This window comes from Coregonus clupeaformis, chromosome 12 (genome assembly GCF_020615455.1).
Source record: "Coregonus clupeaformis isolate EN_2021a chromosome 12, ASM2061545v1, whole genome shotgun sequence".
In the NCBI taxonomy this organism is placed as follows: Eukaryota; Metazoa; Chordata; class Actinopteri; order Salmoniformes; family Salmonidae; genus Coregonus; species Coregonus clupeaformis.
Window position 1 is genome coordinate 49,295,451 of NC_059203.1, and position 288,358 is coordinate 49,583,808.

Consider the following 288,358-nt stretch of genomic DNA (forward strand, 5'->3'; position numbering starts at 1 on the left):
ACCAGACTGAAGTGAGGTGTGTGAAGCGGAAGAAGGGGAAGGAGGGAAGTAGAGGAGGGAGGGGGGGGGCCTGGGTTGCCAGGGTTGGCTCTGCTGCAGCAGAGCATTCAGGAAGTTCGTCCAGCAGCGGCCGTGATGCTACATCAAATTCTGCAAGAGGAAAAAAGGCTATATACGGTCTCTCTTTCTGTCTTTCTTTCTTTCTTTCTTTCTTTCTTTCTTTCTTTCTTTCACGCAGGTAATATGCACCTAGTGAATTTCGTAAGATGCCAGAGGGAGGGTGGGAAAACTACAAGGGTAACACATCTCACTGCAACCTGCTGACTCAGGGGAGATGATCAGCCGTTAGAACTGACTGCCTACCTGACTGTGTTCACAAGACTCCACCAATTAGCTATAAAGCAGTAATAGTATGATAATAATACAATATAATGAGAAGAGCTGCCACTTCCTATATGCAGGCTATGCGCTGCGCGTGGGGGACCCGACCAGAAGAAGAAGAATATATATATATATATATATATATATATATAATATATATACAGTTGAAGTCAGAAGTTTACATACACTTAGGATGGAGTCATTAAAACTCATTTTTCAACCACTCCACAAATGTCTTGTTAGCAAACTATAGTTTTGGCAAGTCGGTTAGGACTTGCCACACTGTATCACAATTCTAGTTGGTCAGAAGTTTACATACACTAAGTTGACTGTACCTTTAAACAGCTTGGAAAATTCCAGAAAATGATGTCATGGCTTTAGAAGCTTCTGATAGGCTAATTGACATAATTTGAGTCAATTGGAGGTGTACCTGTGGATGTATTTCAAGGCCTACCTTCAAACTCAGTGCCTCTTTGCTTGACATCATGGGAAAATGAAAAGAAATCAGCCAAGACCTCAGAAAAAAAATGGTAGGCCTCCACAAGTCTGGTTCATCATAGGGAGCAATTTCCAAACGCCTGAAGGTACCACGTTCATCTGTACAAACAATAGTACGCAAGTATAAACACCATGGGACCACGCAGCCGTCATACCGCTCAGGAAGGAGACGCGTTCTGTCTCCTAGAGATAATAATAATAAATAATATGCCATTTAGCAGACGCTTTTATCCAAAGCGACTGAGATGAATGTACTTTGGTGCAAAAAGCGCAAATCAATTCCAGAACAACAGCAAAGGACCTTGTGAAGATGCTGGAGGAAACAGGTACAAAAGTATCTATATCCACAGTAAAACGAGTCCAAAATCGACATAACCTGAAAGGCCGCTCAGCAAGGAAGAAGCCACTGCTCGAAAATCGCCATAAAAAAAGCCAGACTACGGTTTGCAACTGCACATGGGGACAAAGATCGTACTTTTTGGAGAAATGTCCTCTGGTCTGATGAAACAAAAATAGAACTGTTTGGCCATAATGACCATTGTTATGTTTGTAGGAATAAGGGGGATGCTTCCAAGCAGAAGAACACCATCCAAACCATGAAGCATGGGGGTGGAAGCATCATGCTGTGGGGGTGCTTTGCTGCAGGAGGGACTGGTGCACTTCACAAAATAGATGGCATCATGAGGAAGGGAAATTATGTGGATATATTGAAGCAACATCTCAAGACATCAGTCAGGAAGTTAAAGTTTGGTCGCAAATGGGTCTTCCAAATGGACAATGACCCCAAGCATACTTCCAAAGTTGTGGCAAAATGGCTTAAGGACAACATAGTCAAGGTATTGGAGTGGCCATCACAAAGCCCTGACCTCAATCCTATAGAATATTTGTGGGCAGAACTGAGAAAAGTGTGTGCGAGCAAGGAGGCCTACAAACCTGACTCAGTTACACCAGCTCTGTCAGAGGAATGGGCCAAAATTCACCCAACTTATTGTGGGAAGCTTGTGGAAGGGGGGCTTGGGCAAGTTGCAGCGGAGGGTGCAGAGCTGGTGGCCGGGGTAGTGGTAGCCAGGTGGAAAGCATGGCCAGCAGTAGCAAAATGCTTGTTGAAATTCTCGATTATTGTAGATTTATCGGTGGTGATAGTGTTTCCTAGCCTCAGTGCAGTGGACAGCTGGGAGGAGGTGCTCTTATTCTCCATGGACTTTACAGTGTCCCAAAACTTTTTGGAGTTAGTGCTACAGGATGCAAATTTCTGTTTGAAAAAGCTAGCCTTTGCTTTCCTAACTGCTTGTGTATATTGGTTCCTAACTTGAACCCTGAAAAGTTGCATATCGCGGGGGCTATTCGATGCTACTGCAGTACGCCACAGGATGTTTTTGTGCTGGTCAAGGGCAGTCAAGTCTGAGGAGAACCAGGGGCTATATTTTTCTTAGTTCTGAATTTTTTCAGAATTTAAGATTGAGAAGAAAGCACTTTAAAGAACAACCAGCCATCCTCTACTGACGGAATGAGATCGATATCCATCCAGGATACCTGGGCCAGGTCAATTAGGAAGGCCTGCTCGCTAAAGTGTTTTAGGGAGCGTTTGACAGTGATGAGGGTTGGTCGTTTGACCGCGGACCCGTTACGGACGCATGCAATAAGGCAGTGATCGCTGAGATCCTGGTTGAAGACAGCAGAGGTGTATTTAGCGGGTAAGTTAGTCAAGATGATATCTATGAGGGTGCCCATGTTTACGGATGTAGGGTTGTACCTGGTAGGTTCCTTGATAATTTGTGTGAGATTGAGGGGATCTAGTTTGGATTGTAGGATGGCTGGCGTGTTAAGCATATCCCAGTTTAGGTCACCAAGCAGTACGAACTCTGAGGATAGATGGGGGCAATCAATTCACATATGGTGTCCAGGGCACAGCTGGGGGCTGAGGGGGGTCTGTAGCAAGCGGCAACAGTAAGAGACTTATTTCTGGAAAGGTGGATTTTTAGAAGTAGGAGCTCAAACTGTTTGGGCACAGACCTGGATATTATGATAGAGCTCTGCAGGCTATATCTACAGTAGATTGCAACTCCACCCCCTTTGGCAGTTGTATCTAGATGGAAAATGCTGTAGTTTGGGATGGCAATTTCTGAATTGTTGGTGGCATTCCTAAGCCAGGATTCAGACACTGCTAGAACATCAGGTTTGGCGGAGTGTGCTAATGCAGTGAATAACTCAAACTTAGGAAGGAGGCTTCTGATGTTAACATGCAAAACACCAAGGCTTTTACGGTTACAGAAGTCAACAAATGATAGCGCCTGGGGAGTAGGAGTGATACTGGGGGCTGCAGGGCCTGGGTTAACCACTATATCACCAGAGGAACAGAGGAGGACTAGAATAAGGATACGGCTAAAGGCTTTAAGAACTGGTCTTCTAGTGTGTTGGGTACAGAGAATAAAGGGGGCAGATTTCCGGGCGTTGTAGAATAGATTCAGGGCATTATGTACAGACAAGGATATGGAAGGATATGAGTACAGTGGAGGTAAACCTAAGCGTTGGGTAACAATGAAAGAGATAGCATCACTGGAGGCACCGATTGAGCCGGTCTCCGCATGTATGGGGGGTGGAACAGAGGAGCTATTTGAGGCAGTTTGAGAGGGACTTGGGTCTCTACAGGGAAATTGTATAATAATAACTAACTGGAACAGCAATAGGCAAGGCATGTTGACATGGGAGAGAGGCATAAAGCAATCACAGGTGTTATTCGAGAGTGCTAAGACAACAACTGGTAATAGCGATGAAAGTTTGGGCTGAGGCTAAACAGATAAAACAGGACAGGGTACCGTGTAAAGGAACAGTAAAGCAGGCATCAGCTGTGCAGCTGAGTGATCATAAGGTCCAGTGAACAGCAATGTGAGTCCGAGAGCAGTTCGAATTGGTGCTACAGCACAGGTGATCAGGAAGCACGGCTGTTGAATAGCGTGTGCTAGCGGGCCGGGGCTAGCAGATGGATCTTCATGGTCGTCGCAACGGGAAGCCTGTTGAAACCACAGACGTGATGGATCGGCGGGGCTCCGTGTCAACACTAGGAGGTCCCGTCCGGTTGACAGAGAGGTAGATAGCCGGGAGATGGGCCTGACTCGAGGCTAGCTAAAGGCTGATTATTCAACCACAACATCCATTCGGTTGCAGCTAGCTAGTTGCGATGATTCGGTGTTAAAGGTCCAGTGATTCAGTGATTTGCGCAGAAAATCCGATATGTTCTGGGTCGATAACGCGCTGTGCAGACTGGCCGATAATAGTACAGGCTAGAGCTGGCTGGTAGGTAGTGCAGGACATGGAAAATGGTGGAAAAAACCCCGCTAACGGTGGCTAATAGCAAGTAGCTAGTTAGCTGGCTACTCCCGTCAGGTAGACAGAGAGGTAGATAGTCGGGATATGGGCCTGGTTCGAGGCTAGCTCAAGGCTAACTGGTGCTTGCTTCGGGGGCAGTGGTGATTAGCCAACAGCAACATCAATTTGGTTGCAGCTAGCTGGTTGCGATCCGGTGTTAAGGTCCAGTGATTCAGTTATTCCGGCAGAAAATCAAATGTTCTGGGTGAAAACCGCTAACGATGGCTAATAGCAAGTAGCTAGTTGCCTGGCTAGCTAGTTTCAACTGGAGATTCTAGATAAAAGGTAAGTTAATAATAGAATCCGTTCCACATTGAGTGAGTCGGGTTGCAGGAAAGTATATTTAGTAGAAGGATGAAAAGTGTGATAGGGGAAAAAAGTATTTGATCCCCTGCTGATTTTGTACGTTTGCCCACTGACAAAGAAATGATCAGTCTATAATTTTAATGGTAGGTTTATTAGAACAGTGAGAGACAGAATAACAACAAAAAAATCCAGAAAAATGTCAAAAATGTTATAAATTTATTTGCATTTTAATGAGGGAAATAAGTATTTGACCCGATCTCAATCAGAAAGAGTTCTGGCTCCCAGGTGTATTTTATACAGGTAACGAGCTGAGATTAGGAGCACACTCTTAAAGGGAGTGCTCCTAATCTCAGCTTGTTACCTATATAAAAGACACCTGTCCACAGAAGCAATCAATCAATCAGATTCCAAACTCTCCACCATGGCCAAGACCAAAGAGCTCTCCGAGGATGTCAGGGACAAGATTGTAGACCTACACAAGGCTGGAATGGGCTACAAGACCATCGCCAAGCAGCTTGGTGAGAAGGTGACAACAGTTGGTGCGATTATTCGCAAATGGAAGAAACACAAAATAACTGTCTATCTCCCTCGGCCTGGGGCTCCATGCAAGATCTCACCACGTGGAGTTGCAAGGATCATGAGAACGGTGAGGAATCAGCCCAGAACTACACGGGAGGATCTTGTCAATGATCTCAAGGCAGCTGGGACCATAGTCACCAAGAAAACAATTGGTAACACACTACGCCGTGAAGGACTGAAATCCTGCAGCGCCCGCAAGGTCCCCCTGCTCAAGAAAGCACATATACAGGGCCGTCTGAAGTTTGCCAATGAACATCTGAATGATTCAGAGGAGAACTGGGTGAAAGTGTTGTGGTCAGATGAGACCAAAATCGAGCTCTTTGGCATCAACTCAACTCGCCGTGTTTGGAGGAGGAAGAATGCTGCCTATGACCCCAAGAACACCATCCCCACCGTCAAACATTATGCTTTGGGGGTGTTTTTCTGCTAAGGGGACAGGACAACTTCACTGCATCAAAGGGACGATGGACGGGGCCATGTACCGTCAAATTTTGGGTGAGAACCTCCTTCCCTCAGCCAGGGCATTGAAAATGGGTCGTGGATGGGTATTCCAGCATGACAATGACCCAAAACACACGGCCAAGGCAACAAAGGAGTGGCTCAAGAAGAAGCACATTAAGGTCCTGGAGTGGCCTAGCCAGTCTCCAGACCTTAATCCCATAGAAAATCTGTAGCGGGAGCTGAATGTTCGAGTTGCCAAACGTCAGGCTCGAAACCTTAATGACTTGGAGAAGATCTGCAAAGAGGAGTGGGACAAAATCCCTCCTGAGATGTGTGCAAACCTGGTGGCCAACTACAAGAAACGTCTGACCTCTGTGATTACCAACAAGGGTTTTGCCACCAAGTACTAAGTCATGTTTTGCAGAGGGGTCAAATTCTTATTTCCCTCATTAAAATGCAAATCAATTTATGACATTTTTTACATGAGTTTTTCTGGATTTTTTTGTTGTTATTCTGTCTCTCACTGTTCAAATAAACCTACCATTAAAATTATAGACTGATCATGTCTTTGTCAGTGGGCAAACGTACAAAATCAGCATGGGATCAAATACTTTTTTTCCCTCACTGTATACAACAAAAGACAAAAAAAAGAAAGAACAGGCTATTTACACAGACACACAACAGAGTACATGACCGCAATGCTACGCCATCTTGGATCCTCCTTCTACCGTTGTTCTCTTCTTCGTAGTTGTCCGGTCTCCAATGACTTGTCGTGTAGTCCTGAACAGAACTACAGAGTTAATTTTCCTTCCATTCGCTGTTGAAGATGCTTCTTTGAAGATAGGCTAGCCAGCCGCATCGATGATTCCCAGTGGGGTGATGGGCATAGTGTAACAGGATGGTTTGAGCAGAGTAATATTATGGGCCTATTTAAATTAGCTTTCGAAGATACTTTACTTAGGACAGCTAATCAGCCGTGCAAGGGATTGTCCGGGAGGTGCGTTTATCTCCACCTCATGTTGAGATTCAAAGTCCCAACCAACTTAAAGGTGTAGCGGCCGCTTCACGTCTTTCTGGTCTGGTTTGTTAATGTATTTATTGATCTTTTATGAATTCTGCTCGAAAGGGGGCGGTTCCGTCAGGCTGACACGCTTTCTGACCTCACTTTGGGCGGTGACTACTAACTGTGCCAAGTTATGAAAAACAATTATCTCATATAACTTCTCAAATCACATCCCTTTCTTAACAAAAACACTTATAATGTTTCATATTATATGCACAATAAATAGGATGGACACTTCATACATGTAGTGGGTATACTTTCCAAGTTACAGTATTTCCTTTATTAGAAAATTCATGACATCACAAAATAACACACCAAATGACATTAGTGTTCTATAGATCGCCTCCGACCATTCCCCACGTTCTATGTTCAAAATATTGTTCCAGTATTTGCTTTTGAACATGTTAGAGTTTCAGCGGGAAAAAGACTGCTGAAACAAAGACATTCCTTGGATGGATCTTGAGAGGGAGATCCTATGCCTTTGTTGATTTACATCAGGGTGTGTGCTGTTAACCCCCCTCTACGGGTGAAAGGGGGTCTGATCGCTGTTATTCATTGCAAACCTGACCTGACCTATTTGGATTCTTTTGGACAGTCATGACAGTCCCCCTCTGTTGGGTTCAATCTTGGAAGTATTCTGCAAGTTGCAACCCACCACAAGAATGACCACGAGATGTCCTGGTTTGTGGATCATCGTAGCAGTCCCCCTCTGGTGGTTTAACCTGGTTTCTGCAAGCTGCAGACCACCACAAGAATGGCCATGGGATGTCCTGGTTGCGGATCGTCGTTCCGGACCCATCGTCCGGTTGTCCCGGCTGGTGGATCTAGGCAGTAACTTAGGCAGACATTAACAGCGTAAAAACACTCATGCAATACATCATTACATTTCTTGCCCAAATGAGCGGCGTTGTGGCACTAATTGGTGGTTATATGGGGAACTTGTTTGTGGCAGTATCACTTCCTAAGTTTCAAAGAAAATGAAATAATTGTAAAGAATAAAAACACAAACAAAAAGATATACAAAATATACAGTAGTTACTCTATTCTCTATTCTATATACGTCCACGGTCATGGCTAAATTACTTCATCATGGCATTTTGTCCAATGTCATATCTAGGGTGATCCTACTTAGTGGTGTGTTGCTTAGGGCACTATCCTAAGTTGAGAACTACATGAGAAGGCTACAGCTGTAAGGCACCAGCTTCGGACAGTCTACAGGGTTGACCTATGGACGTCTGGGGGGAAACTGGTGATTAATGTAGCTGTAGAGTCAAAGGGGGTTCAGGTTCTATTTACAACTTTACCAAGACTGGTATTTTGCTCTGACCCTTAAGTGATCCTAGTATAAATCCTCATTAAATGTTATGTTGTGCATGTGCGTTTATGTTTGTACAAGCGCACATGATAGGCTGCAATCTGGGCAGAGTGAGTCTGACGTCATCAGATAATTTTGATTTCAATGACCGTGTGTCAGTAAGAATCGGTGCTGACCTCAAGCCATATGCCAGGGGACCAACCGTGTAAGTCAATGTGTCTTACACCATTGTAGTGGCGATAGGTATGAAGGAGTCTTATTCATAGCTATGTTATCCAGGGAGGAGCTAACCTCACGACGGAAGTACTCTATAAGCACTGAACCAGTTGTACGCGGTGTGATCATGGTTCATGACTTCTAATAACTTTCCTCCTGAATGGAGGGTTATATTTATTAGAGGCATGTGTTTTAACCATCAGAAGAGTGTTTTGGGAGATTCCCTTCCACGTGTTGCAATCTGAGTGACTACTACCTCATCTGTCGCTGTTATCAAAGGCAATTGGACTTGTTAGGTCTCTAACCTTCTTGCTGCATGTTGCTGGCATTGGTACTGGTATCCAAGGGGACCAGCTACCCTACCAATTGATTACGTAATGATATCCTACCGGAACACATTATTAGAGCATTTTACCAGTTGCATTGTAGTTGAGACTACGCATGGCAAGGAATGATTATTGTTACAATTTTTTGCGAGGGAGGTGTAAACACTGGTCGACTTCTTTTACGACCAGTGTGGGGCACCTCAATGATATCTCAAGATGTCTTCTAAGGTTATCCCCTTCGAGGGGCTTGTCCACCTCTCTCTGCTCTCGTGGGGAAGTTTACAACTTAATTTGTTTCCTTATCAAACAGCCTCATACGGTTTTGCACTTAGCCTAAGCCCCTTAACTGGCCTCGACGAGGCTCATCATGGGTCTGGGCTAGTAATCCCTCCCTTTGTGTCTCGGGACCCCCCCCACCAGCGGTTGGTGTTGGTGTCCGAGGCACAAACAAAAATATTGTGCTCTTTGTATGAGTTGTCAGCATCCGCGTTGTTAGTAGATTGGCTGTAACCTTTCAACCAAATGTCCTGGTGTTTGTGCTTCAAAACGCTCAGTGGCTGTCATGACCTGCCATTCACCCCAGCATCCTCATGTGGCAACCGTTCCAATACCTGCGAACTGAGATGAGGATATCTTTTCGCGATATCGCACAGTGTTTCACCAGTTGGAGTCACCGGGTCAGTGGCGGGACTAACACCGTTTGTTGCATTGTAGGGGGTTTCAGTCTCCCTCAAAGCGGAAAATGAATAATTGGAAACAGAGTCCAATCTGAACGTAGATGCTTTATTTCCTGAGACGGCCGCGGTGCTTGCGGATGTGTCTTAAGGACAAGAGAAGTTCATCTTAGCTACAGTATCGCATGACTCCAAGGAGGAGGGAAGTTGCTCACTCACAGAGACTGCAGGCTCGAAATCATGAAAATAATAGTCTATCAGGTTTGTTGATTGAATGTGACGAGATATCGTAATATCTCCTTGGGTCAGATTCTGCACCAAGAGGTGTTGAAACGTCTGTTTCCCAAGGGGTTCTTTCGATAGGTACCCCTCGTGGATGACTGTGTTGCAGTTAATGTTCGGAGAAGACAGTGTGGTCAGTGGAGACGGCACAGTTAGCTGTGACCATACTTGGTTGATTTTCCAATCCATCAGTGGGATCAAACAATCCATCAAGTCTGCTCCAAGTAGCAGGGGTTCACTTTCGAGGCTGGTAACATACACAGGGTGAACAAGCGATACGTCTTGGAAGTGTAGTTTCAGCATGAGTCTCAATGTGAGAGGCGAGGTAGTCTGAGTGAAACCTCTAAGTTTAGTATCGCTTCGTTCTGTTTTTAACCAACGTTTAGCTGGAATCAAAGCCCTTTTGAGATCATTGAACAACGTTTGAGAGACAAGCGATATTGTCGAACCTGAATCAATTAGCGCATGACAGGATAAGCAGTCCTCCAGAACTGTTTCCAGGTATGGGCTGTTTGAGTCACGTTTTGTTCGCAATGACGTGATGTGTCATTAGTGTTCATGGTGAAAACAGATCGACTTATCGGGTTTTGAGTGGAATTGGTTATTGCGATGTTTTTTACCTTTTGCTTCACAACATTTGTATCAGAGTCTATAGACAAAGCCTGAGGGCTTGTTTCTAGATCGAGCGGGCCCTGGATAGGGTCTCGAGTGAGAGCGGGAGTAAGTTGATAATTTACATCCTCACAAATGGTGTTAGTTTTGGTGGACATGTTGTCTGGCAAATCCACGTCTAGTCATAGTGACCTACCATTTTTCCCTTTTTCAAATTTGTTTCGCTCCTGTAGTTCTGTTAGCAGAGCTTGTCGAGAGTATTGGTGTATACTTCGGTGTTCATTGAACTCTTTGTCACCCTTGTTACTCTTGTACCATGACCCTTTTTGTGGGTTGGGTGCAGGAATGTGGCAGCCATGTTGATCGTTACGGTACCGGTTTGGTTGGGAACGTTCGGTATAGTTAGTTTTACCGCTAAGGTTATTGGTTTGGTTGTTTCTTGGTAGGTGCCGTCTTTGTGTGTCATCGGTCACCGCTCCTATCCTTGATTCCGCACCATCCAACTGGAGTGAGTGCTCCTGCTCAATATTGAAAACCGAGACGTCAGGGCTCTTGAGCGGCTTACTTTTGACCTCAAAAGCTTTGCTTGCAAGGAATGTGGCGGCCATGTTGATCGTTACGGTACTGGTTTGGTTGGGAACGTTCTTTATAGTTATTTTGACCGTGGTGGTTATTGGTATCCTGGTTTCTTGGTAGACACCGTTTTTGTGCGTCATATCTCACCTCTCCTATCCCTGATGCCGCACCCTCTAACTGGAGTGAGTGCTCCAGCTCAATATTGAAAACCGAGATGTCAGGGCTCTTAGCGCGGCTCACTTTTGATGCCTCAAAAGCTGTGCTCGCAAGCTCTCTAAGTTCGGAGATTGGCTAACCAATGTGGGCTGTAGGGCCCAAGTAGTTAATGAAGTTGGGATACATGTTCGATAGAAACATCTGTTTGAATGGTAATAGCTCTTCCATTCCTGTTTCAATGAGCAGGCCAAAGTAAGCTGAATGAAGCATATGATAGTATGCTTGTGGGTGTTCATTCCGAGCTTGTTTGAATCAAATCATATCAAGGAGGCGCCATATTACTCTGTGCCGAATGGCCAAGAGGAAAAGACTGAGGGACCCCTGAGAGAGGTAAAGTCTGAAACCTTCTGTTGTCTTCACTCCTTTGTGTACTGAGCTCTGGTTGTTTGGTTGGGTAGTCAGGCTGTAGCTCGTGACTGTTCCGGAGATCCTCCAGCAGGTACCTAAGGGTAAACTTGGGTGCTTAGAGTACTTATTTTAGACACGTGAGTGTCGCACTTGCTCCGTTCGGCCTCATACTTATCTGTCATAGTTTGCAGGTAGAGGTCTTGAGTGCAGAGCGAGAGATTCAGTGATGAGATTTCCACCGCTTGCTTAGAGATAATTTTGTCCATATTCCTCACCTGGGTTCTCTCATCATTCATTTGGTCAGTGACTTCAATGAGTTCCGCTGTTTTGTCATCCAACTTGGTCATTGTGTTCATTAACTGATCGTCTTTGGTCTGCAGCTTTTGGACTGGATCATTATGGCTTTGAGTGACGTACCTCAAAAATGTATGCATGTTATCAAGTTGCGCGCCCCTGTTCGTAGCTAACTCGTCAGATCTATCTAGTTTGGCGTGGACTTCATCGTATTTATATTTTTGAATCAATTAATCATCAATACTGGATCAGTAATGTGGGAGTTTGACTTCAATGAACTTGCAAAAGCAAATGTAATTGATTTAGCAATGTTAATGATTAATCATACATGTATAGGCTATCTGGGAATTAACTTGAATTAACCTGAAAGCGTCGCTGTATCTAGCTTAAGATTGACAAGTTTAAAATGTCTCATTGGTTGGAACAAATTAATTTGGTTCTTAGCCGAATAATCAAATAATAAAAGGTTTGTTTGGCAATTTAACTTCCTTGTTAAATCGAATGAGACAATGATATCCAATCAGTTGAGACTGGTTGGATATTATAAAGTGTAACCAGTTGTTACAGATGTGAGAAGTTTTGCCCTCACATTGGATTTTTTTTATTTTACAAAAAATGCTGCCGATTCTTCACGACAAGTGGTCACTTACCCCTGAAAGCTAAAATCACACGGGATTCCAGCAAAGGCGGGACTTCTGTCACCCCAAAGCGCAGGATTTCTGCTGTAAACAAATGAGAATGTCTACTCTCTGTTTGTTATCTTAGCTCCTAATGCAAAGCTAGCCGTTCTTGTACAAGAATGTTCACCTCAAGCACAAAAAGGTTGTTGGCGATTCTTCACCACAAGGGGTAACCTACCCATGGAAGCTGAAATGACACGGGATTTCAGCAAAGGCGGGACTTCCGTTGCCCAAAGCACAGGATTTCCGCTGTAAACAAAGAAGAGTGGCTTCTCTCTGTTTGTTAGCTTAACTTCAAGCACAAAAAGGTCCCCTTCAATTTGGGAACGGGGGTTTACTAACGACGTCTCACGTTCAACCCAATCAGCGTTTCTTGCTAGCAATATTACTGGAACACGCGGTAACCTAAAGAAACACTCACCGCGTCTACACACGCTCCTGAAGCGCGAGAGACAGAGAGATAATACGTCGCTTCGGCCAAGCGAATATATCTTCTAAAATGTCCTTAATCGGCTGGCCCTTATGTCCTAGCTCTGGAAATGTAATAATTCACCCTACACACTCTGACTCTTTCTCGGGTATACAACACCAGAGTCAATCTCTCCCTGCTATCTGGGTCGAAAGGAAACACAAACTCTCAACGACAATCCTGCCTATTGCTCTTGGTGTATAATTTGCTACACCAATCCTATAGACTGAATTCAACAGTAAGGCCTAATTTTGTCTTAGATTCCTCACAGGGGGCGCCAATATGTCGTGACGTGACTTTAACATTAATCTGAAGACTGTTATCTCTAATTAACTAACTAATTGTTACCCAAATAAATTAATAATGTAACAATTAACTCATTACGATCTGGGGCACCACGAGAGTGGTTCTTTAAAGACTTACCATCTCCCGAATTAAACTCTATAAGGTCTTTACCTATCACATCTATAAACAGTCAACTTATTAATCATAACCTCGTATCATATTATCATTCTGAACAGTCGTAACCTTGCATCTGCAAAAACCTGAGCCTTACTTATGATTCAGTACTACACAAATTGGTTTAATTATTTATTTACTAGCTAATTAAATGGGAATACAGGATAAACATACACACTCTGCACCGGTTATTGACCAGAGAAAACAGGTCCATAGCGGAATGACAACAACATTGATGCTTGGTAAAGAAGAGAGGAAGAGGGAGAGAGACACTTAACAATGCCACATTCGGAAACTACTCTCCTATATAGTAAGTAACCATATTCTTTGCACACGAACCGCCGCCCTCTTTGAGTAAGAAATCATTCATGTATTTACGTGAAATGCCTGGTTTGCCAAGTATCTCTCACAGTGGACAGGACCGCCCTGGAAAGGGAGTTGGTCCTTCTCGCGGCACACTTGTAAGACTCTGACTGTCCAAAATGGTTCCAACAAGTCTTCTACTGTTGATCTCTTCTTTGTAGTTGTCCGCTCTCCAATGACTTGTCGTGCAGTCCTGAACAGAACTACAGAGTTGATTTTCCTTCCATTCGCTCTTGAAGATGCTTCTTTGAAGATGGGCTAGCCAGCCGCATCGATGATTCCCAGTGGGGTGATGGGCATAGTGTAACAGGATGGTTTGAGCAGAGTAATAGGAAGTGCCTACTTAAATTCGCTTTCGAAGATACTTTACTTAGGACAGCTAATCAGCCGTTCAAGTGATTGTCCGGGAGGTGAGTTTATCTCCACTTCGTGTTGAGATTCAAAGTCCCAACCATCTTAAAGGTGGAGCGGCCGCTTCACGTCTTTCTGGTGTGGTTTGTTAATTTCTTTACCAATCTTTTATACATTCTGCTCAAAAGGGGGTGGTTCCGTCAGGCTGACACACTTTCTGACCTCACTTTGGGCAGTGTCTACTAACTGTGCTAAGTTATGAAAAACTATTATCTCATATAACTTCTCAAATCACATCCCTCTCTTAACAAAAACACTTTCATCATTTTTCATATTATATCCGCAACGCATAGGATGGACACTTTGTACATGTTGTGGGTATACTTTCTAAGTTACAGTATTTCCTTTATAACATTTCTAATGACATCACAAAATTATAATTTTTACATTTTGTTCAAGAGTCCTTTTTTCCCTTTCATTTATTGGCGTCACCCAATAGGACATTATGTCACACCGATGGACAATACACAACAAGCAGTAAAATGTTAAGGTTAAAACGTAATTAATGACACTTTCAGAAGTTTCTGACCGCTGTAAAATGCAACTTCTAAACATCAATAATGGATCCTCATTAAAGGATTTAAGTGTATTCATTCCAATTAAAGGGCCTCAAAAGAGTCCTCTAATGTTATTTTTCGTCACTACCTCCCTGAGTCGGGAGTAGGTAATTTGCGTGCCTGGTGCCTTCCTTGGATGTGGTAGACGTTTCTTAGGCTCCCTCCCCGGAATCAAACCCTGATTCCCCATTACCCGTGGTCACCATGGTATGCACAGAAAGTACCATCGAAAGTTGATAGGGCAGACAGTGCGTCACCAGTCAAGGTTAATAAATGGACGCATCACCAAAGATCAGCACTTGTTGGCATTTCTACAACGGGTGGGTCTAATCCTGAATGCTGATTGGTTAAAACTGCATTCTGGCCGGTGTCTATTCCACAAGTTACCACCGGCTAAATCTACGATGTTAAAATATATATTTACTCTGTTCCATCTGGATGCGCAATCCACTGTCTCATCAGCCCAGCCAAGCAATTTATAAACTTCATCTCCACTATAAAAAGCATCTAGACATTATCTTACATTTCTTTTAGACTAAAATTTTGTTTTCAACAGCGGAGATTTGTATAAACCTTGCTGTCTGTCTCTCCGACATTTGCAACATTGTTTCAATATTCAAATTCGATCTCCAGCTGTCCCATAGTAATGAATGTGTCGGGAGTCTGTATGAGACAGACAGGCAGGCAGCGTTTCTCAGCCAGTCGAAATCATGAATCAGCTGGCATCATTTTTTTGGATATATATACAAAGAAATCACAATTGAAAAAAGGTCAAACGAAACGAAGTGCAGGTAGTTCGCAGTCTTTCCAGCTTCAGTTTGAAGTGTTGTTTGTTAGCTCCTCTGAACAACATAGTGTCCTGACGAGTGAGCACATTTTTTATGCCAGGCGAAATCGCACCTCATTAGCTCATTGTTATGGATGTATCCAAATAAATGTATCTAGAAAACAGCTTAAACAAATGCAAATGCAGCTAATTTGCTGTTATTCTGGCTGAACTTTTTGACGTGACTGTAAGTTAGCCGTAGTTGGATAGCTAGCAAGCAAGGGATAAGAACGTTGCCAGCCAGTATGGCAATGGAACATTTAGAACGAATGACTGGGTCACATCCATAGATACAGAACAAAAAGACTGAACGACTGGGTCACGTCTCTAGCAACCGAACCGATAGAATGAACAACCAGCCAGCTTGGGTAGCAACCCTAGATTTGTGTCGGGACTATATCTTGTGGAAGGATGAAAAAGTATGAATAAATTAATCAAAATAACATTTTTAATGAAATTATGTCATTCATTATTTGATTATGTTGGTAACCCGTTGTATAAAAGTGATAATGCCCTCGAAGCTGGTGTTTGGAGGATATATTGGCATGGTTTGCCGGCCCTCGACTTCATCTCGGGCCTAACAACACCCGTGCCAATATCCTCCAAACACCGGCTTCTCTGGCATTATCACTTAAGTATTAGCTCTATAATTGCTGCAGTCATCCAAGTAACATTGGAGAAATCAAATAAATCATAACTAATATAATGAGCCATTCGCAGTTTCACTGTACCGGCCGTGTGTACTAAGACTTGCATGGCTTAATCTTTACAACAATAATATGCTACTGCGAGGCGCAGGGGCACAGTCCTCCAGTGATGGAAGAGACCCATGTGCACCCAGTGTGAGGCCCCGACCTACCAACAGCCGAAAGCCATGGGAGCCATTGGAGCAAAGGCACTGTTTGAAAGGTGCTCTGTTTGAGTTTTTTTTGGAGTATGTAAATATTGCACTTAGAACCACTTAAAATTATAACAAATTCTATAGGATACAAATAGGTCTAATACAAATAAATGTTATTTGATGAAAAATAAGTCTAAAAAGGTCATTATAGAAGTGTATTCATGGGTTATGTATTCATGTTGTGACAGCAACTTCATTGATTTGATTTCACTACAATCTTTTGTTGTTGTTGCTTTTTATACTTAAATTGTCCAAAAAGTCTTATTATTCTTCAATTATACATTCAAAAGGTGTCACACCAAAGGACTATGAAATTGACCACTTTTATGGCAATGGCAGAAAAGTGCAATATTTGTATAAATATTTCTGATAAAGCACCATGTGCTCCAGCAAGGTCTTCTGTACTTCCTCATTGCAGGAGAACCCTCCCCCCGCACATTGGTGTTTCTTGAAATAGACTTCTGTGTCATAAGTACAAGAGTAGGTGAAGGGAATTGTATTAATGTTTTCAATAATTCACTTAGGTTCAGAGGGCATTGGACCTCTAACTAAAGGCTTCAGTCACTTAAATCGGAACTGGTTCTCTAGCAGATTAGTAAGAATTACTCACCCGTGTTCAAGAATGACCTTTTTCCCTTTATTCAGATTACAACCTCTCACTTAAGGTTATTTGAAAATTAAATAATCTCCAAAATATTGATATTTTTAAAACAAGCAAAAGAAAGCTGGTTGCAATTTCAGTTTAATACTCCAGAAAAGACAGAACAAATATTATAACAAATATTATGGTTAAACTGAAATATACTAATTGATATGTAAAAAAATGTTATTTTAGGAAAAAATGTATAAACATTTTATAATCTTGTATAATAGTCCCACTAAGCGCAAACCAGATGGGATGGCGTATCGCTGCAGAATGCTGTGGTAGCCATGCTGGTAAAGTGTGCCTTGAATTCTAAATAAATCACAGAGAGTGTCACCAGCAAAGCACACCCACACCATCGCACCTCCTCCTCGATGCTTCACGGTGAGAACCACAAATGCGGAGATCATCCGTTCACCTACTCTGTGTCTCACAAATTTGGACTCATCAGACCAAAGGACAGATTTCCACCGGTCTAATGTATATTGCTCATGTTTCTTGGCCCAAGCAAGTCTCTTCTTCTTATTGCTGTCCTTTAGTAGTGGTTTCTTTGCAGCAATTCGACCATGAAGGCCTGATTCACGCAGTCTCCTCTGAACAGTTGATGTTGAGATGTGTCTGTTACTTGAACTCTGTGAAGCATTTATTTGGGCTGCAATTTCTGAGGTTCAGTTAACTCTAATGAACTTATCCTCTGCAGCAGAGGTAACTCTGGGTCTTCCTTTGCTGTTGCGGTCCTCATGAGAGCCAGTTTCATCATAGCGCTTGGTGTTTTTTGCGACTGCACTTGAAGAAACGTTCAAAGTTCTTGACATTTTCCAGATTGACTGACCTTCATGTCGTAAAGTAATGATGGGCTGTCATTTCTCTTTGCTTATTTGAACTGTTCTTGCCATAATATGGACTTGGTCTTTTACCAAATAGGGCTATCTTCTGTATACAACTGATTGGCTGAAACGCATTAAGAAGGAAAGAAATTCCACAAATTAACTTTTAACAAGGCACACCTGTTAATTGAAATGCATTCCAGGTGACTACCTCATGAAGCTGATTGAGGGAATGCCAAGAGTGTGCAAATCTGTCATCAAGGCAAAGGGTGGCTACTTTGAAGGATCTCAAATATAAATTATATTTGGATTTGTTTAACACTTTTTTGGTTAGTACAGGATTCTTTATGTGTTATTACACAGTTTTGATGTCTTCACTATTATTCTACAATGTAGGGACGGTGAGGGACATGAAGTGGTTGAAGGAGGCCAGCCGGTGCTTGCCGAGGTGTCTCATTCTGGGCACACACAGTGCAGGCGGTGACGAACACGGAGACGTCAGGAACCAAGGTGGGCCACCAAAAATGGCGTCGTACAAAGGCCAGGGTCCAACGGGAGCCAGGATGGCAGGCCAGTCGAGAGGAATGAGCCCATTCCAGAACCGGGGAACGGGCAGAGTCCGGGACAAACATCCGGCTCCCGTTGGGACTATTGAGGCGTGACAGCGCATCCGGCTTCACATTCTTGGACCCCGGTCGGAAGAAGATGGTGAAGTTGAATCGGGTGAATAGCAGGGCCCATCGAGCTTGCCTGTAGTTGAGGCGCTTGGCGGTGCGGAGATATTCCAGGTTCTTGTGATCTGTCCATAATATGAATGGGTGTTCTGCCCCCTATAACCAGTGCCTCCACTCCTCCAACCCCTTCTTCACCGCAAGTAGTTCTTGGTTACCCACGTCATAATTCCTTTCCCTGGGGTTGAGATGATGGGAGAGGAAAGAGCATGGATGCAGCTTTTGGTCTTCGACCGAACCTTGGGACAGGACATACCCCACTCAGACGTCCGAGGCGTCGACCTCCACCACAAACTGCCGGGACGCATCCGGATGGATTAGATTTTAGATTAGATTTTAGTCATTTAGCAGACGCTCTTATCCAGAGCGACTTACAGTTAGTGAATACATATATATATATATATATTTTTTATACTGGCCCCCCCGTGGGAAACGAACCCACAACCCTGGCGTTGCAAACGCCATGCTCTATCAACTGAGCTACATCGCCTGCCGGCCATTCCCTCCCCTACCCTGGACGACGCTGGGCCAATTGTGCGCCGCCCCATGAGTCTCCCGGTCGCGGCCGGCTGCAACAGAGCCTGGATTCGAACCAGGATCTCTAGTGGCACAGTTAGCACTGCGATGCAGTGCCTTAGACCACTGCGCCACTCAGGATGGGGGCGGTAGTGAATTGGTGCTTGAGGTCCAAGAACGCCTGGTCTGCAGCTGGAGACCACGTAAATGGAACCTTGGGAAAGGTGAGCACTGAAAGGGGGGAAGCCAGGGTGCTGTAGCCCCGGATGAACTGGCGGTAGAAATTGGTGAACCCCAGGAAGCATTGCAGCTGCACTCTGGAGGTGGGTTGCGGCCAATCCACCACCGCTCTCACCTTTCCAGGATCCATCTGTATGTTACATGCAGATATGATGTATCCAAGGATGGAGATGGTGGAGCGATGGAATTTGTATTTTTCCGCTTTGACGAACAGCTGGTTCTCCAGAAGACACTGGAGGACTTGTCTGACATGGAGGACATGTTCTTGAGCTGAGCAGGAAAAAAAGAGGGTATCATCAAGGTAGACGAACATGTCACGGAGAACGTCGTTTACCAGGGCCTGGAATACAGCATGTGTGTTGGTCAGTCCAAATGGCATCACCAGGTATTCGTAGTGCCCACTAGCCATGTTAAAGGCGATCTTCCACTCGTCCCCTTCCCGTATTCATACCATTTGGTAGGCATTCCGGAGGTCCAACTTGGAGAAGATGGTAGCCCCAAGGAGAGGCGCGAATGTCGAGGCGATAAGTGGAAGCGTGTAACGTTTTTTAACCGTGATGTCATTCAGGCTCCGGTAGTCGATACACGGATGCAGGGTTTTGTCCTTCTTCTCCACAAAGGAGAACCATGCACCGGCGGGGGAGACAGAAGGACGAATACCCACTGCAGCCAGGGAGTCAATATACGTCTCCATTGCCTTGGTCTCCAGACCTGACAGGGAATAAAGCTGCCCCCGAGGCGGTGTGGTGCCCGGGAGAAGGTTGATGGCGCAGTCATAGGGCCGATGCAGAGGAAGCGAAGTTGCACGGGCCTTGCGGGAATGGTGGAGAAGTCCGGGGCTTTTCCCAAGCCCGCAGGAACACGTCCCGAAGCAGGCAGCACCAACTTCAGGCAATGTGGACTTCGGGGATTTCCTGGATTCACCGTGTAGTCTGCCACACTATGGGAATCCTGACGTAGTTGGAGCAGGTTACGAGCCGCCACTCTCCCAGACAACAGAGAATCTAACACTTTACGTACCTCCGCCACGAACTCCTCCAGTCTGAGGCAAAATGGGCTCCAACCCAGGACAGAACCAGTAGCCCAGTCGATCAGAGGATTGTGCCTCTGGAGCCAGGAAAGCTCCAAAACCACGGGTGCATGAGGGGATTCAATGGGCATGAACACACTCAGGTTAATGGGACACGTCGTGTGGGTGAATCTGCCAATTGAGCACCCATCCAATGCTCTGACGTCCATGGGAATGGGTAGGGGTTGTGTGGGGATTCCCAGCTCTGACACCAGGGTAGTGTCCATAAAGCGCTCGTCGGCCCCAGATTCAATGAGCACCCAGAGAGATTTGGCCTGGTCACCCCACAACAGGATAGCATGGAGAAGGGTACGTGAAATGGAAGATGGGGAACTCCCCATACGGCTCACCAACATACTTGTACCTACTTGATGAGCCTGGCCTTTTAATGGGCAGGTAGATAAGAAATGTCCCGTAGCTCCACAATACAGACAGCTCTGGGTGTTTAGTCTCCGTAAACGCTCAGCAGGAGAAAATCTAGCCCTGCCCAGTTGCATGGGCTCTGGAGGAGACGACTTGACAGCCGTCAGTGACCTCTGAGAGAACTCGGGCAACATCGGATCCACTCGGAAATGTGGACTTCAGGGATTTCCTGGATTCACCATGTAGTCTGCCACACTATGGGAATCCTGACATAGTTGGAGCAGGTTACGAGCCGCCACTCTCCCAGACAACGGAGAATCTAACACTTTACGTACCTCCGCCACGAACTCCTCCAGTCTGAGGCAAACGGTGGATTGTTGCTCCCACACCGCCGTAGCCCAGGTAAGAGCCCTCCCGGACATCAGCGTTATCAAGTACACTATCCTCGAGCGATCCGAGGGAAATGAAGAGGGCTGCAGCTCAAAGATAAGAGAACACTGGCAGAGAAATGCCCGGCAGGATCCTGGATCTCTAACATAGGCTCCGGAGGAGGTAAGCGGGGGTAGCCGAGGTAGATTGGGGAGAAACGCCGCTGGTAGCGGGGTAATTGACAGTCTGGGGGATTACTGTAGTGGCGGGCTGCCTCACAGACAATCCACGGAATTGCTCCAGCAATGTATTCAAGGCACGGTCCTGGCATTCCGCCAAGGTCTGGAATCCTTCCATAAGACCTTGAAGTAACTCCTCGTGTCTTCCAATGGTGGCTCCCTGGGAGGAGATGGCATTGCAGAGCTGGTCTGAGTCTGCTGGGTCAGTCATGGCCAGTTCGTACTATCAGAACTCAGGATAAGATCCAGATGCAGACAGTTCGAATTACAGATGTTTATTAACAAAACAGGGGGCTAGGCAAGAGGCAGGTCGAGGACAGGCAGGAGTTCGTAAACCAGGTCAGAGTCAGGTAGGTACAGGATGGCAGGCTCGAGGTCAGGGCAGGCAGAGTGGTAAGGCAGGAGGGCTCAGGGTCAGGGAAGGTAGAAATGGTCGGAACCGGGAGGACTAGAAAACAGGGACTGGAAAAACAGGAGTACAGAAAAAACGCTGGTAGGCTTGACGAGACAAGACGAACTGGCAACAGACAAACAGAGAACACAGGTATAAATATACAGGGGATAATGGGGAATATGGGCGACACCTGGAGGTGGGTGGAGACAAGCACAAAGACAGGTGAAACAGATCAGGGTGTGACATAGACATTCTTCCGCTCTTGATATAGTAGCCAGTGCCCCAGCTATAGTGTGTTTTTATGGAAGATGAACAAAGGGACATTGGTTTGACCGCCAGTTTCGCCATTAGACTTATTGCACCATCTGGGCACAGTGCCAGAACCTTAAACAAATAGCAGCCAGGCAGACAGGCAGCCTTCCAGGTCAAGGATGTAACAGACCATTTCATTTCCTTTAGAGATATCCTTGACGCAGCAGCCATCAACCCTGGCCCACTGCATTACCAGTGATTAAAACTATGCAACCCTGTGTTACAGAGCTACAGCTAAACCAAAATTAAGTTCACATTCCACAACCATGGCCATAGGCCTACCACATTCACTGCACTGTGAGTCTTGAACTAGCTTGTTTTTGAATGTACTGTAAGGTAATCGTTTAGTGAAGAGGGAGCACTAGCGCAAACCAATTTAGTGAGTGCTTCAAGCGAAGTCTTTACTAATTAATCATGTAGCACTGCCTTTAAGTCACTGGCTGGACTGCAATCCATCAGCATTAAGATTATCACTGAAATGTGATAAATAAAACCATTTGTATACCAAACCTTTGGTTTATGGTTTCTGTTCACATGGGATAGTGAGAGAGCGAGCGAGACAAAGGGGGAGAATCTCAATGGCATATTCCTTGTGTCCTCTCTCCTCGCCTCTTTCTCAAAACCCTTTAGAGGAGAAGGTCAGAAGGGTGGGACCTCTGGCTTTCTCATCCAATGGGTTTTGAGAAGGAGGCGAGGAGAGAGGATGTGAGGAGTATGCCATTGGGCAAAAACTGGTTGCAATAAAAAAAAATGGAAAATAATAAAATACAACAATTGATAAAGAAATGAACTGGAACTGGAACACAAATGTACTCAAAAGCCTGACATAAGGCAGGAATAAACATGGTAGAGATAAAAACACAGCAAACAGAGGACATAGAAGGCACAGTATTTTGGTATGTATGGTTGTATATGTGGGGGGAGTGGGGTTGTGATGAAAGATGGTTTGTGTGTTTGTGTGATTGGAAAAGTGTGATGAGTTACGTGAGTGAAAAAGGAAAATGGTTGCAAAAGCCAGAGCCAATGTGTGTCTGCGAGCAGGAGTTGTGACAGAGAGATTTTTCAATTTTGTGCAGATATGGGATATACATTTTTTTATAAATTACAAATACAGTTTATTTATTTATTGTCCTATCATGATGGAACGGTCCCCAACCCTATATCCTAGACACCCACCTGAGTGACCCACACACTAAGGAGAAGTCCTTATCTGTTTTATAGGCCTACTGCAAGTATCCTATACGCAACCAAGACAGAACGATAAACGTGGTCAGAGACCCACTAAAGCAGCAACGCCCCCTCAAGTGTCTGAACCTGCCTGCCAGTGTTGGTCCAACAAAGCCAAAGCCCCTGGATGGATGAGCATAATATACAAGGAATCTCTCAAAGCTGCCAATGAGAACCTTGACGACCTTGTACCTAGCCAGTGGGAATTCCTGTGGAGTACCCCCACCCAGGTAGTGGCAGTGCTGGCAACACTGGCTGCAGTAATCCATGGGGAGGGGGTCACACTCAGACAATCAGAGAGGGGGCAAATTATTGTGGCCCTGGTGGCACAAAATAATCGAATGGTCTGACTGCACAGAGGTGCTTGGGAAAATGGTCACAACGGGGGACCAGCGTGTGTGTGTTTCAGGTGAAAGGGGTGTATCTGAGCTCCATCAGCTAGGACTTGACATTGGTTAATCAAATCTCCCCATTCTTGCTCAATTTGACATGCCTTCTCAAACAGCTACAACTGTATACGCATTCACACATTAAGTCTTCTCTTGAGTTGGGCTCGGGGTTGGAACAACTGTTGAATATCTGAGCTTGTGGTTATTTGAGGGGGAGGGGTGGGGAGAGTGTGTGTATGTATTCCACATCTGTTGCTATAGCGTAATGATGTCAGGGACAATATAGGATGAATCACAATAATTGTTTGCCAAAATAGTAAATGTTTGCCGAAAATGTACTTTTTGTAATGTCAGCCCTGGTTATAGGTAACAATCCTTCGTTGGAAGGGCCTACATTATTATGCATATTATTAGTTAATTGTGGAAATAAATTAAGATATGTAAGAATTGTTTATATATATATATATATATATATATTCTGTGACGTCACGAGAGGCTACACAGCTTTCAGCGGGATTGCTCAAGTAGTGCAAGGAGACAAGGTTCAAACAAAACAAGGATTTTATTATAGGTCTTGGGAAATTAACGAAAATATAACAAAATTCTGTTCTCTTGTGGCTCTTTAAGGGTTAACAGTTCAGGGATGTCTCTTCCACATCCAAAGTCATAATTCTCACTCGCTCAGATAACTTTTCCCCAGCCTTACTGTAGTCCACGTTGCAGCTAGTGGCCAACCCAGCAAAAAGTCCTTCCAAATGTCTCTCACGTATTTCCACAGGTGCATATATCCAAAGGTGAGTATTTCCCCAAAGGTAAGTATCTCCAAATCCTTATATTCCTCATGGAAGTGGACGTGCAGCACTCTTGTCCTCCAGAGAGCCCAGGTTGGAGACTGTGTCTCTTCCCTTCCCACACACTCCCCTCAGTGTGTCTCTTCCCTTCCCAAACCTTCAGCTCATCAGCTCCTCATTTGTTTCAGCTGCGTGGGAAGATTGGCCATAGAGGGGTGGAGTTCCCGACCATACCAGCAGATGGAGCCATAGCTGTCTGGGTTTGCAGCCACCTCAGGGGGATGTAACGTCCCTCCAGGACACAGCCTCTCGTGACATCACACATCCCCCTCCTCGGGACCGACGTCCTCGTCGGGGTAAAGGCAGCGAAGAAGGCATCACGCCGGGAGAGGGCGTCCGCATTGCCGTGGTGCTTGCCAGCCTGCTCTCTCTTCAACTCCTCCACCTCTAGGACCAGGGACTCAGCCTCCTGTTGTCTCTCCTTGAGTTTCTTACTGAACGCATCAGCCTTGGTTTTAGCAGAGTTTAGCTTCTGTTGAGCAGCTTTCAGTTCCTTCTCTCTCTCTGCCTCCGCATTCTTCATCTTGTTCTCCAACACCTTGTACTTCTCCTCTGCCTTCTTCTGGACCTCCTTACTACTGCGCAGGGTCTCCTCACACTCCTCGATGGTCCTGCGCAGCCTCTCCAGCTCCTCCTGTTGCTTATGGAAGGAGCTCTGTTGGAGTTTAGCCTGGAGGATATCTAACTCTTCTGTCTTCATGTCTAACTGTTGCTTTAACAAACGATACCTCTCAGCGGTCCCCTTCAGACCAGACAGTTCTTTGTCCAGATTCTGTAGCTCCGTCTCTGTGTCGGTCTGGGCACCTGCCATCCCTATCAGAGCCCGGGCGGGAGTGAGTAACTCGGAGGATTGCACCGGAGCCTTCCCAGGATGAGTCTTGCCTCTCCGTTTCCGAGGTACTCGGGTTATCCTCTCCTGAGACTCTCTCCAGAGTGGGTAAAAGGCTGGGCAGTCTCGTCCAATTAGGACAGGGACGGGGAGGGAATCAACCACCCCCGCCGTCGTGTGTATGGTTCCCCGTGTGCTGGTCATTGTAAGTTCAGTAATGGGGTATTCTCTGGTGTCCCCATGGACACAGGAAACTGGGAGGACTTTCCCCGGGGTCAGACACATTGGGCCCACCAAATCCTTACGCACCAGGGTGGCCCGGCTACCAGAATCCAGTAAGGCCTCCACATCATGGTGATTCACAGTTACCGGGCAGGTGGGGGGGTCGATCTGGGCCGCCATCTACGACTCCCAAGAGCGAGGCAAAACGGTGTGTGGGTGCTGAGCTGGGGGACTCCGCAGTGGGCATAGGTTCATCGGCTGGTTTCCCACACTGCCAGGAGATATGTCCCATCTCCCCACACCGGTAACACTGTCGAAGTTTCCCCCTCCTGGTGTACTCTTCTTGGACCCGCCTGGTTTCTGGCTCCCCCTGGAGCCGGGATAAGTCCTGACATGGCTGGGTTCGAGACCTTGGGGTCCTTTGGACGGGTTCTTCCCATTTGTGGTGGGGCCGCACTCCTGGGGTCTTTTCGGGAAGCATTCAGCATCTCCGCTGTGGCCTGGTACTTTTCCACAGCTTCCACGGTCAGATCAGCCGTGGTCAAGGCCTGTTGACTGATGAACCGTTTTTGCCTCATAAGGCAGGGCGCGTGAGGTAACGATCCACCACAACGGCCTCCACCACCGCCGCTGCTGTATTCCTCTGCGGATCCAGCCATTTCCTTGCGATTCGGACAAGTTCATGCATCTGCGCCCGAGGAGGTTGGTCTGGTTGGAAGGTCCAGCTGTGAAAGCGCTGGGCCATACCAAACTTTGTGAGTCCATATCTGCTGAGGATCTCAGACTTCAGGGCATCATAGTCAGTAACCTGGTCAGGGCCCAGGTCCCGGACAGCATTCAGCGATTCCCGGTTAGAAAGGGGGCTAACAGACCAACCCACTGTTGCTTGGGCCAGGCTTCCCTAGTGGCCGTGGCCTCAAATGCATGCAGGTATGCCTCAATGTCATCGGTAGCTCCCATCTTAGATATAAAGTCACTTGCCTTTATTGGGCGGGTATTTTGGACCACCCTCTGTCTCTGCAACTGCAATTCCTCTGCCTTCAGAAGGTTGGCTTTCTTTTGCTCCTCCAAGAGAGCCACGTTTGCTTGCCATCTGGGCTTGCTGGCCAGCAACAAGGGGCTTTCAATATGTCCTCCATTTCAGTCGGGGCGGGGAGCCTACGGCCAACTTGGAAAACTGGGTGATCAAACCTTCGGTATCCTCCTCTGACATGCACTATTAACGCTTGAGCGTGCCCGTATTCTCCACCATCTGTGACGTCACGAGAGGCTACACAGCTTTCAGCGGGATTGCTCAAGTAGTGCAAGGAGACAAGGTTCAAACAAAACAAGGATTTTATTATAGGTCTTGGGAAATTAACGAAAATATAACAAAAATTCTGTTCTCTTGTGGCTCTTTAAGGGTTAACAGTTCAGGGATGTCTCTTCCACATCCAAAGTCATAATTCTCACTCGCTCAGATAACTTTTCCCCAGCCTTACTGTAGTCCACGTTGCAGCTAGTGGCCAACCCAGCAAAAAGTCCTTCCAAATGTCTCTCACGTATTTCCACAGGTGCATATATCCAAAGGTGAGTATTTCCCAAAGGTAAGTATCTCCAAATCCTTATATTCCTCATGGAAGTGGACGTGCAGCACTCTTGTCCTCCAGAGAGCCCAGGTTGGAGACTGTGTCTCTTCCCTTCCCACACACTCCCTCAGTGTGTCTCTTCCCTTCCCAAACCTTCAGCTCATCAGCTCCTCATTTGTTTCAGCTGCGTGGGAAGATTGGCCATAGAGGGGTGGAGTTCCCGACCATACCAGCAGATGGAGCCATAGCTGTCTGGGTTTGCAGCCACCTCAGGGGGATGTAACGTCCCTCCAGGACACAGCCTCTCGTGACATCACAATATATATATATATATATATATATATATATATACGTTTGAACTGTATTGATTTTGTGTGGAACTATTGACAATTGGCTGAGAAGATTTTTGGACATTTTAAGGCATTCTTTGTTTTGTCTATGAACACACCCCCACACACCCATTCAGACACCCCTCACTCCTCCACCTCGAGGCAATACAGAATTTTGCAAATTCTCAAAGGTTTATGACTGGGTTCTTTCTTGTCAACTGCTTCTGTGAAGTTGCCTTTGAATTGCTCTGCCATTTTTTTTGTATGAGGTATTATTGGATGGGTTATCCCTGTGCTGTAACGTGTTTTTTATATGGTGCCTTATCTTTTCTCTCCACTAGCTATCTGGCAAACAGGCTACACTCTAGGCAGTCTCTTCTGCTGATGTGTGTGTGTCTGGCAGCGCTACACTATATATGCTACTCTTTTCCTTTCGGCAGGGTTAATACCTGCCTGGCGCCCGAACATCAATCTTTATCTTTTCCCCTCTCTAACAATACCGCTACTATATATATTGTTTACAGGAAACTCATTCAATAATTTTAGATGAAGTTGTGTGGAAAAAGGACTGGGGGAGCGAAATATACTTCTCCTATGGGCAAAGAATGTGCAAACTGTCCAAACAGATCCGGAAGGTAGGTGGATTATTTTAAATATGTTATTGGACCATAAACAGAGTTGTCTCATTAATATATACAGTCCAAATAATAATTATACATGCTCTTTTTAACATATATATATAATAATTTATCAAGCCTACAAGCAATACAAGACTCTATTATTATGGTGGGAGATTATAATACGGTTTTAAATCCCTCAGTGGACTGTAAAGGAAATCATACTACATGATCTTAAGGAAATCACGGATATCATGGATATATTGGAATTAGTGGATATATGGAGGCTTACGTTTCCTGACCTAGTGAGATATACATGGCGGAGGCTCAATCAAGCTAGTCATCTTGACTACTTTCTTATGTCATTCTCGCTGGCTCCAAAAGTTTAAAAAAGTGTTGATAGGGGACAGAATGCAGTCGATACGCATCTTTAAAACAAAAGCAATTTAGGTCAAAACAGTTAATATTAACAAAGGAAATGGAGGGACTAACAGTGTATATAGATAGCAATAAAAAACTGTACCAGAGAGGCACCGAATAAGTTAGAGGAAAAACAAATAAAACTGGAGGAACTTATTAAAGAAAGATCAAGTGCTAAAATGCTACCGAAAAGAATTTACTGAAACTGTTTACATTACATTTACATTTTAGTCATTTTAGCAGACGCTCTTATCCAGAGCGACTTACAGTTAGTGAGTGCATACATTATTTTCTTTTTTTTTTTTTACAAATGAAGGAGTCACCCATGATTCACAGTTAACAAAAATATATGGAAATGTCTGCTCTATCCAAAATTGCAACAAACTAATTGCAGCAATTCCGCAAAAATGGAAGAGGCAAGTGGAAGGGGGCGAAGGTAAGGAACTTGTCTGTCAGCCCTGCATTAAAGAGCAAAACTGGTTAAAGAAAATTATGATGAATAAAAAAGTATACAAGTTTCATTTAAGGACCCCAAAATGTACCGCTGTGCCATACAGGTTGCAAAATAGTTGGGAAGAGCTTTTCGATTCCATGGCACATGGTTTATAAACTGATACAATAAAAACGACGTCGGATTCAAAACTTAAAGCTTTTCAATTTAAATTATTATACAAAATTATTGCAACCAATAGAATGTTTATATATTGGGGATACAACCATCCCAGCTCTGCAGATTTTTCTGCGAAGAGACAGAATCATTAGATCAATTGTTTTGGTATTGCCAACATGTAGCTTGTTTTTGGTCGCAGGTTCAGGAATGGTTGAAGAATTGCAACATTTACCTGGAGCTAACTCTGCAAATAGCACTGCTGGCTGATTTGAAAAGTCATAGTCAATCAATAATATAATAATACTCTTAGCAAAAATGTTTATCTATAATTTACAATCTTCAAAAACTATGAGAATAGAAAGGTTCAGATCTTTTGTGAAACATAATATAATAATATGCCATTTAGCAGACGCTTTTATCCAAAGCGACTTACAGTCATGTGTGCATACATTTTTACTTATGGGTGGTCCCGGGGATCGAACCCACTTATCTGGCGTTACAAGTGCCATGCTCTACCAATTGAGCTACATCACAGCACAGTTGCAAAATATATGGGAAATAGAAATCAAAACTGGAGGGGTTCAGAGATAGATGGGAGGGGTTGAGGGGAGCTGAAGGGTGGGACAAAAAAATTACAAAAAACAAGATAACTAATGTAAAATATACTGTGTCCGTAACATAGTATGTATAAGCTGGAAGTAGAAGCCTAAGTATTGTTGTTCATTAGTTTACTCCAATTAGGGGAGGGATGGTAGGGTAAGGGGCGGCAGGTAGCTTAGTGGGTAAAATGGTTGTGCCAGTAACTGCAAGGGTGCTGCTTCTAATCCCAGAGCTGACTAGGTGAAAAATCTGTCGATGTGCCCTTAAGCAAGGCACTTAACTCTAATTGCTCATGTAAGTCGCTCTGGATAAGAGCATCTGCTAAATGACTAAAATGTAATGTAAATGATAAACAAAAAATAAATAAAATATATATTTACCGAAAAATATATGTAGGATTGGAAAGGATGCAGATAATTACATGGATAGAAGCCACAATCTATCTGCAATATTAAAGCTGATCAACCCCCTACATTTCTTTTTTTCAATGGTTGAATCAACGTCTTTTCCACGTCATTTCAACCCAGATAGTCAATGTGACGACATTGAATCAACGTGGAAAACTAATTGGAATTGCAATGTATCATCAACGAATCAAAACTAGCATTGAACTGACTTCTGTGCAAAGTGGGTTCACTGTAATAGAAATAACCTCTACTTATCTTGTAATTTCCAAGTATGGACACTAGAGGGAGCTGTTGTTATAGAGTGGTGCTCTTGTGTCTACCATGCCTTCAGACACCTCTCTCTCCAACTCGCTTAAAGACACAATGTCATCCAGTCACCGTATCCAAACGCTTCATATTGTTATCATTGGCAACAATCTACATATCTCTGGCAACACAGCCTCTTATCACTATGCCAATAACTCCATTACTGTGTGATGATGAGACAGTTACATACTACATGCTGTTGTTACACTTGTACCTTTTTGTATGTGAGCCAAAGTGCCCAAGGCTGGACACGCTCTTCTGCCTTTTGATTTAGCAGTGGTGTTACCCTGGTTCTTTCAGTTCTCTCAGTTCTACGGTCTGCTTGGCTGGATGCATATGACAGTAATAGAGTGCCAGGACTGTGTAGACTGATATCTGATCAGCTTGGATTCAAGCCATAAAATACCCACTCTGAAATATCATGTCATGTGATAAACAAGTTAAAGAGCGACTACTGTGTACTGCATGTACACATACTGTATATTAATAATTAATCCATATGCCATTTAGCAGACGCTTTTATCCAAAGCGACTTACAGTCATGCGTGCATACATTTTTGTGTATAGGTGGTCCCGGGGATCGAACCCACTACCTTGGCGTTACAAGCACCGTGCTCTACCAGCTGAGCTACAGAGGATGTATATTATACAAATACATGACAAAATCCTGTTAAGGAAATATTCCACTGGCCTTGCCACAACTAGCACTTTTCCTCTTTCACATTAATAAGTATAGAAGGTTTCGGTCGATGTCATTTTTACTTCAGGTTAGAGAGGGTTTATTCAAGTTTTGGTTTATTCAACAAAACAACAAAACAAAAGCATAAATCAAAATATTTATTGTAACAAACATTCTGAGGTTTTACGTCTTTAATCTCCAATCAGGAACAATGGATTTGTTTTATATAATGGAGACCTATTCAGAATTACAATGTCACACAGACAGTTGACATCTGAGTTGGTTGTGGACATGGATATGAACTCTGTACCAGAGAGTACTAAGGAAGAAAAATAAAGGCAAAAAAATGTTTAATCTTCATAAATATAGGATAGGAAAGGAAAGGGTAGGGTAGGATACAACGGTTGTAGGTATTAACCATTTCATTGTTTGTTCTCTCCAGTCATATGTACATGTTTTTTCCAGCATCCAGAACCGTCCTGTAGAAAAACAAGTGGTATATATCACTTTAAAACTCACCGAAAGTTATCCAATGTCTCAATTCATATTTCGCATCAAAGGAGAGAAAGTACAGTTTTAGAGCTTATAAAAATGACCTCACCTTTTTTTAAAGGCCTCATTCCGCTTGCTTCTAATTTGGGACTGTAATAACAGAGAACAGGTGTCAATTCACATGCCATATTTAGCCAACTGTGGTGGTTAGAACTGCAGTAGCAGGCCTACAAAAGGTATATTCCAAGAGTTTAACATAAAACGTTTTTAAAAACTACAGCCAGTATAAATATTCATATTACACAAATCGTTTTTTGCAAGTGAAGAGAGCTGATAGTGTCCCCCGTGGAGATTCAACACCTTGGTGGGTGAAAAGCTGCTTGCAATACAGTGGCTCCTGGTAGTAAAATTGCTGTGTCTCGCTGATCCCTAATGGGCCCGCTATGCCGAGTCAAGGAAATGTGATGTAGTCCCCTAACTGAGTGCAACTCCACTGTATGTGGAGCCGTTACAGGACTAATTTATGAGCAGCAGCTAGGACTAGCATTCAGACCCTTGCAATGGCAGAGGCCACCTTCCACCTCCCACTTTAGGGCTCTCCATGTAAGGCCAGCCTTGGAGAATATGTACGTCATACCAGGACTCAAATAGACTTTGGTACATATTAAAATAAACGTTGGTGCTAAGTTTTCAGTGACAATATGGGTACATATAACTTTCTCTCCAATAAGACCAAAGTCAAAGCAAATTAAATGCCAAGATTGATTTTAGATTTTAGATTTTTAGTAAAGACATTCATCAAGTATAGTTTGTAACAAAGTGGCCTTTATTTATTGATTCACAGTGAACTTCTGAATTCAGGCCAATCTTGTAAATTGAAGCCCATTTTCCACATGAAACCTTATAAATGCCAATAAGAGTGACTGACCTATATGCATGTTCATTTACTCTTCCTCCTCCTTGTCTTTGTCAGCGTCTGCATACACAGGCTCTGTTGAGGTAAATATAATTAATTTAGTGATCATGAACCAATGCCAATATTTCCACACAGCCTGATTCAAATACAACAAATATCGAGAGCATCTACATTTGCATGGATAATGCATAAGATAAAACACCACTGAAACATAAACGTAAAAGCAGAAATACATTTGATTACAAAAGCAGTGTCTATATTTATAGATGAACTTGCTTCATACTTTGTGAGGCTTCTTCCTCGGGTAAACCCATGTATGAGAAAGGACTTTCCCACTGGGCACAGACGTCAATTCAACTTCGATTCCACGTTGATTCAACGTAATTTAATTGAAATGGCATGGATACAATGTTGATTCAACCAGTGTGTGCCCAGTGGGTTCTAAATTAAGTTATTTTTTTACATTTTAGTCATTTAGCAGAAGCTCTTATCCAGAGCAACTTACAGTTAGAATATTCCTCTTAAGATAGTTACTGTAGTTGAAACTAGGAGAAGTTGGTACTAGCAGGAAAAGACAAGTGCAATTTTTATTTTATTTTTTCCACTACTACTTACTTTTGACCTCCAGCTTGCAGCCAGTGTCGACCTTCCCCAATGTATTCTCGGCTCTGCAGACATACTCGCCACCGTCGTATGGGCCAGGCTTACGGATCTCCAGGGTGCAGATGCCCCCTGTGCTGATCATCCTGTACTTGGGGTTGTCCATGTTGTTGAGAATCATCTTGTTCTTCATCCACACAATCTTAGGCTGCAATGACATAATATGTGATTTATATGTTTCAGATCAATTGTTTACTTCAGCTTTCATGTACTTTGAGGATGTTTTACCATGCACCATACTAAAATCCTACAATGATCAGCTCATCGCAAAGGGGACATGCACTACATGGCCAAAAGTATGTGGACATCTGCTCGTCGAACATAACATTCCAAAATCATGGGCATTAATATGGAGTTGGTACCCACTTTGCTGCTATAACAGCCTCCACTCTTCTGGGAAGGCTTTTCACTAGATATTGGAACATTTCTGCAGGGACTTGCTTCTATTCAGCCACAAGATCATTAGTGAGGTCGGGCAATGATGTTGGGCGATTAGGCTTGGCTTGCAGTCGCGTTCCAATTCATCCCAAAGGTGTTCGATGGGGTTGAGGTGGGGGCTCTGTGCAGGTCAGTCAAGTTCTTCCACACCGATCTCGACAAACCATTTCTGTATGGACCTCGCTTTGTGCATGGGGGCATTGTCATGCTGAAACAGGAAAGGGCCTTCCCCAAACTGTTGCCACATTTGGAAGCACAGAATCATCTAGAATGTCATTGTATGCTGTAGCGTTAAGATTTCCCTTCACTGGAGCTAAGGGGCCTAGCCCGAACCATGAAAAACAGCCCCAGACCATTATTCCTTCTCCACCAAACTTTACAGTTGGCACTATGCATTGGGGCAGGTAGCGTTGTCCTGGCATCCGCCAAACCCAGATTTGTCCGTTGGACTGCCAGATGATGAAGCGTGATTCATCACTCCAGAGTCCAATGGCGGGGAGCTTTACACCACTCCAGCCGACGCTTGGCATTGCTCATGGAGATCTTAGGCTTGTGTGCTGCTGCTCGGCCATGGAAACCTATTTCATGAAGCTCCCGACGAACAGTTATTGTACTGACGTATCTTCCAGAGGCAGTTTGGAACTCGGTAGTGAGTGTTGCAACCGAGGAAAGACCATTTTTACGTGCTACTCTCTTCAGCACTCGGCAGTCCCGTTCTGTGAGCTTGTGTGGCCTACCACTTTGCGGCTGAGCCGTTGTTGCTCCTAAAAGTTTCCACTTCACAATAACAACACTTACAGTAGACCGGGGCAGCTCTAGCAGGGCAGACATTTGACAAACTGACTTGTTGGAAAGGTGACATCCTATGACAGTGCCACGTTGAAGATCACTGAGCTCTTCAGTACGCGCCATTCTACTGCCAATGTTTGTCTATGGAGATTGCATGGCTGTGTGCTCGATTTTATACAGCTGTCTGCAACAGGTGTGGCCGAAATGGCTAAATCCACTAATTTGAAAGGGTGTCCACTTACTTTTGGTCTTGTAGTGTACCTCTATGAACAAGCAATTAAATGCCCCAATAAAGGAAGGAACATCACGTAGGCTTGGCTATGATGGTTTCTAGGGGTAAATGAAGCTCTTTCTTTTGATGGGTACAGATATTCAAAACACATGATGGGGAAAACTGCAGAAAAGAGGGATGCGGAAAAAAAAAGTGATCATTTATTTCATTTCTCACTGAAAACAAATGTTTTTCATCCATTTACAATTTATTTGTTCTCGCATTTCAAAATGAGTTCCTTGCAATATTTTATTTTGCTATCAATACTTTTGAGTTCATGTTTTGCTTTAAAGCGCCAATCCTTAATTGAAACATTAACAACTGTGTTCTGTCCACTGTTCTGGGAATGTCCAGCAAAATCGTTCCATTGTCCCGCATTTGGGATTTTTAGATATGGTCACCCTAATTTTGGTTGAAACATTGCTATTGCAACATGATAAAACCATCTTTTCACATGTGAGGAGAATAACATTATTTCAACCCCACATGTGAAGCTGCAATTCCACAAGTGAAAGTGCGATTTTCATGTGAAACGGAAAGGGATTTTCACAAGGAATGTTTTCACATGTGAAAATGCAATTCTACATTTCAAAGTGAGATTTTCCCATGTGAAAATGTATATCCGATTTTCATGTGAAAGTTTTTAACATGTGAAAGCGCAAATTTCACATGTGAAACTGCAATTCATATGAGGTGAAAACATGTTTTCTCCTCACATGTGAAAAGGCGGTGTTAACATGTGAACTCTAAATGTAATACATTTAAATTTAAGCTCAACATGTGAAACTGCACATTTTATGTGTTCATTTGTAAGGGTCAGTGTAAAGACCCCCCATGATCCCCCCAGGGTAGGAATGTTGTACATCTGACCCCTCCACCCCTTCCTCTCTGCCACCCACCCACTCCGGCCCAGTCGGCCAGGAGTCCAAGGTTCTGCTCAGAGGGAGACTATCATAACCTAACCCTATATGGAGTTGCATGTTCAACTCCCCTATGCCAAATGCTGCTCTGCTGTGGCGACTGGCAACCCAGGGGACAGGCTGAGCTGGAGGCTCAGACATCAATCAATCAATCAATTGTATTTTATAAAGCTGTTCTTACATAGCAGTTGTCACAAAGTGCTTATACAGATACCCATCCTAAAACATGCAGGAGGCTAACAAGGAGACTAAAGATTCCTCATTCCATAGATGTAATGTTATGTAATATTTGTAATAGTATATAACTGCCTTAATGTTGCTGGACCCCAGGAAGAGTAGCTGCTGCCTTGGCAGCAGCTAATGGATATCCTTAATAAATACAGTTCTGCTAGCCTAGCCTACAGGTTGTCCATTTCATTAACAACCTACAGTATTAGAGAGTTTGTAAGAGGGAAGGTTTACCTTGGGGCATCCCCTCACAGAGCACAGCAGCTTGGTGCTGTAGCCAACAGTGGTGGACCTGTCGTTCAGAACAGTGGTGAACTTGGGAGCCTCTGTGAAGTCACGCTCCACGAACGGGGTAGGTTTGTAGTCAATAACTGAAAAAGAATGAGACAAGCATGGATTAGGTCCTAAATGGGGGCAACTACAAGAAGACTTTACTGTTCCACTCGTTCTAATATTCTCTAACGTTCTAACGTGTAGGGGGACACCTTAAAAATAAAAACATGTCAAATTTGCTTTTTTCACATGTGAAATCGCTGTTTTCACATGTTGAGCATAAATTTCACATGAAACCGTATTTTCACATTATTACATTTAGAGTTCACAAGTTAACACCACCTTTCACATGTGAGAAGAAAAACATGTTTTCACCTCACGTGAATTGCAGTTGCATATTTGAAATTTGCTGTTTCACATTGTAAAAATGTCATGTGAAAGTCGGATATGCAGTTTCACGAGAAACTGTGAAAATCTCACATTCAAATGTAGAATTGCAAGTTCACACGTGAAAATCTAATCAGCTGTTTCACATGTAATAACTCCATGTGAAAATCTCACTTTCACATGTGGAGTTGCAAGTTCACATGTGAAAACGATTCACATTTCTAAATCTAATTTGCAGTTTCACATGTAAAAAACATTTACGTGAAAATCTAACTGTCACACGTGGAGTGAAATAGGCCTAGTGTTATTCTCCTCACATGTGAAAAGGTGGGGTTAACATGTTGCAGTAGCAATGTCTCCACATATGGAATTGCGAATTATTTAATGCCATTCTGTGAATAATAATTAAAGTGTGTTAAACAGTATAATTTCTTATTTCAATTCGGAGCTTCTCTTCTTCATACGTTGATCAGTGACCATTCGAAAAAGCCCAGTGAAAAGAACAGAGATTATTTATCCTTTTTAAGATTTTAAAATTAGCACTGTCTGAGTTAACCAGTTAACCAAAGTAATTTTAACTGAAGTATTTTTGTGCTCAATTTCTGTAATTGCGTTGTCTGAAAGCGTTCAAAATGCACTGAAAACATCCAAAATACATAATCCATTTAGCTAAAAACAACAATACGATGTCAAAAAAAGTTGACTTTGAGGTTAAAGAAAGTTTGTTGATCGATTTACCTGATTTTGCTAACCGTTACTTTGGACAAAATCAAAACGGCAATGTTTTTGTAATGCTTTTTGAAAAACAAATCTTAAATTACAGCTCAATTTGAGCAAACTATGAATTTGCGATTAATCTTGATTAATCACAGCAAATCCTACGATAACGCAATTACATTTTTGTTATCGTTTGATACCCATAGTTGACAATAAAATTTGAAAATGCACATGTGAAAGTGTAACGGACATGAGTCAGTCATGTTTGCTCATGGTCACATGATGAGGTAGCGCCACCTGTGACTTCTAAATAGTGTTGGCTCTCATGGTTGAATGGTCAAGACGTTGGTATCTCCTGTTGGAGACCTGGGTTCTAATCCTGCCAGTTACAAAAGCACACATGTGAAACTTATAATATGTTTGGAAACAGGGAAACGTGTTGGAGTCATGAAACTTCACACGTGTCTGTTTTTCCCACATGACATTTTTTGCATGTGATTTGTTCACGTGACTGACTCATGAAAATGTCATGTAAAAAAAATAATATATATATATATATATATATATATATATATATATACACCACCGGTCAAAAGTTTTAGAACAGCTACTCATTCAAGGGTTTTTCTTTATTTTTACTATTTTCTACATTGTAGAATAATAGTGAAGACATCAGCACTATGAAGTAACATATTATAGTCCCACTAAGCCCAAACCAAATGGGAAGGCATATCGCTGCAGAATGCTGTGGTGGTCATGTTGGTTAAGTGTGAATTCTAAATAAATCACAGACAGTGTCACTAGCAAAGCACCCCTATAACACCTCCTCCTGCATGCTTTACGGTGGGAAATGCACATGCGGAGATCATCCGTTCACCCACATCGTGTCTCACAAAGACATGGTGGTTGGAACAAAACATCTCCAATTTGGATTCCAGACCAAAGGACACATTTCCACCAGTCTAATGTCCATTGCTGGTGTTTCTTGGCCCAAGCAAGTCTCTTCTTATTATTGGTGTCCTTTAGTAGTGGTTTCTTTGCAGCAATTTCACTATGAAGGCCTGATTTCAAACAGTACCCTCTGAACAGTTGATGTTGAGATGCGTCTGTTACTTGAACTCTGTGAAGCATTTATTTGGGCTGCAATTTCTGAGGCTCGTAACTCTAATGAACTTATCCTCTGCAGCAGAGGTAACTCTGGGTCTTCCATTCCTGTGGGGGTCCTCATGAGAGCCAGTTTCATCATAGCGCTTCATGGTTTTTTGCGACTGCACTTGAAAACGTTCAAAGTTCTTGAAATGTTCCGTATTGACCTACCTTCATGTCTTGAAGTAATGATGGACTGTTGTTTCTCTTTGCTTATTTGAGCTGTTCTTGCCATAATATGGACTTGGTCTTTTACCAAATAGGGCTATCTTCTGTACACCCCCCCTACCTTGTCACAGCACAACTGATTGGCTCAAACGCATTAAAATTAACTTTAAAGAAGGCACACCTGTTAATTGAAATGCATTCCAGGTGACTACCTCATGAAGCTGGTTGAGAGAATGCCAAGAGTGTGCAAAGCTGTCATCAAGGCAAAGGGTGGCTACTTTGAAGAATCTCAACTCTCAAATATATTTTGATTTGTTTAACCCTTTTTTGGTTACTACATGATTCCATATGTGTTATTTCATAGTTTTGATGTCTTTGCTATTATTCTACAATGTAGAAAATAGTAAAAATAAAGAAAAACCCTTGAATGAGTAGGTGTTCTAAAAGTTTTGACGGTAGTGTGTGTATATAAATTTATATAAAATATAAAATATATATATATATACATATATATATATATATATATATATATATGTATGTATGTATATTTTTATTAACATGTATTTTTTCAAATCTGTTCTTTTCATGTGATTATCTCATGTAAATTTTTTTTAAGGGACTTTTTTTGAAAGGGGTGGTGTGGAGTGTGTCTCACCCTCCTTCACAATGGTGGCTTCTCCCTTGGTCACAGCACATTCCTCACTGAGTCCACACTTATTCTCTGCAAAGATCCTGAAGGTGTAGGTGTTGCCCATGATGAGGTCTGAGATGGTAGCGTTTAATCTTGCGTAGTGCTCCAAAATGTTGAACCAGTCCTGGGCAAGAGACCATATGAGTATTAATAATATTTCAATGTCTTGTTATTATACGTACTGTACTTTCTTTTGATGTCAATTTTTTGAGTAAAATATACTGAGATGTACTTTAAATAACGTTTTTGGGGATTGTATTAGAGTACAGGGAACATTTTTGCTGCTAAATCAATGGGAATTGTGTAAACGATACAGAAGTTGTGAATGACTCAGTATGTCATTCACTTTGACATTGTATGGTAAGGAAGGGGTTTCTCACCCCGGTCTTCTTGTCAGCCTTCTGGACAGTGTAGCCTGTGATCTCTGTGTTTCCGTTATCTTTGGGTACGGTCCACTCCAGAGCAACGTTGAATCCCCAGACATCCACAATCTTAATGCTGGCTGGTGGCCCAGGCAACTCTGTGGGAGAGCAGGCACAGCGATACATGGTTCAGTATGGGTTGCATCATTGGTATCAGTAAACTCACAACAACTCAATCACTCTCCAGATCAGTTAAGACCTGACCAGAAACAACTCCTGGCCCTAGTTATGACCAAAATATACCTAGTTTATCTGACAGGCTAATGCTATGTCATCATCTGTTTAGAAATAAAAACAAGGTTGGATAGTCAAATAGAGTTTGATTTACCAATAATCTGGATGATGATAGCAGCTTTGTCCTCAAAGTCGTCCACCTTCACGCACATCTCATATGAGCCAGAGTCTGCTCTCTCTGCTTGACGGATGAACAGGATGCTGTCTCTGTCAGATGTACGGACATTGGCCCTCTTTGGGTCAAGGGGCTCTCCATCCTTTAACCAGCTAATGACTGGCTTAGGTTTACCCTAGGAAAGTAAAGAACACAATGCTGGGCTCAATCAATGGTCTAACTTCCATCTGTATGGACACATGTTATAACATCACGTGATTTCATATCATTAGTGCCAGGAGTCTTTCCTGACCATGTGAATAACTCTAGCCCCTAGTTGTAGCCTATAGCTAGGGTCCAATTGTTTTGGTCCTGCTCAGGTCATGTGGTTTAGACAAACTCCCAGGCCTACCCATCATCTCATAATACAAACTCACAGAGAAGGGGATGACAAGGTTGATCTTCTCACCGACTTTCTTGACATACCTCTGCCTCAGGAAACGAGGCAGGCGGACTTTGGGGCGAGCTACAGACAGAAAAAAATGGTTTACGAATAATAATAATAATCAACCTGTTCAAATAAGTAAAATGACTCTGAAACTGTGACACACACTATGGATAGGACACTTCAGAGATACTTCAGAGCAAGCAATTGAATTTGTATCAGAAAGAATAAAAAAACGAATTCCTCAAAACCCACTCTGTACCTTCAGCTTTGAGACAGATTATCCTGTACTCCAGCCATCCAGACCAGATCTAGTTTGGTGGGAACCAAACACCTGCTGAGTCTAGCAGAGTAACACTCATCAGAGCTCTAAATAGTTCCCATTTGAACTCATGCCATGTCGCAACACATGATGTAGATCTACAGTTACCCCAGCCCACAATGTTAAACAGGCTGCAGTAAGAATCACACTCAACTGTACTGTAGATTCTCCAAGACCATAGGATCCCCCACAAACACACCATTCACAGCCAATGGCTTATAGTGTTAAAACATGGATAGAATGGTTGATATTTGTAACTAACTAATAACCAAGTTCAGGAACTATAATTGCAAACCCGCTCCTATACAAACCTATGCACTAGTGCCAGCATTCTCGGCAGGAATATGTGCTGCTATCAGAAAATGTATTTTAAAAAACAACCAACCAACTGGGGAATGGGCATGGTAGAGTTAGGTGTGTTTCTCTGTGGAGTGTCCCGACTTGACGCACCTTATGCGGGGATCAGGTCAAAAGAGAACTGCCTTGTCCCCGTCAGTGTCTGTGGCATGTTTCAAAATAAACACAGGGTCCCTGGTCGTCTCAAAGGGCTTAGATGGCATACGAGATGTTAGATCCCTCCCATGTCCCCACCCTCTTTGTGTAGAGGGGACACTTTGGAATGTCCCCCATCCTCACCCCCACCCCACTCGACAGATTGCACTTGTTTCCATCACTCTTACATGGGTTGGCTTGACACCTCTCCAGCACGCATTCTGACTGGGGAGTCAACTTAATGCCAAACCTTCCGTGTTAATAGCAGACACATCCCAACAATTTTCCAAAGGATTTGTGGGAAAGTTAGTGGTCGTTCCATTGTGTGGTAAACCAGACGCTTTTTTTGGTGGACCAAAGGCTAAGTTTGACAGTGGGACTGTGGGACATGGACTGTGACACTCCTATTGGGGGACGGCCAGTCCCTATATAAGTCCTTGGGTTTCAGGTTTCATTCCCCTCCATTAAAACTCTCCATCACACATTTGCTGATCTCTCTCTTTAGGTCCCTGCTTACATAAATACTGTTTTAATCAACTTTCATAAAAAAACAGGTCTACCAATTACTTCAGCTTTCTGTTTTGATATAACTATTTTACTGTATATTCAGAAAATAGGACTAGATAAAACTCAAAATCCAGGGCCTATCACTATGTACACTACATTCACTTGATTCCAGGATGATTGCTGTATCATTGAGGAAGTCAAAAAGTAGACAAAGTAAGAAGACACAGGTGAAAACATGCACCCAAAAAGTGTTGTAGGCAGTACATTTATCCCTTTACAACTGGGGAGCTTACTCCATGCTTGGACCGAGGATCTCTACCCCCCTCTTGGTGTCAACAATCTGAGAAGGCCACAGTTGCATTATTCTAACGGGCCAGGGATGTGACAACAGTAGTTGGATATCTGAGATGGAAATCATGCTGAGCCATTTCTCCCTAGCTGTTTCAACGTCTGCTCTTTTGAAAAGCTCTTTCAACAATAAAGACGGACACCGCCCACCACAAACAGTTTGGACTTGCTGTTATGGCCACCTGATCATACAATACTGTCTACTTGAAGTCCATGGAAGAAAACCCACATCTGCTGGTTGGAAGAAATGGACCATGGCATGCTTCTGAAGTACAGTAGCTAAGTGCTGTGTGTGAGTGAAGACTCAGCCTATTGTCCAGGCTTTGCTTACCCCCAACCTCCTTGACCAGAACGGGATCGGTGATGGTAGCAGGGGGGCTGCGGCCACCAGGGTTTACAGCAACCACCCGGATCAGTAGACGGTCGCCGGTAGTCTGGTTCTTGATGACATAACGGCAGGATATGGTCAGAACCTCGTTGGCTGCTTTCCAGTCTTCAGCTGTGACAGGAAAGTTAACAAGCTTAGTACAATATAGAACTGCGGCAAGAGAGTGAACACAGTGAGGACAATAAGTATCAGTATCAGATATGGAGAATATTCAGTCCTTCACTGGAGTGAAAATGTAAACTAGAGGACACATATTTTAGTGGTGACTGAGAATCAGGGGAAGTACTTGGATGAAAGTATTGTCATGACTTATCTTCCTATCTGGACCCAAAAAACATGTTTTTAAATGGATGAATTAAGGAGATTCATGAATAAGAAGATAGTATGTTCAAATTTTCCAGGTGAATTATTACATTTGCAAGGTGAAACGTGTAGTTGCATTACTTGAGGTATATTTTCTTCTCTGACATTTGACTTGAGTCTGTTACTGATCATTAGCATAAGGTTGTGATCTAAAAGCAGGCACCAGCTAGTCCATGGCACCGCCAGTAATGCCTCTGTCCTTATAGGGAGATGTTAGGTACGGTATAAATCATCGACTGACATGCAGCGGACAGGTGCAACTAATAGGTCTGACCAGCCCAAAAAATATAATTTACAATGGAATGCAGCCTCATCGTATGGTGTTAGATAAAACAAATCAATAAACATTTTCACAAGGTTGTGGTTAATTCTCTATTTTACCTTACAAGCATATCAGAGATGTACAAAATCCAATGGGACAACATAACAACATTAAAATAACTTAGTAGTCAAATGGTAGCCTGGTCTCAGATTGGTCACGCCCATGACCATAGGAGTTGGCAAGACTGCACAAACAGATCTGGGACCAGGCTAGTTAAGGGCTGAAGTTGGCTTGAATGACTTACTTCCCTCCTTGGTGATTTCCACGGTGTATCCATCCAGGCCAGAGTTGTCTGGAATGGTCTTTGGAGGACTCCAGGTGATGGTGACTGAAGTGTCGCTCTTATCCTCCACTGTCACTTCCAGGGGCTCACTGGTGGGCTCTACAGTTGGGAAACACAAACACAATTCAGACAACGCATTGTACAACTCGGACGTGAGAGGACACATTAGCCCTATTGGGTTACACAGTATCAATCAAAAAACTAAGTTATACGGCTCTAAATATTTTGGAAATGCTAACACAATTCAGACAAAGTACAACTCGAGATGCAAGAGGAAATAATTAGCCTTATTGTGTTATCATATCAATGGAAACATGGTAATAGGGCTCTACATAGTTTAGAAATGCAAACTAATGCAGACAATGTACAACTTGAAACTTGAGGACATGATATTGGGTTATCATATAAATTATAAAAATGGTAATAGGAGAATGTGTGAAAAGCTTCGTAATGGTTTGACCAATCTTTCCTCAGACCGTTGAGTTGGTTTACCTTTTGGGGGTGGGGGTGGAGGGAGGGTAGGTGCTTTGGGGGGTTCCTCTATGGAGGCCGCATCGGCAGCAGCAGCTGATGTTAAATGTGCATTTATATAAAGGTTAGAGGCAGCAGGTATGAGAGCAGTGTTCTAGAATCACTTCCATCCAATCCATTCCAATCCCATCTCTTACGGAACTCCTCTTTGTTTATCCAGCAGAGAGATGAAAACAGTCTACACCTATTCAATCTGCTAATGTACACTAGGCTTTAACTAGGGCCCGGAGTGTTCCCAGGTCAGGTCACATGGTCAGGAAAAACTTTAGAATGCCTTATATGTATACCAAACTAACTATACCTTATCATGGTCCCATATTGGAGTGGATTGGAATTGGACATATTCAGATTTGAAGGTATAATTGAGGCAGCTGCAGCAGCATCAGCTAGTGTTAAATGTTAGAGATTCATCTAATGAATTAGTTCAAATGACATAAGAGCCTGGCCCCAGATCTGTCAACTCCTATGATAATGACCATAGGCGTTGGCAAGAAAGACAGCACAAACAGATCTGGGACCATGCTAATAAGGCCCTACCTACCATGATGGGCAAAATGCCCAAATATCATTTGAGATCGTTTAGCTCTATTGAGTTAGTGCTGTTAGCCAAAAGTGATTTGCCATAATTCTAAACAGGGATATCCATATTAAGTGGCATATGATGATGAAGTCCCTTGGCTCCCTGTGGATTGGTAGTGAGGCTATTACCATCAGGGTGTGCCGCACCCTCAGCAGCAGCATCAGCCGCGGGGGTGCCTTCCTCTGCAGCAGGGGCGGCAGCTGACATTCATTCAACGTTAGAGAGATGTAAGAGCAAAAGCTGATTTTAAACATTTCAAAATATGTTACAAAATGAAAAAATGTGGCAGAATGTTAAGCTTATGTGGATAGAAAGTACCGGGACGTGAGTAAAGAGATAAATAAGTTACAGTAAAAGAGGTTAAGTAGCCTAGTCAAGACAAACATCTGTTATTCTTGGCTTTACCCTCGGCAGGTGCCTCAGCGTCTGCGGCGGCTAGAACTGCAGCTTCCTTGCCTTCGGCAGCGAGCTCGGCGGGCGCAGTAGCGGCTGGCATTAGATGTTAGATATTAGTTTGATTACTAGCCTATCGGCAACTGATATAATGTAGTTAAAATGCGCTGTAAATTCTGACATCTGTCTATTGCAATACATGCATTACCATCTGGCTCTGTGGGCACCTCTACAGCAGCTGGAGTAGCAGCTTCCTCTGCAGCAGGCTTAGCAGCGGCTGGTATTACATTTGATTAGATATTACACTGAGCAAAAATATAGATGCAACATGCAACAATTACAACGAGTTACAGTTCGTATAAGGAAATCAATCAATTGAAATAAATTCATTAGGCCCTAATCTATGGATTTCACGACTGGGCTTTTTCATCAGCTGTCCGGGTGGCTGTTCTCAGACGATCCCGCAGGTGAAGATGCCAGATCTGGAGATCCTGGGCTGGCGTGGTTACAAGTGGTCTGCGGTTGTTAGGCTGGTTGGGCGTACTGCCATATTCTCTAAAACGACGTTGAAGGCGGTTTATGGTAGAGAAATTAACATTCAATTCTCTGGCAACAGCTCTGGTGGACATTCCTGCAGTCAGCAGGCCAATTGCATGCTCCCTCAAAACTTAAGACATCTGTGGCATTATTATGTTTTGTGACAAAACTGCAAATTTTGGAGTGGCCTTTTATTGTCACCAGCACAAGGTACGCCTGTGTAATGATCATGCTGTTTAATCAGCTTCTTGATATGCCACACCTGTCAGGTGGATGGATTATCTTGGCAAAGGAGAAATGCTCACTAACAGGGATGTAAACAAATGTGTGCACAACATTTGAGAGAAATACGTTTTTTGTGCATATGGAAAATTTGGGGGATCTTTTATTTCAGCTCAAGAAACATGGGACCAACAATTTACATGTTGCGTTTTATATAATTTTTGTTCAGTATAGTTTGATTACTAGCCTATAGGCAACAGATATGATGTAGTTAATCGAGCATTTGTGATACTTGACTAGGTAGTCAGGCTATCAAGTGCCTTACACCAGTGGTTCCCAAACTGTGGGGCCTTTCAAGAGCAAGTTTAAAGACTGACTGAGTTCCACCACCACAAAAAAAATTGGGCGCGCAAGGGGAGTGGCATGGGATATTCCCCAATGCTGGAAGGGGGGCCCCAAGTTAAAAAGTTTGGGAACCCCTGCCTTACACAATCACTTACACAACACGTTGCAGGCTTGTCGTCATGGAGCCCACAATGACTTCTGCAATGTCTTCCGGCCTATCTCAAAAGTATGGGCTTCAGAGCTTTACCATTATCTCTTATGAACCGATGGTTGACGAATGTTGCTTATTATTTACCAAATGATGTGGAAGAACAGACTTTCTCGAAATACATGTCATTGAGAAGGAATATTTTTTGCAGGGTTTGGCGGTGCGCAACGGGCATTAGTGACATTTTGGACTAAAAATGGTAAAGCAATTTATAGAAGGCTCTTGAAGAGATCCAGTGGCAAAGGGACCGACATAAGATCCATGACCTCCATTGAAGTATTGGGTAAAGTATAAATTCCCATTAACAAACAATGTCAACGTTTTGTTTTAGCACTCCTGTGAACTTATGAAAATGTCAGTTATGCCCCTTGCGCACCAACCAAACGTCACCATGGCTCATCCATTCAGAGAGGATATCAATGATATAATTGACAAAGTAGCCCACATGTGTTTCTGCAAAAAGCCCAACCGAAGCTCATTTCATGGAGCATTATTGCATTACCATCTGCAGGAGGGGGTGTGGGTGCTTTGGGCTCCTCAGGCGCGGGTTCTGCGGGAGCTGCCTCCACAGGGGCCTCTCCCTCGGCAGGGGCAGCTGCTTCGACTGGGGCAGCCTCTGCCGGTGGAGCTTCGACCTCGGCAGGGGGAGCAACTTCAGCAGGATCAGCCTCAGCGGGTGCAGGGGCATGTGCTTCCTCCTTCTTAGGAGCAGGCTCTTTCGGGGCTGCCTTCTTGATAGGGGCAGGCTTCGCAGGCATGGTGGCGGTTTCTGCTACTCCCAAAGTCAGTAAGTCCTCAAAGTCCTCAAAGAGTCATCACTTTAGAGGGAGTGGCAGGCTATATAGACGGTGGTCACAGACTCCACCCCCTAAGGAATTTTCTGTAACAGATACTTGACTGAATCTTGGACCTAATTATAGACCTAGTAGGGACATCCCAACACTTTCGTTACCCCATTGAAGTTAAAATGTAAAATGGTTAAGGTTAGGGTTTAGAGTATGGACATCCCAAGGATACCGAATAGCACTAACACTTGTAGGAATAGGGATCCCCTATACCAGGGTTGTCAAACATATGGACGATTAGGCCCGTAAGGTGAACTCAATATACTAAAATGACTCAAACCAAATCGAAACAATGTAGAACTGATAATGGACCTACATCCATGGTTTCTTGACTGTGTCCAGCTAGCTAATAATCACTGAAATTAAAGTTAGACAGTCAGGGAGCATCATATATTCCAAAAACGATAGAGGACTATTTTTCCCAAATTTTGACAGCGAGGAAATATAACACATTTTCAGTGTGGCACTCCGGACCTCGTTGAAGAACGAATGCGGCCCTCGGGCCAAAATGAGGGGGTTTACCCTGTGTTTCACTCAGTTTCCAGTTCACTGATGTGTTTGTTCTGATAAATCACCCTTATAAACACTGATATGATGGTTAGGCCACAACCCAAATGCACACTGACTGCTCTTGAAGATCTTAAGTGCTCTTTCATTGCAAATTTGAATTCATTATTTTATAGGAATGGAGGTAAAAATATTTTCGCAATTATGAGACAAATCATATATGACATGATTTTATTGACTGGAACAAACAGTAGGTGGATGAAGATGTCATTTCAGAAGCATGCCTACCTCTCCACGTATTGGGCTCAACTCTGGAGTGATAAGTTATTAATCTTGTAGTAGGCCTTTATGGAGTTATTTGTTTTCCTTAATGATTGTTGTCGCGTACAGTATGCGTAACTATTTACAATGTTTACAATTGTGAAGTCCTGTACAAAATAGATAAATGAAATTTTACAAAGGATTCCTTAGAAAAAGAAATATCAAATATCAGCATATTAAAAAGAAAAAGCATTTTCTATATAGAATGAACCCCTAACAATACGTTAATGCTATTACATGTTTTGTTCACACACTAATTTGGCATGCATTTACAACATTTAAAAATCCATCACATTTGCCTGTCAGTGACATTAGATATCATTATTACAGTTTTTATATTTTTATTTTGAGTCAATAACAAGCTTTGCAAAATAATTATGACTATTCAGCAACCTGTATTGGATTTAATCAAGTGGGAAATACTTCATTTCCAAGAACTTCAGATTTGTTTAGTATTTTTGAAGACCCTGATATAGAAAACATTGATTTATCTTAGATTTTTTGAAAATCAAGCTTTTATGTCGAACTATGTTCTTAGATAATAGTTAAATTGTGCCCAACTGCAATACAGGCCTAAACCTTTGGACAACAAACTCTATAACCTACACCTAATTTCCCTCATGTGACTGACCTGAGTTCTAAACCTGGGTCTCCTGTGTGCCACAAGGGTATGTTATCCCACTGAGCTAAAGCCCAGGTTTTACCACCCATTCACAGTCAGGTGGTGTCTTGTGGGACCAAGTTTCTTTTTACACATTCTAATAACCTTCACACAAAGCATCCCTTCCATTGTCAACGGTCCCACTCACTCTCTCAATGCAACACTTGCATCAAAATTCACATTAAGGCATAGTCAACCCTGCCTGTAAAATGAACTCTTTCTCAGTAACATAATCCTCATTTGGTCCAATTTACTGCAAGACTGGGGCAAGACTGGGTTTGTTAGCTTTCAGAATAATTGTTGACGTTTTTTCTAATTGCCAACACCAGTAGAAGTTGCTGCATAGTCCTGATACAGAAGATGGTTTGCAAACACACAGCACAGCCACTACAGCGCAACAGCCACAACGACCAGTGAATGAGATGAAGAACAAGCAGAATGGCATTTGTTTACTTGCATACATAGATACAGTGTATACTATACTCTTATACTCTTCTAAATAGTAAAACAATGCAGAGTAGTTAATGAGGCTAATCATTAAGATGACAGAAGGTTCATGGGGGGTCTAGTAGGCTGAGTTTACACAGGCAGCCCAACTCTGATCTTTTTCCACTTATTGGTCTTTTGACCAATCCAATCAACTCTTTCTACAATAATTGGGCAAAGGATCAGAATTGCGCTGCCTGTGTAAATGCAGCCATGGTGTCATTGTGAAATGAATTGGCCAAAGGGGCATCTTTTCACACATAGGATTTATCAAGGATTCTTTCAATTTGTAAAAATGTGACCACACAAGGCAGTAAAAGCCATTCGCTTCAAGTCATCAGATGGAGTCATTAACAGTTTGATGCAAAAGCATACAAAAAAATAAGTACAAAAGGAATGTACCATGTTTTAACTTCATCACGGTGGTTTAGTTGCACTTTGCTTAATAATGACCTTTGATAGTGTGCAACATTTATTTCTGTTATGATAACCATTGTACAAAGAAAGGGATCTGACATTAAATTACAGTTTATATACAGGTGACTTATGATAAAGGGATTATACATCATTAGTGTGAAGAGACCAAAACACAGACTGATTCTCCTACATTATTTCAGCATCAGCCAGTATGGTCAGATGTATCTTTTGAGAACACTACTGTAACCCACTCAACTTCTACCATTCTATATCTATGCCTCTGAAGTGGGAAATGGTCCTTGATCATTACTGTGAGCAAATAACTATTTCTTCTATTTTATGCTGTGTGTCCAAACGGTCATTACCTAAACCAAAGATGAGCAAAGCAATATTACCAGTCAAAAAAGGGAGAGCACCATTGGTTGCTACAATAGATGTAAGACTGTTAATAGCAGAGTTAACCTGTGTCTGATGAAAATGATTTATGGGGTGCAACAGAGAACTCTAAATCATGATGTTCACTCACCTGTCTTGGTATAGGCCTAAATACATGTTTTCTACAAGGAATGAGACAGTAGCTTTGTGAAAAGGCTAAATTCAAAAGCACCTAAATGATCTGCGATGCTATATGGCTACCACATTGAGTAAAAGATCTACATGTACATTCTTTTAAGCACTTTTATACTCTAACTACTGTCAATATGCAAGATTACAGTAAAGTATTTGGTTCAGCATATCAGATATTAGCACCATGCAACTAGTGTAGATCAAATAACTGAAATCGATATTGGAAATACAGCATTGAGCACAGTAACTATACTGAATAATGTTGTGGAATAGATTAGACCTCACCATATTCAAAATAAAAGTCAAGCAATATCTAAGCTATAAGCAAATGTTAGTTGCTTAAGCGTTATTCCAAAAAATAACTTTCTTAGTAATACCTGATTTTATATGTGAGTATTACTGGCATGGCCTTTATATCTTCAAACAGATAGTTGGATTTCAAATCGGTCTATGTCAGTTCAGTCAAATAAATAAAAAGTATGCTGCCTGCAACAAAATGAGGAACTAGTACCACAGAAGCTGAAGTTAGTATGTACTGATGACATCTTTAAATGTTTTGGTTAAAGAGTGACAGCATTTGTAATTTTGCTATGTTGTAGCTGCAATGAATGATAATTAAAGATATTACCCATAAGGAAATAACCATGTGTCTGTGTTCTGCTCTGTTAAATCCTGTTTTCTCACTTGACCATGAAACCCTGATCCCCACCATCTAGCCTACCTGAAACATGTTGTTTATCCCTCAAATATAGTTAAATGACATTGAAATCAATCCTGAACTAGAGTCCTGCATCGGATCGGATACCCACGGTTCCCGGCAGTTGACCTGCAAAAAAAATCAGCTGGAGGGTGGAATGAAAACATTCTTATCAAAGGTTATGATGGTGGAATACACCATCATGGAAACAGGTGCTGCGTGAGTGAAATCCCCGGTTTGGAAGGATTTTTGAGTCATTGTGGACAAGGAGGACAACAACCCGGTATGGATACAGCCTGCAAAAGTGCAAGCAGGTATTTGTTTGCGTAAATTCAGTTAATATAAGTTTATTATTACATCAATTCAGGCTTTCATTCATTTAGACCATATGCAGGCCTTATAAAGTTTAAACCTGTGAGACTGGTAAAAGTTTGAGTAGCCAATAGCCTACTAAATGAATGTAGGCTATTTTTGCAGCCTATAGCTTATTCGAGTATAGGAAATGTTTACTTAAGTTTGAATGTAAATGTATTGTTTTGTTATGTCAGCTATAGGCTTTCGTTAAGTAAGAAGAAGTCTAATTAAAAGGATCCTATTCAAAGCGATCTGAGTTGTCAATGTGCCGCATCGCAAGGTGAAAATCAGAAGATAGGCCTATCGTTCTTAATTCATGCCATGGTTTCCTTTGATCCAAATGTGAATAGACATGCAGACAAATTAATGAATCCAGGGAATGGGAATAGCCTAATACTCTGGAGTCATAAAAACAATAAATTGATATTATTTTGCCGGTTCACGGATCGGCTCTCTATGCAGAGAAAAGTCTGTCCTGATGTCGGATATCGGGTGGGGCTCAGAAATAATTTGGGCGGGGCGGTGCGGCTCCAAAAAAACTGACCTGTGCAGGACTCTACCCTGAACTATGTGAGGGGGCAAAAAGTCAATGTCCTGGCACTACTCTGCTCTGAGGCGATGGTTATAAAGCAAAGCACCACTGTTGTATACTGCTGTTCATCTTGAGGTTATCATAAGTAATAGATTTATTAAGGCATTCAGTATGTTTGGTCACAGAGTCAAACAATTTCACCTGGTTATGTATAAGAGTTGCATATGTCTAAGATTTGGCCTTCAAAGATTGATCGATATGTATTCAGAACCAGGACTATACAACCTGACAAGCCATACAACATGCCGTCGTACTCTTTCCAATAAGCTAAAATGGGTCTCAAACTGACTTGATTTTACAGGCACACTGCAGGCCATGTTAAGCAAAAGTGGACAAGCAAGAATGTGCTTTTTTGTCATTTAAATTTGCTGTTGGAAGAATCACCTGCTTAGACCAATGAGAGATGAGGATTAATTTCTAAAGTAAGAGTAATACTTATTATCTAGATAATTAGCACCTGTTTCTATCGAGGGCAGCAGTGATAGAGAGAAGGCTTCTGTAAAGAGAGACTTTATACTGTGTATTGTGAATATAACCTCTAGTTCAAGAAAATCTGAAGAAATAGAAAATCTAAATATTTTCTCTCACCATAATATCGGTTGGTATGACTTGGCATGATTGAATACAATTCAAAAACAACAAAACAAATGGCTTCTCATTCAACCATATGGAGTGTGATTGTTGTTTGCTGAGATTAAAGATAAGGTCCAAAAGGAGCAGAAAACAATGTTGGAGTTTTTGTTCCTGAATGTTATAAACTGTGTATACTAGAGCTCACATAGGGATAAATATTTAGGGCTATTTGAAGTGCTAGGTTTTGAGTCTAGAGTTTAAGTTGTTCAAAATGTAGGGAGGCTGGGGTCCATTGTATCTCTGTCCGGAGATTCAATGTAGTTGGCTGCCTCTTGCAACTTCAACAACATAGCCATCTGGAACAACAGACAGAGGGGGAAAGGGTCAGAAAAGATGAAGCATTTCAAATTAACTCTATATAATGCACAGTATTGTGACAACGATACCTTCCAAGGACATACAGTAATATAATTGAGATAGAGACGAGGCCAGAGAAGGACTTACAGCAGGGTTGGGAAACAGGTACCACAGTGTGTTTCAGGCTTTTGCACCAGCCCAGCTCGTGCTATACACACCTGATTCAACTAATCAATAAATCACATTGTTCAGATTTGACTATTATTAGGTGAATCAGGTGTATCGTTGCTGGACCACAACAACATCCTACACACACTGTGGGACCTCCAGGACCACAGTTGCATACCCCCATGGTACAAATATGGGAAGAGGAGTGTCTCACCAGGGGGTCCAGGGTGTCCATGGAGCTGGGTGGGGTCTCCTTATTAAGAGGCCTGGCTGAGGCCTCGCTGGGCTGGCCGGGGCCTCCAGAGGTCATGCTGGGGGGAGGCAGGTGGAACAGCTTGGCCTGGTCCTGTTGGGCTGAGGGCCAGGGCAGGGTGCCCCTCACCCACTCCACTGGGTCCTCCCACACCGCCTTCTGACCATGCACCTGTGGCACAAAGCCACAACACGTCATACTCCGAGCACATTTAACATTTTAGTCATTTAGCAGACGCTCTTATACAGAGTGACTTACAGTTAGTGCGATAGCTAGGTGAGACAACTACAAATCAAAGTCATAGTAAGTACAGTACATTTTTCCTCAATAAGGTACTTATCAGCAAAGTCAGTGCTAGTAGGAAAAGAAAAGTGTGAGTGTTATTCCTTGAAAGATGCTCGCTCCATCCATTTATTTTCCCTGCAATTCACCTAGCCTGGTCCCAGATCTGGTTGTGCCGTCACGCCAAACGTTTGACGTGACAATGACAATAAAGTTGGCAATAGAGCACAAAAAGATCTGGGACCAGGCTTTAATTCATCTACCAAGATAGTAAAACCTGTCTGACCTTAATGCCATCCTTGGCTCCTTCCTGCAGGTAGGGGATAATGGAGAGGTTCCACAGGTCAATGAACCAGGAGCGGAACTCCTCCACAGTCACAGGACAGGACAGGAAGAAACACGGACCTAGAGAGAGGGAGAGAGAAGAGAGCAAGAGAGAGAGAGAGGGAGGGGAGCAGAGAAAGAGAGGAGAGAGAGAGAGAGAGAAAAAGAAAGAATAAATAATATTAAAGATCTTTCAATGACCACATCAAATCAAACACACAGTCTGTGGCCATAGACAAGAATCAGATCTCCAATAACTAACTAACTTTAGGTATCGCTTTATTTGGATAGTATGTAGATTTAGATCTGTAGATCATCCATTGGGGACTATCCAATGAAAGTGTGACCTAACTTTATATTCCTGTATTATTTCCCGCTTCTAACAGAATGTTTTCCTACCGATGAGGAAGTCCGAGGTGCTGTGTTTCTCCAGGAAGGTGTGCAGGTGGTACCACAGCTTGGGCACCCAGTCCAGCACCCTGAGGAGGTCCTCGTTGGCCAGGCTCCTCTCGTCCTCCGCCTCCATCAACTTCCTGTGCAGGTAACGCACCAGGAAGCCATTGGCTGGCTCCACATTATTGGAGAAGGTCACCATCCTTGGGTTCAGGAGAGGGTCAAAGGTCAGGTCATGCTGTATATATCATAAAGTACTATCTACTATATACAGTGCCTTCAGAAAGTATTCACACCCCTTTACTTTTTCCACATTTTGTTGTGTCACTGCCTCAATTTAAAATGGATTAAATGCCGGAGAGGAAGGAAACTGCTCAAGGATTTCACCATGAGGCCAATGGTGACTTTAAAAGAGTTAGAGTTTAATGGCTGTGATAGGAGAAAACTGAGGATGGATCAACAACATTGTTACTCCACAATACTAACCTAAATGAATAAAAATATTCCACACCTTCCATACTAAAGTAAAACTGCTAAAAACAACTATGTCCTGAATACAAAGTTATGTTTGTGGCAAATCCAAAACAACAAATCACTGAGTACCACTCTTCAAATGTTCAAGTATGGTGGCGGCTTCAAGGACTAGGGAGTTTTTTTTTTAGGATAAAAAGAAATGGAATAGAACTAAGCACAGGCAAAATCCTGGAGGAAAACTGGGTTCAGTCTGCTTTCCAACAGACATTGGGAAACAAATTCACCTTTCAACAGGACTTTAACCTAAAACACAAGGCCAAATATACACTGGAGTTGCTTACCAAGACGACATTGAATGTTCCTGAGTGGCCTATTTACAGTTTTTTGACATAAAACCGCTTGAAAATCTATGGCAAGATTTGAAAATGGCTGTCTAGCAATGATAAACAACCAACTTGACAGAGCTTTAAAAAAATTTTTAAGAATGTGCAAATATTGTACAATCCAGGTGTGTAAAGCTCTTAGAGACTTACTCAGAAAGACTCACTGTAATCACTGCCAAAGGTGATTCTAACATGTATTGACTCAGGGGTGTGAAAACTTATGTAAATTAGATATTTTTGTATTTCATTTTCAATGCCAATACAAACATTTCTAAAAACATGTTTCACTTTGTCATTACTGGGTAGTGTGTAGATCGGTGAAAGAAAACAATATTTTTAATCAATTTTGAATTCAGGCTGTAACACAAATTGTGCAATAAGTCAAGGGGTATGAATATGTTGAAGGCACTGTCCCTATTTATTAGACTGACAACATCCCAATTTAAATACGCATCAAAGCGTACTGTAGATGCATGACAGGGATATACTGTAGCCTTAAATAAGATGTTTTAAGACTAGGTCAGAACAAAAGCCTTCACACACAAAAAAACACAAACAACTCGATTTGTCTCTTCACTCACCTGAAGCTGAGGTGCAAGCCATGGTTTGGGGTCATCTTCACCGGCTGGTTGGTAGTTCCAATGATGTAAGGACTGAAATAAACACAGAATCATCACAGTTAAGATTAGAAACAATAATGTACTAATGTCTCTAATAGATGTTTGATAAAAGGTTCCATTTCAGTGTTAGTCTACTCACCATTTGTGGTATTTGCAGGTGAGGGCCCCGTTGACAAGCTCACTGATGGAAGTGGCATCATGTATATCATCCAGGATAACCACCAATGGAATTTCAGCAGTGCTGGTTTCCCGGTCAATCTGATTGGCCAGGTTGGACAGGTAGAGCTGGAGATCCTGTTGAGAGAGGTCATGTTATTGATGTATGGTGATATTAAATCACAAACCGAAACCAGATGACTGCTTTCTCTTGGTACTGAGCTGTAAGGTGTACAGGCTTTTCTGCCAGCCCACCACTGACAAACCTGATGATTAGAGGTAAATGTTTAGTTAAAGGGCCAATGCAGCAGTTTTTTTACTTAATTTGAAATCATTTCTGGGTAACAATTAAGTACCTTGCTGTGATTGTTTTCAATTAAAATCGTCAAAAAGAAACAAAAAAGCTTGTTAGCAAAGAGCAATTTCTCAAGCAAGAATTTTGCTAGGACTGTCTGGGAGTGGTCTGAGTGGGAAGGGGAAAACTGAAAATAAAACTGAAGGACTTCAGCATTACTCTAGACCCTGATCTCTCTTTTGATGAACATATAAAACATATTTCAGCTCTGCATATTTTGTTGTGAGGATACAGAATCAATAGACCATTTGTTCTGGTATTGCCCTCAGGTAGTCTGTTCCTGGTCTCAGCATAACATTAATCTAAAATTGACCCTAGAAATAACATTGTTGGGAGATCTGGAGAGAGCTGGTCAGTCAATCACTAATATACTAATACGCTTAGAAAAAGTATTTATCTTCAACTAGCAATCTGTGGAATCTATTCGATTAGATATAATCTCCACCGGGTGCAGCCAGAAGAAGACTGGCCACCCCTCAGAGCCTGGTTCCCTTCTAGGTTTCTTCCTAGGTTCCTGCCTTCCAAGGGAGTTTTTCCTAGTCACCGAGCTTCTACATCTGCACAGCTCTGACACACACACTTACCCCACCAGACGTGCCACCAGGGGTCTTTTCACAGTCCCCAAATCCAGAACAAATTCAAGAGCCATTATTGCATGGAACTCCCTTCCATCTCATATTGCTCAAATGAACAGCAAACCTGGTTTTAAAAAAACATAAAGCAACACCTCACGGCACAACGCCTTTCCCCTATTTGACCTAGATATTGTGTGTATGTATTGATATGTAGGTTACGTGTGCCATTTTTAAATTGATGTAGTTCTGTCCTTGAGCTGTTCTTGTCTATTAATGTTCAGTATTATGTCAAGTTTCATGCTTTGTTTGGACCCAAACAGCTAATGGGGATCCTAATAAAATACCAAATTGCATGCTCTTTGGGGTTTTAGGCTGGGTTTCTGTATAAGCACTTTGTGTCATCTGCTGATGTAAAAAGGGCTTTATGAATACATTTGATGTATTGATTGGCAGAGAGGTTTTAAAATATCTTTATTATTGGTCTATTAACTTCTTTTCAAACAGCTCTTACACTAAAAGGGCATTATCATCATTTTCACAATATTATTCCAACCTCATAGGGTGGAAATATATTTAAAACACAGGAAAATCATGTTTTTGACTGCACTGGGCCTTTAATAATTAGCTGCTCAGCGTGTAGCTCCTATCCAGAACTAGGAGCAAGGAACCCCGTTACCGTATGGCACACAATGTCCTGTACCCACCTTGCAAGACTGGCGGTGCATGTTGAAGGTGACCACAATGCCGTCATTGAGGTCTCGACCGCTGCGGTCCACCAGATACTCTGCCAGGCGGGAGGTGAGGTAGGTCTTGCCGGTGCCACTGGGCCCAGACATGATGAGGCGGCGGTGCTTGAGCAGCAGGCTGATGTAGTGCTGGGTCATGGGCTTGGGGATGAGGGTCTCAAACACCATGCTGTCCACAAACTTCTCCTTCAGACCTGAAGGACGCAGAGGTCAAAGTTCAAACGTTTAATGTTCTAAAGCTTTATTGTCTGTTCAGGGTAAACACCCATAATTAAATATAACACTAGAATGGACAGAAATCTGCCATCTTGGCCCGGAATTATATGTGTAAACACTTAAAATTAAAATGTATTTGACACAACACATAGACAGGTGAGGTACAACGATTGGTTGGGTGTAGGGAATTCCAAACAGCCCTCCATTCAGCTGCTCACAGAGACATACTGTACATGAAGAGAAGCACTAAAACTATCAATCCATTTTTCCTAACATTGAGAGAATGCACTAAACCAGAGTTCTTTTTGTAGTTAAACCAGGGAGTCCATCCATGTACATGAAAATGTTCTGCTTAACGATTTCCCGCGTCACGTCTCCTTTTATAAACAACTTGGAGTGCAGAAAGAATGTTCTGTAAATAACTCCCAGATCAAGAGCAAGGAGTCTGTGCTCGTCCTCTTTCCTCTCCATGCCTTCTCCCCCCTACCTCCTCCATGCCCCCACCCTACAGTGTGAAATATCACCACCCACATTTATAGGGTTTGTGTATTGTGTGTGTGTGTGTTGCCTGGGCCAGCTGGGTCGGACTGCCTGAGCTGCCTGACACACAAGCTGCAGCGGGATCATGTTTCTCTGAACCCCGACTGCACTCCCCTGCTTCTTTCCCACCCTGCCCTACTGCATTCCTGCTTAGCCAGGTGGAACAGACAGCCTACCCAGCCTACACCTCTCCATTGCTTTAAAAATCCCAAATGGGGTCTAACTGATATGGATTACCCTGAAATGGATCTATGTACACTACTGTTCTAGGGAAATGTGCTCTAAAAAAAACTACATCGGTCCAAAAAAGCTAATCTGCTAATGGCCTGTCTGAACATATGTTTTCCTCTGACACCACAAATCAGTCTCAGCTTGGCCCAGTCTCACCTCTCTGCTACAGGGTGCCAGTAGCAACGGTCATCGAAATAGTTATTATGATTTTTTAACGATTTGAATGATTGCAACAGTTGGACAACGGATGAAGATTCTCCAAACTCTTTTAATTTTTATAATCCTTCAGAATTATCGCAAGTAGGATGCGGTATAGTGCCTTCAGAAAGTATTAATGAAGTGTAAAAGTTAAGGGTGAAGTTCGAAAGTTGGCTGTCAGAAGTATTACAATACAATGTAAATGTACTTTTAATCCATCTGTCTGCATATTTCAAGACATGGCATAATGGGGTGTTGTGAGATACCCGATGGGTTGGACGATACTTTTCTTGTCAATCATCTTGAAAAAACGTATACTTAAAAACTGGAAATCAACCAATACTTAATCGTTAACACAATGAGAAGGTCAAATGCTTTATTATCTAAATTGCATGGGCAACAGAGAGTAACAAAATGCTGCAGTTTGAGGCCATGTGGTGGAGAGTGATGCGGGCGCTGGAGATAGGGGTGTGAGCAGGTGGGTCTGGGCAGGGGTGATGTTGTGGATGTTTGGATGCGTCTGTATGTTGTCATTTGTATGTGGATGTTTTGTATAAAAAATATTATTCTGTATTTCATTTTCAATAAATCTCAAAACATGTTTTGAATTTGTCATTATGGAGTATTGTGTGTCGATGGGTGAGAAAAAAAATTATTTAATCAATTTTGAATCCAGGCTGTAACGCAACAAAATGTGGAATAAGTCAAGGGGTATGAATACTTTCTGAAGGCATTGTAGACACCACAAATCTTAGCCAGACCCAGACTCAGCTCTCCGCTACTGGGTGCCAGTGGTCAGAGAGCGGTCAGAGACAGGGGGGAGATAATTATAACGAGACAAACAGAAGGACTTATGTGACTACAGAGCAGGGTTTGTGTCAATTCCATTTAAATTCCAGTCAATTCAGAAAGTAAACCGTTGAACAGAATTTGAATTTCAGTGTACTTCCAGAATTGACTGGAATTGAAATGGAATTGACTAGAATTTAATGATTGGATGATTGGCTTCACAGCCAATCATCCATCCTACTTGATATTCAACATCACATCTTAGTATGGAACATAACAAGGAGTCCAAATATCTGGTTAACGTACGCAGCATGGGTCATAAATCCTGATATATCTTAATAAAACATTCCTTTAATCATTGTTCAGTGTGGAACAGGAGATCTGAAGAGAGTGGACAGAAATTCCAAACATACACGGTCTCAAAGCCAAAACAAGTGCTGCAATGACCTTTGGTGTGAACATTAAGTCCATTGACTGTTTGCTGACCCCAAATAGATATAACACAAGCTAGACACAAGCTGTCCTTTACAATCGATGCTCAAAGAAATTACACACAAAAAACAATCTTACTGTGATAATCAGTTAATAGTACATTAACAAATACTCTCTCCCTCAGAGCAATATTGTTCTTCATCAGAAATTAAACTGCAGATTGTAGCTTAAATAATGGTATATTTCCAGAAAATGACCATTATTCACAACTGTACCATTATGATCCTAGTCAGGTACTGACCTTTGAGTGTTACAGTGATGCCGCTGGGCCCCTTGGAGACACAGCGTGAGGGATGGCTCTCTGGCAGCTCCCCTCCCAGCACCCTCCTGATGTGGTTCATACTGTAGCTGTAGATAGAGTCTGTAGTAAGGCCCAGGCTAGAGGTGGGGTCCACCTTGGCTATGTACACCTGGGGGAGGAGATAAGGGGGGAGGCGAGGAGACAGGGAAAAGGAGACATGGGAGAAGACAGGGGAGAGGAGACAGGGGAGAGGAGACAGGGGAGAGGAGATGAGGGGAACATTAGTTGTGTTGGGGAAAAGCAGACTGAGAACTTACAGATACAGATTAAGCTCTAGCCAAAACCATGTCCAAATTGAGAAGAAAAGTGCTTCTGTATTTATGTCTTCTGTTTGTTGACATTATAACCCTACACAGAACCTTACACCCTACCTTGTCATTTAAGTTTATACAAATTGAATTTTTAGGCTACGTTTGCATCAACAATATATCCACTTTTGAATGTAGAACATGTTTTTTCACATTCGAGGTGCCTGTTGAGACTCACCTTAAAAGCCTGGCCAACAGCCGAGTCCAGCATAGGCCAGTCCATTCTACCATTAACCCTCACAGTACCGATGAAAAAGTCTTGCTGTTTCACCTCCTGTTGAACGAGGACAGCAGCAGTTGAGAGGTTAGAAGGTTTACCATCATAGTTATTGTAGAGCCCAGCTGAACTGAACAAGTCTGGCTCATACATAATCATGAATCGTATAAATAGACTCACATCTTTGAAGACGCGCAGATTGGCCATGCGAACCACCACTCTCACACGCGTGTCGTCCCTATGAGAGGGGAGGCTAACGGTGTCTGTCTGGAACACGTCTGTTTCGACAGAGAGAGATAGCGAGAGAGACATTATGGTATGAGTGGTAGTCAGCTGGAGAGACACTGGGTCAAGGCATAAACTAATGAGTGTCCTACATGCACGTCATGACTTTAACATGTCAAACATAAACGTGGGTACACAATGTCCTTGTGTTCTGTTTGACAGTTGTACGTTTATTCATCACTGAGTTATGAGCCTTTCACAGTGCACACTAAGGAGGGTTATTTAGCTGAAATGCTTTATGACAATTATCCCTAGTTTCAGATTTAAAATAAAAATGGATTCATGGATGTTCATTCAGTCTTAGACTTGTTGAGTGATGACTGCGTTCCTCTAGTCACTGATGCCAGGCCTCACCAGAGGGGCTGCCCTCTCCCAGAGTCATGCCAAAGGTCTTGGGCAGAGACATGGCAACAGATTGGCGTGGTGAGGCTGTGCCCAGTGATGCCAGGCCGGAAGACTGGGAGGTGGAGGTGGAGGGACCGCCTGTCTTCAACTGGTCATTCTCTGCCTTCAGGTTCTCCACTGTCATCTGCAGGCAGGAACACACAGTGTAGCATTAAGGTGATAGCTACTTAATGAGGGGAATCCTATAGGGGCCTAATGGGATCAGGTTCAGGGGCCAAACTACACAAACCATGAACTATATCTACATTAAAGTAGACATCATTGGGTAACACAAAGACACATACACAAACATGCAAGCAGGCACGCATGCTCACACACCTCGCACACACACACACACACACTAGAGTCCTGCACGGGTCAGTTTTTTGGAGCCACACCCACCCCACATCAATTCCGAACCCCACCCGATATCCGACATCAGTACAGATTTTTCTACGCAACTAAGAGTCGATCCATGACCCGCCGAATAACATCAATTTATAGAATTGTTTTTATGACTCCAGAATAGTAGGCTATTATTCCCATCCCTGCATTAATTCATTTGTCTGCATGTCTATTCAACATTTAGATAAAAGGAGACCATGCCATGAATTAAGAACAATATATATACAGTGGGGAAAAAAGTTTTTAGTCAGCCACCAATTGTGCAAGTTCTCCCACTTAAAAAGATGAGAGAGGCCTGTAATATTCATCATAGGTAAACGTCAACTATGACAGACAAATTGAGAAAAAAAATCCAGAAAATCACATTGTAGGATTTTTAATGAATTTATTTGCAAATTATGGTGGAAAATAAGTATTTAGTCACCTACAAACAAGCAAGATTTCTGGCTCTCACAGACCTGTAACTTCTTCTTTAAGAGGCTCCTCTGTCCTCCACTCGTTACCTGTATTAATGGCACCTGTTTAAACTTGTTATCAGTATAAAAGACACATGTCCACAACCTCAAACAGTCACACTCCAAACTCCACTATGGCCAAGACCAAAGAGCTGTCAAAGGTGGTCCTCTGTAGCTCAGCTGGTAGAGCACGGCGCTTGTAACGCCAAGGTAGTGGGTTCGATCCCCGGGACCACCCATACACAAAAATGTATGCACGCATGACTGTAAGTCGCTTTGGATAAAAGCGTCTGCTAAATGGCATATTATTATTTATTATTATTAAAGGACACCAGAAACAAAATTGTAGACCTGCACGAGGCTGGGAAGACTGAATCTACAATAGGTAAGCAGCTTGGTTTGAAGAAATCAATAATAATAATAATAATTGGTCATTTAGCAGACGCTCTTATCCAGAGCGACTTACAGGAGCAATTAGGGTTAAGTGCCTTGCTCAAGGGCACATCGACAGATTTTTCACCTAGTCGGCTCGGGGATTAGAACCAGCGACCTTTCGGTTACTGGCACAACGCTCTTAACCACTAAGCTACCTGCCGCTCTACTGTGGGAGCAATTATTAGGAAATGGAAGACATACAAGACCACTGATAATCTCCCTCGATCTGGGGCTCCACGCAAGATCTCACCCCGTGGGGTCAAAATGATCACAAGAACGGTGAGCAAAACTCCCAGAACCACACGGGGGGACCTAGTGAATGTCCTGCAGAGAGCTGGGACCAAAGTAACAAAGCCTACCATCAGTAACACACTACGCCGCCAGGGACTCAAATACTGCAGTGCCAGACGTGTCCCCCTGCTTAAGCCAGTACATGTCCAGGCCCGTCTGAAGTTTACTAGAGTGCATTTGGATGATCCAGAAGAGGATTGGGAGAATGTCATATGGTCAGATGAAACCAAAATAGAACTTTTTGGTAAAAACTCAACTCGTCGTGTTTGGAGGACAAAGAATGCTGAGTTGCATCCAAAGAACACCATACCTACTGTGAAGCATGGGGGTGGAAACATCATGCTTTGGGGCTGTTTTTCTGCAAAGGGACCAGGACGACTGATCCGTGTAAAGGAAATAATGAATGGGGCCATGTATCGTGAGATTTTGAGTGAAAACCTCCTTCCATCAGCAAGGGCATTGAAGATGAAACGTGGCTGGGTCTTTCAGCATGACAATGATCCCAAACACACCGCCCGGGCAACGAAGGTGTGGCTTCGTAAGAAGCATTTCAAGGTCCTGGAGTGGCCTAGCCAGTCTCCAGATCTCAACCCCATAGAAAATCTTTGGAGTGAGTTGAAAGTCTGTGTTGCCCAGCGACAGCCCCCAAACATCACTGCTCTAGAGGAGATCTGCATGGAGGAATGGGCCAAAATACCAGCAACAGTGTGTGAAAACCTTGTGAAGACTTACAGAAAACGTTTGACCTGTGTCAATGCCAACAAAGGGTATATAACAAAGTATTGAGAAACTTTTGTTATTGACCAAATACTTATTTTCCACCATAATTTGCAAATAAATTCATTAAAAATCCTACAATGTGATTTTCTGGATTTTTTATCCTCATTTTGTCTGTCATAATTGACGTGTACCTATGATGAAAATTACAGGCGTCTCTCATCTTTTTAAGTGGGAGAACTTGCACAATTGGTGGCTGACTAAATACTTTTTTCCCCCACTGTACACTACCGTTCAAAACTTTGGGGTCACTTAGAAATGTCCTTGTTTTCGAAAGAAAAGCAATTTTTTTGTCCATTAAAATAACATAAAATGGATCAGAAATACTGTGTAGACATTGTTAATGTTGTAAATGGCTATTGTAGCTGGAAACAGCCGATTGTTAATGGAATATCTACATAGGCGTACAGAAGCCCATTATCAGCAACCATCAGTCCTGTGTTCCAATGGCACGTAGTGTTTGTTAATCCAAGTTTATCATTTTAAAAGGCTAATTGATCATTAGCACAGCTGAAAACTGTTGTGCTGATTAAAGAAGCAATAAAACTGTCCTTCTTGAGACTAGTTGAGTATCTGGAGCGTCAGCAATTGTTGGTTCGATTACAGGCTCAAAATGGCCAGAAACAAATAACTTTCTTCGGAAACTCGTCAGTCTATTCTTGTTCTGAGAAATGAAGGCCATTTCATGCGAGAAATTGCCAAGAAACTGAAGATCTCGTAAAACGCTGTGTACTACTCCCTTCACAGAACAGCGCAAACTGTCTCTAACCAGAATAGAAAGAGGAGTGGGAGGCCCCGGTGCACAACTGAGCAAGAGGATAAATACCTTAGTGTCTAGTTTGAGAAACAGGCGCCTCACAGGTCCTCAACTGGCAGCTTCATTAAATAGTACCCGCAAAACACCAGTCTCAATGTCAACAGTGAAGAGGCGACTCCGGGATGCTGACCTTCTAGGCAGAGTTGCAAAGAAGTCCAATGTCTGTGTTCTTTTGCCCATCTTAATCTTTTCTTTTTATTGGCCAGTCTGAGATATGGCTTTTTCTTTGCAACCCAAACCGGGAATTTCAATCGAGCAGCACCCATTTCCACGATGGTGTATTTCATAACCTTTCTTTTTATTTCTCCGTTTGGGCCTACTTTAGCCATTTTCGTGTGAGCTAGGCTAGCCAAGCAACGTATTCTCGCGTGAGGGGGATGGAACATATATTTCCGCACCACACAAATATTGGAAAGTTCCTTGATCCACTGCGTGCGTGGCTGGTAGCCTATACGTCTGCTTCACCTCTCAGAGAATGGAATTTGCAACACAACATGTTCCTGGGTTTGTAAAAAATATTTTATCTTGATTTAAAATATTTTCGACGCAATATAGTTCTGAACCGCGAGCCGAACCGTGGGTTTCAGACCCGATGCAGGACTCTAACACACACACACACACCTGCATGTTGGTCATGGCCTCCTGCAGCTGTTCCAGCTGGTGGGCGGAGCTAAGGGCCTCCAGGCGGATGTCCGTCAGCTTCCTCTCCTTCTCCCAGAGGGCCGAGCGCAGCGTGGTCACCACCTTCTCATCCTCCGGGGGCTCCTCGCCTCCTTCACACAGTCTGGAGAAGAAGAGAAGAACACACGTTGCTAAGACTGAACAGAGGTGGCAGGTACCCCCTCTTCCATTGAACTGTATGATAGAGATGAATAAGAGAGATAAATAAAATATAGATAATGTTACATGACATTCATACATGCCATTTGGAAGCAAAACATAATTCAGACTGGAGGTGCAGCAAAGGTGATCAGGTTGTGTGAATTGACCTTACCCAGAGGATGATGCAGAGACAGAGGACCTCATCATAGAGGGAGGGTTGTCTCCATTTCCATCTCCCTCCCCATCCCTGTCCACGTGGTGGTTGGGGATTTTAGGAGAGGAGGGTGCAGAGGAGTCTGGAGTGGCGATCTCCTCGATGTCAGCGTACGACGCAGAGAGCTTGGAACCCTTCTTACTGAATGCCTTGTTGAAGGAACTCCTCAACTGTACAGAGAAATGTATAGATAACAAAGATGAGAATTAAAGACTGATGGAGCACCCAGAGAGAACCACAATGAACACTTACAGTATTGTGACTCCTGTATCCATCCTGTATTTGTTGATGCATTCAACCTTTGATGCGTATCAAATGGCACCCTTTCCCCTATATAGTGCACTACTTTAGTGCACTATATAGGGGAAAGGGTGCCATTTGACACGCACAGCTATGCTTAATCAAAATCACAGCAAGTGTATTTTTGTTTATTTGGAAGTCATTACTTGGCTTTGATTTGGACACTTGAATATATAGCCAGTAGAAAAAAATACACTGTCCTCAAAATCCCCAAATCTCCCCACCCCTATACTGGTGTCCACTTTTCTGGGGTGAAGCTTGGTGAACCCAAGGCTAATCTAGGGTTGGGGTCAATTCCATTAAAATTCCAGTCAATTCAAAAAGTAAACCAAATTCCAATTCCACATTTTCCTATTGAAAATCATTGAAGAGAATTGGAATTTCAGTGTACTTCCTGAATTGACTGGAATTTACAGTGGGGAAAAAAAGTATTTAGTCAGCCACCAATTGTGCAAGTTCTCCCACATAAAAAGATGAGAGAGGCCTGTAATTTTCATCATAGGTACACGTCAACTATGACAGACAAAATGAGAAAAAAAAATCCAGAAAATCACATTGTAGGATTTTTTAATGAATTTATTTGCAAATTATGGTGGAAAATAAGTATTTGGTCAATAACAAAAGTTTCTCAATACTTTGTTATATACCCTTTGTTGGCAATGACACAGGTCAAACGTTTTCTGTAAGTCTTCACAAGGTTTTCACACACTGTTGCTGGTATTTTGGCCCATTCCTCCATGCAGATCTCCTCTAGAGCAGTGATGTTTTGGGGCTGTCGCTGGGCAACACAGACTTTCAACTCCCTCCAAAGATTTTCTATGGGGTTGAGATCTGGAGACTGGCTAGGCCACTCCAGGACCTTGAAATGCTTCTTACGAAGCCACTCCTTCGTTGCCCGGGCGGTGTGTTTGGGATCATTGTCATGCTGAAAGACCCAGCCACGTTTCATCTTCAATGCCCTTGCTGATGGAAGGAGGTTTTCACTCAAAATCTCACGATACATGGCCCCATTCATTCTTTCCTTTACACGGATCAGTGGTCCTGGTCCCTTTGCAGAAAAACAGCCCCAAAGCATGATGTTTCCACCCCCATGCTCCACAGTAGGTATGGTGTTCTTTGGATGCAACTCAGCATTCTTTGTCCTCCAAACACGACAAGTTGAGTTTTTACCAAAAAGTTCTATTTTGGTTTCATCTGACCATATGACATTCTCCCAATCCTCTTCTGGATCATCCAAATGCACTCTAGCAAACTTCAGACGGGCCTGGACATGTACTGGCTTAAGCAGGGGGACACGTCTTGCACTGCAGGATTTGAGTCCCTGGCGGCATAGTGTGTTACTGATGGTAGGCTTTGTTACTTTGGTCCCAGCTCTCTGCAGGACATTCACTAGGTCCCCCCGTGTTGTTCTGGGATTTTTGCTCACCGTTCTTGTGATCATTTTGACCCCACAGGGTGAGATCTTGCGTGGAGCCCCAGATCGAGGGAGATTATCAGTGGTCTTGTATGCCTTCCATTTCCTAATAATTGCTCCCACAGTTGATTTCTTCAAACCAAGCTGCTTACCTATTGCAGATTCAGTCTTCCCAGCCTGGTGCAGGTCTACAATTTTGTTTCTGGTGTCCTTTGACAGCTCTTTGGTCTTGGCCATAGTGGAGTTTGGAGTGTGACTGTTTGAGGTTGTGGACAGGTGTCTTTTATACTTATAACAAGTTCAAACAGGTGCCATTAATACAGGTAACGAGTGGGGGACAGAGGAGCCTCTTAAACAAGAAGTTACAGGTCTGTGAGAGCCAGAAATCTTGCTTGTTTGTAGGTGACCAAATACTTATTTTCCACCATAATTTGCTAATAAATTCATTAAAAATCCTACAATGTGATTTTCTGGATTTTTTTTTCTCAATTTGTCTGTCATAGTTGACGTGTACCTATGATGAAAATTACAGGCCTCTCTCATCTTTTTAAGTGGGAGAACTTGCACAATTGGTGGCTGACTAAATACTTTTTTTCCCCACTGTAAATGGAATTAACCCCAACCCTGCAGAACACTAGTCATGGGACGTGGTCCTATGGACGCAGTCCACGCAACATGAAAATAACCTAGCAGCTTAGTCTGTAGGGAACAGAGCACATGGAAATAAGCATCTGGCGATGAGACAGAGATGTTCACTAGACTTTGTAATTTGTCCAATGAGGGGGAAGGAAGAGATAAAAGCACTGTCCCATGGTGGAAAAAGCCGTGAGCGTTGTACAGACTGTACAGATTTGAGTTGTTGCAAGAATCATGACCAAATGAGGAGCAAGGCTTTAGTGTTTATGTTCACTTTGTTCACAGTAGAACCCTATATGAAGAATTATCCAAATGTCTTAAGTGTCTGTACTGTCTGTACAGTTTAAACAATGTGAGACTTATGATTCCACAATACATACACTTCTGACGAAATAGTGTTGAGTTTGAAGTTTTGTCATGATATGTGAAATATGGAGGACTACCACCACAAAACAACAGACTATATCACAAAAAGTTGATTTTGTCCTGCAAAAAATATAATCTTCATTCAATAACTTTCACACAAGCTTTGCATGAAATCAAAACAGAATTTGAAAACATTTGTTATCGTCTGATTATCCAATTTACTTTCTTTGTGATTTCTGAATCATTTATCCGCCTTATATTTACAGTAAATGGTGCATATAAAAATGGATGCTTACGTAACGTACTGTTAGTGAATGAAGTGGAGTTAGCTAGGTTTAATATGGGATGAAAAACCACACAGCTTTTCCAAATATCTAACAAGTATGACTCATCAGTGCAGGGAGGGAGGGAGGGAGGGAGGACTTGGGGCTCTTACAATGTCCACTACTCACCTCAAAGACCTGAATAAAATACAGTAGCAGGGAAGCATGAGAAAGAGATCAGAGAGGAGTCATACTTAATATCAGATTTGGAGAGAGAGAGAGAGAGAGAACCCACACATGCAGGAGCACAGACACAGAGAGAGCGGCTGGATGGTTTCTCTCTTTTCAATGCAAAACATAATTTAGGATTCTAAACTATCCTATACTATGCCAACCTCATAACTTCATGATGTTGCTATTTTATTGTTTATAAGCTCTTTAGAATGTTTATGTCATTTTATAGCTTGTGTAAAACATGTTATGTAGAGTTTATGAAGGCTTTATGAATACATACATTAGCTAGATCACCTAAAGTTAAGTAAAGTTACCCACATTGCTTGTTACTAGCCAGCCCAGTGGTAAACTCTTGATATAGTGAACTCCAGGAATACAAATTGTAGGTTTTCGCACTGTTGGACACCAATAGACAATAGACAGTACAACTGCCCTGACCCTAGTGAGATGGTTCTCTCATAGAACCAGAAACCCAATTAGAATCCTGATTCTAATTCTATATTCTATTTACAGCTCAGGCGGTTCTGTGCTCTCACCCAGCTCTTCTTCTTCTTCTTGGCCTCCTGTTCCTTCAGACTGCCCATGCTGGAGTGGCTGGTGATGCTGTTCAGGCTGGAGATGCTCTCGGACGAGTTCTGCCTCTTCATCTGCAGCTCTGGAGAGACAAGAGGAGCTAGTGAGGGTGGTGAAGAAGAGAACAACTGTTCTGGAGAAGAGAAGGAATGGTTGAAGGGATTATGGTGAAAGAACGTTAGGCCCTTGGTTGGCTCCTTACCTTTAGGAGGGATGTCAGGGTTGCTGAGGGCCACATGGATGATATCCTGGGCCTCTGTGTTCTTCGTCTTCAGAATCTCTATGGTCTCCTTCAGATCAGTCAGCTCAGAGTCCTACAGGGAAACAGGACCAATACATTACCATACAGTACAACTGTCTGCTGCCTCTAGGGTTGCAGAATTCTGGTAACTTTCCCCAAATTCCCAAGTTTTCCAGAAATCCAGATTTCTGGAAAACCTGGGAATTTTGGGAAAGTTACAGGAATTTTGCAACCTTACTCTGAGGTCGAGACGGGACTCCCTACTGTACATCTTCTGGGCTAATGTACCCCATTGAGCACCTGACAGCAGTCATATACGGGGGACTGACTATGGTGTGTCTATGGTGTCTCAGACCTGAAGGCTTGAACGATTGTGCTGAGTGGCTAGTGAAAACAAGACCTTAGCACCATGTCAACCTTTGACCTAGATTTCATTTCCTGTCCCCCTGACAGTCTTTGTCCTCAGCTCTCCAAAAGGATGATACAGGTAGATGGTGCCAGGGCTTTGGGGTGGTCATGCGGATAATGCTCAAGGGCATGTTGTGGTACAGGATGTTAGCCTTGACTGTCAAAACACACTGAGGAGATCGGACTCGGTCTCCACTCTATGCTCACTTTGCTCTCCGCCTTCTCATAGAACAAAAGTCAAATTGGTTTATTTGTTTGAAAAGCTATTGGTTAACATGAATTCTCCACATGCATTTTTTATGAAACTCTCACAACTTGAAGCTCTGTTTGCTACAACTCATTATGGTAAACGGGAAAGCTGAATAATAAACATCTCTTACGGACATTCTTTTGACATTGGTTGGAAATAGCTGGACAGTAAATGAATAGCGCAGAACTCCGCTCCATTGAAGTTTCGGAAAATAAACGCCCCCCCCCCTCATCGTGGGAGGATGTAAGAGAGGGCAGAATAATGCAGCTGCATTTACCGGTACCTTCTGCTCCTGGCTGACTGACAGGCTCTGCAGACGTGACGTCATCAGTTGCAGGCTCTGCTCGAACGCTGCTACCAAATTAGCCTTGAGAGAGAGAGGGGGAGAGAGAGGGGGAGAGAGAGAGAGAGAGAGAGAGAGAGAGAGAGAGAGAGAGAGAGAGAGAGAGAGAGAGAGAGAGAGAAAAAAAAAGAGAGGGAGAGAGAGAGAATACAGAGATGAGTCACTGCAGTGTAGAGGCCGCAGGTACCACAGGCTCAATGCACATCAAGCAAATGGCTTTCTCCATCTGCCAGGAGGAGAGGAGGGAGGGGTGAAGGGATGGGACAGCTGTGGAGGATGAAAGGAAGGGAGGAGAGGAGGGGTGGGGTGCAAGTGAGAGGTGACTGGAGTATGGCACTGGGGCACAGGCCTCTCCAACCTGATGTAGCATGGGAGACCTTTCTGAACCCTCATAGTACTGAATGTGACTCTAATTTACCGTAATAATAAACTTCAGCCAGTCGTTTGTACTTATATGGTATGTGTATGTATCTTGTAACAAGGCTACCATCTTTACATTCTCTTACATTTCAACATTGGCTAATTTTTACATGGCAATTGTAAAGTACAGAAGCTTATTTAAACCTAAAACTACAGATCATCCACATGCTTCAAGGTAGGTGTCGAGGCCTGGCTGGTGGCACCACACGGCGACTCAAACAGGAACCTCAGCACCAGGTCAGCCTGTCAGCCTGTGGGACGGGATGGGCGGTCAGAGAGAGAGAGCGAGAGTCATGCGACAGTGAAGGACGGAGGAGGGATCTGGAAGCAACAGACAGTCCAACAAACCTGGCCTAGCTGCTATACCCAGCATCCAGAGGTGTGGGTCAGTGGCCAGTAGGCAGGGGGCAGCAAAGAGTCCAGAACCAGCGTTCAATACAGCGAACAGTGGAGGAGAGAGGGACAGTGGCGTTAGGCCGGGATCACACTCCTCGCATGCACCCACACATACGCATGCACACACACGTACATACATACGCACGCACACACACGCATGCATGCACACGTACGCACACAACCTAGACACACACAGACAGACATTGGGCCAGAGGGCTATTTACAGTAATAATAAATTACAGTTAAAAGCAACATCATACAATTTATCACATACTAAAGACACAATAATCCAGTGTGTAAGTGCTGAAGCGAAATTAGAATTTGTCCTACTGTATAGGTTTTTATCAATTGTTTTATAAATACTGTTTATTAATGTATTAATACTGAACCAAGGTCTGTGGTCATATCACACTCAATCATACAGTAGCAGTAACACACTCAGGTTATACCAGGTTAAAGGGTATTGCCAATGGACAGTGTTAGTAGTGTAGTGGACTTGACTTTCTTTACTTAAACAGCATGCAATATAGTCATCAAGTGCAGTTCCTGAAAAGAGTTTTGGTTTTGGATTGGTAGGCACCTCCCAAGATTTCATGTCTCTTTCAACATGAACACATATAGTACATGGCATTCTGTCACTCACTCTCGTAACACATCTAATATATGAAGCATCTAGTAGCCGGATTGTTAGGCTGAGGTGAGGAGCAGGGGCAGTGAGGGGAGGAAAGGTTGATGGGGTGAGGGGCGGATGGGGTGTGGAGGTATAGTGCAGAGAGAATAAAAGGGGTTGTGGCAGTACAGGGGAGAGAGAAAGGTTTGATAATGTGGTGGGGTGCAGCGTTGCTAGTTTACCCCCTGTGGGCCCGGCCTCAGAGCCATACGAAACATACTGTCGTGAAGAGGGCATGACAAAGCCTATTCCCCCTCAGGAGACTGAAATGATTTAGCATGGGTCCTCAGATCCTCAAAAAGCTGCACCATTGAGAGCATCCTGACTGGTTGCATCACCGCCTGGTATGGCAACTGCTCTGCCTCCAAACGCAAGGCACTACAGAGGGTAGTGTGTACGGCCCAGTACATCATTGGGGCCAAGCTTCCTGCCATCCAGGACCTCTATACCAGGCGGTGTCAGAGGAAGGCCCTAAAAATGTCCAAAGACTCCAGCCACCCTAGTCATAGACTGTTCTCTATGCTACCACACGGCAAGCGGTACCGGAGCACCAAGTCTAGGTCCAAAAGGCTTCTTAACAGCCTCGCTACTGTTATTTAACTACTGCTCTATAATTATTTTCTACTTAACACTTATTTTTCTTAAAACTGCACTGTTGGTTAACGGCTTGTAAGTAAGCATTTTACTGTAAGGTCTACTACACCTGTTGTATTCGGCGCATGTGACAAATAATTTTTGATTTCATTTGATTTTACTTTACGTATTTCTGAGCACCTCCAAGACATATGATACCTACTAATGGTCTAGTTACTTTAGACAGAAACAAAAGTAGGGAGGTTGCTTGGGGAGGATGGGAGAGTGTAATCCATGACCGTCTAGCAATCCAAAGGTTGCGTGTTCGAATCGCGTCGGGGACAACTGTAGCATTTTAGCTAACCCTTCCCCTAACCCTTATTCTAAACTTAACCCAATTAATCTAATCTGCTACATAAATTCACCTAATCTTTGTCGTTTTAGTTCCCCCAACCTTTCATGTAAATTATTCTAACCTTTGTTGATAGTTCACCTAACCACCAGCATTAATTCTCCCCTTAATTCTCCTTTGTTGTTACGATGCAACAAGAAACTTGGTTTCAGAGAAAGACCTATCCTATACGTCCACCAAGACGTATGATAAATTACATAATCCAATTCGTATGCTATTGTACGACCGGGTAACACGTATGATACTATATGTCCTCTAATTCATATGATATTGTAAGACTGCTATTCCATTCACAATGTAACCTAACGTAACATAACATATCATACTATATGGAGTCTATACATTTACGTACAGAATAATACCAATTGCCCTGAGACCATGTTGTGCCTATGGTTCATAAATCTCCACCAGCATCGCTATACTCACTCCCTGGGTATGGAGCGGGGGGGCAGAGCCAGCCTCTAGTAGGCTAACCATAGCTGGCAAGTCCAAAGCCAAGGTGGGCATTTAGCCCATTCAGAACACTATAGGGTTATGTCTGCTTAGTAACTACAACAATGGCCAGAATTGCTTTCCTGTTGAGGTCACATGACCGGGAAAACTCTTGAGCCAAGCTCTAACCAATACTAGCTTAGTTTTAGCTTAATTTTCATTGAGTGGATTTCGGTCAGCGAGTTAGATTTCTACAGTGGCTTGCAAAAGTATTCACCCCCCTTGGCATTTTTCCTATTTTGTTGCCTTACAACTTGGAATTAAAATTGATTTTTGGTCGGTTTTTATCATTTGATTTACACAACATGCCTACCACTTTGAAGATGCAAAATATTTTTTGGGGTGAAACAAGAAACAGGACAAAAAAAACAGAAAACTTGAGCGTGCATAACTATTCACCCCCCCAAACTCAATACTTTGTAGAGACACCTTTTGCAGCAATTACAGCTGCAAGTCTCTTGGTGTATGTCTCTATAAGGTTGGCACATCTAGCCACTGGGATTTTTGTCCATTCTTCAAGGCAAAACTGCTCCAGCTCCTTCAAGTTGGATGGGTTCCGCTGGTGTACAGCAATCTTTAAGCCATACCATAGAATCTCAATTGGATTGAAGGCTGGGCTTTGACTAGGCCATTCCAAGACATTTAAATGTTTCCCCTTAAACCACTCAAGGGTTGCTTTAGCAGTATGCTTAGGGTCATTGTCCTGCTGGAAGGAGAACCTCCGTCCCAGTCTCAAATCTCTGAAAGACTGAAACAGGTTTCCCTCAAGAATTACCCTGTATTTAGCGCCATCCATCATTCCTTCAATTCTGACCAGTTTCCCAGTCCCTGCCGATGAAGAACATCCCCACAGCATGATGCTGCCACCACCATGCTTCACTGTGGGGATGGTGTTCTCAGGGTGATGAGAGGTGTTGGGTTTGCGCCAGACATAGCGTTTTCCTTGATGGCCAATTTTAGTCTCATCTGACCAGAGTAGCTTCTTCCATATGTTTGGAGAGTCTCCCACATGCCTTTTGACGAACACCAAATGTGTTTGCTTATTTTTTTCTTTAACAATGGCTTTTTTCTGGCCACTCTTCCGTAAAGCCCAGCTCTGTGGAGTGCATGGCTTAAAGTGGTCCTATGGACAGATACTCCAATCTCCGCTGTGGAGCTTTGCAGCTCCTTCAGGGTTATCTTTGGTCTCTTTGTTGCCTCTCTGATTAATGCCCTCCTTGCCTGGGCTGTGAGTTTTGGTGAGCGGCCCTCTCTTGGCAGGTTTGTTGTGGTGCCATATTCTTTAAATTTTTTTACAAATGGATTTAATGGTGCTCCGTGGGATGTTCAAAGTTTCGGATATCTTTTAATAACCCAACCCTGATCTACTGTTTTATTCTCCACAACTTTGTCCCTGACCGGTTTGGAGAGCTCCTTGGTCTTCATGGTGCCGCTTGCTTGGTGGTGCCCCTTGCTTAGTGGTGTTGCAGACTCTGGGGCCTTTCAGAACATGTGTCTATATACTGAGATCATGTGACAGATCATGTAACACTTAGATTACACACAGGTGGACTTTATTGAACTAATTATGTGACTTCTGAAGGTAGTTGGTTACACAAGATCTTATTTAGGGGCCTCATAGCACATATGCACGCACCACTTTTCCATTATTACATTTTTTGAAACAAGTTACTTTTTTCATTTCACTTCACCAATTTGGACTATTTTGTGTATGTCCTTCACATGAAATCCAAATAAAAATCCATTTAAATTACAGGTTGTAATGCAACAAAATAGGAAAAACACCAAGGGGGTATGAATACTTTTGCAAGGTACTGTATGCATTCAACACTGGGCAGTAAAGTCACAGATAGGGCCATAAATCTATCATAGCCAGCACCATATCTGATCTCACCCTCTCCACTATGCATGCTTTCCTTTCGTACCTCAACATCAGTGTAATTAATGCCTGATGATCCAAGTGCTTTAAATATCTTTATAAAAAATATCAGAATTTGACATGGTTTTTGTGTTGGCTTGTGTGGTAAAGACCTGATCACAATGTCTGGCACCCAGAGACAGGTTAATTCATATTATTAGATGACTCTTAATAGACTTCCATCCATCATATGTCCCAACACAGACATAAAGAAATTAGTTTTTTTATATTGAAAATGAACAAATGGATCCTGCTACCATGGTACGTGAGACTGCTGTTAACAGAGTCTCTCACAACCAATCATATTAGAATGATGGTAGAACATAATAGAATCGTGATAGAACAAAGGTGAGTCAGTTGGTTAATTAGTCAGCCATATAGATTGTCTGGTAGCCAGAATGCTTTAGCCAACTCCTTTGTCATTTAGCCACCAATATTGGAGTAGCATACAGTACCATAGTTTGATTTGTCCAGACTTAGGCTACATACCGATGCAAGACATAGCGCCTAGCGACTCGAGACTAGATAACGGCAGAAACAAATTTGGCCACCTTATAGAAGCTCAGAGGTTGAAACGTGAGAAGCCTGTTCTACATACGTTGGCAGACAGCTGGGTGGTCAGGTTGGCCACTTTTTCCTGGGAGTTCTCCAGCTCACGTCTCAGCTTGCGGATTTGCTGTGAAGAAGACGACAACAACAAGGTCATTTAGAAAGGCAGAGCAGGCAAAGATCATACCTTATAATTTACTTCTCCACATATCAAAGCACCTTACACTCTATGGTAGTACATGGAATGAGGTATTGGCTGGGTAAGGTGCATGACACAAAGTAAGCATGTGGATGGGAGAAGATTAAAATATAAAGTAGTAACTTCATGAAAAACAAGAGACACAATGGTTGCTGGACAGCAATATCACTGCATGTCGAGTTACTCTGAACATGCTAAATGAATTACATTTGTTTGGGGAAAACAGCAATGATTCTGATCCTGAATCACTGCTGAATGGATGGACGTGAACGGTACGGATGGACGAGAGCGAATTAGATGATATTTGGAAGATGAAGACGATGAAGGGAGATTGAAGAGCAGAACATGTTAGCCTTACCTCTCCTTGTATCCTCTCCTCAGTCTTAGAGAGCATAGTAGGACAGAAAGAAGAAATGAGAAGAAAGCAGATAAAGTGAACTTGGGGGCAGTCGAGGTTACGGTGGGTTGTGGTAGTCTCACAGTAGCTCTGGCCTAAGGTACAATCCTGAGTTTATAGAGGGCAGTGGATTTAGACTGCATCTTGTAAGCGTTCAGCAGGGTAAAGGCAGGGTAGAATACACCCTAAAATAATGACTCTGTATAAGGATATACTGTATATGGGTATCAGTAGCAGTCAAACCACAGCTTGTGAGACTTTGTAGTGCATGAGAGGTGAGGTTTTATATAACGTAAACATCATGGTAAAGACCTGGATAAACAAATGGTAAGTACAGGTAACTGCCAAAATAAAGGAATCACCAACATAAAGTGTCTTAATAGGGCGTTGGGAAAAGCTTCAATGCGTAGATTTGCATAGATTCTAAAGTGTCTAGAACTATAAGGCTGTGTTTACACAGGCAGCCCAATTCTGATATTTTTTCTTCACTAATTGGTCTTTTGACCAAACAGATCAGCTCTGAAAAAGATCTGATGAGATAAGATCTGGGGATCTATTTTCGGTGGGCGATAACAAGTGCTCAGCATATGTGGGAACTCCTTCAAGACTGTTGGAAAAGCTGGTTGAGAGAATGCCAAGAGTGTGCAAAGCTGTCATCAAGGCAGAGGGTGGCTATCTGAAGGATCTCAAATATAAAATATATTTTGATTTGTTTAACACTTTTTTGGTTACTACATGATTCCATATGTGTTATTTCATAGATTTGATGTCTTCACTATTATTCTACAATGTAGAAAATAGTAAAAATAAAGAAAGAACCTTGAATGAGTAGGTGTTCTAAAACTTTTGACCGGTAGTGTATTTATCAGAGTTATGGAAATAAGCCAGATTCGAGTAACTTACATTGTGGTGCTGAAACTTGAAGCAGCAACCGTGGCACAATCAATTGGAAATGGACAGCACATTGTGCTGAAAGTAGGCACATTCGAGTAGACATAATTCATTTCAACCATCTTAATTTTAATTAGACTTTACCAACAACAAGGGGGCTATGAGTTTGAGCCTATTTCTTTGACATTCGAAATTAGGCTATAGGCTGCTACATCCATAGATTTGTCAGTCAATTCCCCACCCACCATGCACTCTTTAAATAGCCTACCTCCGTGTCAGTGAAGGGCTGTTAAGTTAAAACCAAGACTCGAATTGAGGGGGTATGAGAGGGTATGCCATAGGCCTACCATGTATTAAAGAAAATGGCAAAAAGGACAGGTCTACCAAGTGTTAGCTTAAGATTTAGAAGAAAATAAAATGGTTCCAATGATATAAAGTGATCTATAACAGTGCTTTGGTCCGTGATGATTTATGCTAGAAACAAGCTGTAAAATAGCCGGAAAATACGTAACTCTGATGCATATGGGGATATCATTGTTTAGTTTCTTTGACATTCAGAGTCTGACCGCCACCCTTTATAGCTGAGGAGACAAAAAATAGACTTGCTATTTGGAAATCGGGACAGTTTCATTGTAAACAAGACACACTGATTTGGCATTGAAGAATTATGATAACATCGCATATCTCTTTGTTCATTCTTAGCCTGTAATTTTGGTAATTTGTGTGATATTAAAAAAGATTCTGCTAACATGCAAAATGACGCAGAATTGCATGAAATGTTTATGAGGCCATTTTTGTCTTGGACCTGCAAATACGATGATTGATTCATGCAACGCTTTTACTATGAAGGATATCTTTCCATCCCTACTCTTGCCCACAGTGGTCTGCGAACCCACAACCTTCTGGCCCGCAGCCCTATGCGCTATCAAAATTCCTGCGTTGCCATGTAATGCTTACAGGACGAAGAACAGTTTCTAAAAACTGCATCTGTCCAAGAAGTGAGGGTAAAATGTAGACATGTTCTCTGCTATCCACTTTGTTTTAATTATTATTTTGGGTATAGGAGAGGGTCACTTTAATTTTTTCAAGCGTTCATGGAGGGTTTAGGTAAAATATACTTTGCTGAAGGGAGGGCCATCCATTTTTGTTTCAGAAAGGTCCGATTTTCTCCATGTGACCCTTATTATAAATAACGTTCACTCCATAAGTTTTATTTATATTGGACATTGGACACAATCTGGCATGAAAGGTGTCAGTGACTGTAGGAAGCCTGTTTAGGAACATCAAGTTATTTAAAAAGACTGCTTATTGTTTTTTATTGATCATTTTGTTAAAAAATGCATTTTCCACTTTCCTCTGTTGGACCTAACTTTCAAATCGTGGGAATTCTGATAGCTGTCCGTGGTGCTGAATCCATTTGTAGGCTATATTTGCCTGTTTGTTTACCTTTCACGTGGCAAAGTCACTACTGGCCATATCAACGGCGATGGTAGGCTATAGCTATACGTATATATTTGGGAGCAGTAACGGTGAGTGGACATTCCCCCTTTCTCTATATATTGGATATTTTTCCAGCTCCTGTGAAAAGTTTGGATGTGCGTAAAACCTTCCATTGTCTACGTTGTCTTAGGCCTAAATATGATATGCCCACGGGGAGATATTATGGTGCCTGTAACTGTATTTTGACATTCTCCCATTTGAAACAAGATTTGTTTGTTTTATTCGAATTTGATTAGAATTATTCACTGTCTTTTTAGGTGTTAGCAAAAGTTAATTTAATCTTGCTTATTGACAACGTATGGCATGTCCATGGCTCAGATATAATGCATTTTACAGTAGGCTTATATCAGTGCGAATACTATGTTGGAATATATTTCTATATTGTAGCCATGCAATTACTGTTCAAAAACAAATATGGGATAGGCCTACATTTTGTTATTTTGTTTCTGTAGGCTATTTAACAAAGGTCCTTGCTATAATGGTTCCTTGGGACGTCCCTACCCCATTGAAGTTGACATTTTAAATGGTTTGGTAAAGGTTAGGGTTAGGCTATAACAGACAAGGCAAACTAGGCTATAACGGACTATCATTCGAATTGGAGTTGATGACAACGCAATACATAAAAGACCGTAAAACATATTTACCCATGGAGCATGTTCTGATTGGCCAGTAAGGGGTCAAGCCTCAACATACCTTCAACTTGTTTATTTGTCAAAACCCAGCCTTTTCAAGCCACCACCAGCTGCTGGGCCCATAATTCTGGTTGAGAAAATAGCACAAATATTTCTGACACCCCCCCGAACCTATAGCACTACCGCCAGCACATAAGATTTACCATTGCGTTAGGTTTGTTAAAATACAGCCCCTGATGTGATTGGTCAAAAGACCAATTAGTGGTAAAAATATCAGAATTAGGCTGCCTGTGTAAACGCAGCATATTGGAGGGATGCGACACCATTCTTCCACTTGAAATTCTATAATTTTGTGTTTGTTGATGATGGTGGAAAACTCTGTCTCAGGCGCCGCTCCAGAATCTCGCATAAGTGTTCAATTGGGTTGAGATCTGGTGACTGAGACACACACACACACACACACACATGCACACACACCCTTTAAACCTGCTATGGTCCTTTGAGACCCCTCTTTCAAAGTCACTGAGATCTCGCCTTCTAGACATGGTAGCCCAAATAATGACCCTAAGCATGATGGGATGTTAATTGCTTAATTAACTCAGGAACCACACCCATGTGGAAGCACCTGCTTTCAATATACTTTGTATCCCTCATTTACTGAAGTGTTTCCTTTATTTTGGCAGTTACCTGTATGTTAACAATGGGCAAATTTGGAAAAGGTGAGAAAACCCAATGTTCTGAGGTAAAAGGTTGTCTTTGAACAAGGTTTGAGCTCTGGAACGCCTCAGTGGCAACATCTCACCTCACAAAACTACTGTACATGGCTGTATTTGTACAGTTGGCTGGCCAGGCCTGGTACTGTTCTGGTTGTATCACACACAGTCATGTCATTGTGAAGGGTCCAACAGTTATAATCATGAAAGTACGCCCTGTGGGCACACAACAGCTGAGCACAATAACTATTTCTGTATTATTAAATAATGATATTACTCACAGAGGAATAGTTTGATGAAGCGTTGGATGCCAAGGACAGGACAGAGCCATGGACTAAAAGAGGTAGAAAAAGAGAGAATAATACATAACATGGTTTAGTACTGAAATATGCCATCTCCATACCTCACAGAATATGCTAACAATATCACTCATCTATCATTGTTCAGATTTTTAAACACAACGTTGTATCCAATAAATCTGCTACTGTGTGTGTATAGATTTACAACAAGGTATAAATTACAGTTTACTTGTGGCAGTATATAAGTACCTCATAGAAAACAACATACAGCATAATCCAACGCAGACAACGTTGAAGAAGAGATAAATGACTTCAGAGAAGTGATAGAGACAAACCGGGTCACCTCATTATACCTTCACATAACTCTAACATGGAGGCACTCAATTTCTCTCGCTCACTGCCTCACCCGCTCCCTCCCTCTCCCTCTCTCTGTACAAGGAACACAGCCTCAAGGACACTACTATATTCAAGGGTTGTCTAGCCCTGGGTCTGCAACATCAGGGGAATGTTCAGTTTCCCTCAAATATATTCAGGGAGTAAAGAAAAATAGAAATTCCAAGTCATAAAAACTCAACACACTCACTCAAATGGCAATTGGAATTTCAATTCATTTCCTGAGTTGACCTTTATCAACTGAGGGCCCCAGTAGTAGAATGACAACCCAAAAGGGGCTAGCCTTAGAAATGGAGCCATAGTGGCTAGCCATAAGAAAGGAATGATATATCTGTATACAGGTATCTTACATGTGCTAGCTGTCTCACAGTCATCCCCGGGCTCGCGGAAGGATCCAGAGCGCATCATGCTCTTGGGCCGGTCGGCCAGTGACACGCTGCTGCCCAGTGGAGAGGAGCCGTATAGGTCGAAGGCCGCGTCATTGGTGGGGATACTGTTGGAGCGGGTTATCCTGGGGGCACCGCTCGGGATGGGGGCAACTTGGAAGACAGGAAGGTTGGGATGGGTAAGAGGCAGACTGACACAGTACAATGAGGCATGTAACTACACCACATACTCACGCACTCACACATACCTGCATGCACACGTGCGCACACACACACAAACAACCCTGGTGACTCAGTATAAAGAGACACTCAGGGTCCACAACAGTCAACATGATATATACAATATAGGACAGACGATTTTTACACGTTACGCGCTTCAGCACTCGCGATCCCTTTCTGTTAACTTGTGTGGCATACTGCTTTGCGGCTGAGCCATTGTTGCTCATAGATGTTTCCACTTCACAATAACAGCACATACAGTTGACCGGGGCAGCTCTAGCAGTGCCATTATTTGTCTTTGGAGATTGCATGGCTGTGTGCTCAATTTTATACACCTGTCAGCAACGGGTGTGGCTGAAATAGCCGAATCCACAATTTGAAGGGGTGTCCACATACTTTTATACAACAAGTCAGTTCGTCAAATGTCTTCCCTGCTAGAGCTCCTCCGGTCAACTGTAAGTGCTGTTATTGTGAAGTGGAAACATTTAGGAGCAACAACGGCTCAGCCGCAAAGTGGTAGGCCACACAAGCTCACAGAACGGGATTGGCGAGTAAAAATCGTCTGTCCTCGGTTGCAACACTCACTACCGAGTTCCAAACTGCCCCTGGAAACAACGTCAGCACAATAACTGTTCATCGGGAGGTTCAAAAATGGGTTTCCATGGCCGAGCAGCTGCACATAAGACTAAGATCACCATGCGCAATGCCAAGCGTTGGCTGAAGTGGTGTTAAGCTCGCTGCCATTGGACTCTGAAGCAGTGGAAACGCGTTCTCTGGAGAGATTAATCACGCTTCACCATCTGGCAGTCCGACGGACGAATCTGGGTTTGGCGGATGCCAGGAGAACGCTACCTGCCCCAATGCATAGTGCCAACTGTAAAGTTTGATGGAGGGAAATCTTAACGCTACAGCATGACATTCTAGACGATTGTGTGCTTTCAACTTTGTAGCAACAGTTTGGGGAAGGCCCTTTCCTGTTTCAGCATGACAATGCCCCCGTGCACAAAGCGAGGTCCATACAGAAATGGTTTGTTGTGATCGGTGTGGAACAACTTGACTGGCCTGCACAGAGCCCTGACCTTAACTCCATCGAACACCTATGGGCTGAATTGGTATGTCGACTGCGAGCCAGCCTAATCGCCAAACATCAATACCCGACCTAACTAATGCTCTTGTGGCTGAATGGAAGCAAGCCCCTGCAGCAGTGGAAACCCTTCCCAGAAGAGCGGCAGTAAAGGGTTTTGGAATGAGATGTTAGACGAGCAGGTGTCCACATACTTTTGGTCATGTAGTGTACATACAGTTGAAGTTGGAAGTCTACATACACTTAGGTTGGAGTCATTAAAACTCATTTTTCAACCACTCCACAAATTTCTTGTTAACAAACTATAGTTTTGGCAAGTCGGTTAGGACATCTACTTTGTGCATGACACAAGTAATTTTTCCAACAATTGTTTACAGACAGATTATTTCACTTATAATTCACTGTATCACAATTCCAGTGGGTCAGAAGTTTACTGTGCCTTTAAACAACTTGGAAATTTCCAGAAAATGATGTCATGGCTTTAGAAGCTTCTGATAGGCTAATTGACATAATTTGAGTCAATTGGAGGTGTACCTGTGGATGTATTTCAAGGCCTACTTTCAAACTCATTGGTTCTTTGCTTGACATCATGGGAAAATCTAAAGAAATCAGCCAAGACCACAGAAAAAGAATTGTAGACCTCCAAAGGTCTGGTTCATCCTTGGGAGCAATTTTCAAACGCCTGAAGGTATCACGTTCATCTGTACAAACAATAGTACGCAAGTATAAACACCATGGGACCACGCAGCCATCATACCACTCGGGAAGGAGACACGTTCTGTCTCCTAGAGATGAACGTACTTTGGTGTGAAAAGTGCAAATCAATCCCAGAACAACAGCAAAGGACCTTGTGAAGATGCTGGAGGAAACAGGTACAAAAGCATCCATATCCACAGTAAAACGAGTCCTATATCGACATAACCTGAAAGGCCGCTCAGCAAGGAAGAAGCCACTGCTCCAACACCGCCATAATAAAGCCAGAGTACGGTTTGCAACTGCACATGGGGACAAAGATTGTACTATTTGGAGAAATGTCCTCTGGTCTGATGAAACAAAAATAGAACTGTTTTGCCATAATGACCATCGTTATGTTTGGAGGAAAAAGGGGGGTCTTGCAAGCCGTAGAACACCATCCCAACTGTGAAGCACGGGGGTGGCAGCATCATGCTGTGGGGGTGCTTTGCTGCAGGAGGGACTGGTGCACTTCATAAAATAGATAGCATCATGAGGAAGGAAAATATGTGGATATATTGAAGCAACATCTCAAGACATCAGTCAGGAAGTTAATGCTTGGTCACAAATGGGTCTTCCAAATGGACAATGACCCCAAGCATACTTCCAAAGTTGTGGCAAAATGGCTTAAGGACAACAAAGTCAAGGTATTGGAGTAGCCATCACAAAGCCCTTACCTCAATCCTAAGGAAAAATTGTGGGCAGAACTGAAAAAGCGTGTGCGAGCAAGGAGGCCTACAAACCTGACTCAGTTACACCAGCTCTGTCAGGAGGAATGGGCCAAAATTCACCCAACTTACTGTGGGAAGCTTGTGGAAGGCTACCCGAAACATTTGACCCAAGTTAAACAATGTAAAGGCAATGCTACCAAATTATAATTGAGTGTATGTAAACTTCTGACCCACTGGGAATGTGGTGAAAGATATAAAAGCTGAAATAATTAATTCTCTTTACTATTATTCTGACATTTCACATTCTTAAAATAAAGTGGTGATCCTAACTGACCTAAGACAGGGAATTTTTACTATGATTAAATGTCAGGAATTGTGAATAAATGAGTTTCGTTGTATTTGGCTAAGGTGTATGTAAACTTCCGACTTCAACTGTATATCTCAGACTGCCCATCTTAATCTTTTGTTTTTACTGGCAAGTCTGAGATATGGCTTTTTCTTTGCAACTCTGCCTAGAAGGTCAGCATCCCGGAGTCTACAATAGCCATTTACAATATTAAAAATGTCTACACTGTATTTCTGATCAATTTGATGTTATTTTAATGGACAAAATAAATAGATTTTCTTTCGAAATGAGAGTTTAGAGTTAGACAGAGTTTGTCAGTCAGTCATTGGAGCTGGAGGACAGTAGATGGACGAAAAGTAGACTGAGACTCACCGACGTTAGTGAGGACGGCCTTGCCAGAGGAGAGGTGTGGCATGTGGGTGGGCGATGGCAGCTGAGGGGGGCTCTCGCTCTCCGTCAGGCTCACTGCAGTGTGGGAGTGACGCCTCTCCTTCCCCTCCGACTGACCCTCAGACGGACCAGAGCTGTAGCGACTGGAGCAGGACATGGAGAGGAGAGCAACAATTAAACATGCGCCTAGGACGATTAAGATACTACATCATTTGATTAAGCAAATGTGGCGGGAAACTATGAGAAACTTACTTGACATACCCTAATCCTTTCTTAGGTAAGGTGTTCCTGTCTGTTTGCAAACTGGTAGAGAAAGAAAACAAAGATGACCTTTTCTGCTATCAAACAATCCATGATCAACCAGTGTTAAACCTGTAGATTTTTTTTGGTTCAATCACAGAACCTCTTGCTATTAATAATATCTCAGTTGCAGTAGAAATAAGGTAGCATAGTTTGATCATTCTACGTTGCTACATACAGATACTGACTGCTGCGTTAGTGAGACTGGTGAAGACACCCCCCACAAGCACAGGGTTACCCAACCCATGCCACCCCATCATCGTGGTGTTACTCCTGTCGAGACCCACCTATCTGGGAGATTGAGGGAGGTCCTGCTCCCAGCACCCCAGGTCCCTGTGCCCCTCATCTCCTCCCTATCGCTGTCCCTGTCTCGGGACTCTGCCCGGATATATCCTCCACTGGGAGGAACACTCATGGTGAGGGGCAGGGACTCCATGCTACGGTGCAGGCCAGACAGTTTGGGGTACAGCAGTGGAGAGCCCCCCAGGGACAGGGTCTGGCTGGGGTAGCAGCTGGGGGAGTCCAAGTGCAGGACGGGGGCTGGGCTAGGGGTGAGGCCCCGGGGGGCCGGGCTGCGTGACCCGGACCCGGCCAGGTCCTGGAGCTTAGAGTAGGGGGGCACTTTGGGAGGGAGGTCCTGGATGGTCACACACGAATCCAGGCTGTTGGAGTTGACCTTGTCCAGGTGGGCAAGGCTGGGTGGCCGACCCAGAGACTTGCAGCTCAGCATCCTATGAATTAGACACGAGACACAGAATGTCAGATCCAGCACCATACAGCACCAGGACGGCTCCAGAAACCCTACTGGTCTGGTCCTGTTCTCAGGCTGGCATGAATAAGACATGAGTGCAAAACACAGCACACAAAATGCCAGTTACTTGTTTTCTTGCGGTGTTGTTCTCGTATGTCTATTTTAAGCGGTTTAAGTGGTTAAGAAACATTACACTGCAACTCTTCATAAAATGTCTTAGAACATTCAGCTGAGCAAACTGAGTCAATACTAACACATGACTACATAGCTGATTCTAGAAACACCATACCACAGCAAAAGGAGTACTGTTACTAAAAGTTGAACCATTTAACGTACTGTAGGACTTTAACAGTGTGAGAATGTATCATGATGGTGAATTTACCTCTGAGTGGTGGGCGAGGAGAGCTCGGGGTATTTGCTGCTACTGGCCCTCCGAAGTCCCTGCAGTTTGGTGCTGGCCTCCCCAGTAGAATCCCCCTGACAGTCTTCCATTTTCAGGGAGCCACACAGGGAGTCCATATCAGACGCCACTGCCTTGGCCTTAGCTCTCTCCTTCTCCTTCTCCCGGTCTGTCTGGTTGACAGGGCCTGTGCTCCCGCCTCGACTGACCCCCTTAGTGCTTCCACTGACGGGCTCTTTCCCCTTGGGGCCAGGGCAGGCCATGGAGACAGGCTTCAGGCTCAGCAGGCTGGAGTCGATGCTGCTGCTGGCGGGCCGGGCCGACCCAGGGCGGCCGATCAGGCTGAGGGTGCTGGACTTGGCAGGGCGCGGCAGGCTGCGGTACTGGAGGCTGTTACGTGCGTTGGGCCCCAGAAAGCCCCCCTCCTCACTGCCTGTGGCGTCAAAGCTGTTCTTATGCCCCCCTCTTCCTCCCCCTCCTACACCCATCGGCTTCACAGGGATGCCAGAGGACTTGGGCATCTTGCCCACGGTGGCAGAGCCACTAGAGATGGTGCTGCCCCCTGCTGTCATGACGGTGGCAGTGCCGGTAGTTGGGGACTTCTTGTAGCCAAACGAGGCCCCGGCGGAGGGCTTGACCAGGCCTGACGGGGGCTTGCGGTGTTCCCGGTGCTCCGGGAGGTGTTCTCTCCCGGCGTCGGAACGGGAGCGCTGCAGCCCAGCAGCCTTCACAGACATCTTGGTCTTGTCCACCACCTTGTGGTCACACTTTGGTGCTGCAGACACAGAGAGATAGATATAGAGTTTAGATGAGATTACATTACAGAGTAATTATCTGTCGGCTAATAAGCTGTGATAATGAGTGCAGCTGAATGTGAACCTACCCAGAAATATCAAAAGAGTAAAAGAAAGCATCAGTGAACTGGCTGGATGAGGATGACATCATTGTGACTAATGTTGGATGAATTAGAGAAATCAGTTGGAATCAGAGGAGTCATCGATGACCAGAACCATACAATATGGCTAAATGGCTAAATTTGGTCACATGAAAGCAGCTGCATATAAACTCATGTTATTAGAGCAGAGTCAACGTACAAGCAAGAAACATCTGTATTTACTAACAGATGGTTTATATGAAGAGGGCGAGTCACCGACATACAGATACACAAATCTATCTAAAGTATTGGAGACCGGTCTGTGTGACAAACTGGGCCCTTGACCAAGACGTGAAGAAATGCAACGCCCAATAACTTTGGCGACCGGACAAAATGAGGGAAAAGTTGGTCGTTTTATTAATGGCACTCTGTGGATTGTGCATTGACATTATTCTGGCAACTTGTAATGGACAAGTTACTCAAATTGACATGCTTAATGTTTTTCAGACACATCAGTGCATAAATGATTGCTCTTATATCACAGGCGCATAAAGTAACAGTTCATGTTACTCAGTAGGGAAGGAAGGAAGTAAATAGGGGGGGGTAAAAACAAAATACTCTCTGTGTGTGAATATCTCAAGACTGCATTTTTATCCTAGAGAATGATGCCAAAAAACATAATGGACACTTAGAACCTCCTTATAATCAGCCACATTAAATCAGCTAAATACGTGGTAGAGGGCATTGCAATAAATTGCATCAGTCAGGAAATTTAACTGCAGAGATCAGACGGATGAGTCACTACACATCATTGTAATCTGTGTAAAAGGTAATACACTACACTGCACACTCTTCCTATGTCTCAGTCTGAAAATATTTATTTAATTAAACTATGAATCAGAGAAAAAGCTGATTTAGGGGATATGCTGCCTCAATAGCAGCAGTCATATAGCAGCAGATCCAGTCTTAAAAGACACCATTCATAAAGATATTCACAAACACACACTGGCCATTTGAAATGTCATGCTGCACTGTGCACTATACTGTGTTGGTTTCTGTTTAAGTTTCATTTTTCCACTGATTCTGCCCATGAAGGTTCATGAAATATCCATAGTCTTCAAATTAAGGTAAAGCAAAAATATGAAAATATGTTCAAAAACCGAAAATGCTTCACAGACAGTGATCCTCTGAAGTCAGTTTGTTTTTGACAAGAAACATAGGAAGATGAACCAAGAGGGAAACCCACAAAGATGAGCCCAGTTCTGCATGGAATACACTGTACAGTATAATGTATTCTCAGTGTTCCTGTACAGTATAATGCATTCTCAGTGTTCATGTACAGTATAATGTATTCTCAGTGTTCCTGTACAGTATAATGTATTCTCAGTGTTCCTGTACAGTATAATGTATTCTCAGTGTTCCTGTACAGTACTACAGTAGACCTACCAATCAAACTGGCACAGAGAGCCAGAGTGCCTTGCTACATTTCATTTGATATCAAGCAGATATCCGCTGGCTGTTGCTACTCTACAAACAGACTTGATTTTCCATGTGGAATCCATTTAGGGGAGGTTATGGATGACAAGGATATCTTGCAAAACAAGTGAACATTCATGTTTCTTCCCCATGTTTCCTCGCCATTTATACTTCTACTTTAACACAAACACACTCTTTATTAACGCATGAAGTAAAAACCCTTAAAGTATTTCCTGTATAGCACTCACTTGGAATATTTTTTATTTTATTTTTTATTTATTTCGCCTTTATTTAACCAGGTAAGCCAGTTGAGAACAAGTTCTCATTTATAACTGCGACCTGGCCAAGATAAAGCAAAGCAGTGCGATAAAAAACAACAACACAGAGTTACATATGGGGTAAAAAATACATAAAGTCAAAAATACAACAGAAAAATATATATACAGTGTGTGCAAATGTAGCAAGTTATGGAGGTAAGGCAACAAATAGGCCATAGTGCAAAAGAATTACAATTTAGTATTAACACTGGAATGATATATGTGCAAGAGATGATGTGCAAATAGAGATACTGGGGTGCAAATGAGCAAAATAAATAACAATATGGGGATGAGGTAGTTGGGTGGGCTAATTTCAGAAGGGCTGTGTACAGGTGCAGTGATCGGTAAGGTGCTCTGACAACTGATGCTTAAAGTTAGTGAGGGAGATAAGAGTCTCCAGCTTCAGATATTTTTGCAGTTCGTTCCAGTCATTGGCAGCAGAGAACTGGAAGGAATGGCGGCCAAAGGAGTTGTTGGCTTTGGGGATGACCAGTGAGATATACCTGCTGGAGCGCCTACTACGGGTGGGTGTTGCTATGGTGACCAATGAGCTAAGATAAGGCGGGGATTTGCCTAGCAGTGATTTATAGATGACCTGGAGCCAGTGGGTTTGGCGACGAATATGTAGTGAGGACCAGCCAACAAGAGCATACAGGTCACAGTGGTGGGTAGTATATGGGGCTTTGGTGGCAAAACGGATGGCACTGTGATAGACTACATCCAATTTGCTGAGTAGAGTGTTGGAGGCTATTTTGTAAATGACATCGCCAAAGTCAAGGATCGGTAGGATAGTAACGAGGGCATGTTTGGCTGCATGAGTGAAGGAGGCTTTGTTGCGAAATAGGAAGCCGATTCTAGATTTAACTTTGGATTGGAGATGCTTAATGTGAGTCTGGAAGGATAGTTTACAGTCTAACCAGACACCTAGGTATTTGTAGTTGTCCACATACTCTAGGTCAGACCCGCCGAGAGTGGTGATACTAGTCGGGTGTGCGGGTGCCAGCAGCGTTCGATTGAAGAGCATGCATTTAGTTTTACTAGTGTTTAAGAGCAGTTGGAGGCTACGGAAGGAGTGTTGTATGGCATTGAAGCTCGTTTGGAGGTTTGTTAACACAGTGTCCAATGAAGGGCCAGATGTATACAAAATGGTGTCGTCTGCGTAGAGGTGGATCTGAGAGTCACCAGCAGCAAAGGGACATCATTGATATACACAGAGAAAAGAGTCGGCCCGAGAATTGAACCCTGTGGCACCCCCATAGAGACTGCCATAGGTCCAGACAACAGGTCCTCCGATTTGACACATGGAACTCTATCTGAGAAGTAGTTGGTGAACCAGGCGAGGCAGTCATTTGAGAAACCAAGGCTATTTAGTCTGCCAATAAGAATGCGGTGGTTGACAGAGTCGAAAGCCTTGGCCAGGTCGATGAAGACGGCTGCACAGTACTGTCTATTATCGATTGAGGTTATAATATCGTTTAAGACCTTGAGCGTGGCTGAGGTGCACCCATGACCAGCTCGGAAACCGGATTGCATAGCGGAGAAGGTACGGTGGGATTCGAAATGGTCGGTGATCTGTTTGTTAACTTGGCTTTCAAAAACGTTCTAAAGGCAGGGCAGGATCGATATAGGTCTGTAACAGTTTGGATCTAGAGTGTCACCCCCTTTGAAGACGGGGATGACCGCGGCAGCTTTCCAATCTCTGGGGATCTCAGACGTTATGAAAGTGAGGTTGAACAGGCTAGTAATAGGGGTTGTATAATGATGGCATACTTAATCATCAAACTGCTAAGTTACTTCCAACTCAACAGGACTGGACCCCAAAAAATTTGTTTAATGTATAGAGAAATGTGTGGATGTCTGAGTGTGAGAAGTAGGTCCGAGAGGGAGAGAGAGAAAACAAAATGATCCAATCTCACCTGCCACTTTCAAGACGCTCTGAGAGGTGTGGGTAATGGGTGAGGTCACGCCCACAGGAGGGTTGCGCCCCTTTTTAAAGTTCCCTGGCTGACCCAGGTTCTGGGGCTTCCTCAGTTCCCCCTTGACCCCCGCATCCTCACTAGCACCCTCCATGGGTCTGGAGGACTTCCTCCACTTGCTGGGGGTCTCGGTTTTGAGGCTCCCCGTCTCGTAGCTGCTCCCGTCCATCTTGCGTGCAGCCTTGGCATCCTCGCTGTACCAGGACAGGCCACTCTCCACCAGGGAGCGCTTCTCAGCATCGGTGCGGAGCTGCATGAGGACAGGGACATAACCATCAACATGAAGTGCTCTGCAAATGGAAGTATTCATTATATTTATATGGTCACAACACAGGAGGTTAGTGGCACCTTAATTGGGGAGAACGGGCTCGTGGTAATGGCTGGAGCGGAATCAGTGGAATGGTATCAAATACATCAAACACATGGTTTCCATGTGTTTGATGCCACTCCATTAGCTCCGTTCCAGCCATTATTATGAGCCTCCTCCCCTCAGAAGCCTCCACTGGGTCACAATAGGAAACACACGGTTAGAGTCAATTCCATGTCAGTTTAGTCAATGAAGAAGATTCATCGAAATTCAGATTTAGGAATTAAAAAGTACCATTTATTTATTTATTTTGAAGTTTTACATTTCCTGAAATGAAATTGAATATTTGGAGTCATGTGAGAGACACCCAGGTTTATGTGTGTGTGTGATACTGTGTTTGTTATCTGTGGAAGACCCTCAGTTTACGCTCAGTAATCTCTGCTGTCCCGTCTGTGTCTGTCTGCATTCCACAGGGCGAGCATGTGGGAGGTACTGATAAGCCTATTCTGTATAACACCAGAGATCTTTCTGAAGTCACTGAGACTTTCACCCCAGTAGTAATTTGAACTAGAAAGGATGCATCATGGCTCATGTGTTCTCTTGAATCCCACAAATGTTGGTGCGTCATGGATGATCAGAGTTTTGACTTGACATTTTCAAGGCACATTACAGTACATTTTCGTGACATGCATTTCGGGTGACATGTGCTACATGAAAACTTGGTAAGTCTGGGCTGATTTACTCGGTTCCAAATGCCAACATTTTGCCTCTGCTATTTTACCGCTGTTTTTCAATGCCCTCCTCTTTCTAAGCGGGGAAAATAACTGGCTTCTTTGCAGGCTGCAACCCTGTAACATAAGTACTGCTCTTTCATCGTATGCAGGGTAGGCACATTATTAACTGCCCAATTAAACTAGAACCAACTGAGAATTATTCACTGTGACCTTTCCTTACGATAATATTCTGCACAGCGGGCAAGGCTGGGAGTGACCAAAACAATATAGTACCATCCTGTAGGGCACAACTACTGAGTCACAGCTATTCTCTTCGTTAAGCACCACCAAACTCATTTATTAAAACAACATGGACACAATGCTGTTTCACCTAATCCATCCCTGAAGTGTTTGTTAATACAAGGTTGACACTGCTTTAGTGTACAAGTAACTACAGCATGAAACCAACTAAGCCATGACAGGGAAATTCTGTGGTAAGCTATCATCCAAAAATATGATCACAGAAAAAAACTAAACTCTTTCTAGACAGGTGCTACACTGGAAAATGTACTGTATGTCTACTGTATATAACTGCTTTGAGAATTGGGCACAGTGTGTCTTGGCAGCGCTCCTCATAACGTGATATAGTGACAGATGGCTCAGTCAGCTATACTAATCCCCATGCTTCATCAATATGCTCTCTCTGGGACGAGGAGGAGAACAGAAGAAAGAAGCAGTGTTGCCACAGTAACACCAGAATTGACAAGCCGTCTGAAAAGCATTTTTCACCTGTGGATAGAGTGAGAACCTCTGTACTTACCACGCCAATGAAGAATAAGATATGTACTGTATTCTCAAAACGTAATTGATTACTGAAAGTTTGCATTTATCATTTGTGGTGTGAGGGTTAGTGAAGTGGTTACTAAAGGGCTATTTGAAGTGCCTTATGAAGCGATATCAGTGACTGTTTATTCCCCTGAGAGGTCACCTACCAAAAGTGGGTAACTATCTACAAAATTGACTTTAAATCTAGTTCAGATTTCCACCAACTATAAGTTGGATGAATGATGTTGCAGTGTTAAATAAAAATTTAAACATCACTTTGATTTCAAATGAGTGGGTAATGGGGCAGCCCATTGCTGTAAACAACTTTCAGTGGTGCACAATAACACATTGTCATGACTCTCCTTGGGTGAGGATCAAAGGCCTCACATCAGCTTGGCAAATGGCCGACAACAACCAGACCCTCTAACCCACTGCGCCGGTCTTGACACCTTAATACTGCCATAAATTAGAGATAGGAGAATCTATCTCTGGCATCCTAGTATGGTGAAAGGAATGTCCTTTGTTTCAGAGACTTTTGCTGCCCAAAAACATCAACATCCAACAATGAACATTGGGACAATATATTTCAACATCCAAACATTGGGAATGATGAGAAATGGAATATGGAAAATGTATGTATATTTTGTGATGACATTCAGAATTTTATAAAGGCGTTATAATGAAAACATTGTGACTTGAAGAGCTTTTACACTGTGGATATCAGGCTTACATCCTTTACCTTGGGTAGAAAATATCAAGGAGGAAGACAATGTTTTCGTGAAGATAGGAATGTGATTTTAGCTTTCTAACAAAATCATAGTGATAATAATACTTTTGCCTCGTAACTAGCCACGCCCAAGGGAGCTCAGACAGCATGTCAGTATGACGGAAACGCCCCTCTTTACCAAAGTGCATAAAGATTTAGATAAGAATTATCAGATCAGACTAGACGGACCTCCAGCTGCAGCTTTTGTCCATATTGGTTCCGACCCTGAAGATCAACACGAAGTGAAGACGACAAAGTTGCCTCCACTAACGATCAATGTTACGGCTGAGTAGCTGTTCTAAGTACTGTATCTAAGAAGGTGAATTTAAGTGGGACCATCCTTTTCCTCTCTTCAAACCATCGTCTATTACACTGCTCTCATCACCCCAAAAAGGATCATTAACACGGCTGATTAGTCGTCCTCAGAAGACCACTTCCAGAATGAATGAAAGTAAACAGACAACTACGAAGAAGGACATTGTAACTTCCCGAGTGGCGCAGTGGTCTAAGGCACTGCATCGCAGTGCTATCTGTGCCACTAGAGATCCTGGTTCGAATCCAGACTCTGTCGTAGCCGGCCGCGTCCGGGAGACCCAAAAAAATGCAGGTGACGAAGTTACCACCTTGTCGGGCGGGGGATTGCGCGATAAATCTGCAGGTAGACGCTGTGCCTCCCAGGAACCTCCCTGTCACAGGCTGAAACGGAGGTTATGGAAACATACGTCACCGAATCCCTGCGCCAGGGGTATATACGTCCCGCCTCCTCAAGTTTCTTTTTTGTGAAGAAGAAAGACAGCGGTCTGCGCCCTTGCATTGATTATCGACTACTGAACAAGGAGACAATAAGATTGAGTTATCCTCTCCCCCTCATTCCTTCTGTGATCGAGTCAATGCATGGGGTGCGCTTCTGCACCAAATTAGATATCAGAGTGCGTACAACCTGGTTTGTATCCGAGAGGGGGATGAGTGGAAGACAGCATTCAGCACAACCTCGGGGCATTATGAATACCTGGTGATGCCCTACGGTTTGATTAATGCTCCATCCGTCTTCCAGTCCTTTGTGAACGAGGTGTTTCGGGACATGCTTGGTCGTGGTGTAGTGGTCTACATCGATGACATTCTGGTATATTCCGCTACGTGCACCGAGCATGTGTCCCTGGTTCGCAAAGTGCTGGCCCGACTGTTGGAAAATGACCTTTATGCCAAGGCAGAGAAGTGTATGTTTTTCCAGCGGCCTGTCTCCTTCCTCGGATACCGCATTACCACCTCAGGTGGGAGATGGAGGGAGATCACATTTCAGCCGTGCGTAATTGGCCGAGGTGCAGCGCTTTCTTGGCTTCGCCAACTACTATCAGAGGTTTATCCGAGGCTTTGGCAAGGTCGCAGCTCCCATTACATCTCTGTTGAAGGGTGGGCCGTCCCGGCTCCGCTGGTCTGCTGAGGCAGACAGGGCCTTCAGTAACCTGAGGGGTCTGTTCACCTCAGCCCCGGTACTGGCCCACCCTGATCCATCACTACCGTTCGTAGTGGAGGTGGATGCGTCCGAGGTAGGGATAGGCGCTGTCCTATCTAAACGCTCGGGCACGCCACCCAAGCTCCACCCCTGTGCCTTCTTCTCTAAGAAGCTCAGCCCGGCGGAGCAGAACTACGACGTTGGTGATCAGGAGCTGTTGGCTGTTGTCTGAGCCCTGACCGTGTGGAGGCATTGGCTCGAAGGGGCGAAACACCCTTTCCTCGTCTGGACGGACCACCGTAACCTGGTGTACATCCGGGCAGCGAGGAGGCTGAATCCTCGCCAGGCCAGGTGGGCCCTATTCTTCACCCGGTTTGATTTCACACGATCATACATCCCGGGTACGAAGAACGTGAAGGCAGACGCATTGTTACGGCTGTATGACACAGAGGAGAGGCCCAGAGACAACACCCCCATACTCCCGGCCTCCTGCATTGTGGCGCAGGTAGTATGGGCGATGGACGCGGATATAGAGTAGGCGTTACGCACAGAGCCATCTCCACCTCAGTGTCCAGCTGGGCTGCAGTACGTGCCTGCTCTTATCCGTGATCATCTGATCTATCGGTCGTACAGTGTGCTGCCTGACTGGAAAGTACTGGTGGCCTACCTTGGCTAAGGACGTGAGGGTGTATGTCTCCTCCTGCTCAGTGTGCGCCCAGAGTAAGGCACCTAGGCACCTCCCAGCGGGTAAGTTACAACCTTTACCAGTTCCACAACGACCATGGTCTCATCTGAGTGTTGATTTCCTGACTGATCTTCCCCTCTCCCAAGGTAACACCACCATCCTGGTCATTGTGTACCGCTTTTCCAAGGCCTGCTGCCTCCTTCTTCTGCCCAGTCTCCCCATGGCCCTGCAAACTGTGGAAGGCCCTGTTTACACACGTCTTCCGGCACTACAGGGTACCAGAGGATATAGTGTCTGACCGAGGTCCAGAGTTCACATCCAAGGTCTGGAAGGCATTCATGGAATGTCTGGGGGTCTCGGTCAGCCTGACCTCTGGTTTCCTCCCCGAGTCTAATGGGCAGGTGGAACAGGTGAATCAGGATGTGGGTAGGTTCCTGCCGTCCTACTGCCAGGACCGGCCGGAGGAGTGGTCGGTGTTCTTGCCATGGGCCGAATATGCCCAGAACTCTCTCCGTCACTCCTCCACTAACCTAACACCATTCCAATGTGTTTTAGGTTACCAACCGGTTCTGGCACCGTGGCACCAGAGCCAGACCGAGGCTCCTGCAGTGGATGACTGGTTTCGGTGTGCGGAGGAGACGTTGGACGCTGCCCACGTCCACCTCCAACGTGCCGTGCGTCGTCAGAAGGCCAACGCTGACCACCACCGCAGTGAGGCCCCGGTCTTCGTACCGGGTGATCGGGTCTGGCTCTCGACCCGGAATCTGCCCCTCCGCCTGCCCTGCCGGTAGCTGAGGCCGCGGTTTGTGGGTCCGTTCAAAGTCCTGAGGAGAATCAACGAGGTTACCTATAGGTTATTACTCCCCCCTGATTACCGTTTAACCCCTCGTTTCATGTGTCTCTCCTCACCATCCGGCTCGCCCTGCTCCGCGTCCTCCTGCTGGAGCTGCGCGTCAATGGGGGGGGGTAATGTCACGACTTCCTCCGAAGCTGCCTCCCCTCCTTGTTCGGGCAGCCTTCGGCGTTCGTCGTCACTGGCCATCTAGCCACTGCCGCTCCATACCTCATCATTCCATTTGTCTTGTCTTGTCAATTACACACACCTGGTTCATATTCCCCTCATTAGTACATGTATAAGTGTTCCCTCTGCCCCCTTGTCCTTGTGGGTGATTGTTTCATGTGAGATGAGTGTAGCTCGGTGGAGCTACCTGTATGTTGTATTGCCGGGGTATATTTTCCCCGTGTGCCTGTATTTGTTCCAGTGCACCTGTTTTGCGCACAGGACTGTTGACGCTATCCAGCGTAACTGTGTACTACGGAATAAACTCTGTATTCTGTGATTTACCCTCCTGCGCCTGACTCCTTCAAATCACACTCTCACACCCGTGGTGCCACAAATTCCTAATGAGTTCATTTAATCTAGTAACACTTAAACTATTTCTGATTTAATGACATTGCAGTGTCTGTCATGTGAACTGCTTCTTTGGGACCCAAATGACTCAGGCAGATTTGACACGCTTCTGCAGAGGGTGAATCAAAGACACAGGCAGGCAGGAGGACAGTGAGACGGGGCAATGGGTGCAATGTCAGTCTGAAATACTGACGTAAACTTTTGAGGACAAAGGACTTATTTAACTGTGTTCTTCCATAACTCAAACAGAAACAAGTTGTTCCCTTAAATCTACTAGAGTATGATTTTCTCAAAATACCAGTATCTGCTTACTGTGTGTGTGTGCAGATAGTAGCCTCCATTGTTTGTAAACAGAAGTGCATAAACCTAGCTAAGGTTGTTGTGATTGAATGTGGCCTTTACTCACCATGACAGAGGAGTTGCGTCTGGAGCCGAGGGGTGTGGTGGGCAGGGAGTTGAGGGAGGAGCTGGCGTTGAACTCCTCAGAGCTGAGGTTGTCTACAGAGCCATCGCTGAGCCCACTGCTGATAGAGCTGCTCTCATCCCAACTGCAGAAAGAAGGGGTCAAAGGTTATAATAAAGCAGAGCATGGGACTGTAGAAAGGAATAGGTACTGTGTATTAACAGTTATAAAGTTATCTAAGAGTAACTGTGTAGTTACAGAGGAGGTTATTGAAGAAGAAGACAAAGGTAGGCCTAAATTGGCAACAGCTTTGACATGTCCATCTGTCCTCCTGAAGGGATACCATGGTAACTGCCAGAGGAAGTAGGGATCTCTAGCTACAAGCTGTTTGATCAGGCAAGGGATGCCTAGGTTACACAACACAGCTGCTTTGACTCTAACAACACAACTAGGAACTCTCTTTACTCTCTCTTGTGTGCATCACATCATCTTAATAACAAACTACAGCTCCATGAGTGGCACTTTGACTGAAGTTTCCTCAGCACGGGACGTGTCTGTTAAATCAAGTTGACGGGCCGAGGGTGGCAGTGGGTTGACAGGCAGCTTAGGGTCAAGGAGCTGGGATGGCGTGTTCCAAGGAGTGATAGAAAAGAGGAGGTAGGGAATTAGAGGAGAAGGGGAAATCACAGTGACAGCTGCCTGAGGGTCTGGGCTGCCACCCTGCCGCCTGTCTGCTGGCCTGGTTCACCATGGAGAGGCCCCTACGTGAGAGGAGGGAGGGAGGGAGGGGGACAAGGATGAGCAGTCACAGTGTGGCACTGTAGCCCAGAAATCTGCTGCTCGCTCGCAAGAGAGCAAATAAAATTGTAGACCAAATGCATCCTCTGAATACATTTGAATAGGAAGTAATTTTAATCTCACACTCCGAATATACAGATCATTGCATACAATTTAATTTCAGGAGGGGTGGAGTATGTAGTCGAGAGGATTATTGTCACGTAAGGGTCAGAGCAGGACAAAACAGTATCGAATTTAAAGCAGAGACTTTTGAAATGGAGAGAAGAGGTTTTGAAGAGAGCTTTGTATGCCTTTATGGTTTCAATAGAAATATCTCCAGAGTGCTTAAGTATTTCTTAGATTTACATAATTATTATGCTACCTCTCATTAGTTTGGCAGGGGTAAGTAGCAATCAATTTTTTATCCGGACACACAAACGTGGCAGAGAGAAAATGTAGATACAGTAATAAGACCCTTGGAAAGCTGAGTCATTCCTAACTTCCCTTTCTGCCCCACTGAGTTGAAATTGTTGCTCTTTGTGGGTTTCTACTCTGCAGTTAGCAAGTCGATGGAACATGGAATAGCATATGTTACAAAAAAACACAGGGAGACAAAAATGGCCCATAAAAATGCTGAAGCAGAGGAGGCAATTGGACTTAAAGGGATACAGTGCATTCGGAAAGTATTCAGACCCCTTGACTTTTTCCACATTTTGTTACGTTACAGCCTTATTCAAAAAAGGATTACATAATTTTTTCCCCTCATCAATCTCCTCATCGAAATAATCCATAATCCAAAGTGAAAACAGGCTTTACATTTTTTGCTGAAATGTATAAAGAAATATCAACAAAATACCTTATTTACATAAGTATTCAGACCCTTTGCTATGAGAGTCCAAATTGAGCTCAGGTGCATCCTGTTTCCATTGATCATCCTTGAGATGTTTCTACAACGTGTCATTATGGGGTATTGTGTGTAGCTTGATGAGGGAAAAAAAACAATTTAATCAATTTTAGAATAATGTTGTAACGTAACAAAATGTGGAAAAAGTCAAGGGTTCTGAATGCTTTCCGAATGCACTGTATGTCAGAATGTATCTACTTTATCTACTTCCCCAGAGTCAGATGAATTTTTATGTCTCTGTGCCCAACATGAAGGAAGTTAGAGGTAGTTTCGCGAGCCAATGCTAACTAGCGTTAGCACAATGACTGGAAGTCTATGGGTATCTGCTAGTATGCTGGGGAACTACAAAGGGCCTCATTGCCAAAATCTCAAAGTATCCCTTTAATCACATGGCTATGGTTGAGTGAGTCCAAAAAAGGCCATTGGTTGAGACCTAGAATCTAACAGTCACTGGAATACTTCACTATATCATTTTGCACTCTGAAAATAACTGCAACCATAAATGTAAAGCATAATCATAACAGGAGAAAGTATATGACATGTTGTTATCAGCCATAAAATCAACTAAAGTGTACTAATCGTGCATTTCTCAGAAGAGCCAATCACCCTAAGTGACTACTTCAATCAACAAAGTAGTTTCTTTATTTCCTATCCCTTAACAGGTAGACATAAAACAGACTTTCCATCAATCAAACACACACAGAACTGTTGGCCAACACAGAGACAGGGTGTTGAGTGATGTTTAATTTGTGGTTGTGGAGCTGAGAGTTTTAAGACTGATCTTTTGCTGGACTGCAGTGCTCTCCATAGGTAGTTGTCAAACACAACCCCCTCAGGATAGTTTGGGATTTTGGCAATTAAGGCAATTTTGGCCCTTTTCTACTTCCCCAGGGTCAGATGAACTTGTGGATACAATTTTTATGTATCCGAGTGCAGTATGAAGGAAGTTGCTAGCGTCATTGCAATTGCTAACTCTAAATAAAACAGACTTTGGGGAAGTATATAAAGGGGCTTATCCCGAACTATACCTTTAAATAAGTCCTGTACCCAAACAGATAGTCCACAGAAATTACTGGCAATTATCAGTTAATATCCTTTCCAAAACTCTTAATATCATTTCAAGACTAGTACGAATGCATCCATCTGACCTATTAGTCACATGTCTAGCCAGCATTGAGAAAAGAGATATCGAAGAGTGAAAGATTGGGAGTTAATATATTTAATGCTAAGCAGAGTTTTGTGATGTGCGAAGGTTGAAATAGACTTCTTAGTCTATGGACTTTATACAGAGGACTGAGGTAAGCCGCATTTGTCGACACTCTAAGCAACAATGCTATAAACATTTAGTAGTCCGTGGTAGTCTTTTAACAACCACAAACCAGCAGGGATTTCATCACGTGGACTAGGACAAATAGCAGGCATCTCAGCTCACAGTAACAACACACTAACAAACTTGGCTTCTGATCCACCACCCTACCTTTTTTTGAAGGTATCTGTGACCAACAGATGCATATCTGTATTCCCATTCATGTGAAATCCATAGATTAGGGCCTAATGAATTTATTTCAATTGACTTATATAAACTGTAACTCAGTAAAATCATTGAAATTGTTGCATGTTGCGTTTCTATTTTTGTTCAGTGTATATAAAAAAAATTGGCTCAGAAAACTTGGCTAGCAAATAAAACCTTTGACCCGCGGGCCGCCAGTTGGGGAACCCTGCTGTAGTCTGTTGATATTGCAACATGTGTCTACTTTGCAGCTTACATTTCGGAAGTGAAATTCAGACAAGGAGGGTGGGAGGAACTGAACTATATACATACTTCATACATTGGGGTAGAAACTAGCCTTTTGTTTTCTGTGGCACTGCTCCAAGCTTACCGGCTGATTGATGCGTTAGTGCTATTATTTGAATTTCTGTCTCTGAGAAAATGTTTAGGTTTGAACGATTGAGGGAGGGGTTGGGTGGTGGGGGAAGAGGGGTGGTGGGAAAAATATGATCTACATTCTACACTGGGACCAGCTGTGTGCAACAAGATGCCTCTTACTTATTGGACCCCAAAGCACGTCATTGTACGTAGCTTGCATGGCTACTAGACTATCTGACTGCTAGAAGACAACTTTCTCCATAATGCAGGGATATTAAACCTAACAATGATTTCACTTGATTCAATCAATCACAATAGATAAAAACATGTCTTATTGTGCAGAGAAATGTGATGAAGCACAAAAAAAGCCTTTTGTGCTATAATGATTTATTTCAACCATATTCATACAGCTGGGACTACAGAAACAAACAGCTGAATTGATCATAGTCTCCTGAGTGGCGCAGTGGTCTAAGGCACTGCATTGGACCGCAGTGGTCTAAGGCACTGCATTGCAGTGCTAGCTGTGCCACTAGAGATCCTGGTTCGAATCCAGGCTCTGTCGCAGCCGGCCGCGACCGGGAGACTCATGGGCAGCGCACAATTGGCCTAGCGTTGTCCAGGGTAGGGGAGGGAATTGCCGGCAGGGATGTAGCTCAGTTGATAGAGCATGGCGTTTGCAATGCCAGGGTTGTGGGTTCGATTCCCACGGGGGACCAGTATGAAAAAAAAATAAACATATGTATTCACTAACTGTAAGTCGCTCTGGATAAGAGTGTCTGCTAAATGACTAAAATGTAAAAATGTAAAAAATCATGCAGAGAACGACAAAAGACAAACACTACCTTGAGACTTTGATGTCATTCCTACAAGGCTAATAAGTGGTCCATTTGGATAAGCATCCAGGCATCAAACCTAATAAAACAACATGGAGCTTTCTCCACACACACAGGGATACATGTCATCTGACCGGGTTTAAAACCACCGCTGCTGCATACTATTGGAGTGTCCCACTTTTGATGTGATTGTAATGTGACCTTGATGAAGTTCTTGACAAAGGTGTTGTCTAAAATGTATTATTTAGTACAATGTATTACTGCCTTAATTAATTTAAAAGGCTAATTAATGAACACTCATCCATCTTGTTGAAAGCCCAAACACCAGTCTACACTATTAGAGACCAGCTGCCACTGATGTTATCCAATTATAACTAACTATTTTATTACAGCTCGCTATTTACCAGGTAGTTACTTGTAGAACTTAAAGGCCGGATGCAGGGACCAGGTAGCCAGTCATGATTAAAGAGACAATTTTAACTTTTGACACAGTGCAAACATAACTAGGTTTGTAAAGCAGACATACACACAAACATGTGGGACGTGTTACCCTATAGATATTATGGAGTAGTAGAAGGGGCATTGACCATTCATGGTCAAGTCTTCGCACAAAACAGTATGCAACAACCAGACCTGTGCCAAATACTTTCAAATACTTTAGCTGTGCTTGATTTAGTTTGCCAAGTATATAGAACCGATGGAATAGTCCCAAAAGTGCAAACTCCAAGCTAAATCAAGCGCACCTTTCAACAGTATCTGTCCCTGGTCTGGTGACAACAACTATGTCTGGGGGAAAGAAGGCAGACAGCACAGCTAGGCAAAAATATAGTTTGTCACTCTTGGGAGCGCATACCTGTGGCTGAACGCTCAAGGAATCTTCAATTACCCAGATAGCTGTGGTACTGTTGCCACAATTCCATCATGGAGAGTGTTCTTTTGACCAATCCTATAATTGCTTGTGACAAACAAGTGCCAAGTCTGTATCTAACAAGACCTCATTTGGCAGTCTAGATCTTTGCTTGATAAGAAAAATATTGAGTCACTCTGATGTAGCTCCATTTGAACAATTAACCCCCAGGTAGCCTAGAGATATACATCACTTTTTAGAAGAAATACTGAAAATGTCAGTATTTTTGATTATATAGCCTATAAGCTAGTAATTGTAGCCAAACACTATTACATTAGCGAGTAAAAAGTATCAAGATTTTCCCATAGGAACGCTGCTGTGGATAGATAAAATAAACTGATGAGGGATCTATTCTTTTCAACATCAACACTTGAAACTCTGCATTTTAGTTGATTAATTTCAATAAAAATAATTAAATTAACTTTTTTTACGAACTAAAATACACTATTTAAATGTATTTTCAATGTTTTTGTTGTTGTTGTTTTTTTTACAGTAGCCAACCTAATTTTCATCATTTCATCCGGTAAGCTACAATGATACATTCTAAACATTTCCTTGTTCAACTCTTGAGTCAAACAAACTATTTTCAAATTCCACGTGTTCACTGTATTCAGAATAATTTACAGAGCTACAATACATTGTCTGACAGTGATACACGCGGATCTGTATCGCTGCAGATCTCTGCTTAGTGCTTACCTTGGACTCGGAGTAAAATGTATTGTCCTTTTCGCACAAGGCGCCGTCCGCTGACGCTGCGGCATCGGCGGCACTTTCCCAATTAGCACACGTCCGCTCATATTCGCGCAATTCTGACATCAAAGAGCATTTTTTAATTATTTCCCGTAACATCCATATAGCCTCAAGGAACGCTCAACGCTGCATTCAAATTCTGATATTCACTGCAACAACCTCCTATTCCCTGTTCGCCCAGTAAGGACTGCGAAACGGTTAGGAAACACCCCCTAAAAGTGACCCCCCTACTCTCCCTCTCCTGATGGCTAACATCTGTTGTTCAACTGTTCCAAAACCGCGCATGTAACCCACATCATATCATCGACACCACCATTATAGCTACTTGAATAAACTAATTGTTCAATGACCCTGGAATTATTGCCCTCTTTAGGGTTATATGCATAATATGGAGATTACATGGCATATGACAATATATTATGTTTAAGATTACAATGAGTTAAATGTACAGAGAAATAATAAGTACAACATTTGCAGAATTAATCTGGAAGTTAGGGGAAACCTTGCTTTGCTGTAGGCTATATATGTCAGCACTGCATCGGCTTAAAACATGCACATAGAGGATGTTATTTTTCAAATGTTCTCTCTGTATTGTTGGGAAGGCCCAACATACTGGCCCTCCTGTAGCTGATTTGGTAGAGCATGGTGCTTGCAACGCCAGGGTTGTGGGTTCGATTCCCACGGGGGCCCAGTATGAAAAATGGATGCGCTCACTAACAGTAAGTCGCTCTGGATAAGAGCGTCTGCTAAATGACTCAAATGTAAAAGGGCCCATAAGTAAGCATTTCACTGTTAGTCTACACCAGTTGTTTACAAAGCATGTGAAAAATAAAATTGGATTTGATTTGGAAAGCTAATCAATATAACCTAAACTATTCATATACTCTCTCTGGGCTGTCTCTCTTCTCTATGCTCCACCTCCTGCTAAGCTGAAGCATTGGAGCGATCATGGACACCGCCTCACTGTCTGCCTGTCTTCCAGGAGGCCAGCTTGACTGAGTGTCCTCCCTGCTTGACCTTCAGTCGGAGGACCACCAGGGAGGAGAAATGAAAACATAGAGAAGCAGCTAATGTTCACTTAGACTTAGAATATGAATAGACCAGTACACTACAACCATAAATACACACATTGTGTTTCTGTAGCTAAATGCATATTGCTCCATATCCTATTCCTTTTAACTTATGTTATAACATTATTTACTTGCTGAGACCAGGGTGGAAACTAAGTCCTGGCATAGGCTGGGTTGACTATCCAACATTAACTCTGTGAACTGAATGACTCACAAGGCTTAGACAACCACAACATAATGTAACCGGGACCTCCAGCAGGGTATGAAGAACCTTGGAAAATGTTATTCTGGTTCCTCCCCTCATTAGTAACAGAGCGTTCTCACTGTGATGTCATCAGGTCAGAGGAGCATCCAACCACTCTGGGAGGTGCACTGTGTGAGCCAAGAAGGTTCATCCCCACCCACACCACACCAGACCAGCACATGTCTGAAGATTCAAGGCTAATTGGTTCAATCTAAATGGCACTGTAAATTGTCTGTGTGTCATGGATCTGTACTGGCCTGATGGTCCAATACATGGCAATGTTGAAAGAGTTGGCTAAAGCACATACTATCAAAGGGTATCGTGTCTCATGGCCAATGGCGGGGATAGCTAGGCTCAGGAGGCAAGATGATAGACAGCGTGAAGTACACATTTTAAAAGGGAATGTCCGACTGAATGTGATGATGGCCGTCTCAGGGCTCATCATCATGACATGGCCCAAGCTAGCTAGATATGTATGCATACAGCCTATTTACAAAAATGTTTCATTGTGACACCCTTTGAAATGTTACACATAGAAGGAACAAGAGTATGCCAATACTGTATATCTACCCTGATCCCAGACCCTCCAGACTGCTGCGTTCTCATTCTGTTTCACTTCACCTCATCACTTCATGTATCTGTGTAGCGAATCATTTATGTAAGCTCGCAAGATCAGGCTGGCTCGCGAGGCTAAGATTTATCTGCCATGGTAGTTCCTGAGTTGGGCCAGACCAAACAGCCAGTGATCTGTTATCGGCTAGCACCAGCCACACAACAGGCAATGGGAAGATTTCTGTCCGAAGAGAAAAACTAATGATATGCTCCAACCACATGGACTGCGGTGATGAAACCACAATAAAAGACTGTGGTGTCTTCCTGCATCTACTGATACTCATACCCTGATCTTTGATACAAATGATGTGGTAAACAATCGGTTGACAGTTTCCCTGTTGCCGTTTTTCTTTATTCAGTGAGAGACCCACATCCCTTTCTCACCAATAACACCTGTAATTGAATTCAATTGAACTTCTATCATAATAACGATAATAACTGTATTTGTGAAGTGCTTTCGAACATAATGCTTAAAGTGAAAGCCATTCCCAGGAAACAGATTACCTGCTGCCTTTGAAATGGACTGCAGTATATCAGGCATGTATACAAATACTGTACACCCATGCTTTACATCTCCTGTCTCCTGTTTATGTGACCAACTCAGAGTGCTGCTAAACAAGCTGTCAACTATCCTAAATGTAACCTTTACTAAGCTGTAACTACTAATATAACCATTACCTACTGACCAAATGTCTTGTGTCTGAAACAACCTCTCCAAAATGTTTGCTAAGGTCACGACTCACCGTTCAAGAACATAGCAGTATCGGCTGGGATATGCGCAAGCTGTTTAAACACTGATTTCCACTGTCAGTGTGAATGACTGCGATAACTGCGTACTGCAGGCAACGGAGGTAACTCATAACATGTGCTGCACTCTCTTTGCTGTGGTTAACTGCTGTTGGCTGTACTGCTGCAGACAGACCAACAGGAAGCTGCTTTCATGCTCTGACCTTCATGGCTGTGGTCTTTATCTATCAGTATCTGTCAGCTCTTTCTGCTGGACCAGTTGAAAGGTAAAGAGCAAAGCTGTCTGGTCAGCTTAACATTTCTGCAAATCCATGTTTGATGTTTAGTTAAAATTGGTAGATATGCCCCTGCCTTTTATGTCTAAAAAGACAGCCATTTCTGTTGGTATAAATGAGAGGGGTGGAGGGATGGAGAGAGGGAGAGGAGGACAGGGGGGCACGAGACAGAGCTCTGCACCACCCTCTCTCAGAATGATTCTTAAATATGAATCCAGAATTGGAATTGGCTGAGGTAGTCCATAAAATCAGCTAAAATATTGATAGGTGCCAGCTGAGTCTCTTCATCTACATGGTATGAAATAAGGTAGGTATCCAGAGGCTGTTGTAGAAAGCTATATCCACTTTATAATCAGGACAGGTATGCACTGCTCTTTGACAGCACCTTTGATTACCCAGTGGAACACCAACCTAGAAAATCAATCAATGACTCCCAATGCTAATGGTGTAATTACACAATCCTTCCAGCAGAAGGCACAATGAGCCCAGAGTGAGGGAGCTCGCTATGGCATGGACAATGGCTAGGATTGGCAGAATGACTTGGGTGTCATTGCTGCATTTGTCGGCAGCTGGTGCCTGACCAGTACAGTCTTATTTTGCATTTTGTACATTGTATTCTATTTGTGCACACTTTGTCCACATACTTTTATTAATCAATTTATATTCAAGAACTGTTTCATGGAACGTGGAGAATTACTCTGAAGTAATGCATTATAGATGCATTATTAAGGTGACTAAGCAGCTCTCTGAGTATCAAGCTCAGTGTCCACTGGCACACCCTGCACTTTATCCTCTTATTCAACCAGTACATGAAAAAGAGAGACAGCGCTGCACTGCTCCAGTAGAGCTCTAATCTTACAGTTATTTCGATTTGTATTGAGCTTAACCCTGGCAAAGCTAACAGGATTGTGCTGCCATCAGCAGCAAGGCAAGGTGATACAACACAGTAGCTCCAGTAACACTAGCAGTAAAACAGTAATGGCTCTGAGATGCATCGGTGAGTCAATCTGAGACTGGAGCTCTGTATGTCCATGTGGAAATGGACTCCCTCTGATCGTTGGGCTGGAAAACATCAGCCAGACTAGACTTCAGACAGGACAGGAGGGTTCCCTTACTAAACATTACATCACAGAGGCACACCAGGACACCTAGCCCTGATATGGTTGTAATGGAGCCTGCTGCCGTGAGTGATGACATGACATCATTGACATGATACAGAGACGTTCACATGACCCCAGGGCTACGGTGATATAATTACAGTGAGGGAAAAAAGTATTTGATCCCCTGCTGATTTTGTTTGTTTGCCCACTGACAAAGAAATTATCAGTCTATAATTTTAATGGTAGGTTTATTTGAACAGTGAGAGACAGAAGAACAACAAAAAAATCCAAAAAAACGCATGTCAAAAAGGTTATAAATTGATTTGCATTTTAATGAGGGAAATAAGTATTTGACCCCCTCTCAATCAGAAAGATTGCTCCCAGGTTTATTTTATACAGGTAACGAGCTGAGATTAGGAGCACACTCTTAAAGGGAGTGCTCCTAATATCAGTTTGTTACCTGTATAAAAGACACCTGTCCACAGAAGCAATCAATCAATCAGATTCCAAACTCTCCACTATGGCCAAGACCAAAGAGCTCCCCAAGGATGTCAGGGACAAGATTATAGACCTACACAAGGCTGGAATGGGCTACAAGACCATCACCAAGCAGCTTGGAGAGAAGGTGACAACAGTTGTTGCGATTATTCGCAAATGGGAGAAACACAAAATAACTGTCAATCTCCCTCGGCCTGTGGCTCAATGCAAGATCTCACCTCGTGGAGTTGCAATGATCATGAGAATGGTGAGGAATCAGCCCAGAACTACACAGGAGGATCTTGTCAATGATCTCAAGGCAGCTGGGAACATAGTCACCAAGAAAACAATTGGTAACACACTACGCCGTGAAGGACTGAAATCCTGCAGTGCCCGCAAGGTCCCCCTGCTCAAGAAAGCACATATACAGGGCCGTCTGAAGTTTGCCAATGAACATCTGAATGATTCAGAGGAGAACTGGGTGAAAGTGTTGTGGTCAGATGAGACCAAAATTGAGCTCTTTGGCATCAACTCAACTCGCCATGTTTGGAGGAGGAAGAATGCTGCCTATGACCCCAAGAACACCATCCCCACCGTCAAACATGGAGGTGGAAACCTTATACTTTGGGGGTGTTTTTCTGCTAAGGGGACAGGACAACTTCACTGCATCAAAGGGACGATGGATGGGGCCATGTACCGTCAAATCTTGGGTGAGAACCTCCTTCCCTCAGCCAGGGCATTGAAAATGGGTCGTGGATGGGTATTCCAGCATGACAATGACCCAAAACACACGGCCAAGGCAACAAAGGAGTGGCTCAAGAAGAAGCACATTAAGGTCCTGGAGTGGCCTAGCCAGTCTCCAGACCTTAATCCCATAGAAAATCTGTGGAGGGAGCTGTAGGTTTGAGTTGCCAAACGTCAGCCTCGAAACCTTAACAACTTGGAGAAGATCTGCAAAGAGGAGTTGAACAAAATCCCTCCTGAGATGTGTGCAAACCTGGTGGCCAACTACAAGAAACGTCTGACTTCTTTGATTGCCAACAAGGGTTTTGCTACCAAGTACTAAGTGATGTTTTGCAGAGGGATCAAATACTTATTTCCCTCATTAAAATGCAAAGCAATTTATAACATTTTTGACATGCGTTTTTCTGGATTATTTTGTTGTTATTCTGTCTCTCACTGTTCAAATAAACCTACCATTAAAATGATAGACTGATCATGTCTTTGTCAGTGGGCAAACATACAAAATCAGCAGGGGATCAAATACTTTTTTCCCTCACTGTAATTACTGGTCCGTTTATCAGACATGCATGTGGAGGTGATACTGTAGTGGTGGTCTTCTTGATTCTGTCTTTTACTATTGACCCCTCCAGTGATAGAGGCCTCCCATATTGCCCACATATGTGTGTCACACTCTGTGTGTGTGTGTGTGTGTGTGTGTAAGGGGAGGGCCTCCTCTGTTCACATGTGGCCCCAGACCCCTCCCGGCCCCAGGGGTAGAGTGATCCCCGCCCTCTTCACCTTACCCCTATACCTATCTACCTTTATCGATCCAGTATCCCTGCACATTGTAAATATGGTACTGGAACTGACCCTGTATATACTATGCTTACTTACTTTATCGTGTTCTTCTTATTTCTTATTTTTATATCTTGTGTGTTTTTGTTCTACCTTGTTCTTTTTAGTATTACATTGTTATTGATTGCTGCATTGTTGGGGTTAGAGCTTGCAAGTAAGGCATTTCACTGTACTTGTGCATGTGACATTAAAACTTGAAACTTGAGCCATGGCCCATAAAGGGCTGACCCCGAGCAGTGGTCCTACTAAACCGTAATCCCTGCAGGGCTTTTGGAGGGTCCGGCCAAGCAGGCCCAGACCTAATCACTCTGCACATGGCTTTATGTGGGTCAGGAAAGCACTTTGCTAGGCTGGTCAGGAAAGCCAAGCAGGGACTGACTGTGGAGTAGAGTCCAATGTATGCAGGAAAGGGAAATTGAAGGCAGACTGTTCCCTTCTTTGTGGACCAGTATTAGATGACTAGGGGCAAATACTGTACTGTATGTATTCAAGTATGGGTGTGTTGATGTGCAGTTTCCATTAGAATGACCCATAGTGTAAATGGTTACAAGAGAGAGAGAGAGAGAGAGAGAGAGAGAGAGAGAGAGAGAGAGAGAGAGAGAGAGAGAGAGAGAGAAACACATGCTCACGCCTGGTGGGGCAATACTCGGAGCAGCTCGATTTCCTAGCATGTGCAAAGCTTTTTCACCGTTGCCATGGAAATTACATTACCAGAAGAGCAAACTGAAATGATGGATTAGCTAACATGAAGGAATCCATTATTTGTCTTAACTGGGTAATACGTAGAACATACTTAATATACATCTCTTTGGTCAGATTCTGAATAGTGCTGCATTTTAAACAGCATTATGCATACTGAATGGTAATCTAACTGAGCATTGTGTTGCTCAACTTATTCATCAGAAACAATACTTATTATGGAAAGAGAGTGATTACATTCTAATGACCCCAATTCAAATGTAATGACCACTTGCAAGTCGTTGTGCTGTAATCATTGATAGCTGATCTGAAACCATCAAAAGTATGTCTGCCATGGAGGAATTCAGAGGGGAGTTCTAACAATAGGTACAAGCCACAGACATCCATTGCCTAGTCTCCCACTACACCATTACATGTTTGGATGCAGAGCAATCTTCTTAATAGGTAAATATGAAGCAATTTCATCCTCCAAACACACACACACACATAACTACACACACGTGCACGCATACACACACCCTCACTACAGCACACTGACACACCACGCACAGCCCGTCAGTGGGTCAGAGGAGGAGGGTTGCCATAGCAGCATATCCCGATCCATGTGCCGCATGATAAGAGGCGTGTTGCTGCACCTTTCCTTTCCTTTTCCCTACACTGGTTAGAACACTGTTCACCGCACACACACACACACACAGTCCACCACCCCTGTACCACCATTTTCCCACATACATTACATTCCCTAACCTTGCCGCACAGTGGAAAGAAGGGGGCTATAGATAGCCTTGTACTTAGCCTACTACAGTACCCCCATTCCACACGATAATGTAGGCTACTCAGTGATGCCTGTAGGCACTTCCATAATCGATACCTCAGCGTGCAGTCAAGTGCTTTATAGCTGGTTCTGTAAACAGGGCAGAATCTGAATCCCAAAAAAATTCAGAGTAATTTGTTTTCTGTCTGAGAGTCTAAATAAGGTTTCAGTAATGCTTTGAGTTAATCAACGTCAGCCAGGAAAAGACAGTAAATCCCTTGGTTGCGATAAACAGAGAGCATTCTATGTGGGCCTCATTTAGCAAAGTTCCATGTTTGCATGTCCTTTTTAAACCATTAGACATTTTACATTTACATTTTAGTCATTTAGCAGACGCTCTTATCCAAAATGAGTGCATGCATTTTTCATACTGGCCCCCCGTGGGAATCGAACCCACAACCCAGGCGTTGCAAGAACCATGCTCTACCAACTGAGCTACAGGAGGCCTCTAATAGACCATTCGCTCCATCAATCAAAGAGCGAATTACAAAACAGATTATTCTCCTGTGAAACGACGGGATTGGACATGAGAAAGTAGCTATCAGGCTGCAACAGAACGCTGATGCCGCAACTCGATGGGTCCAAGTGTGTAACCATAGTTGACGGGTGAAACACTTAATTCTACATTTGTAAAGTTGGCACTGAATAGTGGGACATTTATAATTTCTCTATCAGGTATTGTGATGCGTGTGATAGAAGGGAGTCAGGCGCAGGAGAGTAATATGCATCCGAAGAGTTTATTCCGTCGATAAACAGTTGCTCAAGCATGCGACAACAAAACTCAGGCACAGGGGAAAATACTACCCTGGCAACAACAAGGTAAGGGTAGCTCAACCGAGCTACACACAGCTCACTACAAACAATCACCCACACAGACAAGGAAGCAGAGGGAACACTTATACAATGACTAATTGGGGATAAGGACCAGGTGTGTGTGATTAATTAGACAAGACAAGTGGAGTGATGATAAACGGATCGGCAGCAGCTAGTAAGCCGGTGACGACGAACGCCGAAACCTGCCCGAACAAGGAGGGGAGGCAGCTTCGGCGGAAGTCGTGACAGGTATGGCAAATCTAAACTATATTCAGTAACATAATTATTACAGTAATGTCATTTTTACAGTAATATCATTATTACAGTAATGTTATTATTACAGTAATGTTATTATTACTCCTAACCCAATGTGTGGAATATGATGCAGGGAGACCAAGACATGTAGAAAGTGGTTAAAATGGATGCCAATGTAACACAATGATACTGGTGATGGTTATCCTCCATCATTATGTGGTGTGAAGAGTGTAACTACAGAAAACTATGATTCTGGCATTATGACATAAAGACATGATGATTCTACCAAACAGATTCCAACAGACTTAGTAAAGGGAACACATCACATGGTACATTACCCTCCTTCCTCAAAAAATGGGGCCTAGTCAGAACGTTCAGATGGAAATGTATTTTGAAGAACATACATTATTCTCTGTCATGGGGAGTAAGCAATAGAGCCTGTCAGCTCTATGCATCATATTTCCATCTAAACATTTCACCCTTTCTGAACACACCACATTGTGTCACAACCCTCCCCTTCCATCTCTCTCTGTCGTCATCACTCAGAGGAATGCCATCCCTCTCTAGGTACCAGAGTTACCCCAGCACACAGTATAGCATAGACCATTAGGCCACCAACAATATGCTGCAGGTTCAATTCACTCCATAGAACACAAACCCCAGAGAGACCATACGCAGTGGCTTGGTCTAAAAGTGTTGTAACGAGCAAAGATTAGAGCATCTGGTTTGATAACACGTGTGACAAATTGCCTCAATTAAGTAAACGATTTAACATAACAGCCAACCAGGAATCAGAATACAGAGCCATCCGAATTATAGATGTGGCTATTATATTACACTACAGGACCATTTTAGCTCAACATTCCCATTTTACCCATGGCAGTCAAACCTTCCTTCAGATATGCTTGACATTAAACTATGGCTTCCACTCAGATAAAGTGTATTAGGGATGATGGTGAATAAGCTGGAGAAATGCTCCTTCTCCCCACAGTCACACTGGAGCTAGTTGCTATGGAGATGCAGGAGGGGCTTGCAGAAATTATCTATTTTCAAGAGACGGTAGATGCTAATGTTTTCCAATGAGCTGAAATGTGTGTGTGTGTATGTGTGTGTGTGTGTTTGTTTGTGCGTGTGCATTCGTGTGCGTGGAGTGCTGTCAGAATCATGGATTATTTTCACATTGACTGTACGTACAGTAGCTCTCAGATGAAATGAATGAATGGTTGCCAACAAGGACACTGTTACTAAAAATGCAAATGTATTCAGAAGTAAGATGAGATATGTAGTATAGGGGGAAACTAGAGCATGAGCCGTCTCTTCCATTTTTAAGACCTGGATTAGCCTAGCTGCATACCGGTAGTTATTCATACTATATAACTCTATAATAGATTAGCCATTTGATGGTCAGTAACACAGCACTATTCCTATGAGAATGAGGGGTTAATCCAAATCAAGGACATTTCCCGCTGAACTCAAAGACAACACATCCGCACAGTATGTATCATGAAGGCTTTTCAAGCGGTTTTCGCATTCAAGCACAAGAATGTATCGAAGGTCATACTGCAATTACAGTGCCTTCAAAAAGTATTCATACCCTTTGACTTTTTCCAAATTTTGTTGTGTTACAGCCTGAATTTAAAATGGATTAAATTGAGATTTTACACACAATACCCCATAATGTCAAAGTGGAATTATGTTTTTAGACGTATTTACAAATTAATTACAAATGAAAAGCTAAAGTGACTTGAGTCAATAAGTATTGAATCCCTTTGTTATGGCAAGCCTAAATAAGTGCAGGTGTAAAGATTTGCTTAGCAAGTCACATAATAACTTGTATGGACTCACTGTGCAATAATAGTTTTTAACATCATTTTTGAATGTACCCCACATATACAATCAGTGGAGGCTCCTCAGAGGAGGAAGTGGAGGACCATCTTCAGTGAATTTCATAAAAAAAGGTGAAACATTACAAAAGTTATCCTTTTTAGATAAAACTATACTAAATGTATTCACGTCAACAAATTGATTAAAACACACTGTTTTGCAATGAAGGTCTACAGTAGCCTCTGCAGCACTCTGTAGGGTAGCACCATGGTGTAGCCGGAGGACAGCTAGCTTCTGTCCTCCTCTGGGTACATTAACTCAATACAAAACCTAGGAGGCTCATGGTTCTCACCCCCTTCCATAGACTTACAGTAATTATGACAACTTCCGGAGGACGTCCTCCAACCTATCAGAGCTCTTGCAGCATGAACTGACATGTTGTCCACCAAATCAAAGAATCAGAGAATGAATCTAGTACTGAAAGCATAAGCTACTGTCACGCCCTGACTCAGGGGACGCTTAAATGTTGAGTCAGGGTGTGTATATTCTTTGTTGTGCGTTTTCTATGTTGTATATTCTAGTATGTGTGGATCTATTTTGGCCGGTGTGGTTCCCAATCAGAGGCAGCTTTCGCTCGTTGTCTCTGATTGGGGAAAATACTTAAGCAGCCTATTTGGCACAGTCTAGTTGTGGGATCTTGTTCCGTGTAAGGTATGTTTTGTGGTCTACCTTGGACTTCACGTTTCGTGTAGTTTGTTATTTTTGTTGTGTTGTTAATTAAGTTAAAATAAACATGTACACATATCACGCTGCACCTTGGTCCGTCCCGTCCTTCAATGAACGTGACAGCTACAGCTAACTGTAGCGCATACAATGTGGTGAGTAGTTGACTCAGAGAGAAGAAAGACAATAGTTGAACAGTTTTCTTCCAAAATTAAGGAGAAGCAAGAGAGAGCTATATTTCGTAGTATATATATATTTTTTTTCTTTCACTTACTTAGCTAGTGTCAATTGCAGCTAGATAGTTTAGCCAGGCTCAAATGGAGAGGGATGCTATGTTAGCTATCCAACACTGGAACTCTTCCAAGTCAAGTTAAGCTTTTGGTCTTATTAATTTATTGCCACCGGGACCTGCCGGTGTAACTGCTAAACTGCTTGCTGCTGACTGTACACTGTACTATGATTGTAGCGGGTTTACTAACACGTTAGCTCTAGTAGCTATGTTGACTATGATGTTAGCTAATATGGTGACAACGATGTAGGCTGTGTGTAGCGGTTAGCGGTTGTGATGTGAAGGTTTGACTTGGAACGTTTTTTTCGCCTGGTCACAAACAGCTGATGTGTTGAGCACTGAAGTCCACAAGCAAAGGGAAAAGGTGAGAGGAGGAGAGCGCGTAGATGCGAGAAGGAATTATACGAGCAAAGAGATCATGCTGTTTGTATGTGGCTGCTTTGAAAGTGAACTGTGTTCTGGGGTGTATTTATTGTGCCGTTTCTTAAATGAAGCAAAAGGAACAAAATTGGGATGATCACTGAGCTGGGTGATTGGAATGTGAATGACAGTCATCCAATAACCTGTAATAGAAATAAGGCCACGTTCATTAAAAAAATTATCATCCTTCCTCATCTTAAACGGCACTGACCGCCACTGCATACAATTATCTATAAGGTCCCTCAGTCGAGAAGTGAATTTCAAACACAGATTCAACTACAAAGCCCAGCGAGGTGTTCCAATGCCTCGCAAAGAAGGGCACCTATTGGTAGATTGATAAAAAAAATTAACAAACTGATATTGAATATCCTTTTCAACATGGTGAAGTTATTAATTACACTTTGGATGTGTATCAATACACCCAGTAATTACAAAGATACAGGCATCCTTCCTAACTCAGTGACGAAGGAAACCACTCAGGGATTTCACCATGAGGCCAATGGTGACTTTAAAGTAGTTAAAGAGTTTCATGGCTGTGATAGAAGAAAACTAAGGATGAATCAACAATATTGTAGTTACTCCACAATACTAATCTAAATGACAGCGTGAAAAGAAGGAAGCCTGTGCAGAAAAAAAATATTACAAAACATACATCCTGTTTGCTATATGGCACTAAAGTAAAACTGGAAAACAATTGGCGAAGAAATTAACTTTATGTCCTGAATACAAAGTGTTATGTTTGGGGTAATCCAACACAACACATCACTGAGTACTACTCTTCATATTTTCAAGCATGGTGGTGGCTGCATCATGTTATGGGCATGCTTGTCATCGGCAAGGACTAGGGAGTTTTTTAAGATACAAATTAATGGAATAGAGCTAAGCACAAGCAAAATCCTGGAGGAAAACCTGGTTCAGTCTGCTTTCTAACAGACACTGGGAGACAAATTCCCCTTTCAGCAGGACAATAACCTAAAACTCATGGTCAACTATACTGGAGTTGCTTACCAAGACGACATTGAATGTTCCTGAGTGGCCTAGTTACAGTTTTGACTTAAATCGGCTTGAAAATCTATGGCAAAACTTGAAAATGGCTGTCTAGCAATGATCAACAACCATCCTGGCAGAGCTTGAAGAATTTTTAAAATTATATTGTGCAAATATTGTACAATCTTAGAGACTTACCCAGAAAGACTCACAACTGTAATCACTGACAAAGGTCATTCTAACATGTATTGACTGTGAATCCTTGAGATATTTCTGTATTTCATTTTCAATAAATTTGCAAAGATTTCTAAAGACATGTTTTGACTTGGTCATTGTGGGGTATAGCGTGTTGATGGTTGAGGGGAAAAAAACAATTGAATCCATTTTCAATTCAGGCTGTAACAACAAAATGTGGAATAAGTCAAGGGGTATGCATACCTTCTGAAGGCACTGTATATGTTTTCTCTTAGGGATTTGGTAGTTATACTCTCCCCTTGTTATATTCTGTATGGGCTGACCTGGGAACAGGTGGCACACCACAGGAAGTACAGGGTTTCTCATCATGGTCACCTTGAATAGCTCACCTAGGGATTGAGGACACGGGTGGCCCAGTGCTGAGCACTCACTATCAGGCATTTTTACAATCACCAGACATAATGTCATACTCTCAATCTCTTTTTCTTCAATCTCATTCTGCTTCTCACTATGACCTGTCTCCATCTATCACACTTCTCAATTCTAAATATTTACACTGTAGTCTCTCATTGGCAGAGTGGACTGATTACCCGAGCGGGCCAGTCAGTCAGTGCCACAGAAGCTGCAGAGTAAATCCCAGTGCATGTGGAACAGTGATAAAGTTGCTCACATCACACCAGAGAACTGGCCTGGATTCCCTGCCTACTGACTGTCAACTAGGGAGAGGGAATTAGAGAGAGAGAGAGAGGATGTGACACAAAGGAAGTGAGAGAGAGAGAGCGGGGGGGGCAGAGAGAGAGGAGCAAAAAGAGAGATTGAGAGAGAGAAAGAGACTGTTAAACGAGTGTTAAATGAGGCATGAAAGGAGATAATGCTGTGGCTCTCCTCCTGGTTCTCAGAACACCTGCCACACCTGTCCTTGACACCTTGACCTAGGATCAGACTGATGCCCTACCATGGCATTGATCGGTAGGTTACAGTTGCTAATGGGCAGTTAGTTAGTTAGTGGGTTTTAAATGTACCAACAAAAAAAGAAGGAAAAAAAAGGAGGGTAGTAATGTCATTCTTTACTTCAGTCCTTTCTGCTTAAGTTGTTGGTAGCACAAAGTGACTTGCTAAATCCCATTTAGTGGAGAGGCAGGCACTGACTGGAGGGGCTCTGTGTGCGTTTGTGTCAGTTACACCCTCCTCCGTCTCTGCAGTGAGATGTGGGTGTGAATGACAGCCAGCTCAGCAGGGGGGCTGGTAATGAACGACATTACTGCAAGACTCAGACGTGATCTGAACTCATTTAGACCCATTTAGAGATCCACTTTTGGTTTTCCTGCCATTCGGACATCTTACTTTTCTACAAAATGGAAGATTCCAGGTCAGACAAAATGTCTTGTTTCAGCAGATAATTCCCCTAGTTCTTGGAATGGCTAGGAACAGAGACGGAATAGTGAAGCTGCGAGTTTGGAATTACTCTGGACTCTAGACTCTTGTTTAGAGCCTTGTGTTTGCACGTGTTTAATCACTAGTTGCCACATACACACACACACACACACACACACAAACACACAAACACAACCACAGCACAATATATTTCACAGAACAATGAGTTTCAGCCAGAGGGGGATTCGCATTAGTAGCTATTTTTCCATCCAATTGGCAACAGATGTCCATGCAAATATATAAAATATGCATAAAAATTATATGCACATTTTCCCACCAGACATGTGTTTCCATCAAATGGACTTGTTGCAAATAAAAGGCTGTGCGTGATGACTTAGTGGACATAAAAATAACTTTTGAACCAAATATAAAATACAAGTTAAATGGGTTTTCATCGCATTTTCAACTCATTGTCACAACGCATTGTCACAAAACATTTTGCATTATATAGCGAAAGTGCCCACTCAGATCTTTGCTGTTTCCATCAGGCCTGTGGTGAATTTTTTGATCCGACATGTACTTGAATTGCTTAAAAAGGTTGGATGGAAACCTGGTTAGTAAAACCAGCTAACTACGCTGAGAATAATACCTGATGATTCACATTCAAGTCTCTACTCATCACAGCTCACCTCACAAACAATCCTACAGGAATCCTGCAGGACTTTATTGTAAGGGTACACTCTACACAGCAAAAATGTTACAAAAAAAAATCTGATCCACCTCAGCAGAATCAGACTGAGAAGAAGGCGACATGGTTGCTGCATGAAGCCATAATAGACCCATTCAGGAACAAGCGAGTTACACTAGACAGACTGCAGGGCTCCAGACTAACATTTTCCCCTGGTGCCACCAACTTTTTCAGGCTTTGACAAAAAGAATTGCAGCGTCACACAATAGAATACATTTGAGTCATCATCTTATAAAGTTATTAACAGTGCTTTATTAAGAATGTAATAGACCACTGAGATGGTATTCAATAATTAAGTTGTTACATCTAACATGTCCAAGCAGGAATGCATGATTCAAAATATTTTGATGTGTCATGATTTTTGGGTTGACAATTAAGCTATTTTTGTTTTATTTTACTGTTCAATAGAGAAGAATTTGCCTTCATCTTTATGTGAACTAATATTATATATAGACCTAATTCAATTGGTGCTAATTCACCACCTAAGGAAGTGGAAACTCAAAAAACTAACTCTAAATATAACACCTACTGCTAGTTGCCATGTACTAATCGAACACTAAATGTAAATGTCCTAAAAAAAAACTTTACAATGAGGCCTAGTGCACTTGCGATGGCAGATGCCCAATTTCGTGCGCTCCGTATTTCAAAGCCATATCAGATATCTTGATAGTAAAACAGTGTGCTTTGAGCTCAATAATAATATTTGAGAAATAAAAATCATACCTACAGAAAGCGGAGACCCTCGTCTATTTAATATGGACACTTGAACTAGTTTTGGACACTTGAACTAGTTTTCCACGCAATTGCATTTTGAAATGTTATACAATCACGAGGGGCACACGAGGTGGGAGAGAGAGTGTGAGAAGCTTGCTCGGCACTCATTACAGCAGCCGGCCCCAGCGAAACAGGCAGGCACAGCGGCAGGGGAGACACTTTTATTACAGGAATAATGAGAATAATGCATTCTACTGTTTAACAAATTCATGGTTTTATCCGCCCCAAAAAGAGGACGTTTTTATTGAGATGACCAGGTAGAATGTGTAGCTTGCACCAGTGTGATCAATTCAAAATGTTGCTCGCACAGCCAAGTTAAAGGGTCTCAAAATGTGACTAAATGGTCGCAGTCTGGAGCCCTGGACTGCTGAGGACAGCACTGTGAAAGGGTTACTCCAAGCACAGTGCAAACTCCAAGCATGTTTTACCTACATTTTTTAAAAATCTAATCCAAATCAATGCTTGATTGATGCTTGTTTCATGACATAATGTAAGTTGTAGGACCAAGTGATAACAACCATCCGTAGTATCCACAAGGACTATATCAAAGATAATTGTACAGTAGGATGCAAAGTGAGTGTTACTGCAGAACTGGATCCAAAGCCTGCACAAATACCCAGTAGCTCCACACAACCAGAGTAGGAGAACCCTGAGTTAGACAATAGAATAGACCACAGGTGTCAAACTCATACCAAGGAGGGCTGAATTTCTGCAGGTTTTCACTCTTGCCTTGTACTTGATAGATCAATTAAGGTCACTGATAAGTTAGGAACTCCCCTCACCTGGTTGTCTAGGTCTTCATTGCCCACAAAAGAAACAACAAAAAACAGGAAATAACAAAAACCAGCAGGCACTCGGCCTGCCATGGATTGAGTTTGACACCCCTGCTATAGCCCCTTACCCATTAGCCAGGTTGTCGTCGTCATCCTCTGGCATGCTCTTTCCCAGCAGGTCGCTGTCGCTCAGGTAACCAGACTTGAGGTCAGCATCGTCCACATCTAGCCCTTCGATGAGCTCAATTCGGGAGGAGTGGCTGAGACGGCTGGAGACTCGGGCGGGCATGGTGTGGGCCGTGTACTGGGACCCAGCCTTACCCCCCTGATACACGCCGCTACCCGTGGACGAGGGGGCATCTCCAGCCTGCAGCCGGGGGCTGGACTGGCCATGGCGCCAGGAGAGAGGAGAGGAGCGATTGGACAGACTGGACATGCTGCGGGCGTTGTTCTCGTCACTGTCGTAGCAAACATTACTGCTCTCCAGACAGCTGGGGAGAGGAGAGGAAGAGAGAGGGGTTATAGTATGGTAGAAATGGAATGAATGAGAAGACAGAAGGAGAGATAGGATAAATTAAGAGTTTGAGGGACTTATAGAGAGAGAATTAGAGAAATAAATCATCTTTCCTTTTTTCTCTCTCAGTCAGCGGGCCTTTAAATAAATCTGTCCTGACATATAGTCTCTGCTGACCCAGATACAACTGTAACATTCACTCTCAGCCTTCAGCGACTACAATAAAGAATGGGTGGCGTCTCAGAACTCAAGGGCAAGTTGCTTGCTATAGTATAAGGACATAGCATCATTGTGTGAACAGAGAAAAGTAATTTGTCCCCTCTCTCCCTTTGACGGGATCATTCAGAACCCTCAGCAATATGGTCACAATATCATTACCAGCTGGGATTTACAGACCAAAGGTAATCAGCACATAATCACACACAACAGAAAAAAATGTAGGATTGCTCGGGCCAGGAGTTTTTCTTGACTACATGACCTGACCAGGGAAAACTCTGGGCCATTGCATTAGCCAGTGAAAGGTGAACCAATGTGGACTAGAGAGAAGTTCTAATTTAGACTACAGAGTAGTTCTAGTCTGTTGTCTAAGAGAGAGTTTAGACTAGAGAGTAGTTCTAGTTTAGACTAGAGAGTAGTTATAGCCTGTTGTCCAAGAGAGAGTTTAGACTAGAGTGTAGTTCTAGTCTGTTCTCTAAATTGGTCAGGTTTTGCAATGCCCTCCCAATGGCGAGGAGCTTCTGCTGAGTCTGGCGATTACATAACCAGATGCACCAACCAGCCCAGATGAATAATGCAATGCCTGCCTGAGACCATGTGGGTGTTTTTTTCCTCCTGCTATTTCTGTACTTCTGTAGATGGATAATTAATCAACAGGGACTGTTAACTATTACTGCCTCAGGAATACATTCCGACTCCCACAATGCTTCATTGGAATGATACATTAGCTCAGAGTAGGACGGTACTTCCTTGAGAGTTTTGAAATGTAGTTTAACTTCAATATAGATAGTTTAAACTCATGGATGCACATCAAACGATCCCATACATTAGGGTATATGTTTGGGAGTTATGACAGGGAGCTGAACTAGTAACAGAATTACGGCCGGTCATTGAGCTATTAAAAAAACATGCTGTACGCAGAAAGTTAAGTCATTTGAAGCTAATGATTTACTAGTAGTACTGTATGTGGATATTATTTACAGTACCTACAGTCCATTTGTGCTCCAGAGCAGGGCTCTTCAACCCTGTTCCTGGAGAGCTACCGTCCTGTAGGTTTTCATTCCAATCCTAATCTAGTGCACCTGATTCTAATTATTAGCTGGTTGATACGCTGAATCAGGTTAGCTACAACTGGGGCTGGAGCGAAATCATACAGTAGGGTAGTTATCCAGGAACAGGGTTGGAGAGCCCTGCCCTAGAGGGCAGGACCGAGTTTGGGAAACCCTGCTAGAGGTTTGGTGGCCCAGGTTGAAAAGCATGAGTTTTTAGATGTGTCAAGTTACTGAGGTGTCTGTCAGTCTCCAGAGGCCAGGGCTATGGAAATTCAGAGCTCAGATCTGGGATGGAATCCCCTCGGACATGAACACCACACACATCAAAGAGAGACCAAATAGCAACAGGAATATTGGTAGGCAGATCACATACTACTGAGCTGGATTTAAGAAGCAGGCAAAAATGGAAGGTATACAGGCTTTGAATGCAAAATAACTTTTTGTTAACGAACGTTTCGGTTTCTGTCCAGTTTCTTCAATATCCTGTGTGGTTAGTCTCTGGTGTTTTCTGTTATTGTTTGTGTCTCATCATTATAGAGACCGTCTGAAACTAATACTGGACAAAGGGTTTCCCAGAATGTGATGGTCATGAAACAAAAACAGTCTGTTTCAGAGGGATTGACAGCATATGTATACCAGGTGGCAAGATACCAAGAAGACATAAAGGAGGAGAGTTGTGTAAACATGCTTGTGTGTACTCTATCGACCTGTCCATTGTGTTTCATGTGTGTATGAGTATATCACATTTCTCAAACAAATCCATAGCTTTCTTCTAGGTGTACACGTACAGTATCTTGCTGAACCAATTAAACAATTACATAAAGTGCATTCGGAAAGTATTCAGACATTTACATTTTAGTCATTTAGCAGACGCTCTTATCCAGAGCGACTTACAGCTAGTGAATACATATTTTTTTTATACTGTCCCCCCGTGGGAATCGAACCCACAACCCTGGCGTTGCAAACGCCATGCTCTATCAACTGAGCTACATCCCTGCCGGCCATTCCCTCCTCTACCCTGGACGACACTGGGCCAATTGTGCACCGCCCATGAGTCTCCCGGTCGCGGCTGGCTGCGACAGAGCCTGGATTCGAACCAGGATCTCTAGTGGCACAGGTAGCACTGCGATGCAGTGCCTTAGACCACTGCGCCACTCAGGAGTCCCCTTGACTTTTTCCACAGTTTGTTACATTACATTCTTATACTAAAATTGATTAAATAGTTTGTTTTCCTCATCAATCTATACACAATACCCCATAATGACAAAGCAAAAACTGGTTTTTAGAAATGTATGCAAATTTATTAAAAATAAAGAACTAAAATATCACATTTACATAAGTATTCAGACCCTTTACTCAGTACTTTGTTGAAGCACCTTTTGCAGTGATTACAGCCTCGAGTCTTCTTGGGTATGACGCTACAAACGTGGCACACCTGTATTTGGGGAGTTTCTCCCATTCTTCTCTGCAGATCCTCTTAAGCTCTGTCTGGTTGGATGGGGACCGTTGCTAAACAGCTATTTTCAGGTCTCTCAAGAGATGTTCGATCAGGTTCAAGTCTGGGCTCTGGCTGGGCCACTCAAGGACATTCAGAGACTTGTCCCCTAGCCACTCCTGCGTTGTCTTGGCTGTGTGCTTAGGGATGTTGTCCTGTTGGAAGGTGAACCTTCGCCCCAGTCTGAGGTCCTGAGCGCTCTGGAGCAGGTTTTCATCAAGGATCTCTCTGTACTTTGCTCCGTTCATCTTTCCCTCGATCCTGACTAGTCTCTCAGTCCCTGCTGCTGAAAAACATCCCCACAGCATGATGCTGCCACCACCATGCTTCACCGTAGGGATGGTGCCAGGTTTCTTCCAGACGTGACGCTTGGCATTCAGGCCAAAGATTTCAATCTTGGTTTCATCAGACCAGAGAATCTTGTTTCTCATGGTCTGAGAGTCTTTAGGTGCCCTTTGGCAAACTCCAAGCGGGCTGTCATGTGCCTTTTATTGAGGAGTGGCTGCCGTCTGGCCACTCTACAATAAAGGCCTGATTGGTGGAATGCTGCAGAGATGGTTGTCCTTCTGGAAGGTTCTCCCATCTCTACAGAGGAACTCTACCACCAAGGACCTTCTCCCCCGATTGCTCAGTTTAGCCGTGCAGCCAGCTCTAGGAAGAGGTGGACTCAATCAAGTTGTAGAAACATCTCAAGGATGATCAATGGAAATAGGATGCACCTGAGCTTAATTTCAAGTCTCATAGCACGTGGTCTGAATACTTATGTAAATAAGGTATTTCTGTTTTTTATTTGTAATACATTTGCTAAAATTTCTAAAACCCTTTTTTCACATTGTCATTATGGGGTATTGTGTGTAGATTGCTGAGGATTTGTATTTATTTAATGCATTTTAGAATAAGGCTGTAACGTAACAAAATGTGGAAAAGGTCAAGGGGTCTGAATACTTTCCGAAGGCACTATACAGTTGAAAGGTAATGTGTGGGTGGCAAGTAATGTTTGTGCAGATGGAACTTTAAAAGAAAGAAACATACATAAATAAAAGGATATTCTGGGTTTTGAGAATGCTCTTTAACGTTATGCCCCATTCACACCAGTACGTGGCATCAGAAACACCCCATTATTGCCTACTATAATCTATGAATTCAATGTATGGTAATGCACTCACCCATGGCTGAGCTGGGCTCCCCGTAGACTGGACATGGTATCTTCCAGGTTCTGTCTGAGGTCAAGGACGTTCTGCACCGTGCGTTTCCTCTGAGACTCTGGGTCTGTGGGGATATCACATCAGTCACTATGGTCAGACACACAATGCAGTCACATATCCCATGTATCACTGTCAAACTGTTGTGTCTTATTCCCTTGAGATATCCCAAAGCTTTTCCTCTCTGAAAATAAATATGAAAGTTCCAGTTCTTGAATTAAACTTAACTTTGATTTCCCAAAGATAGAATTATACTTTACTGAATAAAGGCACTCATAAAAAGCATTGACTTTTAACAAACCATAGGCCTATAATCCTTTTGTTTTCCAGTGTGAACACACTGTTGTGACTGTGGACTGGTATTGTGTAGTGACAGGTGTTTTGCTGGTGAGAAGCATCCATGCTGTGTTCACATTGTTAGGCAGACAAATGTGACTCCCTGGGCTCCCTCACCATGGCAACGCTGCTCTAACCACCCTACAGGATCCTGACATAGTACAGCTCTAACTGTGGAACACCCCTGTTTTGGATCTTGACGTGGTACAGTCCTAGCTGTAAAACACTGATGACAGTGACTGGGACTGTGAGTGGCCACCAGGGGGATGCTTCTGACGTTCTGTGGAAACTACAAACTCTATAGCCTCCCAACAGGGAAGACATGCATTCTCCTTGATGTGTGTGCGTGTTCCTACATACATTTAGGCAATTATAGCATCATAATACAATCACAATCTCGCACACACATTCAGTCACCCCTTCTGCCCCTGCACATATACACACACACGCTCACAATACTCCATAGTAAATCATAGCAAAACAAAGGAAAATGTCATAATGATAATGTGAATCCTACATGGACAGCAGACAAGACATAACCATCCTATCCTAAATCAGCCATGTTCTCTGTCTCAATTGTTAAAATTAACGACTGGATTTCTCTTTGACCATGATGGTGAAGAGGAGAGATGTGGGGAAACAGGAATGCGGTTTTCTACTATTCAGTACAATAGCTACAGGCAATAACCCATGAGAGGTGAAAAAATGATCATCCATTGCATTAATTGGAGGTCTTGGCTAAGAGTCAAGAATAGTAGAGGACACCCATCTCAAATAATGGGCCATACTCATTAGGTCTTCACTCTGAGGCAATTCAGCAGGATGTGGAGAGGCTGTAAATTAGCAAGCAGCCTTAAATAAAAATGCATGGCCTTTTGTACCTCTTTCACTATCATGAAAGTGTGGATATAGAAACATGGCTGTAATGTTAATGTTCTGAGAAGTGCTACTATAAGCTAAAAGTATGCTCTCGTTCAGCGGTTTTAAACTTGTGTAATTACAACCTCTGGTCCTTTCAGCATCAGTAGATTGAAAATAAGGACCTCTGCTGCTCACAGTATTTCAAACAGTTTACACTTGAGCTCATATCATAATCTGCTTATATCAGCTCAAACTCAATCTCATTAGAAACCAGTTTTTGCCAGAAGCTGAAACATAGCCTGGTCCCAGATCTATTTGTGTTGTTGCATACTCCATTGTCATTGTCAAGCCAAACATATTTTGCATGACAATTCCATAAGGAGTTTCCCACGGGGGGCCAGTATGAAAATGTATCCATTCACTAACTGTAAATCGCTCTGGATAAGAGCGTCTGCTAAATGACTAAAATGTAAATGTAAATGAGTTGGCAACAAAGCAGAAACATTCTGGCACCCAGGCTAGCTGAGTCATGTACCATTCCTTCATATTTAGCCTACCACCACAGCAGACACACCCTTTAACAAGGCTCCATTAGTTTGACTGAGCATGAAGAGTCATGTATAGCTTAATCCTATAATGCCTGCTGATACAGTATATTGGATTAATACATATCCATCAAAAATATGTTTATAAAAATGGTGAATGTGATCTAAAAGAGAAATCTAGCTACGTTTGAAAAATCTATTTATAGTTCTGATATTTTTCCCACTACGGCCTGCATAGTCAAAGAAGGCAACATCAAAAATGTATTGGTCAATTTCTCTACGGTGCCATTTGAATTAATATCTTCCTAAAATGTATGTGTGTCATTAACCACTTCACAACCTCAGAGCACCACTGCCCTGGACCTACTGTAAGGAAGTGATCTCCATCATACAGCTACATGGGAAACATCCTTCTCTTTGTAGTGGCAACCACCAGAGGGGGGATGCTAGCGACCTTCACATAGACCCAAAACAGAAAGCCGAGCCAGCCAGCAGAGCACATAGCAGACATGCATGCAGGCTCCGCACCACACGTGCTGCTGAGGAAATAGGCCTACATGCTAAAGTGATTGGCAGGTCCCTGGTGCCCTGCACTGAGAGAGAGACGACATACTGTAGTTCTACCAGGAATCTTCCTCACTCACAGACAGACAGAACGCTAAAGCAGATCTCAATGGAAAGACCACGGACAAAAATCTTCACCTACTGTTTAAATGATTAACTGACATATTTCTATCTGTTTAGCTCTCTCAGGTCTGACAGACAGGGTAAACGTGTATAGATTAGTTAATCTAGACTGATTTGGCAGTCTGGAATCCCTGTTTGTCCTTTTAAGGTCCAGTCAATGGATTAGTCTGTTCACTGAGAAGACGATAGAATGACAGTGAAAGGCCTATAAATTGTCTCTCACACTGAACACCCCACTCCAACTGTACAAACAGCCCAAGGGATAGGAGAAAACCAAATGGTAGTGTCCGATCTCACAACATAATGGGGCCTTCTCCCGAGGTCAAGAAATCCTACAGCAAGAAAACCCCTTTCATCTATTTCATCTGTGTGGACATGTATAGTCTTCTATTGTCAGTTATCTCCAGATATTATCCTACTAGAGCAGCATGACTAGTGATTCCAGATGAGTTTGCCTCACCCATTTTACACTACATAAAGTGCCTTCAGAAAGTATTCATACCCCTTGACTTATTCCACATTTTGTTGTGTTACAGCCTGAATTCAACATTTATTAAATTGATTTCTCTCAACCATATACACACAATACCCCATGATGACAAAGTGAAAACATGTTTTTAGACATTTTTTGAAATGTATTGACAATGAAATACAGAAATATCTAATCTACACCCCTGAGTCAATACTTTGTAGAAGCACATTTGGCAGCAATTACAGCTGTGAGTTTCTGGTAAGTCTCTAAGCCCTTTCCACACCTGGATTGTGCAACATTTTCCCATTCTTATTTTCAAAATTATTTAAGCTCTGTCAAATTGGTTGTTGATCATTGCTAAACAACCATTATTGGGTCTTGACATTGAATTTCAAGTAGATTTAAGTCAAAACTGTAACTCAGCCACTCAGGAACATTCCCTGTCTTCTTGGTAAGCAACTCCAGTGTAGATTTGGCCTTGTGTTTTAGGTTATTGTCCTGTTGAATGAAGTTGAATTAATCTCTTAGTGTCTGGTGGAAAGCAGACTGAACCAGGTTTTCCTCTACGATTTTGCCTGTGCTTAGCTCCATTTCATTAATTTTTTATACTGAAAACTCCCCATGTCCTTAACGATTACAAGCATACCCATAACATGATGCAGCCACCACTACGCTTGAAAATATGGAGAGTGGTACTCAGTCATGTGTTGTATTGGATTTGCCCCAAACATAACACTTTGTATTCAGGACAAAAGGTTAATTGCTTTGTCACATATTTTTTTGCAGTATTACTTTAGTACGTTGTTGCAAACAGGATGCATGTTTTGGAATATCTTTATTCTGTACAGGCTTCCTTATTTTCACTCTATTAATTAGGTTAGTATTTTGGAGTAACTACAATGTTGTTGATCCATCCTCAGTTTTCTCTTATCACAGCCATTAAACTCTGTAACTGTGCGGTTTCCCTGTGCGGTTTCCTTCCTCTCTGGCAACTCAGTTAGGAAGGATGCCTGTATCTTTGGAGTGACTGGGTGTATTGATACACCATCCAGAGTGTAATTTATTACTTCACAATGCTCAAAGGGATATTCAATGTCTGCTTTTATTTTTACCCATCTACCAATAGGTGCCCTTCTTTGTGAGGCATTGGAAAACCTCCCTGGTCTTTGTGGTTGAATCTGTGTTTGAAATTCACTGCTCGACTGAGTGACCTTACAGATAATTGTATGTGTGGGGTACAGAGATAAGATAGTCGTTCAAAAATCATGTTAAACACAGAGTGAGTCCATGGAACTTATTATGTGACTTCTTAAGCACAATTTTACTGCTGAACTTATTTAGGCTTGCCATAACAAAGGGGTTGAATACGTATTGACTCAAGACATTTCAGCTTTTCATTATTAATTACTTTGTAAACATTTTCAAAAACATCATTTCACTTCCGACATCATGGGGTATTGTGTGTAGGCCAGTGACATTTTTTTTTAAACATTCAGGCTGTAACACAACAACATGTGGAAAAAGTCAAATGGTTGGAATACTTTCTGAATGCAATGTACCTACGCTATTTGACTGCTACTCTATGGCAGTGAATGCAGCCTATTGTCACAGTCATTGTGGACTTGCACAGTTCCCATCTAATTACTGCAGAAAGACATGCATCCGCCTCATCTGCTAGTTCTCTTGTTGTCGTCGTAGTAACCCAGAGCTCTGCTTACTACCCTGCTCTCCTCATGGACATGGCTATTGAAGGAATACACATTCATATTCAATCTGCCATTGAGAACTAGTCAAATTCCATCTCCCTTAGTTGTGTTAACGTGCACTCCTTCTCCACCCCCCATTATACTGTATGGCCATTTTACAATATAGTTGAATTTAGGCAATTGCCAACTGCTATTGAGGTTCCCTCCGCATGCTGGTCCATCACAGCTGCACTATACTGTACAATAGAGGCTATGTAGTGGGCGAACCAAAGTCTATCTCCAGCTCTGTCTAATGATGAGAGGGTTGGACTGTGTTGTTCTGGTAGTGGGTAGAGGTCGCATTACACAAACTGACTTCATAAATAAGTCTATTATGACATCCAGAGGACAGCTGTACCACCGAATCAGAATGAAGTCATAGGATGTTTCCCACAAATAGAGCCTCTATATTTATTGAGGAATCAAAACAGTCATTTCATTAATCTTGTTATGAGCAAGAAATCTAATTAAAAGTGGGTTACTGCTGCATTATGCAGACTATGAATGCACAAGTCCATGAATAAATGTATCTGTCCAATAGATGGGTTAGCTGAAAAAATAACGAAAACGATGTACACGCTTCAATGGGGCACAAGTCCGTGTGTTGTTGTGATTCTGGATGGCCAGATAGCTAACAACAATAGCTATGTTTCCATTAACTTATCCAGTGATTTTGTGTCGACATTTAGAAAGTTTGCATACAAAATAAATGCGACAATCGCCTGCTAGGGTGTGTTTCCATTTAACTATTTTGTCGATAAAAACAGCGGGACGTAATGACGTCACACCCCCCAATTATTTTTTTGCCCCAAATACCTACAGTGTTGAAAAAATGTAGTGGTTGAAGTGTTTCTATTACCCATTTAGGCAAATTGAGCATTAATAAATTGGCGACAGCCTGTATGCCCTCCCACCTATCTGTTTCATGTCTCAGGTAGCCCGCGAAAGCTAGCATTGATAAAATGCAATAATTGACTAATATATGCCATATTCTAATCATTCTCATGTGCCAACATATAGCCACGGTCCGTGCCATAGTGAAACTTGTATCTGAAATAATTGGATGGTGAAACTTGCCAGCCAACCAGAAAACCAAGGCGAAGCAATTCAGACAATTATTGTCCTGCAAAAAAAACATGATTTTTATAGTGCAAGACTTAGGCATTTAGAATTAATTGTGGAGTGGAGCTTTATAATTATGCGGTGACAGCCCCATGTACCTACAAAATGATTTGGCAAACACCGTTTCCATCATCATTTGTCGCAATAAAGAAAGTTAGAAGAAAAATCCACCAGTTGAACGGATAAATATGTTGTCGCTCTTTAGAAAATGTCTCCTACATCTGCCGTTTCCATTACACGTCACAATAAAAACATTTTGCGACATTGCTTTTGTCTAATAAACCTGGGTCAATGGAAACCTGCCCAATGACGAGAAACTGCCATTTTGGGAATCGTAAGTTCCTCGTTTCAGGTAGTTACATATTGTTCTTAATACCATGTCTTGTTTTGAGGTGTTTTGACTGATTTCATGTCAATGCTAATATGGCAAAAAAATTGGCTAGCTAACAAATAACTATAACAATGTATTTGATAGACAACAAGTGCTCATTGTGCCAAAGTATTTATGTTTTTAATAAACATTGGAGACAAAATGTAGTTTAAATGTCAACAATCTTCTAAGCCAACCCATCTGTTTGCCCCATAGTTGCGCAAGGGTCAGTTTTGTTGCTAAACAACCAACCCGTCTATAAGGAGAGACATTTTTTAAAGAAAGACTGACACAAAAGCATGTTCTGTAATAAAATACAGTTCTGATAAATGTAACAGCCGCATACTGGAGTAAGATAACTATTAAAAAAAAATATATATATATATATATATATATATATATATATATACACACACATTTATACACTACCTGTCAAAAGTTTGGACAAACCTACTCATTCAAGGGTTTTTCTTTATTTTTACTATTTTTTACATTGTAGAATAATAGTGAAGACATCAAAACTATGAAATAACACATATGGAATCATGTAGTAACCAAAAAAGTGTTAAACAAATATAATTATATACTGCCACCCTATGAATTGATGACAGCTTTGCACACTCTTGGCTTTCTCTCAACCAGCTTCATGAGGTAGTCACCTGGAATGCATTTCAATTAACAGGTGTGCCTTCTTAAAAGTTAATTTGTGGAATTTCTTTCCTTCTTAATGTGTTTGAGCCAATCAGTTGTGTTGTGACAAGGTAGGGGGGTATACAGAAGATAGTCTTTTACTAAATAGGGCTAAGTCCATATTATGGCAAGAACAGCTCAAATAAGCAAAGAGAAACGACAGTCCATCATTACTTTAAGACATGAAGGTCAGTCAATACAGAACATTTCAAGAACTTTGAATGTTTTCAAGTGCAGCGCTATGATGAAACTGGCTCTCATGAGGACTGCCACAGGAATGGAAGACCCAGAGTTACCTCTGCTGCAGAGGATAAGTTCATTAGAGTTACCAGCCTCAGAAATTGCAGCCCAAATAAATACATAACAGAGTTCAAGTCACAGACACATCTCAACATCAACTGTTCAGAGAGGACTGTGTGAATCAGGCCTTCATGGTCAAATTGATGCAAAGAAACCACTACTAAAGGACACCATTAAGAAGAAGAGACCTGCTTGGGCCAAGAAACACGAGCAATGTACATTAGACCGGTGTAAATTTGTCCTTTGGTGTGTAGTTCCCACTGTAAAGCATGGAGGAGGAGGTGTTACACTTAACCAGCATGGCTACCACAGCATTCTGCAGTGATACGCCATCCCATCTGGTTTGGGCTTAGTGGGAATATCATTTGTTTTGCAACAGGACAATGACCCAACACACCTCCAGGCTGTGTAAGGGCTATTTTACCAAGAAAGAGAGTGCTGGAGTGCTGCATCAGATGACCTGGCCTCCACAATCCCCCGACCTCAACCCAATTGTGATGGTTTGGGATGAGTCGGAGGGCAGAGTGAAGGAAAAGCAGCCAACAAGTGCTCAGCATATGTGGGAACTCCTTCAAGACTGTTGGAAAAGCATTCCAATTGAAGCTGGTTGAGAGAATGCCAAGAGTGTGCAAAGCTGTCATAAAGGCAAACACTTTGTTGGTTACTACATGATTCCATATGTGTTATTTCATAGTTTTGATGTCTTCACTATTATTCTACAATATAGAAAATAGTAAAAATAAAGATAAACCCTTGAATGAGTAGGTGTGTCCAAACGGTTGACTGGTACTGTATATTGACTGTATTATGGCACATAAACAATTGTATAATGAGAGACAGAAAATCAATGGAATACAGACATTTTTTCTATTCCACGAAGGGGAACACTTACTGTACATAAGTAGACCGTTTTTAATTCTCTCGTCATGTAGTTGCCATGTAAGTGTGTTTAATCCCCATTGATATATCAACTTTGATAAACAGGTGGGTCAAAACCTTTTAGTCCCATGTCTACGATTTCCGACGATACCCCCATTCTTTTGAGACAACGTTTAAACACTTTTCCCCGATAGTAAAGTCCAGGAGAAAATGTGCTTTGCACAGGTAATCGTATATATTGTCAGTTTCTTTTATGAAAGCAATCGGTGAAGTGACAATTAGTTAACAAATTGATTATTCACTTCTCAAACACAGCCAAATGAAAGCTAAACAGAGCTGTATTTTCAGGTGGGCATGGCTTGAGCCTTGCTACTCACAGACGATTCGCCTCTATATGGGCTGTCTGTTAGGCCTACTGTACGTCAATTAAGAAAATTACTCCTGCAAACACACATTTATTTGTTGACATTTTGGTCAAGTTGCCCTTTACTGTACATTTGCAGAGGCAATCGCCTGAAGATTTTTATTCCGAGTTCCACAAAGATAAATAGTCTGGTGTGTGTGTGTGTGTGTGTGTGTGTGTGTGTGTGTGTGTGTGTGTGTGTGTGTGTGTGCGTGCCTGCGTGAGTTAATATTTGCTGTCATTGGCTGTTTTATAAGGCAGTGGGGAGGCGAGTCATGACTCATATTATTCCTTATACTGTTTGAAGTTCTGCCTGGTTTTCTGGCAATATTTGCATTCATTAAACAAAGCTGTTCACTCATTGCAATGTTGTTTCATGAGGGATTATTATGTATAATAATAAATAATTCATTAAGCAGATGTTTTAATTGAGATTTCCTCATTTTAAAATAATGGGACACTTAAAATCTCTATTCCTTAATAAATCTAGGAGGATAAGAATTAAGAACATTTCAGAAAATGTCTCTAGTGGTTCCTACGCAACCAATTGAAATCATGTAAACACTAGGGCTGGGAATTGCCAGGGACCTCACGATATGATACGATATGTATTGCGATTCTCACGATTCTATATGTATTACCATTAGACACTGCGATTTTATTACGATTTGATGCTCCAAACATATTGCTCACTATATGTCTGCTGCAGAGAGACAAGAGAGAGCATGAGATTTTTGTTGTTGTTAATCAGTCACGGAAATAAAAGTGCTGAAAACATGTTGGCTCACTATTTAAAAAGAATATGGATAACAAGCTATAGGATGAAAAATACCAGAGTTTTGGTGCAGGCACAGCCGACTAGCGCTAGTTAACGCTACATAGCAAAGATATTTAAAATTTTTATTTTAAAGAAATTGATACTTGGATTCAAAGTATCTAAATTATATGATTTGTCCCAAAATAATATTGTGATACGTAACTGTATCAATGTTACCCCCATCACTAGTAAACACACATACACACACACAATGGACTGTAAATGATCACAATGTGATTGTTGACTGATACTGTTTACTTGTCTCTAAACCCGACGAACACGAGGGGTCGACGTCCCGTCCATATAAACTAATAAGGCATGGAGAACAAATGAGATCAGTAAAAATGTGTCCATTAACAAAATATGTCTCTAACTTGGCTAGCTGGTATGTCAACAAAATATAGGCTACCTCTATATTGGCTAGCTGGAATGCTCATTGACTGGCTTGTTCATAAAACCTTTTGATGCCAATAACGGCCCTTCAGGTGCAAATTGAAATAGTATATCAATTAACAGATACTAAACAACATAAGATTATTTGTGACAGAGCTGTGTTGTTTAAATCAGTCTCTGGGCTCTATGATTCAGGGCAGAGCTCACTATCATTAGCCTTTAACCCACTGGGAGCAATCTCCAGATACAGTCAAAGTAGCGGCCTTATAATCTAAAACCATCCAGTCCCATCTTCAATTACGATCCATCACAACATGTTTTTGTTAGAGTGGACCAGAGAAGAGCTGACCCTTTCAGAAGCCTGCAGAGAAACAGACCCCCAAAATGGGTCTGGGACTTGAAATTGGCAATTTAATAGAGCCAGGGGTTGGACACAATTGAAATTGAGGTCACTGATTCAGCAGCTGATGCACAAACTGAAGTACAGTGGGATGAATGCCAGCCATGTATGACCGTCAGAGAAAGACAAGGTTTGGGTGGGATATTTGGTTCTTGGTCCTAATCTGTGCTGTTGTTTCTGATCAAGGTCAAAGCCAATTAACCCAACACACTAATCTAACGCACTCAATTGGGATAATGACATGCATAGACAGAGGCCAATAAAAAAGCACAGTAGGCAATACAGTTATCAACCTACAGTGGGGAAAAAAAGTATTTAGTCAGCCACCAATTGTGCAAGTTCTCCCACTTAAAAAGATGAGAGAGGCCTGTAATTTTCATCATAGGTACACGTCAACTATGACAGACAAAATGAGAAAAAAAAATCCAGAAAATCACATTGTAGGATTTTTAATGAATTTATTTGCAAATTATGGTGGAAAATAAGTATTTGGTCACCTACAAACAAGCAAGATTTCTGGCTCTCACAGACCTGTAACTTCTTCTTTAAGAGGCTCCTCTGTCCTCCACTCGTTACCTGTATTAATGGCACCTGTTTGAACTTGTTATCAGTATAAAAGACACCTGTTCACAACCTCAAACAGTCACACTCCAAACTCCACTATGGCCAAGACCAAAGAGCTGTCAAAGGACACCAGAAACAAAATTGTAGACCTGCACCAGGCTGGGAAGACTGAATCTGCAATAGGTAAGCAGCTTGGTTTGAAGAAATCAACTGTGGGAGCAATTATTAGGAAATGGAAGACATACAAGACCACTGATAATCTCCCTCGATCTGGGGCTCCACGCAAGATCTCACCCTGTGGGGTCAAAATGATCACAAGAACGGTGAGCAAAAATCCCAGAACCACACGGGGGGACCTAGTGAATGACCTGCAGAGAGCTGGGACCAAAGTAACAAAGCCTACCATCAGTAACACACTACGCTGCCAGGGACTCAAATCCTGCAGTACCAGACGTGTCCCCCTGCTTAAGCCAGTACATGTCCAGGCCCGTCTGAAGTTTGCTAGAGTGCATTTGGATGATCCAGAAGAGGATTGGGAGAATGTCAGATGAAACCAAAATATATTTTTTTGGTAAAAACTCAACTCAGTCGTGTTTGGAGGACAAAGAATGCTGAGTTGCATCCAAAGAACACCATACCTACTGTGAAGCATGGGGGTGGAAACATCATGCTTTGGGGCTGTTTTTTCTGCAAAGGGACCAGGACGACTGATCCGTGTAAAGGAAAGAATGAATGGGGCCATGTATCATGAGATTTTTAGTGAAAACCTCCTTCCATCAGCAAGGGCATTGAAGATGAAACGTGGCTGGGTCTTTCAGCATGACAATGATCCCAAACACACCGCCCGGGCAACGAAGGAGTGGCTTCGTAGAAGCATTTCAAGGTCCTGGAGTGGCCTAGCCAGTCTCCAGATCTCAACCCCATAGAAAATCTTTGGCGGGAGTTGAAAGTCCGTATTGCCCAGCGACAGCCCCAAAACATCACTGCTCTAGAGGAGATCTGCATGGAGGAATGGGCCAAAATACCAGCAACAGTGTGTGAAAACCTTGTGAAGACTTACAGAAAACGTTTGACCTGTGTCATTGCCAACAAAGGGTATATAACAAAGTATTGAGAAACTTTTGTTATTGACCAAATACTTATTTTCCACCATAATTTGCAAATAAATTCATAAAAAATCCTACAATGTGATTTTCTGGATTTTTTTCCCTCATTTTCTCTGTCATAGTTGACGTGTACCTATGATGAAAATTACAGGCCTCTCTCATATTTTTAAGTGGGAGAACTTGCACAATTGGTGGCTGACTAAATACTTTTTTTCCCCACTGTATATCACTTGTCAGTATAAAACCTGACAGAAAAATGACGCTGTACTGTATGTATCAGAAAAAGAGAGCTATTCTGTTCAAAATGTGCTGTGTTTAGTCAATGATATCTACACATTATACAATCTTTATCCACCTGGTTGTAAACAAAGAGGTTGTCGTTCTACTGAGATACCTACAGGAGAGAGAGAGAGAGGCCCAGCCATGGCCATTTTCTTTCCCGTTGCAGACAGTGTGGGCACCATCTGTCAATGGCCACGGATGAATGGGGCTGGGAGGAGGCTAAATATGTGTCTCACAGTGGGCTGAAAATGAATTAAATATGGCTTGGTTTATTTCCCAGCTCCTATTTTCTGGAACTATTCACAGATATCCCTGCATGGAGCATACAGAGGGCTACAGAATCACTGAGGGCATAGCTGGTTAGTAGACCCACTGCAGCAGACTAGAGCTGAGATGGAATAGAGATCAGTGTGCCACTGACTAGCCCCAGGTTTTCTTTTTTTCTTTCATGCCATTGAATAGCCAGTGCTATATAGTGATGGGGGAAAAATCGACACAGTTATATATCGTAATATTATTTGGACTATATTATATTGATACTTTGACTCCAAGTATCGATTTACTGGCAATTCCCAGCCCTAGTGCTATAGGAAACAACCGTATACACACAATCAATGATATCATGCTTCACATGCCAGAGGATATTAAAAACAATAACCTAAATGCATTGCAAACAATGGAGGTATTCTCCACCACCACCAGTCATGACTGATCAAAACCCCTGCTTCACAATAATGTGGAAACAACTTTAAATCAAAATGCCAAAGCTGGGGCAGCATTCAAGAGAAAGCTTTTCAAATGCATGCGTTGTGAACACTGAGAGACGGTATAAAAACCATAGAGGCTTTTTCTCAATCGATGCTGGGCCAGATTAGCTCCAGTCAGGGACAATGAAGTCTGCAGCAGCAAGCAGGTGTTAGCGACAGCTGTAGTAAGGGGGCGTGCTGACGGCGCGAGGCGTCGAGAGGAGAGAGGGGCGTTTTTATTTGTTGTGCTGTAGAAAGCAACAGGCTCGACAGGCAGGGAAAAGGTTCTGCTTGGTTTTACTCACCCAGCATCTGGCTGAAGAGAAGCTGCTCCAGGTCACCCAGGACAGTCACCACCAGCTCTGGATCCACCTTGAGGAAGGACTGGTTCCCATCCCCTTGGCCCTTGGCCCCTGCCTCCCCAGAAGCTCCCGCCACCTGCTTCTTGTTGGCAGCCTTGGCCTTGCTGGAGAGGATCTCATCATCAGATTTGCCATCCTCAGGGGCCTTACTCAGGGGCTTCACCTCTGCATAGGGCCCCCTGGGGATCCGGCTCTGACCGGGTCTGACTAGGCCAGAAGGAGCCGCCAGTGGGCTGAAGGGTTTGGGTTTGCCCTGGAAGAGAGAGTGCTCTGACTTGGAGAGGTTGCGTGAGAGTGGCGCGCCCCCTCCTCCGCCACTGCCACTGCCACCCCCTCCTGCCAGCTTGGGCTTGCCCGTCTTGAGGTGCCCTGCTCCAGTCTTGGCCATATCATCACACCACTTAGGCTCGTAGAGGTGCATCTTCTTCTCTGCATCGGTGAGCACGGCCAGGTTGGTCAGGGACCTCTGCTTGCGGAGGTTGGAGGACACTGGCAGCCTCCCCTCAGAACTACCTGCACGGTACACCCTCAGTTCCCCTCGCTGGGCACTCTGGGGCACCCCCGACTTGCCCCTCTTGGCTGCCATGCCAATAGCTTTGCCCTCGGCTTGGCCGTACGTTTTGGTACTTTCCGCCCGTTCCATCTTTAAATCTCCTTCTCTGCCTCCTTTCACACTACTTCTGAGCATGCCTCCTGCATGAGAGCATTGAGAAAAGCATCAGCAAGGAGAAAGAAATAGTCTTCCTCTCAGCCCCCTTGTCCTTGTCAGGAGAAAACAGAAAAAGGCAACCAAGGCACAGTTCTTGGATCGTTGGTCCTTTTTGCAGACAGATTATTGTTATTTCCCTCTCTCTGTCCTGACAGACTGCTGCTGCTGCAGCTGTTGCAGTGCTGCCCAGGTTCTCCCTTCCTTTATCTCCTTTCTTTCCCTGTCCTCTCTCTCTTTCGTTCTCCCCGGCTCCGTTTCCTACTCCTCCCTTCAGCAGAGCCTCCTGCCGCTGAAGCACGCAGCAGCAGAATGACAGTAGCAGCAGACGCAACAACAATCCCTCCCCCCTCTTCCTCCTCCTCTCTCTCTCCATCCCTCCTCCCTCTCTCCTCCTATGTACCATTTAAAGATACGTTGCTCTGCCTCAGCAGTATGTGTGAAATGTAAGGGGAGGATGAGGAAAAAGAATCATGGCGTTTTTAATACTGGACAGCATAATTAGTTTTTTATCACAGGCATGTTTTCACACGCCCTCGTCTCTCTCAATCCCTTTGTTCTTCCCCTCCCCCCTCCCTCACCTCTTGGGTCAGGCACGTTCATCGCACATACAATTATGCATGATTTGCGCTGTGGAAATGGATTGTGCAGTCAGACACATTTAGGCACGTCATTTACTCAGTGCACAAAATGAACAGGGTTAACAACCCGTGAGGAAAGCTGTGTCCAAAAGCCCACAACAACTGGAACATCCAGCTTAGCTGTTTATCCTGTCTGAGCTGGCTTATTACCTAACTCTAACCCTGTTTTAATCATATGCTTAAATCTACTGAGTGTTATCGGATTTTTACTTAAATGGAACTAGTCTACTGACGTTTACAGAAGAACAATCCTGTCCAATAAGTTTCAAAGTGTGTCAATACCGTATTTTCATATATACAGTTGAAGTCGGAAGTTTACATACACCTTAGCCAAATACATTTAAACTCAGTTTCTCACAATTCCTGACATTTAATCCTAGTAAAAATTCCCTGTCTTAGGTCAGTTAGGATCACCACTTTATTTTAAAAATGTGAAATGTCAGAATAATAGTAGAGAGAATGATTTATTTCAGCTTTTATTTCTTTCATCACATTCCCAGTGGGTCAGAAGTTTGCCTTTAAATGGTGTAACTTGGGTCAAACGTTTCGGGTAGCCTTCCACAAGCTTCCCACAATAAGTTGGGTGAATGTTGGCCCATTCCTCCTGACAGAGCTGGTGTAACTGAGTCAGGTTTGTAGGCCTCCTTGCTCGCACACACTTTTTCAGTTCTGCCCACAAATTTTCTATAGGATTGAGGTCAGGGCTTTGTGATGGCGACGCCAATACCTTGACTTTGTTGTCCTTAAGCCATTTTGCCACAACTTTGGAAGTATGCTTGGGGTCATTGTCCATTTGGAAGACCCATTTGCGACCAAGCTTTAACCTCCTGACTGATGTCTTGAGATGTTGCTTCAATATATCCACATAATTGTCCTTCCTCATGATGCCATCTATTTTGTGAAGTGCACCAGTCCCTCCTGAAGCAAAGCATCCCCACAGCATGATGTTGCCAACCCCGTGCTTCACGGTTGGGATGGTGTTCTTCGGCTTGCAAGCGTCTCCCTTTTTCCTCCAAACATAACGATGGTCATTATGGCCAAACAGTTCTCTTTTTGTTTAATCAGACCAGAGAACATTTCTCCAAAAAGCACGATCTTTGTCCCCAAGTGCAGTTGCAAACCGTAGTCTGGCTTTTTTATGGCGGTTTTGGAGCAGTGGCTTCTTCCTTGCTGAGCGGCCTTTCAGGTTATGTCGATATAGGACTCGTTTTACTGTCGATATAGATACTTTTCTACCTGTTTCCTCCAGCACCTTCACAAGGTCCTTTGCTGTTGTTCTGGGATGGATTTGCACTTTTCGCACCAAAGTACGTTCATCTCTAGGATACCTTCCTGAGCGGTATGACAGCTGCGTGGTCCCATGGTGTTTATACTTGCGTACTATTGTTTGTACAGATGAACGTGGTACCTTCAGGCATTTGGAAATTGCTCCCACGGATGAACTAGACTTGTGGAGGTCTCCAATTTTTTTTCTGAGGTCTTGGTTTATTTCTTTTGATTTTCCCATGATGTCAAGCAAAGAGGCACTGAGTTTGAAGGTAGGCCTTAAAATACATCCACAGGTACACCTCCAATTGACTCAAATGATGTCAATTAGCCTATCAGAAGCTTCTAAAGCCATGACATCATTTTCTGGAATTTTCCAAGCTGTTTAAAGGCACAGTCAACTTAGTGTATGTAAACTTCTGACCCACTGGAATTGTGATACAGTGAATTATAAGTGAAATAATCTGTCTGTAAACAATTGTTGGAAAAATGACTTGTGTCATGCACAAAGTAGATGTCCTAACCGACTTGCCAAAACTATAGTTTGTTAACAAGAAATTTGTGGAGTGGTTGAAAAACAAGTTTTAATGACTCCAACCTAAGTGTATGTAATCTTCCGACTTCAACTGTATAAGTATACACCATTTACTGTAGCAACATAATTTGCAAGTCATAATTTCCCATGGACATTAACATCTTATTTAGAAAATCAAAAAATATTTATTTCATATAATATCACACGTGTATCAAAATTATTGATGGTATATCAAATAAAATTGTATTGGTCGTGTACACAGTTTCACACAATAGGATACAAGCTTGTCAGAGCAGCTTGGGAGTGAGGTCATCATCAATGGACTCAACTCTGCATTGTGACAAGCAAGAACAAGTTTCAAGTAAACAAAACAACATGCTGATTTTGGCAGGTGTATATGGAGGTTTTCAGGTCAGGTCCTCTTTCACTATACAGTATCCCGCCAACAGCCTAGAGTGTCACTGGACCAAACAATTGTCAGCTTTCCCCTGGCCATTGAAATCAGTCAATTGAAATTAATTCATTTGGCCCTAATCTATGGATTTCACATGACTGGGCAGGGGCGCCAGCCATGGGTGGGCCTGGGAGGGCATAGGCCCAACCGATCAGAATGAGTTTTTCCTGACAAAAGGGCTTTATTATAGACAGAAAAACTCCTCAGGCCCCCTCCCTCCCATCCTCAGACGATCCCGCAGGTGAAGAAGCCGGATGTGGAGGTCCTTGGCTAGCGTGGTTACACGTGGTCTGCGGTTGTGAGGCCGGTTGGACATACTGCCAAATTCTCTAAACCGACATTGGAGGTGGCTTATTGTAGAGAAATGAACATTACATTCTCTGTCAACAGCTCTGTTGGACATTCCTGCAGTCAGCATGCCATTTGCATGCTCCCTCAAAACTTGAGACATCTGTGTTGCGTGACAAAACTGCACATTTTAGATGTGGCCTTTTATTGTCCCCAGCACAAGGTGCACCTGTGTAATGATCATGCTGTTTAATCAGCTTCTTGATATGCCACACCTGTCAGGTGGATGGATAATCTTGTCAAAGGATCAAATGCTCACTAACAGGGATGTAAACAAATGTGTGCACCAAATTTGAGAGAAATAAGCTTTTTGTGCGCATGGAACATTTCTGGAATCTTTTATTTCAGCTCATGAAACATGGGGCCAGAACTTTACATGTTGCATTTATATTTTTGTTCAGTGTACTAAGAAATGAAATGGTGAAATGGTAATTAGACAGTTAACCTATTTATTCATTTTTTGTTTCTTTGGAATTCAATAAAACAAGCACAGCTAGGCGCCATTTGATACCACAATTTCCTATTGAATACCAGGAAAATACTGTAAATTAAAGTGCTAGCACAGTTTGGAAAGAGCTGCAAGCAGCATATGCACTAAATCCAGGTAACAGCATCCAACCCAGACTCATAATGTCTTATAGTGTGTAAGTATAGCACTGGAATTACTGCATAATGACTGTCTGCTTCACCCCCTCCCCTTAGAACTTGTGGACATTCATTGACTCTAAATACTGCATGAGGACTGCTATACCAGCTAGGTGGCTTTCTGTTCACACAGACAACAGAGCTGGGAAATACATGCTGTTCATTAACCTCTATTCCTTCTATAACAGTATAATAGTACAATATAGTGTGTTGACACACAGTATGTGTGTAATGTGCCCGCTTGAGAAATCAAGGAGTCATTTCTAGGTTGTGCTCAAAAGCAATGAAACACAATTGCTCTTAACCAGGAGAACCAATAACCTTCTGGGAACACTATGGTTCACTTTGCTTTGATGCAATGCAACGGACTAGTTTGTTACGATGCCTCGAGGGCCCTTTCTGCTCTCCCACCGTGTGCCTACACACTCCACTGGCCTGATATGTGGGTCCCGGGGAACCTGGGGTCTTCTGAGACCCATGAAGTCATTTGATGTGGCTTAGCGAGGGGGACTGAAAACAATGTCATGTTTTGTTCTTGCTCGTCACAAGCAATGCCCCCATGCTGAGTTGAGACCATTGATGCTCTGACAAGCTTGTTTCCTGTTGTGTAGATATTTGAGGATGGGAATAAGTTGATCACAATATTTTGGAAGTATTTTTTGTGAGCATATTTATGAAATGTAGCTGAAGATATTGCAATTGCATCAAGTCATTTCTGTCTGAGCAACCCTACTGCATAACCAACATATTAACTGCGCATTAGTCCTTATAAAGAGCATGTTAGCTTACAAAACACCACAAAAAGTATCATAACGCACTCAGCCAATGATAAGGTTTGGTGTGAGGTATGACCCAGGTGCGGTGCAGGATAGACAGTAGGCAGTAGGCAGAGATGGTGAAACAAGGATCTTTACTGGTGGTCCAGAAGCCAGGATACAAAATAACGGACTTAACACAGTAAAATAAAGGTGGAACAAATAATTCTCCAAAAACAGGCTGACAGCCAAAATACGAAATAGTAACTACGACTGAAATAATAAAGAAACATGGAGAACACTTCTCGAGTCCCTGTACATACTTCTCCGATCAGACACTGATTAGTACTACTGTGCATAGAGAAACAAGCAGAGAAAACTGAGCAAGGGAACACAGGGAAATGAGGGCTTAAATACACAGGCGAACAGGTAGACACAGGTGACACCAATAAGATAATGATTAGGCCAGACTGTTAGTAAGGAGGTGGCTAAGGTTGTCGGAGGATGACACCTAGTTGATCGCTCCGGAACTGCGACCCCCTCCTGTAACAATAGCTAACCCATTTCCTGACTGCTCTCGACTGAGTTAATGAACTAGGAGAGAGACACCCTTCCTCAGGAGAGACAAGGGTGAAACAGCATCCAGCATCATGCCGCTGCTTTCCCACACATCTGGAGACTATTCCGAATGTACTGGCCAGCAGTGTGTGTGGTGTTTGTGTGTGTGTGTGTGTGTGTGTTGTGTGTGTGTGTCTGGTTGTGTGTGTATGTCTATGAGCAAAGAGGCCATGAGGGGACAGCTCCACAGCTGCCAGTAGTAAATTTCCCTGGACAATCTGTGTAATCATTATGTGGCAACTCAGCTGCTATGGTGCTGCAACATATGATGATGCAACATCTAAAAGATGTAGAGGAATGTCCAAATGTTCTCGCCCAATGTGTGTGTGTTTGTGTGTATGTGTGGTCAAAGAAAAACAGAGTGATCATATATATCCTACCATAAAAATAAAACTTGTTTCAAACACAAATTAAATCATTTTGCTGAGTGGAATATGAGACCAACAGTCCAGGATATTGTAAAAATCTGAATAAAATAGTCATTCTAAACCCATTCGAGAGAATCGTGCGTGCCGCCTCTACCTGTTTTATAACATGATTCGCTATGAAACAGACATGCACATTTTTTTAATTGAGAAATACTGCACCAAACAACTTAGCTTGATTTTGCGCGACCAAGATCTCCTCTGAAAAAACGTCAAAACTTAATAACAGATTTCTTGATTAATCTTAGATGAATTCTGACTATTTTGAGGAAGCAGTAGTGGCTGTTGTTGCTACTCCAGAGGGACAAACAACAGTAAACGCCAGGGTACGATATGTAAACATAACACACCCACATCGAACCACACCCCCAAGACCCAAATCTCGTTTTTCTTAATGAGCAGCAGAAAAACACATGCAGTATCAGTGTGTTCAGCCCCCTTTAAGACATGACTGCCATATATCCCCTTCTGAAATTCAGTCAATGCTGGTATAACTGCAATCAGCACAGCAATCAGATCAGAGTTATATATAATTTGTTTCTTTAGATTGTTTTTTTGTTTTGTTTCACTAATGAAGCCACACACTGATTACACTGATGAAGCCACACAGAGAACATTTATCCATATGAAATAAACATATAACCAAAGGAGACCTCTCTCCCTTATCAATAGTGTCTAAAACACAGTGACAGGTTGGAAGTGGCCCCCAGGGCTGTCCCGAGGGGATGAGAGGCACTCACTGACAGGAGGGCAATAGTCGATCCCCAGATCAAATCACTGGGTCCCTCAGTCCTACATCTGTCCATTTGGCCCTGAAAACCACTCAACCATGCAACCTGCCACCACCCTCTCTCAGAGGGATAGAGTGAGGGGCAGCCACAGCCTCTCTAAGTCTAAATACTACTTTGAAGGCTTTTATAGTGAATGTAGCTTTATGAGATACTTTTCTCATTATCCGTGCGCTGGGTGTTCATAAACAGTACTAATCAGTACAACACTTGGACCCAATGCCCCCCTATTTCTATTACATTACCAGTGACCTTAGTATTCTCCTCTTAGGCCTGTGGTAATTGTAGGTTAACATTGTGGTTTGTTGTAGATAGGAATGTTTGTAAATGGATAGTAATGGCAGAATGACTATTCTCCAATCATCAACCATTAAGTAGTCTGAAAACTTCGTACTAAACATTTTCACAGACATGTCACTGTGAAATCGAAAAGCTCCTATTCAACATTTGACGATGTGAAACTTACAAACTCCTGCTGTACTTGTCTTCTCCGGTAAGATATGACTAAAACAGACAATGGAGTTTACAGTTCCGAATGGCTTTTTAAGCAGTTTTCATCTGTTGTACAGGATTTGAGAGTGATTTTGACATGTTTTCCCACATGTGCGGTTATGAAAAGCTGTACTGACAAGACAGCAGCAGTGACATCCAGTTGTGACAAACTGCTGGAGGAGATCCTAGATCCTGATGTATCAAACCGGTGGGGACACTGGAGTAATGAAGCTTTTATTGTACTTTACATTAGCAGTCATTGTAGTGAGAATTAGTGACAGGGGCTGAGTTTGGCCTATTAACAGTAGACTATTATAATATAGATGTAATATACTGTATGTGCCTGGCAGTCTGACCTGTTTACTGAAAAACAACTGCATGTCAACATACAGTATCATATTTCGGCGTATTCCTATAACTGACAAAAAATACAGGGGGTGATTAAAATGTTCTAAATGTAGCGATGTGTTTTATTTGTTGTTATTTTGTCTTTTGTTGTTAGGGGGTAGATCAGCTTTAATATTGCAGATAGATTATAACTTCCATCAATGTAATTGTCTGCATGACTTCCAATCCCCCATGTATTTTTTTCTTCTCACAAAATATATATATATATATATATATATATATATATATATATATATATATATATATATATATATACACATATACACAGTGGGGAGAACAAGTATTTGATACACTGCCGATTTTGCAGGTTTTCCTACTTACAAAGCATGTAGAGGTCTGTAATTTTTATCATAGGTACACTTCAACTGTGAGAGACGGAATCTAAAACAAAAATCCAGAAAATCACATTGTATGATTTTTAAGTAATTAATTTGCATTTTATTGCATGACATAAGTATTTGATCACCTACCAACCAGTAAGAATTCCGGCTCTCACAGACCTGTTAGTTTTTCTTTAAGAAGCCCTCCTGTTCTCCACTCATTACCTGTATTAACTGCACCTGTTTGAACTCGTTACCTGTATAAAAGATAACTGTCCACACATTCAATCAAACAGACTCCAACCTCTCCACAATGGCCAAGACCAGAGAGCTGTGTAAGGACATCAGGGATACAATTGTAGACCTGCACAAGGCTGGGATGGGATACAGGACAATAGGCAAGCAGCTTGGTGAGAAGGCAACAACTGTTGGCGCAATTATTAGAAAATGGAAGAAGTTCAAGATGACGGTCAATCACCCTCGGTCTAGGGCTCCATGCAAGATCTCACCTCGTGGGGCATCAATGATCATGAGGAAGGTGAGGGATCAGCCCAGAACTACACGGCAGGACCTGGTCAATGACCTGAAGAGAGCTGGGACAACAGTCTCAAAGAAAACCATTAGTAACACACAACGCCGTCATGGATTAAAATACTGCAGTGCACGCAAGGTCCCTCTGCTCAAGCCAGCTCAGGTCTAGGCCCATCTGAAGTTTGCCAATGACCATCTGGATGATCCAGAGGAGGAATGGGAGAAGGTCATGTGGTCTGATGAGACAAAAATAGTGCTTTTTGGTCTAAACTCCACTCGCCGTGTTTGGAGGAAGAAGAAGAATGAGTACAACCCCAAGAACACCATCCCAACCGTGAAGCATGGAGGTGGAAATATCATTCTTTGGGGATGCTTTTCTGCAAAGGAGACAGGACGACTGCACCGTATTGAGGGGAGGATGGATGGGGCCATGTATCTCGAGATGTTGGCCAACAACCTCAGTAAGAGCATTGAAGATGGGTCGTGGCTGGGTCTTCCAGCATGGCAATGACCCGAAACACACAGCCAGGGCAACTAAGGAGTGGCTCCGTAAGAAGCATCTCAAGGTCCTGGAGTGGCCTAGCCAGTCTCCAGACCTGAACCCAATAGAAAATCTTTGGAGGGAGCTGAAAGTCCGTATTGCCCAGCGAAAGCCCCGAAACCTGAAGGATCTGGAGAAGGTCTGTATGGAGGAGTGGGCCAAAATCCCTGCTGCAGTGTGTGCAAACCTGGTCAAGACCTACAGGAAACGTATGATCTCTGTAATTGCAAACAAAGGTTTCTGTACCAAATATTAAGTTCTGCTTTTCTGATGAATCAAATACAGTGGGGAAAAAAGTATTTAGTCAGCCACCAATTGTGCAAGTTCTCCCACTTAAAAAGATGAGAGAGGCCTGTAATTTTCATCATATGTACACATCAATTATGACAGACAAATTGATTTTAAAAAATCCAGAAAATCACATTGTAGGATTTTTTATGAATTTATTTGCAAATTATGGTGGAAAATAAGTATTTGGTCACCTACAAACAAGCAAGATTTCTGGCTCTCACAGACCTGTAACTTCTTCTTTAAGAGGCTCCTCTGTCCTCCACTCGTTACCTGTATTAATGGCAGCTGTTTGAACTTGTTATCAGTATAAAGGACACCTGTCCACAACCTCAAACAGTCACACTACAAACTCCACTATGGCCAAGACCAAAGAGCTGTCAAAGGACACCAGAAACAAAATTGTAGACCTGCACCAGGCTGGTAAGACTGAATCTGCAATAGGTAAGCAGCTTGGTTTGAAGAAATCAACTGTGGGAGCAATTATTAGGAAATGGAAGACATACAAGACCACTGATAATCTCCCTCGATCTGGGGCTCCACGCAAGATCTCACCCCGTGGGGTCAAAATGATCACAAGAACGGTGAGCAAAAATCCCAGAACCACACGGGGGGACCTAGTGAATGACCTGCAGAGAGCTGGGACCAAAGTAACAAAGCCTACCATCAGTAACACACTACGCCACCAGGGACTCAAATCCTGCAGTGCGAGACGTGTCCCCCTGCTTAAGCCAGTACATGTCCAGGCCCGTCTGAAGTTTGCTAGAGTGCATTTGGATGATCCAGAAAAGGATTGGGAGAATGTGATATGGTCAGATGAAACCAAAATATAACTTTTTGGTAAAAACTCAGCTCGTCGTGTTTGGAGGACAAAGAATGCTGAGTTGCATCCAAAGAACACCATACCTACTGTGAAGCATGGGGGTGGAAACATCATGCTTTGGGGCTGTTTTTCTGCAAAGGGACCAGGACGACTGATCCGTGTAAAGGAAAGAATGAATGGGGCCATGTATCGTGAGATTTTGAGTGAAAACCTCCTTCCATCAGCAAGGGCATTGAAGATGAAACGTGGCTGGGTCTTTCAGCATGACAATGATCCCAAACACACCGCCCGGGCAACAAAGGAGTGGCTTCGTAAGAAGCATTTCTAGGTCCTGGAGTGGCCTAGCCAGTCTCCAGATCTCAACCCCATAGAAAATCTTTGGAGGGAGTTGAAAGTCCGTGTTGCCCAGCGACAGCCCCAAAACATCACTGCTCTAGAGGAGATCTGCATGGAGGAATGGGCCAAAATACCAGCAACAGTGTGTGAAAACCTTGTGAAGACTTACAGAAAACGTTTGACCTGTGTCATTGCCAACAAAGGGTATATAACAAAGTATTGAGAAACTTTTGTTATTGACCAAATACTTATTTTCCACCATAATTTGCAAATAAATTCATTAAAAATCCTACACTGTGATTTTCTGGATTTTTTTTTCTCATTTTGTCTGTCACAGTTGACGTGTACCTATGATGAAAATTACAGGCCTCTCTCATCTTTTTAAGTGGGAGAACTTGCACAATTGGTGGCTGACTAAATACTTTTTCCCCCCACTGTAAATAACATTCTGTTGGTAGCAAGAATTGTATATAATAATTTTAAATGAAAAATTATATGTTTTGAATCCGGCGTCGTTTTGTGGAAGTTACCTGTGGTGCTGATGTTTAGGCCAAGGTATGTATAGTTTTTTGTGTGCTCTAGGGCAACGGTGTCTAGATGGAATTTGTATTTGTGGTCCTGGCAACTGGACCTTTTTTGGAACGCCATTATTTTTGTCTTACTGAGATTTACTGTCAGGGCCCAGGTCTGACAGAATCTGTGCAGAAGATCTAGGTGCTGCTGTAGGCCCTCCTTGGTTGGTGACAGAAGCAACAGATCATCAGCAAACAGTAGACATTTGACTTCAGATTCTAGTAGGGTGAGGCCGGGTGCTGCAGACTGTTCTAGTGCCCTCGCCAATTCGTTGATATATATGTTGAAGAGGGTGGGGCTTAAACTGCGTCCCTGTCTCACCCCACGACCCTGTGGAAAGAAATGTGTGTGTTTTTTGCCAATTTTAACCGCACACTTGTTGTTTGTGTACATGGATTTTATAATGTCGTATGTTTTTCCCCCAACCCCACCTTTCATCAATTTGTATAGCAGACCCTCATGCCAAATTGAGTCAAAAGCTGTTTTTGAAATCAACAAAGTATGAGAAGACTTTGCCTTTGTTTTGGTTTGTTTGTTTGTTTATCAATTAGGGTGTTCAGGGTTAATATGTGGTCTGTCGTACGGTAATGTGGTGAAAAGCCAATTTGACATTTTCTCAGTACATTGTTTTCACTGAGGAACTAATCTGCTGTTAATGATAATGCAGAGGATTTTCCCAAGGTTGCTGTTGACGCATATCCCACGGTAGTTATTGGGGTCAAATCTGTCTCCACTTTTGTGGATTGGGGTGATCAGTCCTTGGTTCCAAATATTGAGGAAGATGCCAGAGCTAAGAATGATGTTAAAGAGTTTAATTTTCAAATTGGAATTTGTGGTCTGTATATTTTATAATTTCATTAAGGATACCATCAACACCACAGGCCTTTTTGGGTTGGAGGGTTTGTATTTTGTCCTGTAGATCATTCAATATAATTGGAGAATCCAGTGGGTCTGGTAGTCTTTAATAGTTGATTCTAAGATTTGCATTTGATCATGTATATTTTTTGCTGTTTGTTCTTTGTTATAGGGCCAAAAAGATTGGAGAAGTGGTTTACCCATACATCTCCGTTTTGGATAGATAGCTCTTCTTGTTGTTGTTTGTTTAGTGTTTTCCAATTTACACATAAGTGGTTAGAGTCTATGGATTCTTCAATTACATTGAGCTGATTTCTGATATGCTGTTCCTTCCTTTTCCGTAGTGTATTTCTGTATTGTTTTAGTGATTCACCATAGTGAAGGCGTAGGCTCAGGTTTTCTGGGTCTCTATGTTTTTGGTTGGATAGGTTCCTCACTTTCTTTCTTAGGTTTTTGCATTCTTCATCAAACCATTTGTCACTGTTGTTACTTTTCTTCGGTTTTCTGTTAGATATTTTTAGATTTGATAGGGAAGCTGAGAGGTCAAATATACTGTTTAGGTTTTCTACTGCCAAGTTTACACCTTCACTATTACAGTGGAACGTTTTGTCCAAGAAGTCTAAAAGGGATTGAATTTGTTGTTGCCAAAATGTTTTTTGGTAGGTTTCGACACTACTTTCCTTCCATCTATAGCATTTCTTAATGTTATTCAGTTCCTTCCTTTGATGCCTCATGATTGAGTATTGCTCTGTTCAAGTAGACTGTGATTTTGCTGTGGTCTGATAGGGGTGTCAGTGGGCTGACTGTGAACGCTCTGAGAGACTCTGGTCTCTCTCTCTCACGCTCTCTCTCTCTCTCTCTCTCTCACTCCCCCTCCCTCCCTGGACCACTCTTATCCTCCTCACTGCCCTGCTCTGGGCTCAGCTACTTCTTAACGGAGAGAAAGTATCTTAAGGGAAGTAGTACCCAGGGGGTAAAGTACATTTTAGGGAGAAAGTACCTATTCAGTACGGGAATTGGGACTTGTGTGTCCCAATCTTCATATTACCTTTGCAATGGTCTTTCAACAACATGCGGGAGGAAACAGTGTTATAGCCGCTCTAACCGCGACATAAATATTTTATACAGTGGCTAGCGAAAGTATTCACTGCCCTTGGCATTTTTCCTATTTTGTTGCCTTACAACCTTGAATTAAAATTGATTTTTTGGGGGGTTTGTATCATTTGATTTACACAACATGCCTACCACTTTGAAGATGCAAAATATTTTTTTTGTGAAACAAACAAGAAATAAGACAAAAACACTGAAAACTTGAGCGTGCATAACTATTCGCCCGGAAAGTACTGGTGGCCTACCTCCTGCTGCTCGTGAGGGTGTATGTCTCCTCCTGCTCTGTGTGCGCCCGGAGTAAGGCACCTAGGCACTTCCCAGTGGGTAAGTTACAGCTTTACCAGTTCCACAATGGCCATGGTCTCACCTGGGTGTTGATTTCCTTACTGATCATCCCCTCTCTCAAGGTAACACCACCATCCTGGTCGTTGTGGACCGCTTTTCCAAAGCCTGCCGCCTCCTTCCTCTGCCCGGTCTCCCCAAGGCCCTGCAGACTGCGGAGGCCCTGTTTACACACGTCTTCCGGCACTACGGTGTACCAGAGGACATAGTGTCTGACCGGGGGTCCCCAGTTCACATCCAAGGTCTGGAAGGCGTTCATGGAACGTCTGGGTGTCTCGGTCAGCCTGACCTCTGGGTTCCACCCCGAGTCTAATGGGCAGGTGGAATGGGTGAATCAGGATGTGGGTAGGTTCCTGCGGTCTTACTGCTAGTCGGTGTTCTTGCCATGGGCCGAATATGCCCAGAACTCTCTCCGTCATTCCTCCACTAACCTAACGCCATTCCAATGTGTTTTAGGTTACCAACCGGTTCTGGCACCGTGGCACCACAGCCAGACCGAGGCTCCTGCGGTGGATGACTGGTTTCGGCATGCGGAGGACTTCTGTCACGACTTCTTCTGAAGCTGCCTCCTCTCCTGGTTTGGGCAGGCTTTGGCGTTCGTCGTCACCGGCCTTCTAGCCACTGCCGCTCCTCATCTCATCATTCCATTTGTTTTGTCTTGTTTATTAGACACACCTGGCTCATATTCCCTCGCACTGGAATGTTTAAAGCATTTCTGCGTAACTCTGTATTCTGCGATTTACCCTCCTGCGCCTGACTCCTTCAAATCACCCATCACATTAGAAGACCAATTTTGTCCAAAAACAGGCTGCTCCAACGATTTCATAGTTTTATAGTAATAACAGGACACACTAAACTACGTAAGCATTAACACATTCCAAACTGTGCATTGCCAGGGTCCTCAGCGGTGTGAGAAGGCTGGAGGCCGAGTGACTTCAACCGCTGAGGTGTGCTGTAATTACCTAGCAACGCACAGTCTGGGGTGTGTTAATGAGCTTATAAAAACGGATTGCAACATTTTATTAGTGAGACTTCCCTCTGAAAACTACTGTTTGCCAGCAGTTTTTGGTTATGACAGTGTGGTTAATTTCTGACATTAACGTATCCCCCAATACTCCTACTGTCACTAAGCGACATACAACAAGTAGTCCCATTATGCCGATGATGACAGAATGATAATATTGGCCTCAGTCTGCCTTAGTAGTAATGCCATAACTGCTACATACCCACCTGGTTAGCCAGCTATGGAGTAGCAGAGACAATTAGCTGCCTCCTCCACTCTGTTGGTTGTTACGCTAGCTGGCTAACGTTAGCTAGCTACCTACAGTACAGCAGAGTCACGTCAGAAACTCGACAGCTGAAATGAGAACAAACTCCATCTGCCTAACTACAGTGCCTTCGGATAGTATTCATACCCTTAACTTATTCCACATTTTGTTGTGTTACAGCCTAAATTGATTAAATAGATGTAGTTGTTTTCTCACCCATATAACACACAATACCCAATAATGACAAAGTGAAAACTAAATACAGGAATATTAAATTTACTGTACATAGGTATTTACATCTTTGGCAGCGATACAGCTGTGTGTAAGGGTTAGTGTGAGGTGTGACCCAGGTGCGGTGCAGGATAGACAGTAGGCAGTAGGCAGAGATGGTGAAACAAGGATCTTTACTGGTGGTCCCAAAACCAGGATAAAGAATAACAGATTTGTCACGAAAAAATAAAGGAAGAGCAAATTGGTCTCCAAAAACAGGCTGACAGCAAACACACGAAATAATAACTATGACTGAAAACAACAATGAAACAGGGAGGACACTTCTCAAGTACCTGTACATACGTCTCGCAATCAGACACTGATGAGTACTGTTTGGCATCGAGAACTAGCAGAGAAAACAGAGCATGGGAACACAAGGAAGTGAGGGCATAAATACACAGGTGAACAGGTAGACACAGGTGACACCAATAAGTTAATGATTAGTCCAGACTGTGAGGGAGGAGGTGCCAAAGGTTGGCGGAGGATGCCATCTAGTGGATCACTCTGGAACTGCGACCCCTTCCTGTAACAGCTGTGAGTCTCTAAGAGTTTTGCACACCTGGATTGTGCAATATTTGCACATTATTATTTTTAGAATTCTTCAAGCTCTGTCAAGTTGGTTGTTGATCATTGCTACACAGTCATTTTCAAGTCTTGCCATAGATTTTCAATCCGAATTAAGTCAAAACTGTAACTAGGCCACAAAGGAACGTTCAATGTTTTCTTGGTAAGCAACTCCAGTGTATATTTGGCCTTGTGTTATAGGTTATTGTCATGCTGAAAGGTGAATTTGTCTCCCAGTGTCTGTTGGAAAGCAGACTGAACCAGGTTTTCCTCTAGGATTTTGCCTGTGCTTAGGTTTATTCCATATATTTTTACTCCTTAGTCCTTGTCGATGACAAACATACCCATAACATGATGAAGCCACCACCATCCTCTCCGGCAACTAGGTTAGGATTGACGCCTGTATCTTTGAAGTGACTGGGTGTATTGATACACCATTCAAAGTGATAAACCAATAGGTGTAGGCCAGTGACTCAATATCTCAATGTAATCAATTTTAAGTTCAGGCTGTAACACAACAAAATGTAGAAAAAAGTCAAGAGGTGTGAATACCTTCTGAAGGCACTGTAGATAGTAATGCAACGACTGCTACACCTATGTGGCTAGCCAGCCACTGTAGCACGGCAAATTGTCAGCAATAGAGTTGAAGTCGGAAGTTTACATACACCTTGGCCAAATATATTTAAATTCAGTTTTTCACAATTCCTGACATATAATCCTAGTAAAAATTCCCTGTCAGTTAGGATCACCACTTTATTTTAAGAATGTGAAATGTCAGAATAATAGTAGAGAGAATGATTTATTTCAGCTTTTATTTCTTTCATCACATTCCCAGTGGGTCAGAAGTTTACATACACTCAATTAGTATTTGGTAGGATTTCCTTTAAATTGTTTAACTTGGGTCAAACGTTTCGGTAGCCTTCCAAAAGCTTCCCACAATAAGTTGGGTGAATTTTGGCCCATTCCTACTGACAGAGCTGGTGTAACTGAGTCAGGTTTGTAGGCCTCCTTGCTCGCACACACTTTTTCAGTTCTGCCTCACACATTTTCTATAGGATTGAGGTCAGGGCTTTGTGATGGCCACTCCAATACCTTGACTTTGTTGTCCTTAAGCCATTTTGGGACAACTTTGGAAGTATGCTTTGGGTCACTGTCAATTTGGAAGACCCATTTGCGACCAAGCTTTAACTTCCTGACTGATGTCTTGAGATGTTGCTTCAATATATCCACATCATTTTCCTTCCTCATGATGCCATCTATTCTGTGAAGTGCACCAGTCCCTCCTGCAGCAAAGCACCCCCACAGTATGATGCTGCCACCCCCTTGCTTCACGGTTGGGATGGTGTTCTTCGGCTTGCAAGCATCCCCTTTTTCCTCCAAACATAATGATGGTCATTATGGGCAAACAGTTCTATTTTTGTTTAATCAGACCAGAGGACATTTCCCCAAAAAGTACGATCTTTGTCCCCATGTGCAGTTGCAAACCGTAGTCTGGCTTTTTTATGGCGGTTTTGGAGCAGTGGCTTCTTCCTTGCTGAGCGGCCTTTCAGGTTATGTCGATATAGGACTCGTTTTACTGTGGATATAGATACTTTTGTACCTGTTTCCTCCAGCATCTTCACAAGGTCCTTTGCTGTTGTTGTAGGATTGATTTGCACTTTTCGCACCAAAGTATGTTCATCTCTAGGAGACAGAACGCGTCACCTTCCTGAGCGGTATGATGGCTGCGTGGTCCCATGGTGTTTATACTTGCGTACTATTGTTTGTACAGATGAACGTGGTACCTTCAGGCATTTGAAAATTGCTCCCAATGATGAACCAGACTTGTGGAGGTCTACAAATTTTTTTCTGAGGTCTTGGCTGATTTCTTTTATTTAAAGAGGCACTGAGTTTGAAGGTAGGCCTTGAAATACATCCACAGGTACACCTTCAATTGACCCAAATGATGTCAATTAGCCTATCAGAAGCTTATAAAGCCATGACATCATTTTCTGGAATTTTCCAAGCTGTTTAAAGGCACAGTCAACTAAGTGTATGTAAACTTCTGACCCACTGGAATTGTGATACAGTGAATTGTAAGTGAAATAATCTGTCTGTAAATAATTGTTGGAAAAAGTACTTGTGTCATGCACAAAGTAGATGTCCTAACCGACTTTCCAAAAAATAGAGTTTGTTAATAAGAAATTTGTGGAGTATTTGAAAAACGATTTTTTATGACTTCAACCTAAGTGCATGTAAACGTCCGACTTCAACTGTATGTGTTGTGCTTGCTGATTGAAGATTGGTTGGCTCACTTAACATTAGCTAGCAAGTGTTCTGGTTCACTGGCCAGGCAGCAGCCTACTTGCTACGAAGTAAAAAAAAAAAAACAACAACAACCAAATAAACCGAAATGTGTTTATGCAGAGATGTCTTTTTTGCAGCATCTTAAGGTGAGTGACATGCATACTATGGTCCGTCTGTGTTACAAAATGTGTTGCAGTCATGAGCCAAGTGGCGCTGGTGCTGTCAAATACTCCCATGTTTCTCGTATGACCGCCTGCTTTCAGCTACATTTCACTCAGCTATCCTCATAAATTGGCTGGTCAGTGGATAAAGTAGCTATGACTTGAACAAATGTGTCTGAAAATGAACTAGTCATGAGTTATTGTTGCCCTTGTGTAATCATAGCTAACCAGCTGGCTCATGTAGCCATCAACTCCCGAGTCTAGCTGCATCTAGCTAGATAGCTAGCTATCATCTTTGTGAACTAGAACTTTGCATAAGCTAGCTGACCTGTTTTATTAGTAACAGCTGAGATGACATAAATCCTGAAACTAGCTAGCAAGTCCTCCTCGGCAACAATGTTATTGGTGTGCAGGAATGTTAGATTAGTCTTTTAATTTCAAGATAACCTTCATGAAAGTTTGTGGTTACTACTGGTTATGGATCTGAGGCGAGATAAATTGTCTGCCATGTTTTATGTTTTGGTCAGGGCTTGGAGTTGGAGTATTGATATTTTGAAAACTGGCACTACTTCAGTGAGTGACTAGGCTACTTCTGACAGTGCAGATACCAGGAAATTGTCAATGGCTTGGAACCCCATTTTAGCCAATCAGATCGTAATATAAAGTAGTGTGGGAAATTATTATCTTATATTTTAGATGTGCTGTTAGCTTAATAAGAAAGCATTAATGATTAAACATAATAGGTTTGTGCTGTACTGATATAGACTGTTCAACATAACAAGCTGTGATTAATGTGGGGAACTATTAGGGGGTAGGCTGAGATAAGGCTTGTGTCTCACACAGACACAAACACTGCCTCTTTGTTAGAACGCTCAAGGACATGTGTTCTGCTACAAAGATGTCTGAGGTTGCTGACTCTCTGGACAAGTTGCAAAACAACTAAACACCTGGCAACAGTGAAGCGCCAAGGGGCTGGGACCAGCCTGTGCGCCAACGATAGGCTGAGTAAGTCTAAACCACGCTCAGTCTCTACTCTGATAGTTCCTGCTCCCTGCTGGCCTATCTCTGTCAGAGTATTTAAATAATAACTTATAACAATGGACCAGTTCTCTGTCTGCTCTGCGTGGTATTTCAGTGGACCCGTATATACGAACATCATATTTACCATTGAAGTGTTTTGCATTAATTAAAATACTTGTCTATTTTAGAAGACGTGTATTGACCTCTTTTTGTTCCAATACCAGATTTGAATTGATGCAACTTATCAGTAGCTAATCATGGTTGAATCATCTGTCAAAACATGATTACAGGCAAGGATTGATTCTAAACATAGTGGAATTTAAGATTGAAAAACAACATATGTTGGAGCAGTGGCGTAGTCATAATTTGAACATTAGAACAAATTTTGGCGGTGGGTCTGTCAGAATGATGGAACATCCTCACTAAAAGACTGAACATTCCCTATTTTGTGTGTGAATGGAAATGTGTTTAGTGTTTGTTAAAGGGCCCCGTTTTCAGTCATATTTCATATCCTGTAATAGTTTGCATGTTTTTCCATTATTTCACCTGCAGGATTTAAGTGTGTCAATTGAATGTGTGAGGATTGTTTGTAGAATTAGGATTAGCTAATTGTGTATTGTAGGCCCCACCAATTTGAGTTGATTGAATACAGGCGTATATGTGTTTGTGATAGATGGTCAGTGGGGGCTGGACTGCCCCGTTGGGAAGTTGGCGATGGCAGAAATTGATTTTGTTGAGCAGTGGCATGTATTCATGGAGGCCAAGGGATGCCAGGCTTCCCAAAAAAATTACAAATATTATTTTTTTAAATACAAAATAATATATCTTTCTTCTCTCTGTGTTTCATAATTTTCCTTCAATTCGCAAGAGGCTGAATGTATCTCACAGGAGAAAGCATCCGAGCGAGCGAAACAGTGCCCCTCTGTCTCTCTACGTGTACACCATCTATCTGATGCTGTCTGGTTCAAATGAGTATGATATTGTTGCCGCCCGTAGCATTGGCAAGGAAAGCCAGCGAGCACTTGGCCTCCCTTGATTAAAAAAAGTATTAAAAAATTGCCAATCAGCGTTGAGCTAAACTGAGCGAGCTGAACTGTGAATGGTCCTGGCGCACCAAAAAAAAGTGTCAAGGGAAGCCAGTTTGGATTTTGGCGTCACTCCTATCAAATCCCATTGAGAGCATACATCATTGACAGAAAAACTTGAATTGTTGCATCTCGTTGTGTTGTTGTCCTCCGGTGGTTAGCTAGCTAATTGCCACTTTCCTAAATTAGTCATGTATGGATATAGGGATTTGGACTTGTAGTTTTACTTAATTCTCCGTACTGGCCAATGATTATAACGACGATTCTAATCCAACCATTCATTCATATATGCTTGTGCCCCTGGCCTGAGAGGATGGAAGTTCAATATGTAGCTAGATGTAGAAGGCTAATGTTAACTAGCTAACGTTGCCCATGAATGGAAGTTAGGCTAGCGAGCAAGCATTTTAGCCAGGTAGCCTAGGACAACAAAAAATAAAAGCGTGTACTGTATGACAGAGTGATAGACCGTTTCGTCAACATGAAAGAGAGGAGGATGGCATTGGACAAGTAGGGTGAGTTTTTGGTATATTTTAGTTGTTACTGTATTAGACTAAGCAGAGGTGATTTGATGTTGTTGAAATGGTGCTGGAATAGTGGAGGCAGCTCCTTTTTCTTTGCGACTTGTGGTAACTCTCTGTGGTTCTAAATCAATAGTTGTTTAGTGGTCCGAAAATGTCGGAAACATTAACTTGCTTGACCATGCTGTAGGTCATGTAACTGTCTGTTACTGTACATGCAATGTGCTTTGTGGACTTCACTGGACAGAGGTTGCTATCCGGTTTTGAGATAAAACAAAGGTGTGGTTGAATTTATTCTGCCACTGTGTCTTCTTATTGTCTCTGCCTATAGGCCTATATATCACGGTCGCAAGGCATGTGAATTAACAGGTTATAGAGCAAACAACGCAATTATCACAAGCCATAGGTGGGGGTGGGGGGACCTATGTGTTGTGATTTTACCCATGAACCGCTACTGTTGTTGAGTTAGAAACAAGAAGCACGTCGAGTAAGGTTAGAGAAGATGAATGGAAAACAGTAGCTTTGAGGAATGGAACAAAAAGGAAATTGTCTGAAATTGAAGTGGATGATAAGCGTAATACAGACAAGAATTTGTTTCTTGTTCGGATGCATTTTTTGGATGAGGATGAATATCTGGGAGATCCGTATGAGGTCTCAAGGAAGGTGGAACGGGTGCTGGGAAAAGTGGAGTCAATTTGAGTGACCAGAAGTGGGCTTGTTCTGATTAATTGTATTTCTGAGGAACAGAGAGAGAGTGCAGTGGGAATCACAAGAATCTTGACATCCAATGTGTCGTGTTTTGAATTTCGGAGCAGGGCGCCTGTTAAGGGAGTCATCTACGGGGTGTCGATGGTAATTGAGGGTTAACTACCTTAGGAAGAGAGCACCAGGTGTGGTTGTTGCTCGTTGCCTGACCAGAATGTACCCAAAATACTACAATCTATAAACTGTAGGTTGCTAATGTGTGCAGACGAAGATCAGTATGAAAAATGTATGCACTCACTAACTGTAAGTCGCTCTGGATAAGAGCGTCTGCTAAATGACTAAAATGTAAAATGTAAATGTAAAGAAGGTCAGTGCTGCAATTGTGCTGCAATTGTGGTGGAGATAATGTTTTAACAGAAGAAATAGGAAGTGTTTTATTCATATTTGTTTTGGTAGTCTGTATGGCTATATATTCTCCACCCCCACAATGTTCCCATTTTTGGGGCATTTTTTGTTTTCATCCCGCACAGTAGGTGGCAGCAATGCACCTTTTTGGGTGTGGTCTGCCAATAAACCTTGAAGAAGAAGATGGGTCAGTGGGGAGTTCGAAGCAAGGACAGAGGAGAGAGGGAGGCGGGACTAGCTACCTTGACTGACGCTGACATCATCGAATCACAGCCCCGTTTGCTGTTTCCTGTACCACCACCAAACAACCAATGCAAACGGTGGATTCAGACACTCGATCGAATGACATGTACAGTTAGTAAACAAGGAAACACAGAAAGTTGTTGTCGAAGGAAAGAAAAGACAAGGAATAAAGCTAAATGGGGGAGAGAGGGTTGGATGTAAGAAATGGTGTGCAAGTAGTACAGACTACCAAAACAAATATGAATAAAGAACATCCTATGTCTTCTGTTAAAACATGATCTCCACCACAATTGCACCACTGACCTTCTTCACTCTGATCTTCGTCTGCACACATTAGCAACCTACAGTTTTTAGATGAGAGTCAAGGACAGGAATGGTCGGTAGTGGAAAGACATAGGAAGAAGAGAGATCATGACACAGAAAGCAGTGGAGCGTCTAGTAAAGAAAGCATAAAGAGGGCCAAGGTAGGAAGCAAGAGTAATAATGTGTCATTTACACACTATCCGACTAACTAATGCCGTAGAGAAAGAGTTAGGTGAAGTCAAATTAGCTCGGTTCATTGGTAATGGTAGATTGTTAATATTGTGTGGTAGCCAGGCTTAGCAAGAGAAGATTTTGAAAATGGAAAAGCTTAATGGGAAAAAGATTAAAAGCCATGTCCCTGGTGCTTATGCTAGATTGAGGGGATTCATCACTGGGGTCCCAATATCTAGGTCCACAGATTATTTTAAAGAAAATGTGAAGGGAGACAGTGATTTTAGGCCAAAAGGTTGATCAGTAGGAAAGAGGGTCAAAGACGTGAAAGCTTATCAGTGATGCTGAGGTTTTGAGAAAGTCTTGCTGGGAAAAGTACAGATACGATTCCTTAGTTTCAGTGTTAGAGAATTTGTCCCATATGCACTGTGGTGTTTTAAATGCCAAAGAATGGGACATGTACAGTTGAAGTCAGAAGTTTACATACACTTAGGTTGGAGTCATTAAAAGTCATTTTTCAACCACGCCACACATTTCTTGTTAAAAACTATAGTTTTGGCAAGTCGGTTAGGACATCTACTTTGTCCATTACACAAGTACTTTTTCCAAGAATTGTTTACAGACAGATTATTTCACTTATAATACACTGTATCACAATTTCAGTGGGTCAGAAGTTTACATACACTAAGTTGACTGTGCCTTTAAACAGCTTGGAAAATTCCAGAAAATGATGTCATGGCTTTAGAATCTTCTGATAGGCTAATTGACATAATTTGAGTCAATTGGAGGTGTACCTGTGGATGTATTTTAAAGCCTACCTTCAAACTAAGTGCCTCTTTGCTTGACATCATGGGAAAATCAAAAATCAGTACAAACAATAGTACGCAAGTATAAACACCATGGAACCACGCAGCTGTCATACCGCTCAGGAAGGAGACGCGTTCTGTCTCCTAGAGATGAACGGACTTTGGTGCGAAAAGTGCAAATCAATCCCAGAACAACAGCAAAGGACCTTGTGAAGATGCTGGAGGAAACAGGTAGAAAAGTATCTATATTGTGATGCCACGAGAGGCTACCGCTTCCAGCGGGGTTGCCCAAGTAGTGCAAGGAGTCCAGGTTCAACCAAAACAAGGATTTTTATTAAAGGTCTTCGGCAACAAACAAAATTATAACACAATTCTCTTCTTCCTCCAACCCACCCTCCAGACCGTGTCTCTTCCCTTCCCAACAACTCCAGCCCATCAGCCCCTGATTGGTTTCAGCTGCGTGGGAAGATTGGCCACAGAGGGTTGGAGTTCCCGACCATACCAGCAGATGGAGCCATAGCTGTCTGGGTTTGCAGCCATCTCAGGGGGATGTAACGTCCCTCCAGGACACAGCCTCTCGTGACATCACACATCCCCCTCCTCGGGACCGACGTCCTCGTCGGGGTAAAGGCAGCGAAGAAGGCATCACGCCGGGAGAGGGCGTCCGCATTGCCGTGGTGCTTGCCAGCCTGCTCTCTCTTCAACTCCTCCACCTCTAGGACCAGGGACTCAGCCTCCTGTTGTCTCTCCTTGAGTTTCTTACTGAACGCATCAGCCTTGGTTTTAGCAGAGTTTAGCTTCTGTTGAGCAGCTTTCAGTTCCTTCTCTCTCTCTGCCTCCGCATTCTTCATCTTGTTCTCCAACACCTTGTACTTCTCCTCTGCCTTCTTCTGGACCTCCTTACTCCTGCGCAGGGTCTCCTCACACTCCTCGATGGTCCTGCGCAGCCTCTCCAGCTCCTCCTGTTGCTTAGGGAAGGAGCTCTGTTGGAGTTTAGCCTGGAGGATATCTAACTCTTCTGTCTTCATGTCTAACTGTTGCTTTAACAAACGATACCTCTCAGCGGTCCCCTTCAGACCAGACAGTTCTTTGTCCAGATTCTGTAGCTCCGTCTCTGTGTCGGTCTGGGCACCTGCCATCCCTATCAGAGCCCGGGCGGGAGTGAGTAACTCGGAGGATTGCACCGGAGCCTTCCCAGGATGAGTCTTGCCTCTCCGTTTCCGAGGTACTCGGGTTATCCTCTCCTGAGACTCTCTCCAGAGTGGGTAAAAGGCTGGGCAGTCTCGTCCAATTAGGACAGGGACGGGGAGGGAATCAACCACCCCCGCCGTCGTGTGTATGGTTCCCCGTGTGCTGGTCATTGTAAGTTCAGTAATGGGGTATTCTCTGGTGTCCCCATGGACACAGGAAACTGGGAGGACTTTCCCCGGGGTCAGACACGTTGGGCCCACCAAATCCTTACGCACCAGGGTGGCCCGGCTACCAGAATCCAGTAAGGCCTCCACATCATGGTGATTCACAGTTACCGGGCAGGTGGGGGGTCGATCTGGGCCGCCATCTACGACTCCCAAGAGCGAGGCAACCCGGTGTGTGGGTGCTGAGCTGGAGGACTCCGCAGTGGGCATAGGTTCATCGGCTGGTTTCCCACACTGCCAGGAGATATGTCCCATCTCCCCACACCGGTAACACTGTCGAGTTTCCCCCTCCTGGTGTACTCTTCTTGGACCCGCCTGGTTTCTGGCTCCCCCTGGAGCCGGGATAAGTCCTGACGTGGCTGGGTTCGAGACCTTGGGGGTCCTTTGGACGGGTTCTTCCCATTTGTGGTGGGGGCCGCACTCCTGGGGTCTTTTCGGGAAGCATTCAGCATCTCCGCTGTGGCCTGGTACTTTTCCACAGCTTCCACGGTCAGATCAGCCGTGGTCAAGGCCTGTTGACTGATGAACCGTTTTGCCTCATAAGGCAGGGCGCGTAGGTAACGATCCACCACAACGGCCTCCACTACCGCCGCTGCTGTATTCCTCTGCGGATCCAGCCATTTCCTTGCGATTCGGACAAGTTCATGCATCTGCGCCCGAGGAGGTTGGTCTGGTTGGAAGGTCCAACTGTGAAAGCGCTGGGCCATACCAAATTTTGTGAGTCCATATCTGCTGAGGATCTCAGACTTCAGGGCATCATAGTCAGTAACCTGGTCAGGGCCCAGGTCCCGGACAGCATTCAGCGCTTCCCCGGTTAGAAAGGGGGGCTAACAGACCAACCCACTGTTGCTTGGGCCAGGCTTCCCTAGTGGCCGTGGCCTCAAATGCATGCAGGTATGCCTCAATGTCATCGGTAGCTCCCATCTTAGATATAAAGTCACTTGCCTTTATTGGGCGGGTATTTTGGACCACCCTCTGTCTCTGCAACTGCAATTCCTCTGCCTTCAGAAGGTTGGCTTTCTTTTGCTCCTCCAAGAGAGCCACGTTTGCTTGCATCTGGGCTTGCTGGCCAGCAACAAGGGCTTTCAATATGTCCTCCATTTCAGTCGGCGGGGAGCCTACGGCCAACTTGGAAAACTGGGTGATCAAACCTTCGGTATCCTCCTCTGACATGCACTATTAACGCTTGAGCGTGCCCGTATTCTCCACCATCTGTGATGCCACGAGAGGCTACCGCTTCCAGCGGGGTTGCCCAAGTAGTGCAAGGAGTCCAGGTTCAACCAAAACAAGGATTTTTATTAAAGGTCTTCGGCAACAAACAAAATTATAACACAATTCTCTTCTTCCTCCAACCCACCCTCCAGACCGTGTCTCTTCCCTTCCCAACAACTCCAGCCCATCAGCCCCTGATTGGTTTCAGCTGCGTGGGAAGATTGGCCACAGAGGGTTGGAGTTCCCGACCATACCAGCAGATGGAGCCATAGCTGTCTGGGTTTGCAGCCATCTCAGGGGGATGTAACGTCCCTCCAGGACACAGCCTCTCGTGACATCACAATATCCACAGTAAAACGAGTCCTAGATCGACATAAGCTGAAAGGCCACTCAGCAAGGAAAAAGCCACTGCTCCAAAACCGTCATAAAAAAGCCAGACTACGGTTTGCAACTGCACATGGGGACAGAGATCGTACTTTTTGGAGAAATGTCCTCTGGTCTGATGAAACAAAAATAGAACTGTTTGGCCATAATGACCATCTTTATGTTTGGAGGAAAAAGGTGGTGGCTTGCAAGCCGAAGAACACCATCCCAAACGTGAAGCACGGGGGTGGCAGCATCATGCTGTGTGGGTGCTTTGCTGCAGGAGGGACTGGTGCACTTCACAAAATAGATGGCATCATGAGGAAGGAAAATGATGTGGATATATTGAAGCAACATCTTAAGACATCAGTCAGGAAGTTAAAGCTTGGACGCAAATGGGTCTTCCAAATGGACAATGACCCCAAGCATACTTCCAAAGTTGTGGCAACATGGCTTAAGGACAACAAAGTCAAGGTATTTGAGTGGCCATCACAAAACCCTGACCTCAATGCAGAAAATTTGTGGGCAGAACTGAAAAAGCGTGTGCGAGCAAGGAGGCCTACAAACCTGACTCAGTTACACCAGCTCTGTCAGGAGGAATGGGCCAAAATTTACCCAACCTATTGTGGGAAGCTTGTGGAAGGCTACCCGAAACATTTGACCCAAGTTAAACAATTTAAAAGCAATGCTACCAAATACTAATTGAGTGTATGTTAACTTCTGACCCACTGGGAATGTGATGAAAGAAATAAAAGCTGAAATAAATCATTCTCTCTACTATTATTCTGACATTTCACATTCTTAAAATAAACTGGTGATCCTAAATGACCTAAGACAGGGAATGTTTTACTAGGATTAAATGTCAGGAATTGTGAAGAACTGAGTTTAAATGTATTTGGTTAAGGTGTATGTAAACTTCTGACTTCAACTGTAGCTGCTCAGTGTAAAGGGGGAAAAAATGGCCAAGTGTGGAGAGGCACATGATTACGGTGAATGTGGAAGCAATTTAGAGGTTAAGTGCTGTAATTGTGGGGGAAAACACAGTGCAGCATTTGGTGGATGCCAGGTACAGAGAGCGGTTAGAGAGGCTCAGATATAGGATCAGTCATGATGTATCGTATACAAAGGCTGTAAAACAGATGGGTAGAACTACAGTGCGGACTAATGGAGCTTACAAGGATGTACCTGTAGGAAGTGGACCTACTGTCGGGGCTAGTTCTTCTGATGGTTCTGGCATGATTTCGAGGCATGAGTGTGCGGTGTCAAAGGACACTTTGCTAATGAATAAAGTTGACTTCATAGCTTTTATTGGTAAGGTTATCAATACGACTCAGGTTGTGGAAAGCAGAAATGCCAGGTTGAAGGTTATTGTGGAGATGGCAAAAGAGATATTGGGGGGTAACAGATGTTACTGTTGAAATGTTTGTTGACATGCTGAACAATCCTAAGGGTGGAGTGTTTCAGCATGATATCGATAAAGTTTAATGGGTAGGGGAGTTTTGTTGGGGGGAGGGTGTGGTAGAAGTTAGGGATTTATTTGGTTTAGATTATATTAGTTTTTGTTAGTACAGAATTGGGCAGATCATGATTGATCGTACATTCCAGCACAGTAGGTGGCGGCATGCACTTAAACGATTTTTTGCGGACCGCCATGATATCATGTAAGAAGAAGAAGAAGAAGAAGAAGAAGAAGAAGAAGAAGAGTAGAGGAGAGCATTTGTTTGCTAGATTTTATGCTCTTACCTTTTTGTACTTTTAATACTTGCTTTTAGCTCTTAGCCTGATTTGAACCCGTCTGTGTATTTATTGACAATACATTCAAAAATGTTTGGAGTAAAACTATTTCTGACTTAAAGAAACCTTTTTATGTGCACGAGGTAAATGCCAACTTCGTCACACATGGTGTCAGAAATGGGATGATTTCCCTAGCTACAACGAGAAGACCCATGATTTAACTTTTTTAAATGTTTTAACCCCTTTTTCTCCCCAATTTCGTGATTACGATCTTGTTTCATCGCTGCAACTCCCCAATGGGCTCGGGAGAGGCGAAGGTCTAGTCATGCATCCTCCGAAATATGACCCGCCAAACCGTGCTTCTTAACACCCGCTCGCTTAACCCGGAAGCCAGCCGCACCCATGTGTCGGAGGAAACATTGCCCAACTGACAACCGAAGTCAGCCTGCAGGCTAGAGCGCGATGAGCCAAGTAAAGCCCCCCCCCGGCGATGCAGTGCCTTAGACTGCTGCGCCACACGGGAGGCCATGATTTAACTTTTTAGGGAGACAAAGGTTTTATTGAACAGTGTTTTAAACAATGGCGTGGAACAGGCTGAACAACAGACGGTGAGCAACTGGATGAAAAACTGGAGGCGTTTTGAGGTTTCTGTATTGGAGGGACGTTTCACCGGGTGGTGGGGCGTGGCCGGAGCCCAAATGGGGAAGTGGTTTGGGAATCCCCAATGCTGAAGTGAGCCATGGGGAGAGCCGCTGCCACGGCTTTATTGGTGGACATCCAAGGGACTAAGGGGACACTTTCCAGGGGCTCCAGAGGGAGACAGCCCAGGGCCTATTGAGAGGCTTCAGCTCGGGAACCCCAGGTAATCGGCACTGAATGCAGAGGGGGAGCTGTTGGGGTTGGCGTCATTGTATCTTTTAGAATCCGAGAGTGAAATACTTACACACTCGTCTCTAACATGTAGGCTCAGCATTCCCCAACAGTCCCATTACAAGTCAGAATGTTGAACAAACTTCATTTCAACTTACTTTACCTGTTGTCCGCAGTATGCTGGTCTGTATATCAGTTTGTATTTCCGGTTTTTATTTTCAATACTGATGCAATTCGCACGTGACAAACCCTTACACAATATGGCTGAGCCTAACCGAACCACAGACCGAACGGCAAACACTTCCAGCTGATTGCGAGGAAACGTGCTTCAGTGACTACGTTTGGTTACATTCGGTTATAGTTTACATATTGTGCATCACGTGCAATGCGTCAAGATTGAAAATATAAGCGACAGAACCTACCGGTGCTGCAAAGTTAGGTAAACAACACTTTCCTGTGGATACTCCACCTCCTACCGCCAAAAGGACCAACAGCATGTAGAACCGGTAAAGTAAGTGTAAATATATTATTAAACATTCTGGCTTGTAAAGACTATTGCATCTTTTTTAGGGCGACTTCAGTAAGACTGAAAATCCATGGAGTAACCATGGTAACAGTCTGATGTTTAGGCAAGAGTAGGGAGTGGTCTGCCAAGGGACTATGTGTGCTGTTGAGAATGGCAGGGGTTTCAGCAGTGTGCCTCAGGAGAGGTGTATCGCTACCATCGTCTAAAAAAAAGCTAAAGGTCTTACCTGATTGGACATGGTTATGTTTCAGGTTCTGCATTTGTCGAGAAGGGGAAGGATGTGTGCGAATGATGATGATGGCACATCCTCACTAAAATACTGAACATTCCCCATTTTATGTGTGAATGTAAATGTGTTTGTTAAAGGGTACTCTTTTCATTCGTATTTCATATCCTGCCATAGTTTGTATGTTTTCCCACCATTTCACCTGCAGCAGTTAAGTGTGTTAATTGAATGTGTGAGGAATGTGTGTAGAATCAGGATTGGTTAATTGTGTATTGTTGGCACCTCCCACCAATTTGAGTTGATTGAATAAAGGCAAATATGTGTTTGGGGGAGAGAGGCAGTTGGGAGTTGGAAGCAAGGATAGAGGAGAGCATGTTTGATAGGTTTTATGCTCCTTGTTTTAGCCTGATTTTTAACCTGCCATTGAGTACTGGTGATACAATAACTCCCTGTTATTGTAATGGTGAGAAGTTAGCATGTCCTGGGGCTATGATATTTGTGCGTCTAACTTTCTCACTCATTATTCACGATTCATTCAGGACTATCCGTAATCATGGTAGCATCCACATTAATGTAGAAGTGTTTAGAAACATTCTATTCTTATTTACAATAAAAGTGATTCCAAAATGACACAATACATTATTTATCATTAATTTCTATTGGGCACAAAATAATCTGAAACACAAACAAAACAGCAAATGCATTCAACAAGTTTGTAGAGTCACAAGCATGATGTAATCATTTTGTTCTAGGAATATGGGACCAAATTCTAAACTTTTGACTACTTTCAAACACAGAAGTGAATTTGTCCCAATTATTTTGGTCCCCTAAAATGGAGAAGGGGGGGATTATGTAGAAAAAGTGCTGTAATTTCTAAACGGTTCACCCGATATGAATGACGACACCCTCAAATTTAAAGCTGACAGTCTGCACTTCAACTTCAGAGTATTTATATAATTTCAAACCCAAAGTGCTGGAGTATAAAGCCAAAACAAAACATTGTGTCACTCTCCCAATACTTTTGGAGCTCACTGTATGTCAGATATTGAGTTGAAATGTATTTAAGTAGGTGTTTACATCCCAATGTTACACTTTATATACAACACAGACGATTAAAACACAACCCTTTGTTTGTTGTTTTACGTGTACCTGAGGGGTATTCAAAGACTCCCTATAATCTTGTCAACATGTGCAAAAAAACTGATATCTTCTACCAATCTGTCTGGGGCGGTAGGTAGCCCAGCGGCTAAGGAGTTGGACCCATAGCCAAAAGGTTGCCTGGTTGAATCCTGGGCCGGGTGCTGGAAAAAGGGGGGGGGGGGAATTGATCTGGCAACTGGAGGGCTGCTGGGTTCATATCCTAACAACAATCCCCTACTTTTGGGTGCTTAAGCAAAGCCCTTAACCCCACAACATGCTCTTCATCCAGGGGCGCTGCGCTGCAGTTTGACCCTGTGCTCCACTCGCCTGTGTGATGTGTGCAGGGGGGTTGAGAAATGAAGAGTGCAAAAGACACATTTCTGTTGTCTGTAACTATGGACAATAAATATTATTATTATTATTATTTTACCATAACATGGCCCAGGCTTCCATTAAGTAAGTAGCCTTGGACAAGTAATCCCTGTCTGAGCCAGAACGGCCTATAGGGGCAGGAGCCTATCTTCTGTTTATGTAGTGTGAAGCAACATGATGTACAGTGCTTTCAGAAAGTATTCACACCCCTTTACTTTTTACACATTTTGTTGTGCTACAGCCTGAATTTTAGATTTTGTGTCACTGGCCTACACACAATACCCCATAATATCAAAAAGTGGAATTATGCTTTTAGACATTTTTACAAATTAATACAAAATGAAAAGCTTAAATATCTTGAGTCAATAAGTATTCAACCCCTTTGTTATGGCAACCTAAATACGTTCAGGAGTAAATATTTGCATAACAAGTCATAATAAGTTGCATGGACTCACTCTGTGTCCAATAGTGTTTAACATTATTTTTGAATGACTACCTCATCTCTGTACTCCACACATACAAGTCGAGAAGTGAATTTCAAACACTGATTCAACCACAAAGACCAGGGAGGTTTTCCAATGCCTCGCAAAGAAGGGCACCTATTGGTAGATGGGTAAAAATAAGAAACGCAGACATTAAATATCTCTTTGAGCATGGTAAAGTTATTAATTACAGTTTGGATGGTGTATCAATACATCCAGTAACTACAAAGATACAGGCGTCCTTCCTAACTCAGTTGCCGGAGAGGAAGGAAACCACTCTGGGATTTCACCATGAGGCCAATGGTGACTTTAAAACAGTTACAGAATTGAATGGCTGTGATAGGAGAAAACTAAGAATGGATCAACAACATTGTAGTTACTCCACAATAAAAACCTAAATGACAGAGTGAAAACTGCAAATAATGTGGCAAAGAAATTAACTTGATCGCCTGAATACAAAGTGTTATGTTTGGGGGAAATACAACACCGCTGAATACCACTCTTCATATTTTTAAGCATGGTGGTGGCTGCATCATGTTATGGGTATGTATGTCATCGGCAAGGACTAGGATCATTATTATTATAATTTGTTGATAAAGGTAAACTGAATAGAGCTAAGCACAGGCTAAATCCTAGAGGGAAAACCTGGTTCAGTCTGCTTTCCAACAGACACTGGGATACAAATTCACCTTTCATCAGGACAATAACCTATAACACAAGGCCAAATATACACCAGAGTTGCTTACCAAGACTACATTGATTGTTCCTGAGTGGCCTAGTTACAGTTTTGACTTAAATCAGCCAGGAAATCTATGGCAAAACTTGAAAATGGCTGTCTAGCAATGATTAACAACCATCTTGACAAAGCTTGAATTTTTTTTTAAGAACATGTGTAAATATTGTACAATCTAGGTGTGCAAACTCTTAGAGACTTACCCAGAAAGACTCACAGCTGTATCGCTGCCAAAGGTGATTCTAACATGTATTGATTCAGGGGTCTGAATACCTGAGATATTTATGTTTTCATTTTCAAGAAATTTTCAAGAAATTCTAAAAACATGTTTTCACTTTGTCATTATCGGGTAATTTTTGTAGATGGGTGATATATATATATATATATATATATATATTTTAATCCATTTTGAATTCAGGCTGAAACACAACAACATTTGGAGTAAGTCAAGGGGTATGAGTACTTTCTGTGTCACGCCCTGACTCAGGGGACGCTTAAATGTTGAGTCAGGGTGTGTATATTCTTTGTTGTGTGTTTTCTATGTTTCAATCTATTATGTGTAGATCTATGTTGGCCGGTGTGGTTCCCAATCAGAGGCAGCTGTAGCTCGTTGTCTCTGATTGGGGACCATACTTAGGCAGCCTATTGGCACTAGTGGGTTGTGGGATCTTGTTCCGTGTAAGGTATGTTGTGTGTGCTACCTTGGACTTCACGTTTCGTTTATTTTGTTGTTTTGTCGTTGGTTTATTTGGTTTAATAAACATGTACGTATATCACGCTGTGCCTTGGTCTGACCCGTCATTCAACGAACGTGACATTCTGAAGTCACTGTACACCAGGACCTTACCCCCAATCCATCTTCTTAATGCTGAGTGCCAAGCAGAGGCATCATGTCCCATTTTTTTTGTCTTCTGTGAACTCGACTGGGGATCAAACTCCAAACTTTCCAATCTCAGGGCAGACACTTTAACCACAAGGCCACTGAGATGGTTTGAGATGTTGTTTGTGTCAAAAAAAATAATCTTTCAATAACTTATATGAAAACATTTGTATGGCCATAATGACATTCTTTGATATAGACAATTACTTTTTCATGTTTTCATGAGTGTTTGAGTTTAGGTCCATAAAATACAAATTTTTCGATGTATTTTCATGACATCTACTTCCTTAACACATAATTGTTTTAAGACAGTAATAACATGGACAATCAAGCTATTTGATTCTTATTTAGGACACCTGGGGGTATAAGAAACAAATGTGGAAAAAAAACATTTGATGAAGAGTTTGAATTAGGTCTTACTACCATTACCTCAATAAATTAACTAAATAACACATAATTTAGATATGCCAAAATGTTAGTCTGAAGGATTTATGGCTTTTAGTGACTGAACTACATCAGAAAGTTATTGGGATCATCTGGTAATGTGTGTGTGTGTGTGTGTGTGTGTGTGTGTGCGTGTGTGTAGATCTGCATTGGTTTGAAATATTACTTTGTCACAGTCCCTTCTAACGTCTCCTGCACTGCCTGTGAGCGTCGTAGTGGGAAACAGAATCACGTACATATTCCTGAGAAGGGGATGGGGTTATAATTTAACCGTTCAAAAGTTAGAGCCAAATTTGTAGGAAGAAACCACTGTTAGACACAACTGCATTTCGCGGGTGTTCAAGGTAACTCGTGTAACCGCGGTTCTTTGAACTAAGCGGCGCAATCAGTGGATTGAAAATTATTGGGTGGGACAAAATAGTTGTGTCCCCCTCACTTATATGCCGACTGCCCCATTGTTGGAGACAATCCCACCACCCTGCATCCTGTAAAATCCCAATTCAACGCAAGCAAGCAGATCACAAGCAAAATATTTGATAAATAGATTGGCTGTAGAAACGGTTTAATGTTCTCCTTAAACCCACTAAGGTCGATGTACGCGCCCCCGTGGAAATCTAAGCAGCATAAAAAAATATATCCCCATCAAAATCAGTCAAATCTAAACTAGAGATACAGTGGGGGAAAAAAGTATTTAGTCAGCCACCAATTGTGCAAGTTCTCGCACTTAAAAAGATGAGAGAGGCCTGTAATTTTCATCATAGGTACACGTCAACTATGACAGACGAATTGAGAAAAAAAATCCAGAAAATCACATTGTAGGATTTTTTATGAATTTATTTGCAAATTATGGTGGAAAATAAGTATTTGGTCACCTACAAACAAGCAAGATTTCTGGCTCTCACAGACCTGTAACTTCTTCTTTAAGAGGCTCCTCTGTCCTCCACTCGTTACCTGTATTAATGGCACCTGTTTGAACTTGTTATCAGTATAAAATACACCTGTCCACAACCTCAAACAGTCACACTCCAAACTCCACTATGGCCAAGACCAAAGAGCTGTCAAAGGACACCAGAAACAAAATTGTAGACCTGCACCAGGCTGGTAAGACTGAATCTGCAATAGGTAAGCAGCTTGGTTTGAAGAAATCAACTGTGGGAGCAATTATTAGGAAATGGAAGACATACAAGACCACTGATAATCTCCCTCGATCTGGGGCTCCACGCAAGATCTCACCCCATGGGGTCAAAATGATCACAAGAATGGTGAGCAAAAATCCCAGAACCACACGGGGGGACCTAGTGAATGACCTGCAGAGAGTTGGGACCAAAGTAACAAAGCCTACCATCAGTAACACACTACGCTGCCAGGGACTCAAATTCTGCAGTGCCAGACGTGTCCCCCTGCTTAAGCCAGTACATGTCCAGGCCCATCTGAAGTTTGCTAGAGTGCATTTGGATGATCCAGAAGAGGATTGGGAGAATGTCATATGGTCAGATGAAACCAAAATATAACTTTTTGGTAAAAACTCAACTCGTCGTGTTTGGAGGACAAAGAATGCTGAGTTGCATCCAAAGAACACCATACCTACTGTGAAGCATGGGGGTGGAAACATCATGCTTTGGGGCTGTTTTTCTGCAAAGGGACCAGGACGACTGATCCGTGTAAAGGAAAGAATGAATGGGGCCATGTATCGTGAGATTTTGAGTGAAAACCTCCTTCCATCAGCAAGGGCATTGAAGATGAAACGTGGCTGGGTCTTTCAGCATGACAATGATCCCAAACACACCGCCCGGGCAACGAAGGAGTGGCTTCGTAAGAAGCATTTCAAGGTCCTGGAGTGGCCTAGCCAGTCTCCAGATCTCACCCCCATAGAAAATCTTTGGAGGGAGTTGAAAGTCCGTGTTGCCCAGCGACAGCCCCAAAACATCACTGCTCTAGAGGAGATCTGCATGGAGGAATGGGCCAAAATACCAGCAACAGTGTGTGAAAACCTTGTGAAGACTTACAGAAAATGTTTGACCTGTGTCATTGCCAACAAAGGGTATATAACAAAGTATTTAGAAACTTTTGTTATTGACCAAATACTTATTTTCCACCATATTTGCAAATAAATTCATAAAAAATCCTACAATGTGATTTTCTGGATATTTTTTTCTCATTTTGTCTGTCATAGTTGACGTGTACCTATGATGAAAATTACAGGCCTCTCTCATCTTTTTAAGTGGGAGAACTTGCACAATTGGTGGCTGACTAAATACTTTTTTTCCCCACTGTATGTTATTTTGCATTGAATGCATCTCAATCCACCGCATCAGTCTATGTCGCACTTCCGCATCTGCGGTGAATGGTGACAGAGCTAGTGCAGTGTTTGTCAGACCATGAGACATCCTGAAAATCAGTCTTCTCACAAAATCGTACAAACTATTATGACCCTTCTATGGAAAGATGAGACTCTCATGATGTTGTTACTCTACGACCCCCACAATTGTCTTGGGACTCGTCTAAAGTTGGGACAGCCGATCTGCCAACTTCTGTCTGTAGCATCCGAACAGTTTGGGCTACACCCTAATATATCCCTCTGAGGAAAGGTGAGACTCTCACGAACACTCTAGGACGCCCACAGGCCTCATAAGACTTGTCTGAAGGTCCCTCGGTACCAGTTGAAAAAATGCATGGAAGTACTGTATATATGGAGACTGATTAGTGCCAAAAATAAAGGGTTAAATACATGTAAAAAATGTTTCCTGATCTTTCTTATATCTCTCAAATATAGGACAGACACTTCAGAACAAACTTCCTTCAGATTTCTTTGGGGGACTATCTGTTGTTCCATGTAGTGAATCTGTTATTCAATGCATTTGTATGGGCTAATAGCAGTAAGGCCTAAAAAAAATATTTATTCAAATAATTGTGCAAAATATTTTTGGGATACTTCAAGCAGTCTTAAAATTCTAAATCAAATAGCAAAATGATCCTTGGTATGACCTGCTTAAAACAATTCCATATGGTTTAGTAGAACCCCCCCACCCGGGCTTAGACAGGGCTTAGACTCTTATGGGTTAAGGATACCTAAGTACAATACTTACCATATGTTCTACTATTCCTGGTATAATTTTCGCAGTGCTGCAAAATCATGTCCAAGTTAAGTCTATTTCTTTATACATGTGGCCTTCAAGGCCCAGATGAGAACTCCAGATCAGAGTAGATACATATGTCAGGGGGGATTTGTGGGATGATGCCAAGCCTTTAGACACAGATAAGTGGCTGAAAACGATAAAAAATACCCAGAAAGCCTGCTCAGTTAACCATCTACAGCAGGAGGACTAGATTTGGTACCAAACCCTGTGTCTGGAGATTTGTGTAACACCTAAGCCTTAATCACAGTGGTGTAGGACTGGGGCAGTAAGACCCACAGACATATCTTCAATAAATTGGCTAAAAAGGATGTCTAAGAGATGTTTAATGGAGGTCAAATTTACTATACAAAACCAGTTTGTTCTTGAATCATTTATCCTTGGTTGGACTACTAGTGTAGCAGAATACTTTCCCTTCAAATTCAATTGGCCTACCATAATATACTGTAATGTGAGTGGGGCGAGACATGTAGTGAATGAATGTGACTCACCCAGGTCATCACAGCACACCTCCATGGAGTCAGAGGAGCAGTCACTCAGGTCCTCCAGAGAAGAGGTATCAACATCCTGGGCCTGCAACCTACACACACAGCATGACCATCAATTCACAGAATGATACAACTTTATGCACAGGCAATAAGCCTAACAATATGACTTGAATTCAAACAAAATCAGAATTGAGCTTTGTGAGGTAAATACACCTAATTGATATACAGAACAAATACATTTATAGACTTAAATTGTTTCACTACACCATTATAAAATATATTAAAAAGCCTAATCGTGATTATGTTTTCTCTCTTGAATGTATTCCAGACATACTGCCAGTGAGTGTACAGTAGAGTAAAGGTGATGTTATCAGTCTAAAAATGTGAAACACTGCCATCACCTGAACGTGAAAGGTGCCACAGTGGCCATGTTGACTTGGGCTGGCTCAATCCCTCGACATAGCACACTGACTGTCTGACTGCCATCACCACCACCACCACCCTGGCTCAGATGGGATGCTCTGCGTTTGTTGGTGGACGTATCTCTCTCAGACACAACCATGCCTTGGCTGGAGAGCTTTCCTAGTTCCCTACGCTCCTGGCGTGTATGGGTGGTCGTCAACACAGCAGTGATCAGGTTCCCGTTCCCTGCTTTAGTGTGTGAGAATCTGCCCCGACTTTGGCCTGAGTGGACATCACCACCAGAGAGCTTGCACAAGGCATCCTGCGCATCTCCATTGTCATCCAGACTTCTGTGGCAAACCCCGCCTGAGGCCCAGTTCCTGTTGGCGTTTCTCCTGGCGTGAAGTTCTCGCAAAGCCTTCTGGGATAGTGCGCTGCTGCTGCGGAGGTCAAGGGTGTCCTTGGAGCGTGGCGGTGGAGCTTGCCTCTTGGGGACCTGGGGGCTGCTGTAGGCTGACCGGCTGCCTGTGCCTCTCTCTGGGGCATAGGAGGCTCTGGAGGGGGGGCAAGGGGAACAGATACCACCCATCGGCTGCAGCAGGTGGCTCTTCAAAGCTGCACCTCTCTGCAGCTCATTGCAAAAGGTGGAGGAGGAGGAGAATGAAGAGGAGGAGGGACGTGTTTTGGCGCTGAGCTGAAACTGTGCTGTGGGGTTAGGGAAACCGCTGCCCCCTTGGTGTTTGGGATCCAGTCTGGAGAGGGGGATCATGCTCCGGGGCAGGGGGATACCAGAAACCAGACCTGAGCCTGGTTGGGCCTGGGACATGTTCTTAATGTTCACACCGCCGCTCATGGTCAATGAAGATCACTGGTACAGTTTATGAAAGAAAAAGAAGAAAGAAATTACACACTGCTCTCCGTATTTCATATTTACCTTTTTTCTCAATCGCTTGCAATAATTTTATGGAACAATGTTGTCAATTTTCAAAACGGAGTCCACAAGACACAACTCTGTGGGCTTTCGCAAAACAGTAAATGCGTTTTCAAAATGTAGTTACGTTCTCAAAACATAAATACATTCACATATACCGTCAAAATTGCAAATAAATTCATCAAAAGAACACGACTGCCTGCAAAAACATTAATGCAACCATACTTATCTCTTGAGTCCAAGCAGACAAAACAGAAATCCTAGTAGATCAATGCATTTGCTTTGCAGTCACTAAATCATGATGATCAAAATTGGAAGTACAACTATCAAAATGTGCAGAATTATGGGCAATTGCTCTCCCTTTTATGTATATATGACCAAACAATTTCATACACGTCAAAAAGTATTCCTGATAAAAAATTAAAAAAAAACATAAGCACATTGTGTACAGGATTCTGTCATCAGTATCATCACAATCCAATTCCATGTATTCAATATAAAGGCTAGTTTGCTCATAGTTTTGTAGACTTTCCATTGGCGCACAAACATAATCCACAATAGAAAAAAGGAAAGGTGAATAAAAAGGAGGAACACAAGTGATATGAATGTACAGGCCTCAATTCACACCAAATAATGGAATGTTGGAGATGATGACTCAGGAGTAATCCAAAATTACTTAGAAGTAACCCGTCATTCTCTGCATGTCCACAATATTGTAAATATTATAACGATTAAACATTCCCCATTGCCTAGATCTTTCCATATATTGCACATGGTATGGCACTGATGGGGTGATTTAGTATTATTTACTGATTGCCGGAAACAGTGAACACAATTGCACACATTTCTCTTCTGATGAAAGCAATGTGTTAATATTCTGTGAACAAAACACTAAACAGTGAATTTTGTATTAACTAATGACATTTGTTTTAAAAGTTTTGCAAAAGGTGGTCTAAGATATGCAAGTCAGGTACTAAGGCAAGAAAATGATCAACAAGAAAACTAATGTAAAGCATGCTGTGTCCATAATAAGCATATAGGTTATAGGTTGAGAGCTTTTGTGAAAGATATGGCATGTAGAAGCAAACTGGATGGACATCATGAAAATATTCGGAGAGGTTGAGGGTAAAGGAAGTTCAGGAGTAAAAACAAACAAGATGGAACTATTGTAGAATTGACTGTGTCCATAAAATGTATATAGTATGTATAAGCTGGAAGTAGAGGCCTAAGCGTTGTTGTTCACTAATTTAGTCCAATTAGGGAAGGGGTGGTGGGGTAGGAAAGTAATAAAGGGAAATATATTTTTTAAAAGGATATGTATATTATATGTATGTACAGTTGAAGTCGGAAGTTTACATACACTTAGGTTGGAGTCATTAAAACTCATTTTTCAACCACTCCACAAATTTCTTGTTAACAAATTATAGTTTTGTCAAGTCGATTAGGATATCTACTTTGTGCATGACACAAGTCATTTTTCCAACAATTGTTTACAGACAGATTATTTCACTTATAATTCACTGTATCACAATTCCAGTGGGTCAGAAGTTTACATACACTAAGTTGACTGTGCCTTTAAACAGCTTGGACAATTCCAGAAAATGATGTCATGGCTTTAGAAGCTTCTGACAGGCTAATTTACATAATTTGAGTCAATTGGAGGTGTAGCTGTGGATGTATTTCAAGGCCTACCTTCAAACTCAGTGCCTCTTTGCTTGACATCATGGGAAAATCAAAATAAATCAGCCAAGACCTCAGAAAAAAAATTTGTAGACCTCCACAAGTCTGGTTCATCATTGGGAGCAATTTCCAAATCCCTGAAGGTACCACGTTCATCTGTACAAACAATAGTACGCAACTATAAACACCATGGGACCATGCAGCCGTCATACCGCTCAGGAATGAGACGCGTTCTATCTTCTAGAGATGAACGTACTTTGGTGCGAAAAGTGCACATCAATCCCAGAACAACAGCAAAGGACCTTGTGTAGATGCTGGAGGAAACAGGTACAAAAGTATCTATATCCACATTAAAACGAGTCCTATATCGACATAACCTGAAAGGCCGCTCAGCAAGGAAGAAGCCACTGCTCCAAAACCGCCATAAAAAAGCCAGACTACGGTTTGCAACTGCACATGGGGACAAAGATCGTAGTTTTTTGAGAAATGTCCTCTGGTCTGATGAAACAAAAATAGAACTGTTTGGCCAAAATGACCATCTTTATGTTTGGAGGAAAAAGGGGGACGCAAGCCGAAGAACACTATCCCAACCGTGAAGCAAGTGGGTGGCAGCATCATGCTGTGGGGGTGCTTTGCTGCAGGAGGGACTGGTGCGCTTCACAAAATAGATGCCATCATGAGGAAGGAAAATTATGTGGATATATTGAAGTAACATCTCAAGACATCAGTCAGGAAGTTAAAGCTTGGTCGCAAATGGGTCTTCCAAATGAACAATGACCCCAAGCATACAGTGGGGAAAAAAAGTATTTAGTCAGCCACCAATTGTGCAAGTTATCCCACTTAAAAAGATGAGAGAGGCCTGTAATTTTCATCATAGGTACACGTCAACTATGACAGACAAATTGAGAAGAAAAAAATCCATTAATGAATTTATTTGCAACTTATGGTGGAAAATAAGTATTTGGTCACCTACAAACAAGCAAGATTTCTGGTTCTCACAGACCTGTAGCTTCTTCTTTAAGAGGCTCCTCTGTCCTCCACTTGTTACCTGTATTAATGGCACCTGTTTGAACTTGTTATCAGTATAAAAGACACCTGTCCACAACCTCAAACAGTCACACTCCAAACTCCACTATGGCCAAGACCAAAGAGCTGTCAAAGGACACCAGAAACAAAATTGTAGACCTGCACCAGGCTGGGAAGACTGAATCTGCAATAGGTAAGCAGCTTGGTTTGAAGAAATCAACTGTGGAGCAATTATTAGGAAATGGAAGACATACAAGACCACTGATAATCTCCCCTCGATCTGGGGCTCCACGCAAGATCTCACCCCGTGGGGTCAAAATGATCACAAGAACGGTGAGCAAAAATCACAGAACCACACGGGGGGACCTAGTGAATGACCTGCAGAGAGCTGGGACCAAAGTAACAAAGCCTACCATCAGTAACACACTATGCTGCCAGGGACTCAAATCCTGCAGTGCCAGACGTGTCCCCCTGCTTAAGCCAGTACATGTCCAGGCCCGTCTGAAGTTTGCTAGAGTGCATTTGGATGATGCAGAAGAGGATTGGGAGAATGTCATATGGTCAGATGAAACCAAAATATAACTTTTTGGTAAAAACTCAACTGCATCCAAAGAACACCATACCTACTGTGAAGCATGGGGGTGGAAACATCATGCTTTGGGGCTGTTTTTCTGCAAAGGGACCAGGACGACTGATCCGTGTATAGGAAAGAATGAATGGGGCCATGTATCGTGAGATTTTGAGTGAAAACCTCCTTCCATCAGCAAGGGCATTGAAGATGAAACGTGGCTGGGTCTTTCAGCATGACAATGATCCCAAACACACCGCCTGGGCAACGAAGGAGTGGTTTCGTAAGAAGCATTTCAAGATCCTGGAGTGGCCTAGCCAGTCTCCAGATCTCAACCCCATAGAACATCTTTGGAGGGAGTTGAAAGTCCGTGTTGCCCAGCGACAGCCCCAAAACATCACTGCTCTAGAGGAGATCTGCATGGAGGAATGGGCCAAAATACCAGCAACAGCGTGTGAAAACCTTGTGAAGACTTACAGAAAACGTTTGACCTGTGTCATTGCCAACAAAGGGTATACAGTGGGGAGAACAAGTATTTGATACACTGCCGATTTTGCAGGTTTTCCTACTTACAAAGCATGTAGAGGTCTGTTATTTTTATCATAGGTACACTAAAACTGTGAGAGACGGAATCTAAAACAAAAATCCAGAAAATTATATTGTATGATTTTTAAGTAATTAATTAGCATTTTATTGCATGACATAAGTATTTGATACATCAGAAAAGCAGAACTTAATATTTGATACAGAAATCTTTGTTTGCAATTACAGAGATCATACGTTTCCTGTAGGTCTTGACCAGGTTTGCACACACTGCATCAGGGATTTTGGCCCACTCCTCCATACAGACCTTCTCCAGATCCTTCAGGTTTCGGGGGCTGTCGCTGGGCAATACAGACTTTCAGCTCCCCTCCAAAGATTTTCTATTGGGTTCAGGTCTGGAGACTAGCTAGGCCACTCCAGGACCTTGAGATGCTTCTTACAGAGCCACTCCTTAGTTTCCCTGGCTGTGTGTTTCGGGACGTTGTCATGCTGGAAGACCCAGCCACGACCCATCTTCAATGCTCTTACTGAGGGAAGGAGGTTGTTGGCCAAGATCTCACGATACATGGCCCCATCCATCCTCCCCTCAATACGGTGCAGTCGTCCTGTCCCCTTTGCAGAAAAGCATCCCCAAAGAATGATGTTTCCACCTCCATGCTTCACGGTTGGGATGGTGTTCTTGGGATTGTACTCATCCTTCTTCTTCCTCCAAACACGGCGAGTGGAGTTTAGACCAAAAAGCTCTATTTTTGTCTCATCAGACCACATGACCTTCTCCCATTCCTCCTCTGGATCATCCAGATGGTCATTGGCAAACTTCAGACGGGCCTGGACATGCGCTGGCTTGAGCAGGAGGACCTTGCGTGCACTGCAGGATTTTAATCCATGACGGCGTAGTGTGTTACTAATGGTTTTCTTTGAGACTGTGGTCCCAGCTCTCTTCAGGTCATTGACCAGGTCCTGCCGTGTAGTTCTGGGCTGATCCCTCACCTTCCTCATGATCATTGATGCACCACGAGGTGAGATCTTGCATGGAGCCCCAGACCGAAGGTGATTGACCATCATCTTGAACTTCTTCCATTTTCTAATAATTGCGCCAACAGTTGTTGCCTTCTCACCAAGCTGCTTGCCTATTGTCCTGTAGCCCATGCCAGCCTTGTGCAGGTCTACAATTTTATCCCTGATGTCCTTACACAGCTCTCTGGTCTTGGCCATTGTGGAGAGGTTGGAGTCTGTTTGATTGAGTGTGTGGACAGGTGTCTTTTATACAGGTAACGAGTTCAAACAGGTGCAGTTAATACAGGTAATGAGTGGAGAACAGGAGGGCTTCTTAAAGAAAAAGTAACAGGTCTGTGAGAGCCGGAATTCTTACTGGTTGGTAGGTGATCAAATACTTATGTTATGCAATAAAATGCAAATTAATTACTTAAAAATCATACAATGTGATTTTCTGGATTTTTGTTTTAGATTCCGTCTCTCACAGTTGAAGTGTACATATGATACAAATTACAGACCTCTACATGCTTTGTAAGTAGGAAAACCTGCAAAATCGGCAGTGTATCAAATACTTGTTCTCCCCACTGTATATCAAAGTATTGAGAAACTTTTGTTATTGACCAAATACTTATTTTCCACCATAATTTGCAAATAAATTCATTAAAAATTCTACAATGTGATTTTCTGGAAAAATAATTATCATTTTGTCTGTCATAGTTGACGTGTACCTATGATGAAAATTACAGGCCTCTCTCATATTTTTAAGTGGGAGAACTTGCACAATTGGTGGCTGACTAAATACTTTTTTTCCTCACTGTACTTCCAAAGTTGTGGCAAAATGGCTTAAGGACAACAAAGTCAAGGTATTGGAGTGGCCATCACAAAGCCCTGATCTCAATCCTATAGAAAATCTGTGGGCAGAACTGAAAAAGTGTGTGTGAGCAAGGAGGCCTACAAACCTGACTCAGTTACACCAGCTCTGTCAGGAGGAATGGGCCAAAATTCGCCCAATTTATTGTGGGAAGCTTGAAGAAGGCTACCCGAAACGTTTGACCCAAGTTAAACAATTTAAAGGCAATGCTACCAAATACTAATTGAGTGTATGTAAACTTCTGACCTGCTGGGAATGTGATGTAAGAAATAAAAGCTGAAATAAATAATTCTCTCTACTATAATTCTGACATTTTACATTCTTAAAATGAAGTGGTGATCCAAACTGACCTAAGACAGGGAATTTTTACTAGGATTAAATGTCAGGAATTGTGAAAAACAGAGTTTAAATGTATTTGGCTAAGGTGTATGTAAACTTCTGACTTCAACTGTATGTATGTATGTATATGTATATGTACATTTGCGAGAATTTTTTGAAATGGGGGATTGGAAGTGATGCAGACAATTACATTGATGGAAGTAACAATCTGCAATATTAATGCTGATCTAAAAAATAAAATAAAATGATCAGAAGTTCTGTCGGCCTATTTGAGCGTTTGATCATTGCTGTTCTGCTATAAATACTTTTCAACACAAATTAAAAACAAATGCTTGTATGCGATTGAGAAAAACTGTAAGCATTCATTTACATGTGGATAAGACCCAGCGAAAATCGTAAAAACTGTTGTCATGCTACAATTGATTGTTTCTATGTTTTTCATGGGGTTTTACTTCCAGACCAGCAAATATCAGTAGCTAGCTTACTGTTCATGCCATATGGAATCAATCTGAAACAAATTGAGAAGTGTTTTAAAGCTTGATGTGTGTGGTCCTGCTTCATGGGAGACTAGGGAGAACACGTGCATGTGTCTGTCTTAAATAAAAAGTTATACTGGGATCAGATACTTGCAATCTGTAGGAGATGGAAGACACAGCATGCTTATTGTAACGTTTGTTCTACTGTATACTGGACAACAGATGTGCATACCAGGCTGTCTGACAGAGAGAGAGAGTGGGTTATAGTCTATAGATTTACTGTATCTCCCCTCAAATATGATTTAAACAGAGACTCAGGAATGCGTGGGGATGTGGGTACTTCAAAGGAGTGGGTAAGATTGGAGTGTCATGAAAGTCACGTAAAATATAATTTTGTTAGAATTATCTTTATCATCAATATTACACGTTTAGGTTGGAGCAGCTTTGCCAGAAACATATTCCAACATGATGCTCTCCCCTCCAGTGAACTGCATGCTGGGAGAGTCAGTGACCGACTGACACCGTTTGGCACACTTAGCAGGACCGCCGGCCCTTTAAGGTGGTGCCAGCAGCACCCCACCCGAACGTCTGCTCTGGTCCCTTGGACACGCTACACCACTCCTCCTCCCTGGGCTTAGCTAACCATGGCCTCCCCATCAACACTCAGCCCCTATCTACCACCCTCATATCACAACAAACCAGCACCAGATATCTGTGCCATGCTACAGCTGCACATTAGATTGCCAGAGGCAATCACTTCTAAGATACTCAGTGAAGTATATCATTGGACTTGTAGTTGATTTACCCCTATTTGCCCCCCTGCACAACACATGGCACCGTGTCTCTGTTCCAGATGAACCATTCAGTAATCACTGGAGTGGAGATAAACAGAACCGGGTCCAGTTTCCCGATAGGGATGGAATTTAGGCTTATGAGTGTTTTAACAATGCGTCTTTCATACAACGGCCGAAGCTGTAACATGCGTTTCCCAAAACACCACGTTGAGAGAACGTTCGCTAAGTGTGTCGTTGAGGCATGTGTCGATACTGATAGGATCGAAAGAAAGATAGCACTGCTCTCGGATCAGCATTCTCTGTTTCCAATCTTACCTTAACATTAGAATTATTCCACAATAATGACGGCGGAACAGCTCATATACACACACACACACTATATATATATGCACACTATATATACAAAAGTATGTGGACACCCCTTCAAATTAGTGGATTCGGCTATTTCAGCCACACCCGTTGCTGACAGGTGTATAAAATTGAGCACACAGACATGCAATCTCCAGAGACAAACATTGGCAGTAGAATGGCCTTACTGAAGAGCTCAGTGACTTTCAACGTGGCACTGTCATAGGATGCCACCTTTCCAACAAGTCAGTTCATCAAATTTCTGCCCTGCTAGAGCTGCCCCGGTCAACTGTAAGTGCTGTTATTGTAAAGTGGAAACGTCTAAGAGCAACAACGGCTCAGCCGCAAAGCGGTAGTCCACACAAGCTCACAGAACGGGACCACAGAGTGCTGAAGCACACAAACTGCCTCTGGAAGCAACGTCAGCACAAGAACTGTTCATCGGGATCTTCATGAAATAGGTTTCCATGGCCGAGCAGCCGCACACAAGCCTAAGATCACCATGCACAATGCCAAGCGTCGGCTGGAGTGGTGTAAAGCTCGCCGCCATTGGACTCTGGAGCAGTGGAAACGCGTTCTCTTGAGTGATAAATCACACAGTTTTTCATGGTTTAGGCAAGGCCCCTTAGTTCCAGTGAATGGAAATCTTAACACTACAGCATACAATGACATTCTAGAGGATTCTGTGCTTCCAACTTTGTGGCAACAGTTTGGGGAAGGCCCTTTCTTTTTTCAGCATGACAACACACCCGTGATCAAAGCGAGGTCCGTACAGAAATGGTTTGTCAAGATCGGTGTGGAAGAACTTGACTGGCCTGCACAGAGCCCTGACCTCAACCCCATCGAACACCTTTGGGATGAATTGGAATGCCGATTGCGAGCCAGGCCTAATCGCCCAACATCAGTGCCCGACCTCACTAATGCTCTTGTGGCTGAATGGAAGCAAGTCCCCACAGCAATGTTCCAACATCTAGTGTAAACTCCATATTAATGACCATGATTTTGGAATGAGATGTTTGACGAGCAGGTCATGGAGTGTATATAGGCCTAGTAAGAGAGCAGCAGATGTTGCCACATACATACATACACACACACACACACACACACACACACACACACACACACACACACACACACACACTAATGAACATGAATCTGTTTGGCATTAATGACAGTGGAGTGACACATCTCCTCCTACAAAGGGTAAAAGCAGAGGAGTAAAACAGAGTTTTTACTATTTTTGACATATGGTAGAATTTGTGCAATTGTAAAACAGTAATATGAATCTGTTCAATAGGCTCAATAGGCTGAAATAGAAAGTACAGTTATTTTCTTACCTAACTGCAGACTTCCTGTTCCACTCGAGCCAGAGTAATTCCTCTATAAGTCCTAAGCAGTCATGCATATGTCAGTGTTCCATACCAACTGCTAACCACTGCAATGGGATAAACCTAGAATGCAGTTGAATGCAATTTAAAACCCACGTGCTACGTTAGAGTGTGTGAGTGTGGGTCAGAGGATCCTGGACACAAATGAGCCAATGGAAGAGCTAAGAACGAGGCTTGAATATAGTGTAACAGCATGTTCATCTTTGTAATGTTTTTTCCTCTGTACTAACCCCCTCCCCTCGCAGTCTTTTGCTCTTTTTCAATCTCTCTCACACGCGCACATTCCATACACATCACACCAACACACACACACACAGTGACTCATATTTCTTGTGTGACATCATGCCAAGCTATCCCCTAAGGTCATGGTCCCTCACAGTTTGAATGTGACATTCAGCACAGCTCCTTCCAACAGGCAAACAGCAAACCTACCTACAATCAGCCTGAGTGCCATGGTATTGAACCATCCCACTGGGCACAGATGTCAATTCAATGTCTATTCCACGTTGGCTCAATTTAATTTCATTGAAATGACGTGGAAACAACATTGATTCAACCAGTGTGTGCCCAGTGGGATGGTTTTGAAATATGCAAATCAACTGGCAATAGAATTACTCAAAATGTTCTGCCTAAAATACACAAGGCAAAATACATTTTTAATTGCTGGTTGCAGAGAGACCTTAACATTCAGGGCCATGTCTTACTATCCAAAGCTGAGGGCATTTCAAGGCTAGTGCAGCCTGCATTTCTTTATTTTGAACCTAAACCTTCACTCTTGTTTAAATTCATATGGAAAAACTAAACAGAATATTTTTTTTAAAGAAAAACTATTCAGATGGGGGTTTTAATGTGCTGAATTTCCAAACAATAATTCAGATCTTGAAGATAAACTGGATTGAAAGGAGAGTAATTAGAAATAATTTCCCATGGTTTTATATTCCCAATGTGAAATTTGAAAAGTATAGTGATCTTAATTTTGTTGCTCTCTTGTAATCTAACATTTAATAAATTACCCATAAAAGTGGCTAATTTCCATAAACAAGCACTTGAGTCCTGGAAAACTGCTAACTATACACTGTCTGACAGACAACATGTCTGCTTTCGACCAGTTGCTTGTAACTCTTTTTCAGTTCAATAGCTAATCCCATCATTGAAGTGGGCCGGTGTGGACCGATACAGGAAACAGATACCTCAAATGTACTACCACTTGAGTGACGACACCAACTCCAAAATACGGAAAAATCCAACCCGCACTGACCCAATCAGCTTGTAGCAATCAAATTCTACATTACAATCAGTAGAACAAGTGCCGCCTGTGGCAGCAGTCTGAACAAAGTTGTCAAACAGTGAATTTCAGTTTGAAGCAGAGGGATTGAAAGCTGAGTTTTACACCATAATGATGAGTGTGTCACAGCCATTCAGTCCACTGATAAGGCTGGCTTAGCAACATCTATCCCATTCATACTTTCCTGAGTCACACCAAACTGTCCACTAGAGCTGACCACTAGGAGATAGGAGAGCACTACTTCATAATGACATTGTCTACTAGCTTTAAATAACAGGCCTGTCTTGATCCATTTCCTAAATTTAGATCAGAGTCCCAGATTCCACAATTTCACTGCCACTCCCTGGGCTTTGTGTCCTGAGCCTGTCAGATTGGATTTGTCAGATTGGGACAGAGACAGGGGGGCGCACAAACATATACGCTCACACAAACACATGCACATGCACACAAACACACGCACGTACACACAGTCAGACACTGACACACACACTCAGTCAGACACACACCAACATCCACCCACACATGCACGCTCACAAAACAGTGACGCACACACACACACCCGCCCTCACACACAGATAGTCAGGTGTGTGGGGGGCAGAGAGGGCAGCATCACAACACTGTCTCGCCTTACATTTGGCTCAAGGCCCCCAATGAGAAGACAGTGGTTGAGAAGGGCTGAGACACTGTATCTCCATGACAGCTCTGCTTTATCTTCCAACATGGCCTCCAGCTGAGAGGCATCAGCTTTCTCCATCCCTTTAACATCTCTGTCTCCTGATCACCATCTAGAGTGATTGGAAAATGAGCTTTTGAAAAGAAAGAAACGCCTACGGTGTGTTTCACTTTCTTCATTATCTACAAATGATCATCTTAATTCTGGTTTAATTTTACTGTAATAGGATCATTGGCATCTTTTGTTCTGCTGTTTAATAATCATGATGAGGATTTACCGATAAAGCTCAAAATGATGAAACGGGATCAAGAATCTGATTAATATTCCTTATGTTCACTAACCAATTAATAGTTAGGTATATAATAGGTTTAACACAATAATACTTTTTTTTGCCTGCAAACACAGGAAGAGCTTGGATCATATTTGTGCATATTTTTGATGTTGTTGTATTTAACCAGGTTATCCTCATTGAGATACAAATTGCATTTTCAAGACAGACCTATATTGTTGTATGTACAGTGCATTCGGAAAATATTCAGACCCCTTGACTTTTTCCACATTTTGTTACGTTACAGCCTTATTCTAAAATTCCTCATCAATCTACACACAATACCCCATAATGACAAAGCGAAAACAGGTTTTTAGAATTTTGTGCAAATTTATTAAAAATAAAAACAGAAAACTTATTTACATAAGAATTGAGACCATTTGCTATGAGACTTGAAAAGGCACACACCTGTCTATATAACGTCCCACAGTTGACAGTGCATGTCAGAGCAAAAACCAAGCCTTGAGGTCGAAGGATTTGTCTGTAGAGCTCAGAGACAGGATTGTGTCGAGGCACAGATCTGGGTAAGGGTACCAAAAAATTGAAGGTCCCCAAGAACACAGTGGCCTCCATCATTCTTATATGGCAGAAGTTTGGAAACACCAAGAGTCTTCCTAGAGCTGGCCGCCCGGCCAAAGTGGGCAATCAAGGGAGAAGGGCCTTGGTCAGGGAGGTGACCAAGAACCCGATGGTCACTCTGACAGAGCTCCAGAATTCGTCTGTGGAGATGGGAGAACCTTCCAGAAGGACAACAATCAGGCCTTTATGGTAGAGGGGCCAGACGGAAGCCACTCCTCAGTAAAAGGTACATGACAGCCCGCTTGGTGTTTGCCAAAAGGCACTTAAAGGCTCTCAGACCATGAGAAACAAGATTCTCTGGTCTGATTAAACCAAGATTGAACTCTTTGGCCTGAATGCCAAGCGTCACGTCTGGAGGAAACCTGGCACCATCCCTACGATGAAGTATGGCAGTGGCAGCATCATGCTGTGAGGGTGTTTTTCAGCAGCAGGGACTGAGAGACTAGTCAGGATCGAGGCAAAGATTAATGGAGCAAAGTACAGTACAGAGAGATCCTTGATGAAAACCTGCTCCAGTGCGCTCAGGACCTCAGACTGGGGCAAAGGTTCACCTTCCAACAGGACAACGACCCTAAGCACACAGCCAAGACAACGCAGGAGTGGCTTTGGGACAAGTCTTTGAATGTCCTTGAGTGTCCCAGCCAGAGCCCGGACTTGAACCCAATCGAACATCTCTGGAGAGACCTGAAAATAGCTGTGCAGCGACACTCCCCATCCAACCTGCCAGAGCTTGAGAGGATCTACAGAGAAGAATGGGAGAAACTCCCCAATACAGGTGTGCCAAGCTTGTAGCGTCATAGCCAAGAAGACTCAAGGCTGTAATCGCTGCCAAAGGTGCTTCAACAAAGTACTAAGTAAAGGGTCTGAATACTTATGTAAATGTGATATTTCTGTTTTTTTATTTTAAATACATTTGCAAAAATTTCAAAAAACCTGTTTTTGCTTTTTCATTATGGGGTATTGTGTGTAGATTGATGAGGGGAAAAAACAATGTAATCCATTTCAGAATAAAGCTGTAACGTAACAAAATGTGGAAAAAGTGAAGGGGTCTGAATACTTGTATGTGTATATTTAAGGTAATTATTTACAATACTGTAAAATATAAAAATGAAACAACTCTGTCTTTGTTCTCTCTGTGCTGTGGACAAAACATCTAAATCCACAGAGGCGAAAGTTAGACATGCCATGAGACTCAAGAGGTCAGTGTTTCAGACAGGACAGGCCAAAGTGTATCACAGGATCACCCTTCGACAGCTGGGTCCCAGTGTTCCCATCACTGCCACCTAGATAACAGATACTGGGAGGCCAGGGTGCCAGCCATTCCGTTTCCCAGAACAGATCGCTACTAATCCAATTGTCTCTCAAGCTCACTCCTCAATCCGTCATACATTCTAATGTAATTACGGCAGCTATGCGGCAGGCACTCTCCTGAAGGAATGTGTGTGTGCGTGCGTGCGTGCATGCGTGTGTGTACATGTAACAGTGTTGCTTCCGTCCCCTCTCCTCACCCTCGAAGCACCATTACCCGTCGCTCCACAAAAGCTGCGGCCCTTGCAGAGCAAGGGAAACAACTACTTCAAGGTCTCAGAGCGAGTGACGTCACCGATTGAAATGCTACTAGCGCGCACCGCTAACTAGCTAGCCATTTCACACCGGTTACATACACATGACTCCATTTTGCTCCTCCCCGCCTATAAACAAAGACTCAAGAGGGAAGTTCCGGTGGTCAGGTCTGTACAACACTGGTCTGACCAATCAGAATCCATGTTCCAAGTCACCGAATTCATCAAAAAATACATAGATTATGTGATACCGACGGTGTCTTTCAAAACTTACCCGAATCAAAAACCATGGATTGATGGCAGAGAGATGCTGTTATAATCACGGCAGTTGTATGGTTAAACAGTACAAATACGACATACGCAGATTGATCAAGATGGCGAGACAAGTATAGGGACAAAGTGGAGGAGCAATTCAGAGGGTCGTACACGAGGCGTATGTGGCAGGGACTTCTAACGATCATGGATTACAAAAAGAAAGCCAGTCACGTCGCGGACACCAACACCACCATACCGGACAAGCTAAACACCTTTTTCTCACGCTTCGAGGATAACAACTCTGAGCTGCCAAGGATATTCCCTGATGACAACGAGGGCTACGTGCTTATAGTCTCCACGGAGGACATATGTAAGTCATTCAAGCGTGTTAACCTTCGTAAGGCTGCCAGCCCAGATGGCAGCCTTAGCTGCGCTCTCAGAGTATGTGCAGACCGCTAGCTGTGTTTACTTACATTTTCAATCTCTCTCTAGCTCAGGCCGTTATCCCCACATACTTCAAGATGTCCACTATCATCCCCGTGCCCAAGAAAGGGAAAGTAACTGAACTGAATGACTGCCGACCAGTAGCACTCACTTCCGTCATCATGAAGTGCTTCGAGAGGCTAGTCAAAGACCACATCACCTCTTCCCTCCCCAACACACTCGACCCTCTCCAATTCACCTACCACCCCGACAGATCTACGGAAGACGCAATCGCCATTGCTCTGCACACTGCCCTCACCCACTTGGACAAAAGGAATGCATATGTGACGATGCTATTCATTGATTACAGCTCGGCCTTCAATACCATAGTGCCCTCCAAGCTCACTACAAAGCTCAAGGCCCTGGTACTAAACTCCTCCCTATGCAACTGGGTGCTGGACTTCCTGACGGCCGTTCCCAGGTGGTGAAGGTAGGGAACATTACCTCCTCCACACTGATCTTCAACACGGGGGCCCCACAAGGGTGCGTAGTCAGTCTCCTCCAGTACTCCCTGTATACCCACCACTGCGTGGCCTCACACAGTTCCAACTCCATCGGCCTGTCCCCAAGGGCCCTCACTGTGTTCTACAGGAGCACCATCGAGAGCATACTGTCAGGCTTCATCACAGCCTGTTATAGAATCTACAAAGGGTGGTAAGCTCAGCCGAACGCACCATTGGGTGCACACTGCCTGCCCTCAAGGGGACTTACAATACCAGGTGTCACAGGAAAGCCAAGAAAATCATCAAAGACTACAGCTTGTTCTCCCCGCTTCCATCACTCAGACGCAGGCAGTATAGGAGCATCATGGCAAAAACTGTCAGACTGGCTTCTACCCCCCAGACCATCAGGCTGCTGAATAGCCACCACTAGCCAGCTACCTGCTCCCCCTGTCCCCCTCCTGCACTGTTGGAGCTCGGAGCTTAAGAATTTCACTGTACCCTGCAATTACAGACTGAAGTTTACATACACTTAGGTTGGAGTCATTAAAACTTGTTTTTCAACCACCCCACACATTTCTTGTTAAGAAACTATAGTTTTGGCAAGTCTGTTAGAACATCTACTTTGTGCATGACACAAGTAATTTTTCCAACAATTGTTTACAGACAGATTATTTCACTTATAATTCATTGTATCACAATTCCCGTGGGTCAGAAGTTTACATACACTAAGTTGACTGTGCCTTTAAACAGCTTGGAAAATTCCAGAAAATTATGTCATGGCTTTAGGAGCTTCTGATAGGCTAATTGACATCATTTGAGTCAATTGGAGGTATATCTATGGATGTATTTCAAGGCCTACAGTGATGGAAAAAAGTATTTGATCCCCTGCTGATTTTGTACGTTTGCCCACTGACAAAGAAATGATCAGTCTATAATTTTAATAGTAGGTTTATTTGAACAGTGAGAGACAGAATAACAACAAAACAATCCAGAAAAACGCATGTCAAAAATGTTATAAATTGATTTGCATTTAAATGAGGGAAATACGTATTTGACCCCCTCTCAATCAGAAAGATTTCTGGCTCCCAGGTGTCTTTTATACAGGTAACGAGCTGAGATTAGGAGAACACTCTTAAAGGGACACCTGTCCACAGAAGCAATCAATCAATCAGATTCCAAACTCTCCACCATGGCCAAGACCAAAGAGCTCTCCAAGGATGTCAGGGACAAGATTGTAGACCTACACAAGGCTGGAATGGGCTACAAGACCATCGCCAAGCAACTTGGTGAGAAGGTGACAACAGTTGGTGCGATTATTCGTAATTGGAAGAAACACAAAAGAACTGTCAATCTCCCTCGGCCTGGGGCTCCATGCAAGATCTCACCTCGTGGAGTTGCAATGATCATGAGAACGGTGAGGAATCAGCCCAGAACTACACGGGAGGATCTTGTCAACGATCTCAAGGCAGCTGGGACCATAGTCACCAAGAAAACAATTGGTAACACACTACTCCGTGAAGGACTGAAATCCTGCAGCGCCCGCAAGGTCCCCCTGCTCAAGAAAGCACAAATCCATGTCCGTCTGAAGTTTGCCAATGAACATCTGAATGATTCAGAGGAGAACTGGGTGAAAGTATTGTGGTCAGATGAGACCAAAATGGAGCTCTTTGGCATCAACTCAACTCTCCGTGTTTGGAGGAGGAGGAATGCTGCCTATGACCCCAAGAACACCATCCCCCCGTCAAACATGGAGGTGGAAACATTATGCTTTGGGGATGTTTTTCTGCTAAGGGGACAGGACAACTTCACCACATCAAAGGGACGATGGACGGGGCCATGTACCGTCAAATCTTGGGTGAGAACCTCCTTCCCTCAGCCAGGGCATTGAAAATGGATCGTGGATGGGTATTCCAGCATGACAATGACCCAAAACACACGGCCAAGGCAATAAAGGAGTGGCTCAAGAGGAAGCACATTAAGGTCCTGGAGTGGCCTAGCCAGTCTCCAGACCTTAATCCCATAGAAAATCTGTGGAGGGAGCTGAAGGTTCGAATTGCCAAAAGTCAGCCTCGAAACCTTAATGACTTGGAGAAGATCTGCAAAGAGGAGTGGGATAAAATCCCTCCTGAGATGTGTGCAAACCTAGTGGCCAACTACAATAAACGTCTGACCTCTGTGATTGCCAACAAAGGTTTTGCCACCAAGTACTAAGTCATGTTTTGCAGAGGGGTTAAATACTTATTTCCCTAATTAAAATGCAAATCAATTTATAACATTTTTGACATGCGTTTTTCTGGATTTTTGTTGTTGTTATTCTGTCTCTCACTGTTCAAATAAACCTACCATTAAAATTATAGACTGATCATCCCTCGTTCCACACCGCGTTGGCCCACTCCAGGGCTCTCCCACAAAGGCAGGAAGCGAGGACGGATACCTTCTCCCGCTCTGGCCTGATGCTGGAGAAATACAACTCCAGTTGGAGTAGGAATCCCTTACATCGCGCTGCCGTCCCATCAAACACCGGTGGCCGGGATATCTGGATCCCTCCAGGGGCTGGGGTGTAGGTGGCTGGATCCGGTTGACCAGCTGGTCTCGATAGATCGGATCCTCTCCTCTCCAGGCGTTCTACCACCTGAAGAACCCGATCCATCACTTCCCCCAAGCTGGCCAACATCGAGGAATGCACCAGGACCCTTGCCACAACTCCAGGCATGCGGCTTTCTCCTGCTGACTCCATATCAGATCAGATGAGTGATTCTGTGATTCTGTGTGAATGAAGGAGTCAGGCGCAGGAGGTAAAATACCGAAGTCCAGAGTTTATTCCGTTTACATAAATCAAACACCCCAAGCGTCAAATGAAATTATTACAAGAGAAAACATCCACCTTGGCATAAACAAAGTGAATAGTAGCTCAATCGAGCTACACGCTCTCACAACAAACAATCACTCACAAAGACAAGGGGAACAGAGGGAACACTTATACACACGCTAATTAGGGGAATGAGCACCAGGTGTGTGTGATTGACAAGACATGACAAGTGGAGTGATGAGAATGGGATCGGCAGTAGCTAGTACTCCGGTGACGACGAACGCCGAAGCCTGCCCGAACCAGGAGGGGGGGCAGCCTCGGCGGAAGTCTTGACACCGCCATAAAAAAGCCAGACTACGGTTTGCAACTGAACATGGGGACAGAGAGCGTACTTTTTGGAGAAATGTCCTCTAGTCTGAAGAAACAAAAATAGAACTGTTTGGCCATAATGACCATCGTTATGTTTGGAGGAAAAAGGGGGTGCTTGCAAGCCGAAGAACACCGTCCCAACCATGAAGCACAGGGTTGGCAGCATCATGCTGTGGGAGTGCTTTGCTGCAGGAAGGACTGGTGCACTTCACAAAATAGATGGCATCATGAGGAAGGAAAATTATGTTGATATATTGAAGCAACATCTCAAGACATCAGTCAGGAAGTTAAAGCTTGGTCGCAAATGGGTCTTCCAAATGGACAACGACCCCAAGCATACTTCCAAAATGGCTTAAGGACAACAAAGTCAAGGTATTGGATTGGCCATCACAAAGCTCTGACCTCAATCCTATAGAACATTTGTGGGCAGAACTGAAAAAGCATGTGCGAGCAAGGAGGCCTACAAACCTGACTCAGTTACACCAGCTCTGTCAGTAGGAATGGGCCAAAATTCACCCAACTTATTGTGGGAAGCTTGTGGAAGGCTACCCAAAATGTTTGACCCAAATTCAACTATTTAAAGGCAATGCTACCAAATACTAATTGAGTATATGTAAACATCTGACCCACTGGGAATGTGATTAAATAAATAAAAGCTGAAATAAATCATTTTCTCTACTATTATTCTGACATTTTGTCACGCTCTGGCTCCGGGACTCTGTAAATTGAGCCAGGGTATGTTCATTCGTTGGGTGTATTTCTATGTTTGTATTTCTGTTGGGTTTATTTCTATGTTTGGTCAATGACTCCCAATCGGAGGTAACGAGTGTCAGCTGTCGGCTCGTTATCTCTGATTGGGAGCCATATTTAATCTGTATGTTTTCCTGTGGGTGTTGTGGGTTTTTGTTCCGTTTCGGTATGTTTAACCGTTGGACTTCACGAGTCGTGTTTTGGTTTGTTCGTTACGTTAATTAAAATAAAGTCATGTTTGTATCACACGCTGCGCCTTGGTCCGCTTCCTGTAACGACGATCGTGACACATTTCACATTCTTAAAATAAAGTGGTGATCCTAACTGACATAAGACATGGAATTTTTTACTAGGATTAAATGTCAGGAATTGTGAAAAACTGAGTTTAAATGTATTTGGCTAAGGTGTATGTAAACTTCCGACTTCAACTGTACATCTGCGACCCTGTGCATGTGACTAATAAACTCATCTAATCTAATCTAGATTGTCTGAAATTGACATCTTGTGAAAGCAAGTAGTCACTCATATAAATGAGAGCTGCAACTATGCTTTCCTGACATGTCATCCATTTTGCTGTTGAAACATTGTCGCCAAAACATTGAGCCACATGTCTATCTAAGCAGTTATCACAGCTAATTAGTTACTGATTAAAAAGGTTTTAATCCATTTTAAACACTAAATACTGAGTGGAAATCTAAACTCCCACAGCATATGTTGGATTAGTCCTGGATCTGTGTCTGCCATCGCCACTGTAGGCTTTGGGAAGGTGAATTAAGAAGAGGAATTGATTCCTTACTAGTCACTTTAAAGGTCTAATCTATCCAGCCCTGGGCCATGATGATGATGATATTGCCACCCAGCAGGGCTCATGCTGTAGGGCAGTTTACAGGGCAGCAACATATTTCCAATGATGACACAGCCTTTCACAGGTCTCTCCTACAGAGCATAAATGCAGCATTTCTCAACTACGTATCCCTCCCTCCAATAAACATGGAAAGGTAGAGCGACCTACCAATGTCATTTTCTCAGTTATCTAACTTAAACTGAATTTAGAGACACATATGATCTTGTTTGTTGTCAGTTGACTTGTTTTCCACATTTATTTTCCACTTAATCCAAAACAGTCTGTTTAAAAGAAGACTTGCCAAATCCAAAATGGACAAACCTTAAAAGCAGTAGTCAGAGCAGAGAAAGTACACCCTGTCAGTGCCAACCAACCCTGTGACATCCCACAAAAACAAGCAGGACCCCTGCAGTCAACATGTTATGTAACTGACACAGTTCTCAATTGAACTCTGACTATTACTGCAGTAATGGATGATGCTATAGTGCAGTGAGCATTGATGCTGCAGAGAGTGTAGGCGTGGGACCATCATTCTGTGCTGCTTAGCCTACAGATCTGTATGTGGGCTGACAAGTAGGTCAGTCGAATACAGAATAGTACAACAGTGTGTTAAGGAGCACTGGAAATGTCATACCTGCCGTTCCGATAGTTTACCTTATAAGGTGAAGTAGCAGTGAGATTGAGTTAATTCATATCAAATGAAAACATTTGATCCTCTGTGCAGGTAGAGGTGGATTAGACTCTCCATGTTTGTCATTAATTATTGCCTCAGTTTCTCTTTGCATAATGCTACAGTTCATAGGGAGTTTATGCATTCAGTAATCCTACTACTATGTCTTCCTCTTCATCGTCATGCTGGTAAGTTCACTACAGTCTGATCAGCTGTCAGAGTGTGTTATGGACATATACCATGCCCCATCCGGACGTGTGCCTGGAGAACTGAGCCGTCTCAGCTCAAGCCTATAATAAGATGGATCGGATGTGATAGAACACACCACAGGGGTGATATCTTGGATGAATCCACACATCCATTCCCAAGCTACTATCTCTTCTGCAGCAGATATTTCCATATACTTCTATGTTATTATATTGAGGGGTAATGTCTAAGACTAGGTTATACATAAACATCCTTCACTTAACCTCACCACCACAAATTCTCTGATTTGTAACCCAAGCTATTCTAGACGGTCAATGAGAAATCTATGGACGTGTCTCAAATGTCCCCTATTCTCTATATAGTGCACTACTTTTGACCAGAGCACTATATGGGTCCTGGTCAAAAGTAGTGCACTATATAGGGAATAGGGTGCCATTTGGGACACATCCTGTGAGAGTTCCATGAAAAACACCACATGCCAAACGGATTGAAGGTTCCAAGGCAAACACGTGTCCAGACTCTGGGTTTGTCAGGGTGGAAAGACTACCACTGGAGCGTGTCTATGGACCAGACGGCCCAAACCAGAGAGTCCACATTGACCTGGACACACACATCACATGCGCACACTCACACAGGGTGTGGCAGTGAGCATCACTGAGACGTGGCAGACAGAGAGGCTTATGGAGACCTTCGTCCATTGTAAACATTATACACTCAGTAGCACCTTGTTTGCCAAACATTCAGAAACTACATTTTCAGACATAAGTAGATGAAACATAGTCTAGTTTGCCCTTGAGGGAACATCTTAGAAAGTATACACTGAGTGTACAAAACATGGACTGACCAGGTGAATCCAGGTGAAAGCTATGATCCCTTATTGATGTCACTTGTTAAATCTACTTCAATAAGTGTAGATGAAGGGGAGGAGACGGGTTAAAGAAGGATTTTTAAGCTTTGAGGCAATTGAGACATGGATTGTGTATGTGTTCCATTCAGAAGGTGAATAGGCAAGACAAAAGATGTAAGTGCCTTTGAACGAGGTATGGCAGTAGGTGCTAGGTGCACCGGTTTGAGTGTGTCAAGAACTGCAATGCAATTGGGTTTTTCATGCTCAACAGTTTCCAGTGTGTATCAAGAATGGTCCACCACCCAAAGGACATCCAGCCAACTGGACACAACTGTGGGAAGCATTGGAGTCAACATGGGCCTACATCCCTGTGGAACCCTTTCAACACGTTGTGGAGTCCATCCCCCGACGAATTGAGGCTGTTCTGGGGGCAAAAGGGGGTGCAACTCAATATTAGGAAGGTGTTCCTAATGTTTGGTACATTCAGTTTATGCTTGAAGCATCATAGCTTGCGTCTGCAATACTCTAGATGCTGTGTTACCACAGGTTGCTATTTCAGTCCCACCCATAATCACAGTTGAGATTATTTCAGAAGTGCAGTGAGGTGTGTGTGTGTGGATGTTTTTAACTATACTTGTAGGGACCAGAAGTCCCCACAAGAATAGTAAACTAACTAAAATTTGACCAACTGGGGACATTTTGTTAGTCCCAACAAGGTCAAATGCTATTTCTAGGGGGTTTAGGGTAAAGGTTAGAATTAGTGTTAGGGTTAGAATTAGGTTTAGGATTAGGAACTAGGGTTAGTTCTAGGGTTAGGGGTTAGGGTTAAGGTTAGTGTATGGGTTAAGTTTAGGGTTAGGGGTTAGGTAAAATAGGATTTTTAATGGGACTGAATTGTGTGTCCCCACAAGGTTAGTTGTACAAGACTGGTGGACGTGTGTGTGTGTGTGTGTGTGTCTGTGTCTGTGTCTGTGTGTGTGTGTGTGTGTGTGTGTGTGTGTGTGTGTGTGTGTGTGTGTGTGTGTGTGTGTGTGTGTGTGTGTGTGTGTGTGTGTGTGTGTGTGTGTGGGTGTGTGTGTATGGGTGTGTGTATGGGTGTGGTCTGTTCCACTGGGGATGACATCAACAGCCATTAGTGGTATTCCCTAGCAGTATTCCAGGACCATATGCCTCACATCACATGGTATTGAATTACGTGGGTGTGAGGAAAAGGTGAGTCTGAATCATGACAAATTCTCACAACATCCACAGACACGCACCATATGCCTAGTTACACTGAAAAAAAAAAGTAGGGGTGTGGATCGAAAACCAGTCAGTATCTGGTGTGATCACCATTTGCCTCATGTAGTGCGACACATCTTCTTTGCATAGAGTTGATCAAGCTGTTGATTGTGGCCTGTGGAATGTTGTCCCACTCCTCTTCAATGGCTGTGCGAAGTTATTGGCGGGACCTGGAACACGCTGTCGTACACATCGATCCAGAGCATCCCAAACATGCTCAATGGGTGACACGTCTGTGAGTATGCAGGCCATGGAAGAACTGGGACATTTTCAGCTTCCAGGAATTATGTACAGATCCTTGCGAAATGGGGCCGTGCATTATCATGCTGAAACATGAGGTGATGGTGGAGGACGAATGGCACGACAATGGGCCTCAGGATCTCGTCACAGTATCTCTGTGCATTCAAATTGCCATCGATAAAATGCAATTGTCTTTGTTGTCCGTTGCTTATGCCTGCCAATACCATAACCCCACTGCCACCATGGAGCACTCTGTTTACAACTTTGACATCAGCAAACTGCTCGCCCACACGACGCCATACACGTGGTCTGCGGTTGTGAGGCCGGTTGGATGTACTGCCAAATTCTCTAAAATGACGTTGGATACGGCTTATGGTAGAGAAATTAACATTCAGTTCACTGGCAACAGCTCTGGTGGACATTCCTGCTGTCAGCATGCCAATTGTACGCTACCTCAAAACTTGAGACACCTGTGGCATTGCGTTGTGTGACAAAACTGCATATTTTAGTGGCCTTTTATTGTCCCCAGCGCAAGGTGCACCTGTGTAATGATCATGCTGTTTAATCAGCTTTTTGATATACCACACATGTCAGGTGGATGGCTTATTTTAGCAAAGGATAAATGCTCACTAACAGGGATGTATAAAAATGTATGCACAAAACTTGAGAGAAAGAAGCTTTTTGTGCATATGGAAAATGTCTGGGATCTTTTATTTCAGCTCATGAAAGATGGGACCAACACTTTATACTGTATATTAGGTACATTCTCAGTCCATTTCATATGGATCTGACAAATCCTGCACAGCATAAATCTCCTTTCCTCTTCCTGCTGTGTCTAACTGATCCATTTAAATGTGTTATATGATTACATTTAGCTTAGCGTAGCAGAGTTTACTATACGCTTGGTTTCCGTTTGGAGAGAGGCATTCGCCTGACTGAAAAGAATGACAGAATTTTACAGCAGATCAGACTTCCCACTCAATCCAAGATTATTAACAGCCAGCGAGTGAGCACATTTGTTTTTGTAACAGCCCAGTTCTGGCACCCAATGAATATTCGGGTTCAGAAAATGTCAAAGCTATATTTCAACCCCTCACTCAGCCCCCCAATGGAGTTGCCCAATGACAGCCACAACCATTGATTCAATCTCTGACAATGAAAACAAAAAGTCAAGCATGAAATAATAATACATCTCATACATAAACATGACTGATGTTACTGTAAGCATTAGACTCCCACCTCTACCCTCACATCTTGACTCCACCCCTAACCTCACATCTTGACTCCACCCCTAACCTCACATCTTGACTCCACCCTTACCCTCACATCTTGATTCCACCCCTAACCTCACATCTTGACTCCACCGCTACCCTCACATCTTGACTCCACCGCTACCCTCACATCTTGACTCCACTGCTACCCTCACATCTTGACTCCACCTCTACCCTCACATCTTGACTCCACCCCTAACCTCACATCATGACTCCACCGCTACCCTCACATCTTGACTCCACCCCTAACCTCACATCTTGACTCCACCGCTACCCTCACATCTTGACTCCACCGCTACCCTCACATCTTGACTCCACTGCTACCCTCACATCTTGACTCCACCGCTACCCTCACATCTTGACTCCACCGCTACCCTCACATCTTGACTCCACCGCTACCCTCACATCTTGACTCCACCGCTACCCTCACATCTTGACTCCACCGCTACCCTCACATCTTGACTCCACCGCTACCCTCACATCTTGACTCCACCGCTACCCTCACATCTTGACTCCACCGCTACCCTCACATCTTGACTCCACCGCTACCCTCACATCTTGACTCCACCCTTACACCTCACATCTTGACTCCACCTCTACCCTCACATCTTGACTCCACCGCTACCCTCACATCTTGACTCCACCCCTAACCTCACATCTTGACTCCACCGCTACCCTCACATCTTGACTCCACCGCTACCCTCACATCTTGACTCCACCGCTACCCTCACATCTTGACTCCACCTCTACCCTCACATCTTGACTCCACCGCTACCCTCACATCTTGACTCCACCGCTACCCTCACATCTTGACTCCACCGCTACCCTCACATCTTGACTCCACCGCTACCCTCACATCTTGACTCCACCGCTACCCTCACATCTTGACTCCACCGCTACCCTCACATCTTGACTCCACCGCTACCCTCACATCTTGACTCCACCGCTACCCTCACATCTTGACTCCACCCCTACCCTCACATCTTGACTCCACCGCTACCCTCACATCTTGACTCCACCGCTACCCTCACATCTTGACTCCACCCTTACCCTCACATCTTGACTCCACCTCTACCCTCACATCTTGACTCCACCGCTACCCTCACATTTTGACTCCACCCCTAACCTCACATCTTGACTCCACCGCTACCCTCACATCTTCACTCCACCGCTACCCTCACATCTTGACTCCACCGCTACCCTCACATCTTGACTCCACCTCTACCCTCACATCTTCACTCCACCGCTACCCTCACATCTTGACTCCACCGCTACCCTCACATCTTGACTCCACCGCTACCCTCACATCTTCACTCCACCGCTACCCTCACATCTTGACTCCACCGCTACCCTCACATCTTGACTCCACCTCTACCCTCACATCTTGAATTTGTTGGATGTTGTCAGTAACCAGGCTTCCATCCAACCTTTTTATGCCAGTAAAGTACAGGCCTGATGGAAACAGCAAATTTATCTGTAAACTTTCCAAATGTCGACAAAATATTCTAGGCAAGGTGGGTCTCTTTTGTGTCGGTAAAATGTATTATGTGAGAAATGGCGGTGGAAACCCATTTATGCACAAATATTGATATAATAACCATCAATTTGAAGTAAACTTGGAGTCACGCGATGATATGTTGTAGACCACACTACGACTCTGGAAAGCATGCAGTTTATTAGGCTACATTTGAAATAAGTTATGAAGAATTTCACAGGGTGGTGAAAATGCACGGTGATAAGCTTGATGCTCCTTTCAATTAAATATCAAGGGTCATATTCTGGTGACATGATGACCGATGCTTGGCTGCAGTTTGACAAATAAAAATAATTTCTCTCTTATCTATAATAATCTCATCATGTAGGAAAATGTGATGGAAACCCATTTAACTTGTTTCCGAGTTTTTTGGTACATGGGAATTTAACCGCAAAAGTTATTTTACTGAGCACTAGTCATCACACACAGCCTTTTATCCGCAACAAGTACATTTGATGGAAACACATCTCTACTGGGAAAATTCGTATATTGTTTTTATGCTGATTTTTGAATATTTACATGAAAATATATCCCTAATGTTGCTTGTCTAATAACAAGATACTAACCAAACAACAACACGTGTGTATGTCCCAGGCTACACTCAAGACTCCCAGGAACCAGACTTTCTCCAGAGGAATTAGTTCTGCTCGGCCATGTCCTCAGCCCTTTCTCTGTCTACAGCTGAACTCATGATGGCCACATGACAACCCAATGGTGACCCCAGGCATTGTCTGAGGTCTGTATGAGAGAGAAAAATATGCTGTGTGTGTGTGTGTTTTAGTTTAGTCCTGAAGTCTTTAGTCCAAGAAAGATTGCATATACATAATGACTTACAGTAGAACACTAAAGTGAATCCAGTGAAACAACAGGGCTGAAACAGAACAGAGAGCATGGCATCATTTATGTAATGGAGTAGATTTGGCTTAATCCTCCTCCCCATTCTTTGTGTCCAAATTGAAATAATCTGTGTTCTCCTGAGTTCTAAAATACATGTGGAATCATAGCTCTATTCTGCTTACTATCAGCAGTTTGCATTCTCCGTCTTTTTTTGTCCATATGGCCTAATTCATCATACTGTATTCATAACAGGTCACACAGGGAGGGAAGCATTTTAAAGTTGATACTAAAACATTAAGTGAACATTTCTCAAAAACACTCCAATAGAAAGTTATACATTTTCCTCATCAGGCCAAATACAGCTGACTCACTGGGCACACACCGGTACGATGCTATCGCCCCCTTTTGGCCAACCCAAATTTGTATAATTTTTTTTACTCCAAAAACACTATAGCACTATAGCGCGAAAATCGAATGCAACTGGAGGAATCATGACAAAAGATAATGTTGTTGAATGTCTGGGCTGAGGCTAAGTGCAGTCAAATATTTTCTATTCCTTTCTGGTGGAGGAGCTTCAGCATGGAGCAGGTGTGTGTGTCTGTCTGTCTGTGATGGAGCAGTGACTGATGAGGAACCACAGTGACATCATGGGCTGGATAAAAGCAGTCTACCATCTTCACTGGATAATAATTGCCTCATAAAATAATATAAAAATATATAGGATTATTTGAGAATAGTCTTTGCCTAGGCTTGGGTTATAGACATTCATTCTTGTTTTTTTGAAAGCCACAACTTTAGTACAACATCTTCGTGGGCAAGAATATTTGGGAAATAAGCTACTGGAAAGAAGTATAGGGTGCTAAACCAACGTGAGTCGATGTGCAACCCAAAAATTTGTAAACATCATTAGAAAGGAAAAGGCGCAACATTCACTTACCATTAAAAATTCTTATTTTATTAAGCAAGTTTAAAAGATTGACGTTTTACCTTCAAAGCTACTGTTCCTAACTTTAACTCGTCTTAAAGCTTTTATGTTAGGCCAGTAGGAGGAATGAGGATAGATTATTAACCATTTGGTTTTCAACCTCACTTGGAGGGATTTTCCCGGCCGCATGGATAATTTCTTTCTTAATCTCTTAAGGATAGGACCATTTTTTTCAATGTTCAACTAAAATGACATACCCAAATCTAACAGCCTGTAGCTCAGGACCTCAAGCAAGAATATGCATATTTTTGATACCATTTGAAAAGAAACACTTTGAAGTTTGTGGAAATGTCAAATTAATATAACACATTAGATATTTTTTCTTTTTTTCATCATCTTTGAAACGCAAGAGAAAGGACACAATATTATCTTGCAGTTTAGGCGCAATTTAGATTTCGGACAGTAGATGGTAGCAGTGTGTGTGCAAAGTTTCAGATTGATCCAAATCAAATCAAATCAAATGTTATTTGCCAAATGTGCCGAATACAACATGTGTAGACCTTACAGTGCAAAGCTTACTTACAAGCCCTTAACCAACAATGCAGTTTTTAATAAAAAATAAAAAAGTGTTAAGTAAAAAATAGATAAGTAAAAAATAAAAAATAGCAAATAATTAAAGAGCAGCAGTAAAATAAAAGAACAGTAGGGAGGCTGTATACAGGGGGTACTGGTACAGAGTCAATGTGCGGGGGCACCGGTTAGTCAAGGTAATTGAGGTAATATGTACATGTGGGTAGAGTTGAAAGTGACTAAGCATAAATAATAAACAGAGTAGCAGCAGCGTAAAAGAGGGGGGGAGGGGGGGGTAGCCATGATTAGCTGTTCAGGAGTCTTATGGCTTGGGGGTAGAAGCTGTTAAGAAGCATTTTGGACCTAGACTTGGCGTTCAGGTACCGCTTGCCGTGCGATAGCAGAGAGAACAGTCTATGACTAGGGTGGCTGGAGTCTTTGACAATTTTTAGGGCCTTCCTCTGACACCGCCTGGTATAGAGGTCCTGGATGGCAGGAAGCTTGGCCTCAGTGATGTACTGGGCCATACGCACTACCCTCTGTAGTGCCTTGCGGTCGGAGGCCGAGCAGTTGCCATACCAGGCGGTGATGCAACCAGTCAGGATGCTCTCGATGGTGCAGCTGTAGAACTTTTTCAGGATCTGAGGACCCATGACAAATCTTTTCAGTCTCCTGAGGGGGAATAGGCTTTGTCATACCCTCTTCACGACTGTCTTGGTGTGTTTGGACAATGATAGTTTGTTGGTGATGTGGACACCAAGGACAAGTTCTCAACCTGTTCCACTACAGCCCTGTCGATGAGAATGGGGGCATGCTCAGTCCTCTTTTTTTCCCTGTAGTCCACAATCATCTCCTTTGTCTTGATCACGTAGAGGGAGAGTTTGTTATCCTGGCACCACACAGCTAGGTCTCTGACCTCCTGCCTATAGGCTGTCTCATCGTTGTCGGTGATCAGGCCTACCATCAGCAAACTTAATGATGGTGTTGGAGTCTTGCCTGGCCATGCAGTCATGGGTGAACAGAGAGTACAGGAGGGGACTGAGCACGCACCCCTGAGGGGCCCCCTTGTTGAGGATCAGCGTGGCAGATGTGTTGTTACCTACTCTTACCACCTGGGGGCGGCCCGTCAGAAGTCCAGGATCCAGTTGCAGAGGGAGGTGTTTAGTCCCAGGGTCCTTAGCTTAGTGATGAGCTTTGAGGGCACTATGGTGTTGAACGCTGAGGTGAAGTCAATGAATAGCATTCTCACGTAGGTGCTCCTCTTGTCCAGGTGGGAAAGGGCAGTGTGGAGTGCAATAGAGATTGCATCATCTGTGGATCTGTTGGGGCGATATGCAAATTGGGTCTAGGGTTGCCTTTCAAAGCACTTTATGGCTACAGACGTGAGTGCTATGGGTCGGTAGTCATTTAGGCAGGTTATCTTAGTGTTCTTGGGCACAGGGTTTATGGTGGTCTGCTTGAAACATGTTGGTATTACAGATTCAGTCAGGGACATGTTGAAAATGTCAGTGAAGACACTTGCCAGTTGGTCAGCGCATGCTGTACACGTCCTGGTAATCCGTCTGGCCCTGCAGCCTTGTGAATGTTGACCTGCTTAAAAGTCTTACCCATATCGGCTACGGAGAGCGTGATCACATAGTCATCTGGAACAGCTGATGGTCTCATGCATGCTTCATTGTTGCTTGCCTCGAAGTGAGCATAGAAGTGATTTAGCTCGTCTGGTGGGCTTGTGTCACTTGGCAGCTTGCGGCTGTGCTTCACTTTGTGGTCTGTAATAGTTTTCAAGCCACATCCGACGAGCATCAGAGCCACTGTAGTACGATTCAATCTTAGTCCTGTATTGACTCTTTGCCTGTTTGATGGTTCGTCGGAGGGCATAGCGGGATTTCTTATAAGCGTCCGGGTTTGTGTCCCGCTCCTTGAAAGCGGCAGCTCTACCTTTTTAGCTCAGTGCGGATGTTGCCTGTAATCCATGGCTTCTGGTTGGGGTATGTACGTATGGTCACTGTGGGGATGACGTCATCGATGCACTTATTGATGAAGCCAGTGACTGATGTGGTGTACTCCTAATCCCAGAACATATTCCGGTCTGTGCTAGCAAAACAGTCCTGTAGCTTAGCATCTACATCATCTGACCACTTCCTTATTTACCGAGTCACTGGTGCTTCCTGCTTTAGTTTTTGCTAATAAGCAGGAATCAGGAGGCATTGCAATCCAGTGAAGCATTGCAATACTGGACTATTTTGTATCAAGTATGCCCAAATGTGCCGAATTAGTCAATTGATACATTTTCAAGTACATAACTATAGAGAACATAAAAAAAATGATATGGTAAACCAAAATGTAAGTTTACACACTCACAGGAATGTCATACATGATGGATCATTAGCTTATACACTAACTTTCACACATCTAGATGCCCGGGCAGGGTGGGTGTGGAGCAAGAGACAGCAGGGGTTCAAACTGTAGAACCCAGTTCCTACACAAAAGTTTATTTTATCAAACAAAACTATGCTACATTTTATCTCTGGGACCCTTAGGATGACAAATCAGAGTACGATGACTGAATGTAAGTACATTATTTACCTTCAGAGGTGAATGTATCAAACCAGTTGTCGTGATACGTTTTTTGTTGTTGTGCACTCTCATCAAACAATAACATGGTATTATTTCACTGTTATAGTTACTGTAAATTGCAGTTAGATTAACAATAATGTATGCTTTCTGCTCATATAAGACATGTCTATGTCCTGGAAAGTTTCCTGTTACTTACAACAGTCATGCTAATCACATTAGCGCACGTTAGCTCAACCGTCCCGTACGGGACACCGATCCCGTAGGGGTTAATAAGCTTAAAATTGATTCAACTTGTCATTCGATTTTTCTATAGGCTAATGATATTGTTTGTTCTCTCTCATTATTATTCCCCTGGCTACCTTACGTTTTTAGGCTATTCAAATAACTTTTTGAGATGGAACTCCGTTACATTTATTGTTTGATCAGGAGAAAGCCATGCATAAAACGATGAACCATAGCCTTCATATATCATATCGAATGGAGAGAGAAGGGAATATAGGCTATGTCTTTTTAAAACAACTAAACACAAGATAGTTAAGGAGTGTCTGTTATAAAAAAATGTTTATAGGTTTAGAGAGAGAGAGAGAGAGAGAGAGAGAGAGAGAGAGAGAGAGACCATCGTCTGTCACATGATGGCTTTCAATTATCGTCGGTTTCGATGGTATGGTAATATCGCTCAACACTATATTGACACAAGGTAAGCTCTACCTAATAGCAACATCTTCTTACAAACTCAGAGCAGACATTATGTAGTAATATCATAAATATCAGACAAAACAACACCTAAAACTTACCTCCACTTTAGCACCTGAAATATTGAGCTGAACTAACCTGTCAGTCAGGTGCAGAGTAGCTGTGACCCTCAGAGGTGCTTCAGACAGCTGACAACACACTGACGAGAGACACTCTTCAGGTGTGCCTCACCAATGCATCTCCCTTCATCATCACAATAGCTAGTGGACGCACCAGCCTCTAATAATCTAACACTGCACTTCAATCCAGTGTGTCCTCACTAACGACAATGTTACTCCACTAACGCCTCGGTCAATACGGCCATCTGAAAACACTGCAGTGATCTCGACCCAGTGGTGCAGCAGTCTGGAACAGATCAGTTTGCCCTCTGTCCATTGTCTGGATCTACAAGGATGTCCGTCTTCCGCTTGCGTAACAATGCTCCGTCCCGACAATTCTCCTGCTGCAGTTTGTACCTACAGTACACTCTGCAGCAAAGCTTCTCTACTCTCCCTGCAAATGGACCCGCTGGCCCCGGTCCAGCATTCAACAATTTACTCTCTAATGTACAGTACATTAGCTTACAGCAAAGGAATGCAAAGTTTTACCTGCTTGGAAAGATGCTCTTAGATGTGGTCTAAGACTCAATTTTCACCTGTGACTGAAAGCTCTGTCAGCCACAGAGGCACTTACTCCTCTGTGAGTCCTGAGTCACTGACAGAGCCGGCAGAGCGGAGAGAACAGAGCAGGGCTGATTTTCATTGTCGCTGTATGTTTTGACGCCCGCCGGGCACACACTCATCATCACGGCCCTCACTTTGAATTTGGGCCAAATGGGGCGACTATGAGGTGTCAGTGCGAGCAGTCATTTTCAGAGGCAGTGATGTGGCGCCAACAAGGGTGTACTGTACACACCATGTCACATTCATCCCTGGAGGGAGGGGGATCTACATGCCACAAAGTGTCTTAGAGGGGAATGTTGAAGAGTGGATCACGGAATCATGGAAAAAAACGGAATCATGGAAAAAATACTCACATTACAGTGCAGGTTTTGTCACACAAAAAAGTAGGATGTTATGGTTAGCACATAATCAACTCAGTATCACAGGTGTCATTGTGAGCAATCACAGGACATACATACTGTATTGTGGTGAAGATGATTAGAACGTGGGTCAAATAGTTAAATGGCTAAAGGCCAAATCTTTACTTTATCAGAGAGAACAAACCTTGTCTACAAAAAAAAACGACTGTTTTGTGGGTTGACTAACATTGAAGGAGGATAAATGACAGCGTTAGAGATGCTGCGGTAATTATTGGGTTCCTCTTCCTCTCTTCTGCTTTGGAGGAGAAGTGAGTCAGGACAAGAGCAGTGATTAGAGTCAAAGCAATAAGGGGGAGTACTCATGCTGGGAGATAATGCTTCAACTTTAAAATGGAGGAGAAGTGGGAAAGTATAGCCACAACTCGAGTGACTCTTCTTGCTTTTACATGATAGCCAACCTATTGTATTTCACGTATGTATATGAACAAGCATCCACGTACACACAAACACACACACCCCAACGCACACTAACACACACACACACACACACATGCATTCACATTCACACCCACACCTCCAATCTTGTATGGCTAATGAGTTGCCTTGATCACGTCGAGCTGTATTTACAGGCACAGCATGGGAGGAAACAGATTTGGTAGGCTACCAGATATGACAAAACCCACACTCATCAAAAGCCCATACTGAGCTGAGACAGAGAAAGGTGTTTTATCACTGTCACACCTTCACCTGCTGACACTGGCCATAAAATACACTTATTTAAATCTGAAGCTGCAACTTTTAGTATTCAAAACAACTAACTCAAACAGTCACCCTGTAAGAAATTAAAGACAATGGTAGCAATATAATGGAAGTGGTGTCATTACTGTCTTTTACAGCAAGGTTAAAAGTAAAAGACTGTGTCATACTTTGACGCTTACTCCTATTATGTCATAGTGTATGCCTTATCTCATAGTGTCTATATCAAAGTAAGAGTCCTGTCATCTTATCTGGATTGACAAAGGCCCCCCTTAACCAATGGATTGCTAGTCCTCTTAACCTTCGAGAGAGAGAAAGGGTGTCTCAAGAGGCCGTGCTGTTCAAACGGCAGCTTTTGTCCTCTCACAAAGCAGAAGGGGCCCTCTGCTGGTCTGAGAGTGAAACTGCTTCTCTCCACACCCGCCACACCACACTGCAGCACAATAGCCATCATCATTTCCTCTATTCGGCTGAGGTGTATTCACTAGGAACTAAACGGAAACAAACGAGACGAAACGGGGCGGGACTACCTAAATGTGTCCAATAAGAAAAAGTTGTTTTTATTGCGAAACATTTTACATTGCAAACAATTTGCTACGTATGCACTAATGAATAACCTCCTGACTACACAAGGTTGAGCTATGAAACAATAGAGCTGCTGGCCAATAGACGGGTTTGTTGTTTAGCAACAACACCGACGTGTGCGCAACTATGACGCAAAACAGACAGGGTTGGCTTAGATTTTTGAGAACAGGTAAACTACATTTAGTCTCCTATGTTTACAGATAATATACAGTTGAAGTCGGAAGTTCACATACACTTAGGTTGGAGTCATTAAAACTTGTTTTTCAACCACTCCACAAATTTCTTGTTAACAAACTATAGTTTTGGCAAGTCGGTTAGGACATCTACTTTGTGCATGACACATTACATTTTTCCAAAAATTGTTTACAGACAGATTATTTCACTTATAATTCACTGTATCACAATTCCAGTGGGTCAGAAGTTTACATACACTAAGTTGACTGTGCCTTTAAACAGCTTGGAATATTCTAGAAAATGATGGCTTTAGAAGCTTCCGATAGGCTAATTGACATAATTTGAGTCAATTGGAGGTGTACCTGTGGATGTATTTCAAGGCCTACCTTCAAACTCAGTGCCTCTTTGCTTGACATCAAAAGAAATCAGCCAAGACCTCAGAAAAAGGTCCACAAGTCTGGTTCATCCTTGGGAGCAATTTCCAAACACCTGAAGGTACCATGTTCATCTGCACAAACAATAGTAGGCAAGTATAAACACCATGGAACCACGCAGCCGTCATACCGCTCAGGAAGGAGACGCGTTCTGTCTCCTACAGATTAACGTACTTTGGTGCGAAAAGTGCAAATCAATCCCAGAACAACAGCAAAGGACCTTGTGAAGATGCTGGAGGAAACAGGTAGAAAAGTATCTATATCCACAGTAAAACGAGTCCTATATCAACAGAACCTGAAAGGCCGCTCAGCAAGGAAGAAGCCACTGCTCCAAAACAGCCATAAAAAAGCCAGACTACGATTTGCAACTGCATATGGGGACAAAGATCATACTTTTTTGAGAAATGTCCTCTGGTCTGATGAAACAAAAAGAGATCTGTTTGGCCATAATGACCATCGTTATGTTTGGAGGAAAAAGGGAGACTCTTGCAAGCCGAAGAACACCATCCCAACCGTGAAGCAAGGGGGTGGCAGCATCATGCTGTGGGGGTGCTTTGCTGCAGGAGGGACTGGTGCACTTCACAGAATAAATGGCATCATGAGGAAGGAAAATGATGTGGATATATTGAAGCAACATCTCAAGACATCAGTCAGGAAGTTAAAGCTTGGTCGCAAATGGGTCTTCCAAATGGACAATGACCCCAAGCATACTTCCAAAGTTGTGGCAAAATGTCTTAAGGACAACAATGTCAAGGTATTGGAGTGGCCATCACAAAGCCATGACCTCAATCCTATAGAACATTTGTGGGCAGAACTGAAAAAGCGTGTGCGAGCAAGGAGGCCTACAAACCTGACTAAGTTACACCAGCTCTGTCAGGAGGAATGGGCCAAAATTCACCCAACTTATTGTGGGAAGCTTGTGGAAGGCTACCCGAAACGTTAGACCCAAGTTAAACAATTTAAAGGCAACGCTACCAAATACTAATTGAGTGTACAGTGGGGAAAAAAAGTATTTAGTCAGCCACCAATTGTGCATGTTCTCCCACTTAAAAAGATGAGAGAGGCCTGTAATTTTCATAATAGGTACACGTCAACTATGACAGAGAAAATGAGGGAAAAAAATCCAGAAAATCACATTGTAGGATTTTTAATGAATGTATTTGCAAATTATGGTGGAAAATAAGTATTTGGTCAATAACAAAAGTTTCTCAATACTTTGTTATATACCCTTTGTTGGCAATGACACAGGTCAAACGTTTTCTGTAAGTCTTCACAAGGTTTTCACACACTGTTGCTGGTATTCTGGCCCATTCCTCCATGCAGATCTCCTCTAGAGCAGTGATGTTTTGGGGCTGTCGCTGGGCAACACGGACTTTCAACTCCCTCCAAAGATTTTCTATGGGGTTGAGATCTGGAGACTGGCTAGGCCACTCCAGGACCTTGAAATGCTTCTTACGAAGCCACTCCTTCGTTGCCCGGGCGGTGTGTTTGGGATCATTGTCATGCTGAAAGACCCAGCCACGTTTCATCTTCAATGCCCTTGCTGATGGAAGGAGGTTTTCACTCAAAATCTCACGATACATGGCCCCATTCATTCTTTCCTTTACACGGATCAGTCGTCCTGGTCCCTTTGCAGAAAAACAGCCCCAAAGCATGATGTTTCCACCCCCATGCTTCACAGTAGGTATGGTGTTCTTTGGATGCAACTCAGCATTCTTTGTCCTCCAAACACGACGAGTTGAGTTTTTACCATAAAGTTATATTTTGGTTTCATCTGACCATATGACATTCTCCCAATCCTCTTCTGGATCATCCAAATGCACTCTAGCAAACTTCAGACGGGCCTGGACATGTACTGGCTTAAGCAGGGGGACACGTCTGGCACTGCAGGATTTGAGTCCATGGCGGCGTAGTGTGTTACTGATGGTAGGCTTTGTTACTTTGGTCCCAGCTCTCTGCAGGTCATTCACTAGGTCCCCCCGTGTGGTTCTGGGATTTTTGCTCACCGTTCTTGTGATCATTTTGACCCCACGGGGGTGAGATCTTGCGTGGAGCCCCAGATCGAGGGAGATTATCAGTGGTCTTGTATGTCTTCCATTTCCTAATAATTGCTCCCACAGTTGATTTCTTCAAACCAAGCTGCTTACCTATTGCAGATGCAGTCTTCCCAGCCTGGTGCAGGTCTACAATTTTGTTTCTGGTGTCCTTTGACAGCTCTTTGGTCTTGGCCATAGTGGAGTTTGGAGTGTGACTGTTTGAGGTTGTGGACAGGTGTCTTTTATTGCTGATAACAAGTTCAAACAGGTGCCATTAATACAGGTAACGAGTGGAGGACAGAGGAGCCTCTTAAAGAAGAAGTTACAGGTCTGTGAGAGCCAGAAATCTTGCTTGTTTGTAGGTGACCAAATACTTATTTTCCACCATAATTTGCAAATAAATTCATGAAAAATCCTACAATGTGATTTTCGGGAGAAAAAAAATCTCAATTTGTCTGTCATAGTTGACGTGTACCTATGATGAAAATTACAGGCCTCTCTCATCTTTTTAAGTGAGAGAACTTGCACAATTGGTGGCTGACTAAATACCTTTTTCCCCCGCTGTATGTTAACTTATGACCCACTGAGAATGTGATGAAATAAATAAAAGCTTAAATAATAATTCTCTCTACTATTATTCTGACATTTGACATTCTTAAAATAAAGTGGTGATCCTAACTGACCTAAGACAGGGAATCTTTATAGGATTAAATGTCAGGAATTGTGAAAAACTGAGTTGAAATGTATTTGGCTAAGGCGTATGTAAACTTCCGACTTCAACTGTAAATACATTTGCAAAATGAGGTCTTGTTGTCTCTCAAATATATAATTACAGTTGTTGGTTAGCTAACTAGTGAATTTTTCCCATATTAGCATAGACATGACATCAGTCAAAACACCTTAAAATAAGACATGATAAAACTATTTGAAACAAGCCACATATGATTCCTCCATGGCAGCTTCTTGTCATTGTTGCTTGCTATCTGGCCATCCAGAATCACAACAACACATGGCCTTCTGCCCCACTGAATGTTGCGCATCGTTCTAGTGACGTTGTCAGCTAACCCATCTATTGATTGAGAGAGGGTCCTCCATGCAGCACTCTACAGGCCTGCTAACGACCGTTAACTAACTAAGAACAGATATAGCCCCTGGTTCTCCTCAGACTTGACTGCCCTTGACCAGCACAAAAACATCCTGTGGCGTACTGCATTAGCATCAAATAGCCCCCGCGATATGCAACTTTTCAGGGAAGTCAGGAACCAATATACACAAGCAGTTAGGAAAGCAAAGGCTAACTTTTTCAAACAGACATTTGCATCCTGTAGCACTAACTCCAAAAGGTTTGGGGACACTGTAAAGTTCATGGAGAATAAGAGCACCTCCTCCCAGCTGCCCACTGCACTGAGGCTAGGAAACACTATAACCACCGATAAATCTACAATAATTGAGAATTTTCAAACAATGTTATATATACGGCTGGCCATGCTTTCCACCTGGATACCACTACCCCGGCCACCAGCTCTGCACCCTCCGCTGCAACTTGCCCATGCCCCCCTCCTTCACACATATTCAGTCAGCTGATGTTCTGAAAGAGCTGAAAAATCTAGACCCCTACAAATCAGCTGGGCTAGACAATCTGGACCCTTTCTTTATAAAATTAGCAGCCAAAATTGTTGCAACCCCTATTACTAGCCTGTTCAACCTCTCTTTCGTAACGTCTGAGATCCCCAGAGATTGGAAAGCTGCCGCAGTCATCCCCCTCTTCAAATGGGGTGACACTCTAGATCCAAACTGTTACAGACCTATATCCATCCTGCCCTGCCTTTCGAAAGTATTTGAAAGCCAAGTTAACAAACAGATCACCGACCATTTCGAATCCCACCGTACCTTCTCCGCTATGTAATCCGGTTCCCGAGCTGGTCATGGGTGCACCTCAGCCACGCTCAAGGTCCTAAACAATATTATAACCGCGATCGATAAAAGACAGTACTGCGCAGCCGTCTTCATCGACCTGGTCAAGGCTTTCGACTCTGTCAACCACCGCATTCTTATTGGCAGACTAAATAGCCTTGGTTTCTCAAATGACTGCCTCGCCTGGTTCACCAACTACTTCTCAGATAGAGTTCAATGTGTCAAATCGGAGGGCCTGTTGTCTGGATCTCTGGCAGTCTCTATGGGGGTGCCACAGGGTTCAATTCTCGGGCCGACTCTATTCTCTGTGTATATCAATGATGTCGCTCTTGCTGCTGGTGACGCTCGGATCCACCTCTATGCGGACGACACCATTTTGTATACTTCTGGCCCTTCATTGGACACTGTGTTAACAAACCTCCAAACGAGCTTCAACGCCATACAACACTCCTTCCGTAGCCTCCAACTGCTCTTAAACACTAGTAAAACTAAATGCATGCTCTTCAACCGAACGCTGCTTGCACCCGCCCACCCGACTACAGTCACTACTCTCGGCGGGTCTGACCTAGAGTAGGTGGACAACTACAAATACCTAGGTGTCTGGTTAGACTGTAAACTCTCCTTCCAGACTCACATTAAGCATCTCCAATCAAAAGTTAGATCTAGAATCGGCTTCCTATTTCGCAACATATTCTCCTTCACTCATGATGCCAAACATGCCCTCGTAAAACTGACTATCCTACCGATCCTTGACTTTGGCGATGTCATTTACAAAATAGCCTCCAACACTCTACTCAGCAAATTGGATGTAGTCTATCACAGTGCCATCTGTTTTGTCACCATATACTACCCACCATTGTGACCTGTACGCTCTTGTTGGCTGGCCCTCATTACATATTTGTCGCCAAACCCACTGGCTCCAGGTCATCTATAAATCATTGCTAGGCAAATCCCTGTCTTATCTTAGCTCACTGGTCACCATAGCAACACCCACCCGTAGTCTGCGCTCCAGCAGGTATATCTCACTGGTCATCCCCAAAGCCAACACCTCCTTTGGCCGCCATTCCTTCCAGTTCTCTGCTGCCAATGACTGGAACGAACTGCAAAAATCTCTGAAGCTGGAGACTTTTATCTCCCTCACTAACTTTAAGCGTCAGTTGTCAGAGCAGACTTTTTGTTTTGTTTACCCCATATGTAACTCTGTGTTGTTGTTTTTATCGCACTGCTTTGCTTTATCTTGGCCAGGTCGCAGTTGTAAATGAGAACTTGCTCTCAACTGGCTTACCTGGTAAAATAAAAAATGAAAGATCTGAAATCAACTCAATTATCTCATTTCCCCACTGAAATGAATCAAACAGTGTATTATTGGCTCAGCATATTGAGGACAACTGCATGCATTGATGGACATGTATCATCAAATGGATTTCCTTATTTAGACCAATAATGTCTTCATGACATTATAATAATTACAAATAGCCTATGTGAGTGTATAGTAAAGTCATAAATTGTTTAAGAACACATTTATTTGTTTGTTTGTTGTTATTTTAATCACCAAACATTGAAATACAACATTGGAAATGCAGAGTTTAAACCTTAGTTGAAGCAGACCATATGTTCTCGAGGGAACAAAAGCAGTATTGTTTAAAAGTACGGTATGTGTTGGGAGGAAGGGTCAGCTGATTGCCGAGATGTCCTAACAGAGGAATACTATACCCTTCTGACTGAACAGCCCATCCACATGCACATGATCATCACGTCCTGCACTGAAGTCATTGTCAGTAATCATAAACTAATGGCAGATAGGCCTATATCAATGCTCTTAATATTATAATTAGTTTAAGATGTCAAAATATCTCTGAACGTGGAACACATATTTCATTCCATGTTAGATTATTATTAGATTATTAACACATGGCAGTAATAGCTATATTTGGTCTGTACGCATTGAAAGTCTTTGGACTGCATGCATTAACCTTCAGATAATTTAAGTAGTCTCCGTACAATTTTGAAACAACCTTAGATGGCAAATAACCCATACCAAAACTTGTCCGACTTTAACATCAATCGCTACAATAAAATAAATATAAAATCAAAACTACGTTGAAAGAAAAATCATAATGGACACTGCAATCCAGTGCCAAGCACATTGTCATGAGATCAGAAGCTAACCTCCCTGAGCTCTAAACTGCTTTACAAAATAATGCTGTATAGAGACACTCACCAGAAAGGAGAGTCCTGACTACCAGTCAAGATCTTCTGGGCTCCATGTAATTAGAATGGACTTGACCAGATCGGCACTACCACTCAGGTCTCTCTCGTCTGACCTCAATGGGTTTTTCCTGGATACATAAAGGTTTAAAAATGTTTTTTTTTTTAAAGTGTTATAAAAAATTATCCAATGAGTAATCACAACTCTTCCTCTTCACAATGGACCTTAGAGCAAGAAGTTCCTTTTCCTCTGGCTTCCTCTCTCTCTCCACACACAAAGCTCAAACTGACCCCCCCTCCCCCCCCACACACACACACACACACACACACACACACACACACACACACACACGATCACAAGTTGCCTACACACTACAAGCCGGAGCGGATGTCCACAGGACAAACAGACAGTGGGCTAGTGTTGGTCCAGGGTCCTAGCTATTTATAGGCTTCTTCAGTTTAGCATGTCTCTTCCTATGAGAGTGAGGAGGCTGGAGGAGGCAGACAGACCAAGCACCACTCAGGGTCTCTCTACAGCCTGATGTTCCCACTTCCTTGTATCAGCCAGCCTCTACTCCCCACCAGTTTCACTTCTTCTCAGCCTCTTCGATCGGAGGAAAATGATCAGTATAGTATCTTGGTTTTCATTTACGGGAAGTACTGATTGAGATCCAACCGTATAGGTATGACTAAGCAGAAATACAAGGGGAGTTAGAATCAGACATGGCTACTTAACACATGGTCCTGTATCATTGCCATTGATTATAGTGTAAGTTATGCTTATTAGATACAGTGATGTATGTGCACAGCATTATGTGTTGTTTTATTGTAGTAACTGCAATATAAAGTACAAGATTCAAGAAGGAGTAAGCTGGCCATTGAGAGACGTTAACTCATAGATAATCATGGTCCATACCGTAGCAATTTCTGTGATTGGAGCACTGTCTGTTGGTAGGAAAGTAGCATTGCAAATTCTCCCGATTCTGAATAGTTTCATGTGCATTTACAGTGGGGGAAAAAAAGTATTTAGTCAGCCACCAATTGTGCAAGTTCTCCCACTTAAAAAGATGAGAGAGGCCTGTAATTTTCATCATAGGTACACGTCAACTATGACAGACAAAATGAGAAAAGAAAAACCCAGAAAATCACATTGTAGGATTTTTTATGAATTTATTTGCAAATTATGGTGGAAAATAAGTATTTGGTCAATAACAAAAGTTTCTCAATACTTTGTTATATACCCTTTGTTGGCAATGACACAGGTCAAACGTTTTCTGTAAGTCTTCACAAGGTTTTCACACACTGTTGCTGGTATTTTGGCCCATTCCTCCATGCAGATCTCCTCTAGAGCAATGATGTTTTGGGGCTGTCGCTGGGCAACACAGACTTTCAACTCCCTCCAAAGATTTTCTATGGGGTTGAGATCTGGAGACTGGCTAGGCCACTCCAGGACCTTGAAATGCTTCTTACGAAGCCACCCCCTTCGTTGCCCGGGCGGTGTGTTTGGGATCATTGTCATGCTGAAAGACCCAGCCACGTTTCATCTTCAATGCCCTTGCTGATGGAAGGAGGTTTTCACTCAAAATCTCACGATACATGGCCCCATTCATTCTTTCCTTTACACGGATCAGTCGTCCTGGTACCTTTGCAGAAAAACAGCCCCAAAGCATGATGTTTCCACCCCCATGCTTCACAGTAGGTATGGTGTTCTTTGGATGCAACTCAGCATTCTTTGTCCTCCAAACACGATGAGTTGAGTTTTTACCAAAAAGTTATATTTTGGTTTCATCTGACCATATGACATTCTCCCAATCCTCTTCTGGATCATCCAAATGCACTCTAGCAAACTTCAGACGGGCCTGGACATGTACTGGCTTAAGCAGGGGGACACGTCTGGCACTGCAGGATTTGAGTCCCTGGTGGCATAGTGTGTTACTGATGGTAGGCTTTGTTACTTTGGTCCCAGCTCTCTGCAGGTCATTCACTAGGTCCCCCCATGTGGTTCTGGGATTTTTGCTCACCGATCATTTTGACCCCACGGGGTGAGATCTTGCGTGGAGCCCCAGATCGAGGGAGATTATCAGTGGTCTTGTATGTCTTCCATTTCCTAATAATTGCTCCCACAGTTGATTTCTTCAAACCAAGCTGCTTACCTATTGCAGATTCAGTCTTCCCAGCCTGGTGCAGGTCTACAATTTTGTTTCTGGTATCCTTTGACAGCTCTTTGGTCTTGGCCATAGTGGAGTTTGGAGTGTGACTGTTTGAGGTTGTGGACAGGTGTCTTTTATACTGATAACAAGTTCAAACAGGTGCCATTAATACAGGTAACGAGTGGAGGACAGAGGAGCCTCTTAAAGAAGCAGTTACAGGTCTGTGAGAGCCAGAAATCTTGCTTGTTTGCAGGTGACCAAATACTTATTTTCCACCATAATCTACAAATAAATTCATTAAAAATCCTACAATGTGATTTTCTGGAGAAAAAAAAATCTCAATTTGTCTGTCATAGTTGACGTGTACCTATGATTAAAATTACAGGCCTCTCTCATCTTTTTAAGTGGGAGAACTTGCACAATTGGTGGCTGACTAAATACTTTTTTTTCCCCACTGTATCTTATTCCATTAGCTCACTGGTGTTTTCTAAGCCCCTACAGTTCATTTACAACCCCGTTTCCTGCTGTAAGGTTGTATTTATTCGACCTAGTCATAGGTGTCAAATTCATTTTGCCCCGGGGACCGCATTCTGTCTTCAACGATGTCCGGAGAGCCGCACTGAAAATGTTATATTTCCTTGCTGTCAACATATGCAAAAAATATCCATATTTTGGGGAATTTTCTATGCTCCTTGAATGTCTAGCTTTCATTTCGGTGATTATAGTTGGACACAGTCAAGAAACGGTATGAATGTACAGTACCAGTCAAAAGTTTGGACACACCTATTCATTCTGGGGTTTTTCTTTATTTTTACTATTTTCTACATTGTAGAATAATAAAACTATGAAATAACACATATGGAATCATGTAGTAACCAAAAAAGTGTTAAACAAAAATTTTATATTTCAGATTTTTCAAAGTAGCCACCCTTTGCCTTGATGACAGCTTTGCACACGCTTGGCATTCTCTCAACCAGCTTCATGGGGTAGTCACCTGGAATACATTTCAATTAACAGGTGTGCCTTCTTAAAAGTTAATTTGTGGAATTTCTTTCCTTCTTAATGCGTTTGAGCCAATCAGTTGTGTTGTGACAAGGTAGGGGGGGGTATACAGAAGATAGCCCTATTTGGTAAAAGATCAAGTCCATATTATGGCAAGAACAGCTCAAATAAGCAAAGAGAACCGACAGTCCATCATTACTTTAAGACATGAAGGTCAGTTAATCCGGAAAATTTCAAAATCTTCAAGTGCAGTTGCAAAAACCATCAAGTGCTATGATGAAACTGGCTCTCATCAGGATGAGGACCGCCACAGGAAAGGAAGACCCAGAGTTACCTCTGCTGCAGAGGATAAGTTCATTAGAGTTACCAGCATCAGAAATTGCAGCCCAAATAAATGCTTCATAGAGTTCAAGTAACAGACACATCTCAACATCAACTTTTCAGAGGAGACTGCGTAAATCAGGCCTTCATGTTCGAATTGCTGCAAAGAAACCACTACTAAAGGACACCAACAATAAGAAGAGACTTGCTTGGGCCAAGAAACACGAGCAATGGACATTAGACTGGTGGAAATCTGTCCTTTGGTCTGATGAGTCCAATTTTGAGATTTTTGGTTCCAACCGCCGTGTCTTTGTGAATCGCAGAGTAGGTGAACAAATGATCTCCGCATGTGTGGTTCCCACCATGAAGCATGGAGGAGGAGGTGTGATGGTGTGGGGGTGCTTTGCTGGTGACACTGTCAGTGACTTATTTAGAATTCAAGGCACATTTAACCAGCATGGCTACCACAGCATTCTCCAGCAATACACCATCCCGTCTGGTTTGCACTTCGTAGGACTATCATTTGTTTTCAACAGGACAATGACCCAAAACACACCTCCAGGCTGTGTAGGGGCTATTTGACCAAGAAGGAGAGTGATGGAGTGCTGTATCAGATGACCTGGCCCCCACAATCACCAGACCTCAACCCAATTGAGATGGTTTAGGATGAATGGGACTGCAAATTGAAGGAAAAGCAGCCAACAAGTGCTCAGCATATGTGGGAACTCCTTCAAGTATGTTGGAAAAGCATTCCTCAAGAAGCTGGTTGAGAGAATGCCAAGAATGTGCAAAGCTGTCATCAAGGCAAAGGGTGGCTACTTTGAAGAATCTCAAATATAAAATGTATTTTGATTTGTTTAACCCTTTTTTGGTTACTACATGATTCCATGTGTTATTTCATAGTTTTGATGTCTTCACCATTATTCTACAATGTAGAAAATCATAAAAATTAAGAAAAACCCTGGAATGAGTAGGTGTGTACAAACTTTTGACTGGTACTGTATATAACAACAACAAAAAAAACTCTAACCACCCCCGGGCTGGATTTGACCCCCTCGTGGGCCGTACAGTGCCATCGGAAAGTATTCAGACCCCTTGACTTTTTTCACATGTTGTTACGTTACAGCCTTATTGTAAAATAGTTTTTTTCCCCCTTATCAATCTACACACAATACCCCATGATGACGAAGCAAAAATATGTTTTTAGACATTTATGCACATTTATAAAAATAAAAATAAATCACATTTACGTAAGTATTCAGACCCTTTACTCAATACTTTGTTGAAGCACCTTTGGCAGCGATTACAGCATCGATTCTTCTTGGGTATGACGCTACAAGCTTGGCACACCTGTATTTGGGGAGTTTCTCCTATTCTTCTCTGCAGATCCTCTCACGCTCTGTCAGGTTGGATGAGTAGCAATGCTGCACAGCTATTTTCAGGTCTCTCCAGAGATGTTTGATCGGGTTCAAGTCTGGGCTCTGGCTGGGCCACTCAAGAACATTCAGAGACTTGTCCCAAAGCAACTCCTGTGTTTTCTTGGCTGTGTGCTTAGGGTCGTTGTCCTGTTGGAAGGTGAACCTTCGCCCCAGTCTGAGGTCTGGAGCAGGTTTTCATCAAGGATCTCTCTGTACTTTGCTCCGTTCATCTTTGCTGCGATCCTGATTAGTCTCCCAGTCCATGCTGCTGAAAAACATCCCCACAGCATGATGCTGCCACCACCATGCTTCACCGTAGGGATGGTGCCAGGTTTCCTCCAGACGTGACACTTGGCATTCAGGCCAAAGAGTTCAATCTTGGTTTCATCAGACCAGAATGTCTTGTTTCTCATGGTCTGAGAGTCTTTTGGCAAACTCCAAGCGGGCTGTCATGTGCCTTTTACTGAGGAGTGGCTTCTGTCTGGCCATTCTACCATAAAGCTCTGATTGGTGGAGTGCTGCAGAGATGGTTGTCCTTCTGGAAGTTTCTACCATCTCCACAGAGGAACGCTAGAGCTCTGTCAGAGTGACCATCGGGTGCTTGGTCACCTCCCTGACCAAGGCCCTTCTCCCCAAATTGCTCAGTTTGGCCGGGCGACCAGCTCTAGGAAGAGCCTTGGTGGTTCCAAACTTCTTCCTTTTAAGAATGATGGAGGCCACTGTGTTCTTGGGGACCTTCAATGCTGCAGACACAATCCTGTCTCGGAGCTCTACAGACAATTCCTTAGACCTCATGGCTTGGTTTTTGCTCTGACGTGCACTGTCAACAATGGGACCTTATATAGTCAGGTGTGTGCCTTTCCAAATCATGTCCAATCAATTGAATTTACCACAGATGGACTCCAATCAAGTTGTAGAAACATCTCAAGGATGGTCAATGGAAGCAGGATTCACCTGTGCTCAATTTCGAGTGTATTGTGTGTAGATTACTGAGGAAAATGTTTTATTTAATCAATTTTAGAATAAGGCTGTAACATAACAAAATGTGGAAAAAGTTAAGGGGTCTGAATACTTTCCGAAGGCACTGTATGTTTGACACCCCTTACCTAGTTGTTAGCTAAGCTGTCGTTAGCTAGCTAGCCAGATGGTTTCAGTTCGCTAATATAGTGTACGTTTAATTTGTCAAACAAACCATTATTTTTCTCTGAATTTCATGGAATTTATCTGCTTTTTGATCATCTGAGTGGGCGTGGGGTTTAGGAGGTCATGGACATTTGCAAATACCTACGAGGTAGATTTTCAATTTCTCATTTCATTTTCATACCGGTTTATTATTTTGTTTTGTTTTCCCGCGCTTCACCGGCCTCTCCAATAGTGTGATTGCGTACCTCAATTCGGAACGTTCCTACATGTGGGCATAGAGAGAAATAGTAATGATGTATTTTTGTAGGCACTAACTCCGCCATGGTTCATTGGACAAAGCCTATGGAGAAAATGAATGCAGTTTTTGGAGGGGTTTTGGACAAACGCCAAAAATAAGGTTTTGGAGATTTATTTATTTTTTGTTCTATGACATAACGTAACTTTTTGTGAATTTTAAGGAACTTAAAAAAGCACAAAGCACATAAAGGCTTCATAATTCATAAAGGTCATGTTAACTGACTGCTATTATCTCATAGAACAAATCATATAAGACATCCTAAGCCTGTGTTCAAATCAAATCAAATCAAATCAAATTGTATTGGTCACATGCGCCGAATACAACAGGTGCAGACATTACAGTGAAATGCTTACTTACAGCCCTTAACCAACAGTGCATTTATTTTAAACAAAAAAAGTAAAAATAAAACAACAACAAAAAAAAGTGTTGAGAAAAAAAAGAGCAGAAGTAAAATAAAGTGACAGTAGGGAGGCTATATATACAGGGGGGTACCGTTGCAGAGTCAATGTGCGGGGGCACCGGCTAGTTGAGGTAGTTGAGGTAATATGTACATGTGGGTAGAGTTAAAGTGACTATGCATAAATACTTAACAGAGTAGCAGCAGCGTAAAAAGGATGGGGTGGGGGGGCAGTGCAAATAGTCCGGGTAGCCATGATTAGCTGTTCAGGAGTCTTATGGCTTGGGGGTAGAAGCTGTTGAGAAGTCTTTTGGACCTAGACTTGGCACTCCGGTACCGCTTGCCGTGCGGTAGCAGAGAGAACAGTCTATGACTAGGGTGGCTGGAGTCTTTGACAATTTTGAGGGCCTTCCTCTGACACCGCCTGGTATAGAGGTCCTGGATGGCAGGAAGCTTTGCCCCAGTGATGTACTGGGCCGTTACCAGTGTGCTAGCTAGCTACCGTTGTCGCCCCCACCTATTCTTCTTCTGTGGGGTTTATCGGTGGTTGGCATCCAACATTATGGTGCATTAACGCCACCTACTGTACTGGAGCGCACCCCAGCTATGTACTGGAAACAATTTTTATTTATTTTATTTCACCTTTATTTAACCAGATAAGCCAGTTGAGAACAAGTTCTCATTTACAACTGGGACCTGGCCAAGATAAAGCAAACCAGTGCGATAAAAACAACAACAACACAGAGTTACATATGGAATAAACAAAACGTACAGTCAATAACACAATAGAAAATCTATATACAGTGTGTGCAAATGTAGTAAGTTATGGAGGTAAGGCAATAAATAGGCCATAGTGCAAAATAATTACAATTTAGTATTAACACTGGAGTGATAGATGTGCAGAAGATGATCTGCAAATAGAGATACTGGGGTGCAAATGAGCAAAATAAATAACAATGTAAATAACAATATGGGGATGAGGTAGTTGGGTGGGCGAATTACAGATGGGCTGTGTACAGGTGCAGTGATCGGTAAGCTGCTCTGACAACTGATGCTTAAAGTTAGTGAGGGAGATAAGTGTCTCCAGCTTCAGAGATTTTTGCTGTTCGTTCCAGTCATTTGCAGCAGAGAACTGGAAGGAATGGCGGCCAAAGGAGGTGTTGGCTTTGGGGATGACCAGTGAGATATACCTGCTGGAACGCATACTACGGGTGGGTGTTGCTATGGTGACCAATGAGCTAAAATAAGGCGGGGATTTTCCTAGAAGTGATTAATAGATGACCTGGAGACAGTGGGTTTGGCGACTAATATGTAGTGAGGGCCAGCCAACGAGCGCGTACAGGTCACAATGGTGGGTAGTATATGGGGCTTTGGTGACAAAACGGATGGCACTGTGATAGACTACATCCAATTTGCTGAGTAGAGTGTTGGAAGCTATTTTGTAAATGACATCGCCGAAGTCAAGGATCGGTAGGATAGTCAGTTTTACGAGGGTATGTTTAGCAGCATGAGTGAAGGAGGCTTTGTTGCGAAATAGGAAGCCGATTCTACATTTAACTTTGGATTGGAGATGCTTAATGTGAGTCTGGAAGGAGAGTTTACGGTCTAACCAGACACCTAGGTATTTGTAGTTGTCCACATATTCTAAGTCAGACCCACAGAGAGTAGTGATTCTAGTCGGGGGGGCGGGTGCAAGCAGCGTTCGATTGAAGAGCATGCATTTAGTTTTACTAGCGTTTATGAGCAGTTGGAGGCGATGGAAGGAGTGTTGTATGGCATTGAAGCTCGTTTGGAGGTTTGTTAACACAGTGTCCAATGAAGGGCCAGATGTATACAAAATGGTGTTGTCTGCGTAGAGGTGGATCTGAGAGACACCAGCAGCAAAAGCGACATCATTGATATACACAGAGAATAGCGTCAGCCCAAGAATTGAACCCTGTGGCACCCCCATAGAGACTGCCAGAGGTCCAGACAACAGGCCCTCCGATTTGACACATTGAACTCTATCTGAGAAGTAGTTGGTGAACCAGGTGAGGCAGTAATTTGAGAAACCAAGGCTATTTAGTCTGCCAATAAGAATGCAGTGATTGACAGAGTCAAAAGCCTTGGCCAGGTCAATGAAGATGGCTGCACAGTACTGTCTTTTATCGATCGCAGTTATTATATCGTTTAGGACCTTGAGCGTGGCTGAGGTGCACCCATGACCAGCTTGGAAACCAGATTGCATAGCGGAGAAGGTACGGTGGGATTCTAAATGGTCGGTGATCTGTTTGTTAACTTGGCTTTCAAATACTTTCGAAAGGCAGGGCAGGATGGATATAGGTCTGTAACAGTTTGGATCTAGAGTATCTCCCCCTTTGAAGAGGGGGATGACCGCGGCAGCTTTCCAATCTCTGGGGATCTCAGATGATACGAAAGAGAGGTTGAACAGGCCAGTAAATAGGGGTTGCGACAATTTCGGTGGCTAATTTTAGAAAGAAAGGTTGTCTAGCTGATTTGTAGGGGTCCAGATTGTGTAGCTCTTTCAGGACATCAGCTATCTGAATTTGGGTGAAGGAGAAGCGGGGGTGGCATGGGCAAGTTGCAGCGGAGGGTGCAGAGCTGGTGGCCGGGGTAGGGGTAGCCAGGTGGAAAGCATGGCCAGCCGTAGCAAAATGCTTATTGAAATTCTCGATTTTTCCTAGCCTCAGTGCAGTGGGTAGCTGGGAGGTGGTGCTCTTATTCTCCATGGACTTTACAGTGTCCCAAAACTTTTTGGAGTTAGTGCTACAGAATGCAAATTTCTGTTTGAAAAAGCTAGCCTTTGCTTTCCTAACTGATTGTTTATATTGGTTCCTGACTTCCCTGAAAAGTTGAAAATAGCGGGGGCTGTTTGATGCTAATGCAGTACGCCACAGGATGTTTTTGTGCTGGTCAAGGGCAGTGAAGTCTGGGGTGAACCAGGGGCTATATCTGTTCTTAGTTCTGAATTTTTTGAATGGGGCATTCTTATTTAAGATGGAGAGGAAAGCACTTTTGAAGAACATACAGGCATCCTCTACTGACGGAATGAGGTCAATATCCATCCAGGATACCCGGGCCAGGTCAATTAGAAAGGCCTGCTCATTGAAGTGTTTTAGGGAGCGTTTGACAGTGATGAGGGGTGGTCGTTTGACCGCGGACCCATTATGGACGCAGGCAATGAGGCAGTGATCACTGAGATCCTGGTTCAAGACAGCGGAGGTGTATTTAGAGGGTAAATTAGTCAGGATGATATCTATGAGGGTGCCCATGTTTACGGATTTAGGGTTGTACCTGGTAGGTTCCTTGATCATTTGTGTGAGATTGAGGGCATCTAGTTTAGATTGTTGGACGGCCAGGGTGTTAAGCATATCCCAGTTTAGGTCACCAAGCAGTATGAACTCTGAGGATAGATGGGGGGCAAGCAATTCACATATGGTGTCCAGGGCACAACTGGGGGCTGAGCGGGGTCTGTAGCAAGCGGCAACAGTGAAAGACTTATTTCTGGAAAGGTGGATTTTTAGAAGTAGAAGCTCAAACTGTTTGGGCACAGACCTGGATAGTATGATAGAGCTCTACAGTAGATTGCAACTCCGCCCCCTTTGGCAGTTCTATCTAGACGGAAAATGTTGTAGTTGGGGATGGAAATTTCTGCATTTTTGGTGGCCTTCCTAAAACAGGATTCAGACACTGCTAGAACATCAGGGTTGGCAGATTGTGCTAACGCAGTGAATAACTCAAACTTGGGGAGGAGGCTTCTGATGTTAACATGCAAGAAACCAAGGCTTTTACGGTTACAGAAGTCAACAAATGATAGTGCCTGGGGAGTAGGAGAGATACTGGGGGCTACAGGGCCTGGGTTAGCCTCTACATCACCAGAGGAACAGAGGAGGAATAGAATAAGGATACGGCTAAAGGCTAAAGGCTTTAAGAACTGGTCTTCTAGTGCGTTGGGTGCAGAGAATAAAAGGGGCAGATTTCCGGGTGTTGTAGAATAGATTCAGGGCATTATGTACAGACAAGGATATGGAAGGATATGAGTACAGTGGAGGTACACCTAAGCATTGGGTAACGATGAAAGAGAGAGCATCACTGGAGGTACCGATTGAGCCGGTCTCTGCGTGTATGGGGGGTGGGACAAAGGAGCTATCTGAGGCAGGTTGAGCGGGACTAGGGGCTCTACAGTGAAATAGTACAATAAGAACTAACCCAAACAGCAATAGGCTAGGCGTATTGACATGGGAGAGAGTTATAACGCAATCACATGTGTTATTCGAGAGGGCTAAGACAACAACTGGTAATGGAGACGAAAGTTTGGGCTGAGGCTAATCAGATAAACAGTATGGGGTACCGTGTAAAGGAACAGTCCAGCAGGCATCAGCTGTGTAGCTGAGTGATCATAAGGTCCAGTGAACAGCAATAGGTAAGTCCGGGAGCAGTTCGTAGGCTACAGCACATGCGAGCAGGAGGCACGGCTGTTGATTGCGCGTGCTAGCGGGCCGGGGCTATTAGATGGATCTTCGTGGTTGTCGCAACGGGAAGCCTGTTGAAACCACATCAGACGATTACGTCGGCAGACCAGTCGTGATGGATCGTCGGGACTCTGTGTCGACACTAGGAGGTCCCGTCCGGTTGACATAGAGGTAGATAACCGGGAGATGGGCCTGGCTTGAGGCTAGCTCAAGGCTTACTGGTGCGTCGGGACAGTGGTGATTAGCCAACAAAAGCCATTCGGTTGCAGTTAGCTAGTTGCGATGATCCGGTGTTAAGGTCCAGTGATTCAGTAATTCCGGCAGAAAATCCGATATGCTCTGGGTCGATAGCACGCTGTGCAGACTGGCCGATAATTGTCCAGACTAGAGCTGGCTGGTAGGTAGTGCAGGCCACGGACAGTGGTGAAGACCGCTAACGGTGGCTAATAGCAAGTAGCTAGTTAGCTGGCTAGCTGGCTAGTTTCAGCCGTAGGTTCTTGATAAAAATAAAGAAATAATAGAATCCGTTCCACATTGGGTGAGGCGGGTTGCAGGAAAGTATATTTAGTTAAAGGATGGAAAGTGAAAACAAAAAAACAGGCTATTTACACGAGGACATAACAGAATACACGACCGCACTGCTACGCCATCTTGGTTATTGCCAAGATGGTAGCAGGCGTAATTGAATTAGCTTTATCCCTAATAACCGGATACATCCAATTGTTGGCAGCTCTGCTAAGGGTGGTGTACTGGAGTCCTATCTTTAAAATGTTGTCATCATTTAGGCTAATAATCTAACTCAATAATCTAACTCAATCCCCCCCCCCCTACCCTCCCCACGTGTAGTGTAGTGCTAGGGCAAAAAACAAAATGTGCACCCAGGGGGGGCCCCAGGACCAAGTTTGGGAAACCTTGCTTTATATGACTGGAGACATTAGCAGAGTCTTTTTTAATATGACAAAAATTACAAGGTAGCCTATACTCTGCTGACACTGACAAACATATCAATAAAAATGACGTTGTCTGCAACTATCTAATAGGCCTACGAAAAGGGGAGACACAAATATTATATGACGTCCATCTATGCTGACACAATGATAAAGACAGTGAAAATGCGCACTCCCCTGGTACCAATGAGATAGGCTACTGTTCGCTCAATTAAGTTGAGCATTTTGATAACTAGATTGGAGTCTTTTCATTGTCTTCTCTTTACAGCAATAGCCATTTGCTTTTCAAACTAGGTTTTCCCGCAATTGTAATTTGAAATATAGCGATATGCCTGGCTTTCACTGACATTCACAACTCAACAATCATCTATTTGGTATTTGCCACGCGTGCTGCCAAAATTGCAGGCCCTTCTGACAGGCTATGTGATTTCTGTGATAAGATTTGCTAACATATAACCCATGGTATACCCTTATTCTCTTGGTGTAGTGGTTCTCAATCCTGGTTCTGGGAACCCAAAAAGGTGCATATTTTAGTTTTTGCCTTAGATTCAAATCATCAATGCTTGATGATGAGTTGCTCATTTGAATCAGCTGTGTAGTGCTAAGTTAAAAAATAAATTGGGGTCCCCAGGACCAGGATTGAGAACCACTGCAGTCTTGGGACATCCATCGGGACCTCTTCATCTGCAGACAGGCTTTCACAGCTCTCTGTATCTGAGGACAGAAAACATCAAAGAAACAGGGTTCATTATACTCAAATTAGACAGCACTGAATATTATGTTGCTGCTATCTCTGTCCTTAGTTTTTCTCTCTAGGGACTGGAACTACACAAAAGTACTTGCCCTATCCAGAGTAGCTTACTCTCTCTGTGAATAATGATGAGTGAGAAAGTTACAGACGCACAAATATCATACCCCCCACAAAATGCTAACCTCCCCTGTTATTGTAATGGTGAGAGGTTTGCATGTCCTGGGGGTATGATATTTGTGCTTCTGTAACTTTCTGACTCATCATTATTCACAATTCATGCAGGACTATCCGTAATCATGGTAGCATCCACAATAATGTAGAAGTGTTAAGAAAAATATTATATTCTTATTTTGAATAAAAGTGACTCCAAAATGACTACATTATTTACCATTCATTTCTATTGGGCACAAAATAATCTGAAACACAACCAAAACAAACAGCAAATGCATCCAACACGTTTTTAGAGTCACAAGCTCACAAGCTTGGTGTAATCATTGCGTGCTTTAATACACATATAAGTGAATTTGTCCCAATACTTTTGATCCCCTAAAACGGGGGGACTATGTACAAAAAGTGCTGTAATTTCTAAAGGGTTCACCCGATATGGATGGAAATACCCTCAAATTAAAGCTGACAGTCCGCACTTTAACCTAATAGTCATTGTATAATTTCAAAGTGCTGGAGTACAGAGCCAAAACAACAAAACCTTTGTCACTGACCCAATAATTACAGAGGGTACCGTATTTACCCATTTAATAACCAGACCTTCATACAAACTTGCTATGTTCAATTCTTGAAAAACTGAACGTGCTGCTATATACTGCCAGCACGCCGAGAAGCAAGCCACTCTGGGTGGCCGTAACAACACGCGGCAAGTTACCGCTGTATAGTCTACATTGCCAGTTAGCTTCCCCTAGCCATATGCCTGTACTGTTTGGTTTGGAATTAGGCCCATGCATATAATTAGCGAATCATTAGTTGATATGAGTAGCCTACTCACAGGTATGTTGAAAGAGGGTTTTCCTGGTACATTGTCTGCTTTAGGCATGTGGTTGTGATTATTATATTGAGGTAGTGTACCTGTTTGTCTTTTTACATAATTAGATTTGGCCCTTACCTAGATTGTGGGCCACATTGGTATGCTCCGTTTGACTATGCTTTAGGGGACTGCCTGGCTATATAATTGGGTGTGTTCCTCTGCTCACGTGTTGCTGATGTATGCAAGATCTTAAAACGCCCGGATAGGTATTTTACATAGCAATCTGGTGCCTGACGGCACAGTCGATGACGTGGCACACAACCATTGGTTGATGCATGCTACATCTGAGCAGGCGAACGCGACACACATTATGGTATTCTCTCTCTCTCTCTCTCTCTCTCTCTCTCTCTCTCTCTCTCTCTCTCTCTCTCTCTCTCTCTCTCTCTCTCTCTCTCTCTCTCTCTCTCTCTCTCTCTCTCTCTCTCTCTCTCTCTCTCTCTCTCTCTCTCTCTCTCTCTCTCTCTCTCTCTCTCTCTCTCTCTCTCTCTCTCTCTCTCTCTCTCTCTCTCTCTCTCTCTCTCTCTCTCTCTCTCAGCATGTTTGTCCCATTGAGGTATAAAATAACAGTTTGTCCCAACAAAAATACTGTATCTAGGCTAGGTAAAATTATTTTGCTCTCAAATGCTCCAAAATTCCCCAAAATTGTAGGCCAATTTAACTTGAGTTTTCCTAATGGCCCCGCCCCTGGAGAAAGTGAGTAATCCTTTCAGTAAACATGCTCAGTCTGCAATCATCATAACAAACACCTTATAAGGCAGCGTAGCCAAGACACAAACTTCACAGAGTGGGGAATGTCACAGACAGATCTAATATCATACTGCCCAACAATCAGAAGCTGTTTTATCTTCAATCAATGCAATACAATGTTTTCTTGGTAAGAGTCCCACATGCTGCCTGGGAAAAACATCTTGACTGTGTTTTACCTCAGTAAATGTTATTAGGCCATTGTTGATGTGACTGATTAGAGGTTATTAGGTTGGAGGCAGATACAGTAGTTAGGTCATGTATTGGTGCTGCTACCCATCACAATAAGAGGGCAGTTAAACCAGATTTTAGACGGAGGCTATCTTGGCTTCACTGCTGGTATGTTATTACGTTTAATCTCTTTCCATCACCACCCTCCCCTTTCCTTCCCTCTCTTTCTGCCTCTATCCCTCTCTGTCTAGCCTCATTTACGTCTTGCGCTAACATGTGAATTTTGTGATCTGATCAACATGATCCGATCACAATCTGATCAAGGTTTGTCGCATCTACACATTGTATTACAATGTGTCTCCTGTTCATCCACTGTGTCCACATTGTGACCAGATTAGCTAATGCCTCCCTGTATGCAAATTATTTGAAAGATTTCTTTAAAAAATAATATGAATGTATTTATTTTAAGACCATTACTGATGCCGTAAGTCAATGGTGCTACCACTCAATGATTTTAGAGGCTGGTATAATGACGACTTCAGGGTCATTCCACCAATTAGGTGCCTTTTGAGGAGTGTAACTTGGTGAAAAAAATTAAGAGCACATGTTTTCCCATCTCAAGAGGTTAAATAAAAAATTACTATAATAAGTGCCTATTAAGTGTAACAGGGTTGACCGGTACAGGGTTGACTGTAACAGGGTTGACGATTTCATCTTAAATCAGCCATGAATCCCCTTGTGACAGTGGGAATGGAAGCTTGTTGTGTGTAACAGGGATGGGCAATTGAACGGAATAAATGTTTTATTGTGAATACATGTCTAGCCTGTCTATCTATGCCTGTCTATAACGGTGAACTTGTTATGCTCAACTCGTTCCGTTTTCCACCACAAGACACCAGAAAATGGCCAAAAAGAGTATAACCAGCTTACACTATGATTTGACTATTAGATGTTCAATGTTTCTTTTGAAAAAAAATATGTTTTAAAGAAATAGTTGAACCATATTAAAACGAGTTCAGTTCACGTAACAGGTTGACCTTAAAATAAGGGACAGATTTTTTTTAAACCTTGAAATGAATCACTAATCACAATCTTCAGAAATGACTTTGTTAAAGCAACAAAATAACTAGGGCTTTACAATGATGGTGAAAACTTGGAGACATTTTGGGGTTAAGTGGGTAAAAATCTTCCTAGAACTCACAGAGGGACATGTCATAATGCTGCATTTTTTAACTTTAGTAAGTCTTTATTCATATAAAAGAATCAGATTTAAATGAATTTTCCATGTGGTCTATATTAGAGGACACTTCATTTAATATAACAGGCTTTTAAATTATATATTTGTGCACAATTTCTACTTAAAATATTTAAGGCTGTGTTTATTTTGTGCAGCGACCCTTAAATGGTTTGACCATCAAGATATTTTTTTACACTTGATTGATATCCAGACATAATGCGTGCCTGGCTACGCCTGGTGGTGGCCAGGAAGATCTCTATCAGATCACAATGGCTGTGTTTACACAGGCAGCCCAATTCTGATATTTTTTCCACTAATTTACCTTTTGACCAGTCACATCAGATCTTTTCACATCAGATCTTTTTCAGAGCTGATCTGATTTGTCAAAAGACCAAATAGTGAAAAAAATATAAGAATTGGGCTGCCTGTGTAAATGCAGCCAATGTGTCTTTTAATTGTCTACACCTGTCAAAAAAATGTGGGCACAATCAGAATGGACAAGCTCAGGGGTGCATGTTAGCACCAGGTATAAACAGGGCTTCTCTCGCTCTCTTTTTCCCTCTCTATTTCTTTTCTTTCTCTGCATCTCTCTAAATCTGTTTCTGCACATCTCTCTCTCCCAAACCCTTTTCCTTCATCCATCTAAAGCCCTTTCTTCCTCTCTTTTTCTCCTCCACTCTCTATATCTCTTTCCCAGTCTACGTGTGTACCCAGCAGACTCCTCCTCCTTAAGTCCCAGCTTGGTTTGTTTCTCTGAGTTCTTTTAGACTGAAGCCACCGCTGAACTGTTCTGAACTCCACTGTCAGAGATCACTTTACAACCAGAGAGTTTCGGCCCAGCCTCACACACTAAAACAGGTAAGATGGGACCATCTCAATACCTACCGGCTCCTGTAGCCACTGTTTTCATGATGTATAGCATATGGTAACAGGCCACAAAGAACACATTCAAAACATTTATTACTATCCAAGACTGCGCAGATTCTTCTGCTTTTTCACTTTCAAAGTGCAGGGCAGATCATATCTCATGTGCTAGAAACTCACAGGGTAAGGAGGGTAAAATAAGCTGTGGTAAGTAGGGAAGGAATGACTTAGTAGCTTGATCATAATTCTGTACAATAGATGAAGTGGTAGCTGCTATATGGTACTGTATATGTAATGAAAAGAGTGGTGATGACAGCAGCTTTTAGATCAAGATGATGACAGCAGAACACATTGTTAGATGTAAAATCACCAAAATGGGTCATGTTTTGGCTGGGTGCATTAATGGTTCTATTTCCTGAGCATCTGCAGGAAAGGAGTCACAGAACTCAGGAAATGATATGAGTAATGTCCGTGTAGAGGACTGTATGTAGAGTACGGCCAGCTTCCTATGAAATGTGTTGCTCAGTATTCAAGTTACACACTCAACCCTTTATACATGATAGCTGATGTCGCAATAACTTGTCTTGTTGTTGCAGTTATTTGGAGTGGTAAGTGGGATAGAGGTGATGTTTACAAAATACATCTTTCAGCGTCTGAATATTTCTATTGCCTTATTCTCTGTGTCTAAAGCCACCTGACCTGGTCAGTAGCATAGAGTGGCTGACTGGGGTCAGTGACTGTCTAAGGTCATGAAGTGACTGCTAACATGTGGTCTAATTGCATTTACATTTTGGTAATTTAGCAGACGCTCTTATCCAGAGCAACTTACAGGACCCTGTTTTTCAATTTTTGCCTAAAATGACATACCCAAATCTAACTGCCTGTAGCTCAGGACCTGAAGCAAGGATATGCATATACTTGATACGATTTGAAAGATTGATCCAGTGAAGCATTGCAATACTGGACTATTTTTGTATCAAGTATGCCCAAATGTGCTGAATTGGTCAGATACATTTTCAAGTACATAACTATAGAGATAATACAAATGTAAGTTTACACACTCCCAGGAATGTCATACATGATGGATCATTAGCTTATACACTAACTTTCACACATCTAGATGGCCGGGCGGGGTGAGTGTGGAGCCAAAGACAACAGGGGTTCAAACTGTAGAACCCAGTTCCTACATTTGAATATAAAAATATATTTTATCAAACAAAACTATGCTCATTTTATCTCTGGGACCCTTAGAATTACAAATCAGAGCAAGATTACTGAATGTAAGTACATTATTTACCTTCAGAGGTGAATGTATCAAACCAGTTGCCGTGATACGTTTTTTGTTGTTGTGCACTCTCCTCAAACAATAGCATGGTCTTTTTTCACTGTAATAGCTACTGTAAATTGGACAGTGCAGTTAGATTAACAGGAATTTAAGTTTTCTGCCCATATAAGACATGTCTATGTCCTGGAAAGTTTGCTGTTACTTACAACAGTCATACTAATCACATTAGCGCACGTTAGCTCAACCATCCCGTATACGGGACACCAATCCCATAGAGGTTAAGTGCCTTGCTTCAAGGTCACATCGACAGATTTTTTACCTAGTCGACTCTGGGATTTGAAAAAACACCCTTTCGGTTATTGGCCAACACTCTTAACCGCTAGGCTACCACAAAATAAAATGAATTTCCTGTTTACCCAAATGGAAGATTAGCACCTTCTGTCTGGGTGACATCCTAGATGGAATGCATATTTCAACAAGATGGATTGAAGTACAATACACTCATCCAACAGCAATTTATTATTTAAATTCAACAGCAGACTTGATAAGTTGAGTTAGGTCAATGAGTGTTCTGCATGAGTGGTCTGACACCTCCCTAGCCTCAGGAGGAACTTCGCATTTCATGAAAAGGAGAATAAACAGTGAAAGTGCCTGCAGGTACTGTAGCCAAGCCCAGTAGCAGTTTCAACTCAGGAGTGGCCTTATCATCACAATGTCTTCATTTTATGAGTACATTCCTAAGATGCCATAAGTTTTGAAGAAAGGATATCTACAGAGGATAACCAGGCTCTATTGTGTAAATACTGTATGTTCTCTCATTTGTAAAGTTCTTGATCACATGACCTGACCAGAAACTCAGAACCATAGTTATAGTCTATAACTGGTTCCACACACTTTTTCGTGGTCAAGTCACAAGGTCTGAAAAACCTCACATTGTATACACAGCTTCATGCATTCCTCATACTGTAGGTCTCCTACCATCCGATGCGTGTCAGGAACTCTAGAAGTGTATATATATATTTTTTTTTTCTTCTATGTGAGTAACTCCTCCCATTCAGTGTGTGTCAAACAGAAGGAACCACATACCTCTATTTCTATGTAAGGAACTAACTCTCCACTGTAACTCCGCAGAATGCCTTTGGGAGGAGGAAATAAGTGTGGCTGCTGCCAGAAGACTGTGTACTTTGCTGAGGAAGTGCAGTGCGAAGGGAAATATTTCCACAAGTCCTGCTTTCTGTGCAGTAAGTGATCTGATTGAGGTCATCCCGTTCTTTCATAAACCACCTTGACTGACTACTAATGTACCAATTATTCTGAGCTGACATTAAGAGCTCAGGATGGAATGTAAAGTCTTTGGCACTCAGAGGAAGCGGAGCGTCCAAAGGTTCTTGGTTCTCACTAGCACGTCCTTATTTGGAGAGAGAGAAATGGATGTGTCACAGGCCTTATATGGGAGAAAAGGTACCAGAGAGTGATCTGGCTCAGATGAGTGTTTGTTAGTTTGAGTTAACTGTGCGCATCTCTCGGCCCCAGAGTCAGTTTAACATGTGAAGTTCTAACACTGTGGTGATCCCATAATGTCATTGCAATGATTCAGACTCTAAAGAGTCAAATGTCGGAAACTACATGGTCTGTTGCTGATAAACATAACACAAAATGACCTCAGATTGGAAGACTGTTAGTATTGGTGTGTAGCTTCTAAACTCCTTTGCTGCTGCTGCTATGGCACAGCATTGACCAATCAGTTCAATGCTTCTAAATCTGTCTATTGTCTACCTCTCCCTGCCTAAAATATTCTGCTCTTAGTGGCATGTAAGAAGAACCTGGACAGCACAACGGTGGCCTGCCATGTGGATGAGATCTACTGCAAATCCTGCTACGGCAAGAAGTATGGGCCAAAAGGCTATGGATTTGGTGGGGGAGCAGGCACCCTGAGCATGGACACGGGGGCACATCTTGGAATCAGACCTGAAGAGTAAGGAAGTCATCTCAGAATTGTATGTACTCTCCATACAAATAGGTCTACCAGGGCTATTTCCACAGCACTGCTGATATTCATCATTCCCTTCTAATAAGTGACTTATTAGGACCTGGGACACGATTACATTAATTAATCAATCGATTAGGGATAAAGGAAAACCTGCAGACCTTGAGGCCTGAATTGAAAGTTGCTCTAAATAGTTTAATCATAACAAATCTAACCACTGTAAGTTTGCACACAGTGAGCTGTGTAGTGTTAATGTCATGACATATCCGGCAAATGCTTCCTCAAAGTAAGACCGTCTGTTTGTTCATCAACAGGCCTGCAGCCCACCGCCCCACCAACAACCCCAACGCCTCCAAGTTGGCCACCAAGTTTGGCAGCTCAGACGTGTGCCCACGCTGTGCCAAGGCTGTGTACTCTGCTGAGAAGGTGCTCGGAGGTGGAAACGTAAGTCAGAGTTTTGGGCTGATCCTGTTTATTGGAAGGGGAGAGCTACATTATGGTTAATCTCAAAACCCTGCTTCTCCTAAACATCATTGGGGGCAGTTTCCCGGACACAGATTAGGCCTAGTCCTGGACTAAAAAGCATTCTCCATTGAGCTTGCTGTCTGGTCCAGGACTATGTTTAATCTATGTCCGGGAAACAACCCATATATTTAACAGTACTACATGGCCATACTGTGTCATTGGTTGCTGTGGAGGTGCTGTCAACTGAAATGCATGATGGGGGATATCTAATCTGTGTTCAAATACTCTAATGGGAAGGTGGAATACCAGTTATTGTTGACACACTGCATCTGTGCAGCCCAGTGCTGAGACCAACCTTTCTCCTTATCTGTCTTTTCCAGTCCTGGCACAAGAGCTGCTTCCGCTGTAGCAAATGTGGGAAGGGGCTGGAATCAACCACTGTGGCTGACAAAGATGGAGAAATCTACTGTAAAGGTGTGTATACTCTATTCCTGATCTTCTACTGTGACTTGTTTTAGTACTCTTCATAAACAAATGTGTAGATAACTCATGGATTGCCTCAAAACAGAATTTAAATAAACTAGAGAAAATGCTAATACTGTAGTATCTGTTATCAATTTATCTCCTGTTGTGTGTAAATACATTATTATATAAAGTATACTACCTTTTCATCCACAGCATGTTATGCCAAGAACTTTGGTCCCAAGGGCTTCGGGTTCGGCCAGGGGGCAGGAGCTCTGGCACATGCTCAGTAGAGCTCAGGCCTCGTCAGACAGACTCCCAAACATTTGGACTGTAAATCCCAGGATTCCCCAGTCAACCTCTATTTAATCCTGCCGTCTCATTCCAGCTACTGTCATAGAGGCTCAATAGCAACACACAGTGCACAGCTTACCTATGTGCTTACCTTACCAGCAGAGTTAGCTGCTGCTGTTTTTTCTCTAAGGTTTGGCATTGAGGAGGTTAATAATCTGCATGAGACATTTTTTGTAACCTTTATGAGAGAACTAAGACTTTACAGTGTATTCATTTTGACCTAATAAACTCCAACCACAAGAGCATTCCTTTTTGCAATTTGAATGTACACAAAGTGAGTCACAGTATTTATTGACAGTAAGATGGACACACCCTGGTTTGTAGTGTTTGGCAGTTGGTGAGTTTGCTTAACGGGGCAATTTATCAGCGGCAGAGTAAAAGAAGAAAGTCACACAGTATTGTAGTCCAAGGCTATAAAGTCTGAAGACTTGCATTGATCTTATCGTATGAGATGTACTGTATCAAATACTGTGCACATTAAAAGGCAACAAAAAACTCTAAGAGAAAATAGCATTGTATTGAATTAAAACATGGTAATGTGGGAGAATTGTGTTAGAGAAATAGGCTTGAATGACAACCGCACATTTGGAAACAAACAACCCGATTTGAAATATTTTTCAGAGCAACCTGGAGGGAATCTTATTTGAGTCAGAAAAGGAGGTTCATATGATAGGTAAGCCTCTTCTAGTGTAGACAAATACAAGTTCTGACCTTGACATGTGCTGCGTTCATAAAAATGTGGGAAGGTGGTATTTACCACATACAACTGGTAATTAGTGGGAAACTTGTCTATCGTCCCTGCGCTCTAACATCTTCCACATGCTGACCTCTGATGTCACCTACTAAGGAAATTACCTCAAACAGCATTTTCAGCAGTTAAATGCAACAACAAAACATTAATTATAAAACGCTTAATCTATTAATATGATTTTTAACTCTATAATTTGTTTACAAGCATGATAGCTGTACTTTTAGTTTATGGTTGAGGCAGCTTGTTGGCCATTATCCAATCGGCATTTCTCAAATAATTCAAAGCACATAAATGCATCCAGCTGGTATTTGTTACTTCAACACTGGTAATTAACACTTTCCCACATGGTTATGAACGCACCGTCAATTCCCTAATAATTCCACCACCTTTACACAAGGTCAAGTAGAAAAACATCTACTTAATTTTTTTCTGATAGAAATAACAGCATTCTCCATGCACTGTAATTTATAAATTGATAAGAGCTATTGATAAGGGCTAGCTAAATGAGTAATCCGTTTAGATAAGGGGGTTGTAAATACAGTGGGGAAAAAAAGTATTTAGTCAGCCACCAATTGTGCAAGTTCTCCCACTTAAAAAGATGAGAGAGGCCTGTAATTTTCATCATAGGTACACATCAACTATGACAGACAAAATGAGATAAGAAAATCCAGAAAATCACATTGTAGGATTTTTAATGAATTTATTTGCAAATTATGGTGGAAAATAAGTATTTGGTCACCTACAAACAAGCAAGATTTCTGGCTCTCACAGACCTGTAACTTCTTCTTTAAGAGGCTCCTCTGTCCTCCCTCGTTACCTGTATTAATGGCACCTGTTTGAACTTGTTATCAATATAAAATACACCTGTCCACAACCTCAAACAGTCACACTCCAAACTCCACTATGGCCAAGACCAAAGAGCTGTCAAAGGACACCAGAAACAAAATTGTAGACCTGCACCAGGCTGGGAAGACTGAATCTGCAATAGGTAAGCAGCTTGGTTTGAAGAAATCAACTGTGGGAGCAATTATTAGGAAATGGAAGACATACAAGACCACTGATAATCTCCCTCGATCTGGGGCTCCACGCAAGATCTCACCCCGTGGGGTCAAAATGATCACAAGAACGGTGAGCAAAAATCCCAGAACCACACGGGGGGACCTAGTGAATGACCTGCAGAGAGCTGGGACCAAAGTAACAAAGCCTACCATCAGTAACACACTACGCCGCCAGGGACTCAAATCCTGCTGTGTCCCCCTGCTTAAGCCAGTACATGTCCACGCCCGTCTGAAGTTTGCTAGAGTGCATTTGGATGATCCAGAAGAGGATTGGGAGAATGTCATATGGTCAGATGAAACCAAAATAGAACTTTTTGGTAAAAACTCAACTCGTCGTGTTTGGAGTACAACGAATGCTGAGTTGCATCCAAAGAACACCATACCTACTGTGAAGCATGGGTGTGGAAACATCATGCTTTGGGGCTGTTTTTCTGCAAAGGGACCAGGACGACTGATCCGTGTAAAGGAAAGAATGAATGGGGCCATGTATCGTGAGATTTTGGTGAAAACCTCCTTCCATCAGCAAGGGCATTGAAGATGAAACGTGGCTGGGTCTTTCAGCATGACAATGATCCCAAACACACCGCCCGGGCAACGAAGGAGTGGCTTCGTAAGAAGCATTTCAAGGTCCTGGAGTGGCCTAGCCAGTCTCCAGATCTCAACCCCATAGAAAATCTTTGGAGGGAGTTGAAAATCCGTGTTGCCCAGCGACAGCCCCAAAACATCACTGCTCTAGAGGAGATCTGCATGGAGGAATGGGCCAAAATACCAGCAACAGTGTGTGAAAACCTTGTGAAGACTTACAGAAAACGTTTGACCTGTGTCATTGCCAACAAAGGGTATATAACAAAGTATTGAGAAACTTTTGTTATTGACCAAATACTTATTTTCCACCATAATTTGCAAATAAATTCATAAAAAATCCTACAATGTGATTTTCTGGAATTTCTTTTCTCATTTTGTCTGTCATAGTTGACGTGTACCTATGATGAAAATTACAGGCCTCTCTCATCTTTTTAAGTGGGAGAACTTGCACAATTGGTGGCTGACTAAATACTTTTTTTCCCCACTGTATAGGCTAAATGACGATTAGATCTATGTTAACTTATGATCTCTGGAGATGAATGTGAAACATGACAGGTATTTATGCCCCTTTCCCACGGTGAAGTATGAAATTCTGTGCCATTATGCAGAATTTTAATTGTATGGCCTTATAACTTGCAGGGATTATATTTGGAAACGCAAGCCAAATGGGATGACAAGGCAAAGAGTCGCACCAAATGTAACGTTTGTTCTCTCTAGAATGTTTTAATCATGGAATTAGACTACTTAATAATTAATACTTAATACGTTTGTAATTTAATAGGATCTCAATGGTTTTAATCATATGCCCCAACTTTTCCTATAACGTGAAGAACAAATTCAGTTTGCGCCTGTGACAGTGCTATCGAGTGCCATCATGTGTTCGCTACCAAATCTCATGGTTTATTTTAATGCTGTATACGGTAATTTAGCCAGCTAACAGAAATTGGAAACGCAACACCTCACCCAACCAATCACTGCCATGTTTTTCTAAATGTCCAAGAAATGATTCCAGTAGACACGTGACTTGTATCTGCTCTGTGATTGGACGATACAGACCGCAATGCTGTATGGGATGAGTAGTTTGTTTGTCCCCTAACTCTGGTATGTATACAGTTTTTTAAAAGCGATTTTTAATCTTTTGAATTAATGGTTCACTCCGGAGATTTTTGTACCTATTCAACGTTTGGAACCACGCGACCAGCCTGTTGTTGAAATGTGTATACTAAAAATAAGTCAGTGTGCCAGTTCCTGAACCATAACTGCAGAAAGAGGGGTGCAGCCCATCTGAGCCCTATTAAATTGATTCAGTGCGCGCAAGTCAGCCACACCTGCTACGCACCACAGTGCCTCTTCAACATCAGGAGGCCTAAGAAATTTGGCTTGGCCCTTAAGACCCTCACGAACTTCTACAGATGCACTCTGTCGGGCTTTATAACCGCCTGGTACGGCAACTGCAACCACAACTGCAGGGCTCTCCAGAGGGTGGTGCGGTCAGCCTAACACATCACCAGGGGCACACTGCCTGCCCTCCAGGACATCTACAGCACCCAGTGTCACAGGAAGGCCAAGAACATCATCAAGGTCTCAACCACCCGAGCCATGGCCTGTTCACCCCACCACCATCTAGAAGGCGGAGACAGTACAGGTGCATCAAAGCTGGGACTGAGAAACAGCTTCTATCTCCAGGCCATCAGACTGTTAAACAGTCACCACTAGCTGGCCTTCACCCAGTACACTGCCCTGAACCTCAGTTACTGTTCTAGCCGGCTACCACCCGGTACTCTACCCAGCATCTAAGAGACTGCTGCCCTATGCACATAGAGTCCTTGAACACTGGTCACTTTAATACTGTTTTACCCACTTCACATGTATATGAAGGGCCCCTGTAGCTCAGTTGATAGAGAATGGCGCTTGCAACGCCAGGGTTGTGGGTTCGTTTCCCACGGGGGGCCAGTATAAAAATGTATGCACTCACTAACTGTAAGTTGCTCTGGATAAGAGCGTCTGCTAAAATGACTAAAATCAAAAAATAAATGAAATAATATGCACTGCCCTTGATCGCATGGCGCTACAGAGGGCAGTGCAGACAGCCCAGTACATTACTGGGGCCGAGCTTCCTGCCATCCAGGATCTCTATATCAGGTGTTGTGAAAGGAAGGCCCGGATAATCGTGAAAGACTACAGCTACCCAAGCCATAGACTGTTCTCTCTGCTTCCGCACGGCAAGCAGTGCCGGTGCATCAAGTCTGACACCAACAAGCTTCTAGTCCTGTGAGTGTGCTTATGGCTTATAAGACTGCTAAATAGGTGACAAAATGGCTACACAGACTATCTGAGTTGACCCTTGTATTTTATTATTATTTTTTCACTGTCTCTATGCACACTCACACGACTCTACACACTCATGCACAATGACTCTCCAACACACACACACACACACACACACACTTCATTTGCTAACACACACATAACATGCCCACACATTTTTGCTGATTCTAGACCCACACACATATGCTGCTGCTACTCTGTTTATTATATATCCTGATGCCTAGTCACCTTACCCGTATACAGTGGCTTGCGAAAGTATTCACCCCCCTTGGCATTATTTCTATGTTGTCGCCTTACAACCTGGAATTAAAATAGATTTTTTAGGGGTTTGTATCATTTGATTTACACTGTGAAGATGCAAAATATATTTATTTGTGAAACAAACAAGACAAAAAAAACTGAACTTGAGCGTGCATAACTATTCACCCCCCCAAAGTCAATACTTTGTAGAGCCACCTTTTGCAGCAATTACAGCTGCAAGTCTCTTAGGGTATGTCTCTATAAGCTTGGCACATCTAGCCACTGGGATTTTTGCACATTCTTCAATGCAAAACTGCTCCAGCTCCTTCAAGTTGGATGGGTTCAGCTGGTGTACAGCAATCTTTAAGTCATACCACATATTCTCAATTGGATTGTGGTCTGGGCTTTGACTAGGCCATTCCAAGACATTTAAATGTTTCCCCTTAAACCACTAAAGTGTTGCTTTAGCAGTATGGAAGGTGAACCTCCGTCCCAGTCTCAAATCTCTGGAAGACTGAAACAGGTTTCCCTCAAGAATTCCCCAGTATTTATCCATCCATCCATCATTCCTTCAATTCTGACCAGTTTCCCAGTCCCTGCCGATGAAAAACATCCCCACATCATGATGCTGTAACCACCATGCTTCCCTGTGGGGATGGTGTTCTTGGGGTGATGAGAGGTGTTGGGTTTGTGCCAAACATAGCGTTTTCCTTGACGGACAAAAAGCTCAATTTTAACCAGAGTACCTTCTTCCATATGTTTGGGGAGTCTCCCACATGCCTTTTGGTGAACACCAAACGTGTTTGCTTATTTAAGCAATGGCTTTTTTCTGGCCACTCTTCCATAAAGACCAGCTCTGTGGAGTGTATGGCTTAAAGTGGTCCTATGGACAGATATTCCAATCTCCGGTATGGAGCTTTGCAGCTTCTTCAGGGTTATCTTTCGTCTCTTTGTTGCCTCTCTGATTAATGCCCTCCTTGCCTGGTTTGTGAGTTTTGGTGGGTGGCCCTCTTGGCAGGTTTGTTGTGGTGCCATATTCTTTCCATTTTTTAATAATGGATTTAATGGTGCTCCGTGGGATGTTCAGAGTTTCAGATATTTATTTTATAACCCAACCCTGATCTTTACTTCTCCACAACTTTGTCCCTGACCTGTTTGGAGAGCTCCTTGGTCTTCATGGTGCAGCTTGCTTGGTGGTGCCCCTTGCTTGGTAGTGTTGCAGACTATGGGACCTTTCAGAACAGGTGTATATATACTGAGATCATGTGACACTTAGATTGCAGACAGGTGGACTTTATTTAACTAATTATGTGACTTCTGAAGGTAATTGGTTGCACCAGATCTTATTTAGGGGGTTCATAGCAAAGGGGGTGAATACATATTCACGCACCAGTTATTTTTGAACGCACCATTAGTGCAACCAATCTGATTGTTTGGGGCATCTTGAAAACACCTTGTCTGGAGAAGACAAGGTCAGCGCTACCATCAGTCCTGTGTCATGCCAACAGTAAAGCATCCTGAGACCATTCATGTGTGTGGTTGCTTCTCAGCCAAGGAGTGGGCTCACAATTTTGCCTAAGAACACAACCATGAATAAAGAATGGTACCAACACATCCTCCGAGAGCAACTTCTCCCAACCATCCAAGAACAGTTTGGTGACGACCAATGCCTTTTCCAGCATGATGGAGCACCTTGCCATAAGGCAAAAGTGATAACTAAGCGGCTCGGGGAACAAAACATCGACATTTTGGGTCCATGGCCAGGAAACTCCCCAGACCTTAATCCCATTGAGAACTTGTGGTCGATCCTCAAGAGGCGGGTGGACAAACAAAAACCCACAAATTCTGTCAAACTCCAAGCATTGATTATGCAAGAATGGGCTGCCATCAGTCAGGATGTGGCCCAGAAGTTAATTGACAGCATGCCAGGGCGGATTGCAGAGGTCTTGAAAAAGAAGGGTCAACACTGCAAATATTGACTCTTTGCATAAACTTAATGTAATTGTCAATAAAAGCCTTTGACACTTATGGAATGCTTGTAATTATACTTCAGTATACTATAGTAACATCGGACAAAAATATCTCATAACACTGAAGCAGCAAACTTTGTGAAGACCAATACTTGTGTCATTCTCAAAACTTTTGACCACGACTGTACTGTATGTGACCAATTACATTTACATTTACATTTTAGTCATTTAGCAGACGCTCTTATCCAGAGCGACTTACAGGAGCAATTAGGGTTAAGTGCCTTGCTCAAGGCACATGAACGTCATTTAGCAAGACGCTCTTGGCCGAGCGACTCACAAATTGGTGCTGCGTTCACCCTATAGCTAGTGGGATAACCACTTTACAATTTGGGGGAGTTAGAAGGATTACTTTATCCTATCCCAGGTATTCCTTAAAGAGGTGGGGTTTCAAATGTCTCCGGAAGGTGGTGAGTGACTCCGCTGTCCTGGCGTCGTGAGGGAGCTTGTTCCACCATTGGGGTGCCAGAGCAGCGAACAGTTTTGACTGGGCTGAGCGGGGAACTATGCTTCCGCAGAGGAAGGGGAGCCAGCAGGCCAGAGGTGGATGAACGCAATGCCCTCGTTTGGGTGTAGGGACTGATCAGAGCCTGAAGGTACAGAGGTGCCGTTCCCCTCACTGCTCCATAGGCAAGCACCATGGTCTTGTAGCGGATGCGAAAGCTTCAACTGGAAGCCAGTGGAGTGTGCGGAGGAGGGGGGTGACGTGAGAGAACTTGGGAAGGTTGAACACCAGACGGGCTGCGGCATTCTGGATGAGTTGTAGGGGTTTAATGGCACAGGCAGGGAGGCCAGCCAACAGCGAGTTGCAGTAGTCCAGCCGGGGAGATGACAAGTGCCTGGATTAGGACCTGTGCCGCTTCCTGTGTAAGGCAGGGTCAACTCTCCGAATGTTGTAGAGCATGAACCTGCAGGAGCGGGTCACCGCCTTGATGTTGGCGGAGAAACGACAGGGTGTTGTCCAGGGTCACGCCTAGGCTCTTCGCACTCTGGGAGGAGGACACAGCGGAGTTGTCAACCGTGATGGCGAGATCGTGGAACGGGCAGTCCTTCCCCGGGAGAAGAGCAGCTCCCGTCTTGCCAGGGTTCAGCTTGAGTGGTGATCCGTCATCCATACTGATATGTCTGCCAGACATGCAGAGAGATGCGATTCGCCACCTGGTTATCAGAAGGGGGAAAGGAGAAGATTAGTTGTGTATCGTCAGCGTAGCAATGATAGGAGAAAGGCCATGTGAGGATATGACAGAGCCAAGTGACTTGGTGTATAGGGAGAAAAGGAGAGGGCCTAGAACTGAGCCTGGGGGACACCAGTGGTGAGAGCACGTGGTGCGGAGACAGCTTCGCCACGCCACTTGGTCAGGAGCGACGGTCAGGTAGGACGCAATCCAGGAGTGAGCCGCGCCGGAGATGCCCAGCTCGGAGAGGGTGGAGAGGAGGATCTGATGGTTCACAGTGTCAAAGGCAGCAGACAGGTCTAGAAGGACAAGAGCAGAGAGAGAGAGTTAGCTTTTAGCAGTGCGGAGAGTCTCCGTGACACAGAGAAGAGCAGTCTCAGTTGAATGACCAGTCCTGAAACCTGATTGGTTTGGATCAAGAAGGTCATTCTTGAGAGAGATAGCAAGAGAGTTGGCTAAAGACGGCACGCTCAATAGTTTTGGAAAGAAAAGAAAGAAGGGATACTGGTCTGTAGTTGTTGACATCAGTGGGGGTCGAGTGTTGGTTTTTTTGAGAAGGGGAGCAACTCTCGCTCTCTTGAAGACGGAAGGGACATGGGCAGCGGTCAAGGATGAGTTGATCAGCGAGGTGAGGTAGGGGGAGAAGGTCACCGGAGATGGTCTGGAGAAGGGGAGGAGGGGATGGGGTCAAGCGGGCAGGTTGTTGGGCGGCCTGCAGTCACAAGTCGCAGGATTTTATCTGGAGAGAGAGGGGAGAAAGAAGTCAAAGCATAGGGTAGGGCAGTGTGAGCAGGACCAGCAGTGTCCATTGGACTTAACAAACGAGGATCGGATGTTGTCAACCTTCTTTTTCAAAGTGGTTGACGAAGTCATCCACAGAGAGAGAGGAGGGGGGGGGAGGGGGGGAGGATTCAGGAGGGAGGAAAATGTGGCAAAGAGCTTCCTAGGTTAGAGGCAGATGCTTGGAATTTAGAGTGGTAGAAGGTGGCCTTAGCAGCAGAAACAGATGAAGAAAATGTAGAGAGGAGGGAGGTGAAAAGATGCCAGGGTCGGCAGGGAGTTTAGTTTTCTTCCATTTCCGCTCCGCTGCCCGGAGCTCTGTTCTGTGAGCTCGCAATGAGTCATCAAGCCACGGAGCTGGAGGGGGAGGACCGAGCCGGCCGGGAGGATAGGGGACACAGGAGAGTCAAAGGATGCAGAAAGGGGGAGGAGAGGAGGGTTGAGGAGGCAGAATCAGGAGATTGGAGGGAGAAGGATTGAGCAGAGGGAAGAGAGATGATAGGATGGAAGAGGAGAGTAGTGGAGGGAGAGAGAGAGCGAAGGTTGCGGGCGGCGCATTTACCATCTGTGTAGGGGCAGAGTGAGTAGTGTGGGAGGAGAGCGAGAGAGAAAAGGAAACAAAGTAGTGGTCGGAGACATGGAGGGGAGTTGCAGTGAGATTAGTAGAGGAGCAGCATCTAGTGAAGATGAGGTCAAGCGTATTGCCTGCCTTGTGAGTAGGGGGACGGTGAGAGGGTGAGGTCAAAAGAGGAGAGGAATGGAAAGAAGGAGGCAGAGAGAAATGAGTCAAATGTGGACATAGGGAGGTTGAAATCCCCAAAACTGTAGAGGGGTGAGCCATCCTCAGGGAAGGAACTTATCAAGGCGTAAGCTCATTGATGAACTCCAAGGGAACCTGGAGGGCGATAGATGACAAGGATATTAAGCTTAAATGGGCTAGTGACTGTGACAGCATGGAATTCAAATGAGGAGATAGACAGATGGGTTAGGGGGAAAAATTGAGAATGTCCACTTGGGAGAGATGAGGATTCCTGTACCACCACCCCCTCTGACCAGATGCTCTCGGGTATGCGGAGAACACATGGTCAGACGAGGAGAGAGCAGTAGGAGTAGCAGTGTTTTCAGTGGTGATCCATGTTTCCCGTCAGCCAGGGAAGTCGAGGGGACTGGGAGGTTGGCATAGGCTGGGATGAAGTCAGCTTTGTTGGCAGCAGAACGGCAGTTCAGAGGCTGCGCTGCGACCTGGAACTCCAGGGTGGGGTGCGTGCAGGGACCACCAGGTTGAGAGAGGCAGCAGCCACGCGGTGTGGTGCGTTTGTGTAGCCTGTGCAGAGAGGAGAGAACAGGGATAGGCAGAGGCATAGTTGACAGGCTGTAGCAAATGGCTACAAAAATGCAGAGGAGATCGGAATGAAATAAGCTAGCATCTGGGAGAGGAGAGAGAGCAGGGCCTCCTCACCAAAAACTTCTACCTCAGAAACTAAAATTGTTTCACTGAACCACCCGAACAAAAACTCCCAACTTCCACCTTTAGAAATCAGAATTGTTGTGAACCACAGCGGTTCAATGTTTAAAGGAATAGACTCAACCCACTTTATTCAGCTAGCTAACTCATGACATTCATAGCTAACTAGCAAGCTAGCATCCAATAACAATAACACACCGTTTAGCACCAACACTTGGTCACAACAAACCACCAATAGTGTGATAACACACTAAACAGATCATTCGTGGTTCTGTGTCAAGTTCCTTTCATGACGCAGCAATGATTAAACGTTATTAGCTAGGACAAGTATATTGTATTTGGCTACTACCGTACGAGTTAGCTGGTCGTGTTGGGTAGCTAGCAATGGCCACTGTGTTGACTTTGTTTGAAGAACGGCTAGCTAGCTAGCCGTGCTACACCCGCACACAATGGCTGTGTCTGACTCTGACTCTGTTCGAACAGCGGCACGGCCGAAGACACTGCCAAGACACACCAATAGTGTGATAACACACTAAACAGATCATTCGTGGTCTGTGTCAAGTTCCTTTCATGACGCAGCAATGATTAAACGTTGGCTAGCTAGGACAAGTATATTGTATTTAGCTACTACAGTACAGTTAGCTGGTCGTGTTGGGTAGCTAGCAATGGCCACTGTGTTGACTTTGTTTGAAGAACGGCTAGCTAGCTATTTCAGTGCTACCCGGCACACAATGGCTACTGTGTTGACTCTGAATCTGTTCGAAAAAAACAGCTAGTTACCTCTCTTCGTGCTACAGCCGGCACGGCCGAAGACACTGCCAACCTACAGTAACTAACCACAACAACCCACGATGCCTAGCTATGACGCCGTAGCTAACTAGCAAGCTAGCATCCATTAACACACAATTTAGCACCAATACTTGGTTACAACAAACTGCCAAGAGTGTGTTAGCACACTAAACAGATAATTCATGTCCGTGTCTAGTTCCTTTTCATAACGCATAACGAGCAAAAAATTAAACGCTTGGCTAGCAGCACATTAACATTGGAAACAGCTCTCCACCGTTGCTAATCGTTACCAGTAGCTACCCGCTAGCTAGCTAGCCTCGTGCTTCGATACTAACCTACTATTACCTACGGAAACCTACAATAACAACAATACTAACCTATGATAAACTACAATACCTAACTACAACTAACTACCTACCTACGATCTAATACATGGTTAAGCTTTACTCAACACCATATGAGAAGCTTACCTCCTGCTTACCTCCAGCTAGAGAAAAACACAACCAATCACCTTTTATTTGATTTATATAACTACTGCTGTACATACCTTTTCCTACTATTGTCCATACTGTCTCTACACACCACATATTTATATTCCGGACTATGACGTTGCTCGTTCTGATATTTCTTAATTTCTTATTTTGTTCTTTTTTTTTATTTTTATCTTTTTTTGTGGAAATTAGTATTGTACTGTCAGACACTTACTGCACTCCTGGAGTTAGAAACATAAGCATTTCGCTGCACCTCCATTAAAATGTGCAAATCTGTGTACGTGACAAAAAAAACGTTGATTTGATTTGATTTTGACAGAGCTGGAATCAATACCTATCACAAAGCATTGCAACTGTTTAGTCATAATCCCCTTCTGTGTATAAATACATGGGCTGCTCATTTCCATGAAACAGTCAAACAAATCGACAGCACTTTGGTTGATCCTGCTGCCATATATAAGTCGGAATTAAAATCAGCTGTCCTGCGATGCATCAGTAGGCCTAGTTCTCAAGTGTCAGAAATCACAACCGACAACCTCCATGTTGCCTGGTACAACAGGCAACCATAAACGGGAGATAGGCCTACTTGCTTCTAGACAAAAAAACTGCAGAAGCATAACAATCAATTTTAGGCCTGCGAGTTTGCTGCAACTCTACACATTTTGTCATGGGGTGCAGAGAAGATATAGCAATTTTATAACTAATTTCATGCAATTCTTCCTAGCGACCATGGGCCCCAAAATGGTTGCTTATGTCGCTTATGTCTAAGGGCCGGCCCTGCGCACATACACAAAAGCAAACCATGCACTTAAGCATGCGACAACCCAATCAGAGTGGTAGGATCAGATGGTGATACACTGGTCTATGTATAGTTGGCAGGATCCTGCTATTTTGTGGTGGATATGATTGCATTCCTTTCATCAACTGCGGGGCTTAACATTGTCTGCAGTTAATATTCTAATCAGGCCGCGGGGGCCTGCTGTTCTCAGGCGGCAGCGTGTCTGCAATACCTTTCTCATTACCAGCCAACAGAGATCTGAAATACAGGGTGAATACAACCCAGGGCCGGCTCCAGGCATAAGCCCAGGCTGCTAGTCCAAAAAAATTACAAACTTACTGTTGAGAGTTACAAAGGTAGAATACACAAGGTGCAAGTTTGAAAATTGGTTGTGCATCAGCAATTTTTCTCTTGTTATGTCAGTCACTGACAATCATTCAATTAGCCATGTCAGCTAACAATTTTTAGAATGGTAAGTTAGTATAGCCAGCTATCTAAACTTGTAGTAATCATGGCCGAATAACGACCGGGAACGTGCCCAGAGGCCCTGACCTCCAGGTGACCCCATTGATTTTGTTGGTCACTCTCACTCAGATATAATTAACACGACATAAGTCATGGAAAAATGTGTAGAATTGCAGGAAATGTGTTTTAAAACTGAAACAATTTCTCTCCACCCCATGGCAAAATGAGTAGAATTGCATTAAATGTGTTATAAAATTGCAAAAGAAAATCTGCCCCATGGCAAAATATGTAGAACTGCAGAAAACTTGCTTTAAAACTGCAACATTTTCTCTACACCCCATGGCAAAATGTGTAGAACTGCAGGAAATTAACTTTAAAACTAACATGTCTCTCCGCAGTCAAGAGGGGGGCCACTCAAATGTTTTGCCCGTGAGGTGGGGGGGGCAACCAAATCTCGGTTAGGGCCCCCAAAAGGCTAGAGCAGGCCCTGACACAACCAACCGAACTGCTTGCAAAACCAACCCACTGGATAATTTATCAAGGCTCCATCATAGTCAGAAAATAGTAAAATACAGAGTTGCATTCATTTGGACAACTTCCTCCACTTGCTATTCATTGCTGGCTGTTGTCAGTTGAAGTTACTGGCACAAGATAACAATGCCCAGCCCCCAACAGTAAGACTGGGCAGGGTCTTGGCAGAACACAGTGCTTGTAACGCCAGGATAGTGGGTTCGATTCCCGGGACCACCCATACATAAAATGTATGCATACATGACTGTAATTTGCTTTGGATATAAGTGTTTGCTAAATGGCAATATTATATTATGGTGAGACCTGATAAGGAAAGTGTTTGTCCTCACCTGGCACAACACACAGCCCACTAGCACAATGTGTTATCACAGAACAGCTGCTGGATCATGACCTACTGTACCAACACCGCTGGAAAGTTCAACATCATAAGCATTGGATAAGGGAGACCACCAGGGTGCATGTGTGTGTCTTCTATTTAGGGGTCCCAGTGACGGGCAGGAGGGACAATGGGAGGCTGAGTTAAATACTCTGGTGCATTCTTCCCCCATCACTCTGAGCCTCTACTGGGCATCTCCAACCTCAGCAGAGAAAGGTAAGACTGGGCTCCTCTCTCAATGTGATATTGTGTAGACAATGCTTAGAGCTTTTCTGTATTTCTTGAATTTGAGATTTTCAGAACATTAACTATTTCGAAAACATCTCACATAATTTTAGTTTCTATTTACAGATGCACAAAACTAAACTGCAATCAGTAGCAAATCTATATAAATACAATTTTTAGGATAGGCCTATTAGAGAAATCTGGAATAAAAGTATACGTTTTCCATCTTCTTTTTGAATTTTTTTACAATTCATTTGATTAGAAAATGTATTTAGCAATTTCAGGTTTCCAACTGATTTCTAATGTTTATTTTGCTCTATTCAATTGTATTTTCTTTTGGGGCATTTGACTGTGGTACACATGACATTAAATCCCAAAATAAGAATAAGATTATTTTCTAAGATTATTTTCAGAGATTGTTTTACAGGTTTTTTTTAGTTTCATCAGTTATTTCTATAAAGTATTCCACATTGGTTTCACATTACTAATCATTTACGCTGGATTCCCATGTAAACTGGACACTGCGACATTCCTTTACGGAATTGGCAATTCTCAAAAATTACTTCCCAAATCCCGACCTCCTGGTCCCTTTCAAGAGAAGGGAGCCAGGTCTATTTGTGGAGCATTATCCAGTGGAAATGAGCAGGAGAAAGCTAGGATTGTTATCTGTCTGGAATAATTACCATGCCAGGGCTGATGCACGTCTCTCCCCCTGTCTGCAATCACTTTCTTTTTTGGGGGAGTGTCACTGTCAGCAGAGAGAGGCAGCAGGGGGATGGGTCGCAGGCCCCAGGCTCCATACCAGAGGGTCAGATGTAGAAGTGGGGACTGGTGATGTAGACCACTTGGAGCCCTGAGCGACCACTTGACCTGCTGATAATGTACTGTAGTAGTTGGAGAAAAACAACCCATGGCTAGATAGTAAACAACTATGACCGAAGGAATGAATAACAAAAAAAGCTATGCTTTAGGTGTTTTTCAGTCATGAGTATGATAGATAATTTTCATAAAGTTGACAATGTACTGTAGAATCATTCAATTACTTTGTATTGCATATCAGTACATTGAAAGCTATGATGATGTATCAAGGGAACTGAAATGGGAGACCTAATTACTGTAGGCTTACAGGTGAAAATGGTCTCTCTCGTCAAGTTCTTCAGAAACATACGTTTTATTTTTGTTTCTAGGGGAATCTACATTGCCAAGATGCCTGAGCAAGTGTAAGTGTATCGTGTTTCTGTTTACTTTTCCAGCCAACCCCTTCATGAGAAGGGTCAGACAGCACATGCCAGTTATCTTTAGAAACACTAACAATGACTGCCTGATAAATTCTGTGTGCCACATTGGGAAGTATTTCAAATCCTGTATCTCTTATGCTAAATGATGTTTACACTAAAATATATATTTTTTTTCTTTACAGACAAGAGGTGAGATTTCCCTAATTCTATTGCATAAATGTTGATAAACACTGATTAAGTGAGACATTAATTATACTGTCAATCTATGACTAACTTAATCAAATTGATGAATCTTTTTGAAGCGAAAGTCGAAGATCTCGGCCTCCCGTAAGCTCATGCTAAAGGTGAGTCTATAGCCACACTATGACCACAGCAATAACACTTGACTGTTTGGCAACTACCTCAGTCATATGAGGCCATACGCTTGAAATACTTAAATGTGTTATCAGAGCTTAATGGTGGCCAAGGCGAAGGAAGAGATCGAGCAGGAGTTTGTGGATAAAGAGGAGGAGAAGGAGAGGTATCTGGCAGTGAGAGCACCTCCCTTACAGACCGGTGGTATGTCCTTTGCTGAGCTCCAGGTACTCCTATCCATACACACATTCAGTAAACCTATTGACTACATTGTCCTGGGTACTAGTTCATTGCTAATTCTAATTTCCCCAACAGAAGTTATGTCGGGAGTTACATGCCAAGGTTGACGTGGTGGATGAGGAGCGATACGACATTGAAGCCAAAGTCATACACAACACCAGAGAGGTACAGTAGTCTACATGGTGCTGCTTGAAACATACCTTCTAAATGTGGTTCATTTAGCCACGACATGGTCAACTCCAAGGGCTAACCTTAAAGATGGTGTAATCTGAGATGCCTGTTGTGTAGCCCATAGAGAAAGAATCCATTTTAGTTGTATCTCTATGATGGTCTACCTCTTCTTTCCACCTGTCCCACAGATCAAGGACCTGAACATAAAGGTTTTGGACCTGAGGGGGAAGTTCAAGCGGCCCAACCTGAGGAGGGTAAGGGTCTCTGCTGACGCCATCTTGCGCTCCCTCCTGGGCTCCAAACACAAAGTCTCCATGGACCTTCGGGCAAACCTCAAGTCAGTCAAGAAGGAAGACACAGAGAAGGTAAGTTTAGTTTTACGTGGTAGATTTAGTGGGTCATCAACAGATCAAAGGCAGCAGGCAATAGTGTGATGCAACGATGAGTTTTGCTATGTTTATGAGCTTTATTTCAAATGTCAATATTTCCCTCAACCAGAGGTAATCTATATATAAATGACAGGAGCGAACAGTTTGTTTTTGTAACTTGAAGCTGACCAGCCGTAGGGGCTGATATACTAACACACTGACATCCTACTGACATGACAGTGACTGCCATTGTGTGTGCACTCTGCAGGAGAAGACAGTGGAGGTGAGTGACTGGAGGAAGAATGTGGAGGCCATGTCTGGCATGGAGGGAAGGAAGAAGATGTTTGACGCAGCCAAAGGCCCCACTCAGTAGACAGAGAAGAGAATACTCAACATTTGGTTATCCTGCTTCATGTTTCTTTCATTTCTATTAATCCTGGACATTCAAAATGTGTTAATGCTTTGCATTTGTGTCTCTACTTCTTATTTCAGTGGCAATACAATGATTGTGTGTATTGTTTAGCAAGGCTTACACAGGACAAGCTGAATGCTGCTACAATCACAATGTTCTGCTTTATCCTTACTGTTAATATTTGCCTGAGAAGAAATTATAGAGTAAATTATAGTTCATGCAATTCCACTCATTTTGCCATGGGGCAGAGAGATAATTTTGCAGTTTTAAAGCTAATTTGCTTGCCTGACGACTCATCCTGAATTACATTTAGCTGCTCTATCGATAGCTTCATACATTGTCTGAAACTGCCATCCTAGAAGTCGATTGTGCTGATGCCAAAATGAGGGGCGTTGTACAAAACAAATTAATCAGCGATTGGATCGTCTCCAAGCAATCAGAGTATCAAAGTTGACAAGGTCATCATGCAGGCCAGGTCTGGCTCGACGCTTTCTGGGACCAATCAGAAAGGTCAGAATGTGTTCGCATTCTACAAGATGTCAGGGAGGAAAGCAAATCCAGACTCATCGTGAAGAAGAAACGCTAGTAGTCAGGCTACTAATTTGCTGCAATTCTACACATTTTACCAGAGGGGTGGAGAGACTGACAAAATCAATGGGGGTCCGCTGGAGGTCAGGGCCTCTGGGCACATGCCGTGTGTGCCCGGTTAGTAATTTGGACATGATTAGACCTACTTCAAGGTTTAGATTGCTAGAAGTTAGTCTAGCCAGCTATCTAAAAATGTTAGCTGGCATGGGCTAATTGAATGACAGTCAGTGACTGACATAACAAGAGGAAAACTGCAGATGCACTACCAAATTTCAAAATTGTTGTGGGCCCCTAACGGCCACTTGTGTCACCTATTGGCTGAGCCGGCACTGAAAGTAAGCCAGTCTTACTTTAAAGCTGTAGATGCTGTAGATGTTTAGCTGGCTCAATTGTGGCTGTAGTATTCTACTTTAATCAAATTATGATTATGAAGGCAAATGTGTTAATTAGTTAATCAAACTATTGTTGAAGACATCCACTCCTAAATGATAACTGCTTTGACAATAAAGTAACATACCATCCACACAACTATACAATCATGGTGCTCTAACAAAATTAACTACAAGATCAGAAACAAACATTTAATATAAAATAAAAATGAAACATAAAACCAATTATAAACCAGGTAGTTTGGGTCCTGGATGCTGATTATCTAAAACAGCATTCCAGCCGTGTGTATATCAGACAATACACCATGTGTATGACGCAAAACGACTTGTTTACTGTTATATTTATGTTGGTAACTAGTTTATAATAGCAATAAGGGTATGGTATACCACTTTGCTTTGTGTCTAAGAACAGCCCTTAGTGTGGGGTATATTGGCCAATATATCACACCTTTTCTGGCCTCTGGGGCGGCAGGTAGCCTGGCGGGGAGGAGCGTTGGGCCAGTAACTGAAAGGTTGCTGAATCGAATCCCCAAGATGACAAGGTAAAAATCTGTCGTTCTGCTCCTGAGCAAGGCAGTTAACCCAGTGTTCCCCGGGCGCTGATGACGTGGATGTCGATTAAGGCAGACCCCCTCACCTCTCTGATTCAGAGGGTTAAATGCAGAAGACACATTTCAGTTGAATGCATTCAGTTGTACAACTGACTAGGTATCCCCCTTTCCCTTTTTGCTTAAATATATAACAACCTTACTCCACTGATCAGACAGCCATACTGTAGGATATGATTATACATACATGAACAAACATGGACTCAAACATGGCTAAATAAACATAGGTTCACATTGTCTTGAATAGACACATGATATTCCCTGGTACGCCCAAGCTCCCTCTTGGTTAAGGGCAAGGGGTTATTTCTCGACAGGGCCCACCTCAGTCACATAGCAGTAACTGCAATAGCAGCTATGTGAAGCTAGAGGACAGTGTTACCTCTGTGCTGAACTCAAACACAGTCTAATATGAGCAATGCTGTACTCTCTTAGAAGAAAATGTGTTTTCTAGAACCTAAAAGGGTTATTTGGCTGTCCCCATAGGAGAATCCTTTGAAGGACCATTTTTGGTTCCAGGTAGAACCCTTTTGAGTTCCATGTAGAGTACACAGATGGTTCTACATGGAACCCAAAATAATTCTACCTGGAACCAAATAGGGTCCTACCTGGAACCAAAAACTGTTCTCCTATGGGGACAGCCGAAGGACCCTTTTGGAACCCTTTTTTCTAATAGTGTAGGATGGTCTGTGTTCAGATTTCCATTCAAAGGTGTGGTAGGCCTGACAATGTTGCATTAGTAGCTAAGAGGAATGTATTAACTGTGGGTCACATCCTTACTTGAATTGTCTGGAACTGGGACTTTGTCATTGTATGGATATTTCTATGAAGAGATGGATTTCAAGTCAGGATTTGGCTCTGTGAGTTCTCAAGTCCTTCAACAGAGGTATGGAGGGATATGCATTATCACTAGATAATATCACTTGTATCTAGTTTAGCATTTAACCTAATTATAAGGGTATGAATGCATGAGGACAGTTTTATTCATGAAGGTTATTATAAAGTGTTACCAATTCAGTTACAAAGGCAAGGGGATTGTTTTTCTACAGCCACATTGCTTTAGGTGTAACAATTCTCTGGAAAAAAGGTGTGACAGTTCTCGAAAGTACCCTTCGGACACCGGTTATTCCGTAAAAATTGCCAGTATGTTGTGTGTTATTGCTTACAGTCGTGGTCAAAAGTTTTGAGAATGACACAAATATTAATTTTTACAAAGTCTGCTGCCTCAGTTCTTATGATGGCAATTTGCATATACTCCAGAATGTTATGAAGAGTGATCAGATGAATTGCAATTAATTGCAAAGTCCCTCTTTGCCATGAAAATGAACTTAATCCCCAAAAAACATTTCAACTGCATTTCAGCCCTGCAACAAAAGGACCAGCTGACATCATGTCAGTGATTCTCTCGTTAACACAGGTGAGAGTGTTGACGAGGGCTGTCAGATGGGGTGATGTGTATGCGGCGGTGAAGTCAGGCGCAGGACACAGAGGATCAAGATGACTACTTTACTTCAAGTAAACACGCACAAAACAAAAGTCTCCACAACACTGGAGGAGGAAACACGCGCGGCGTAAAGGCGAACTAGAATTGCCGAACATCAAACAGGACAAAATGACAATAACACACAAAGGCCAAACGTAAAACAAGGGAACTTATATGTTACACAATCAACACAAAATAAGTAACAGGTGTACAAACTAGACAACACAAGACAAACATCGAAACATCGATCGGCAGTAGCTAGTACTCCGGGGACGACGAACGCCGAAGCCTGCCCGAGCAAGGAGGAGGAGCAGCCTCGGCGGAATCCGTGACAGTACCCTCAAGCCAATGCCTCCACACCTTTAGGGCTTGGACCACAACTAGCAGCTCCCTGTCCCCCACGTCGTAATTATGTTCCGCCGGGCTGAGCTTCTTAGAGTAAAAAGCACAGGGCCGGAGTTTAGGAGGCGTGCCTGAGCGTTGAGACAGTACAGCCCCAATACCAGCCTCTGACGCGTCCACCTCCACTTGGAACGCCAAAGAGGGGTCCGGATGTGCCAGCACCGGAACCGAGGTGAACAGGTCCTTCAGTTGTCTAAACGCCCTGTCCGCCTCAGCCGACCACTACAAACGCACCGGGCCCCCCTTTAGCAGGGAGGTGATGGGAGCTGGTACCTTTCCAAAACCCCGGATAAACCTGCCCGAGCAAGGAGGAGGGAACTTATATGTTACACAAAAAAACAAGGGAACTTATATGTTACACAATCAACACAAAATAAGTAACAGGTGTACAAACTAGACAACACAAGACAAACACCGAAACATCGATCGGCAGTAGCTAGTACTCCGGGGACGACGAACGCCGAAGCCTGCCCGAGCAAGGAGGAGGAGCAGCCTCGGCGGAATCCGTGACAAGGGCAAGGCTGGAGATCACTCTGTCATGCTGATTGAGTTAGAATAACAGACTGGAAGCTTTAAAAGGAGGGTGGTGCTTGAAATCATTGTTCTTCCTCTGTTAACCATGGTTACCTGCAGTCATCATTGCTTTGCAAAAAAAGTGTTTCACAGGCAAGGATACTGCTGCTAGTAAGATTGCACCTAAATCAACCATTTATCGGATCATCAAGAACTTCAAGGAGAGAGGTTCAATTGTTGTGAAGAAGGCTTCAGGGCGCCCAAGAAAGTCCAGCAAGCGCCAGGACCATCTCCTAAAGTTGATTCAGCTGCGGGATCGGGGCACCACCAGTGCAGAGCTTGCTCAGGAATGGCAGCAGGCAGGTGTGAGTGCATCTGCACGCACAGTGAGGCGAATACTTTTGGAGGATGGCCTGGTGTCAAGAAGAGCAGCGAGGAAGCCACTTCTCTCCAGGAAAAACATCAGGGACAGACAGATATTCTGCAAAAGGTACAGGGATTGGACTGCTGATGAATCCCCTTTCCGATTGTTTGGGGCATCCAGAAAAAAGCTTGTCCGGAGAAGACAAGTTGAGTGCTACCATCAGTCCTGTGTCATGCCAACAGTAAAGCATCCTGAGACCATTCATGTGTGGGATTGATTCTCAGCCAAGGGAGTGGGCTCACTCACAATTTTGCCTAAGAACACAGCCATGAATAAAGAATGCATCCTCTGAGAGCAACTTCTCCCAACCATCCAAGAACAGTTTGGTGACGAACAATGCCTTTCCAGCATGATGGAGCACCTTGCCATAAGGCAAAAGTGATAACTAAGTGGCTCGGGGAACAAAACATCAACATTTTGGGTCCATGACCAGGAAACTCCCCAGACCTTAATCCCATTGAGAACTTGTGGTCATTCCTCAAGAGGCGGGTGGACAAACAAAAACCCACAAATTCTGACAAACTCCAAGCATTGATTACGCAAGAATGGGCTGCCATCAGTCAGGATGTGGCCCAGAAGTTAATTGTTAATTGACAGCATGCCAGGGCGGATTGCAGAGGTCTTGAAAAAGAAGGGTCAACACTGCAAATATTGACTCTTTGCATAAACTTAATGTAATTGTCAATAAAAGCCTTTAACACTTATGGAATGCTAGTAATTATACTTCAGTATACCATAGTAACATCTGACAAAAATATCTAAAAACACTGAAGCAGCAAACTTTGTGATGACCAATACTTGTGTCATTCTCAAAACTTTTGACCATGACTGTACATAACACATAAAGTGCCTAGTGAAAATCTACACACCACTGGCACAGTTTTCATTAGAATTTGTCCTACCTATCTACACAACCTGCTTTTACCTACATTTTCAAAGGGAAAGAAACAATATAGACAATTTTCTCAATTAATATACAAAATAAAACATTTACATTTTTTGATTGCGTATGTCTTCAATCCCCAGAGTTAATACTGTACTTGGTGGAAGGGGTATGTAGATTTTCACTAGGCACTGTACGTTACATAGCATCTCCATACGTACGCTACCGGTCAAAAGTTTTAGAACACCTACTCATTCAAGGGTTTTTATTGATTTTTACTATTTTCTACATTGTAGAATAATGGTGAAGACATCAAAACTATGAAATAACACATATGGAATCATGTAAAAGTGTTAAACAAATCAAAATATATTTTATATTTGAGAGTCTTCAAACAGCCACCCTTTGCCTTGATGACAGCTTTGCACACTCTTGGCATTCTCTCAACCAGCTTCATGAGGTAGTCACCTGGAATGCATTTCAATTAACAGGTGTGCCTTCTTAAAATTGTATTTGTGCCATTTCTTTCCTACTTAATGTGTTTGAGCCAATCAGTTGTGTTGTGACAAAGTGTGTGTGTGTGTGTGGGGGGGGGGAGTGCAGTCGCAAAAACCATCAAGCGCTATGATGAAACTGGCTCTCATGAGGACCACCACAGGAATGGAAGACCCAGAGTTACCTCTGCTGCAGAGGATAAGTTCGTTAGAGTTACCAGCCTCAGAAATTGCAGCCCAAATAAATTCTTCACAGAGTTCAAGTAACAGTCATCTCAACATCAACTGTTCAGAGGAGACTGTGTGAATCAGGCCTTCATGGTCGAATTGCTGCAAAGAAACCACTACTAAAGGACACCAATAATAAGAAGACACTTACTTGGGCCAAGAAACACGAGCAATTGACATTAGACCGGTGGAAATGTGTCCTTTGGTCCAAATTGGAGATTTTTGGTTCCAACTGTCATGTCTTTGTGAGACACGGTGTGGGTGAACGGATGATCTCCACATGTGTATTCCCCACCGTAAAGCATGGAAGAGGAGGTGTTATGGTGTGGGGGTGCTTTATTGGTGAAACTGTCTGCGATTTATTTAGAATTCAAGGCACACTTAACCAGCATGGCTACCACAGCATTCTGCAGCAATACACCATCCCATCTGGTTTGGGCTTAGTGGGACTATCATTTGTTTTTCATCAGGACAATGACCCAACTGTGTAAGGGCTATTTGACCAAGAAGGAGAGTGATGGAGTGCTGCATCAGATGACGTGGCCTCCACAATCCCCTGACCGCAACACAATTAAGATGGTTTGGGATGAGTCGGACCACAGTGAAGGAAAAGCAGCCAACAAGTGCTCAGCATATGTGGGAACTCCTTCAAGACTGTTGGAAAAGCATTCCAGGTGAAGCTGGTTGAGAGAATGCCAAGCGTGTGCAAAGCTGTCATCAAGGCAAAAGGCTGGCTATTTAAAGAATCTCAAATCTCAAATATATTTTGATTTGTTTAACACTTTTTTGGTTACTACATGATTCCATATGTGTTATCTCATAGTTTTGATGTCTTCACTATTATTCTACAATGTAGAAAATAGTAACAATAAAGAAAAACCTTGAAGTAGTAGGTGTTCTAAAACTTCTGACCTGTAGAGAATATCATGGGACATGAGACAAAGCTGGCCTCCGCATTCCGAAGTTCCCACAGGCTCCCAAAAGTGTGTCAGAAATCCCACGCCACACAACCTTTAAACAACCACAGGGCAGAAACACACACTATAAACATTCGGAGCAACATGAGTACCTAGGAAAAGCTTTGATTGGCTGTGGCTTTTAGGCGGTGTGAGGCATGTGCTGAATGATAATGCCACATTAGATCTGATACGTGCGGGGTCTCATAATAATAGAGAATGTTGGGTTGTATTAAAAGATTTGGCAGGGAGATAAAGAGTGCTGTTAACATGTTGTTGCAAGTGACAAGAGAGGAATAAGATACTGAAAAATGGAGGTGCAGCAGAGGATGCAGCAGTTGTGTGTGAAGAACAGAAATAAGCCTATAACCTTCAACTGCATTGTAACAATACTCTCCAATCCAAATGGAATATATAGCTAATTATAAACCGAGTAGTTTGGGTCCTGGATGCTGATTGGCTAAAACAGCATTCTAGCCGCGTGTATATCAGACAATAAACCACAGGTATGATGCAAAACGACTTGTTTACTGAACAGAAATAGGCCTATACCCTTCAACTGCAGTGTAACAATACTCTCCAATACAATTGGAATACATGAGGACATCTGTCTGCACATTTCTTTCCTAATCTGACATTTGTTTTTATCTTACTGTTGTTCCAAATTGGAAAATACACTCTTAGAAAAAAAGGTCCTAAAATGGTTATTCGGCTGTCCCAATAAGATAACCCTTTGAAAAATATTTTTTGGTTGCAAGTAGAACCCTTTTGGTTCCAAGTAGAACAATTTTGGTTCCATGTAGGACGTTTTCCACAGAGGGTTCTACGTGGACCCAAAAAGGGTTATCCTATGGGGACAGCCGAATAACCTTTTTGGAAGCCTTTTTTATAAGAGTGTACAAAAGTTGCTGCCAATGACTAACTGATTAGCAGATTAAGCAGATCAACTATCATTTCGATGAGGGCCACATTTCATAATCATAAACTATAATGACCCACAAATCTAGATATGTCCAGTTAGTTCTGTATTGTGTGTGTATCAGGGCTATGCTGTGCTGTCCCTAATGCTACATTCTTAGAAAAAATGGTTCCAAAGGGGTTCTTCGGCTGTCCCCATAGGAGAACCCTTTTTGGTTTCAGGTAGAACCCTTTTTGGTTCCATGTTGAACCCTCTCGGGAAAGGGTTCTACATGGAAACCAATAGGGTTTTACCTGGAACCAAAAGGGTTCTACCTGGAACCAAAAAGGGTTCTTCAAAGGGTTCTCCTATGGGGAAAGCTGAAGAACCCTTTTAGGTTCTACAGTGAGGGAAAAAAGTATTTGATCCCCTGCTGATTTTGTATGTTTGCCCACTGACAAAGAAATGATCAGTCTATAATTTTAATGGTAGGTTTATTTGAACAGTGAGAGACAGAATAACAACAAAAAAATCCAGAAAAACGCATGTCAAAAATGTTATAAATTGATTTGCATTTTAATGAGGGAAATAAGTATTTGACCCCCTCTCAATCAGAAAGATTTCTGGCTCCCAGGTGTCTTTTATACAGGTAACGAGCTGAGATTAGGCGCACAGTCTTAAAGGGAGTGCTCCTAATCTCAGCTTGTTACCTGTATAAAAGACACCTGTCCACAGAAGTAATCAATCAATCAGATTCCAAACTCTCCACCATGGCCAAGACCAAAGAGCTCTCCAAGGATGTCAGGTACAAGATTGTAGACCTACACAAGGCTGGAATGGGCTACAAGACCATCGCCAAGCAGCTTGGTGAGAAGTTGACAACAGTTGGTGCGATTATTCGCAAATGGAAGAAACACAAAAGAACTGTCAATCTCCCTCGGCCTGGGGCTCCATGCAAGATCTCACCTTGTGGAGTTGCAATGATCATGAGAACGGTGAGGAATCAGCCCAGAACTACACAGGAGGATCTTGTCAATGATCTCAAGGCAGCTGGGACCATAGTCACCAAGAAAACAATTGGTAACACACTACGCCGTGAAGGACTGAAATCCTGCAGCGCCCGCATGGTCCCCCTGCTCAAGAAAGCACATATACAAGCCCGTCTGAAGTTTGACAATGAACATCTGAATGATTCAGAGGAGAACTGGGTGAAAGTGTTGTGGTCAGATGAGACCAAAATCGAGCTCTTTGGCATCAACTCAACTCTCTGTGTTTGGAGGAGGAGGAATGCTGCCTATGACCCCAAGAACACCATCCCCACCGTCAAACATGGAGGTGGAAACATTATGCTTTGGGGGTGTTTTTCTGCTAAGGGGACAAGACAACTTCACCGCATCAAAGGGACGATGGACGGGGACATGTACCGTCAAATCTTGGGTGAGAACCTCCTTCCCTCAGCCAGGGCATTGAAAATGGGTCGTGGATGGGTATTCCAGCATGACAATGACCCAAAACACACGGCCAAGGCAAGAAAGGAGTGGCTCAAGAGGAAGCACATTAAGGTGCCTAGCCAGTCTCCAGACCTTAATCCCATAGAAAATCTGTGGAGGGAGCTGAAGGTTCGAGTTGCCAAACGTCACCCTCAAAACCTTAATGACTTGGAGAAGATCTGCAAAGAGGAGTGGAACAAAATCCCTCCTGAGATGTGTGCAAACCTGGTGGCCAACTACAAGAAACGTCTGACCTCTGTGATTGCCAACAAGGGTTTTGCCACCAAGTACTAAGTCATGTTTTGCAGATGGGTCAACTACTTATTTCCGTCATTAAAATGCAAATCAATTTATAACATTTTTGACATGCGTTTTTCTGGATTATTTTATTGTTATTCTGTCTCTCACTGTTCAAATAAACCTACAATTAAAATTATAGACTGATCATGTCTTTGTCAGTGGGTAAACGTACAAAATCAGCATGGGATCAAATAAATGTTTTCCCTCACTGTACATAGCACCTAATAGTGTATCTGGTGACCTAACCAGGAAGTGGCCCTGCAGTAACTCAGGTCCGTGGTCAGAGATAGCCTAATGTTGACACATATTTGTAAAGTGATGTCAGACTTTGCTCTGGGGTAAGATGTTAAGATGTTCCTGTTCAAATGCTGTTCTGTGTGTGTGTGTGGGCAACGTGAACTTAGAGGTCAACATAACATGGTAAGCATACATTTGTGTGGGAGGGTGTGCATGCTTTTGTACATTCGTGCATGTAGGGGGGCATACACTTAATCCTTCCCTTTCCCTGCCAAACCTGAGATTCATCCCTATTTGGGAGTATCTAGGGTTGTCCAGTACCAGTCAGCTTCTCTATGTAAAAATAGACTGAAGTGAAGCCCACGGAGAACACTTGTTTACTCATTGTATGTGATGCTGGCTACCATCTGTTAGCGGGTATCTGCCCACCCATTGTAGACACAGCCAGAGAGGGCCATGTGATCCTCAACCGGGTTTAAAAGCGTATGGCTCAAACAGAGACTGGTATACAATACAATCCCACATTGTCTCCCCATCTCAAGGCGACACTGCACCCCTCTGGGTAAGTCTGCATGTTGTGTGTTTACATACAGAATACGTTTCTATGGGGAAACAATGTAACTCTTTGTCTCTATTGCTTATATGTGGTATATTATGTTAAATAATATGAAATACTATACATTCTATGGATAACAGGGAATATTTGCTGTTGATTTTTCTATGGTACTCCACACACATTTACACAGGTAAATTCTAAAGATGTCAGACACAGAAGAGGTTGAAAATGAGTAAGTAAATGACCAGTTCATCAATTGAATCATCTGAATTCTGTCTACCGATTGTTTTGTTTGTAGATCAATGATTGTGAATGATTCCATAATGGAATAGGATCATAACACAATTATTTGTATGTGTTATTCTTTCAGGGAGCAAGAACGTAAGTCATTGCACCAATTCAAATATTGTCTTGGGGAAAAACAACATAACTAAATGCTCATAAACCTACTGTGAATTAACATTTACATTTTAGTCATTTAGCAGACGCTCTTATCCAGAGCGACTTACAGGAGCAATTAGGGTTAAGTGCCTTCCTCAAGGGCACATTGACAGATTTTTCACCTAGTTGGCTCGGGGATTAGAACCAGCGACCTTTCGGTTACTGGCACAACGCTCTTAACCACTAAGCTACCTGCCCTGAGACATACTTCATGCAGTAAGGGCTCAGGTGCAGCTATAGGTATGTCAAAGTTTCATCATGGGGGATGGTGAAAACTGTTTAGAACTTTATTTCATCCATTGCCAATACACAGTATATGATTTATACAGAACGTTTAAGAATAATCTAGGCATAACTAATTGCTGATGTGAGTGTCTAAATACAGTATAGTGTAAAGTATACTTTATACTGATTTATAATATGTATTATTGTTTGTTTACATAGTTGTCCATGCTGCTGTTGTGTTCATGTACTGCTTTCACATGCTGGTACTGTACCTAATGATCTTCCTTCTCTGTGCATGTTGTCAGAAGGAGAGGAGGATATTTTAGGTGTGTATTACAAACAATATCTTACAGAACCAGTGAATTTAGTAGGCTATTTACTATAAAAACCCAATAATGTAATACTATTATATTGCATTCATAATGACATTATTGAATTGTCTGATTAAAACAATGAAGCAATTATTAGTTCTGCCACTTTGTTACCCTTTTTACACACCACAGCTTCCTCTACAGCTAGAGTCACCAAAAAGGCGGAATCCACTAAGCCCCTGGCATCTCCACTAGAGTGCATATTTTAGGCATGGGACTGTAGCTTCTGCTGTGGTATAAGCTTCTGCGCCACACAGACAACTTTTGTATTTGGCCCTCAGGTTGACCATCCTAACCCCACTTCCCTCCCCTGCCTCTGTCTCCCTCCTAAGGATGTTCCCTGGGGATTTATTTTATTTTATTTATTTGACTTGAAAGGTATGCTGGTGCCTGGGTACCCATCACCGATGACACATGGGCCCTATCTCTATTTCTGTCCCATCTTGTGGCCATGCTGTTGGGCTTCGGCTGTCCCTGATTTCAACCAGCACGTCTCATCCCCACGTGGAGTTAGAGAGTTTAGAGTTGGTGTTATAGTGCTATGTGGGTCCGGTAGTCCAGAATAGAGGACCCTAGGGGAAAGATGCACAATGCCACTCTTGGTTTGTTGTGCCAAGATAGCACTCCTGGTGATGTGGTTCATGTTTCCCACTAAGCGGAGCAACAGAGTTAGTGTTACCAACCGCTGTGCTGTCACTGGCACTCTGACTGAGGAATTAATGGTGACCTTTGATATTCAGGCATGAAATGCACTGACTGCAACAATGAGAGAGCTTTAGAGAGCTGTATCACTCTACCTGGAGTGCTGCTCACATCGAGGACACCAATCCTATGAGAGAATAAAAGTCTGTTACACTCAGTCAATTCACAGTGTGAGAAAAAGGGTTGACAAACTGGCAGAAATAATTACTTTGATCCCATTGAGTAAAAGAAAAATAGAATGCTGTCTTAAATTACTACATAGCTTTTCTAGTTAGTCCATTGCTTATATTCCTACTATGTATGCCCGTGTCTTGGCTTGAGAATGACTGCTCTGCTCTCACAATATGCGCTGGCTTTGCAACAGACGAAGTGGAAGAGGAGGTGAAGGAGGAGGTGGAGGAGGAGGTGGAGGCTGCTGAGGAGGAGGAGGAGGTAGAAGGTTGTACTGCTTGTGCTCGTGCATGCACGCTAGCTAGCCTAATAACACTGACAGTAACAACTATACATACCGTATACACACACACACACACACATTTGGCAGCTGTGTGTATTGATCATGACAGCATGGCTGTTTCAGTGAAATGCAATTCTGTATATTCTCAAGCTGGAACAGGATAGTAGGGTTCAAGCTCTCCATGGCTCTGGATACCTGAGTTCAAGTTAAATGGATCAAGCAGGTCACAGACCTTTTTCTAATCTGGTTTAGCACCGCTGTCTCCTTGGGTTTCCATGGGTCTAATCATGGCTCTATTTCAGTCGCTCCTCTCGGCACCTTTTCACGTCTGTCATAGTTGACATTGTATTGACTCTGGCTTCTTTTACCAGACGCCGAAGAGGAGCAGGAGGAAGGAGGTAGGTAAAGGCTTACCAATCAAACCAGGTTATGAAAGGGGGGGTAATTTGTGTGTGAAAGTTAAACAAATATTGACCCGTTTTTCAATGTTCTGTCAAGTACATTTAATTGTGTCATTAACTGAATTCTCCCTTTTCCCATTCGGGAACAAGGTTGGGCAAAACCTAAACCAAAGTAAGTATGCTATATCAAAATTAATATGGATAATCTGAACTCAGTTTAGGAAATATTTCACATCCAAGAGAAAACTGTTGTGTTTTGTATCCTCCTCAGACCAGCCTTCATGCCCGGCCTGGTACCTCCCAAAATCCCAGATGGAGAGAAAGTGGACTTTGATGTCAGTTTGCCTCACTGTATCTGCACAAGTATTCTGAATATAAGGACCTACAGTGCATTCGGAAAGTATTCAGACCCCTTCACTTTTTCCACATTTTGTGACATTACAGCCTTATTCTAAAATTGATTAAATCGTTTTTTTCCCTCATCAGTCTACACACAATACCCCATAATGAAAAAGCAAAAACTGGTTTTTAGAAAAACAAATATTGGGTATGATGCTACAAGCTTGGCACACCTGTATGTGGGGAGTTTCTCCCATTTTTCTCTGCAGATCCTCTCAAGCTCTGTCAGGTTGGATGGGGAGCGTCACTGTACAGCTATATTCAGGTCTCTCCAGAGATGTTCGATCGTGTTCAAGTCTGGGCTCTGGCTGGGCCACTCAAGGACATTCAGAGACTTGTCCTGTAGCCACTCCTGCATTGTCTTGGCTGTGTGCTTAGGTTTGTTGTCCTGTTGGAAGGTGAACCTTCGCCCCAGTCTGAGGTCCTGAGCGCTCTGGATGAGGTTTTCATCAAGGATCTCTCTGTACTTTGCTCCCTCAATCCAGACTATTCTCCCTGTCCCTGCTGCTGAAAAACACCCTCACAGCATGATGCTGCCACTACCATGCTTCACCGTAGGGATGGTAACAGGTTTCCTCCAGACGTGATGTTTGGCATTCAGGCCAAAGAGTTCAATCTTGGTTTCATCAGACTGAAGAATCTTGTTTCTCATGGTCTGAGAGTCTTTAGGTGCCTTTTGGCAAACTCCAAGCGGGCTGTCATCTGCCTTTTACTGAGGAATGGCTACCGTCTGGCCACTCTACCATAAATAACTGATTGGTGGAGTGCTGCAGAGATGGTTGTTCTTCTGGAAGGTTCTCAAATCTCCACAGAGGAACTCTGGCGCTCTGTCAGAGTGACCATCGGGTTCTTGGTCACCTCCCTAAACAAGGCCCTTCTCCCCCGATTGCTCAGTTTGGCCGGGCGGCCAGCTCTAGGAAGAGTATTGGTGGTTCCAAACTTCTGCCATTTAAGAATGGTGGAGGGCACTGTGTTCTTGGGGACCTTCAATGCTGCAGAAATGTTTTGGTACCCTTCCCCAGATCAGTGCTTCGACACAATCTTGTCTCGGAGCTCTACGGACAATTCCTTCGACCTCATGGCTTGGTTTTTGCTCTGACATGCACTGTCAACTGTGGGACCTTATATAGACAGGTGTGTGCCTTTCCAAATCATGTCCAATCAATTGATTTTACCGCAGATGGACTCCAATCGAGTTGTAGAAACATCTCAAGGATGATCAATGGAAACAGGATGCACCTGAGCTCAATTTCGAGTCTCATAGCAAAGGGTCTTAATATTTATGTAAATACGTTGTTTTTTTGTGTGTTTTTTTACTAACACTTCAAAATACCTATTTTCGCTTTGTCATTATGGGGTATTGTGTGTAGATTGATGAGAAAAATAAATAATTCAATCAATTTTAGAATAAGGCTGTAACGTAACAAAATGTGGAAAAAGTCAAGGGGTCTGAATAATTTCCGAATGCACTGTATACTGACCTGGAGTAGGATCAAGTTGCACCTAACCACTGAAACAGAGACATCTTTTTTCATCACCTAATTATATGAGGATGGGGTTGTAGGGGTTATCTGATCCTAGATCTGTGGTTAAGTGCAACTTCTACCTCAAATAACTAACCATGTCCTCCCTGCATGACCTCTCACCCTGTCCTCTGACCTCTGACCTCTCACCCTTGAACCTGTCCTGCCTGTAGGATATCCACCGCAAGCGTATGGAGAAGGACCTGACTGAGCTGCAGACGCTTATCGAGGCCCATTTTGAGAGTCGCAAGAAGGAAGAAGAGGAGCTCATCAACCTCACTGATCGTATTGTGAGATACTGTTACATCATTCTATGTTCAGATAGATTGATGTAACAGTAGGCTATCTGAACATAGATTGATGTAACAGTAGGCTATGTTCAGATAGCCTACTGTTACATCATTCTGTGTTCAGATAGCCTACTGTTACATCATTCTTTGTTCAGATAGCCTACTGTTACTTAATTCTGTGTTCAGATAGCCTACGGTTACATCATTCTTTGTTCAGATAGCCTACTGCTTGCTCTGTCGTTGCTTCACATACAGTTCTAGTCAAATACTTTTGGATATGATACATGGGTACATAAATAGGGATATATGTGCGATGGGGTTATAACTAATCTAATACTATCCCCTCTGTGCCTCTGGTTCTCAGGATAAACGCAGGTCTGAGAGAGCAGAGCAGGTGAGGATCCGAACGGAGAAAGAAAAGGAGCGTCAAAACAGAATAAACGTGAGTATCCCCCGAGCAACACAAGGAATGGCAGTGGACGGCATGGAACACTGTACATTAGTAGAAAGTAGAACAACTGTGGTAATGTTGTATTTTTCTCTCATCTCCAGGAGGAAAAGGCAAGGAAGGAGGAAGAGGAATTTAAGAAGAAAGCAGATGATGACGCCAAGAAGAAAAAGGTCCTCACCAACTTGCAGTTCAGCGGGTACAAGGTGACAGAAATCATCCTAAAACACCCTTACAGCACCAGTCTTTCTGAATTGTTACCAGTGTGAAACGTATAGCTAATGTCTGTACATCTTGTTATACTGTAACTACAGACAGAAAAGAAAGGTGGGCCAAGAAAGAAAACAGAGCGAGAGAAGAAGAGAGCGATCTTAAGTGAACGGCATAAGGAGCTGAATATTGACCATCTCAAAGAGGACAAACTAAGGTAAGGTTGAGAAGAACTTTACACTGGCATGTAGTGATAATGTACAATATGATAATGAATTATGTTACAATCTCACCCTAACCAGATGAAGGACTACTCTCTCATTATGCTACAGATATTCAGTTACCCACTGAGCAGCATTATAGGTTTGTCCTCATTTCCCCTATGTTCTATTATTTCCACTGTCTCCCTCAAATAGAGAGAAGGCTACTGAACTGTGGAAGTGGATACATCAACTTGAGGCAGAGAAATTTGATCTCCAGTACCAATGCTCGCGACAGAAATATGATGTAAGATTATGCCAATTTCTTTTTATTCTAGACTAGGCTATAGTATCAAACTAAAAAAAAGAAAAATGATATGTGCATATGATTCACATGAAAGTGAAAGTATAAACAACAGCCTTTTTTTTTATAAACAACAGCCTTGCTAACACCTCCTGTACGATAAAGTGACATGAGTAGAGATTTATATACTGCTTTTGCATAAATGAACACATACAGTGGCATGCAAAAGTATTCACCCCCCTTGGCATTTTTCCTATTTTGTTGCCTTAAAACTTGGAATTAAAATTGTTTTTTTGGGGGGGGTTAAATCATTTCATTTACACATCATGCCTACCACTTTGAAGATGCAAAATATTTTTTCTTGTGAAACAAACAAGAAATAAGACCAAAAAAATACAGAAAACTTGAGGGTGCAATTACAGGTTGTAATGCAACAAAATAGGAAAAACCCCAAGGGGGATGAATACTTTTGGAAGGCGCTGTACACAATACCACAAAACCTCACCCTCTTTATAACTAGAGTTCACCCAAGATCTGGAAACTATATCTCAATGGACTTGACAGGGAGGCATAGAAAAGTCAATTGGCTGTGATCCAAGAGAAATATAAAGACATATGTTAATTAAAAACGTTCAAATGTACATGCATTTAAAAACATTAACATGTGGTGTGTGTAGATGATTGTATTTACTGTCAAAACTCTAATTTATATAGGTCACCGTACTCAGGAATCGAGTCAGCGATCATCAGAAAGTGTAAGTACAAAAGACATGACCTAGATACCAGTGGCGGTCGGTGTCATTCAAAGTTAGGGAGGAGCATGGCCTTATTTCTATTATAGCATATTGGATGACTGTCATTCATATTCCATTCACCCAGCTCAATGTAACATTGATAGGTTTAGGCTACTACATGATACTTCAATTTGCCCTATGCCGATCATGAGGTTGCTACAACCTACCCTACAAATGAATGAATAACGGAGGTCAAAAGACAAATTGGGGTCTTCAAGGTGACAGATAGTGACACATTCAATACCGCACAGTCTTGCCTGCATCTAGCTGATCTGGGGAGTAATGATACATCTGAACAGTTACAAAATGGAAAACTAAAACAAGAGTTTCTATTGGACAAAGGTAGGTCCTCTCCCCATTTCGTTCCATTTTACAGTGTACAGCAAGCAGTTTAGCAATTACACTGGAGGGCCCCGGGGAAATAAATGTATAAAACTGAAACTTACCTTGACTTGGAAGAGTTGCAGTATTGGATAGCCTTAGCCAGCTAGCTGTCATGAATAGCATTCCTCTCTGTTTGAGTCAGGTTGTTGAGTATGCTAAATTAGCTGCATTATAAGTAAGTGAAAGGAAAACTGCTTCTCCTTAATTTTTTAGAAATTAATTTGTTCAAAACTTTTCAACTATTGTCTTTCTCGCTCTTTGAGTCAACTACTCACCACACTTTATTCACTGCAGTGTTAGCCAGCTGTAGCTTATGCTTTCAGCACTATATTCATTCTCTGATCCTTTGATTAGATGGACAACATGTCAGTTCATACTGCAAGAGCTCTCATAGGTTGGAGGACATCCTCCGGAAGTCGTCATAATTACTGTGTAAGTCTATGGAATTATCACGTTTTAGGGAAAACCCAGATGCAGACAGTGTTGAAGTAACAAAAGTTTATTACTAGAACAGGGGGCAGGCAAAACGATAGATCAAGGGCAGGCAGAGGTTAGTAATCCAGATCAGAGTCAAAAGGTACAGTATGGCAAGCAGTCTCAGGGTCAGGGCAGGCAGAGGTCAGTAATCCAGCGTGGTGGGACAAGGTACAGGACGGCAGGCTCAGGGTCAGGGCAGGCAGAGGTCAGTAATCCAGCGTGGTGGGACAAGGTACAGGACGGCAGGCTCAGGGTCAGGGCAGGCAGAGGTCAGTAATCCAGCGTGGTGGGACAAGGTACAGGACGGCAGGCTCAGGGTCAGGGCAGGCAGAGGTCAGTAATCCAGCGTGGTGGGACAAGGTACAGGACGGCAGGCTCAGGGTCAGGGCAGGCAGAGGTCAGTAATCCAGCGTGGTGGGACAAGGTACAGGACGGCAGGCTCAGGGTCAGGGCAGGCAGAGGTCAGTAATCCAGCGTGGTGGGACAAGGTACAGGACGGCAGGCAGGCTCAGGGTCAGGGCAGGCAGAGGTCAGTAATCCAGCGTGGTGGGACAAGGTACAGGACGGCAAGCAGTCTCAGGGTCAGGGGCAGGCAGAGGTCAGTAATCCAGCGTGGTGGGACAAGGTACAGGACGGCAGGCAGTCTCAGGGTCAGGGCAGGCAGAGGTCAGTAATCCAGCGTGGTGGGACAAGGTACAGGACGGCAGGCAGGCTCAGGGTCAGGGCAGGCAGAGGTCAGTAATCCAGCGTGGTGGGACAAGGTACAGGACGGCAGGCTCAGGGTCAGGGCAGGCAGAGGTCAGTAATCCAGCGTGGTGGGACAAGGTACAGGACGGCAGGCAGGCTCAGGGTCAGGGCAGGCAGAGGTCAGTAATCCAGCGTGGTGGGACAAGGTACAGGACGGCAAGCAGTCTCAGGGTCAGGGCAGGCAGAGGTCAGTAATCCAGCGTGGTGGGACAAGGTACAGGACGGCAAGCAGTCTCAGGGTCAGGGCAGGCAGAGGTCAGTAATCCAGCGTGGTGGGACAAGGTACAGGACGGCAGGCAGGCTCAGGGTCAGGGCAGGCAGAATGGTCAAAACCGGGAAAACAGGAACTTTAGAAAAGAAAGGAGCAAGGGGAAAAACAATGGTAGGCTTGACGAACAAAACGAACCGGCAACAGCCAAACAGAGAACACAGGTATAAATACACTGGGGATAATGGAGAAGATGTGCAACACCTGGATAGGGGTGGAGACAAACACAAAGACAGGTGAAACAGATCAGGGTGTGACAGTACCCCCCCTCTAGGGGCGCCATCTGGCGTCCTACCTGGGCGCATACCTGGTTGACCGGGGTGCCCTAGCGGGGACCCAGCACCTCTCCTCCGGGCCATAACCATCCCAGTCAAACAGGTACTGGAATCCCCTGCCCCGAGGTCAAATGTTCAGGAGACGCCTCACCATGTACGCCGGTTGGACTTCGATGAGACGGGGTAGAGGGGTGGGCCTAGAAACAGGAGACAAATGGCTGAGAGACATGGGTTTGATTTTAGACACATGAAGTAGGATGTATACGGAGGGTACGGGGCAACAGAAGACGAACAGCAGATGGGGAAATGGCCGATAAACTGGGGGAAAGTTTGCAGGACTCCACCCAGAGGGGCAGATCCCGGGTGGACAGCCATACCTTCTGCCCGAGATGATACCGGGGAGCCGGGGACTGGTGGCGGTCCGCTTGTTGTCGATACCTGGAGGTTGTCTTGAGAAGGGCAGACTGGGCTCTCTTCCAGGGACGACGACAGCGGCGGATAAACATCTGGGCTAAGGTATGCCGATCTCTTCCTCTTGCTCAGAGAAGAGCGGAGGCTGATAGCCCAGGGAACACTCAAAGGGCGAGAGACCTGTGGCAGAGCAAGGAAGGATGTTGCAGGCGTATTCGATCCACACTAGTTGCTGGCTCCAGGTGGTGGGGTTTGCGGAGACCAGGCAGCGAAGAGTTGTTTCCAAGTCTTGGTTTGCTCGCTCCGACTGGCCGTTGGACTGGGGGTGGAACCCGGAGGACAGGCTGCCTGACAACCTAATGAGCGTGCAGAATGCCTTCCAGAACTGGGACGCGGAAGATGGATCCAGAAGAGGAATGAAGTGGGTGGCTTTGGAAAACCGGATGCTGGTGTTGCCATCAGACGGAGTATGTGAGACCAGGGACGTTGAGGGACAGGCAGTGGTTGAAGAAGACCAGCCGGAATTTTTTTATTTATTTTTTATTTTATTTTTTGTCATTTAGCAGACGCTCTTATCCAGAGCGACTTACAGTTAGTGAACACATTTATTTATTTATTTTATACTGGCCCCCGTGGGAATCAAACCCACAACCCTGGCGTTGCAAACGCCATGCTCTATCAACTGAGCTACATCCCTGCCGGCCATTCCCTCCCCTACCCTACCCTGGACGACGCTGGGCCAATTGTGCGCCGCCCCATGGGTCTCCCGGTCGCGGCCGGCTGCGACAGAGCCTGGATTCGAACCAGGATCTCTAGTGGCACAGTTTGCACTGCGATGCAGTGCCTTAGACCACTGCGCCACTCAGGAGTCTTGTTCTATGCACAGACCGTGCAGGCGGCAACGAACGCGGAGACATCCGGGACCATGGTAGGTCACCAAAAGTGTTGTCGCACAAAGGCCAGGGTCTGACACGAGCACAGTGGCAGGCAAGCCTGAAGGAGTGGGCCCACTCCAGGACCGAGGAGCGGACAGGGTCAGGATACAAACATCTGGTTATCTAGGCCGCCCCCGGGGTTCGGCTGGGAACATTGCGCCTCATGGACCTGCTTCCCTATTCCCCAGCTGAGTGCCGTCGCCAGACACGAGGTGGGAAGGATGGTTTCGGGGTCCTAGGGTGTAGCCGCGGGGCTATAGCGGCATGACAGCGCATCCGGCTTGATGTTCTTGGATCCTGGTTGGTTGGAGAGGGAGAAGTTGAACTAGGTGAAGAGCAGGGCCCACTTAACTTGCCTGGAATTGAGACATTTAGCGGTGTGGAGATATTCCAGGTTCTTGTGGTCGGTCCACACAAAGAACGGATGTTTCGCCCCCTCCAGCCAGTGCCTCAACTCCTCCAATGCCATCTTAACCGTGTGAAGCTCACGATTCCCCACATTGTAGTTCCTCTCTGTGGTGTTGAGGCGATGGGAGAAGAAGACGCAGGGGTGGTCCTCTGTAGCTCAGCTGGTAGAGCACGGCGCTTGTAACGCCAAGGTAGTGGGTTCGATCCCCGGGACCACACAAAAATGTATGCACGCATGACTGTAAGTCGCTTTGGATAAAAGCGTCTGCTAAATGGCATATTATATTATATTATATTATTATATTATATTATATTATTATATTATATTATATTATTATTATTATTATGTAACTTGAGGTCCAGGGCAGAACGTTGGGACAGGACAGCCCCCACTGTAGGTCTCCATTGCCTTGGTCTCCGGACCCGACAGAGAGTACTGTCATCCCCGGGGCGGAGTGGTGCCTGGGAGAAGGTAAATCCCGCAGTTATAGGGTCGGTGCGGCGGAAGCGAAGTGGCCCGGGCCTTACTGAACACCTCCCGGAGGGCCTGGTACTCCGCGGGAATGGCGGAGAGGTCCGGGGCAACTTCCGAGCCCACAGGAAGACGTCCCGGGCCAGGCTGCGCTGACTTCATACAATAGGTGTGGCAGAATGGCTCCAGCCCATAATGGCACCCATAGTCCAGTCTATGATGGGATTGTGTTGCTGGAGCCAAGAGAATCCCAATACCACAGGAACCTGAGGAGACTTAATCAGCATGAATTGGATTGCCTCCCTGTGGTTCCCTGACACTCGTAGGTTGATGGGAGTGGTATTGTGAGTGACCCGGCCTATAGAGCGCCCGTCCAGCGCTCTAACGTCCATGGGAATGGAGAGGGGCTGAGTGGGGATGCCCAGCTCGGACCCCAGGGTAGCGTCCAAAATACTCTCGTCGGCCCCAGAGTCGATGAGTACGCGGAGAGATTTCAACTGGTTACCCCACAGCAGGATGGCATGGAAAGGGGTGCGAGTAAGGGGAGAGGAAAGGTTCTGCATAATCCCACCAGAGTACTCGCCCCTTCTTGATGAGCCTGTTTTTTTAATGGGCAGGTAGCTATGAAATGTCCCGTAGCTCCACAATATAGACAGCTCTGGTTGTGGAGTCGGCGTAAGCGCTCAGCCAGAGTCAATCTAGCCCTGCCCAGGTGTCTGGACTCCAAAGGAGGCGAGTCGGCAGCCCTAGGTGATTCCTGAGAGAACTCGGGTGACGTCGGCTTCACTCGGACATGTAGACTTCGGGGGTCTCCGGGATTCTTCGGAGGCGAGGTGGGAATTGAGGGCGAACGAGAGCGACAGGGCACAGATTCCGTCTCCCTCTTACATTCTCGAAGCCGCCCATCGATCCGGATGGTCAAGTCAATGAGGGAGTCAAGGTCCATGGGCAGCTCCCGGGCTGCAATCTCATCTTTGACCACCTCCGATAATCCGTGAAGGAACAATGCTTCCCGGTTCCAGGCACTCTCAGCCGCCAACGTGCGAAAATACACTGCATAGTCTGCCACACTACGGGAGTATTGACATAGCTGCAGCAGCTTACGAGCAGCCTCTCTACCGGACAACGGAGAATCAAACACCTTCCGAACTTCTGCCACAAACTCCTCTAGACTGAGGCAGACGGTGGACTGTTGCTCCCACACCGCCGTAGCCCAGGCGAGTGCCCTCCTGGACATCAGCGTTATGATGTACGCTATCCTTGAGCGGTACGAGGGGAACGAAGAAGGCTGCAGCTCGAAAATGAGGGAGCACTGGGAGAGAAAAGCCTGACAGGTTCCAGAATCTCCAGCGTAGCGCTCCGGAGGAGGTAAGTGGGGTTCTCAGGACACTGGGGTAGGCGGGTGTGACCCGCTGCCCAATGGGGAATCCGCGGAATTGCTTCAGCAAAGTCTCGAACACCTGGTCATGACGTTCTGCCGGGGTATGGAGTCCCTCCATTAGACATTGCAGTAACTCCTCGTGTCGTCCAATGGCGGCTCCTTGCAGGGAGACAGCATTGTGGAGCTGGTCTGAGTCTGCTGGGTCGGTCAGGGCCAGTTCGTACTATCACATTTTAGGGAAGACCCAGATGCAGACAGTGTCGAAGTAACAAAAGTTTATTACTAGAACAGGGGGCAGGCAAAATGACAGGTCAAGGGCAGGCAGAGGTCAGTAATCCAGTGTGATGGGACAGGGTACAGGACGGCAGGCAGGCTCAGGGTCAGGGCAGGCAGAATAGTCAAAACCGGGAAAACTAGAAAACAGGAACATTAGAAAAGACAGGAACAAGGGGGGAAAACGCTGGTAGGCTTGACGAAACAAAACGAACCGGCAACAGCCAAACAGAGAACACAGGTATAAATACACTGGGGATAATGGGGAAGATGGGCGACACCTGGAGGGGGGTGGAGACAATCACAAAGACAGGTGAAACAGATCAGGGTGTGACAGGAAGGGAATGAGAACCATGAGCCTCGTAGGTTTTGTATTAAAGTCAATGTACCCAGAAGAGGACGGAAAATAGCTGTCCTCCGGCTACACTATGGTGCTGTTGAGGCTACTGTAGACCTTCATTGCAAAACAGTGTGTTTTAATCAGTTATTTGGTGACATTAATATATTTAGTATAGTTTTATCTTTAAAGGATAACTTTTTTAATGTTTCACTATTTACATTTTCCTGAAATTCACTTAATATTATGGACCCCCCTTCCTCCTCTGAGAAGCCTCCACTTCTATATGCTTCCTAAACATACACAACACATTCCAAGAATCCAAATTTCAATCGTATTTATAATTTCTGAACTCCCGATAATTTGCCTAGTTTTCTTCCAGCAGTGTTGCAGCCGTTGATAATACCCTGCTAAGACTGATAAGCCGTCCCAATGTAGAGGCTCACCTTGAGCCTAATCAAGTTTCTTCCCCCTCCTGTCTTTCCATCCCCTCCACCCTCTGCCCGTTGCCAGTTGTTTGAAGTGACTCTCCTAACAGCTGCAAACTGACCCTGGGGCTGAGAGGGGCTGAGAGGGGCTGGCGCTGTGGCACACCCGGCTCACCGGGATCCAGACAACAAAGGCCTGGGTGTTAATTAAAGAAAAGGGTCTCAGAAGAGAGCAGCCTATGGGGCGCCTGAACAACCAAAACAACAAACGCAAGCATGCACGTCAACACACACACACACACACACACACAGGGGATGTAATGGAACCGCAACAGCTGAAAGGACCCACATCTACCTGTGAGGTCACCACTAGTAATACGCCCCACAATAAAATACAGAAGACGTAACACTGGTATTCTAAACATGCCAGACCTACCTCCAGATACCTCATGTAGGTTATCTGAAGGCACTATATTTGGGTCTGATCTGACAGTTTAGTTACCAGGCTCTAGTAAACTAGCCTGAGCACGTCAGTACGTGTACTAAGGACATGAAACAGCTGTCATAAGGCTGCGGGCCCCACACTGTTGGAATCATAAGTAAATTAAATGGCTATTTCAATGGTTTCAGACCTGCACCAATTTGCCAGACTTAATCCCACTTCAATCTGGGTGTTAATCAATACTATCAATATTGTCTTAAACAACCGAATGCTGAAATCACACATTGTGGCATAGTACATGTTGCAATGTGGTGTAATGGGCTGGTTGTCAGCATAAAGCAAAAAGATCACTCACCAGAGTAGCAACATAAAATGACTATGCAGTTATTCTCAGTGGAAGAGTCAAGCTCTATGAATTTGCTTAATCCCTGTCCCATGACACATTGCTTTCAGCAGCCTTTACTGGCTTCTCTCTAAAGGGGCATCACATTCAAACAACCACTGCCAGGGTATGGGGACATGATCTGCACCATGCTACACATGCCTGGGGGCTTACTCACATACAAACACTGAACATGGCTTCATGGCTTCATTCAAAGGTTAGAATGAAGGTAACATATTCAGGAGTAGAAGGCATGGCAGGTACCATAGATAATGCATAGGAAAAGTGTGATGTCTCCCCTTGTAAGCTGTTCCGTGTCAGTGGTACATGCATCTCGGAGATCAGACCACCATGGTTGTGCCGATTCTTCATACTTACTACTATACGATACAGTACCCATGTTTGTATAGTATAGCAGTATATCTGAGAAGGGTAAACCAATTGCCTTAGGACAATAAAGCCAAAACACTTGGTAAGATTGTTTGTTTTCTGAATTCTTTGTTTCCCTATTGGGTTTACCTATTGGTATTGTACTGGGTTTCGCACTCATACCTTGCAGTGCCAACCTCTCAAGCAATGTAATTATGTGGCTTGAGTGTGAATTCACTTGGAGACATATTTACATTACATTTTACATTTTAGATTTTAGTCATTTAGCAGACGCTCTTATCCAGAGCAACTTACAGTTAGTGAGTGCATACATTTTTCATACTGCCCCCCCGTGGGAACCGAACCCACAACCCTGGCGTTGCAAGCGCCATGCTCTACCAACTGAGCTACACAGGGCCTATATACTATATACATTTTATGACACGGTATATTTTGCATTAGTTATCTTTTTTATTTGTTTTTAGTCCCACCCTTCAGCTACCCTCAACCCCTCCTATCGATCTCTGAAAACCATCCAGTTTTATTTTCTAATTGCCATATTTTTCAACTGTACTGTAATGTTTCACAAAAGTTCTGAACCTTTCTATTCTCATAGTTTCTACAGATTGTAAATTAAAGATTAATATTTTACTAAAAGTATTATATTATTGATCAATTGACTATGGATTTTCAAGTCACCCAGCAGTGCTATTTGCAGTTAGCTCCAGGTAAATGTTGCAATTCTTCAGCCATTCCTGAACCTGCGACCAAAAACATGCTATATACAAATGGGCAGTACCAAAACAAGTGATCAAATGATTGTCTCTTCGCAGCAAAATCTGCAGAGCTGGGATGGTTGTATCACCCATATACATAACATTCTATTGGTTGCAATAATTTCTATAACATGCCATTTACATCAAAAATAGAGATTTGGTTGTAAAAAACAACTTATTGTCTTCTTGGCTGGTGGGTGGCCTGGTTGATATAACAGTGCTAACCTTGTCTCTCTTCTCAGTACCAAGGGGACCAGGAGCAAACGGGGCTTGAGGAAATAGTGTTGCAGATCAGAATTGAGACCACAGGAGTCCATTCCATTCATACCACCTTGCCCGAGGTACATCCTGGTACTCTACAGACAAGGAAGACTTGTGTGACATATGGAATATTTTTCTGAAAACATATTTGGAAGTAACTTATGTGGATTGTTATTTTTAGGGAAGAATGTATCATAATAAACCCAAAAAATATGTTTGGAAGTCTCTCTCCTCAAATATGACGAGCAACAACATAGATGACTAAGAAGGTAACCTTTCTTGAGTTGCAAGGGAGGAAACAAAATGTTGAACATTGTTATGACAACTTTATCCCTTTTAAATCTCTTATCCTTTCAGTAAAGACACATAACCTCAATATTCTAAACATTCACCCTGATACACATATGAAATAAAGTCAGATTTAGAAATGAGGGTTAAGGTTAAGTGGGTAATTAGCAGTTGAAACAACAACAAAGGTTATTCCTGCCAATATTTCATTTATAAGTCCAAAAAATGATGTAGCAAAAGCAGATTGGCAATTTAAAGCGGCAATCAGCAGTTGAAACAATAACAAAGCTTATTCCCCACCACTGTTTTGGTAAAAGCTGAGGAATGGGAATGGGGAAATATAACAACTCTCAAATTCATAGACAGAGCTATGGATGCAAGGACTGGCCATCCATGATATCAACATTATAGTTTTAACTAATGGGGTACGACAGTTGAACTAAGCTCATGAAAATAAATAATTAATGTATAAGTCAACTGCTGATTGCCCCTTTAAGGGTACTGTGAGGATTGGCAACAGCACCTCCTCCACACCGACTCTGAGCGCAGGGGGCCCCCAGGGCTGTGTCCTCAGTCCTTTGCTGTACTCTCTGTTCTCTGTTCACCCACGACTGTGTGGCTTTGCACGACACAAACTCCATCACAAAGTTGACTGACGACACCACCTGATAGGCCTGATAACCAACAATGCAGAGTCAGCCTATAGGGAGGAGGTAAGTGAACTAGCATTGTGGTTTCATGACAACACCTCTCCCTCAATGTCAGCAAAACAAAGGAGTTGATTGTTGACTTCAGGAAGCAGAGGAGGGAACATGCCCCGATCCACATCAATGGGACTGCAGTAGAGTCACACGTTTTAAGTTCCTCTGCATCCACATCACAGAGGACTTGACATAGACCAACAACACCACCACTCTTGTCAAGAGGGCGCAACAGCATCTCTACTTCCTAAGACGGCTGAAAAAATGTGGCATGCCGCCCCGGTTTCGCTCCAAATACTATCAATGCACCATCGAGAGTGTCCTGACCGATTGCATCACGGCCTGGTATGGGAATTGCTCCGTCCACGACCGCAAGGGCATCTAGCGGATGGTGAAAACGGCCCAGTATATCACTGGGGCTGTGCTCCCACCCATTCAGGACATCTACTCCAAACAGTGACTGAGGAAGGCATGCAGCATCATCAAGGACCCCACACACCCCAGCCACGAGCTGTTCTCTCTCTTACCGTTGGGCAGATGGTATCGCAGTGTGAGGCCTGATACCAACAGGCTCAGAGACCGTTTCTATCTACAAGCCATCAGACTGCTGAACACTTGAACTGGACTGACCACCTGCTCTAATTCTCCGCACCTTGGCACAGATGCACATATCGACACAGACATGCACACACACACACTGTGCCTTCAGAAAGTATTCACACCCCTTGAATTTTTCTACATGTTATTGTGTTACGGCCTGAATTTAAAATGGATTCATCCCATAATGTCAAAGTGGAATTACGTTTTTAGACATTTTTAGAAATTCATAAAAAATGACAACTTGAAATGTATTGGGTCAATAAGTATTCAATCCCTTTGTATTGGCAAGCCTAAATAAGTTCAGGAGTAAACGTTTTCTTAAGTCACATAATAAGTTGCATGGATTCAGTCTGTGTCCAATAATAGTGTTTAACATGATTTTTGAATGACTGCCTCATCTCTGTACCCCACACATGCAATTATCTGTAAGTATCCTTAGTTGAGCAGTGAATTTCAAACACAGATTCAACCACAAAGACCCGGGAGGTTTTCCAATGCCTCGCAAAAAGGGCAGCTATTAGTAAATGGGTAAAACACATTTTAAAAAGCAGATATTGAATATCCCTTTGAGCATGGTAAAGTTATTAAACACTTTGGATGGCGTATCAATACACCCAGTCACTACAAATATACAGGCGTCCTTCCTAACTCAGTTGCCTGACAGGAAGGAAACCGCTCAGGGATTTCACCATGAGGCCAATGGTGACTTTAAAACTGTTACAGAGTTGAATGGCTGTGATAGAAGAAAACTGAGGATGGATGAAAAACATTGTAGTTACTCCACATTACTAATCTAAATGACAGAGTGAAAAGAAAGAAGCCTGTACAGAATACAAATATTCCAAAACACACATCCTGTTTGCAACAAGGCACTAAAGTAATACTGCAAATCAATTAACTTTTTTTTCTTGAATACAAAGTGTTAAGTTTGGGGAAAATACAATACAACACATGACTTAGTATTAATCTCCATATTTTCAAGCATGGGGGTGGAAGCATCGTGTTATGGGTATGCTTGTAATCGTTAAGGACTGGGGAGTTTTTCAGTATGAAAGAAAAAATGGAATGGAGCTAAGCACAGGCAAAATCCTAGAGGAAAACCTGGTTCAGTCTGCTTTCCACCAGACACTGGGAGATGAATTCACCTTTTAGCAGGACAATAACCTAAAACACAAGGCCATATCTACACTGCATTTGCTTACCAAGATGACAGTGAATGTTCCTGAGTGGCCAAGTTAGTTTTGACTTAAATCTACTTGAAAATCTATGGCAAGACCTGAAAATTGTCTTTAGCAATGATCAACAAACAATTTGACAGACCTTGAAGAATTCTAAAATGAATAATGGACAAATGTTGCACAATCATAATAATAAATAATAATAATATGCCATTTAGCAGACGCTTTTATCCAAAGCGACTTACAGTCATGCGTGCATACATTTTTTGTGCATGGGTGGTCCCGGGGATCGAACCCACTACCTTGGCGTTACAAGCGCCGTGCTCTACCAGCTGAGCTACAGAGGACCACAATCCAGGTGTGGAAAGCTCTTAGAGACTTACCCAGAAAGACTCACAGCTATAATCACTGCCAAAGGTGCTTCTACAAAGTATTCACTCATGGATGGGAATACTTATGTAAATTAGATGTTGCAAAAATTTCTAAAACATGTTTTCACTTTGAAATTATGATGTATTGTGTGTAGATGGGTGAACATTTTGTTTTTTGAATTCATTTTGAAATCAGGCTTTAACACAACAAAATATGGAATAAGTCAAGGGGTATGAATACTTTTTGAAGGCACTGTATATGTTCATGCTACACACACATCACAGCTGCTGCTACCAGACTCTTTGTCACAGATTCTGCCGAGGCTGCCCCTCCTCCTTGCTCGGGCAGGCTTCGGCGTTCGTCGTCACCGGAATAATAGCTGCTGCCGATCTATGTTCTACGTTTCTATGTTCTACCTGTTGTCTGATTGTCACACACCTGTTTCCCATTATGTAATTACTCCTTCCCTATTTAACCCGGTGGCTCCCATTGTGTTTTGTGCGTGTTTGTTTTACGTTTCGTGTGTCGTTTGTTGAGCGGGTTTGTTCCTTCCTGTGTGGAGGTATTTTGTATTGGTTTCTTTACTTATCAGTAAAGTACATTTTCATTGAGTTCTGTGTCCTGCGCCTGACTTCGACCCACCGCATTACACTGACACTCGTGACACTCTTATTATAATGCTCCGTTTATACACTGCCCCCCCCCCCCCTTCCCCAAAACACATGTAAATATTGGACTATAAATTGTTCCTTCCTGTATTATACTTATGCTCAAATGTTTATTCTATTCTACTGAATCATTTACTTTATGTTCGTATTCTTATCTTTGATTATTTTTTATTGTTGCTTTGTCGAGAAGGAATCTGCAAGTAAGCATTTCATTGGACGATGTATACCATGTGCATCCCGTAGATACGACTAATAAAACATGAAACTGAAATTAAGCATAGGTATAGTTTTAGTGGGGTTAAAGCTAGTGTCCTTAGTTGCTACATCAACTTTTGGACTTGCCTCACGAGAACCTAAAATATAAGCTTGTTTTACTTCAATGTTTGTAAACTATGTAAATGTAAACAAACACTGTATTGCCTCAAAACATGGTTAAAACTGTAATTTTGATATAATGGATAGTCAGTCTTTGCATCCATAGCTCGGTCTATGATTTTGAGATTGGTTTATTTCTCCAGGCCCATTCCTCAGCTTTTTACCAAAACAGAAGCGTGGCGACCACTTTGTTATTGTTTCAACTAAGGGCTGTAGCTTAAAGGTAGCTTAAAGGTAACGGTTAGGGTTAGCTAAATGCATAACAGTTAACATTAGGTTAGCATACCGCAGTCTGCCGCCATTCATTTTCTGCCAGTTAAATATACTGCCTAGTTCATAATTAGACAATGAAACACTGGAGGTGGAAGAATGATGTCACAGGGTGGCGCTTCACAAGATCCAGACTGTACATTGCGCTCCCTCTGCCTCATGTCTTTGTGACTGTACCCATGACTCTGTGAACCTGAGGTATCTACTTTAATGACGATTAATGCCATGGGCATTAAAATACCAACCACACCTTCCTTGATGGCCATAATTGACATCCTGGCTGCCAGTGCCTAGTCTCACAAGTGTCAATCATCCTGCATTGTTTCACACTCCGTTTTTGTACTTGTACACCATGTGAGATAGTAGCTATCGTGTTCTTTGGTGGGAATAGTCATCAGCAAGATGAGCTGTACGCAAATTAATATATCTCAAGCTAAAAGGTCAAACATTACCCACCGCCATTCCCTATACATTCCCTATAGTTTATTTTAATAAAACATGTCCACAAATCTATAAATTCAAAGGAACCACACAATTGTTTTTTGTTACTATACAAACACCGGTCTCGCTTTAAATGATGTGCAGCTTATAAAGGCTTCATAAAGCCTTCATAAACACTACATAAATGTCACAAATCATCTATAACCATATGTCAGGCTCTATAAAGGGGTTCATAAATGTGGCATAACTGTGTGACATAACCACCAATGTCAAATGTGACATAACCCACTATGTCAAATATGACATAAGCGCCGCTTACACAACGGTAAATGGTTTGGGGAAAAGGGGTTGAGCTGGACCCAAGGAATGAAATAATAAATTCAAAAACCCCTAATCTGATACTGCCTGCCACAAGAACCGCTAGCTTGCAACTAACTATACAAACATACAGTGGGTGGTCCACTCAGGTCTAACTAGTGTTTTTAGACAAAGATTTCCTACGGGTAGTGTATGCCCAAGGGCGACTTGCAAAAAATCCCCTTTTCCCAGGACAAACAAACAACATAGGTAAATAGGGACTAAACAGAAAACGAGTGACTAGGCAATAGCAAACAAGACACCACAGTAATACATAGTCACATGGAAGAGGACAAAGTGAGATGTATGGGCTATGACTATGTGGTGTATGAAGGAACAAAGGAATGAAGGTAGTCTGTCTATCAAAAAGGTCTGTGTAGCCTAATGTGTGAGAAAGCATGAAAAAAAAGAGTTTCCTTGAGAAACACAAATGACTGGGTTTTTAAACCAGGGGATGTGTGATGTGATTGGGTAATGAAAAAACTGAAACAGGTGGTGCAATCAGGAGGAGTGTCCACTGATTGGTCCACCTCAGTAATCAGCAGATGAACTGATGACTGACAGGTGGGACACGCCAACGACCACCAAACAGGAACACAAGGGACACCTGTGAATAGGGCAGAAGGAGAGGAAAAACACAAATACACATACAGGATACCTGTATCCGTAACACGTTGATGTTGTGCTTATGAAGGTATTATGAAGCCTTTATAAGCTGAACATAATTTAAAGCAGGAGCTAAATACCGTCTGCTAATTCCAGAACTGTGAATCAGTTAAGTAGCATGAATAGTGGGTGAAAGACATATGCTGGTAATCTGCCCACAGAACAATTTACACCCTATGCCCCATACCAACCACAGCATGACCAGACAAGACAGGCAGCTTGAGTGAAACAAAGCAAAGTGAGGGCATGAGAGTAGACCAGGCCCAGTGTATGTCTGCTGCATCACCAGCTGTTATTCAGGTGGAGCAGAACCGTCCTTGTTTGACCGAGTGGGTAACGGGAGTCGTCTGCGTGTATCGAGACTTTGAGACTATGGCTGGGATTCAATCCAACGCGCGTTGTACAGTGCTTGACATTTATTGCTATTTTCCAATTGAGCCGGCATCTGCAGCGTTTTACCGTGAATACGATCTCTGTAAATGTCAGGAACATTACCTTTAAAAGATGCATTGTCAACAGCGCTTTCCCCCGACACCTTGGATTGAATCCCGGCCTATGTTAACACACTGAGTTTAAGCCTAGGCAATAGCTTGGGAAGGTAAGACAAGTCTTAAGATCCCTGCCAAGGTTTCTCATCACATGTGCGCATTGCTCACCACACTACCTCATAAAATAATCAGTCATGAAATCCTGTTCACCTGATGTCAGCTCCGTTGCCCCTTACTGTCTGGAATTTACATTCTCATGTTTCAAACACATTTGTCAGACTTCACATACACTAAAAAAATGATGGGTTCTTCTAAGATCTTCAAAGTTCTTTGAAGAACCTTAGGGTTCTTGGCACTGAAAATTGCACCCAAAAGGTTATTCCAAGAACCCCATAGGAGGTGGGGTTCATCGAGGAACCTCCTTGGTTAGTGGGGGTTCTTGAAGGAACCTAACTGCGCAACTGAAACATTTGG

At 43.2% G+C, this 288,358-nt stretch overlaps 5 protein-coding genes across 17 annotated transcripts; 3 read left to right on the top strand and 2 right to left on the bottom strand.

Moving 5' to 3' along the window:
• Positions 1 to 31,061: 31,061 nt before the first annotated feature.
• On the bottom strand, positions 31,062 to 46,867 carry LOC121578354 (myosin-binding protein H-like). Of its 5 annotated transcripts, XM_041892680.2 has the most exons (16): positions 46,551 to 46,867; positions 44,945 to 45,013; positions 44,749 to 44,832; positions 44,472 to 44,543; positions 43,725 to 43,799; positions 43,194 to 43,331; positions 42,208 to 42,375; positions 40,200 to 40,288; positions 39,763 to 39,958; positions 39,393 to 39,532; positions 38,977 to 39,136; positions 35,865 to 36,001; positions 32,940 to 33,132; positions 32,337 to 32,399; positions 31,518 to 31,558; positions 31,062 to 31,395 (listed from the first exon to the last, which is right to left on the bottom strand). In XM_041892680.2, exons 1-14 carry the CDS (start codon positions 46,804 to 46,806, stop codon positions 32,353 to 32,355), a joined length of 1,824 nt encoding a protein of 607 aa, XP_041748614.2. In that variant the 5' UTR covers positions 46,807 to 46,867; the 3' UTR covers positions 31,062 to 31,395; positions 31,518 to 31,558; positions 32,337 to 32,352. The 5 variants fall into 5 exon arrangements, with proteins under 5 accessions (XP_041748614.2, XP_045079839.1, XP_045079840.1 ...); XM_045223904.1 differs by lacking the exon at positions 44,945 to 45,013; XM_045223905.1 differs by lacking the exons at positions 44,749 to 44,832; positions 44,945 to 45,013 and having other exon boundaries at positions 46,551 to 46,866.
• A 747-nt stretch (positions 46,868 to 47,614) lies between these two features.
• On the bottom strand, positions 47,615 to 176,577 carry LOC121578355 (neuron navigator 1). 8 transcript variants are annotated; one of them, XM_045223908.1, is made up of 31 exons: positions 175,712 to 176,577; positions 175,314 to 175,402; positions 124,571 to 124,673; positions 120,256 to 120,618; positions 97,302 to 97,443; positions 90,676 to 90,985; positions 86,075 to 86,867; positions 85,229 to 85,672; positions 84,894 to 84,944; positions 84,624 to 84,784; positions 81,164 to 81,352; positions 80,403 to 80,455; positions 76,347 to 76,370; positions 75,839 to 75,916; positions 71,128 to 71,136; positions 70,294 to 70,383; positions 69,320 to 69,431; positions 69,081 to 69,199; positions 65,290 to 65,501; positions 64,917 to 65,079; positions 61,086 to 61,260; positions 60,627 to 60,724; positions 60,408 to 60,503; positions 59,862 to 60,030; positions 57,113 to 57,348; positions 55,462 to 55,616; positions 55,284 to 55,355; positions 53,852 to 54,048; positions 53,415 to 53,533; positions 52,808 to 53,017; positions 47,615 to 52,424 (listed from the first exon to the last, which is right to left on the bottom strand). In XM_045223908.1, the coding sequence occupies exons 1-31, from the start codon at positions 176,563 to 176,565 to the stop codon at positions 52,335 to 52,337; spliced, it is 5,976 nt and encodes a 1,991-aa protein (XP_045079843.1). In that variant the 5' UTR covers positions 176,566 to 176,577; the 3' UTR covers positions 47,615 to 52,334. The 8 variants fall into 8 exon arrangements, with proteins under 8 accessions (XP_045079843.1, XP_045079847.1, XP_045079846.1 ...); XM_045223912.1 differs by lacking the exons at positions 175,314 to 175,402; positions 175,712 to 176,577 and adding exons at positions 68,500 to 68,508; positions 137,630 to 138,683 and having other exon boundaries at positions 84,903 to 84,944; XM_045223911.1 differs by lacking the exons at positions 175,314 to 175,402; positions 175,712 to 176,577 and adding exons at positions 68,500 to 68,508; positions 137,630 to 138,683.
• A 57,003-nt stretch (positions 176,578 to 233,580) lies between these two features.
• On the top strand, positions 233,581 to 238,644 carry LOC121578710 (cysteine and glycine-rich protein 1-like). The gene is made up of 6 exons (XM_041893096.2): positions 233,581 to 233,840; positions 236,263 to 236,372; positions 236,938 to 237,106; positions 237,433 to 237,562; positions 237,964 to 238,057; positions 238,262 to 238,644. Exons 2-6 carry the CDS (start codon positions 236,264 to 236,266, stop codon positions 238,336 to 238,338), a joined length of 579 nt encoding a protein of 192 aa, XP_041749030.1. The 5' UTR covers positions 233,581 to 233,840; position 236,263; the 3' UTR covers positions 238,339 to 238,644.
• A 13,693-nt stretch (positions 238,645 to 252,337) lies between these two features.
• LOC121578356 (troponin I, slow skeletal muscle) lies at positions 252,338 to 256,362 on the top strand. Of its 2 annotated transcripts, none has more exons than XM_041892690.2 (8): positions 252,338 to 252,454; positions 253,651 to 253,683; positions 253,884 to 253,890; positions 254,001 to 254,045; positions 254,151 to 254,282; positions 254,371 to 254,460; positions 254,655 to 254,831; positions 255,103 to 256,362. In XM_041892690.2, exons 2-8 carry the CDS (start codon positions 253,670 to 253,672, stop codon positions 255,205 to 255,207), a joined length of 570 nt encoding a protein of 189 aa, XP_041748624.2. In that variant the 5' UTR covers positions 252,338 to 252,454; positions 253,651 to 253,669; the 3' UTR covers positions 255,208 to 256,362. The 2 variants fall into 2 exon arrangements, with proteins under 2 accessions (XP_041748624.2, XP_041748625.2); XM_041892691.2 differs by having other exon boundaries at positions 252,340 to 252,454; positions 254,004 to 254,045.
• A 9,068-nt stretch (positions 256,363 to 265,430) lies between these two features.
• On the top strand, positions 265,431 to 281,695 carry tnnt2b (troponin T type 2b (cardiac)). Its single transcript, XM_041892692.2, has 13 exons — positions 265,431 to 265,698; positions 265,883 to 265,924; positions 266,063 to 266,073; positions 268,257 to 268,283; positions 268,437 to 268,458; positions 268,558 to 268,621; positions 270,382 to 270,498; positions 270,863 to 270,940; positions 271,051 to 271,152; positions 271,261 to 271,373; positions 271,573 to 271,663; positions 272,375 to 272,415; positions 281,462 to 281,695. The coding sequence occupies exons 2-13, from the start codon at positions 265,896 to 265,898 to the stop codon at positions 281,499 to 281,501; spliced, it is 735 nt and encodes a 244-aa protein (XP_041748626.1). The 5' UTR covers positions 265,431 to 265,698; positions 265,883 to 265,895; the 3' UTR covers positions 281,502 to 281,695.
• The last annotated feature ends 6,663 nt before the right edge of the window (positions 281,696 to 288,358 follow it).

Coding starts and splice junctions, on each gene's coding strand:
- LOC121578710 (XM_041893096.2), top strand. CDS start 236,264: ATGCCTTTGGGAGGAGGAAATAAGTGTGGCTGCTGCCAGAAGACTGTG. Junction 236,373..236,937: donor CAAGTCCTGCTTTCTGTGCA/GTAAGTGATCTG, acceptor TTCTGCTCTTAG/TGGCATGTAAGAAGAACCTG. Junction 237,563..237,963: donor AGGTGCTCGGAGGTGGAAAC/GTAAGTCAGAGT, acceptor TGTCTTTTCCAG/TCCTGGCACAAGAGCTGCTT.
- LOC121578356 (XM_041892690.2), top strand. Junction 254,283..254,370: donor TGTCCTTTGCTGAGCTCCAG/GTACTCCTATCC, acceptor TTTCCCCAACAG/AAGTTATGTCGGGAGTTACA. Junction 254,832..255,102: donor AGAAGGAAGACACAGAGAAG/GTAAGTTTAGTT, acceptor TGCACTCTGCAG/GAGAAGACAGTGGAGGTGAG.
- LOC121578355 (XM_045223908.1), bottom strand. CDS start 176,565: ATGAGCGGCGGTGTGAACATTAAGAACATGTCCCAGGCCCAACCAGGC. Junction 57,349..59,861: donor CATCACTGTAACACTCAAAG/GTCAGTACCTGA, acceptor TGCGTCCTTCAG/GTCTGAAGGAGAAGTTTGTG. Junction 55,617..57,112: donor TGCACCGCCAGTCTTGCAAG/GTGGGTACAGGA, acceptor CTCTCTCAACAG/GATCTCCAGCTCTACCTGTC.
- LOC121578354 (XM_041892680.2), bottom strand. CDS start 46,806: ATGCCTGCGAAGCCTGCCCCTATCAAGAAGGCAGCCCCGAAAGAGCCT. Junction 44,544..44,748: donor CGCTGAGGCACCTGCCGAGG/GTAAAGCCAAGA, acceptor AATGAATGTCAG/CTGCCGCCCCTGCTGCAGAG. Junction 32,400..32,939: donor CTGCAAGCTGGAGGTCAAAA/GTAAGTAGTAGT, acceptor TTACCTCAACAG/AGCCTGTGTATGCAGACGCT.
- tnnt2b (XM_041892692.2), top strand. CDS start 265,896: ATGTCAGACACAGAAGAGGTTGAAAATGA. Junction 270,941..271,050: donor AGCGTCAAAACAGAATAAAC/GTGAGTATCCCC, acceptor TCTCATCTCCAG/GAGGAAAAGGCAAGGAAGGA. Junction 271,153..271,260: donor TGCAGTTCAGCGGGTACAAG/GTGACAGAAATC, acceptor CTGTAACTACAG/ACAGAAAAGAAAGGTGGGCC.